The sequence below is a fragment of the Ceratotherium simum genome, chromosome 22 (genome assembly GCF_057802395.1).
Source record: "Ceratotherium simum simum isolate JZ-2026a chromosome 22, ASM5780239v1, whole genome shotgun sequence".
NCBI lineage: Eukaryota > Metazoa > Chordata > Mammalia > Perissodactyla > Rhinocerotidae > Ceratotherium > Ceratotherium simum.
In genome coordinates, this window is record NC_141921.1 from 43074846 (window position 1) to 43363203 (window position 288358).

General features: G+C 39.8%; 2 protein-coding genes across 6 annotated transcripts in view; both read right to left on the reverse strand.

The window, feature by feature from the left end:
• Positions 1–2677: 2677 nt before the first annotated feature.
• On the reverse strand, positions 2678–145925 carry KIF1B (kinesin family member 1B). 3 transcript variants are annotated; one of them, XM_087446840.1, is made up of 47 exons: positions 145779–145925; positions 129700–129880; positions 112842–112918; positions 111429–111608; positions 108295–108360; positions 104894–105072; positions 104193–104304; positions 96991–97068; positions 96194–96259; positions 91557–91632; positions 90708–90786; positions 89494–89636; positions 85069–85202; positions 77272–77351; positions 76065–76140; positions 72641–72720; positions 72022–72128; positions 71120–71203; positions 70459–70639; positions 70261–70333; positions 50610–50703; positions 49150–49298; positions 47526–47704; positions 46706–46843; positions 45273–45521; positions 39370–39488; positions 38299–38384; positions 37835–37964; positions 37491–37653; positions 34419–34509; positions 31578–31696; positions 30900–30955; positions 28697–28805; positions 26997–27063; positions 26163–26247; positions 24045–24150; positions 17362–17476; positions 16486–16619; positions 15609–15670; positions 13479–13624; positions 13054–13293; positions 11852–11923; positions 10552–10673; positions 8784–8933; positions 8234–8426; positions 7672–7790; positions 2678–7130 (listed from the first exon to the last, which is right to left on the reverse strand). In XM_087446840.1, the coding sequence occupies exons 2-47, from the start codon at positions 129803–129805 to the stop codon at positions 7088–7090; spliced, it is 5313 nt and encodes a 1770-aa protein (XP_087302966.1). In that variant the 5' UTR covers positions 129806–129880; positions 145779–145925; the 3' UTR covers positions 2678–7087. The 3 variants fall into 3 exon arrangements, with proteins under 3 accessions (XP_087302966.1, XP_087302964.1, XP_087302965.1); XM_087446838.1 differs by lacking the exon at positions 45273–45521 and having other exon boundaries at positions 145779–145923; XM_087446839.1 differs by lacking the exons at positions 2678–7130; positions 7672–7790; positions 8234–8426; ... (22 more) ...; positions 49150–49298; positions 50610–50703 and adding an exon at positions 60370–65188 and having other exon boundaries at positions 145779–145921.
• A 26439-nt stretch (positions 145926–172364) lies between these two features.
• The window catches only part of UBE4B (ubiquitination factor E4B), a 133978-nt gene continuing 17984 nt past the window's right edge, over positions 172365–288358 (reverse strand). Inside the window, exons 2-29 of one of the 3 annotated variants that reach the window (XM_004425560.3) lie at positions 261976–262162; positions 245352–245487; positions 238914–239001; positions 237697–237841; positions 235553–235781; positions 234680–235087; positions 233800–233940; positions 226640–226781; positions 225604–225704; positions 223037–223151; positions 219214–219297; positions 216607–216663; positions 215929–216045; positions 215732–215830; positions 215248–215361; positions 213588–213786; positions 208799–208937; positions 201792–201891; positions 200397–200524; positions 199439–199537; positions 198471–198706; positions 191402–191528; positions 189280–189424; positions 183993–184127; positions 181385–181576; positions 174823–174997; positions 174063–174209; positions 172365–173733 (exon numbers count right to left, since the gene is read on the reverse strand). In XM_004425560.3, coding sequence (XP_004425617.1) covers positions 173672–173733; positions 174063–174209; positions 174823–174997; positions 181385–181576; positions 183993–184127; positions 189280–189424; positions 191402–191528; positions 198471–198706; positions 199439–199537; positions 200397–200524; positions 201792–201891; positions 208799–208937; positions 213588–213786; positions 215248–215361; positions 215732–215830; positions 215929–216045; positions 216607–216663; positions 219214–219297; positions 223037–223151; positions 225604–225704; positions 226640–226781; positions 233800–233940; positions 234680–235087; positions 235553–235781; positions 237697–237841; positions 238914–239001; positions 245352–245487; positions 261976–262162 — 4047 coding nt within the window. In that variant the 3' untranslated portion in view covers positions 172365–173671. The remainder of the gene's footprint in view (positions 173734–174062; positions 174210–174822; positions 174998–181384; positions 181577–183992; positions 184128–189279; positions 189425–191401; positions 191529–198470; positions 198707–199438; positions 199538–200396; positions 200525–201791; positions 201892–208798; positions 208938–213587; positions 213787–215247; positions 215362–215731; positions 215831–215928; positions 216046–216606; positions 216664–219213; positions 219298–223036; positions 223152–225603; positions 225705–226639; positions 226782–233799; positions 233941–234679; positions 235088–235552; positions 235782–237696; positions 237842–238913; positions 239002–245351; positions 245488–261975; positions 262163–288358) is intronic. The other 2 variants (XM_004425562.3, XM_087446842.1) reach the window with 2 other exon arrangements.

Sequence of the window (288358 nt, forward strand, 5' to 3'; positions counted from 1 at the left end):
ATCTAGGACCTACCTCTCCACTTGTGTGTCAGCTCCAATCCCACTGGCCCACTCCAGGGTATCACTCCAGCAAACTCTCCGTTCTGGTTTCTTCCCATCATCAGGTTTTCTCTTCTAGTTCATTCATTCCAATCAACATAAACACATGCTGGGCTCTCTCTTTCTTTAAAATAAAAATCTCTCCTTGACCCCATAGCCCCTTCTCGTCTACTCTCTACAATAAAAGTCTCTGGAAGAATTATCTGTACTCACTCTGCCAACTTTCTCTCCTCCCATTTTCCCTTGAATCCACTCCAGTTAGGCTTTCTTCGGCACCACTCACAGCACAATTCACGAAAATGCTCTCCTCACCAATGACCTTGCTACAGTAGAGGCACTCCTGATATCTCCTCCCAGGTGAGGTGAGCTCCCTTTCAGAAACATTCCTGCTTTCCACAGTCCTTCACATACCCCCAGGAGAGAAACAATAATCGTGTGAGTTTGGAAGGTAACCCCCAGGCATGGACAGCCCAGCCACTTCCTTCCTCCCTGAGGATCCCGGCTGCCTTCAAGAACATCCTCTGCTGTTCCTCTATATTTCTGCTACTCAGAGGGGGCGCCACAACAGCAGCATTGACATCTCTTGGAAGCTTATTAGAAATGTAGAATCTCAGGCCCCACCCCAGGCCTACTCAGCCAGAATCTGCATTTTAGTAGATCCCTAGGTGAGTCTGGTGCACATTAAAGTTCGAGAAGCACTGCTCCCAATCCTCTAATTCTGAGGTTCAGTAGGAGGAAATCCACTTACACACAGATGTAAGCCACATGCTCCAGTCGCACCTTCAACAGTAATAAAGGTGATATTTTGATCTCCCATCTGCCTTATTTTTTGTTTCTTGGTTGGCTCTGGAACTGGGAAAAAATAAGGGTATTCACTGGTTCCCTCAAACTTCCTAGACCTCCCTGTTGCTAAAACCTGTGGTCGCTGCTCAGTTCTTATTTTAGCCTGTCAGCTGCACTGGACAGTTATCATTTCCTCCGTCTTCAAAGACTTCCTTAACTTGGTTGCCAAGTATCACTCTCTCCACGGGCCACTTCTCATCTTTGCTGGATCATCCTCTCTCTTTCTGGCCTCTACATGTTGCAGTGCCCCAAGACACAACCCTTGGTTCTCACCAGTGACACTCACTCTCCAGGTCTCCTCACCTCCTGTCTTTATGTGTCACCTTCCTGCTGACAACTCCCAAATGGATGTCTCCAGTCCCAACCTCTCCCCATGAATCCAACTAGTGCATCCAACTGCCTCCTCGACTACACATTCAGGTGGAAATGTTGATATCTCAAAGTGAACATGACCAAAATCAAATTCTTAATTCAGTACCACCCCTTAACTGTTCTCCTCCCAATCTTCTCCATCTTAGGAAGTTGTAGCGCCATTCTTTTTGCTCAGGCACACATCCTTGAGTTACCTTTCTCCTCTCTCTGCGACTCTACATGCAATCCCTCAGCAAACTCTTAGCTCTAACATTGAAACCTATCCTGAATCTGACCATTTCTCCCCGCCCGCACTGCTCCTACCTAGGTCCAAGCTGCCATCCCCCCTGGAACATCAGCGCAACCATTTCCTGTGCTTCTCCCTTCTTCCACTGCGTCCCTCGACCCTCCAAACACAGGCTGTTTCCACTTAGAGGTCAGACCGTCTTTGAAAAACACAAATAGGATCATGTAACTCATCTTCTCAAAACCCTTCACTGGCTTCCTATTTCACTCTAATGAAATTAAAGGCACCTCAGCCCTAATCCACCTGGTCCCTGGCTACTTTCTGATATCATGGCTCTAGTGCTCTCCCCCTCACTCCACACCAGCTTCTTTGGTATTTTTGGAACCTACTGAGGACAGTGCTGCCTCAAGGGCTTAATTTCTCTGCTTAGAGACTTCTTTGCCTGGGATCTGCATGGCTTACCCATTCTTTCATTCACAAGTATACTCAAATGTCATCTCCCAAGAGAGGTCTTCCCTGATCACATGATCTAAAAAATTAGATGCCTCCTTCCCATTCCTTCTCTTTTACGCAGTTCTATTTTGCTCTGTAATACTTACACTTGACATTCTAAATTTGTGTAACTAGTATCTTTCCTCACTGGAATGGCAGGGCCATGAGTGCCAGGGCTTGCTCTGTTTGCTGCTGAAACATCCAGAAGGCACACCAGGCACAGGGTCAGCACTCAGATATGAGTTGAATGAATCATTCCTTTTTGCGTGAATGCTGCTTCTCCCTCCCTTCTTCTGTTTGTCCCTAAGCACCCAGGACAGTGGTCCCTGCTCATCCTCTGCTCACAACGGGAACTTGTTAAATTAAGCTGACATGGTGAAAATTTCAAACCCTCCACCCCCATGCCCCCCGAAAAAACCCCCGAACAGCACTACAGAATCATCAGTAGGTATATAAAGAGAAGCTTCAGGAGAAAAAAAGACAAATCTTCCACCTGAAATAGCCACTTCCATAGGAAAGTGCTTTCAGAGAAACAGCACATTAGCTTTCCTGATTACATAATAACTGCTGTTTTGAATTATCAGAAAGGAACACATAGATCATAGCATTGAGACTTTTGTCCTAGAAAAATATTTTTCCAAATCAAGAAAAATCTTTCTGTAAATACCTTTCAAAGGGTGCAAGAATAAATGCACATCAAGAGCCTTCTGATGGCACTGGCTGCACCTTTATTATTTTTACCTTGTTCACCAATAGCTCCGTGATGCAAGGTTACCATACACAGTTAGATAATGTCTGCATTGCACATCTAAGGCTATACAGCAAAAGAACCAGAATTAGTACAAATACAAGAACTATATTTACATTCTGTATACTCAAGCTCCAAACATCAGATATTTACATAATAAAACATGAAAATGAAAATCTGAAATTAATAATGTACATTGTTGCTAATGTGCTCAACTCCTTCACTGGGTAGAGATCAGTTTGCAAAGTCTTGGTTCAAAAAGGCCACTTATGCTTCATGGGTTTTGTTGTAGTGCATGAGGATGGTGACAAGAGACTTTAAATCTCAATAGACAAGTACTTTAGAGCCACAAAGTCTAAGACAATTCTTCAAACGTGAGAAGGCTGATGGATTCCTTAGGTGAACTGATGCCAGAATATGCAGCATGAAAAAATTACCTCGAAGACATGAAAACAACACACAACAGCCAGGGTTTGGCAAGAGACCAACCTCAGCTCAGACTTTCCATCTGAGCATAGCCATTTGCTGTGACTTTTTAACACGAAATTTACATCAACTCTAATTTCTTCCTTTAAATGATTAGAGGTTTTCCTAAGATTTTATGGGGCTCAAATACGAATTTCATAAATGGCCTTTTGAACAACAATAGCAGATAATCTCTCAGCTAAAATTTCAATTTATTAAGGAAACACAAATCAATACATTCCTTCTACATACAGTAATGGTTTGGCCACACACTTGGGTGAATCATTATTGGCCACGGTGGACAGCTGCAGTGTGCATGAGTTAGAGTCCTTTTTAAAATACATTCAGCAAACCTTCTGAGAGCAGCAGCAGAATTAGTCTTTTCCTTTTAAGGAGCAAGTTAACAATCACATTTTAAAAAGGGAACCAAAAGGATAAATGAAGGACCCAAGTCAAACAAACGAACGAACAAGCCCTGATACTGTCCGGGAGAACCCAAGAGCACAAGGGAATGCAGAGTACCGATAGGTGCTACACGCTAGGTCATCCTTTCTTTTCCAGTCCAATGTGCAATTAATTACAGCTGTATAAATATACAAATACCTTACAAAATTAAATATCCCTGTAAATTAGACAACAAGCAGCAGGCAACAAAGTCTTTGCTTTGAAATACGTGCCAGGAGAAGTCATTTTATTTTTAGATCCTAAAAGATCTTTCACAATGATTTAATTTAATTTACTCCTTCATCTTAAGAGCTGAAAAAAACCCATCAAAAATATGAGTAGTTGTATAAGTTCTATGTGACTGATGGGGGAAAAAAAGTGGTTTCTTAGTTTGGAAAAATCATTTTCCCTCGCCTTCACCATGTTTTAACCATGTACTAGAATTCAAGTGACCACTCAGCTGCCAGAAGCAGCCCTTCCCCACACTCCTGGCTGTGTGCAAGGGCTGGCTGGCCCCACACAGCCAGGCCTGAGAGCTGACTGACTCCCAGGCAGGCGCAGAGACAAGGAGGGTGTAGGCAATGGTTTGGTGTGGGCTGTGAGGCCATATTTTGCTTTGGCAAGAGAAAAGAGGATTGTCAGGGGGAGATGATTAGTCTTAACTAGCACCCATGTCTCTTTAATTTGTATAACAGTTTTCTTTTCTTTCTTGCTTTTTTTTTTTTTGCTTGTTTAAAGGAATACTTTCAGGGGAAAAAAAAAACAACCCTCGAAAGGTGGTTCCCTTAAAGATTAAGTTTGTTCCTCAACTTTCCTGCCACTATGGCTTCAGCTAAAGCCTCATAAATAGTTCCTGCCATATCTCTTCTCTTAGAGCTTTAAAGTGGGGATAGGTCTGTCCAGAAAGGGAACATCAATTCTGAAACTGTTCCAACTCCAATCTGAAGATGGGCCCCTAGAGAAAGAGGGGGTACCAACAGGGGCTGTCTGTACCCGTCAGCCACAGCAGAGGCTCCTAGATGGTGGAAAGCATGCCTGCCTGAGATCCCTGCTTCCTCCTGAGGCCTTCTTACCTGGGCATGTCACCAACAATCCAATTCAGCCTGTTCTAATATCTGACACTTCCAAAGCAAAGACTTTCCAAGCCAGTTTTGTTTGAGTTAGAAGAAAAAACAAAAGTCATTTCAGTGTATCACGTGATTTTACTCTCCCTTAGCCTTCTCTATCACCCTTTGTCACAAACATGGATCTTTCTATTCAGACTTCGTTAACAGCAGCAGCATCCATGATTTAATTCTAAAAGTAACCTTCAAATTTCATTTCCCTGAAATTAGATTTAATTCCAGTCCAGGAAGCTGTCTCTAAGCACCAGCAGATCCTGAATTTGAGTATACACCAGAAAGGCATATTGTGTCCATTAGACAATTTGAAGAAACCTCTAACTACATTAAACATCTCACATACTGCTTAGAAAACATCTCACATACTGCTTAGAAAACAAATAATATCACAGGTAATGACCTATGTTTTAAGGAAAGGAAGAAAGTTAAAAAAAGCTACCATACAGTTTTTATTGATCATCTTTCAGACAAGGTCACAGCTTGTCATTTCTATCCTTTCTTTTAGTAAGCTCTCCGTGCCTCACTTTTCCTCCTCTTTGCAAAGCAATTACAATGAGCCCAACTAGGAAGTCTGGGTGATAATGAGCCTGCCCAGCAACTATCTGCAGAGTGTATCAGCCCTGCCCTTTGCTGCCTGAAGCAGAAAGTCATCAAGTTCCCCATCACCTGAGAGTCAGCAACCTCGAGGCTGAGAACCCTTGGTCTCCACAAAGTGGGGGCGAGCAGATACTTCCCTGAATGCCCAAGGGATGGTCAAACAGAGAGGTTCAAGCGAGAAAGGTAAAGATGGTACAAAACAACCCCAAGTCAACTGGCAAAGCAACTGAAGTAACCTGGAGTCCTTCTTTTTCCCATGTCATTCCTGTAAAACTTACTGGCAGCTGAAACAAAAAGAGTATCATCTATGATGGCCTCTGGAAGCTGATGACCCTGTTCTGTCAGAGAAGGAGACTGTCAGCAGTGAGCTTCCTCCTTTCTCCTCCAGCAATACCTCCATACCTGATGGAGATAACCAAGGAGGAAAGGCCAAGTGGATGCAAACAACAAACCACTGGGGCAGAGCTCAGGTGGACTCTCTTCGCTGCCCCCAGGTGTCCTTCTGTTTTTGTTTTTAAGCAGTGGGAGGGGGTTGGTTTTAATCCTGGGATCCAGAAAGCAAAGCCTGCCATGTTTGCTTACTTAAGAGTATAGGGAGACATCCCATTGAAAATATTTTCAATTTGACAAGGATCATTGAAAATGACCACCGGATTCAGCAGACTTCCAAGTTTATACTTGAAAAGCTACATTTCTTTGATCAAAGGGAGCTACAACAATCACAAGGTCACTACTCAGGATTATAATGACAATAAAGACCATCAAGTTCATCATCAGAAAGTGAAACACTCCCTCCTTGTGGGATATTTGTGTATGACACTGCACTAAATTCCAAACTACCACCATCACACTAATACCAAGAAAAGAACTGAGAAACTCTAAAAGGCTCCCTTCCACTGGAGAAAAACAGTTCATAGGAATCCTGCTGTGAGGAACTATAAGCATCCTATTGACTGTCTGCCTTCACGGCTCACTGCCAAATCCTATGGCCTTTTGAAATCCACCGGCAATATCCTTGGCTCTTCTCTTCTTACAAGGTCAACAGCAGCCACTGTTCCAGGCCTGCTAAAAGATCTTCTCCACCTCTCTTCCACTAAAAGAAAATTATGTAACTATGTTCTAAGTAAGCCCCAATTTCAGAGAATGTACCTGTCCCATTTCTAAGCTCACCACAACCTTTTCCCCGAATGAAAAAATGCAGGGATTAGCCATGGCAAAAAGAGACAGAAGGTGAAAAGGTCAGTTTTCTCCTCTCAGGTTCTAAAAAGGCCAGATGTCTCCTCCCTTAGTCTCTAAGCCACCCAAGAAAAATTAAAGTGATATCACAAACAGAGAAAAGAAAAAAGTATTATGTTATCTTGAAAAACAAAGATATCCAAAGACAGCAGTACAGACATCAGAGGTGGTCATAATGGGGACCTATCATACAAAAGGAAGCCAAAATACACCAAAAAATTGGAGATTCACTGGATCCTCTCTGGGTTGTTTTTTTGTTTGTTTTTTTCCCCTTTTGTTAGGCCACATGCTTCTAACAAGATTTTCAGCACAGGAAAAAAGAAAAGAGTACAGAGCAATGGAGATGGGGAACAGGAGAGCTAGAAAAAGTGCTGGACAAGGAGGGAAAAGTAGTTAAGCCACAGGATTACATACAAGAGTAACCGTCAAGAATCACAAAGAGAAATGAGAGGTAACACTTTCTTTATCTCTTGGAAGGCGAGTGAGGGCGCTCAGCAGAGTCACTTAGTACTTCGGTTGGCTCGGGCACCTGCGGGAGAGTTTTGACCTATGGGTGACAAATGGAGAGGCAGAATTAAAAAACTGATCCAGATGGTCTTCCCCTCACAGGTCTTTTTCCTCTGTGGTTCCCTCCTTGAACTTTTTCCTATCCTGCACTGCAGGCCCAGGTCTCCAGGCTCCCTGAGCAAACAGGCTAGGCAGTGGTCGTCTCCATTCTGGTGACCCTGGGACACAAGCCCCTCCTAGGACCTGAGGCTGGACCATAGGGCTGAATATTGGGAGACCATTAAGATTCTCATAATATTTCCTTTATACAGGCCCATACACCCCAGCTGCAGACCCCTTAAGAACAAAAAGTCAAAGCAAGAGATTAATTGGGTGCAAATGTGAGTCTCCTTAGCCATTCAAGACACCAGATGATCCCTTATGAGAAGCTGAGGCCTCATCACCACCCTACAACCACATTTACACTCCTGTCCTTCCTGTACTATAAACCTGTTTGGAACAAGGCTTCTTTTCCTGTTTATGTTGATGTCCCTGGGACCAAAAGCCAAGGAGAAGAAGGAAGTACAGGAACGACTTCTTACCGTATTGTGCCAGCAAGGAGTGGGTTGAAGGCATATAACCAGTCATTCATGTCTTTGTCATTGAGAGCCTGCAAAAGGACCCCACGGTGCTTTGTGCATACAGCAAAGGTGTTAGATGTCTGAAAGAGACACAAGACGACGAGGAAGTTAGTACAGATACTGGGCAATGGGGATCACCCTGCCATATTCATAGGGCACACAGCACTTCACACTGAAGGTTCAGAGAGACCAGATATAAAGAAGACATTCCGGGGGCCGGCCCTGTGGCTTGGTGGTTAAGTGCGCGCGCTGCGATGCTGGTGGCCCGGGTTCGGATCCCGGGTGCGCATCGAGGCACCACTTCTCTGTTCATCCAGAGGCCGAGTCCCGCATACAGCAACTAGAAGGATGTGCAGCTACGACATACAACTATCCACTGGGGCTTTGGGGGGAAAAATAAAATAAATAAAATCTTTAAAAAAAAAAAAAAAAGAAGACATTCCACACCACAGAATACAGAGCTCCGAACTCAAAAGGGAAGGGCGTGCATGGCAATGAAAGGCCAAGAGAGGGAAGGACTGACCTTCACCATGGCCTGCTGGTCCTCACTGTATTCCACCTGCGCTGTGGAAAGGTTAATGATGCCACGCTCCACTGGGTCTTTGTCACTGTTATAGATGAAGACATAAGGGCGACGGACCACAACAAAATGTTTAGCCCAGTTGTTAGCAAGTGGCTCCTTGAAATGTAGGTATCCTTTCTTAGATACCACTGAGCTAAAAAAACGATACAAGAGAAGTTACTCACAAAAAAGGAAATGATCATGAGCTGAAGATTATCAAAATACACATAGGCAAGTCCCTAGATCGAACCAAACAGGTAAATGATCTATTTGGCCTAGAATCTTATCTGCCAGAGTAATACAGCAAAAGAGCACAAAGCACCACCACAACATGCTATGCCAGGGTGGTGACGCAGTACAAGACATACTGGAGCAGAAACCCACCCCAGCTCTTTCACCTCAGATTCCGTTTGCATTAGATTGTAATACAGACCTCATGTAGAAGAGCTGGAAATAAATTCTTGCCGATTTGGTTTTTTATACCGGCACTCCTGGTCAATATACTACTTACCCTGGTCTAATTTCTTCAATGTCTGGAACAAGATTGAGAAATTCATTTTTTCCTGCTCGGGCCAAATAGGGCGTTTCCACAGTTGGAACAATCTGAAACTGTTCAAATTCTGGGCAGGGACTAGAGGCCCGGGAATTGGCTTCTGGAGTCCTTTAAAAGAGAGAGGTTAGGAAGAAGGGGTAGCAAGAGCTTCAGTAAAGGTCAATGCATAATGGGTACAACCATCTCACCAGGAGGAACAATGCCTCTCCCTGCATACCACAGGCCTTGCAAATATCAGTTTCAGAGAGCTCGGCTGAGAAGACAAGCTGGTGTCAGAAAGTTAATCCCAAATTCAACTGTCATCCTTTGGAAGTTACAAAAGGAAATTGATCATTGATGACCACTGAGTCTCTTCTTATACTGAAGCCCTCTGAACAGAAGTGTCTGGAATATGAACTCCATTCCCTTATATGTTTCCATTTAGTGCCAAGGCCACACCTAGGGCAGTGGTTCTCAAAGTGTGGTCCCTGACCAGAAGCATCAGCTTAACCTGCAAACTTGGTAGAAATTCAAATTCTCAGGCTCCAACCCAGACCTTCAGAATCAGAAACTCTGGGTGACGTTCAGCCATCTGCGCTTTAACAAGCCTCCCAGGGGATGCAGATGCACACTAAAGTCTGAGAACCACTGTCTTAAGGACTGGCAGAGAAAGCAAACGGGAAGAACCTGGGTTCCTGAACAACCATGGAGAGCAGAGCTGCACCACTGACCTGGACCAGTCCAGGACTGGTATGTGAGAAATAATTCCTATGTTCTGTATTGTTAGTTATTTTGGTAGAGCAGCTTAGCCTAGGTAATTGTATTTCACCAATTCTAAAAAGCCTACTTTTCTTATACTTTACCATTTCTCCAATTGGGACACATCTTACAATTGATGGCATGTCACATTTTTGTTGGCAGTACTTTTTGTTTCTTAGTGGCACATAAAATAATGTCTTATGGGCTGGCCCCATGGCTTAGCGGTTAAGTGCGCGTGCTCCACCGCTGGCGGCCTGGGTTCGGATCCCGGGCGTGCACAGACACACCGCTTCTCCGGCCAAGCTGAGGCCATGTCCCACGTACAGCAACCAGAAGGATGTGCAACTATGACATACAACTATCTACTGGGGCTTTGGGAGAAAAAGTAAATAAATAAAATTATAAAAAAAAAATAATAACAACATCTTACAGTTGATGGCATCCTAAATTTAATTAAATTATTTTCTCCAGCCACATTCAACTGTGTCAGTGTTGGTACAGTAAGATAGCTGGAAGATAAGCAGGTGGGTTCTGACAGGTGAGCATAATGAACGGAGACGGGGCAAAGGAATTTGATGGTGCATTGCAAAGAAGTGATTATAATGATGAATTCATGGAATCTAGGCTAAATTTGTTTTTATTTTTATTACCTTTATATTTTGTTGTGTCATCAAAATATTTTTCCCAAGATGTGGCTTCCTATGTCTATATGACTGGGGAGACAAGCAGGGGTGGAAATGGAAGGATAAAAGGAACAGAAAGGGATTAAGAAGAGAGTCAATGATTTGATGCACAAAGTTAGTAAGATATGACGTTAAAAGATGTCAGTAGCATCTCCCCAGTCACTGCGATATCCAGAAAAGGCTCCTACCTATTTCTGAATGCTGCCTGGGGGATGGTGCTGCCCTCAACTGAGAACCATTGAGCTAGAGAAAGGCTGGCATTTCCCTTGGTTCTTAGCTTCTCTCAGTGAAATCTGGGTACTTACTTCTGATCCAAAGAGTTGCTCCTAGAGTCTACCAGAGAAGGGCAGGTGGAGGAGGGAGTGAGGGTAGCACTGCTGAAACTGGACACAGAGGGATCCCGTCCAATTGGAGAGATATCAGACAACTGGAATCAAACAGAACACAGCAAGTGTGATTCAGATGAAAAAAAATTCCTCTGCAATAAGAAGCTTTGACAACCAGTAACCACACTTTCATAAATCTTCTGCTTCAGGTCACTCAAGAAAACAAGTCTTACAAATATTTTATGGCCTAAGCATCATATCAGGAATCAAGACATGTACAGAAGAGGCAAGGTGGCTTTTTATAGTATTGCTACTGCCCTCCTGAATTAATTAAATGACCCTATCTATATATGTGCCCCACTCAGAACAATAGGCACCACTCTAAGAATATGGCAGAGGGCCCGCCCCGTGGCTTAGCGGTTAAGTGCACGAGCCCCGCTGCTGGCGACCCGGGTTCGGATCCCGGGCACGCGCCTAGGCACTGCTTCTCCCGCCATGCTGAGGCCGATTCCCACATACAGCAACTGGAACGATGTGCAGCTATGACACGCAACTATCTACTGGGGCTTTGGGGGAAAAAAAATAAATAAAATTAAGAATATGGCAGAGACCCTGCTCTCCTGGAGCTTACATTTTAGTGCAGAAGGCAAACAAAAAACCAATCAACAAACACGTTAAGCAAAAAACAAAGCAGGGAAAGAGGTTAGAAAGGGAGGTCTTGGCTTCACTTAGGGTGGTTAGGGAAGTCCACTCCAAGGAGACAATATTTGAGCAGAAAAATGAAATAGATAAGGGAACCAATCATGAGAATATCTGACAGAAGATTATTCCAGGTAAAGGAACAGTAAGTGTGCAAAGATTCCCAAGGCAGGAATGAGGTTGGAGTGTTTAAGAAGCAACAGAAAAGGTGAAGATGACTAGAAAAAAGTGAATGATACAGAAGTTCTTTAAAGTGTTCACCTCACTCTTTGTCAAAGGCAACAAAATTTTATGCCACCACGAACTTCAGAACTTCTTGTGCCCTGTTATACAATAACATACCACCCCCTTCAGAATATTCTCCAAAGGATTCAGGGAAAAGCCAAAATGTTTCCCATCTGTTCATCACTCTAAGATACACAGAGGAATGCTTTTATCTTCAGAAATCAATGTTCTGACTCTGAAAAATTAAATAAATACAGGAACAGATATATCATACATCCTCAAATACAATGCTAGTGCCCATCTCAAGCCACCTAAAAGCAGTGTAACCTGGGGACAGGAAATCTGAGCTGCTCACCTTACAGTCACTGATGCTGCCGTGCACCTGGCTGAATTCTCGGTTGAAAGTGTGGGTGAGAAGTTGCAGGCACTAGGGAAGAGAAAGGGAAGTCTAAGTTTCCCTGGTTAAAGGAAAACCTGGATGCAGGGCAGGAAGAGAAAATAACATGCCTAAGACCCAGAGTGGAGCTCAGATACTGCCCAAACAGCTCTAGAAATCAACTAAGTACACAGCAAGGGAAGCCTGGTATACGCCTAATAAAGAATAAATAAAAAATAAGTGGATAAAAAAGCCATTCTCAAGACTACAAAAGTGAATTACTGCAAACACCATAGTTTAAAAGTGTTTAAGATGCAACAGCATCCTTTTCATTATCAATTCTCCCTGGTACTAAAAGGCATGAAGGCTTCTGGATGGACATATTTTCCTAAATCAACTAGAATACTATTCAATTATTGAAACAGACACAAAGTCCCTCTCATTACCATACTCCATTGTCAGCGAGCTGCCCAGACACTGTATGCCTCAGAGTTACCCTCAACAACCCCTCTGCCCTCTCCCACCAAATCCAGGCAACAAGGAGTGCGACTGTACCTCCTGAATGTCCCTTCTGTAAACCCCTTCCTCTTCATCCCACAGACCCCTGCCTTAGTTAAAAACTTTTATCACTTCTCATCTGGATTATTACAATAAAGAGTTTTCTGCCTCTAGTCTATCTCTTCACCACAAGTCCATCCTCTTTTATTACTGCCAGAGAAGTCTTTCTAAAACACAAATATGTATTTAAAACATTTCTGCATCACTCCCAGGATACTCTAAACTCTTTAGTACAGTACAAAGATCCTTCACGATCTAGCCCTGGCCCATCTCTCCAACTCCATCTCCTGTCCCTCGCCCACATGAACTCCCTAACACTGATCATGCAGGACACCACTAGCTCCCTTCCGTGCATCCTTCCAAGGTTAGTTCACGAGTGCCCTCATGTGGAGGCCTCTCCTCGGGCTCCAACAGCCTTCTAGACACACAACTCTATTATATGCTTGTCACTCACTCGCCTGTAAGGCTTATTAAGGGTAGAAATTGAGTCTTATCTATTTCTATATTCACAGTGTTAGCACAGGCCTTGAAATAGAAACCCTTAAAGAAAAATGAAAAAAGTGACAGACTAACTCACAGTCTCACAGTGGAAAAATGCTCAGCAAAGAGGAACGGATTCACACCTTGGTAGCCAGCTCTTTCTCTCGATCCACTAGGCTTTCAATGTCTGCTGAGTCGTAGCCACTGCTCTCACTGGGTGTGATGGCACTTTCAAAGGTGGTGGTTGAAATCTGAGAGGAGATGCTGGTGGAGGTGCTGAGGGTTCCACTGCTGAGGCTAGGGGACAATGAGTCGCTCAGGGATTTGGGAATGCTATCACCAAGTCTCTCACGCAGCAGCAGGAAGTGGCGGGTTTTCTCCACCTAAGAAGATCAACACTATTGCCTCAGCAAACACAAAGCTCATTACAATTTTAATAAGCAAAATATTATGCCTCCATCATGATTGAAAACTGAAAACACAGTTTTCACAGAGAAAAGGTACACGTAAGACTGACACTGAGAATCTTGCTCAAAAGTTCATCTGAGCATCTACTGCCCTTGGATACCTCGTGGAGGAGCTCCAGCTTCTCTAACTCCCACTGGTGCTCAAGGATGAGGCTGTCTCCACGGGGCCGCCAGCCTGCTAAGTTCTCTTCTCCCCGCACATACGCCACTGATGTATCCAAGATTTTTCTTCTCCTCCTCTGCATGCCTGAGACAAGAGGAAACAATTCTTTTTTTCAGAGAAAAATCTAATTCCAGGGCCGGCCCGGTGGCGCAAGCGGTTAAGTGCGCGCGCTCCGCTGTGGTGGCCCGGGGTTCGCCGGTTTGGATCCCGGGCGCGCACCAACGCACTGCTTGGCAAGCCCCGCTATGGCGGCGTCCCATATAAAGTGGAGGAAGGCGGGCACGGATGTTAGCCCAGGGCCAGTCTTCCTCAGCAAAAAAAGAGGAGGATTGGCAGATGTTAGCACAGGGCTGATCTCCTCACACACACACACACAAAAAAAAATCTAATTCCAATTTTAGCTCAAAATGAATTAATAATTCATATACATGGCAAACTAAGACAGTTTGGTCTCAAGACATACGGGGTTTTGTTTATTAATAAAAATTCATCCCGGGGGCTGGCCCGGTGGCGCAGCAGTTAAGTGCACGCACTCCACTGCGGTGGCCCGGGGTTTGCAGGTTTGGATCCCAGGCGCACACCGACGCACCACTTGCTAATCCACGCTGTGGCGGTGTCCCATATAAAGTAGAGGAGCATGGGCACGGATGTTAGCCCAGGGCCAGTCTTCCTCAAGAAAAAAAAAAAATGGGGGGAGGATTGGCATCGGATGTTAGCTCAGGGTTAGTCCTCCTCAAAAAAAAAACAAAAAAAACTTCATCCCTTTTCCCCTAAAGCAACTCTCTGAAATTGTTTTAAAACTGTTTTATATTCTTTGATACTTATGAAGATGGCACTGCAACTTGAGAAAATGCTAAAGTTATTATGTTAAGTGAAAATATATAGAGATTAAAGAGTCTGTCCACTATGGTTCCAAATATATAAAAATACATCCACAGGTAAAAGGTGGGCAGGGACTATACACCCACCTCCCACATTCAGTAGTTCAGTTATGATGGTAGATGACAGGTGGCTTTTGCCCCGTCACTTCTCAACTTTTAAAAATGTTATACTAGTTTTACATATAAAAGATGTGAATTTATGTTAATTTAAAAAATTCCTCAAGGAACTTTCTGGACACTATAATTAGCTGCCATGGGGACTTGGATTCATACCAAAGTCTTCTTTGTTTTTAACTAAATCTTACCTGTGGGCCCTGCCTTCTTTTCCATACATGTTCTCTAAAATGATTCAAACTCGCATTAATCAAATGTTTTTCAAAACCCTGACTTTTGTCTATGTTCCACTTTATTTATTTTTTTATTATTATTATTTTTTTTGTGAGATCAGCCCTGTGCTAACATCCGCCAATGTTCCTCTTTTTTAGCTGAGGAAGACTGGCCCTGGGCTAACATCCATGCCCATCTTCCTCCACTTTATATGGAACGCCGCCACAGCATGGCTTGCCAAGTGGTGTGTCAGTGCGCGCCCAGGATCTGAACCGGCGAACCTCGGGCCACCGCAGCGGTGCATGCTCACTTAACCGCTTGTGCCACCGGACCGGCCCCAATATGTTCCACTTTAAAAACACAGAAATGAAACATGCTGCTTAAGGCCATCAAGCTAGAGGCACAACAGCAGTCCAAAGAGACATCAAAAAGGACACAGAGCAAGTTCAACTTATTAATTTGTCTTTCCAGAGCATAGGAAGTTCAAATTCTAGTTTGACAGCATCTGTAAAGTTATATTGCTAAGTTACTTTTAGGGCTAAGGTGGAGAGAGAAATGGTTATGAAGTTTTTCAAGCCAAATTCATTCTAATACACTTGAATATTTATAATATTCTATAGCCCAGTAACATATTGTTTGATATAGTTTTTATAACCATATTACATGTCATAAAGCAAACAATGTTGCAACTCAGAAAAAGGTAACTCAAACTACCACCACCACAAAACTGGCTTGTAAAATATACAAGTTTCTAAAAAATTTTGTGTCTATCCTACATAGGTAGACTCTCCAGTTTTTGACATAATATACTCCAAATATATGCAAAGATAACTATCACCTCTCAATCAATAAGGGCTTACCTGGACTACCTGTGTCTGCCATTTTGCATAAACTGAGTTCATAAATTCCAGTGACTCGATTGCTATTTGAATTAAAACAAATAGTTGATTAATTTCATAAAGCACAAAAACAGGAAAATCTCAATTCTCTCTACTTAAAACACTGTCTCCTCTGTAAGGACTGCAACTACTCTCAAATATAATTACAGACATTTCTTATCAGTGACTGTTCTTTTCCTATTCTGAACTGAAGAAGTATATTTTTTCCTAGGAGTCTGTTTTCATCTCAATCTTTTGAATATTCTTATTTCAACAGGATGAATAAAATTGAATGATAAACTAGAAAATTTACAATACAAAAATGAATTAAAAATTTGCCTTTCTTACCACAAGAGAGGAGAGATGAGGGGGAAAAAGTCTGGCTAGAATGAAATGATAAACATTAAATTCTGGGGAGTGTGATGAGGAAGGAGTACTGACCCTTCTGTTGTATTAATAATACTTATTTTTTAAGTTGGGTGGTGATGCACAGATATTCAATGTATTATTATTGATGTATTTTTGCATATCTTAAATATGAATAAATCTTTAAGAGAAGAAAATCCCAGGTAATCTGTTAGAAATAATAACAATGACATTTAAAAAACCATTTAGTCCCTGCAAAATTGTTTTGGAAGTGTTCACAATGTAATATTCCTTTCGTCATTAACTCATCTATCCATCAATATTTTATTAAATGCCAACATTCAAGTCACTGCACTCCAGGTATCAGTTACCAAAATGGTTTATAGGTTGTAAACTAACCCTGAAACAGCAAGCCAGGGACACCTAGAGCTCTGCTGATTCTGAGCTCTTTTGGGCAAATCAACTGGAAGCTAAACTTGTCTCAAAAACTTACGAGTCTGGTGACTTGGAGTAGCCACTGCCAAAGAGGCTACGCAAAGAGCGTGGCGGAGAGATCTTGGCATCCCGGGAATAGAAGACCATGCACACATCCTTGGTGATCACAGCTGGCTGGATGCAATGATCCAGCTGAAAGCAGACAGGAGTGGGCTCCAATTAAATGCAGACAGAGCATCTGTGACCATATTTGGAAAGCTGGTCCTGGATGTGGGGGCTAGAGGATTTCAGCTCTACCAATTATTTCGACAGCAACTCAGCAGATAACATGTGCAAGGTTAGTTGGTATTCCTTGCAGATGCATTTATTTTTCTCAATTTTTTTTCTGTAATAATGACTAATATTTATTATTCATTATGTGCCAAGCACTGTTCTAAATCCTTTGATATGACCTCTCAACAACTTTCTGAGGTAAATGCTATTATTATTATCCCTGTTTAAGAGATGAGGAAATTGAGGCAGAGAGAGATGAAGTCACTTGTCAAGGACATGCTGCCAGTAAGTGGCAACACAGGAATTTGAATTCAGATAGGCTGGTTCCAGGGTCTGGGCTACTAACCACTTACTAGGCTCTGTCCACAACTACAAAAATAAGAGGTGAAGTTTTCTTAAAATCATACATTCTTCAAAGAACGGTGATTAGGCTACTAAAGCTGAAGCTATAATAAAAGTCATGTGACTTTTTGATTAAATAGAGACCAGGAACAGAATAATATAATCAGGTCAGCAAAGTATAATAAAATAAACAACTTGAGGATGTGGAGGAGAAAGGAGGACAAAAATCAGTTGAATCTTCCCTGCCTATTTCCTGCTGTAACCTGCCTGCTGTTCAGGGCTGGCCGTTGATAGCAACTCAAGTTCTGGGTCTCCTCACCTCTAGGTAGGCCGACAAGGTCATGTAGATCTTTTCCCCATAGGGTGTCACTCGGTTCAGAAGGAGGGAGTTATGGAGGGAGCTGTCCCACACAGCCTCGAAACGGTAGAAGGTCCTAAGACCAGAAAGGCAAGAGGGAGTCATTCAAAAGCAGCTGAAGTGATCTTAGTCTGGGTACTGTCATTGTCAGTAATGCTACAGAATCCTACACCAACCAGCACTTCCAATTTATGGAAATCCAACAACAGAGCGGAACCTTCATCTCTTAAGAGGGAAAGGCAGGTCTATCATCAAGGAGCACTTAGCTATGCCAGTTTTTTTTTTCTTTAGGCAAGACTGCTTCTCCTCTGCCTATAAACATAAAAACAGTGAGGTCAATTAAAGGGATTAAAATGAAAAGGATAAGTGAGTATGGACAGAAACTAAAAGAAGGAAGACAGTAAGCTCCTCTGCAGTGACAATGAGAGCAGGAAGCAAACACTCAGTAACTTGTAAGCGGCAGTCTTCACATCACAATCCAGATCTGCTGAGCCTCAGAAATGTCACAAACATATCTGGGAGGATTAATGAAGGAAACAGGTAGAATTTAAGTATAGAGAACCTTGTTTTAAATAAAAGAAGAGGTTATTCTTAGCTGATGTATCAGAAAAAGAGAATGATTTTTAACACCAGAGCTAGCCAACTACCATTTGTCAGTTTTAAAAAAAATCCATGTGAAAATCAAACCTCCATTTAAATAACAACTACAAGCTTGATTTAATAAACCCCTTAAACTGGTTTTTTAACTTGTTCTAATATCTTTCTTTTTCCTACTGGTAAAACACCACAGCCCCTAACGGACACTAAACTTTCCAGTTCAGTAAGTCTCATCTGAAGCACTGTACTGAGTTTAATAGCAGTGTTACAGATCAACCCCCAACTCTACCCCACATCTCCCTTCCCAGACCCCATAACAAGTGTCGGGGAAGATACCTCCTCTACCCTCGCAGAGTGGATTTTCCATTGCCACTAGCTCTCTGCACATTACACACCTCACCCAATTCAACTAGAAAGTTTTTGCACACTTTGTTCCCTGCCTAATACATTCCTCCTTACTCCTTCCCAAACGGTAACCTCACTGTTGCAGACTTTTCTAGATTTCCTATGACAAACAGCTGGCATATCTTCTCTCTAAACACATTCCCATGCTTCCTTCCCCAGAAATAATCATAGAGAAAACAAGACACTACTAAAAGAACTCCTTAGCCACACCTCATCCTCCAAGTGCCAGCATGTAAAACCTGATCATTTCATTTTGTAGCTGCTTCTAGATCTAAGTCTTCTTGAAGTACTTGATACTCTCTCAAATATCTAGCTTTTGAGGCAGCGTCTATGGGTCAAGAAAATTCTCTACAAAGACTCCAAAGGAATACAGAAACGACTAACGAGACAAAGACAGGCAAAGCAACCAGGAGACCAAAATAGCAACTGAAACGAAGGACTATGGAAGTCTTTCCATAGGCTCCTGGGCTCAGCAAACCCTTTATGCATCCACAAAGCCCTGTTTTGATCAAATTTTCATTTTAATTTGGTTTAAGACAAATTCTAATATTGGGTGGCGATACCGGCTACTTCAGCAGAAGCCACCTGAGAGCTCTGTCACCCTGAGAACTGCTCTTTTATTGTGTCCTTGTGTTTGCTGAGGTACATGGAAGGGGCTACCTGTCGCATAGAAAGGTCTGAATACACCTGTGCTAAGTGAAATGAACTTCCTTTCTTAGAGTGAGGGCATTTATTACTTTCGAGATACCTGACAGAAATTCCTATCACTGCGGCCTGTAATCTATGATTCATTAAGTTCCAAACCACAACTTAGCACTTCCCAGTGCCACTACTTAGGTTTCATGACTCTCTTTCAACTGAGGCAAATGTTTTGAATTTGTGTTAAGAAAGCCTCTTCATATTTCTGTTTTCAAGCTAAGTTTTCATTTAACATAATAAGAAAGCTCACTGGTAGAAACTTGGCTAACACAAAGGAATTTTTGACTCCACTAACATCTTCCTGTATTGGGGGGGAAAAGTTCCTTTTTTTTGTTTGTTTTGTTTGGTGCTTGGGAGTTACTGCAGCACATTCTTTTGGAATACTCACCAAAGGTGGCAAATCTTGAAAGGTGGTTTAAGAAATACAACCAAGACTGGTGAAAAATGCCAACTGAATCAAGCTTGCAAGAGAATTTAGAGTTAGAAACAGGGCTGAGTCCTGAGACATGTTTTCCTGTATGGCTCCTAAAGCAGTTAGGAAATAATCTCAAATGGATTTCTCAAAATGTTCTGAACAATGGCTGTGTGTGTGTCTTTTTTTTTTTGCTGAGGAAGATTTGCCCTGAGCTAACATCTGTGGCAACCTTCCTCTATTTTGTATGTGGATCGCTACCACAGCATGGCCACCAACCAATGATGTAGGTCTGCGCCCGGGAACCAAACCTGGCCCGCCAAGGCAGAGCACACCGAACTTAACCACTAGGCCACAGGGCCGGGCCCCTGCGTATATTTTTTAAAAAAACATTTTGGGCTACATTGTCAGGTATCAATTCCTTCAGTTTTATTGCCTAAATCAGATGAAGAGATGGAAAAACACTTCCTTCACTACCAAACCAAGGTATTTTTCTACTCCAAAAGAAGAAAATAAATAGATGAGACAAGCAGCCCTGACAGGAGAAAGAGAAATGTTTAAAAATAAAATATTTCTCATAGACTCAATTACCCAAATAGCTAAATTGGCCTCTACTACGGCACAGGACAAAACAAAGAAAACACTGTGAACAATTATGCAAAGCTACAGAGCAACAAACTTTTTGAGCTTTTGACAGAGAGAGGACAGACAAAGAAAAGAACAGAAAACAAAGCCTAAGATTCCATATGAAATGAGGGGAGTAATATTCTACTTCATAAGGTAGAAGAGGAAAACTTGAAGGGGCGTCAGAATAAAATGGACAAGTTTAGTAACGGAGTGAGAAAATAATTAAGAACTCTACAAATCGTTTAAGAAGCTATATATCAAGTTGTACCCACATCAGAAAAACCCAGGGCACAAAGAGTATAGAATGAGGTCTTACTCTATCCTAGATTTGCATGAGGAAAACCACTAAATTAAAACAGCAGTCAAAGTAACATAAGACATAAAGCATTCTGATAAACTAGAATATTTATATGCAAAAAAAGCAAACAGAAAATACCTAGGAATATCCTTATCAAGAAAGAGCCTGCAAAAACATAGAAAAAGCTTTTGTTAGTGCAGCAAAAAAAGAAAGAAAAGGATAGAAAAAAGAGAAAAGCAGAAGAGAAAAAACTACACAAAAAAGACAAATTTGCTGATAAGCAAAGTGAATTCAAGTGGACAGACTTTGAACAGAGAACTCCATGGGACACAATTTGATAGAGGACTTACAATGACATGGGTCCCTCTCCTGAGACATTCAATTAAGGAAAATGCTGGGCATAGAAGGGAATGTGGAGACCACCTCTGTTAACATCCCTTTCAGAGGAGGCTTAGTATTGTAAATGGTAGGAAGTTGCTGTGGACTGAAGGGAAAACCAAGTCAATCAGGTAACATAAATGTAGGACTGGGAAGACAAAGAGTAATGGCCCTCAGCGGTTACACTCCACTATCAATATATCAGAAAAGCCCTCTAATAGACACACATGACACACCCAAATTGGAGTTCTCTAAGTTCAACTTTAAACATCAGATCTTAGGCAAACAGAACAAAAGCTCTCTTAACCAAACTCCATTTAGCAACTTACCATATAATTTATGCTCTCCATATCCCTAAAATATAGAGACTGATGTCCATTCTCATTGGACATTCTAAACTAGAGAGAGAGCTCATATGCCTAGACAATTTGCTCCAAAGAGCTGAGGTGCATGCTCATTAAGTGTCAGTAGTACTTGGTTTCAGACCTGTTTATGCAGTCATATTTGTTATTATAATTACATAATTTAATTAAATATTAGGCAAATCAATGAAACATGAGGGGAAAAAGAATTTTTGTTTAGTGTGAAACAAAACTAAGTGTGAAAATTAAGTTGAAAATTTTTTAAAGATTTGATAATGGTGAGTTGTTTAAAAAACAGCTGTTTTAAGTTTGGGCGAGATCAATATAAAAGAAATGGGGAAATTATATAATTTTTTTTTTTTTTTGGTGAGGAAGATAAGCCCTGAGCTAACAGCCATGCCAATCCTCTTTTTTTTTTTTTTTTTTGCTGAGAAAGACTGGCCCTGAGCTAACATCCGTGCCCATCTTCCTTTACCTTATGTGGGACGCTGCCACAGCATGGCCTGACAAGCAGTGCATCAGTGCACACCCGGGATCCAGACCTGGGCCACCAGCAGTGGAGCTTGCACACTTAACTGCTACACCATGGGGCCGGCCCCAGAAATTATATAATTTTAATGATAAATGATAAAAAGTTTAAAGGCTTTTGCACTTAGGGCCGGCCCCGTGGCTTAGCGGTTAAGTGCGTGCGCTCCGCTGCCGGCGGCCCGGGTTCGGATCCCGGGTGCGCACTGAGGCACCACTCCTCCAGCCATGCTGAGGCCGCGTTCCACATACAGCAACTAGAAGGATGTGCAGCTATGACAGACAACTATGTACTGGGGCTTTGGGGGAAAAATAAATAAATAAAATCTTTAAAAAAAAAAAAAAAAAAAAAATAAAGGCTTTTGCACTTAGATTTTTTTCACAGGTTTCTAGTTCTTAGTCCACCAAATTGAAAATCAGAGATGATGAATTTCAGTGTTGTTTTGCAAGAAAGACAATCAGAAGTCCAATAAATGAGCCTGTAATTAAAGAAAAGGCCTTGACCCTACAGCAAGAGCTTGACAAATTAATGTACATTTATATAGTTTAATTTAAAACAAAAATGTTTAAAGTGTGTACCTTCTTCTTAGTCTTGACTTTAGCCAACTTTTTTGATGGATTAACTCTAAGCTTCTATTGTTAAAGATAAGCTGCTTCTAACAAAGCCAAATGCATCTCCTACAGCATTTGACCTGCTGCTGGGCATGAATCAAAGGACTTCTGAAGGTTACTCTAACGTAGGCAAGTTTAGCACAACCAGCATTTCAACCAAACACCATCTTTCCCTGTGTATTTTGCTAAATACCCTAAGGAAATTTAAGATATATTTCTCATAGCTGCTAAGAAAATGTGGTGAATGCCAGCTGAATACTTGCTATAAATGTTTGGCAGAAAAGAGAATGCTATGTGGGCTTAATGCTGACTTCAGAGAAAAGGTATTGTTCAAGATTTTGCCTAGGAATAGGCCAGGGAGGGTCAAAGAACCCTTCATCATCTCTGGCACTCCTCCTCCCCACACATACACACCCTCTCACACTCCTTCCCTCTGTCTCCACAGCCCTTGCCAGCTCCTCTTACAGGCAAAAAGCAACAGACATTTGTTTCTTTTTTCTCTTTCCTATGCAAAACTATAACACAAGGAAACAATGCAAAGAAATTGATCCTGGTCCAAACTTTTAATTCTGTTTCTCCCTACTGTCTTATTTTCCCTCTTCCTCTTCCCAACACAGACGTGAGCAAGGAGCAGACAGAAGCCAGAGAAGTCCTATAATGAAGGCAGTGTTCTGAGCCCACATTAGAACAGGCAGTTTCCAAGCCCTCACTATGTAAAGAAATGGAGTCTGTGCACAACGATGGAACTCCTTTCCTGGGGCGGTAAGAGGGCCCCAGTAGATTGATTTCCAGTCTGATATGGGAAAGTAGAATGGCTGCATACTTTATGCATTGTCTCTCATCACTTGATTATAAAATGAAATTTTAAGGGAAACTAATTTTAAAATTAAAAATAAAATAAAATTCATTATTTATAACAGCAAATTTTGGTCAGAAGAGTTTATATTAGTTTATTGCCTCAATGCATAAGTCAAAATGAAAATCAAATACCGAGACTCCTCAAGCCTGTAATGGCAGCAGCAAAGATTAAACACCAGAGGGTTCACTATACCTTGGAGGGCATGTTTCCATGACACTTAGGACAGAGAGACCTTTCTCCACAGCAACCATGTCATAGGAAAACATTTAGTCTTAGCAATAATTAATTTGTACTTTTGTAATTTTTTTCTTTTTTGCTGAGGAAGATTTGCCCTGAGCTAACATCTGTTGCCAATCTTCCTCTTTTTGCTTGAGGAAGATTTTCCCTGAGCTAACATCTGTGCCAATCTTCCTCTATTTTGTACATGGGTTGCCGCCACAGCGTGGTCACCAATGACAAGTGGTGTAGGTCTGTGCCCGAGAACTGAGCCCGGGCCGCTGAAGTGGAGCATGCTGAACTTAACCACTAGGCCACAGGGCTGGCCCCTAATTTGTGCTTTTAAATGCTTTGGTAGCATGCTGAGTTTTCTTTTTCTGCTTTTTCTCTATCACTATGTTACATCTACTCAAACTCCCCAGGGGATAGAACACTGCCATTCTCTAAGGGTAACTGATCACACACACATATCTCCAATTATTTATTTACTTATTTTTGGAGAGCAAGGTGGGCAGGGGAGGAAATAGGGATTTTTGAAGTGAGAAGGGAATTAGTTTCCTCATCTGCACAGGAGTCACTAATGAACAAGGAATCTAATGGTACACCAGTCAGCCGCTACAGGGCTGACTCATCACACTCCAGAGGGTGCCCCACCTGCTAGAGTTGTGGGAAGACTTCAGGTACTTGGCAGAGATAATATTTAGGGAGAGGATGGCATCAACTGCAGCTTCATCCACCTCAGGCTTATTCCTAATCCGGCCTAAAAGAAAGAATAAAGAAACCAGAACATGGGTACATTTAAAAACAAAACAAATTCATTACGCCAAAAAGAGACTTTTAAATCTTTGTGTAACTTCAGGTGGTGGAAGTGACATTTGATTAACTGTAGAATGGTCAGTCTTCCATTCTTCTCCATATTGTCTTCCCTTTACTTCCCACATTTAGTCAATTGTGAGACTTTATTGATTCTTTGTTCAAAAAGTTTCTCATATTCATCTCAACTTTTATTTCCAATATCACTGCCCTGCTCACAAAGGTCATCCTCCTCTGATCTGGAACACTACACTAGCCATTTAACTGGTCTCCTGGCTGCTCGCATCTCCCCCTTTCCAATCCATCCTACACTCACCTTATATAAACTTCTTAAGCCATTGCCTTCACTACACCGCTTTCTTGTTCAAAATCCTACACCTCTGTTTGCAAATTAACACTAGGGGATGTAGCACTGCATAGAGGTTAACAGCAGTCTTTGGAGCTGGGCTGCCTGGATTCAAATCTCAAGTTCAACATGTACTAGCTGTGAGGCCTGGGCATATTGTTCAACCGCTCCAAGCCTCAGTTCCTCATTTGTGAAGTGCAAATAACAATTCTCCCCCTATAAGGATTGTTACAATCATGTTATATGTTTGTTATATTATATTAAATAAACTAATATTTTTAGAGCATTCAGAAAAGCACTTGTCACGTAGTAAGCACCATATAAGTGTTTGTTAAAAAAAAATTAGCAAATAAATCATAGGGTTCTTCAGAGAAGCCTTAATAACCACTGCCTCTGCAGCCTACCTGATCCTTTCTGGTCAGAAAGCAACTCTTCTGTTTTGTGTAAATGTGTTCCACATAAAAATTAGTTTTGAAAAAGCTTGAAAACCACTGCCCCAGACAGGAGAGAGTATAATCTCCCTTGTAGAGGTTCTTAATCTGGTCCACAAATACTCAAGGAGTCTATGTATAGAATTAAGGAGGTCCGTGAGTTTGAGTTTGAATGGGGAAAAAAAATTACAACTATATTTTCACGAACCTCTAAATGAAATTTGGCATTTCCTCCAATTATGAAGGGAGGGGACAAACCACAGGAGAATCAGAAGTACCTGTGACTGTGTCCCAAGTAGAAATCACAGATGTTTTCACATCACACTGATGTAAAGTATCTTGACATTCATCACCATTTTGAAATGATAAAAATTAGAACCACTGCTTATTCAATGCATCAATAAAGAAGAGCTTATATTATACACTGGTGTAGCATCTTAACAACTTCCGTATTATTAGTTCCCTTTGTAATCGTTAAGTACTTAATTTTCTACATTTAAAAACATAATTCTGAGGCTTCACCACTGACAAAGGGCTTCATGGCAATAAAAGGCTCTGAACCCCTGCCTTAGACTACCATTCTAAGGCTTATACTGTGTAGCCAATGTTTCCCGCTTACTACACCGTAGTTTAACTTCTCCACTCTGGCCATGGGTTTCTAGCCATTTATACGTTAGACATCTTCCTGACTCTTACTCAACATGTCTCCATTTGTGGAAAACAAAACAAAACAAACAAAAATCCTCTGATTTCTCTTGAATCTATTCAGATTCTCTCCCATAAATCTAACCCAGTCCTCCTGGATCCTTTTTGTTGTTAACTCTCTTAGCGCCGGTCTTTTTCACTTGTCCTCATTTTGGCACTTATTTATCAAACTGCTTTAAACATATACACGTTGTCTCCTCAAATAAACTGCAAGCTCACACTACTTCTTTATGTCCTCTCGCAGCCTCTAGCACAGAACCATTCCCAGGGTAACTGAGTAAAGTAACGGTCAGTTGAATAACATATCCCTAATGATGGGAGCTGAGAAACAAGAGTAGCTTCAGACCCAAGGCCTCTATATTCTCCATAGTTCATGTTCTCCAACCCAGTCTTCCACACACTCCCTGTGCTCCACACAGGGAATAATGATATCTCTCAAAAGCTTGGCTCTGTCCTCAGCCGACGGAATGTACTCACCTACCACCAGCTCACGAACATCTTTCCAGTGGAGCTCACTCCCCTTCTCATGGATAATGGTCACTGTGATTCTTCGCTGGATGCCCTAGGTAATAGAGCAGGGTTACAATTTAGCTGGGGCAATCTATTATTTCCTCTTAGTTTGTTGCTTTCTGGATTGTATGGTGTGGGGTTACACAGGAAGGAGAGATATGGAGAGAGAAGGGAAATGCTGTCCATACCATTATTCTAAACAAAGGGATATAGGTCAGGCACTGAGGAAGAGCAAGGTTCTGATATGACTTTAAGAACAGATGTCTAGATTTTATGTCCTAGAGTGTGAGATCCCCAGCTCCTATGCCCACCTGGGTCATAACCATTTTTGAGCACTGACTGAATTTACTTTTGATTTACCAAAGGGGGACCTACATTTCATGGCCAGATCTTTAGTCCATTGAAACTTTCACCCTCTATCCCCATTAAGAACTTTTCACTGTGAAAGCACAGTTTCCAAACATGAAAATTATATACAAAAAAATGAAAACTGTATAAAATGACATGGGACCTGCACAAATTATATAGTAATTGAATGAAACAAACTCTTTTTCAAAACAGCTCTTCTAAAATATATTTATATATAAAAGCAAGGGTATATATAAGCCAAGGTCTGAGGAAGAAACATTAAAAAACAAACACATAAAAAAAGAAAAAAAATGACAAGACAATGTTCCCCTAACCCCAAATCCACTTTAAATGGAGATGAAAAGCAGAAAAACAGAAAGAGTTATTATTTTTCTTATTCTGAACTCATTTTGGTGTTCCCTCCTAGGCTCTCTTTTGCTCCCTCATCAGTACCTGGTGAAGCAAAAATGTCCCCTGGCAGGGCAAGCCTGCTGTATGGTCAACCACAGCTGGGATATACCTATAAAAACAGAAATGTAAGAGAAAGAAGTTAGATGGAACACCTATACTAACCAAATGCTACTCCATCTGCAAGGTCTTCCGTGGTTGCTAATGGCCCCCAGTGGTCTTTGTTTTTCTAAACTACAATCCCATGTCATTCTCACCATTTGGGCATTTAATCATACAGTCATCTGCACTTAGCAAACCTTTTTACATATCTATGTCTCATCATCCTTACTAAAGTGCCCAAAGGACTGTAACATCTCGTGGCTCCATCCCAGCCCCTTGCATAACAGATATTCCATAAATAATGTATAACTGCAATAGCAAGTGCCGGGAGATAAGAAAGAGAGAATTTCAGATTTTAGATAGTTTTTTAAGAATCAGAAAGCAATTAACTCAGTAGAAACTATTCCTGTAACTACCTTTCCCTCATAATGCAAATTATAATCACATTATACATCTGTCTTCAGAAACTCAAATTTCTTTTTTTTGTGAGGAAGATCAGCCCTGAGCTTAATATCCATGCCAATCCTCCTCTTTTTGCTGAGGAAGACCGGCCCTGGGCTAACATCTGTGCCCATCTTCCTCTACTTTATATGGGACGCCACCACAGCATGGCCTGGCAAGCGGTGCATCGGTGCGCGCCCGGGATCCAAACCCGGGCGGCCAGCAGCGGAGCGTGTGCACTTAACCGCTACGCCATGGGGCCAGCCCCCAGAAAGTCAAATTTCTTAAAGCAATGTCACTACTGACAACTACATACAGGACTGGTAGAGCCATACCTCACACATAGTAGGAACTCAATAAATGTTTCATGGAGATGATCATGGTGGTACTCAGCATTAGAAATAGAGGATCACAGGGTAACATTTATCTGCTACCCTTTACACTAACTGATACAGCCCCTTGCTTCTGTTTCAAGAATGGGATCTCTTTTATTTGTGTTTTTCCAAAAGCATTTTAAAGACAACTATAAACAATAATTATATTCACCACTTACTCTAACACAGCTCATACAGAGAAAGTAAGCTGATGTTGATCATTTTGATCTAGGACAACAGTCCTCAATTGGGGGTGATTTTGCCCCCTAGGGGACATTTGGTAATGTCTGAAGACATGTTTGGTTGTCACACTGGAGGGGAGGCGCTACTGGCATCTTGTTGGTCGAGGCCAGGGATGCTGCTAAATATCCTACAACGCAGAGGGCAGCTCCCCACAGCAGAGAATTATCTGGCCCCAAATAGTGCCGAGGTTGAGAAACCCTGGTCTAGATAAAGATTCTGCCCCCAACGCCCTCACTGAGATTATTAAGATAAGTCTTGACTATATTATGTGCAATATGCTTCTGACTCCCTTTACTTTGCTGCTGATAAAACTCACTATGTAGGTTTTCTTCCCTCATAAGAAAGTGCCAGTCTCCATGATCTTGCTGTTGCTAACACGAAGGTAAATTATTACACTGAATAGTCAGTTCTCTGATAAACATCTGATTCAAAGAGTAATATCAAGACCACCAAAATTCAATTCAAAACTAGAATTTGACAGTGATAATGATTCATGAACCTGAATACAAGAACAGAGACTCAACACTGCATTTTCTACTTTTGAAAACCTTTGCCTTATTTAAAAATTTAGAAAGTTGGACTTACTCTCCTGTAGGCTCCAGTTCACTGATCTCAAACCAAACCAGAAGATCATACTTGCTCATGCTCTGGCCAAGGCTGGTTTTGCTCATGGTGTTCAACTTGGTGGCTGGAACTTTTAAAAGTTTTTAGAAAATGTCAAAATCTTGTCCACGTCTACTAAGTAAAAGTATAAGCTCTAACGTCAGTCCTCAAGGACATACTTGGGAAAGGCGGCAAAAGTCAGAGGACAGATTTCAATGCAGAAGACCCAGAGAAACTTCACCATCAACTACATTAGTACCTCTAAATTCAGAGAACAAGGAAAATGGAGAGCCAGTGTCTTTCTCCCTCTCAATCAACTGCATCCAACAATGAGAAAACAGGTTTCGTGCAGAGTAAATGTGCTCAAAAAACCTCCCTTAGAGTCTCACATCTGGTGGCATACAGAGCATTGTAACCATGTGGGCAGAGTCTCACACATCACAGGGCCTCATCAAAGCTGGTGTGGGGGACTGAAGACTCATCCTCCACCTCAGAGGTTCCCAAACCTGCCTGCAAACGAGAGTCGTCTGGGGATCTTAAAGATGGCAAAGCCCAGCCCACACCCCAGGCCAATTAAATCACAATCTCCAGGCGGTAGGACCTAGTCCTCTGAGAGGTGTGAAACCCCCCAGGTGATTCCAATGTGCAGCTTTGGGAACCACTAGTCAAATAAGTAAATACAGGATTCTGTAAATGATCTTATGTTACACATTTTCTTCAGATTTAAATTCCATATTCTCAACTGTACTGACGAGATAAATTAGCCAAAAACCCAGTATTTCCAAGAATTTCAGATTCTACATGGTGGGCTTTTTGAAACACTACACAGAAGTTCTAAAGTCTGGCAATACAAAGAGGGTTCTCTGCCCAGAATCTGAGAGCACTCGAGTCCAGTGACTTGGGATCTAATTATTGCTCAACCACTAACTAGCTACGTGACTTTGGTTGAGTCACTTAACTTCTGGGAGTCTGTTTCCTCATCTATAAAATGAAGATCATGATATTTAGCCTGCTGTCTCAAAAAGGTATCATGAGGATCCACTGACACAATGCATCTAAAAGGCCTTTATGAATCATACAGCACCATTCCAGTGGGAAGCCTATCAGCATTATTCACTCCAGCTGAATTCCACAGGAGTTAGTGATGCTAATCAAGAAAAAAATAGGGTTACTGATTCTGGCGGTTATCTGAGGGTCAGAAAGCAAAACAACCCAGCACAGAAAAAAAACCAAACAACTCATCTACCAGTAAAAATCTTTAAAATGAAAAATACTATTGCAAAGAATCCAAACAAACAAAATAAGGAGCCCCTCACCCCTAGGGTGATGTAAAAGAGGCACAAGTAGAGAAGGTGATTCCTAAAATCTCTCTGAAGGAAACGTGATATGATCTTGACACTGTGCTGAACTTGACATTCAGCTCATGTAGCAAACAGAAACATCAGTGTTCCATACACAGAAAGCCAGGCTTTAGCACAAGCCCCTGAGGATAGTTCTACATCTAAGGCAGAGCAAATTTAGCTACTAACCATCTCCTTTAGGTACCCTCTCGCTCTGGCAGCTGGGAACTGGCAGAAAGAGAAAAGGCGGCAATGTGTCAGCCCCATCCTGGAAGGTGGCAACAGCGGAGGACGCAAGCACGTTGGCGTGCTCAGAAAATGTGTCCAACACATGCACGTTCACATAGCCAGATACGAGAAATCGAATCAGTGCAATCTTTCTCGCATGGTCTGAAGGCAGGATGGAGATGAGGAGTAGAGATGGAGAAGGAGCACAGGGTGGGGTGGGAATGTGGCAAGTGAGCAATGAGGAAAAAGGACGAAAATAAACAAAGAAAAATCAAAACAAGATACATGAACATGCAGAATAAACTTAATATGCAAAGAAATGCCCAGTCACCTGACAGTTATGGGAAGTTACATACAAAGCAGAGAGATTTAGGAACAGGGAACTTATCAAAATCTGCAAGAAGACCAGAGAATTGGCAGGCATAGAGCTCTATTGTTTCCCACTTCTTATTTTAAATCAAGAACGAAGAATTCTAGTTCCTGTTAGATACCGGAGTACGCAAGGATACATAAAAGTGGAGCAGGAATTTGAATATGATTTTTATCCGAAAAGTCACTGAGAGTAAGAGATGTATTCACACAGAGAACATCATACAAAGGATACAGGTAGAACTCACCTGGCTTGGAGAGCGGCATGGGCGGAGGGAAGAATCGTCGAGATGGCTGAGGTGGACTGCAAAGGAAGGGAGACAAAGTTCTTCAAGACTAAAAAGATTCTCATTTGATATTAATGGCATGTTTAAATCCTCTTCAGAAACAGATCATTTGCATTTTCAACTCTGACATAATATCAGATAACAGACATAATCTCACACAGTAAAACTGGGGCTCATACATTTTAATAAAAGTCCCCTTGTAAGTCATAGCTAATAAAAAATTTTCTATTAACACTGACACTCTGCCATCACGCAAAAGTCTTTGTCATTGTTCTCCTCACCAACTCTGATATCTCCACTTAGAGCTTATGCTTCATAAAGTTCTGGGTGGTTAGGAACATTATACATGATTTTCATGTTATATCCCTATCATCTCAACTTCCTATCCTATTCAAAGACTCTTCCCACAAAAAGATGGTACTCAAGGTCACCTGGGCAAAATTCAACTTTCTCTACCTACAATTAGTGATGAGGTGGCTTAGAAAAAAGGTGGTGAAGTTTCTAAAGTTTCAAGTTTCTATGAAAACATATGGTATTATACAAAACTATTATTTAGTTATCTTAATCCCTCAAAAGATTTCTTCCTTTCCAGCAAGTGACAACAACAACATCAACAAGAATCGCTTATTTGGTCCAAACCTGTTAGGCTCCTGTCCTTGCAGGTGAAGTGGGTGCTGCTGATAATGCCCAAAGACTTCAAATACTATAGGCTTAGTTTTGATGTATTCCACAAATGATTCAGTGACCTCCACTGCAATCTAATAAGGAATAAAGCCAAGTTAGATTAGAGAAAGATCTGTTATAAGAAAACACATTTTTGCTGCAAACAGAACATTAGCACTTTTGAGTACCCACTATGTGCTGGGTATTTTACTATGCAGGCCTGCCACACCAAAACATAGGGGGTCCTCTCTGGCTTTTTTCTGTTTTTTTGGAGGAAGATCAGCCCTGAGCTAACATCTGCCAATCCTCCTCTTATTGCTGAGGAAGACTGGCCCTGAGCTAACATCCGTGCCAATCTTCCTCCACTTTATGTGGGACGCCGCCACAGCATGGCCTGACAAGCAATGCGCCGGTGTGCACCCGGGATCTGAAGCCAGGCCCCCAGCATCGGAGAGCGCGCAGTTAACCGCTACGCCACGGGGCCGGCCTCGGTCCTCTCTGGTTTTCATCTAAAGTAACTTCACGGCCAGCCCTGTGGCTTGGTGGTTAAGTGCGCGCGCTGCGATGCTGGTGGCCCGGGTTCGGATCCCGGGTGCGCATCGAGACACCACTTCTCCGTTCATCCTGAGGCCGAGTCCCACATACAGCAACTAGAGGGATGTGCAGCTACGACATGCAACTATCCACTGGGGCTTTGGGGGGAAAAATAAAATAAATAAAAAAATCTTTAAAAAAAAAAAAAATAAATAAAATAAAAATAAAGTAACTTCACTAAGCTCTGGCATTCAGGACCCTCCATCACCTGCCCCAACTGACCTCTGGCCCCCTGCTGCTCTTCTCACACTTATTGTTTCAGTTCAGTCAAACTCACCTGCTGCTCCTTTCACCTGCTCTGTCCCCTGTTGTACCCAAGGACTGGCCCAGGCTGCAGCCCTGCCTGGAAGGCCTTCCCATATCTCCATACCTCTAAATCATTCCTACACTTCAAGGCCCAGTTCAAACAGTAGCAATAATACAGAAAAATGACTGCTGACTATGTGCCAGGTACAATGCCAAGTTTGACTCATCTTTTCTTATTTATACTAGAAGTTCCCCCACCTCCTTTCTCAACCCAACCATCCATCTCCCAAACAGAAAAAGTAACTTCAAGTATCTTTCCATTAATGGAAATAACTTTCCCTTCTCTCTACTCCCATTGCATTTAATGAATACCTTTCTAATGTCTTTATATCTTGTACTACTGTTGTTTATTTATTTATTTTTTTTAAAGATTTTATTTATTTATTTTTCCCCCAAAGCCCCAGTAGATAGTTGTATGTCATAGCTGCACATCCATTCTAGTTGCTGTATGTGGGACGCGGCCTCAGCATGGCCGGAGAAGCAGTGCGTCGGTGCTCGCCTGGGATCCGAACCCGGGCCGCCAGCAGCGGAGCGCGAGCACTTAACCGCTAAGCCACGGGGCCGGCCCTACTGTTGTTTAAATATGCATTTTATTTCCCCTATCATAGTTCTAAGCACTTTGGGGGCATAATCATCTGAGATTCATTTGTGCATTCCCCAGTGGTGTCAGGCACAGTCCTCGAGCACAATAAGCCAGTCAATATTTATCAGATACATGCATGCTCATATTTATACAATTAAACATAAAAAAGAAAATAGTGTGTTTTGTGTTTGCTACTCCATTTTTGGAGTTGTCCTTTCCTCTTGTACTTTAAGGAGTGGATATGGTTAGCAAGAAAATGAACCTGTTTCATGTAATGGTGAAGATCCTGGATCTAGAGCTACATTTCACTGGGTTCAAACCCCACCTCTACCTCTTCCTAGCTTTGTAATCTTGGTGAGCGACTTTAACTGCTCTGTGCCTTAGTTATCTCAGCTATAATATAGGGATTATGATAGTTCACGGCACAAAGGTGAGGATTAAATGAATTAAGACACAAAAGAGGGCCAGCCCCGTGGCTTAGCGGTTAAGTGCGCGTGCTCCACTGCCGGCAGCCCAGGTTCGGATCCCCGGTGGGCACCGACGCACCGCTTCTCTGGCCACGATGAGGCCGCGTCCCACATATAGCAACTAGAAAGCTGTGCAACTATGACATACAACTATCTACTGGGGCTTTAGGGGAAAAAAAATGAAATAAATAAAAATTAAAAAAAAAAAAAAGACACAAAAGAGCACTTAGAACTGTAACTAACATGAAATAAGTTCTCAATGAATGTTAGCTATTGTGATGAGGATGACTTTTGAACAGAGTTTGAGTGAACCTTCCTAGAGGATATGGAAGGTCTGTTTTCTTATTCCACATATGAGAGAGTTGTAGGAGGTATTAATGGATTAATCATAGTATCAGCTGCAAGGAAAACAGACTCTGAATCTTAATTTAGCTACAAAAGGTATTTAATAGTTTCCACATTATTTCCAACGGAGCAACATGAGTATCTTACGGTTTAAAGGACAACATATTAACTTGAACAAAACTCATATTAAACATGCTTATTTTTCTAGGAAGGAAACACTAAAAACAACTCACTACATGTAAACTGATGGAAGATTTTACTGGCAAACCAACCCCCACATGACTCACGGGGCCCACTGTAATTCAGAGAAGAAGCCTGGCTGCTCTGTCCACTGAGGATTAGCTCACCACTCTAGCCACTGGCTCCATTGTCTATTCTCCCCACGGGGCTCCCTCCAGCACAGCAGCTCAGATCGTCCTCCTCTCTCGGCTGAGAAAGCCACACGTGACCACTGCCTCACACCAGCCACTATAAGGCACACAAACTTGCAAAATGTTTGGAGAAAATGTCCCTGTCACTTACATTCTGCACATGATAAAAGCCCAGAGGACTTCCTCTGCCATTGTTTTTGAGGGGTTCAGTGGAGAACGCTTCATCATGGCGATGCAAAAAGCTTAATTAAAAAAACAAGACACATGAATTTCACATTAAACCGTTTCAAAATCTATGTTTTAAGAGCTCAACTTGGATCCTATGGAAAGAGGCATCCTACTTAAGCAGAGCCTTCGAGACTTTGTTAGTTATATTTCCTTGTCAAGAACATTTTCCATATCACTCAAATAGCATTTTAGATTTTATTTCAAAAATGACTGAAAATTAACTGACCCTAATCACTTAACCATGTGGATGTAAATGCAAGAATATTTTAGAGAGCGTGAAGAGTGAATTCAGTGAATTCCTGTTCCTTTGTAGAAGTTTTTTACTGAGAACAAAAATTATGAAATCGTTTTGTGTAGGAATGATCTGGCAGATTCAAGTTTGTATAAGGCAGTACTAAAGCCTGTATTTGTCATACTTGCCTAGGAGTCTAAGACCAGCTAAGAGTAGATTCAAATGCCACCTCTTCCAGGAAGTCTTCTCTGATTCATCCAAATAGTTCTGTGTTCCCACACCACTAGGGACCTATTTTTCTTCCACAGCAATGATTTCACTGTTTGTAATAAGTGAAATAAGTTTGTAATAAGTAAAGGGGACACACCTGTCTCCCCAAAAGACAACAAGTGTTTCCTACAGGGCTCAAAATATAGAATATACTCCTGAAATATTTGTTTGTTTGTTTGTTTTTGTGAGATCAGCCCTGTGCTAACATCTGCCAATCCTCCTTTTTTGCTGAGGAAGACTGGCCCTGGGCTAACATCCGTACCCATCTTCCTCCACTTTATATGGGACACCGCCACAGCATGGCTTGACAAGCGGTGTGTCGGTGCACACCCGGGATCCAAATCGGCGAACCCCGGGCCACTGCAGCAGAGCGCGCACTTAACCGCTTGCACCACCGGGCCGGCCCATCCTGAAATATTTGTTGAATCAATAGGCTATGTTTTTTTATTCTCACAAATAGTGAAATTTTATTGTTCTCTCTCCCTCCCTATTATTAGTCTGAAATAAAAAGTGGAGAATTAAAAAATACTCAATACAAAGATTTACTGTCAGATAGAAAATATCCATCAGAAGAACATTCCACACCCCTCAAGAAAAAAGAGGAAACAGGAAAATGAATAGGGGGTAGAGGCAGCAGAAGTATGAACTCCCTGTCTTCCAAAGTAGTTGAGTGAGTCTGAGGACAGTAGTGTACTTTTCCCAGGCATTCCAAATCACTGATGTCACGTATTTCTGACGCTGTAGCATTCTGTACTACATGTACCTTTATCTATTTGCTTTCTTCTCATTCTTCTCCTTACCTCTCTCCCTCTCCTTCTCTTACTCTTTTTTTTTTTTGAGGAAAATTAGCCCTGAGCTAATGTCCATTGCCAATCCTCCTTTTTTTTTTTTTTTTTTTTTGCTGAGGAAGATTGGCCCTCAGCTAACATCCATGCCCATCTTCCTCCACTTTATATGGGATGCCGCCACAGCATGGCCCGATAAGTGGTGTGCAGGGCTGCACCTGGGATCTGAACCTGCAAATCCCGGGCCGCCAAAGCGGAGGGCACGAACTCAACTGCTACGCCACTGAGTTGGCCCCTCCTTCTCCGCTTACTCCTTTTTTTTTTCCTTCCAATTTTTTCCTCTCTGGACTATACATGTACCTGCCAGAGGCCCCAGGGCATCAGTCGATCTCTGACCTACACTCCTCCAGTGCTCTGCTTGGAGCAGGCACAAATATCCTGGGCGTCCACACTGGTGACACAGGAAATCATTCACACTGCTCTACAGTGGGCCTTCCCTACACAGGCCAGATGAGAGTCCATAAAAACCCAAGAAGAATTTGAGTCTTCTTTCAACACGAGTCAACATGCCCTATCTCCCAGAGCTAATGCCAGCTGGAGATGCTGCTCTTTTTAGGAGATTGTAGGGCAAAAGTCACCACACCATTATTGCCATTCAGATGTCAGTTAAGCAAGTAGATCTTTTCTATAAAATATATCAGTTGCCTGACTAGAATAATAGTGAAAAGTTCAAAAAAACTGATTCATCTGGCCAATGCCATCCCACCCTAAATTTAAGGCTGCTAGTGAAAACACATTAAATGGGCAAAATCAATATTGGATGGATAATATTTCAACAACAATTATGAGTTCTAGCAAATGATATTAGAGGCTTACTACGCAATAATCACATTTAAACTCAGGACTTGGCTAAAATCTATATAAAGGCAATCCTTTATAAACTCCATTAGGACCCCTAAGAAGGGCAAGGCACACACTGAGGGGAGAGGGATGGCAGAACTCTAAAGCAGCCTTTTGGTGTCACGGTGGCAAACTGGGGGCTTCAGGAATAGGGTGAGTCAGACTTCATTCTCTTGTACTGTGGCCCTTTCCAAGTACCGAAAAGATATATTGATGTTTGGAGGTATTAAAACTTAGGATTCTCAAAAAAGTGTTTTCCTAGGGACCTCTTGAGAAGAAAGCATCTAGAGGGTTACAGGATAGAGCTTGTAAGTGGGTGAGAAATGAAACCTGTCACATCTTTTCTACATACTAGCTTTTTTTCAGTTGACGTAGAATTTCATTGTTCTTTATATTATTTAAATTTTCCTCTTCTCAAGTATTAAATAAGCATAATTGGTACCTGGATAATTCACTGCTTTCAGACTTGTTTATTAATAAGACATTTCAGTATGAACAGCATTAAAAAGACTAATAAATAGGCTTATCTGGATTAGATCCTCTATTCCTGGCGGGGGGGATAGTTTACAACAGAACCTTCTAGCTGGATGCATGGCCATACTCCTCCCCACAATGAACTCTGTTTTATTCCATGGAAGGTTTCCGGTTCTTACTTCCATCTTGAGTGAAGAAAGCATTTTATTTCAGAGACTGGTAGTCATTTATCTCTCAAGAGTGTTAATATCTCACAAATGTAAAGCACTCTATAGTGCACAAAGGACGCCATGTGGGTTAAATGCTAGGTAGGCAGAGCAAAGGAGCAGCTTACTTGAACTGACAGAAGATATCTGCATACTCTGGGAGGATTCCACTGGCCTGCAACACTGTTACACGGAAAGTGAAGGCACTGCCCAGCTTCAGGTGGTTGCCAATCTCTTCTGAAAACCCTTCCATTACCATCTTACCATCCAGCAAAGTGCTTGACTTCAAATCTAAAGAGGGTCAAATGAACACAGATATGGTTCAAATAATGCACAGACCACCTTTCAAAGAAGAGAGAATAAGACGTTCTTTCTATTCCTAGTTGATGAAAGCGACTATCTTCCTCGACAATGGTCAATATTTTTCCCTCTTTGAAAACATCCCCAATCATAGTAAACTCTGTCTACGTACCCAAATCATTCATTCGGTTGATTTCTTCTGGAGGAGTGATGACCTCAGAACTCTGACCCTGTCCTTCCACAATCCTCAGCTCCTCCAAGGACAGACCAGAACGAGTCATTGCAACTGAAGAAAAGTCACTCTGAAAACAAGGTACGGTAGATTAGTATATAGCATGTTTTTCTCCAGTTTCCTTACTTACGTTTATTTGCCCAACAAATAATAGTGATTGGAAAATTATGTCGATTAAGAGCTGCGTGAGAAAAGGCAATACAATACAATAGAAACGTTGGGCATTCACCTTTACCGTTGTGATTGTTCAACATGTCCCATATTCTACTCAACAACCCTGTGGTTACCTATACTTTTTAGTTCTAGGTAGAAGAATTGTTCTCCAGTGCTGAACCTCCTGCTTATAAACCTGTGTACTTCTTTCTCCTTCCATAAGGTTTTCCTCTTCCTGGAAGGCTTCTCACCTGATTAAAGTACTCGTTATCAAAAGATATTTTAGCTGTTCCCGACTGTCGAATTCCAGAGCCATAATCAGGAGCTTCTTCATCCGCTAAGTAGAAAAAAAAATAAGCAAAAAATAAGCAAGAGATAGAATGAGACTACATATAGGGCAGAGGGGCAATGACTCTTATTGGATTATAGAATAAATAGGAAAGTAGTGGAGATTCAGGGTTCAAGAACTTTAGCACAAGAGGAGACACTAAAGAACAAGTTTTTTGCATAAGAAAGAAAGGAGACCGAAGCAGTAAAATCACATGGGCTGCTTCCAATTCTACTCAGGTAAACTTATCAATTCTTTAACTCAAATGAGACTAGTGAACAAAGAAATCAGTTTTATGCTCGATATTGTTCAAATGTCATACCTAGAAATATGCCCCCTTCACTTGGCAAAATTATATTCAACAATACTCAAAAAATATTCGAAAATATTAGACTATAGTTATGGAAAATTCCATAAACTCAACACTGGTGACTATGTCACAGATTGCCATGGGGGAAAAGCTAAGAGGTCACTAAACACAGCATAGTGTTTAGAAATTAAAACAGAAAAATTATAGGAAACAGCCACATTCGTTCCTCGGAATGTAGGCTGGATCATGGAAAAGTGTCAAGTATCAGAATCTTGATCCATGCATTATAAAATAGTAGCCAAAGGACAGAAATGTCTAGCAGAAGTACCCTGAGAGAAAATTTGGCAAGAAAAAGTCCTGAAAATCCTTTGTTACTTCTGAAGCAGTTAAGATACAATATTTAAAATGCAAATGACTTTTATAAAGTTAATCTAAGAGTTGTTCTTCATGTTAAAGGAAATCCCTTTACCCCATTATTCCAAAATAGCTGTAACCCAGACTAAACAGAATCGATTTATGATCCTTGGGAACAATAGTTAGAAAGGAAGCAATAAAAGCTTTCTCCAAGACAGACAAACGCACCACAGTTTGTACGTGTAACTGAAGCCTGGCCCATATAGCATTAGCCTGCTTTGTCTCTCGGCAAAGAATCCACAGCTCTAATTTCAGAATAGGGTCACCCACCTGCAATGGCCTGTACAGCCACACGAAGAAATCCCCGCACTTCACCCTTCTCGCTGACAACGGCCACCCTGTGAATCAGGGGCACGGGATACAGCAGGTTGCTCAGGTAAACAAATGCCCTAGAGACAGAAACAGGGAGACAAACATCTGAGCACCCCACAGACAGAGAAGCTGGATTTCAGATTTACTGAGGATATCTTCATGAAACTGTGAGCTGGCTTCTGGGTCTTATCTTAAGATCACCTCTCTGTTCTGTACTTAGACTGCCCCCAGTTGCTCTTTCAGCACAGACCATATATAAACAAATGCAAATGCTTGGTAAAGTAGCCGACAAAGACCAACTGACACCAAATTACTCCCTATAAAAATTACCACTGTAGGTAAAAGAGTAACAATTGGAAGTAGACTTTCAAGATACTGCTCTATGAATACTGCTAAAGGTAGGGAAAAAGGAGCTCACTAAAGAGCTTAACCTTTTAATGTAGGAAATTATAAAGAGGTTTGGTTTTGTTTTTCCCAATAGATAAAACAGAAATCAGGAAACAAAAAAGGCAAGGAAATGTGACTGAAATACAGTTAATACATTCTAAAACAGATTTCAAGTCACAGCGTTACAGGTCTTTATTTTCACTCTAAGAAATGACTATTATCTTTAGGCAGTGTGACTGACGCATATGGGCAGAGAGGCTATGTCGCCAGAAGTTTCTTTTTTTTCTTTTTTTGGTGAGGAAGACTGGCCCTGAGCTAACATCTGTTGCCAATCATCCTCTTTTTGCTTGAGGAAGATTGTCACTGAGCTCCCATCTGTGCCAGTCTTCCTCTATTTTGTATGTGGGATGCCACCACAGCGTGGCTTGATGAGCGGCGTATAGATTCACGCCAGGATCCAAACCCGCAAACCCTGGGCTGCCATAGTGGAGCACGCGAACTTAACCACTACACCACCGGGCCAGCCCCTAGCCTGAAGTTTCTGAGTAGCGAGCTTATAGGAGACTCTAGATGGGCATCAAGATAAATCCCAAGGGAGAAGAAAATCACTGATCCCTAAAGGGTGGCTTTTGCTCCTGAAGTCTAAAAAATCTAATTCAGAAATGCAAATAAAAAAGGTAAGTTACAGACCTAACATTTTCTATTTCAAACGAACTAGCAAAATCCTATCACATCTGTACTTTTTTCTTCTTTCATTATTTTGTAGCTATTGATTTTTTTTAAAGCAATAAAAACTGGTGATCACAAAGCTTAAGAGTGTTCATTCCAATTAGTGGATGGGAAATAAAATCTAGTTCCTGCTGTTACTCCTGTCTTCCCACTGGGTATATGCTGATCTTTGAACACAAGACAAGACAAAAAGTAAACATTTGCATCAAGAAATCAAACATAACTAAACGTGACACGTATGCCTGTCTGCTTCTTTTCCTGCTCTCTGCTCTCTGAAATCTACTTCAAAACAAAGAGAAAAGGAAGATGGAGTGGATTCTTGAGATTTCAACTCAAAGTAATGAAAACAATTCTGAAAATAGACAAAATACAACACAGAAAAACAAATGTTAATAAAACTTTAAGAGTATAAATGAAATATGAATGAAAAAGATAACAAAAATAACTGCAAGTGAACACTGAATCAGATCAAATGAAGTCCACTTCCCTTTCAGTCTGCTCCAAAGGTGGGGAAGGCAATGCTAAGAAACAGGTTAAAGCTTTGTTTACAAAATTTAAAAATGAAGTGTCTTCTGAAAAGGATTACAAATGAGACTCTCAAATATCAACTACTGTGACAGAGTTTAAAGACTAAGAATTTGGCATAAGGTACCAAATGGATAATTTCACTTCCAAAGTCCACACACATACAGACCACCTTCATCTCTGAATGGCATCCCAGCCAGAGGTGCCCACTTTCAATGCCGGGGCCATTAGAGAGCCAGCACAGCACATGTGCTCATGTCCCTGCCTGGAGTCCTCTCTGAACTCTACTACCCACCTCATGCCTTTGATTTCACAACTTCAGGTCTTATTCCAAACACCACTCTCTCATGACAGGTCCCCCCAATGTTATATGATCTCAGTAACACACATGATTCCATCATTGCTATGACTTACATTTATTTATATGATTATTTAATTTGTCTGTCTCACCCACCAGACTGTAAGGGGCAGGAACCAAGCTGGTTTTGTCTGCAGAGGGCCGGGAATATTTATTAAGTAAATACACTCAATAAATATCTGGTGAGTGACTGAACATCTATGAACATAAATGAACAGGAAAATAATTTGTCCTTTAAGTAGAAGTGGAAGATTCTTCAGAAAAATGGGTTATACCAGAGGTAGAGAAGCACAGCCATTCAACTTTATACTAGGTTGATTTTCAAAGCCATACTCATCTTGGATATTACCTATATAGAATGTGTTTAGATTCCTAACTATACTTAATTTGTATAGTTATTACTATTATTATTATTATTATTATTATTTTTTTTTGCCGAGGAAGATTGGCCCTGAGCTAACATTTGTGCCAATCTTCCTCTATTTTATATGTGGGTCGCCACCACAGCATGGCTGATGAGTAGTCTAGGTCCGCACCCAGGATCCAAAACTGTAAACCGAGGCTGCCGAAGTGGAGCACACCAAACTTAACCATGTGGCCTAGCGGTTAAGTTCGGAGTGCTCCGCTTCGGCAGCCTGGGGTTCAGAGGTTCGGACCTCAGGCGTACACACTGCTTATCAAGCCATGCTGTGGCGACGTCTCATATAAAGTAGAGGAAGATAGGCGTGAATGTTAGCCCAGGGCCAATCTTCCTCAGCACAAAAGAGGAGGACTGGCAATAGATGTTAGCTCAGGGTTAATCTTCCTCACACAAAAAATACAGCTATTCAAAAACAGGAACTCCTGTTTTTAATTTTAAAAAAGCTTACCACTTGAAGGTACAGCAACACACACACGCACATTACAGTAAAGTTCTATTTGAGCACATACTAAAGACGAGAATCTCCTTTCTGCCTATGGCAATGACTGTTCCAAAGGTGGAAGAATAGGAAGTACTTTTATAGATTTCCTTTTTAGAAAAGAGAATTCTATAGTTTTACGGCAGTGGCAGGGAGGGGCACTGGCACTGTGACTACACAACAGCACAATCACTAGACAGCTCCTTGTCCTATAATCAGTACATAGTCCTCAGCCCCAAACCAATGCTGTATAAAAGTTCTCCTTTGAAGTTTTTTAAACTGAAATTTTTATAATGACTCTACATTCTTGAGAGTTCTTATACCTTGACCTAGCAGACTGAAGGAGAACAGGGATGAGAGAGGGGATGATGTAAAAGATACATTAGCAGAAAGTTCTGTGAAGTTACATCAAAAAGGGAAACAAATTTTGTCAACATAAAGATAAGAAAAATCAGCATAATTATGGTTCTAGCTACAGAAAGAATGTCAGTTCAGGTACTTAGGTCACAGAATAACTATCTTTTGCCCCCTTTTAACCTAGACGACTAGCTTAAATATTTTACATTTCATCCCAATTATGATGGATGGTTCAAAACATCCCAGCATGCCATAAGAGAATAGCTAAAGGGACAAGCTCTTTTATTTTCATATAAAAATTCACCAGAGGCAGCCAAGGCCAAGAAACAAAATCTACAAATGGAATTTCATAAGAAACTGGAAAATTTTACAAGTAACTTTTTTTTTGAAATTATGTGCCAATAGGGGAAATTCAATCCAGTGAATTAAAAGAACAAGAAAGGAGTTACTCTTCTTACACATACAATGACCTCTACATAACTGGGTAATGTTGCATTATTATAAACTTTGTTTGTAGATGAGAAATGTAGTCAAGGGTGAAAATCAAGAGCTATCCTTCACTTTACTGATTATCCTTCACTTTATGATTTCACCTCCACCCCTAACCTCTTTCTTGCAGAGCAAAGTTAGTTTTAGAACATGGGAACCCAAACAAAAATGTCAATTCCTGAGCCATAGCTCCATAAGTATTTTATTTGCAACTCAAAGTAACGTTTATTGCTTTATACCTACACTTAAATGTGATATGATTAAAATGAATAAAAACAGAGAAAATAATACATATATCTTAAGTTAGTGAATTCCCACATTACGTGGGATTCTGACTTAAGTTTTCCATACAACTGACTCACAATACAAATAGCAAATATTCATTTTGCTAGTGTGGATGACAGAATCTGAATGATCAAAAAGATCTTTAAGGCTCTTTTTCTTCTACCTAACTCTCCATTTTACACTTGAGAATGAAGCCAATAGGCCTCAGTTTAAGTTGCCTGTCCTAAGTTAGGCTCCTCCTGACAACTAGGTCAGTGTTCTTCGCACTGTGCCATGTAAGATGAAGCTACCTATTCCTCACTGTGCGATGGCGTAAAACACAGTGAGCAGCGTTAGAAGCTGCACAACTGGCACCCGGACCAAGCAGTATGGATAGAAACTTGATTCTAACTTCTGACTCTCTTAGAATAGGGTAGAAATGTGCTGAAGGACACAGCCAGCAATAAAATAAGGAAAGCATTATGATCCCATTGTTTGTACTTGGACCTACTTTTCTCACTTTTAATATAAATCAGCTTCTCTGAAATTCTAAGCATCTATTCCTGGCAATACACGAGCAGAAAACAATATTCATGGTTGTACAATCCCTTTATGTTTATACGTGGAAAAACTGAATAAATGCCCCTTTGCCATTGTAAAACCCTGAGACCATCTACTGCTACAACCGATAGTCATAATTGAGGCTTTCATTTCTATCAAAAAGCCTTTCTTTCCCCCCTTTCCATAACAGTGATCATCATCTACGTTATTTATTTAGTTCTAACCAGGTAAGCAACACCATACTATAAGCTAAGTTTTAGAACCTCCTGTCTCTACTGGGTCAGGAGACTTGCTGCACTTTAATTTTTAGATAACTGGTGCTTAGCCATTTAACACTGACATAATTCCCTTATTTTTAAAGGATTCAACAATATGGGGTTCTAATGCACCAATAAAATTAAATTTAATACCTTAAACCCTGGCCATACTTTTTTGTTAATCCAGTGAGCGCTGCACCGTTGAATTTGTAATTAAAATTACTTCAGCATGAAGACTGCATTGTAGACAAAGACATCAGTATTAGGAACTGTGCATGTGAGTTCTGCATCACTGACAGATGGAGCCAGAGACAATGCCTCATTCTGGTCAACTAAACTTAACACAAAGCAGTTTCATGTAACACTGAACAATATCTATTGTTGATGGTGTCAACAGATAATTTTATGAGATTCATCATTATAGAGCCTAAAGGTAAAATTTTAGCAGAAGCCAAAGATCTATAGACAGGCTCAGTGAAACTGGCCAAAGAAAGGCATACATTTTAGACAAAGAGAAAACTTCATGTTCCTGATTCTTTTTTGGACTCATAGACTAAGCAAAAAACAAACCTAATGCTACTCCACATTCCACTTTTGACCTCTTGATTCCTGCTGGTGCCACGAATCCTGTAGCCTAATGTTGGACTTGCTTTGCTCTCCTTTCTCAAGTTATCCCCATATGTTTCTTCACTCACATTACCACAGAAAGGAAACATCAGACCACAATAACATTCTTCGAACCTGTAACATTTAACTCTTAACTGGAATTACTTTCTCCTCTGGAGTTTCCTCCTTCAGGAGAAAATTACTGGGCAATTTAAGACTAGTGTTCCTCCATGGAGAGTCTCCACACATTGCTGTATGCTGTACTGAGTAGACCAAGTACCTCACAAACACTGCCTGAGGGCTCTCTCTAGCCAGGTCAGCATGTCACGAATGGAACTGGCTAAAGCAAGATCATCCAAAATTGCACAAGGAGCCTCTTTAGAGCAAGAGCTGGTCCCTTTTTGCCTTTCTCACAATAACCTCACCAACCTTCCCACTAAAATGAACCATGGGGATCGGTCGTAAAACGGGTCATGCCCGTCACTGAAGAGATCTGATCCCTCCTCCGTCCCTGCGTCAGAGCCGGTGTCATCCACGAATGCCTCATCATCAAAATCCTCCATCTCATCTTGCTGCTCGTCAGCCAGCTCAGTGATGTCGGAATCGGCCGTGGAAAAAGTGGGGGAGGGTGTGCGGTCAGCAAGGCGCTCATTCACACAGCCGTGGAAAATGGGGGAGCTAGACACGAGGTAGGACGCCGATTGACACAGCCAAGGAAAGAGGAATAGTTGGTTAAACAGGAAGCTATAGGTGCCAACAGGATAGAACCCACTGGGGAATCAACACAATAAAAGCAAGTGGAAAAGCAAAAGGATAAAATAAGCATAAATCATCTGGTTCAGGTGAAAGGGAACAAGGACTGATCCTTAGAATAAGAAAAGCAAAGGAAATACACGAGCAGAATATCTCAGATAAATAATGCACTGTAAAATGTTGATGGTCTCCAGTTTACACAAAAGATCAGCAGCCAGGCCTCAAAGGAGCCACTCTACATTAGGTGAAATAATAAGGTTTAAATCTTCATTCTACGTCATCTTGGAACAGAAAACAAAATGGATGAAATGGTATACAGCAAAGCAAGTATGTGCCTTGCTTGAGTAACATGTGCATGGCCAGTTCTTCTCTTTAAAAACACTACTGTCAGAGTGGAGTGGAAAAGATTTACTTCATTTCTACAAAATTCTATGACTTCAGCTCCTCCTTTTTACCCAGTTCCTTTAAAACTATCAGAAAGTTTTTGCAATTGAAAAACAATACAAATTCTGAAATCATTAAGCTCAAACCTTATATTTCTCTGCTTTTTCTAAGCCTCTAAGAACTTGACTCAATACGGACTCACAGGGGCACTATTTGTTTTCATTAAATGTTGAAAGTAACATATACACAAAAGAGGCTCAAGTGGGCTACACCAAGGTGTGCAATTAATTCACTCTTGGCAGGCTAAAGTAAGATGAATTGCTTTAAAAAAAAAAGTGAGGACATATCAGATCATGGAGAGGTTGTAGTCCGCTAAGTTGTAAGTCGTACTATGATTTTAAACTGTGCAGGATACAGACGTAGGTTTTCTTTTAAATCTATCTTGTTCAACTGTAAGACATTTTGTGAATGAGCTGAGAAGCAGGCAAGACTTGCAATTACTTTGCTTGGAAGTTTGAGACTTAAAACAAATATGCATGTTGAATAACACCAAAGGGAAATATACCAAACGACACAGTGGTTGTGAATGAATGGATAAGATTATAAATGGGGCTTTCTTATACTCTTTTTCTTTTAACTTTCTATAATACCTGCTGAGGTTTTAAGCAATTAAAACAAAACCATTCATTAGTTAAAAAGAAGACATCAATAGACTCACTACATACCTTCCTACAAGTTTGAACCAATGGAACCGATCATAAAATGGGTCACTGCCAGTCACAGCGGTTTCGCTTTCATCCTGGGCACCGGAGGCCATCTCCCCTGCCCTGTCATACATCTCTCGCATCAAAGCCAGCCTCTGCCTGCACAGTAAACAGAAAGCACACTGGGTTAATATCATAAGAGTGCATTAATATTTCACTTTGGAAGTATCTTGCATGCAAGATTTAAAAAAAAAGCTGCTCCCACCATTTAATGATATTAAAAAAGAATGAAGGCCAAAAGTACAGAAACCAAAACACTGAGTATCCAAAGTGTCTGAGTTTAGAGACAAGCCCCTAAAAGTCAAGAATAGCCACCTAACCTCTACTGAGTCATAGGAGAAATGTAGTTCAATGTGTATGACATCTCAAATATAATGGAATAGCAGAAAATATCCCATCATACTAAATGCAAAGGAAGCTACATCATAACTTTCCTGTTGATTACGGATCATCATGAGATCCAGGACAGAAAAGATGATTAATTACTAGATCCAAGAAAGAAACAGATATCATGAAATTGGAACATTTAAAATATAAGAGGATCTATGGAGGCTAAACTTAAATAATATCTGCAAATGACAAAGGTGTTTGTGAAGTGGGATTCACTCACTTAGGAATAAACAGATCGATAGTACTATCACTGGTCAGCAACAGCACTGAGCAGCACAGAAAAGGAAGCAATAATGATATCACAGGGAGAAACATCTGAGGGAGCACACTTGAGCAATTCATTATTATTTCCTAACTAACACAAATAGCTTTATGAATAATGTTTTCATACTTGAGTTTCTCCAAAGACCAATAATGTGTTGCTCCGTTCTTCAGATCCTGGACTTCCACTGCCACCACTGTACGAGGGAAAGGCCTGTCTTCGTGAGTTTTTTCCATCTCAGTGGGAAGTAATTCAGGAGGCAAAGGGGAGTACAACGTGTCAGTCAGCAGAACAAACTGAAACTGCACCTAAAAGGAAAGAATAAACCATCAACAAATGGCCTTTATGTTTTCAGCAAGTAAGTTTCAGAAACAAAGCGATATAACCACGTCCAAAGGGAAAGAGGTCAAGCACCTTAGTATGTGCTCAACAAACAGCTGGTGACTGACTGAAAAAAGTGGCCACTTGTACATTAATCATTGAGAATAATAATAATTTCAAATTAAGCTATTTACAGACTTCGTTTTCCTAGCCTGGCACAGCATTTTTGCACAAACTAAAATCTCAAATATACTTTGGTTGACTGAATGAAGACTTTTGAAGAACTTATATAAGAGAAAAAAAGGTGGACCCAAGAACGCATCTCTAGTCTCTCACTAATGAGAGAAGGTGGCAACATGTCACGGTTTTCCATTTTAAACCCAGAAGATTACAACTACTACTCTTAAAAGTGTTTACTATATGGTAAGTGCTTTGCATGCATTATGTCATTTATTTCACGCTACCACTCTATATTTTCACCAGCAAATATTAATTAAATGCTATGTACAGTAGGAACAAAAAAAGACAGATGCTGCCATCATTTAGTCTACTTGAGAGAGAGGAGATAATAAAGAATTACAAAATGAGATGGGTTGCCAAGATTATGAATGAAGAAGACATCTTATCCCCATTTTACAGAACTAGAATACAGCCCTAGAAGATCATGAGTTTTCCCAAAGTCAGGCAGTCTGTGCTCTTACCTACTATGCAGAATTGCCCCCCACTGTAACTGTAGTAATCAGGAGACTATTACACAGTGGGATATATAGAAGAATGAATCTAAGATGTGGTGTGACATCTTGGTAATAATTAAGACAATCAGTAACATTAACTGCCTTTTACCATGTCCAGGCACTATTTCAGCATGTATTCACTCTTTCATCCCTCACAAAATCCCTGGGTAGCAGACACTGTTGCCAAGCCCATTTCGTAGATGAGAGAATGGAGGCACGGGGCTATCAGGGTCAACACAACTAGGAGAGCTAGGCTTGGAACCTGCTGTCTGGGTGCAGAGTGCACGTGTTTGTCCACTACACAAAACTGCCTCTCAGACCCTAGAAGAGGAGGGGGCACACAGATGCAAACTTAATGCTAGAAAACTAAAAGAAAATTGAGATTTTCAGAAACCCAAGAGAAACATTTTTCTACTATTAAGTTTCTCTAGCTCTTGTCAGGGATACAGTCTCCTCATTTGTAACATAAGGTATAAAACATATTACTTTTAAAATTTCATTTAATAAATATTTAATTAGTGCCTACTATGCATATGTTCCAGGCACATACATAAAATAAACGCATATATAAACCTGTTTCACAGCAAAAAGCAGCTGAGTTCACCCAAGGGAAAGGTCAGTTCAAGATGAGAGCCGTGAACCCCATCAGGCCCAGCTTCGCCTCCAGATGGCCACGTTCTCCCCACCCCGCTCCGTACCTTCTTCTTCAGTTCCACACTGATGGCATTGGCCTCCTTCAGGTAAACAGCATTGCCCCAGAGTAAGTCCCTTAATGAAGTAAACTGGTGAGACTTCCACTTCCGGAAGGCCCACTGAGCCAGCTCAAATTCATGTTGTGTCCAGGGAACTGAAAGAGCAAACGACGCATAATTAATCTCATAACTGTGCAGAAATTACATCCCTCCTCTAAGTCATCTCTTTTATCACATTAAGATATTTTCCAGTTTTTCTCCATTCAGCTGCTTTAGTTTTCTTCTTTTCAGTAAACCTTACTAAATTCTGTTGATATTATAAAAGCAGTATATACATTTCAGAAAACCTAAAAAAACCCTATTGTTTATTTAAAACAGTACATCAAAGAAATAGATTTCTCTTGCTTTTTTTTTAAAGATACATAGCTAAGGTGTGGCTTATAATAAAGAAAAACTAGTATGTTTTACAAATTCATATATATCTATTTTTCTTTCCAGTACAGGGGGAAAAGGTCATATTTTACTTCAATACTGAAAAATAAAGAATTTACTACATAAATTAAGAGTTCCTTCAAAGTTAATTTGAAGCCCTGAGATTACTGAGAGGTTGGATGAAGAAATGAAATGTGATGAATGTTCATACTGTATTATAAGGCACTAACTAACAATTAAAGCTCTAATTCAGGGCCGGCCCGTGGCTTAGCAGTTAAGTGCGTGTGCTCCGCTACTGGCGGCCCGGGGTTTGGATCCCGGGTGCGCACGGACGCACCGCTTGTCGGCCATGCTGAGGCCGCGTCCCACATACAGCAACTAGAAGGATGTGCAACTATGACATACAACTATCTACTGGGGCTTTGGGGAAAAAAAAAGGAGGAGGATTGGCAATAGATGTTAGCTCAGAGCCGGTCTTCCTCAGCAAAAAGAAGATGATTAGCATGGATGTTAGCTCAGGGCTGATCTTCCTCACAAAAAGAATAAATAAAGCTCTAATTCAGCTAAGAAATTCTGGAAAACTTAAGACAGGTAGGCATGACTAAGCAATGTGATTAGAAATCTGTCAGAAATACTTTAATGTACACTGATATATTCCAAAGTCCTCACTGGGAAATCCTTGACATAAACCATAAACCAGCAAATAGAACAGAATAGCTTAACAAAGATTAAGCTCTATATTTATTTGTAACATATATGTTAACTTCATATGTACAGTAATATGAGACAGTATATGTAAATTTCCCAAGAGATTTATATGGAGACTGCTCAGAAATCATGTGTTCTAAAGAACATTATCAGCCCTACTCCTACCTCATAGAACATGGCGTGGATTCTCACTGAGCATCTTTTAAATCATCGTTAAATTGACTCAGTAAAATATCAATAAAGAGTAGGGTCAACTATGATCAAATCCAGCTTTGATCACAAGTCCAAAAGATATACATAGGAAAGTTTCAGTCTCTAAATTTCACCTTCTTCCTCCTCTTCTTCCTCTTCAGTTGTTTCTGCAGCTAAGGATCGGGTCTCAACCTGCTTCTGCAAGGCCTGCAATTTACTCTCATAGTCCTGAATGAAAAGAAAGGAGATAACATGTAGGAGAGAGAGGAAATAAGAGGGAAGGAAAAGAGAAATGAAAGGAATATTGGGAAAAGTAGACAAAGCAAAAGACAAAGAAAAGAAGACAGACACATGGAACAACAATAAAAAGACATGTACAGAGAAATACTTAGGAAAAAACCACAAAGCACATAAGATAGTCTGTAATGGGTAAATGCTAAAAAAAAAATTTAACTGTCATCTCTCTCTTTCTGCTTCCTCAGACTCAAGAGTTCTTTACTTGGGATTGTGGTAGAGAAAGGGGGGATTTTGAGGGAAAAAATGCATGTGTCCCTTAAATGCTAAAATACACTTAAGTAGTACCTTTACACATCAACGAATTTCAGAGAAAAACAATGCCAGAAAAGATTAAATTCACGATAAGATTAAATTCACCAGTATCACCAACAGTTCAATTACCTAGCTGTTTGGATGGGAAAAAATTAGAACCATAGACTCTGAAGCTCCCTATGGATGAAATATTACTATTTTTGCAGGTGTAGGATGAACTCAGCCTTCAGGTAACCAAAAGATCACAGTACTATTAGGATTGAAAAAGTCTATACATTGGATTTAGTTATCCAAGAAAGACATTTTATTTTAAAATATACTATTATAACACAAAATGTAAAACTGTAATACAAATGAGATTTACACTTAATTTCTCCATCTACTCCATGCATTCTCAATGAGGGTAACTTCACCCTGAAGAGGGCAAAAAATGGTTCTCGAGGGATAAAAAACTTACTCTTTTTATGTATAAAGCACAAATATACATACAGTATGTAAAGAGATATCTCATATATCTGAGTTATTAAAATTTCATGGTGGGGAGAGATTAGGGAAAAAAGTTCCTTGGAGTGTTGACAAAAAAAGCTTGCATTTTTTGAAAATAAAACAAGTAAGGTTAAGAGAAGAGACCTTCACATAATAAAATCCCAAATCATAGCATAAGCAGAGCATTTTAAAATATACTGCCTGGGGGCCGGCCCCGTGGCTTAGCGGTTAAGTCCGCGTGCTCCGCTGCTCGCGGCCCGGGTTCGGATCCCGGGCGCGCACCGACACACCGCTTCTCCGGCCATGCTGAGGCCGCGTCCCACATACAGCAACTAGAAGGATGTGCAGCTACGACATACAACCATCTACTGGGGTTTTGGGGGAAAAATAAATAAAAAATAAATAAAAAATAAATAAATAAAATATACTGCCTGGGTTTCCTGCTTCTTTGGGAGTGACCCGATTATAGGCTGTCATGAGACAAAGGGCTTAGGTACGACCATGTACTGTTTTCAAACAGAGCTCTCCAAGTCACAAATCAAATATTCTATGTATTATGGAGGACCACTGAAAGCCTCTTAGCAAACTCCATTAAAAAAGGAGCTCCCAATGGCAATGCTAAGAAAGACGCAAATATTCTCAAGGTTCTCGTCATTTATCATTTAGTCTCACAAAGGAAGCTTTCTCTCTGGCATAGACCAAAAAGCCAGTGACACAGCTTTATCTAAACAAACTTTTTAGGAGACTATATACCGTGGCAAAAAAAAGAAAAAATATTAAACTAGCAGGTAAATGACTTTGGTTTTGATCCTGGCACCTGCTCTTACTAGTCTTATAATCCTGGGAAAATTAAATCCTCTCTACACCTCACTTTTGTCATCTTTAAAATGAAGATTTTAGTATCTGACCTGCCTATAACACAGGACTGCAGGAAGGATCAAATAACGAACCATTTAAAAACACGTGCAAGTCCTCTTAAATGGTAACACACTATTAAAATGACAGGCAATGTTTTAAAAAGTTTATTTTTTAAATATACCTAGCACCTAGATCTTGGTTTCTAAATATCACTCCCCAACAAAAGGAACCAGGGCTCCTTGGGAAAATGACTGATTCCAGGTTTGGAGTAAGGCAAGTACAAGGTGAACCCAGAGTATCTTGTGTCAGAAAGCACGGAAGTATTCAAAGACCGATGGGGGCCATTTCGGAAGGATACAGACTCCCACTGGCTAATAAATAAGAATAATAAAAAATATATAGCACATTGAGTATAAAAAGATCCATAAGTCCATAGTGATACTGCAAGAAGGAGAGAAAAAAGGAAAGCTCTTCTTTGCTCCCTCCACCCCCCCCAAAAAAGCCAGTTAATAAATGCAGAGGGAACGACAGTTAAAAAATCACTATCTTGCAACCCCAGATACAGTAACTGACTCAGTAATGATCAGGCAAGGATCATTAATAAATGCTAAAAACAACTGAGTGAAAGGTGGATGGAAAACAGAATATTCACACAATCCCAAGTGCCACCCCAGAAACCTACTAATAAGAAGGAGAAAGAGCTAGGAAACATTACATTAACTAAATTTATTAAACTTGAACATTACTGATAATAGGACAAATTGACATTTTATGTCTACTGATGTGATGCAATTCAAGTACACAACATCATCTTTATAGCATTCTTACCAAAAATGTTTAACCTAAATCTAATCTTGAGGAAACAACCAGACAAATCAGATTGTGGTCTCGATTCTTCAAAAATACCAATGTAATGAAAGATAAAACCAAATGCAATATATAAACCTCAACTGAATCTTGGATTAAAACACACACACACTTATAACATACATATTTTTTAAACGACTAGGAAAATTTGAAAATGGACTGTATATTACACGATATTGAATTAGTATTAAATTTCTTGGATGGGATAATGGTATTAAGAGAATATCCTTGATTTTAGGAGATACAGATGGACATATTTAGGGGTAAACTGTCATGATGTCTGCAACTTACTTTCAAACGATTCAGAAAAAATATATAAATATGGGTATACAAAGGTTCACTGTACTATTTTTTCAGCTTCTTGGTAGGTTTAAAATGTTTCAAAATAAAAGGCTGGGGAGGGGGGAGTTTTTTCCCCTAAAAAACCTATGCATTATACAGGATTCCTTCAGCAAAAAGAGAAAGACTCTTGGTTTCCTAAAACTCAACAAGTAGAAAAAAATGTTAATATTTTATCTTGAGAATTTTTCTCCCAATTTTTTATTGTAGTAAAATACACATAAAAAATTTACCATCTTAACCATTTTTAAGTGTATAGTTCAGTAGTATGAAATATTCATAATACTGTGCAACCATCACCACCATCTCTCGCCAAAACTCTTTTCATTTTGTAAAACTGAAATTCTATGCCCATTAAACAATAACTCCCCATTCCCCCACCTTCAGCAACCACCATTCTATTTCTATCTCTATGATTTTGACTACTCTAGGTACCTCATATAAGTGGAATCACACAGTTTTGGCTTTTTGTGACTGGCTCATTTTTGAGGAGTTCCTCAAGAATAAGTTTACAAGCTGGTCAAACTACCAATGAAAAAAATCCTTTGATTCTGACTGTTAAAAGTATGAGGATAACCTTCCCTAAAGGCTCTGGTTGTGCTTCAGCAACAGCAAAGCTGACATAAAAAGATCTCCTATAATGCTATGGACCTAACTTTAACTGCATTTTGACCAGGGGAAATTTCTGCAAGCACTGGTAGTTCAAATACCAAGACCATTTCTTGAATTGGCCTTCTCTTCCCCAAACCAGGCTGCATATGAGCTTCCAAAAAGGACATTTTGTAGGTCACCAGAAAAACCCTTAAGTGTTGGATTTTCCTACAACAAATGGATAAAGAGATGCAGATACTACTGGTCTGTTGATTTCATGGTGAAAACTAGGATAATTATGAAAAGCCCACTAAAAATAATATATTTATCAGCAGCTTTTTTGTTTATAAAAAGTCCCAACTAGTTCAATATATGTCCTATATTTATAAAGGCACTGTGCTGGCCCTCCCCTGTTCTAGAATGTTCTCTCCGCTGACCATCCTTGTGTTTTAGCTTAGTTTGTGCCTGGAACTGTTCTTAATGTTTAACATGGATTATCTCAATCTTCCCAACAACCCTATGAAGATGGTACCATTGTTATCCTCATGTTAAAGAAGAAAAAGGCTTAAAGAAATTAAGTAACTTTCCAAAGATCAGAGTTAGCAAGTAGTGGAAACGGGATTTGAACCCAGGCAATTGGACTCCAGAGCATGCTTTTTAAACCACTATCCATCCATTCATTCGTTCAACAAATAAATACCTTTTTTGCTCCTACTACGTGCCAGATACTAGGAATACAGTGGTCAACAAGACAAAGGTCTCACTGGTGAGGGAGAAATGATACACAGTAAACAGACATAGTATACACTACGATTTCAGTAGAGAGAAGTACTAGGAAGAAAGATAAAGAAAGGCAGGTATTAGGGCCAGCCCAGTGGCGCAGTGGTTAAGTGTGTGCGTTCCACTTGGGCAGCTCGGGGTTCGCAGGTTCAGATCCCGGGCGCGCACCGATGCACCGCTTGTCAGGCCATGCTGTGGTGGCGTCCCATATAAAGTAGAGGAAGATGGGCACAGATGTTAGCCCAGGGCCAGTCTTCCTCAGCAAAAAAGAGGGGGATTGGCATCGGATGTTAGCTCAGGGCTGATCTTTCTCACACACACACAAAAAAGGTAGGTATTAGGGGCTAATAGGCAGAAGAGAGGAATGGGAAGAAGACTATTAGATTAGCTGGTGGGACAGTCACTCTGTAGAGATAACATTTAATCAGAGATCTAAGCAAGCATGCTGAGATCTTGGTGTGTGGGGGGGTGTAGTTTATTCCAGTCAAAGTAGAACTAACAGTAAGTACAAAGGTCCTGGGATGGATATGGGCCTGGTGTGTCGAAGGAAAAGCAAGAAAACCTGTGTGGGTGGAATGGAGGAGCAAGAAGGGTCGAAGATGCAGTGGAGTAGTCAGATAGGGACTGGGTTATGGACAGCTTTGAAGGCCACGATAAGGACTGTGGATTTTACTCTAAGGGAAGTCATTGGGTAGTTTCGAGCTGGGAAGTAATATGGTCTAGCACGTGTTTTAAAAACACCACTCTCTGTGGAGCATGGCCTGGGGGCTTGGAAGCAAGGACAGCAGTCATGAGGTTATTGCAGCAGTGTCTAGGGAGATGGCAGTGCCTGGTCCAGGGTGTGAGCAGCAAAGGTGATGAAAAGAGAATGGAGTCAGGCAGAGGAAATGCAACCTACTGAGTGTGGGGAAAAAAGGAGAAACTGAGGATGACTCTTGGATTTTTGGACTGAGCTAACTGCTCTGGTTTAGATGGTTTATTTATTTATTTTTTTTTTTTTAAAGATTTTATTTATTTATTTTTCCCCCCAAAGCCCCAGTAGATAGTTGTGTGTCATAGCTGCACATCCTTCTAGTTGCTGTATGTGGGACGCGGCCTCAGCATGGCCGGAGAAGCAGCGTGTCGGTGCGAGCCCGGGATCCGAACCCAGGTCGCCAGCAGTGGAGCGCGCTCACTTAACCACCAAGCCACGGGGCCGACCCTGGTTTAGATGGTTTAAATGTGAGATGCCAGTTAGCCATCTGGATGTAAGGCCATAGTCGCATGTCTGCATCTAGAGGTCAGGGCAGAGGCCCAGGCTGTAGAGAGTACATCTGAGAGTCAACAGAGAGGGAGGCAGGGCAGTGGACTGCCTGAGACTGGACCTGGATCCCTGGTCAATAGTTGTGTGACTACAGGAAAGCCAGTAAAATGGGAATAACAATACCTACTTCACAGATGAGGGGTGTTGTGAGGATTCAATGATCTAATACCTGTAAAAAAGTTTACTGGCATAAGTAAACGCTCAATATCATGAGTTACTATCTTCATCATTAAACGCCAGACAGATTTATTAAGATGAGGACTGAGAAAACAACCCCAGATTTGTTACCATGAAGATCTTTAGTGACACTGGTAAGAGTGGCTTCCGTGGTGAGGTGGGAACAAGAGTCTGACTAGAGTGAGTTCAAGCAAGAATGGGGAGAGGAAACAATAAAAAGAAACAGTGGGAGGTAGGCAAGTGGGAAATTAGAGCAGAAAACTCGCTCAAGGAGTATTTCCATGAAAAGGAATAGAGAAATGGAGTGGCAGTTTGCAGGGAATACGGGACTTTCTTGAAACTGGTGAAATGAAGACATGTTTGTATGCTGACGGGAATAATCCGGGAGAGAAACTGATGTTGTAAAAGAGAAGGGGTAAATGTAGAGTAAGTCCTTGAGAAGGTGATATAGGAATGCAGGGAACAAGGGCTGGGCTAAGACAGGAGCAAGGGCAGTTCATCCACCAACAGGAGGGGAACCCAAGTATGGGTATGGATGCATGATGAATGCAGACAGAACCAGAAGAAGGAAGAAAAAGAAGTTTTCTTCCGATTGCTTCTTTTTCTGAGTGAAACAAAATAAAAGATCATCAGCTGAGAGCAAGGAAAGGCCACCTTTCCTCACTTCCTGAGGCACCTGGTTGTAAACTTTCAGAGCACCCTATATTTTTCCCTCATGGCATTTGTCACAAATGTACTATATAACTATTGGTGTGACTGTCTAATGGCTATCTCCTCCACAACCATGTGAACTTCATGAGGCTAGGGATCTATCATTCACCGTTGAATCACCAGCATCTAGCACATATTTGTCTTCTAGATCATATATACAGCCATGTACTGATCTTCCAGTTAATAGTTCTTACAAGTGAATAGTTCTTACAAGTGACTATCTTCTAGATCAAGGGTCAGCAAACTATGGCCTGCGGGCCAAATCCAGCCCACTGCCTGTTTTTGTAAATACAGTTTTATTGGAGCATAGCCATGTCCTTTGCTTTGCATATCGTCTATGGTTGCTTTTCTGCTGCAACAGCGGGGTTGAATAGTTGTGACAGAGACCATGGGGCCCACAAAGCCTAAACTATTTACTACCTGTCCCCTTACCGGAAAAGTTTGTCAACCTCTGTTCTAGACCAATGGTTCTCAAAGGTGGCTGCTGATCCAGCAGCATCAGCATCACCTGGGAACTTAACAGAAATGCAAATTATCAGGCCTCAGCCCAGACCTCCCCGAGTCAGAAACTGGGGGTGGGTCCAGCAATCTGTGTTCTCATAAGCCCCCCAGGGGATTCTGATGCACACTACAGTTTGAGAACCTCTCTTTGGGGTAATGTGTACAGATGAATAGTAAAGCAAACAAGACAGATAAGGTACTTATACTAGGTGAGTTTACAGTCTCAAGGAAGAACCAAACAAGTAGACAAGATAACTATAGGTTATCATTATTAAAATAAGCAGAGTTGGCCCCGGGCAGGAAAAGTGGCATGTGAGTGCAGATCCAGAAGAGGAGTAAAGCACAATGAGAAAGGATTCTAGTCTTAAGGAAGTGCAAAAGCCCAGAGGTGGGAACAAACTTGGCAAGTTCAAGGAACAAAACTCCAAAAGGGCCTGCAGTGTGAGAACGTTAAGAGATGAAGTCAGAGAGGCAAGCAAGAAGCCAAAACATGAAAAGCCTCGTAGGCTATGGTAAGAAGTTCAGATTTTAAAGTGCAGTGGGAAGCCACTGATAAGACCTGATATTTGTTTTTAAAAGATGATGCTGGGGGCTGGCCAGGTGGCATAGTGGTTAAGTTCTCGTGCTCCGCTTCCGTGGCCTGGGGTTCGTGGGTTCGGATCCCAGGCACAGACTTACACACTACTTCTCAAGCCATGCTGTGGCAGATGTCCCACATATTTAAAAAAAAGGAGAGGAAGATGGGCACGGATGTTAGCCCAGGGCGAATCTTCCTCAGCAAAAAGAGGATTGGCAATGGATGTTAACTCAGGGCTAATATTCCTCACAAAAAAAAAGAAAAAAAAAAAGTAAAATATGATGCTGGTTAAGTGGACAATGGATTACGGGGGTCAAGAATAGAAGCGAAGAAACAAGTTAGGAGGCTACCGTGGTACTCTACGTGAGAGATGATGGTGCCACAATCAGGGCATCTCTGAGGAGGTGGTATTTAAGGTAAAATCAATGTCACCATTCTGAGTTTTCTGGTTAAGCTATTTCTGACATTAGAGGCTTGGCTCCTTTTGCTACTACTGCCTTTCTCTTTTAATGGCAGATTATAATTAGCAAGCAATAGCCAGAAGGTAGATATCTATGCCCCAGTTCTTGTCAACACCTCAATTTGCTCACCACCAGCAGCACTGTTTGGACAGTCTCAGATCTATCCCTCCAGGAATCCCACAACACCTATTCTTAGACCCAAGCAGCTCCTATTTTCTCCCAATCCCTCAGTCCCATCTCGGTCTCATTTACTTTACTTTCCAATCATGATCCAAGCAAGAGCCTTCATCAACTTGTGGGTTGTATACACAAGGTTTATCCCACCCACAAATTGATTTGATTCTACCTCCAAATTATCTATCAGAGTCATTCCCTCTCTACTTTCTCCCTGCCTTTGGAAAGCATCATTTCTTATTTAGTTTATACAGCAACTTCCCAACTGAAGCACTTGGCTCTAAATTTGCCTCCTTCCAACTCATCCTCCAACCCAAACTTTGGCCATTTCTAAAAGGTGAATCTAATAATGCAATCTCCCTGTATAAAATCATTTGCTAGCTTCCCATTACACTCAAGATAAAATCCCAACTCCTTAGCATGCCATGATCTGGCCCTGACCCACAGCCCCTCTCATCTCTTACCACTCCTCTGGACACATAGTTGTTATTCTGACCACCCCAAGTTACTCACAGTTCCCTGGACCTGACATGCTTCCTCCCTCCCCCTGCAATTCTTCATTTGGATAAATTCTCAGTTGTTCTTTCGGAGTCTGCTCTTGGCTCAGGGCTTCCTCTCTCAAAAATCTTCTCCCACTCTCCCTACTCTCACCCTATCACACACAACTAGCACATATCATATTGCACTGGAATTATGTATGTCACCCTAGAAATGGTCGGATTTTGGCAACTTTTCCATCAGTTTCTCCAATAGCAGAGAAATACAAAGTACCTGAAGGGAAAGAGTAGGAGGCCTGAAGCAGACCAATCCAAGCATAACCTTTGTCTCAAGTTCTAAATTTCATTTTAAAAACTCATAGGGAAAAAACAAAATCTCATGCCGATTTTGTATTCTACTCCACAATATAAGACTGTGGTGTTTTTCAATATAAAAAATAATGTCATGTCCAAATCTTCAGTAAGACTGATGGTCCACTCCAGATAAATCTTCTGCTTTGTCCTATTTCACCTCTAGCAAACCACCAATACTCTGGGTGGAGAGAAGCAGGGTTAAGGAAAAAACAAAAGCTAAACAGAGTTACTCAGAGCTTTTTAGAAGTTTAGTTTCTATCTACATGAAGTTCCCTTCACCATTTCATTTTTAAGAACTTCAAATCAAGATTACATAATAAAAAAACTGAAAACACAGTTTACGGTAAACTCAAAGAAACCAAAATGCGCTATTTGATATCCTCATTCATCTTACACTAGGAAAGGTTTTATTTAAGTAAAATGTAGCATAAAGTAGGGGTTAAAGATCCCATTTAAGACAGAATTTGATAAAAAGAAAAGGATAACAAAAGCAAAAGCTTTAAACTAATCAGGTTCATGTAGAAATTATATATTAAAAGAAAAGATCCATCTTTTCTGGATCCATCTTCAGATGAAAAAGCAATAAATGAAAGTGAAGACCAGGTTTAATTAGTATCACTCTGTTTCACTTTTCCCTCCTCCCACATCACAGAGAAATCAATCACACTCTTAAAAAATGATTTCAGCTTTTATTGAATGAGGAATTTATTTCTTAACATTACAAACTAACTCTCCCTTTATGAAAAGGTAGATTTTACACTCAAAGACAGTCTTCAAGCATTTTTTTTTAAGAAATCGGGGGAGAAATCCATTGTTCGTTAACAAGAAGATTCACAACTTCTTTTTACAGTAATGATGGGAGGAAACCAATACATTTTACCACCTAGAGTGGTTCAAACTAAGTATCTACAGCAGATTTTAAAATCTTGGAAAGATGACAAAAACTGGACAATTGTGAAAACTGTTCATAAAGCAGACTCTGGCTATGACAGCACAGAACAAATGCTTGCTTTGCATTGTGCCTAAGAAGGTGTCTTCATTAACGTACACCAGGACACGGCAGCTTCCCCTCCTTCTAGTCTTTTGTACAAATCATTAAGGCTAGTCTACAAAGGACCAGGAAGGCACAGGGGTACAACAGCTGACCAGAGGAAATCTACGTAACTTGCTGTAGTCTAAAAGCCATTCATGCAGACAATGGTGTGGCAAATTCTGTGTTTTGTTTTGTTTTTTCAGCATCAACCTGCACCTAAAGCACAAGAGGTCACTTCAAGTCACTTCAATGGAATAAATAATTCCCATTCATTGCATTTTCAGTGAAAGGAGAAATAATTTGAAGCACTAGAAAGAATTAGAAGCAAAAAGAAAAGTCCTTTAGTTTAGACTTCTTAGATAAACAGAATGTCTTAAACTCTCCAAGGAATACCTTTTTGGTTTGTGAAACTACACCAATTAATTAGGGCTCCTCTACATTTCCATTATGGTCATATCATTGTATAATTTCAATAGCACAAACACTTTTTCCTCCGTTTTGCTAGGATAATAGCTAGGAATACTTTAATAACATAACAACAGTTTAATGATGACCATTTCTCTTTGATCTCATAGTATTTAAGCTTAGGGAGACATATTGTCAAATTGAAAAACAAATAAAGCAATACAGGCTATACCAACAGCTCACAAAAACAAAGCATGGCACTAGTTTCTTATTTAGTAGAAGAGTCAATGAAATACTTTTATTCACATAAAGTTATTTTCTAAGACAAGCATCTGCTCTGAAATGCATGAAGGGACATATATGGCAATCAATCAAACCTTCGTTCATGTCTTTCTGGTCATGTGAAATTAAGGGCTCCTCTAGATATCTAAACATTTCAGGAATATGAGGGCAACTGGATCAGCAGATGAAGTACAAACACAAATCTAATTCTTTGGAATATCAGTGTGGGTATAATGCTCACCACAACCCACATTTGTAAATGAGAATATTGTATTACTTTTCACTTTGCAGTGTCACCTGATCACCAGCAGAAACTCATTCCCATTGTTCAGTGGGAAAGGGAGGCACCTGCCCATAATAAGATTAAAAGGCCACCATAAAAATGAAAATATATAGGTGTACCCTATGCTATCTCAAGTTAGGGAAATGAGAGCCCACTTTTGCTACAGAGTTGAAAGCTAAGCAATTATTATTATTAATATTATAAAATGAAATTTTTGCAAGAAAGGAGTAGTTAACATATCTATGTCTAAGAATAAAGAGGGACAGCTGGAGTTTACACAAGATGCACTGAAGTGAGTGATTTGAAGTAGCCTATCAAGTACATTCAGAACACATGGTACATGAGATTGTCATCTCAATTAAGTGAACCCATTACAAACATCATTCACCAATGTCTAATCTGCCATAAAACCTCAGTTGAAGACTAGGACTGTTCTAGCTACAAAAGCAAAAATATCCCCCAAAGTTAATTGAAAGCAACCTTCTGTGCATTAAAAAAGCATTTTCTTAGAAGCAAAGAAAATATACTATGATTAAAAATAATGTGTTCTAATAAAGCATAGTGCCCACACACAAAGAAAAAAAAACACAATCACAATCTTTAAGGCTTCCTTGAATGCTAATTGCTATCTTGGCTGCAATTTTTCACACTATCTGGAAGACAAGAGTTTGATAGATGACTTAGGAATCTTCAACAACGTGAAGTCAGGCAATCTCATAGACATCTCTGGCTCTTCACACTGCCTCTTAAAAAACTTTCTGACAAGTTCAAGAGATGAGGAAGCATGTAGAAAACTATTCTTTTCTTCCCATTAAACGCCATCTTTTTTAGTGGATTCTCCAGTGAGGCAAACTGAGACCACAACACAGTAAAATGAGGTATTGATACAATAAATGTTCATCAGGACTTCTCTTTCCTTGCTTGAGTATCTGTGAGCATTACTACTGTTAACCAAAGAATAGTTTATTATATATCATCTCCTTTATTCTAAACCCAACAAAAGTTAACTTATTTCATTATTTCACCATCTAGTGAACATAGCAGCACATAGTCATATGCTGTAGCCTTCTCCCCATGTTCCACCTCTTCCCTTTTTCCACCAAATAACCTCCCTATAAACTTATATATACTGCTCAAAGCATAATACAAGTATTTTGTTGGTATTTCTGTTGCCATGATTTTGGTGAATAGTTCAGTGTGTGTGTAAGAAACTATAGGTTAAACTTCAAAATGTAAACCACAAACAGAAATCCAGATATGGTGCCAATTTAAGTATTAAGATTTCAGTATTATGACAAATTTCATACATATACTGATACATTCAAAACAAAAAAAAAGCTACTGAATCAGTTCTATGTAAAATATAGAAGAATACAAAGATATGGAAGTTCTGTGGAAGATGTGTACTATAAAATATGCCTAAAGACATTAAGTTTTGGCTTTTGAAAATTCAAATTATATATAAAGTAACAGACATGGATGAGAAATCCAAAGCTGTCTCCATACAGTTGCATATTATTATTTTTAAACAATGTCTAACATTTATGGGGAAACAACAGACATTTAACTCTACATACTGAATTCCCCTTTTGAATGTGAGCATAAACTAAGAGGCAGGTCTTTCTGGATATCAGATCAATTTATAGGCAATATAAAAACATAACAAACTTACACCAAAACAAGACAAGTCTGTGTAAGTAAGTATATTATCTAGGCACCAAGAAAAGAGGAAAGTGTCAGAAAAATAAAGGAGGTCTCAGCGTTTCGTCCAAAATTCCAGAAACTGCCCATTTATGGTATACAAACAAAAAGGGAGGTGTTGAAACGTTGACCAGTGTTTTATGTTTTAATAATATTAAAATCAGTTAAAATATTTGTAGGAACGCAACATAAAATCATAACGTAAATAATAGGAACTCAAGGCTAAGACTAGAACCAACTCGAATCATAAGCTAACATCGCCTGTTTCCTCCACCAAGATTTCAAGTTTATCCAGTAATTTATACTGTGGTTTCTCGACCAGCTTTGAGATTGGGTGCTGAGAACTGTCGCCTCATCCGTGGAGGTGTCACAAACTGGCTACAGTGGTTGGATTTGTCAGTCTGCTTCTGATAGGAATTGGCTACACCGGCCTCTAACTGACCTCCAGTGTTATAATTACAGTAAGATTGACGGTGTTGATGAATATGGCGCTTTGCCTGGAAAGTCTGCATATCAGCAGTGGGGTGACCACCATGGGAGTTTAATGACTCTGAGGAGGCAGAAGCCTGGCTGCGTATACTTTTCGGTTGGCCGTTATTGAGAGAATTGCTTCTCCAGCGTAACTGGGGTGGCTGTTGTTGATTATTAATATGCTGCTTGCTAACTTGAATGTGATCTTGACTTCGTGTGCCCTGAGAGCCCCATGGTAACTGGGGATCTTTAGAAGGTGCTCTACCTCCCTTTTCTTGGCTCTCCTCTTTATTTCCTTTCCTTCCGTCTTCCTCTTTTGGAATTCTAAGCTCTATAACCTCATCTTCTGTTATGATGATATGTGTCCCAGGACTCCAAGAGTTTCTGTGTTTAGGGTTGCTCTTAAAGGGGAACCGGGGCTTCCGGTTCTCAGGAGGAATGAACCTATGAGGTACATTCTGCCGACGAAGCTGCTTTGTTATCTCCTGCTGTTGCAGGTTCTTAAATCGAATTTGCTCTTGCCTCATCCAACGCAGACGTCCACGTCTAAAAGCTGGATCCCCGTTCATCAGCTGGGAAACACGCTCTTCTTTCCCAAGTTCTCCACTGTCTCCTTTATTTACATCATTCTCAGACTTGCTACTGACACCAGCACCAACAGGTTCCTTTGCTTTGTGGTTTCCTTGAGTTTTCTGTTCCTGAGATCCAATTAGTGGCAAGACTTTCTCCATTTTGAGCATTTTATTTCTTAAGACTTTTATCTCTTCATCTTTCATGTTATTTTGCTTTTTGACTTCTTGCAAAATATCTTCCAGCTTGTCTATATGAACCTTGAGGTCATCTACATCAGTCCCACCTTTACCACTGGCCATCATGTCTTCAATCTTCTCATCCCCTACACCAACAGTGTCCCAGACATCCCTGGCCACTGCCCTCCAGGAGTCTCGCTCATTGGGATCTTTCTTCCCATACATGGCACAAAGCTCTTTCATCTTAACAATGGCCAAGGCTTCAATCTCCTGCCGACTGTGCCTAAAATCATTGAGAGCAACCTCATAGCATATCTCTTTTACAGCCTGAATCTTAAGATCTGAAATGGTGACCCACTTGGAATCTTTACTGAGGCGCCTTCTTTGGGGGATTTGGTACATTTTAATCGGTTCTCGTTTCTTCCCACTGCTGGGGAGGCCACATTTTTTAACAATGGTTTGCAACTTGCTAGGAGGTAGCTTTTCTCTCAGAGAAGTAATCAGTTTCCAGCTCTCTTCACAGGACCTCTTGTCAGAATCGTCCCCGCTATCAGAATCCGCGTCCTTTGGAAAAACAAAATCAAAAAATGGCCCCAAAATAACCAAAATTAAAATGTAAAAAAGGAAAATCAAATCGAAGAAAAAGCAAGCAAAAAAGCCTTAACCAAATTTAAAAACAAAACCAAAAAAACTAAAAAAACAAAACAAAACAAAACAAAACCCTAAATGATGTGCAAGTCTATTAAGACATAGGCATATGTTAATTATTATCAATATAAAGATTTGTTTGTTTCTTTAGTAACACTAATCCAAATTTCCACTTTCTGGCTTAAGTGATGAAATCTGCAATCAAATTTCTTAGGAGGATTGACATAGTGAGTGAGTCTCTCACTTGAAGGTCATATGAAGTTATTAACAAAATGGTATGAAACAACACCTCCACTATCTCAAGAAAATGGAGTAAAACTTACGCCCCATACATGCTAACACCCATGCAGCCACTTCCCCACATTTGCCTTGGTTATTGCTGTTGCTTCTTCCAGAAACTCTTTCCCCCATGAGTGAGCACAGATGCCATACAAGATGTGACGAGCAGGCGGATTAACAAAGGTTAGTAAGGCTGTAGGAGGCCACATTTTGTTTAGCTTTACTAAAAAGAGCAGCCCTAGAAAAAAGTTAGAAGATAAGAAAGTGGAAAAAGAAGCAAACAGGGATGATGTTAAAAATGCCAAAAATCCCTATTAGCATACCATGTGAGGTTCTTATCAAATTGTTTTTTCTAGAAGACAAGAGGGTTTTGAAACTAGTCTTTCCATGAGCACATATTGGATTTGCTATATTCTTGTGTCATGTCGATTGATTCATTTCATTTGTACACTACAGTTTGTTACCCAGAGAACAAAGAAGCATAAAGAAAGGATCCTTACAGTGGGTCTGCTATTTTTTCACACACTTAAACCAATAAACACCTCACCTCTAAAATTTTAAGAAATAAATTTCCAGAACATAAATTAAGCTAGGCAAATATACTTTCATTAAACATCATTTAAAATTCCCCAAGTAATATTTTAATAAATACAATTTAGAGATGTTTTCTATGAAAAACCATGGCATTTCTAGCTACTAGAAGAATATCACTTTAAGTGACAACTCTTCCTATCAACACACAAAACACAAAGATTATATTCTGCTTATGTAAAATGGATACACTTTAAAATGCTGTCTCTAACTCTGTCTTTCCGGTTATCTTTGCATCATTATCTCTTTTTCAAAAAACTTTACTTAGGCCTAAAACAGCAGCCAGACTTCACAACTAAGTGGTTTCAAGGGCTACTTGGAAAATAATCAATTGTTCTTAACTAACACAAGCAAATGCTGATAACATAGATCTAAATGAAAGCAATGTTGGATTTAGAATTCCCTATGACTGACAGGATTAAGGAAGAATTTCTATTCAGGAAATAAAAGTTCCTGGGAAAAGAAACTACTCACTAGAAGAGTAGTTCAAGATAATCTAGTAAATGAAAATATTCATAATAGTCTCTCTTACTTGGCTGTGACTACCAAAATTATCTCTAGAGTTAAAAAAAAGAAAAGAATCAAAACTGATAAATAATATCTTGTTTTCTAGACCAAAGATTTCTATGTACAGTTACTTTCTATGGAATGAAAAAATAACCTTTAACAATAATGACAATAAGTTGGCCCCTGAATTTGGAGATGTTGCTACTGATTTGTATTATTTCTATTGGTCCATAAAATAGGTACAAACCCATTTATAACCCCTACCTACTTGAAAATTTAGCAACAAAAAGCAATCAAAGCTAAATTCACGGACTCTACACTATTTTTTTCTTTTCATTTTTAGTTTCAAAAATCAAAATGGCTAATCTTAAGTGACAAAAGATGATATTAATAAACATTACAGAAAAAAGTATGTCTGACTCCTAAAAAGGTTTTCTTGCAAATATGTATAACCTGAGTTTCACAGAACACAAACTGTCTGATTCTTCCCACATAATGAACTATCACTTTTCTTCCCCTGGCTTTTCTTTTCCTTTTAAAATTGCTTAAGGACGAAATGAATACTATCTAATTTAGGTAATAACAAATACTGTAATCACTGCTTTAATATCATGCTTGAGAGACAAAATTTATGTCTTTAAATTCTAAAACAAAACATAAATAAATGAGAGTCTACCTAAATCCAAAAGAACTCAAATTAAATCAAGTGGCCATAATTTTCTTTCTTTTTAAAATACTGTCATACTGACTCTGCAATATGTTCTCCTTATAGCTCAAACATATCATCTCCCCATCACATACTGACCATGATACTAAAACCTCTGTATGTAAAGTTTATGTGCCAAGATATATATCCTATCTCACATCAAAAAAAAAAAAAAAAAAGATTTTAAGATATTTAGATTCTTTTATTACAGGGTTGGAAAAACTACTCAGGTCTGGCCCATTCACATGTCACTAAATGATGCTTCTGTTTTCATTAAATATCAAATGCAAAGTGGGCCTCCAGAAGACTCTACAAGAAGGTTATGCAAATAGAAGAGAGAAGATACCCAAAACACATGTGTAAAAAAGCAAGCACAGAAAGGAGCAGGTGTATAATAGAGCACTAACTATAAGAGAATGTTCAGCAATGTAACAATGTGACGCATTTGGGGAACTATCATAATAGAAAACTCATGAGCCTGAATTCCACTTTTTAATGCTGTTATTATGCAAAAATAATTACATATAATAAATATTAAATAAATATTTACTGAATAATAATTCCTTTGTATCCTCTCAATGTTTATTCATAGGATGCATTTGAAATATATCTGTTGGTCGACCAATACAGGGTCATAAAAATATATCTTCCATTCAGTATTGTTACTGCTAGATATTCTTCAGGTTAAAGCATTAGAAATCAATTCCTCTTGAGGACAAGAAATTTAAGTGAAATAGACAGTTGGACTTATGGGAGGAAAGCAACCTCCTTGCTTTAAGAAGCTGCTCTTGAAATCTTAGCTTGCTTTGAGATACACAGAGCAAATGATAACCAGAACCTGTACTTGCAAATTAAGTATGTTCCCTAGAAACTAAATACAAAAACTAAATTTATTTTTTCTTTATTTAATGGTCATTGTCTTTATTTCAGAGCATAGAATGATCACCAGCTCTTGGTTATGGGAAAGCACCTGCCATCATTATTTTTTCACACCTAGTTAATTCAAGGTTGGTCCCAGGACCAGCACATTGGCATCGCCTGGGAGTTTGTTAGAAATGCAGAATCTCAGGTCCCACTCCAGACCTACTGAATTAGCATGTGCATTTCAACGTGACTCCCAGGTGGTTAAGAAGCACTGCTCTACTGGACAGAACACTGAAGCAAGTCAGAAGACCAAAGTTTAAGTTGAAGCCCCAGACCCATGACTTAATAGGTATTTTAAGAGTGGGCAAGACAGCATTTTTTAGCCTTGGTTTCCTCAACTATAAACTGGAAGTACTAGTACTCATTTAACTTACATACACACCTACCAAAGAGGGTTGTTTCAGGAATCAAAAAATGATGGATGTTAAAGCTCTCTGTAAATTATAAAGCACTATACAAATACAAGGCACTATTGTTAATAATGAATACAGTTTAATTATACCTGTTCTTGTTTGATCTCTCACAGACCATCAGAGGCATGTTATTAGACTATACTATATTATTAAGATCAAAGGCTCCTTCATGTGTCACAGACCTTTCAAGCCCCTAATCACATTGCAGCTAAATCTTTCTGTTTTCATTAAAAACTAAATGCCAACTAGGCCTCCTAAAGAGACTCTTATCTATAACACTGCTATTATCTTGCCCCAAACACTTGAATTATTCTTACAGTCCATTGTTTTGTGGGCTTTACTATAATCTACAAGATAATAAACTAACTGGTTTAACCCACTGCCAAGCCTAAGAACTGAGGTGTCCTGCAAAATGCTGCTTTTGCTGGAGTCCTTGGCTTTCCTTGCCCATTTAGCAACAGCCTCTCTTCTCCAAAGTAGAGCATGGCTATAAGGCTGTAGTTTACATGCTGCAGTTTACACGGTGTATTTTACGCTAAGGGAAGAAAACAGTACCCCAGCTTTCTTCCTAATACCTCCTTGTGTTAAAAGAAGTCCATAATCTTAAAAAACAAGAAATTCCTAAACTGTATCCATAGTATCCAAAGATTTGTTATACCTTTTCCTTATATATCAAATGAATGCCAAAAAGCTTCTGATAACCAGGGCTTTAACCAAAATTAAACCAAATTTGGCATTAACCAAAATTGGATGGCTTTAAAAATGAAAATCTAACTAACAGATCAATTTATTTATTCATGAGATTGAGTTTCTATCAAACCTGGAAAATCAATTGCCATCATAAAATGCTGAAGCCATTGGCATTATAAGCTGTGACCTTAAACTGACTTTTCAGCTGCTCATCCAAACCCTTTCTCACCCAGAGAAACCAGGCTTCCCTCTCCTGAGTTGGTTGTAGAGCCCCTTCTTCCACTGTCATCCCATATGCCACAAAGACCCTTATTGAGAATTCAGACTCCATGCAGGGGAACAGAAAAGGATTAACACATGCAACTGTGCAGCAACACTTTTAGACACAGTTTAACTAAAAAAAAAAAAAAAAAAAGTCTGTCTAGCACGAGAACAATCCCCAAGTCAGCCCAAGAGCAGAGAATTAGTACTATCAAGTGAACAGAAACAAAACCAAGGCAAACATCCACCAAATTCAATATTCAGAGTAATTACTATTATAAAAGAACCACCAATGATGCATACTCAAAAACCACTATCAAGAGGCAAAGGCTACCAGAAAAGTTCCCACTATTTCCTCAAAAAGCACTTGGTTTTGATAGAAGTAAAGATTTGACTTTAAGACATAAAAGGCACAAAAATAGTACCTTTATGGACAGGTTTTCAGGCTATGGCTACCAGCAGATGTAAGTCTGTTCTCCATTAAGGAAATGAAAGAATAGTGTATGCTATCAACGAGAGCTGGATAAGCAATTTGGTCGAGTGCTCATTTGTGGAACAGGGAAGGTATGAGAGCAAGCTGCCCTTTTCCTAACAGAGGATGCAAGATGGACTCCTACCAGTCTCTGCTGCTCCAGGAGAAGATCTGCTTCTTCCTTCTCCTTTTTGTATAGTATTTCCATTTCCTGTAGCCTAGAAAGAAAAGAAAAACAAGAGAGGAAAGAATAAATTGTGATATCACTGAGTTGTTTCATGAATGCTATTACATGTTTAAAAGAAGTGATAGTCATGTGGCCCACATCATATCTGTACACTACCTTTTCTCCATCTCCTGTTTCATATCTATTCCTTGTTTTTCTAGAAGCTCTCTCTGGGCAAACGTCCAGTCCACAGGCTCAGAGGGGGTCTCAGCAGAAGGAGTCTTCTCCCGCTCAGCCCGTGCTTGCTCCGGGTGGTTAAAACGAAACACATGGTTTTTACCCATGATGATACGGTTTCCTAGCACAAAACAGAAACAGGGTTAAGAAATCATTTTTAATGTATAGTATCTATAATAATCTCACTCTCCCTAATGCAAAAAGACAGCTTTTGGAGTTTTACAAGAACATAAATCTTTTTTTTTTTTTTTTTTATAATTTTATTTATTTATTTTTCCCCCAAAGCCCCAGTAGATAGTTGTATGTCATAGTTGCACATCCTTCCAGTTGCTGTATGTGGGACGCAGCCTCAGCATGGCTGGAGAAGCGGTGCGGTAGTGCGCACCCGGGATACGAACCCAGGCTGCCAGCAGCGGAGCACGCACACTTAACCGCTAAGCCACGGGGCCGGCCCAAGAACATAAATCTTAATGCTGACTATCACTTCAGTGTTTAAATAAAGAGTCAAAAATTAAAGAGTTGCTCACACAAGCCATGTGTTGTTTACTGGTTTTTCTTTTTTTTTCTTTTACTAAAGATATCAAACCTCTCCCAGTCTCACCTGAGCGCAGCTGAACAGGCTGGGCCACCCTCTTGCCATTTACGTAGGTTTCTGAGCGTTCACAAGGCTCTAGGGTCACGATAACTAAGACGAACACAAACTAACATTAGCATCACAAACCACCGGAGTAAAATAACAGAAAGCAGACAACTATGAGGATTCAGGGTAACTAGAACAGATTCCTGCAACCAACCAAGTGGCTGAGCATCTATATAATAGCTCATTTTAGGGTACCAGAACCACTCCAATATAGGAGGCTATTTAGGGCTGTGGTTAAGATAGAAACATTTAAATGAATTTGACAAACCTCAGAAGAAGATAAGAAATGTTAGTTTAAGTGATATCTGATATCTGACAGTTCAGTCTATAAAACTGAAAACCATCAGAAATCTTAAGTACAAGATGTAGGTAATAACCAGAAATTTAAGATCAAAAGCTAATATTTTGATTAAGGAAGGAATGAAAGATATAGCACAAAAATACTATTAGTTTGTTTTGTTAATAACCTGGGCAAAAATCAAGATTGACTTTTTCTTCCCTTTTAGATAAAAATAAATTCTGTTGGGTTAAGACTAGAGGCCCTTCAAATCTTTCACTACCCAGAATATTTGTTCCCTTTTTACTTGTCTATTAAATAATTAACATTCAAGACCAAGCCTAATTGCCTATGTCCTGCTCAGTTCTTGGCAGTAACAAAAGGACTCCTTTTGTCCAGGCTATTTTCATGTAAAGTAGCTATGTCCGTCCCTGCATTTATAAGCAGCCCGGGAAATTCTGCATTTTCAAATATTAGATTGTACAAGAGAAGTAACACTGAAAGAGACAGGGAATACCAAGTCTTGGGGATTTCACATATTACAGAATGAAAAGGTTATTGGAAAAGCTAAGCCAGGAACTCTCACCATCCCCACTGTTGTTTCTCTCACTCCGAAAGATACAATGCTCTTCTTTAATGTGAGCCCCACTCAGCACGATGTCCTGGCGCCGCTCAGCATCTGCTTGGCCAACCCTAAACACAAGAGAAAGTGTTTCCCAGGGAAATTCAGACACAAAAAGCACTACAAACAATGAACCTCTTTCTCCCAAAGAATAGTCTTTGGTATGTACAAAAAAGGTATTGCCTTTTTTTATCAAAGGCTTTCAACTGTGAATTCTATTTTCATATATGATCAATCTCCCTACATCAGAATAAGAAACCAAGGAGCAATGAGGCACCAATGTAACTCACACAGCATTATAAAAAGACACGAGTGAACTAATCTCTCTAATGAATTCACATAAGATGTTAGAAGGAAAAATTTTACATAGGATCTTTTAGAGAAAAACTACATGTTAACTGGTTCAGCTGGCTAAAACACCTACACAATTTGGGAAGAGTAGGGAGGATAGCTTGTAACTATTTCAGATGGGAAAAATAGCAACTTATTACAACAAATTTTTCAACAAACAATTTCCCTTTAGTTATTTAATCATCCAAGAGAAAAGAAAACATTAAGTGACCAAAAGAAGAAACAAATATACCTTGTAATTCCATCTTTGATGTAGTAAAGCAGGCATTCAGACATTAGTGGGTCCTCATTGAGGTTAACAAGATGTGGGGTCTGAAAAAGGTTATAGATTATCAACTCGGAGCAAGCACCACTGAGAGGGCTGTGACAATAACAGGGACCTACAAGAGGCTGGTGGCTTCTTGGATTACCCACAGTGCCTAGAAGAGGGACTTTTATTCCTAGTTGCAAGTTCATAACAAACAGAAAACACTCTCCTCAGGCCTTCCCAAACTGCACTAATGCATTCTATTCAAAAACATAAGTTCTGGGATAAAGAGTAAGATCCAATTCTTGATAGGGTCAAAGCATGCAGAATATAAAAGAAAAATTAGGACAGGATGATTCTCTGGATGGGTTAAGATAATTTTTGTAAACACTTGGACAAAATCTTGAAGAGCAGCAGAACATGGCACCCCAAAATATGCCACTTTGACATTGATTATTTTGAGCTGAAGGCATCTGAAAAGCAATAAATGCAGGGAGAGGCTTTCTCTGAACTCTGTTTATCCGCCTAAAGACAGATGTCCAAAAGGAGCGTGATTGTTATAGATCCCCTCCAGGAGTTTCATCAACCAGGGAAGATGGACCGTTGTGGTTGGAGAGAGAAAACCACAAGTCAACATCACACCCAGACAAACTTGGACATAAACTATCATTCCTCTCACCTATTCTTCTAAAGGTCCATTCAAATGATTTTTAGGAATCATTTGCTCTCCCTTGAGAGGCCTATCTCCTTCCTCCCCTTTCCCTATTAAGATATTTAAGCCAGAATTCTAAGCCACCTTGGCAAGTTACTCATTTTTCCCCGGACCTCTCCCATGTAAGCATGAGGTATAGATGTCAATAAACTTCTCTTTGTTTTTCTCCTGTTAATCTGTCTTTTATTACAGGGGTCTCAGACAAGAACTCAGAAGGTTAGAGGGAAAATTATTCTTCCTTCCCTACAATCTCAAGAAATATTTAATTTTTCATTTACTTTATAAAAATGTCCCCACACCCCCTGTCATTCCCCTCTCTAATTTGTATCAGTTCTTCCATGGCCTCAGTCATTATCTTTAGTCTTCATTTTACCACCTCTATTAGTCTTCACCTTAAAGAAGAAATTAAAATTACTGACATTCAATAATACACACATCTTGTAAAAATCCTCTTTGTCTAATATTTCTAAAATCTTTTAAAAACCAACCTTCTTTGGTGAAAATACCCCACTGGAATCCAAAAATAAGTCACATGGTCTTGGGGTCAAAATCTACTCAAGATAGTGCCAGCAAATGTGGAAAAACGAAAGAAGAATCAGATGAGAGGGTTAAGAAAAGAGACTGCAAAAGATGATTAAAGAGAAATTAGAAAAACTTCTGTATCTTCCTAACTAGCATCTGCCTCTGTTGTTTAAGAGCTTTGCTGGTTTCAAAGAGTCAAAGACCTGCGTGGGTAGCATTCTTTAAAACCCATCATGACAGTGGCCTAAGAAAAAAGGAATCTCAGAAATAGATTCTTTTTTTTTTCTTGCCTTTAAAGTATTCTCCCCTCAGTTTCACTGAGGTATGACTGACAAATAAAAATAGTATATACTTAGGTTGTACAACACAATTTTTTTAAGGTGTACAATGTGTCAATTTAATATGTACACATTGTGCAACGATTACCACAATCAAGTTAACACATCAGAAACAGGCTCTAAAACTGAATTTGGATGTGGTGTATCCTTTCCTTTCCTGAGTAACTCGAGAAAGCTAATGCAAGATGGGTAAAATTAAAGTCAGAAAAAGCTGTGGAAACAGAAATCTCAGTTTGGAATTCTGTGCCGTTTACACCACAATACTTATTTAAGTTATTTATGATTTGTGGGTTTTTTTTTTTGGGAGGAAGATCAGCCCTGAGCTAACATCTGCCAATCCTCCTCTTTTTGCTGGGGAAGACTGGCCCTGGGCTAACATTCATGCCCATCTTCCTCCACTTTATATGGCACACCGCCACAGCATGGCTTGATAAGGGGTGTGGTGGTGCACGCCTGGGATCCGAAACCCAGGCCGCTGAGTGGAGTGCACACACTTAACCACTGCGCCGCCAGGCCGGCCCCTATGATTTGTTTTAAATACTGTATTTTTATAAGCTGTTATATAAAAATTTTCCCCACAGTTCTTAACATTGAAAGTTTGTTATAAAATATCATTAGATATATCCAAAGTCACAATCTAAATTCTATGAAACCTATAGCTGCTAAAATCTCTACAATCATAAGTAATACAGTTGAATAAATAATGCCTTACTGAAGGAAAAACTATTAAACTGTGAAAATTACTGACCTTTGGCAATATAAACATAAAATACTTATCATTCTAGTTCTACAATATCTAAAATGTCTTTAAATCAATCTTTGTTAAAAATAACACATTGGAATTGATTAAAAAGTTACATGACCTTAATAGAAAAACCTAACCAAAAGAATTCTAGCAAAAACCACAGGAATATTTCATATCGCATAAAACAAAAAGTACCAAGTGAAAACTCCCTACTTATTCTATGCTAACCTAGAGAGATCATCATCAGACTCTTGCATGAAGATGTGTAAGTCTTCAAAAGCCAATTTGAGATCATTCAAAATGAAGAACCATTTATTACTGGTATGAAATATCTACTCTGTACATCTATGTACATACAAATATATGTTCTATTATTGTCACATAAATAAGCACACAAAATAATCATTTGACAATAGTTTTCCAACATCTAACAATAACTAAGAAGCAGCTTGGTAAAAACAAAAACAAAAACAAAAAAATCTTGCTATTCTAATTAGCTAAAAGGTATCTACTATTTAACAACTATGATTATGTAAGTAGGAAGATAACTACTGGACTCATTTTTTTTAAAAAACTGAGAATGGAGCAGAGGAGGCTAGAAGGATGAGGACAGGAATTGCCCTACTCAATGGTGGTCTACAACACAGAGTGTAGAAGCAAACCGAAGCAGTATTTGTCTACACAAACCTGAACAGCTGAAATTGCTTCCAAAGAGTTACAAATCAGGGTTGCTGGCATCTTTGGGAAAATCTATACAGAAAGAGTAGCCAAACTGAAGCAAGGTATGGCAGGTTAGGGGGAGAATTTAAGAGAAAGCAACAATGAAGATGGTTAAAGGTACTGAATCATGACCAAAAGTTACAGATTTACTGCCTTGGGTTTTATTTTGTAAACAATAAACATGACAGGTATTTTAGAAATATTCTGCCCTTGTACTGTAAGATGAAATCAGAAATAAAATTAAGCCAAGTCTCAAGACAAAAAAAAAAAAAGAGAGGAGAAGGGGCCAGTCCTGAAAGATAGGAAGCACCTCAGTGACTAAGATGAAACAAAAAGTGTTTCTGTTTGGTTGAGTTTCACATTATTTTCTACCTTTTTAGGTGAGAAAACCCCCAGTGTTCCTCCATCTTCCCGAATGGCAACTCCCATCTCAGCCAACAAGGCCTCTCTAGAAAAAACAACAAGCATATCAGAATATCAATACCAAAATGTCAGATCAGTCTAATATGAACTGGAAAATAAAGCATGCAAAGCAAAAACAATTGTCCATGTTTAAAGTCACTAATACGAATGTAAATGAATCTGCTTATCCCATCATTAATTTTCCCATCATTAATGAAAAATTATTTTTAAGAGAAACAGCACATTCAAAATAAATTATGTTTCTATGTTAGGTAAAGTTATATTCACCCTAATAAGATAAGAACTTGGCTCATCTGACTTTGAAGGTAGACAATAATTCATAAATAATATGTCTATTAATATATAAAAAGGAAGAAAGGGATATTCCTTAAGGCTATACATTCAATTCAAGGAACCATTTCTTAAAACTCTAAGATAGCAATCAGAAAGTAACTCTGATATATGGAGTATTATCTATAAATGTGATTTTCTCAAATGTTATGTTCCCATGCTTACCTTCAAACTGGTTCAACAATTCTAGCTTAAAATCTCTATATACTAAATAAGAAAATTCTAATTATTTGATACATTTACTGTATCAATACATTAGAACTCACTTCTGCCTCATATTCTGTGAAGGGGGAAGACAGGAACTGACGTTTTTAAATGTATATTTATTCAAATAGCAAAAGTATTCTTTTGGGTTATGTTCACCTTCACGGTAGAGAACTGAGAGGTTAAGACAGAATAGGGATTTTAAAATTTTGCAATTCAAACTACTTCACTTCTTACCAAAGAGGTTCTGGAAAAGAAAACCCTGAAAGACAATAATCAGAACAGCTTTTTTTATTTAGTCTTTATCAAAGGCTGTCTTTTTACAAATTAAAAACTCTAAACCCCTCCGTATCTTCCATTTTTATATGGATCCCTAGCAACAGGTAGTACAGTAACTATTTAAGCACATGACTCCCTAGGGAACATTTAAATATGTGAATTTCACTTCAAAGTGTAAATTCAACTGGCCATAAACCCCTAGTCAGGTTTATTTTTTGTTTTGTTTTGTGTTTTGAGAGGAAAAGTTCTTTGTTTTTAACTTCTATTTTATCTTTTCTTACTATAAAAGTAATCCAAATTTCCTAGAAAATTTAGAAACATTCCCAGAGTTTAACCTCCTGACCTCTCCATTCTGATGGCCTCTGTTTTACGTAGCTTCTCTTCCCAGGTTTCATTTAACTCAGCAATGATCTTCTCTGATTCCTAAGGGAGGAAGTCCACAGTTAAGGTTGCAAAGAGTCTTATAATTTAACATACCACGTCTAGGAAAGACAACAAGAAGCAGACAACGCCCTTGAGGATATGAGGCAGAATATAATACGATGAGACTTGTTTCTTTTCTTAATATGTGAAGTAAAAATCATAAAGACTAGGCCTAACACTAAATCAGCACCAAATATATTCTCTTAAGTCCTAAGAAAAATACTTTAATTGTGTGCGTGTGTGTATGTGAGAGAGAAACAGAGAGAGAGAGAGAGAGAGACTGAGAGTGAGAGTGTGTGCGTGTTTGTGTGCAGAAGCAAGGACAATATTAACATCCCAAAATGCAAGGCACTATTTCTGACAGCCACTTTCACAAAAGTATGAAGTCCCCAAAGGTATCCCTTGCTTTGTTTCACTATAATTTCACCACTGATGGGGTTCAGAACATGCTCCCCCAAAATATGCCACGTTGGCATATTGAATATTCTAAGCTGAAATAAACTGAGAAATGGCAGGTGCAGGAAGGACTCTCTGATCTCCTCCTGAAGCAGGCCATAAGACCCTCATGAGAGACGCCCTCCCTATATCCGGAGGAAAGGAGCATCCTTATCTCTAAGATGGAAGAACTCCAAGAGGAATCTGAACAAACAGGCCTTGCTAGATCTCCCCCAGTTTACTGCTCTTAGCTCATACCCCTTTGTCCTATCACGTTTTCCCATGACTTTCCACTCTTCATCAAATCTAGCATAAAAATGCTCAGGTTTAACACTTCTTTAGGTCTTCATTTCCTTATGAAGGCTCCTATGTCACCTAAAACTTATATTAAATAAATCTATATGCTTTTCTCTTATTAATCTGCCTTTTGTTACAAGGGCCCCAGCCAAGAATTTAGAAAGGCAGAAGGAAAGATATTTTTCCTCCCCTACAACACAATACCCTCCTGAACACAACCCAATAAGCAATATAGAAAGGTTTAGTATTAATCTCATCGGAAGGTTTGTAGCTACTGAAGTGACAATTCCCTAGTCTCTTGCTGAGTGTTTATCATATGCCAGAAATATAAGAACTAAAACGTGTTTCCTGCTCTCAAGGAGCTTACTATATACTAGGGAGAGAAAGAAGTAACTGATGATTCACTCATTCAATAATTACATATAACCCCATTATATGCCAAGCCCTGTTCTAGGCAACTAGGGATATGGCAGGGATCAAAATTCCTACCTTCATGAGACTTACATTCTAGTAAAGAGACTGAGATAACCCAATCAATTATAATCAATAAGTCAAGTATATAGTATGTCAGACAGTGATAAGTGCTTTGGAGAAAAATAAAGCCAGGGAGGGAAAGAACGGAGGGGGAGGAGCATTTTGGAGTGGGGTTGTCAGGACAGGGCTCACTGACAAGGTTCTTATGTAAGCAGAGACAAGGAAGAGCATGAGCTGCCACATGGGTATGTGAGGGAATAGGTAGGAAATGCCTGGAATCTTCCAGGAACAACCGTATAGCTATAGCAGCATGTTTGAAGACTGTGAATGGGTATGGTAGGAGAAAACAACAGAACAGTGAGCTAAGTGCTAGAAGTGAAGTATTCACAGGTCACTAGAGGGTGGGTGAGTAAGGGCTGAGTGATGCTCACACCAATGAATGAAGGACAAGTAGGAATTGACCAGGCGAAAAATGGAGGGAGAAGGAGCACCAAAAAGGGGGATGAGTATATGCAAAAAGCAGGAAAAATGCTAGTCAGGGAGACAAAATTAGAAAGTCAGATGATGATGATGGTGAGATGATACTAGTGATGATAGTAGTGGTAGTGATTAAGGATGAAAAGTCTTAATAGTTCACAAAATATTTCATTGTATGATTCATTCAACAGGCTATTATGAGAAGCCTCTGGGATCCCAAAACATCATTGTCTACATAGAAAGAAATTGTGAATATTTAATACAATAAAACGTTAAGGTGTCTGGTACTTGGTTTTCAGAACGAGGCATGGGAGCATATAAAAAAGCCAAGAGTCAAGACTCAAGGCTGCAGCTGCAAAAGCAAAGGAGTACAGGAGGCAGGAGAAACAAACAGGAGAGCACGATGATGATAAAGAAGCAAGAAGAACAACTAACTAAGCTAGGCAAAGAGCAAAACTGATGAAAGAAACAGCATGGGCATCAGTAAAGTTGATATAAAGGGGGTCATGGAGGAGGTACTCTTTCAGAAAAGAGTCGGTTACAAACTGGGAGAAGCCAGGACAAGTCTGCAGCGGGGGGGGGCGGGGGAAATGGAGAGAAAGAGACAAAAACAACCTAAATTGGCTCTCATTAACCCTCCGAACACACACAGAGGCTGAAAGACTAAAACAGCTACCTGAATGGCATCTCTACACAGTTCTCCAAAAGGAATGATTAATATGCAGTGCATGTGCCACCCCAAAGCTAAGTAAGGAAACAACATGCCATGCTAGAGGGCCAGCACCAAGAAAAACGCACACAATTCCGGCAAGGAGTGAGACAGCCAGGAAAGGAAGTGTACCAGGTACCAAGTGATCAATAGCGTATCTAGACAGCACGACAAAGGTTACTTGACACTAACTCTGACAGAGCAGTGTTAAATGCTTCTGCAAATGACTGTAAAAGGACAAGTACAAGACAAGCTGACACCATAACCTCTACGATAGTAAGGCTTATTAAAGACAGCTGGATAGAAAACTTTACAATTTCAAAGTGACAACTTCAAAAACAAAGGAACAATATGATGCCCCTGACCAAACCAGAGCACCTAGACTAGCGCTTATTACATGGAGTGTGGCCCATAAGCCACTGATGTTGGTTATGGAATACAAATTGACTCACGAGACACTTAAAATACATTATTTTCCCTGGTTGGTTATCTTCAGAAAAAGATCACGTCAGAACAAAGGTTTATCTAGCTGTATTAAGGTGATTCTATTTTGGAGCAACCGTAAACTCACCCCAAGGAAGCAAAGTTACTGTCTAGGAATCCTCTTACCATTTTGCTGCCAGCTCTCATGTGACCTCTCTAATTTTACTTACCATCTGAAAGGTAAATCAGAACAAGATCTCTTTGTAGAAAAGAGATTTATTGAGTAAGCTGAGTAAGGTACTATTCTTATTTGTCATTACAGCTTCAAGTTGCAATTTTTATGTTGTCTAGAAAGTTTTTTAAAAACTGAATAAACCAACACACAGACAGAGAAAACTGTATAGTGGTTACCAGGAGCACAAGCGGTGAAGGGAGACACGTATATTGCGATTGGCAAATAATAATGTACAACCAAAATTTCACAGTTATAAACTATTAAGACATCAATAAAAATACATAAAAATTTCAGTCCAGGGAGCCTTACCCACCAAACCTCATTAACCACCCTCCCAACAGCTGCACTTTAGTATTATTTTGATACAGAAAAGATTATATACTCTTTGTAGGTAAAATATAGTGCATTAAAAACAAAACCTACTAAATGCAACGTGGTATCCAGGATTAGATCCTGGAACAGAAAAAGGATATTAGTGGGAAAACTGGTGAAATCTGAATAAAATCTGAAGTTTAGTTAATACTAACGTACAGATGTTAATCTCTTAGTTTTGACAAATGTGCCATAGTTTTGTTTTGTTTTTTGTGAGGAAGATCAGCGCTGAGCTAACATCCACGCTAATCCTCCTCTTTTTGCAGAGAAAGACCAGCTCTGAGCTAACATCTATTGCCAATCCTCCTCCTTTTTTTCCACAAAGCCCCAGTAGATAGTTGTATGTCATAGTTGCACATCCTTCTAGTTGCTGTATGTGGGACGCGGCCTCAGCGTGGCCGGAGAAGTGGTGCGTCGGTGCATGCCCAGGGTCCGAACCCGGGCCGCCAGTAGTAGAGCGCGTGCACTTAACCACTAAGCCACGGGGCCAGCCCTGTGACACAGTTTTATATAAGATGTTAAAATTAGAGGAAATTGAGTGATGAATATATAACTCTGTACTATCTTTGCAACCTTTCTCTAAAATTATTCAAAATAAAAAATTTTACTTAAAAAAAAAACTCTGAATAAAGGTTAGAGAAAATGATACTGTCATATTAGCAAAACTTCAGTGCTGGAAAAAGCCATTTCTTCCAGAAGCACTCTAGACATAAAGAAACTGAAGACCAGAGAAGCTAAGTGATTAACCTGAGGCCACTCTACTCCCTGAGCCAGGTCTAGAACTGGGTTTCCTGACTGTTAGAGTTTTTTCTTCAAGTAAGGCAGAATTGATAGGCTTTAAAGAAAATATTCTACAAAACAGCTCACCATAAATTAAGAAAAAGTAAAGGATATTCTTTCTTCAAGCTGAATAACAAACTTAATATAAATGAAATAATGATTCCCATAGGAAGACAGCTTTCAATCTCTGAGTCATCAACTCACACTGCAGGCAGGCCTGGCATGCTGGTGTCCAGTGCTGCCTATAACCCACTCTAGAAGCCTAATTTAAGATTAAATTGAAATTGGGATTCACGCTTCAGAAATGAAGACTCAAGATAATCTTTAAGGGTTCTTCCTTCCTATAGGTACTACATATAAAAGAATTCCGAAAAACAGAGTGACATCAGGAACTTTTTTTTTTAAGCTCCAAGGAATGTTGGGCTCAGGCATCATTCAACTTCGGTCTTATATCATGTATGTCTACTTCGGTCTTATATCATATATGTCTAGCTATTTGTATAGCACTGGTTAATAATTATATTCATATGGCTAAACACCATTTAATCTCTTCATCATGACTCAGTTAAGGTGGTAGAGAAATCCACAGAACACGTCAGAAATATTCCCAAGAAAAAAATTACAGTTTAAATTGTGATATTTAAAAGGTTAAAGGCTTACTACATGGAACATTCCTTGAAGCCATCAGATAGCCAAGGTTTTACTGTACTGAACACGGCATGCTTCATAAGTGAGTTTCAAGTGTGGGGCCCTCAGGCTGCCTAGCACAGCATTTGCCCTTGCGTGCTTCTGTAATGGATATTTGTGGATATTTATAGTATAAGCCAAAGCAATGGCACTCACAGTACTGACTTTGATGCCAGACTAATAAACAAATACTGGAGCCACCACACAGTAGCTGTAGCTACATATTTAAAACCTTATTGAATAGGAATCCAAATTAAGGATACATACATTTCAACACAGTTTGAGTTGTGACTAAAAACTGAAAGCAATTACATTTCACTCCCTTTTGCCAGAGAGGTTTACGGAGGGCTCAAGATATTTATGATGGGGTAACATGGGTCTCTTCCCTATGGAAACAGGCTATTCAATGAACGAAGCTGTAGCAACACCCTGTGTAAAAATATTCTACCAACTGATAATTTTTTTAAAGTCAAAAATAAAGAGAAGGAAAGGGAAATAAAATGTTAGAAAAATGAATTAACCTCCTCTATTACTGTTTTCCATTACAGTATTTTTCTCCTGCAGTGTCATGTCTTAGGAACACAGCTCCTTCACACACTCAACAATGAAATAGTCCAAAAATGAGAAATTCTCGAGCATTTCTATCCTACAACTACTGCCTTGCACTGTGGATGCATGATGTTATCTGCCTGCAGCATTTAAATGCAGGTCTGCTGGAATGGAATTTCCACCATTCGCAAAACAGAGCAGAACTAAGGCGCTTATGCTCCAGTGAACTACCATGCTGCATTAAAAACTCAAGATTGAATGCAAAACCATAAAGAAGCTATTCTCTAAAGCTAGGGGAAAATGGAAGATTTCATTTATTTGGCTTAAAGGAGAATTAAAACAGAAATTTATTTTCTCATGGAAGAAGCACAGTTTCATTTTGTTTTGTTTTGGGTGGAAAGTAGGGAGTTTAGGGGGAGGGATCTCTGAATAATGGCAATGTTACTCCCTAGAAACTATCTGGAAGACACTGGGTAACCTAATTCTTCAAGAGTCTGGTTAATGTCTTGACTCCTAACATTCAATGTTATTTTCATTTGGTCCCACTTGGCAATTAGGAATTTTTTTCTTTTACACCAAGATGTATGTTAAAGGAAAGTGTAATCTGATTTGTACAGTAAGGCTTTAATAAGCAAATAGTAAGATTCAAAATCTCCAAAGAAAAAGAACATTTTATATTAAATAGTAAGTGGGAGATTTCACTTTTCCTTCCCACAGAACCCCTGCATTTCCCCCAATGGCCTGAATAGAACCCTGCACAGCAATTCTGTCAGTGATGCCTATTGTGATCAAATACATGAATAAAGCCTTCCTGCATGGGACTTCACTAATGTCTTTAATAACATTTCAAAGTCCATTGTACAACAGCAGAAATTACCCTTCAATTTGCAACATTTAATGAAAAGATTTCTCACTCCCTCCTCCCGCTGCCAGAACTTTTCTCCTGCAGTGTCATGTCTTAGGAACACACCCACTTCAGAACTTCACCCACTTTCCATTAACATGTTCTGAAGGAAGACACAAGATCATTCCTTCTGTTTCCGAAGCACCTTAGGTTTGAAGTGAGTAAAAGACCAAGGGAAAAGGTAGGCTGATTACGAAGCAGAAGCCCATTCTTCACATAAAATCTTTTTCAGCCTCACCTGAAAACCAAAAGGAAAGCATCTGCCATCTTCAATTATCAAGCTAATTCCCTTTTAGTGGTAAAAGGGTTAGCAAACCTTTTCAATTGTTTATTTGTCAGTGTGTCACTGTTCTCCCCAGTCCTTGAATGAGCAGCAGCCGTGGAGAATACTGAGTGCAACATGAAGAGGACTGTTAGCTGCATGAAGTGCCTCACTGCAATTTCCCAGCTCCTTAAAAAGTTTCTTTGCCCTCCTCGTTTTTCCTATCCTGGTACTCTTGAAAACAAAGGCTAAAAGGTAGGGATCAAGATGACAAGCAGGAAAAGAAAAAGCATTTGTGATGCTGTCACAGTCATGTGATGGATAGCACCCCAGGTGACAAATGTCTGCTCTCACTGTAGTCAGAGAGGAGAGGAAGAACCTCTGAGTCAGAAGGCTTTGCTGTTCCTAACTTTCATGCTCATGGAGAGAGACAAAAAAGTACCTGACGGAGCCAGCAACAGGCTGGGAAAGCAAAGCTGGGCCCCACGGCAGGTGATGTACACACACAAGACTTAAGCACACAGCACTGAGGCCCACGACCCCATGTGCACCAGCACAGGAAGAGGCAGCCCTTCCACAGTAGTGATCACAGGGTTCCAAGGCTTTCTATGAACTTTCAGAAGGTATCATTTCACGAGTCTCTGGATAAACCTGGCACAGCTCCTCTTTCCCTGGTACAGAAAGTTCAAACTTTCTTTTGATTGTATATTTATTTTACTAACAGCAGCATGGCTCTATGTAGACTTGCATCTTCAAATGAAACCAAATGTTTCCAACTAATTCATTAGTTTCCAACTAAATTTCTAATGAAACAATTTCACTGTGACTTATAAACTACCTCAGAATTAAGGTACATCTCTACTTATCAGTTACTTTACATGGCCCACCTATGATCTGCCCATGCACCTCTCCTATCTCTGCCTGGCCATATCAGACTCAAGCATTCTGGTGAAAAGAAATTATCTTACAAAGCAGCAAATTCCATTTTTAGGACACCTGTAAGAGCCAGAAAGTTCTTCCATATGCTGAACCAAAATCTCAGCGATTTTTAGTCCTAATTCTGCTTTGTGGAGCTACACAGAATACCTTTTATTCAGTCTGAATTTTACTTACCTTTAGACGTTCAATGGCTTCCTCTCCTCCAGGTGTAGACATGATCCTCTCCTGAATACTGGTCACAGATGTTAAGCCCACTTGACTATTGAGTGAGCAGGAAGAAGGAGATGAAGTAAGGGACCCCATGGATGCTGTGGAAAAATTGCCAGGGCGTTGATTCTCAGAGGCTAGCAAGTACCTATGCTTATTGTTCTGAAAATCTTTCAGATCTGAGAGACAGAAAGAAGGGAAGGCAGAAAAAGTGGAAAAGAGGGAAAGGAGAAGAGGAAGAAAAAAAGAAAGGAAGGAACACCAGTGTAAGAAAGGACAGCATTAAAGCGCCAAGACAAAGACACGTTATAATACAAGGACAAGTTATAATTGTTCTAGATGGCAGTTCTAAAACATGTCTGTCTTTACTGGTATCTAGAGGCTAAGAACTGTGTCTGGTAGGGGGTAACCAGAGCCTCAAAGGTTACTGCTTAGGCACTCTCCCTAAACAGCCAAGCTATGTTCGTTCTATGGCTCCAAACCTACAATGTCTTAGATTTACACAACTCTTAAATCCCAGTAGCTTGTAACAGTAAGAGGAAAAAGACAATCATTTATTTATCAATAATAATACATATCAGCCTAGCCCAGTGTTTTATGGCATTCAGCAAAAATTCCCAAGAAAATGTTACAGTTAAAACAAAAATCTGAGCACTTAGTAGTCGTGTCCTTTGTATAGCAACATTTCAACATGATAAAAAGAATTTTTTAAGTATGTCTTTAAAAAAAAAGGAGAGGTAGAGGCCAGCCCCATGGCATAGTAGTTAACTTCAGCGCATTCCACTTTGGTGGACTGGGATCTCAGGTTTGGATCCCAGGTGCGGACCTACACCACTCGTCAGCCACGCTGTGGCGGCAACCCACATATAAAGTAGAGGAAGACTGGCACAGATGTTAGCTCAGGGCTAATCTTCCTCAGCACAAAAAAAAAAAAAAAAAAAAAGGAGAGGTAATTGTAGAAATGACAGGAATTTTGTATAAGTCCTGGTTAAGAACTCAGGGCCCTTGGGCCGGCTCCGTGGCTTAGCGGTTAAGTGCGTGCGCTCTGATGCTGGCGGCCCGGGTTCGGATCCCGGGAGCGCCCCGAGGCACCACTTCTCCGTCCAACGCGAGGCCGAGTCCCACGTACAGCAACTAGAGGGATGTGAACCTATGACATACAACTATCTACTGGGGCTTTGGGGGGAAAAAACTGAATAAATAAAATCTTTAAAAAAAAAAAAAAAAAAGAACTCAGGGCCGACTGATTGCCTCAACAGGGAAGAACAGTTAGCAAATTAATGAATTTGGTGTAGTTTACGTTCATCTATTAGAGCAAGCAAAAATTAAGGCCCATTACCTGCTAATTTAAGTAAGGCTCTTACTTTGTCTAACAGTATGACCATGAGTCATTGGTAAGCCAAGTTCCTAGTATGAAATGCAAGTCTTAGGGACATACTTCCATTTACTAAGATCTTTAATAGAGCTGTAAATTTTGCTTTTAAACTTAGTTTTGGTATAAAGAGCCACAAACAACAAAATTCATTAATCTGCTATTTGTACTTTCCTTTATTAGTCATCCTTCTCAAACAGACACCAGAGGAAACCCATGGGTATTGGTGCATTCCTATTTTAAAATTAACTCACTTTTAAATTTGAGAAAATCTACATTGCTTAAAATTCATATCAAAACTAAGTAACTTTTCCTTAAAGGATATACTGTGAGTCAATACAAAGAGTCAGAAAAAATATTATTGGCTCTCTCTGGGTCTACTCATCCCTACTTAATCAAAGTCAGTTCTTAAAGCTCCTTAAAACCAGTGGTTGCTTCAAGACAGTTTGAAAACCACCATCTGCAAATACGGAACATAGGAAAACAAGCAAGTTTTAAAAGAAGGATAGAAACTGGAGCAAAAAATTAGCCATCAGGTGATGGCAGCAAGGTAGGAAAGAATAGGATACATGGAGTTTAGAAGGTCCGATGGACACATGCAAGCCCTAAAAGGAATTAAGAGTAGTAGATCAAAACGGAAATTCAGAAGTAGTCAGGGCTGCTTTCCTGCATGGATACAGAATTAAAACTTCGTCATGCATAGCTTTTCAGGAGATTCCACAACTGCTCAGAAAAGAGTGGGGCAACAAGCTGGCAGCAGCACCACCTGGAGCACAAAAGCAAGAACAAGACGGTGTCTTGCCTACACTAGTATCGGCCAGCTTTGGAGATCTCAGACAGAGCTGTTCCAGTCCAATAGGCTCTCTGTATTGCAATGTTACAGTGTCTTCCAGGCCTAACCTCATCACAGCAGCCAGGGCTACGTTGAGTTTCTCCTATACATTTCCTTACTGTCTGTCAAGCCTTGTTACATGCCTCGTTAAATGAACAAACAAATCAATGAAAACCTAAAACTTAATCCAAAAAATCAAGATTCTTCATTTCTTCTAAGATAACAATTCCTTGATGAATTATCTTAAAAGGGTAAGAAATTATTTCCTCACCAACTTAACGATCTATATGGAGAAAATAATCAGGAGTGATCCTTTAAAAAAAGTCCTCATTTCAAGCACAAATTCTAGACACCCAAGGTTTTAAAATTTAATTTGTAACTCATGAAAAGGAAAAAAAAAATGTTTACCTAACCATCAAGTAAGCTGAGGCCCAAGATATGGAGGAAACTAACTTAGCATAAGCACAGGTGAGTGCTACCACGTGCACAGAGCTACTCAATCATGGAGAGTTTGGCCAAATGGAAATGATTATTATTTTTTTTTTGAAATGATTATTTTTAATTATATACACACTAAGACTCAGAATTAGATAGCTAATTAAAAAGGATTTTTCTACTAAATAATCGGATCCTGAAGGATCTCAAGAGGCCAAAAAAGGTGTAATAACGATTAAAAGCTAGTGCTCTGAGTTACACTACCCAACCAGCCCACATAAAAACCATGGGAGCTCAGTAGCAAACTAACCACTCCAAGTAGCAGAGTCCTCACTGGTAAAATGGACATAATGGAACTTTTTCAGAGTCACTGACAGGATTAATGAGATAATATATTCCAGGTCCCTAGAACAAGGGCTTAGCACATTATAAACACCAATAAATGTGAGCTGCTGTCATCACTACCATCATCTAAGACTTTGGATGCAGTTTAATCACATAACTGGAAAAACTGAAGAGCAGAAGCAAGAGATTCTTAAGCCTCTTGATTTTATTCAAGCCACAAACTGAAATTCAGTAAAGACTGCGTTGCTAAATGAGGAAGGGCAAAAACAGGATCATTTCTGAATCTACAGTATGCTCTGTCTGGGATTTCCCTGTTAGGATTACTGGCATGCAAAGCTCATTTTAAGGCTGATCCAGCAGAGGCATATTAGCAAGTCAGAGTACTGGAAATAACCAATACATGAAATACACACATTTGCCTCCACTTCCAGAGTAATCATCGATCAATGGATCAACTGAAGGTAAGCAGGAGGGAAAATACAAGAAGGGTCAAAGTTCAGGTTCAGCAGTGACAAAGAGAGGGAACAGAGCAGTATTTGGCATTTGGGAAAATGAAAAAATACACACTTAGAATATATTATCATTTTACAAACTGTATTCATCTAAACTTAGGTGCCAATCAGTAAGAAGAACTAAACTAGAAGAAGCCTTGAAAATCTTATTAGAATTCCAAACAATATATTAATTTTACACTCAAAAAATAAAAATATGCTTTTTAAAATAAACTCATATACTATTCCACCAGAATAATCTAATTAACTCACTTAGAACTTCTGATTAGACATTATATAGGTAGATCACTGAGGGTAAAAAAAATATTCATTTTAAGACAACATTGTAAAACAATACTCTCTGGAAGTCTAATTCTTGAATTTGATAAGGAATTGGATATTTTCCCCTTCATATATTCATAGGGAGCGGGGTGGGGAACATTCAATCATTCTGCAGGAGGGGAAAGATACCACCGAAAGGTAAATATTATCTGAAAGGAGACTGAAATGGTGGGTTTCTTACACATAGATTACTGCTACTACATTAATCCAGAGAAACCCATAACACAAAAACAAAAATTTCAAGTTAACATATTTATGAAGTGATTAATTTCTCAGTGAGAAGCTTAACATTCCAAATAAACTTTACTGCTGATCTAAAATAGAAATCTAATAAAAATACAAGTAGTGATATATTCATATTTTAAAAAATAATTTCATGAGTTCAAATGGATAGCCTGGCACATACCACATAAAGGAATTCTGAGATGATGTTTCTTGTTTTTATTTTTTTCTTAACATCCTAAAAGACCGTTTCTCTACCATCTAGCTTCATCAAGTTCCTTAAATCTAAGTTTAAATATAAGAACCCTGAAGAGGAAAGGATTAGATTTTGTGTTGATCCTTAATTCACTTACTATCAATAATATCTCCCAGCCCTTGAGCACGAAGAAGGTCCTTCAGCCGTGTTACCTCCTCTTTTAATTCACGAACCAGTTTTGCATTGGGGTCCTCATTGATAACAGCATTGCATTTAATTTGTTTTGCACGATCTGCATATCTAGATCCAAAATGAAAATTCATTTTTGCCATTCCTCAGATGCTCTACTTCTCATAAGTGACATACCATTATTTCTAAAACAAACCACTTGAGTATTGACACATTTTATGAGCCTTTAATACATTTGCAGAAAGCTTTACAGTACCTTATAAAGAAAAGGTCAAAATGCATTTAACTGATTTATCCAAGATCACAAAGGAAATAAATACCAGAGAGGACTCAAAACTAATTTGTCCGAGTATATAGCGTTCCTTCCATTATATCAAGTGTCTTCAATGAGAGCAGAGTAGGGAGTTCTGGGTTAAAGTAATGGAACCTGTTCATATATAGAAATATTCTAGTAATGAACAATCTGCCAGTAGTTTTTTTTAATGCTACATATACTCATAATTGTATTACTTCTTATGACTTGAGCATTTCTAAAATGACAAACACCGCAAGAGGATACCTCTTTTTATAGAAATGAGTATTATAAAAAACTTTGACTATTATCTAAAAGTTATCCAAACATCTCACTTGAGGAATTTTAATATCTTTCCTATGCAAAAGTTCCTGCCTTTCCCAATGAAACTGAAAACCATAAAGGGTAAGTTCTAATATAATAAAAATCCTTTTTTCCCCATGTTTTCCCTGTTATGAGAGGAATGGATCACTACTTACACAAATGACTACCCATACAGCAAAAGAAAACCCACAGCATCCAAGTCATAAAAAATTACTTGTGGGCCGGCCCGGTGGCTTAGCGGTTAAGTGCTCACGCTCCGCTACTGGCGGCCCGGGTTCGGATCCGGGCCCGCACTGACGCACCGCTTCTTCGGCCATGCTGTGGCCGCGTCCCACATACAGCAACTAGAAGGATGTGCAACTATGACATACAACTATCTACTGGGGCTTTGGGGAAAAAAAAACGAGGAGGATTGGCAGTAGATGTTAGCTCAGAGCCGGTCTTCCTCAGCAAAAAGAGGAGGATTAGCATGGATGTTAGCTCAGGGCTGATCTCCCTCACAAAAAAAAAACATTACTTGTGGTGGCACTGTATTCTATTTAGCTATTGGGATTACACTGGAGTACCTCAGAGTGCTCAAAGTTTCATCATAGTTGATATCTGCTGGGCTCAGAGCAGCAACCATTGCAGTCCGAGAATTGCCACCTAAAAAGATAAATCACAATTATCTCAAATCATACTCATCTTAGAAAGAAGAATTTTATTGAATATGTCAAATCAGACAGCACAATCTCAGATCCTAAGATTTAATCAAAGTCAACAAATTTCTTGAGTGTCTCCATGCCAGGCACTGTTATACTCAAATCTTGGGTCTGGATTTACTACGGCCAGTTTCCCTCTTCCTACTCCAATTAAGAACTCAGCCACTCCACCAAAGCCGTTCTTAGTGATGTGAAAGTCACTGGTGACATGGGCAGTCCAACAGGCCATTCTCAGCCTCTTCCTTCTATCAGCAACATTTGACACAGTTGATCACTTCCTCCTTCTCATCAAGAAAGAGGGAACGGGACTAAAGGAACAGTGAATGAAGAGAAGTGACCTGAAGGTCTGAAAATATCAGCAAAAAAGAGTAAGGGCTGGTAACGTCTGATTACGTGCACCTCAAAGGAGCACGGAGTTTTCAAAAAGGAAGAAGCAGCAATAGTTTGAAGTAGGTGTCTGGTCAGGAAGACAACTACTCCACAGTTCATGTCTCCCAAGTCAACTAGACATGGGAGAAAACTCTGATTTAAAAGTAAGCAAATCCAACCAGCTTAAATCAAGAGTAAAAACGAAAAAAAGGAAGGAGCATTCAAGTTAGTAACATAGCTATCTAGAGATTATTCTTCTCTAAAACAGACATACAGGACGATTAACCACAAAAGATAACTGGTAAACAGCTTTAAAAAGATAACTACACACCAGTGTCAACGTACCTAGATTTTCTCGAAGGAGCCAAGTAAGTACAGAATCCCTGTAGGGAATAAAATCAGTTTTCTTCTTCTTCTTACTCTATTAAAACAGAAAGAAATGGCCTTAGCATTATTAGGGAGGAAAAATTCATATAAAAGGCAAATCAGTCTAAAAGTCCCAAGTAAATTAAACTACAGTAGAACTCCATTACTGTTGAAATTGATCACTCCCAGCTTCAATTCTTCACAATACTCAAAACTCATGCAATGAAGTAATTTTCTTTTTATATTTTATTTTGAAAAATGTCTAACATATACAACAGTTTAGAGAGTAGTATAATGAGCTATCATATATCTATCATGCAGCTCCAAAAATTACCAATATTTTGCCAATCAGGTTTCAATTAATCCTCAAACTCTTTTTCTATACTTTTTCTTCCCGAACCATTCTGGAGTAAACTGCAGACACCATGCCCTTTTATTCCTAAACCCTACAGCAAATAAAAACATTCTCTTTGATACAATACTGTTATCTAATATCCTGTCCATATTATGGCTTTTAGAGCTGGTAAAGCAAATCCAACATTTCACCTGTAAATACTTCAGGTACATATCTCTAACACAGAAGGACTTAAAAAAAAACAAAAACAAAACATAACTACATGACCATTATCACACTTAAAATTATCAATATTTCCTTAATATCATCTAATACCTAATTCTCAAACAATTATTTTTACTTTTGCAGAGGGGCAAATATGAATCCTGTGCATTCCAGGTTGAATGTGCAGAAGCAAGTCATTTAGTTAATGAATTTACTTGGCCAACCACCAAATCATCAAGTGGATTGTTGTGCATTTGGTTTCTTTGAAAGGCAATTACGCCCCCAAATAAATCCAACCATTAGAGTTAGGACTCAAAGTGAAAACGTCTAAGCAAGTGATGTAATTTGCTAATTTGGAGATTTGTAAAGACTACAAAAGATGAATTTTCTCTATATGTCAAGAGTTTACTTGTCCTGCTCTCTCTGTGACCCTTCTCATTATCACAGGATAAAGCAAAAAGCACCAATGCAAAGCAAGTGTTGAAATGGAGGAAATTATATCCTCTGAAAGTAAAAGGTAATGCAAATGCTTTGCAGATAATAGCCACTCCAATATCTGCAGGTTGACTACTCTGTCGTGATAACTTAAGAAGCTGACAAGGGGAAAGCCAGGGTTCACTGATAAACATCACCCAAGCAATCAGCAGTCTCATAATCCATTCCTGGTATAATCTGAGGTTAAATTAAACTAAGGATGATCTACTTCTTCCAAAGCATAGGTATTCAGAAAAAGAGTACCAAGTAGCTGACCTCTGGTTTGTTGAGGAGGAAAGGAAGTAGGCAAATGGCACTTTAATTCCATCTCTTATCAAAAATGTCCCCTTAGTCTCATCCACTCCACCCACAGACACACATTCCACCAATTAGAAAGTCAATTCCCATAGCAGGTTCTATGTCTAAATTACACACCAGACTTTTACAGAGAATTAACTCTCTCAGTCATTCACAGCTTAGTGGGACTTTCATTCCACCAAAAAATTCCTGAGGCCTAAGACTTGAGCTTGTCTCTTTCTAGTTCTCCACCACACCTAAACAATCCAGTTTGCCTACAGTTACTACTGAAAATGCTGCAAGATTTAAAGTCTGCCAGTTACAACCACTGCAAACAGTAGTATAAAAATAAGCAAGGTCAGCTTGCCAAAAATGTTCTATTTTCATTTCTGTCAATTAGACTAAATTAAGGAGTATCTAAATGAAGAAGCATAAATAGCACTTCAATCTTTTCCATTTGAAAACACCCCAGAATTTTAGCCATTTCTTTTCTATTTGCTCTCTTACACAAATTAAGCTCACCTGCTCTCACATCTGTAATTTTTTTAAATAAGTGCTTCAGTAGTTACACAAAAAGCCTTACTTAGATCATTAACCTCTCTAAAAGGAAAAACTATTAAGTCTGGATGATGATAATCCTGTTTCCCTCCCTAGTGGAAATAACAATACATCTTAACTCACCAAAAATCACACTTGTTACATAAAAACTAAAATTTATTTCTGATCTGTTATAGTTATGACATAGATGCAAAGTACTACAGGGTTTTACAAAACTGATTATAAAAAAGCATTTGCAATTATTGTGGCACAGAGCAATGTGGGAAATATACAGACAAAATACTCTGTAAACTTTTCCTTTGGTTGATGTGAATGTTAACAGATAAGCAAATGAACAGGACAAGTTAGAATGACCACTAAGTTTTAACAGTCTGCATGGTTCTGGGACCCAGATCAGACATCTGAAGAATATCCACAAATGTATAATATCAAATAGAAGATAGATTCTTGAATCTAAGGTAGCTTTTTCACAGAAAAAGGCATTACTTTTTATTAAGTTATTTTTGAGTAGACATAAACAAATCTATATACTTTAAAATATGAGTATAAAATATTTCAATACAGATACTGCCTCTATCTCCAATGTTACTCATGTGATTCAGAACAAACTATTGAGTGTCTATTATTTATGCAAGAGTACTAATAAATTCGAGAGTATTTGTATAGAAATATAAAGAGAAAAAACTATTATATTTGAATTTAAAAGGATGCAAATAATACGTTTTCTAGATACAATTAGATGTTTAACTTGATTCTACTGCCTTTACAATAAGTAAAACTGGAGAGTAGAAAAAAAATTTTTTAACGATTTAAATAACCCACGAATTTTCATGGTAAGAAACAAGTAAAGATCACACAAAGCGGTTTAAGAAAAACATACTAACAATTTCAAGAAACCAGATATGTTTTAGAATGCTACTCTTAAGAAATTTCTTTTATTGTCCTTTCTAGAGGTTTATAGACTTCTTCAAGTGACAGTCCTATAGATCACCAGGAGAAACATCATAAGATAACACAATGTAGAAGCTTCCTCAAATTTCTCTCTTTATCCTTTATTCTGAATTCCTTCTCCAAAGCATATCATATTCCCTAAATTAATTTTGGTGTGAAGTCTCATGATTCATGGTCACCCTAAATAGCAATTTTAAATTCCAGACCCAGAAAACAAATAACAAAAAGTTGTTCTGTTGTTGGTGAGGAAGACTCAGGGCCTCGCCCTGAGCTAACATCTGTTGTCAATCTTCCTCTTTTTTTGCTTGAGGAACATTAGCCCTGAACTAACATCCGTGCCAATCTTCCTCCACTTTATATGTGGGGCACTGCCACAGCATGGCTGTCAAGTGGTGTAGGTCCACACCTAGGATCCAAACCTGCAAACCCGAGCTGCCAAAGGGGAGTGTGCTGAACTTAACCACTGTGCCACAGGGCCGGCCCGAACAAAAAGTTTTTTAAAGGTTCCATTCCCATTTATGCCTTCATACATCCTGCTGAGGATTTAAAATCATCACAATTGATTCTACAGCTAGTTCATTTCTACCAAACCCCACCGTACCTTGCTGGTGCAGTTATCCTGCAGATGAAAGCATAAAAGAGAGACCAAGAACACAGGATAAGCCTCCAAATAGAAAATATTTTGCTTAAATTTTAACTCATAAATTGTTTCTTTATTTATTTTTTTTCCCCCAAAGCCCCAGTAGATAGTTGTATGTCATAGCTGCACATCCTTCTAGTTGCTGTATGTGGGACACGGCCTCAGCATGGCCAGAGAAGCGGTGAGTCGGTGCGCGCCCGGGATCCGAACCCGGGCCACCAGCAGTGGAGCGCGCGCACTTAACTGCTAAGGCACGGGGCCGGCCCCTAAGTCATAAATTGAATATGACTTCTCAGTGACAAGCAAGAAAGCACTTAATTCTTTTTAGGGATTCAAATGAGGTACGAAACTAAATTAGAGCACACGCCGACTAATGCTTCTTTAGCTTCTAACCTAAATAATGAAGCCCCTCATTCAAAAATTGTTTCAGCTTTAGTGTTCCACTGTTAAGGAACAGGAAAGAATAAAACTCTTTAAAAATATATATTTAGGGCCGGCCCCGTGGCTTAGCGGTTAAGTGCGCACGCTCCGCTACTGGCGGCCCAGGGTTCGGAGCCTAAGTGCCACGGATGCACCGCTTCTTCCGCCATGGTGTGGCCGCGTCCCACATACAGCAACTAGAAGGATGTGCAGCTATGACATACAACTATCTACTGGGGCTTTGGGGGGTAAAAATAAATAAATAAATAAAATTATAAAAAAATATATATATATATATATATATTTATTGGCCCCCAGATCAACAGCATTCACCAAGGCAAATTGCTCAAAACACTCCAAAAGGTACTGCAGCCTACTTAGAAAAGATTGTATAGGAAAAGAATATGTAATAAATACACTAAGTTTTTAGGAGAGATATGAAATAAGGCTCAAAAAAATAGTCAAACCTTATGTCTTTTTAAAGACCTAGTTTTTACTCTAGCCTTTACAGATCTATATTTACTTTCATTCTCCTGCTTTTACTTTCAGTACAAAGTCAAAGTGTATTATATCTAATCTTATCTGAAAAGCTCTAAAAGGAGAAAGGCAAGATTGCATAAAAGGGCCAAAAAAGGACAGCCTTCATAAACAATCGTAATACATTGTCAAGTACATTTGGTGAACAAATTTTCCCTCACAATGAAGTATAAGACTTACCACCTCTGCCAAGGCTGAAATGACTTTGCCCAGAGTTGTAAGAGACTTATTAATATTTGCTCCTTCCTGAAATCAATACCAAAGATGAAAGAATTATGATGAAGAATTTCTACTATTACCACATCATATATAATACATAAAATAAAATTAGCCATATGCTAGAATCATTTATTTAGGACCACAAGTTCTAAAAAACTCCTTTAATCCTCAATTTTTTCTCCTCTCCACTTGATGACATGCCAGAACCACATGCCTAACTCACAGTCCTCAAGTATCTTCAAGATGTCTGTGCTCCAAAAACCTATAGATGCAGCCTTCTTCCCAGAAATCAGTGACATGAAATTTCTGCTCTTGTTAAGCATATCTCCAGAGAAGACCATGCTTGTTCTCACATCTGTATCTTGTGTATCCTTTCCCATTACTGTCCCTTACTTACATCTAACCTAATTCTGCCGGTTCCTCAAAATATAATTCAACTCTAATCTTGACCATGAAGTCGTCTTTAACTATTATGTTATGTAACTTAACCTTTCATTGAAGTTATAGATCAGAAGTCAGCAAAATTTTTCTGTAAAGATTTCGCAGGCCTTGTGGTCTCAGTTGCAACTTCTCCACTCTATCATTGTAGCACCAAAGCAGCCACAGACAATACGTAAACAAACAGACGTAGCTGTGTCCCAATAAAATTTTATTTACAAAAACAGACAGTGGGCCAGATTTAGCCAACTGGCCAGAGTTTGCTGATCTGTGTTATAGAATATTTATTGACTAGGTCATTTGTTTGGTAAAATAAATACCTTTAATCGAGTCCCTTTGGCACCAGTTGAATCAGCTCGTTCACTTCCCGCTAGATCCACCAAACTGATTTTACTAACCTGGTAAAGAACAATAACATTGGGGCAATTCAAAAATAAGCAAGGTAGAAGTAGAAAACATTTAGAGGCAGAAAATCAAAAGATTAAGGCCTATAGAGAAGACTAAAAATATTAATCAGGGCTCTTATATGGCATAAAAAGACAAAGACAACATATACCGTAGTCAATTTAAAGAGTTCGCACAAAAGTTCACAGCAAGTATCTTGGTTTGAAAGAAGTAATTTTAGGATAAACAAGACATATTTTACAATGGCATGTCATAAAAATATATAAAACTCATTAACCCATTAAATGGTATATTAAAAACGAAGCTTCCAGCAACTGGAACTCGCACATACTGCTGATGGGAATGTAAAAGGAGACAATCACTTTGGAAAACAGTTTGGCAGATTCTTAAGCTAAACACACACCTACCATAAGACTTAACCATTCCACTCCTAGGTATTTCCCAAGAGAAAAAAAGACAAATATCCACACAAAGACTTGTACACAAATGTTCATGGCATCTTCATTTGTAATGATTAAAAACTGGAAACAATTTAAATGTCCATCAATAGATGAACTAATACACAAACTGTGATTACATTTATATAATGGAATACTAATCAGCAATGAAAATGACTGAACTGCTGATACAGACAACAACACAGATGAATCTCAAAATCATTATGCTAAGTAAAAGAAGCCAGGCACACATATTATATGATTCCATTTATATAAAATTCTGGAAAATGGAAACTTATCTATAGTGATAGAAAGCAGATTAGGATTTTCTGAGGATGGAGATGGAAGGAGGAATAGTTAGATTACAAAGGGGCATGAGGCAACTTTTTGGGGTACTAGAAACGCTCATTATATGGACTGTGGTATTAGCTTTACAGGTGTATATGTATGTGATCCAATTTTACACTTTAAATGTGTGCGGTTTAGGGGCTCACCCCATGGCACAGTGGTTAAGTCCCACGCGCTCCACTTCGGTGGCCTGGGTTCACAGGGTCAGACCTACACCACTCGTCAGCCACGCTGACATACAAAATAGAGGAATATTGGCACAGACGTTAGCTCAGGGCAAACCTTCCCAAAGCAAAAAGAGGAAGACTGGCAACAGATGTTAGCTCAGGGTGAATCATCCTCAAAATAAAAAAAAAAATTTGCGCTTTATTGTACTTCAACAATACCTCAACAAAGTTGTTTAAAAAAAAAGTAGAGCTTCAGAAAGTTTACACAAAAGCATACAAATTATGAAGTAAGCTATGGTTATGGGATTAACGTCATTATTTTTGTACATCTGACATCATGTAAGAAAGGAAAAAATGCTTTCACATAGGATGTTCCTTAGTGCCATTCAGATAAATAGTGACTACTAAATAGCATTAATATTGTAACCTCTGGCTAAGCAGTGTGAACTTATTTAATCACCAATAGGAAGAAAATATTTTTTTAAATAATTTTCATGGCCAGCCCCACGGCGTAGTGGCTAAGTGCGTGCACTCCGCTGCTGGCGGCCCAGGTTCGGATCCTGGGCATGCACCAACACACTGCTTTTCAGGCCATGCTGTGGCGGCGTCCCACATAAAGTGGAGGAAAATGGGCACGGATGTTCGCTCAGGGCCAGTCTTCCTCAGCAAAAAGAGGAGGATTGGCATGGATGTTAGCTCAGGGATGATCTACCCCGCCCCCCCCCACACACACTAAATAAATAAATAAATAAATAAATTTTAAATAATTTTCAGCTAAAAACAAACAAGTCACCAAGTAAAAGGTGATTCTAGTTTTTAGTGATATCAGTATCATAAAGTACTCAGTTTATAAGGCAAAGGACCTCTTTTTTTTTTTTTGAGATTTTAAACTCAATTTAATAGTTGTGAAAATATGATCCCATTTATTTACCCATTTTTTTTTTATAATTTTATTTATTTATTTATTCCCCCAAAGTCCCAGTAGATAGTTGTATGTCATAGCTGCACCTCCTTCTAGTTGCTGTATGTGGGACTCAGCCTTAGCATGGCTGGAGAAGCGGTGCGTTGGTGTGTGCCCGGGAACCGAACCCAGGCCGCCAGTATCGGAGCCCGCGCACTTAACCGCTAAGCCACGGGGCCGGCCCGATTTACCCATATTTTGATTAAAATGGCTTCCTTTTATATTTGATTTTTCTCCTTTATTATTTCTTTAAAATATACCAAGGATATTATTCCTATACACAAATTATATATATGTGTATATATATATACATAATTATTTTAAAGGACTACATACAATTTCATTATATAAAATTTCTTCTGTTACTATTAGGATTATTTACATTCTCATTATTAGATATACAGCAATAAAGATTCTCACATATTCATTTTGCTCTCTTAAACATCTCTCATTATGCTAAATTTTTATTGATTTCATAATAGTTTATAACATTGTGAGATTTCATTGTACATATTATTTGTCAGTCACCATATAAATGTGCCCCTTTACCCCTTGTGCCCACCCCCCAACCCCCTTCCCCCTGGTAACCACCAAACTGTTCTCTCTGTCCATATGTTAGTTTATATTCCACATATGATAGAGGTCATACAGTGTTGTCTTTCTCTGTCTGGCTTATTTCACTTAACATAATACCCTCCAGGTCCATCCATGTTGTTGCAAATAGGACGATTTTGTCTTTTTTATGGCTGAATAGTATTCCATTGTATATATTTACCACATCTTCTTTATCCAATCATCTGTCAATGGATACTTGGGTTGCTTCCACTTCTTGGCTATAGTGAATAATGCTGCAGTGAACACAGGGGTGCATAAACCTCTTTGCATTGTTGATTTCAAGTTCTCTGGATAAACACCCAGGAGTGGGATAGCTGGATCATCAGGTATTTCTGTTTTTAATTTTTTGAGGAATCTCCATACTGTTTTCCATAGAGGTTGCACCAGTTTGCATTCCCACCAGCAGTAAATGAGGGTTCCCTTTTCTCCACAGCCTCTCCAACATCCGTTATTTTCTGTCTTGGTGATTATAACCATTCTAATGGGTATAAGGAGATATCTTAGTGTAGTTTTGATTTGCATTTCCCTGATGATTAGTGATGTTGAATATCTTTTTATTTGCCTATTGGCCATCTATATATCTTCCTTGGAAAAATGTCTGTTCATATCCTCTGCCCACTTTTAAATCAGGTTGTTCGTTTTTTTATTGTTCAGTTGTGTGAGTTCTTGACATATTATGGAGATTAACCTCTTGTCGGATATATGACTTATAAGTATTTTCCACCAGCTGGTGAGCTATCTTTTCATTTTGATCCTGGTTTCCTTTGCCTTGCAGAAGCCCTTTAGCCTGATGAAGTCCCACTTGTTTATTTTTTCTTTTCTTTCCCTTATCCGAGTAGACATGGAATTCGAAAAGAGCCCTCTGAGACCCATGTCAAAGAGTGTTCTGCCTATATTTTCTTCCAGGAGTTTTAACGTTTCACGTCTTACCTTCAAGTCTTTGATCCATTTTGAGTTAATATTTGTGTATGGTGAAAGATAATGGTCTACTTTCATTCTTTTGCATGTGGCTGTCCAGTTTTCCAGCACCATTTACTGAAGAGAATTTCCTTTCTCCATTTTATGTTCTTAGCTCCTTTGTTGAAGATTAGCTGTCCGTATATGTGTGGTTTTATTTCTGGGCTTTCAATTCTGTTCCACTGATCTGTTTGTCTGTTTTTGTACCAGTACCATGCTGTTTTGATTATTATAGCTTTGTAGTAGATTTTGAAGTCAGGGATTATGATGCCTCCAGCTTTTTTTTTTTTTTCCCTCAGGATTTCTTTAGCTATTCGGGGTCTTTCGTTGCCCCATATGAATTTTAGGATTCTTTCTTCTATTTCTGTGAAGAGTATCTTTGGGATTCTGATTGTGACTGCACTGAATGTGTAGATTGCTTTAGGGAGCATGGACATTTTAACTATGTTTATTCTTCCAACCTATGTGCATGGGCTATCTTTCCATTTCTTTATGTTATCATCGATTTCTTTCAACAATGTCTTATAGTTTTCACTGTATAGGTCTTTCACCTCCTTGGTTAATTTATTCCTAGATATATTCTTTTTTTTGCGACTGTAAATGAGATTGTATTCTTGAGTTCTCTTTCTGTTAGTTCGTTATTAGAGTATAGAAATGCAACTGATTTTTGTAAGTTGATTTTGTACCCTGCAACTCTGCTGTAGTTGCTGATTATTTCTAACAGTTTTCCGATGGATTCTTTAAGGTTTTCTACACATAAAATCATGTCGTCTGCAAACAGCGAGAGCTTTACTTCTTCATTGCCTATCTGGATTCCTTTTATTCCTTTTTCTTGCCTAACTGCTCTGGCTAGAACCTCTAGTACTACGTTGAATAAGAGTAGCGAAAGTCAGCATCCTTGTCTTATTCCTATTCTCAGAGGGGTGGCTTTCAGTTTTTCCCCATTGAGTATGATGTTGGCTGTGGGTGTGTCATATATGGCCTTTATTATGCTGAGGTACTTTCCTTCTATACCCATTTTATGGAGAGTTTTTATCATAAATGGATGTTGGATCTTGTCAAATGCTTTCTCTGCATCTACTGAGATGACCATGTGGTTTTTATTCCTCATTTTGTTAATGTGGTGTATCACATTGACTCATTTGCAGAATTTGAACCATCCCTGTGGTTCAAACACAGGAACCCTGTGTTCCTGGTATAAATCCCACTTGATTATGGTGTATGAACTTTTTAATGTATTGCTGTATTCGGTTTGCCAATATTTTGTTGAAGATTTCTGCATCTATGTTCATCAGCAATATTGGCCTGTAATTTTCCTTCTTTGTATTGTCCTTGCCTGGCTTTGGTATCAGGGTGATGTTGGCCTCGTAGAATGTTTTAGGAAGTGTTCCATCTTCCTCTATTTTTTGGAATAGTTTGAGAAGGATAGTTATTAAATGTTATTTGAATGTTTGAGGTAAAATTCTCCAGAGAAGCCACCTGGTCCTGGACTTTTACTTTTTGGTAGATTTTTGGTTACTGTTTTGATCTCTTTACTTGTGACTGGTCTATTCAGATTCTCTAATTCTTCTTGCTTCAGTTTTGGGAGATTGTATGAGTCTAAGAATTTATCCATTTCTTCTAGATTGTCCAATTTGTTGGCATATAGTTTTTCATAGTATTCTCTTACAATTCTTTGTATTTCTGTGGTATCTGTTGTGATTTCTCCTCTTTCATTTCTAATTTTATTTATCTGAGCCTTCTCTCTTTTTCTTGGTGAGTCTGGTTAAGGGTTTGTCAATTTTGTTTATCTTCTCAAAGAACGAGACCTTTGTTTCACTGATCCTTTCTATTGTTTTTTTTTTTTTTTTTGGTTTCAATTTCATTTTTTTCTGCTCTAATTTTTATTATTTCCCTTGTTCTGCTGACTTCGGGCTTTGTTTGTTCTTCTTTTTCTAATTCTGTTAGGTGTAGTTTAAGATTGCTTATTTGGGATTTTTCTTGTCTGTTAGGGTGGGCCTGTATTGCTATGAATTTCCCTCCCAGGACTGCTTTTGCTCCATCCCATATGAGTTGGTATGGTGTATTTTCATTTTCATTTGTTGCCAGATATTCTTTGATTTCTCCTTTAATTTCTTCAATGACCCACTGGTTGTTCAGTAGCATGTTGTTTAGTCTCCACATCTTTGTCACTTTCCCAGTTTTTCTCCGGTAGTTGATTTCTAGTTTCATAGCATTACTCTCGGAAAAGATGATTGTTATGATTTCAATCTTCTTTAATTTATAGAAGCTTCCTTGTTTCCCAACACATGGTCTATCCTTGAGAATGTTCCATGTGCACTTGAGAAGGATGTATATTCTGCTGTCTTTGGATAGAGGCTCTATATATCTACTAAGTCCATCTCATCTAGTTTTTCATGAAGTCCACTATTTCCTTATTGACCTTCTGTCTGGATGAACTATTTATTGATGTAATAAGCTCGCCTACTATTATTGTGTTGTTGTTAATATCTCCTTTTAGGTCTGTTAATAGCTGCTTTATGTACTTTGGTGTTCCTGTGTTGGATGAATATATATTTATAAGTGATATAAAGTGATTTATAAGTGTCTTCTTGGTGGAGTGTCCCTTTTATCATTATATATTGCCCCTCTTTGTCTCTCATCACCTTTTTTTATCTTGAAGTCTACTTTGTCTGATGTAAGCATGGCAACACCTGCTTTCTTTTGTTTGCCATTAGCTTGGAGTATCGTCTTCCATCCTTTCACTCTAAGCCTGTGTTGTCTTTAGAATTGAGATGTGTTTCCTGGAGGCAGCAAGTTGTTGGGTCTGGCAAAGGACCTTTTATAACTGCCAGTACAATAAATCTAACTTCAGATTTAAACATCTAGCTGCATGCTACTTAGGAATGTAGGTAGAGCAGAATTCAACATAAATTTATTATTAACAATAATAAAATTAACATTTATTGAGTGGCTACTCTGTGCCAGGCACCATTATGTGCACTTAACCTGCATTAATATTTTAATCTTCTTAACAATCCTATGAGGCTGGGGAAACTGAGGCACAAACAGGTTAAGTAACCCGTCCAAGGTAACACTGCTGAAAAGTGGCAGAACCAGGATCTAAAGCAAGCAGTTTAATTCCAAAGTCTGGTATATTTAACCACTACAGAAAATGAGAAATTAACAAGCAAAGGTATGTGAAGAGCATCAGAACTGCTGTGCAGTTATTGTCCAAGAATAAAATATATTTTGTCTGCTTAATCGTTTGCTTAAACATTTTATCCCACAGTAACATTATCAGAGCTGAAAAAAATAAAATACCAAAGAAGCTAGTAAGATAATTAAGAAGTTCTAGTCAAGAAGAAAAGGAAGGATTTTCTCCCCATAGAACTGCTTAACTCTCTTGCATAGAGTAGTTTTTGAGACTGGTTTTTTCTTAACCCTATTTCCTATCTTGCAATTTCACTTAAGAACCCATGCTCAAAACTGGTTTAAAGTGAAATAAAAACGACAAGAAGAAGGTATGAACTACCCCCCATTAAGCAAAATGGCAACTTTCCTCCCTTCCATAAAATGCAGACGGTAGCAACACGGACTTCTGAAAATTCCCGTTCTACCCAACTCAAGCCCAGAGACTAAAGTTCTCCTACCTTCTCAGTGGAAAGGTTGGTCTCAGTATCATGTTTCTTCTGGGTGAAAACAATGGTAAATACAGCATGGGAACGGCTACTTGTTTCATTCATGTTGGTAGCTGCCACTGTCCTAAATAAACATAAAGGTGACCACGTGACAATGGAACTCTTAGATGAAAGTTAAGTGGACAGTAGGCTCCACATTATAAGCATAACAATCACAAGCAACAGCTTTAAACTTATTCAGAGATTACAGGATTGTCACTTACACAAACTGCTCTCAATACACCTTATTTGTGAGCCCATCAAATTACCCTCCAACTCCAAAGGCACCCCATCAGAATCATTTTTCATACTCCAGCTGTCCCTTTAGAAACCACCAAGGCATCTAATTTTTATTCTTTATTAGATGCTCATTTATTCCAGAATCAATTACTACCATAGGCACGTGATAACGAACATTTTACCATGACTTGACCAAAACCTAACAGTAAAACTTAACCAAAGTTCTAACATGTTTCAGCAGTGTATTGTTTTGACAAGAAGAAAGATACTGGATATGCTGAAGCCCTCATTTCTCCAGAATAGCCAAAGGATCAGAGGACTCCACAATCAAAGCAATTTTCATAGCTATACATGTGGTCTCAAACCCTCAACCCAGAACAAAAGGCCTCAAAAAATGCCGAAGACCTCAGTCATTAGTCTATTTCCTACCATACCTGGCTTTGTTTCCAGCATCCATGAGGTCAGCAATGTCTGTGTAGGAAGTCACTGCCAACTTTGACAGATCTTCCACATATGGGCCAAGAAGTGGATGTTCACGCACACGCAAATTACCCTTGTTTTTCGGATTCAGCAAATCTCGTACTCTTTCACAGTAAATCTCCATGTAGCTCACCTAGGAACAAATTATTAAAGTGAATTAGAGGATGTGAAAAAAGAAATCCTATACGTCAAAAGTATCTTTTTAACTTTTATTAAAAGCTCTACAATTAGAGATTAGCAATCTTTACAAAGTGAAATGCCACAGAATCCCCTTTATTCTATTAACAGTATATACAGATATCACTGAGTAGGTTAGAACCAGCCTTCTGACCTCCTCAGGAAGAAAGGAGGTAAACAGTCTATCTCAGCACACAGTACTTAATACTTGTCTGAGGCAGAAAAAATATCATTTTTAGTAGCAATTTATCAGTTATTAATATTTTTGTAATGTATGCTGTTGTCAAATAACTGGGGATTACAGTGAGGTTACTACAAAAGCTTGGAAACAAGATTTCTATTGGTGTTATAACCAAGGAACAATACCAATATTCCAGAGCAAGGAAGACAAGAGACCAGCTAATACTTGAAGATTGAGCACACTGTGACTGATTATGGACAAAAAATGTAATCTACCAGAGGGGTAAAGGTTGGTCAGCACGGAATTTGACTGTGTGGCACGACCTACCCAAGTCTCGTGGGGGAAGAGGAAGCCGCAATAAACACACTTCAGGAATTCTTGTCCCGTCAGCAGGACAATTTTTATCATGAAGACAGATATATTAGGCTATCATTTCTTCACTCGAGGCAATTAAACATTTAATCTGTCTAATCAACTCCTCTCTCTCTAATTTCATGCTCACTAAAAAACCAACAGGATTCCAATAGAGGTCGGCCCAAAGGAAGATACTATACCAGTCTTGCTAATGTGAGTGTTCTGGTCTGGGTAACAGTTATTCCTCATGGGAAAGTAACAAACCAATATGGTGGTTTTGTAACATCAGTCAAATGAGCTTCACACTAGAGTCTGACTATGAAGGATGGTTCTGTTCCTGATATTATCTACAAGATCAGGCTTCTAAGCAAACAAGGCTCTGAACTGGGGTAAATTCACCACAGTAAGCCTCATTATGATGCTTCTCTAGGAATGAGAACCTTCTGTATCACTAAGCTACTCAAGAATACAATATAACTTCTGCATTTTTCAACTTTAAATTTCTATAGACACATTTTCAGAGTATCTGAAGTAGAACCTTATCTCTATTTCTATTGTCTTTTTCTTTCAATCGGTCTCTGATATAACTATATTTATACCGTATTTTAAAGTCAGTTTTTCAAATATTGACAGCCCTCAAAGATAAAGTAACTGATCCATTACGAGACTAAAACAATAAGACGACCAATATTCTTTCTTAAAGCAGGTCATCCTAGAAAGTGAAATGCTACTTTAATCATTCTCATGTACTTAAACTTGTACCTACAATCCTGAACCCCAGGAAGATATTGTATCTTCTTGGAATACTTGTCCCTTTTCACACAGGTATGAGACCAAGAGGACCCAAATAACCTCGGTAAAGGTTGATGTGCTCCATTACTTATTCTCTAATATGCAAATCCATCTAAAGCCATCACTATTTCTTTTATTTCTGAACCATTCTAGACCCCACTTGGCAATTTCAATTCACTGAGTACTATTATCTTCTAGGCACCTTCTAGGCATCATGAGTACTATGGAGAAAAAAAAAGAACAGGGCAGAAGAGATCAGGAGTGCTGGGGTGAAGGGCAAGTTGCAGTATTAAATAAGATAGTCAAGGTAAGCCTCATTGAGAGGGTAAGATTTGAACAAAAGATTTGAAAGAGGTGAAAAACTTAGGCAAAAAGATATCGAGGGGAAAAAAATTTCAGGCAGAAGGAAAAGTAAATGTAAAGGCCCTGAGGTTCCTGGTGTATTTCAGAAACAGTAAAAAAGCCAATGTGGCTGGAGCAGAGGAAACAAGGGAGAGAAGAAGTGGGAGAGGAGATAGAGGTCCCACCAACATAAGGAACAACAAAGTAGCAACTAGGGATCCACACTGCACTCCAAATAAGCCTGTGAACTCAGACTAATATGAAAGAAAATGGCATCTCCGTTTATTACCTATAAGCTCAAAAAATTCTGTCACATTCTGTCACTCCCCCTATCTTTGAATTTATTTAAAATATGTGACATTTTAATAAGATTAATAAAAACTACTGAATTTTCATTTGCTATACATTTAGTATTCAAAAAATAGTTATAGGATAAGACAAGCTATTCAGAGAATTCATTTTAACAAAAAGTATTTTTACAACAGCACATTTCCCTTTTGGTGTATGACAGTCAGAAAGCAGAATTCTTTAAAATTTATAAATTTATGCAATACTTTAAAGGTAAACAAAAATACCCAAAGCAGCTAAGTGGGTCAACTAGGAATTATGTTAAGTCCTATAGAAAATCATAACATATATATTAAAAAAAAAAATCTAGAGTTTACTTTAAAAACAGCTTAATTTCTCAGAACAGGCTCATGTGAACAGAACACTTTAGTAATTTCAGTTACTATGAAAATGATTACCAAAAATTGGGGTGTGTGAAACAATAGCTTTATAAAGCATATACAAAAAAGTAGAAGTATTTATCAAATAAACTCATGTACATAATGTAATTCTATAGACCTCTTCTTGAAAGAGCTAGGATAGACACTGGAGAGAGAATAACTCGCCAAGATTTTAAGGAATTATAAAGGTGGGCGAAGAGAGAAAAGATTTGATTATATATATTTTAAAAACTTATAGCTGTCAAAAATCATTAATAATAATATTAAAGAGTGAAGAGTTCACACAAATGAATAAGAAAAACATTGCAATCTCAAAACATAAACAGGCATACGCATAATTTACAAGATGTTCAACCACACTAATATTCAAAGAAATTCTAATTTAATTAAGAGTGAGAAATTTTCCCTTGCCAAATTGGCAAAGATTAAAAAATGAAATACTAGATGTTGGCAAAGGCACAATGGGTGTTTACATCCTCCTGAAGAGGCTGAAAAATGGTACAGCCTTTCTTTCTAAAAGGCCATTTGGCAATTCAAGTGTACTGTTTGACAACCAAGATACATACAAAGGAAATAACTGAAAATAAAGCCATAGACTTATGAACAAGGATTTACCTGCAACATTACTCATTATAACAAAAACTTAGAAATAGCCTAAAAGTACAAAATTGAGGGAACGGTTGAGTCATCTATAGCACAGTCATAATTTGGAACCATTCAAAAGTAACCTTTGAGGGAATGGAGTACAGATGCCTCTGGTTTAACTCTCAGTTGTACTTACCTCCACAGAGTAAGACATTTCTTCATTACAGTTGTCATTGATTTTCTCAAATAGTTCTTCACATAACTACAGAAGCAGAATGAGAGAGGCACAAATAGCATAAATTAGAGAAGTACTAAGTTACTCACAAGTGCTAAACAAATTAGCAAGATCCCCTTTCTCTCTTTCTCAAAATATTAATGGTATCAACATCAAAGGTGAATGCTTTGAATGAAATAAAAGGAAAGTTTTGAATACATTCTTCTCATCTAAGCTTTTTTCTCCCTCAACAATAGTATCCCAATAATATTTTCTTAGAAAGAAAGCCATATTTAGGGGAAGAGGAGGAACTGACGTCTCTTCTAGTGTTACGTCATTGGCATATTTATGTGAAATCAAGTCTTCATACTATACCGGAGTAACTGTAACTTTACTATAAGTATTATTACTGTAGGACTCAAACTACTTTTAAAGTGTATTTTGCACACATTATTGACCATGATATATACATTTATTATATATTGATTACATATACATTATAAATTTATGTATATATACATAGAGAGAATGCATACTATTTGGAGAGAGTAAATGAAGAGACTTTCAAGAATAATTTTGACTCTATAAAATTTTCCCCTTTACCTCTACTCTTAAGATTCCAACTCCTTTATGAGAGGCTACTCCACTATACAGTGACATTTCTAACAGAAAACATTTATTTTTCCAGATCAGAAAACTTAAGAATTTCACTCTCCCTATACTTTGAATTTATTTAAAATATGTAATATTTTAATAATAATAATTAATAAAAATCTGCTATACACTCAGCATTAAGGCAATCAATATACATTTGGAAAATGAACTATATGTGATCCTCTAAAACTCTAAATAGGGGCTGGCCCAGTGGAGTAGCAGTTGAGTTCGCACGCTCCGCTTTGGCGGCCTGGGGTTCATAGATTCAAATCCCAGGTGCAGACCTATGCACCACTTACCAAGCCATGCTGTGGCGGCATCCAAAGTACAAAATAGAGGAAGATGGGCACAGATGTTAGCTCAGGGCTAATCTTCCTCAGCAAAAAGAGGAGGACTGACAATGGATGTTAGCTCAGAGCCAGCCTTCCTCACAAAAAAAAAAAAGAAAGAAATAAAAGTCTAAATAGAATTTAAAATTTATTATAAATGGCAGTTTCTAAATAATAATTATCTTTTTAAAAATCCATGCTTTTGCATTAAAATAAAATATCCCAAAACTCTACTGGAAAAGAGATACATACGTAATTATACAAGAATTCCAATAACAAACAAATTAAAGTTAAAGGAAAGAAAAGGAAAAACTAAGTGTGGTAATGTGATAAAATAAATATGACTATCTAGTATAACTTGCTATAATCTACAAACAATTATTTTATTGCCAAAGAAGTATTATATAGTAGTAAAAGCAAAGACTCTAAAACTACTTTGCCTGCATTTGGATCCTGGCTCTGCCACTTACTTGGGCAAATGACATGACCTCTCTGTGCCTCAGTTTCCTCATCTATAAAATGAGGGTAACAACAGCACCTACCTTAGAGTCATATGAGGTGGTATGAGGAGGATTAGATGAGCTAATATTTGGAAAGCACTTAGACCTGTGCTTGGCACATGGTGAGTGCTACATAATGTTTTCTCTAATTAGTATTATAATTATTGCTACTACTATATACAAAGAAGAACAATTCCCCGATATATGTCCTAATACAGATATTTTTTCTAGAAAAAAATATATGCCAGTATGTTCAATTTTTCTCTGAAAATTTCCTGATCTTTATTAATAATTAAGCATTTAAATTACATAGCTGAATTTATAATTACAGTCCAATAATGCACTAGAAAAAGTAGCTATTGCTCTCATGTATTTTACTCTCAGAATATAGAGATGGTCACACTAGGGCCACAGTAAAATAACACTTTAAAATTAATTCCAAATATCATTAATAAAAGCAAACAATGTCCCAGTTATTAATGAAAGAAGTTCTTTCTAATAACCTATGTCACAACTCTTCTCTATTCCCAAACAATACAAGATCAAAAGACTAACTGCTCTTAAAAAAAAGAAATCTTAGACTGTTAAAGCTTAAAATGATAGTATTAAATTAACAAGATAAAAGGAAAGTATCTCTGAATGAGGCAATCAAAAAACAAAAAACTCACATTCTTGAGCCACCCCTAAAGGCCTAGTGGTTAAAGTTTAGCACACTCTGCTTTGGTGGCCCAGGTTTGGTTCCCAGGCACAGAACCACACCACTCATCAGTCAGTAGCTATGCTGTGGCAGTGGCTGACATAGAAGAACTAGAAGGACTTACAATTAAAATATACAACTATGTACTGGGGCTTTGGGGAGAGAAAAAAGAAGAGAGGAAGATTGGCAACAGATGTTAGCTCAGAGTGAATCTTTCCTAGCAAAAATAAATAAATAAATGAGCTCTTTCTATAGAAATCGTTTAAAAAAAAATAATCACCTTCTTAGGAGGTGATCCATATAGGGAATTTGGAAAAAAATCAGACCAACCACGTTCACTAAGTGTCCCCAGGATTCAGAATAGAGACTGGTACATACTATCACATTTTTAAGAAGCTGGTAACACTGTTCAAAAGATAAAACAACATGACATCGGGTATACAGCAAAACCTTTACAAAATATCAATTTTCCCACCTTTAAAGACAGACATGTATACATGTCAGTCTTTCATCAGACTATTAGCTCCTCTGAGGGAAAAGGACAGGAGATTTACCTTTGAGCCTCACATATGACAGTCCCTAAACAAATGTTTGCTAAATAAAAATAATTGCTGGGGCTGGCACAGTGGCGCAAGCGGTTAAGTGCACGCGCTCCACTGCGGTGGCCCGGGGTTCGCTGGTTCAGATGCCGGGCGCGCACCGACGCACCACTTGTCAAGCCATGCTGTGGCGGCGTCCCATATAAAGTGGAGGAACATAGGCATGGGTGTTAGCCCAGGGCCAATCTTCCTCAGCAAAAAGAGGAGGATTGGCAGATGTTAGCTCAGGGCAGATCTTCCTTACCAAAAAAAAAAAAAAAAAAAATTGTTAAAGCAATTGAAGACTAAGAGTAATGATGAACAGAGATTTTTCATTGTTTTGTTTTTTGTTTTTTACCTGTGGAATGATGCCAGCCTGGCTTTCTTCTTGTTTACCCATCATTGTATAAGATTTCCCAGCACCAGTCTGCCCATAGGCAAAAATACAGACGTTATATCCCTCAAAGGCATGTAAGAGCATTTCCTTTCCAATGTCATTGTACACACGATTTTGAGATGCAAAACAAGGATCTTCTGGCTGTAAAGATTAAAAGGAGAAATAAAAAGCATTTTAGGGCCGGCCCCATGGCTTAGCGGTTAAGTGCACGCACTCCGCTGCTGGCGGCTTGGGTTCGGATCCCGGGCGCGCACCGATGCACCACTTCTCCGGCCATGCTGAGGCCGCGTCCCACATACAGCAACTAGAAGGATGCGCAACTATGACATACAACTATCTACTGGGGCCTTGGGGGGAAATAAAATAAAATAAAATAAAATAAAATAAATAAATAAATAAAAAGGCATTTTATTCATATTCTTTCCTATGCTCATTTGGTCACTTCTATAATAAATAAAAGCATTTTTAATCAGAATAGTCACTTAAAATATACTATACATTTTTTAAGTTCCCCCTACACATAGTTTATTTTTCTCATTAAACATACACATACACACAGGCACTATTAGAGTTATCCAAGTCAGCCATACATAAAAATATCTACGTGAAATTATCTAGCATGATTACATTTCATTTTTCATAACCTTAAAAGTATCACTCTGGGGCCAGCCCCGTGGCACAGCGGTTAAGCATGTGCGCTCTGCTGCTGGTGGCCCGGGTTCAGATTCCGGGTGTGCACCGATGGACCGCTTGCCAGGCCATGCTGTGGTGGCATCCCACATCAAGTGGAGGAAGACGGGCACAGATGTTAGCCCAGGGCCAGTCTTCCTCAGCAAAAAGAGGAAGATTGGCATGGATGTTAGCTCAGGGCTGATCTTCCTCACACAAACAAAAAAAGTATCACTATTCCACTCGTAGGGACCTCTAAGAAAATTTTCTTAAGTGGAAAATGAGACTAAAAGATCAAAGGTCAAGTCCATATATAAAAATACTACTTTGAACTCACTCCAGGTAGTGTGGCTATTTCTCAATAAAGACAGCTTTCAGTGAAGAATGTTTTCCAACCGCTTTCACAGGCCTTTCCCTTGGCAATTAGGCTTTGTCAACAGTTTCAAACATCTCCTATTCCAAAACAAAACAGCGGAAAAAAAGAACAAAAAACCCTACTAGATGCAGAAGCAAACTCTAGTTTAGGAACAATCCCTAGAAGCCAGCAAGATTTGGCGTCCTGTACTGAGCAAGGATACTGTAAAGGGCCCTACTCTCCATTTTCGTAGATGTTGGTAATTTCTGTTTCCCTTGTGGACCTGCAGGCTCTTCCAGAATGTTCACAACCTGCACTGTTCTACTGCACTGCACCATATGTACACTTACCGAGGTGTGAGACCAGTAGGAGTAGTCGAAGCTGAAGGACTTGGGAGCTTCTTTTGGGTTCTTTGGGTTAATAATACCTAAAGGATGAAAATGTTTTGATTTTATAAGTCAGTTACATGTTTGTTAGTTCAACATGATGTTATGTTGTAAATTCAAAACATCCAAATCAATAAATTCATACCACTGAATCTGAATATGAATAGGGCAACCCAAAACAAAAAATAATGACAATTTTAATAGGTAGGATCTATATATAGAACTTCAAAAGAATCAGATCAACAACATTCACTAGGTGTCACCAGGATTCAGAACAGAGCCTGGTACATAGTAGGTGTTCACTAAATACTCTGTGACTGGACCCTAGGTGAGTCAGCAACCAAAATTTGGAAATGGGCCACGTTACTATTTCAAGGTGCTTCATAAGGCTTGAAATATTTCAACATATCAGAAATAAAAATTAGAAGATGACTCAATTAATCCAACCACTGTTTGAAATAAACTCTTTTTAAAGATCTTATTATCTACTTCAGAAAAGCATTTGGTAATGAAGCATTCATTGGAAAGATAGTCTTATCTCCGAACTCCACAGGTGGTGATAACTAACACATAAGTTATTATATATAAGTATATTTGTATGTGTGTATATGTGTGTATACAGTGGAACCACTAAATTATCTGCAGAATGTTATAAACAGGAAAATTACTTTTTGACTGAAAAGCATGAAGTCTCACTGCCCATATTAAATGTGATTTCTCATGTAATTAACCCAGTTATACTATACTTCAGGGATTCTCTCTTCCTTTCTCATACACACAAAGCTTTAGTTCCTCATATTTCACACGGAATAGAATCTTTATAACATGTGGTCATGAAATCCTCAAAGACCAGACATCTCAACCAATCCACTTCTCTAAAGCAGGGCCACATCCCAGGCTATTAGTGAGATCAGGATTAAAAAATAAATCTGTCCAGAGCAGCTGCTGTTCAGGACACAAATAGCAACAGTTGCTACGGTGCTTAGTTCTCTCTCTTGCTAGATTCCACTGGGTATGGCCACACACACATGTTCCAACCTCAAATGCTGACAGAGTATTAATAAGGCTCACACTGCACGTAATCATGTGACAAGGAGACAAGATTCTAGAAAGAACATCTCCCCACCTACAAATGGTAACCTAAACAAAGAAGTGTACTTCTAACCAAACGGCACTACATACAAGATTTAAATAACAGCCAACATTCATGGAGCACTTACTCTGAGCTCTAAGTACTTTCTGTGTACTAACCTATTTAATCCTCCCAACCACGCAATAAGGCAGATGTTTTATTACCTCCATTTTATAGATAAAGAAACCATCACAAAGAGGTTAAATAACTTACCCAAGGCTACAGAGCTAGCTAGTGGCAGAATCAGGATGTGAACTTAGGAGAGTCTGGCTCCAGAGGAGAGTCTGGCTCCAGAGCTCACACTCTTAGCAAAGACGCCCATTATTTAAATGCTTATTCTCTACATGCCGAAATCGCCAAGGCAAACACAAGTTAAGGCATTTTTATGCATATGCATACAAATGCGTACGTGTATGCACATGTATATGATCACCCCCCTAAAATTATATCACAGGCACTGCTTAAAACTCTTTATCTATTTAAAACTAGGAACTATGAGGATTATAGTTCCTAAAAGATGAAAGACCACACACAAACTCTACCAAGAAAACGGAAATGAGTGTCATACTGCGTGAACCAGATACCAGGTTTCAGTGGCTCAGCAATAAGGACAATGACAAAAAAACAGAGGACATGACCTCTGAAGTAGTCTTCACTACTCAGAAACATGGTTAAAATAAACATATCTAACCTCTAGGAAATTTGCTGTCATAAAACTTTCAAGCCATTTTTCATTCAGCCCTTTAGTTACTCACTGGTGGAACCAACTCTGCCACGAACAACTTAAGAAAGGGCTATTTTTCAGATCCTACCCATTTGTTCTATTTTCCCTAGTAAAGAAAAAGAAAAACTACACCAGTGAGCAATTTCCTTGATTCACATGAAATCCTTTTTCTCTTCCTCAATAGTCCCTTCTCCCAGATCTTTGAAACTTTTGAAACTAATAAATTTTCCTAACTTCTAGCTTCGAAACCAAGCTGCCTTTTGAATAACTGCCTTTTGAATAACTGCCTCTAGACAACAAAAATCTTTTTATTTTAACATAAATAAGTAAATCAAAATATAATTTTAGAGAGCTATTTATATAATAGTTATGCCAAACAAGATGAAATTTACCCACAATATTTAAAAGATTTTAATTCCTAAATGAAAGATATTTATATAAGACACCTTAGACCAACGCAAAATTCAGTATCGTTACCTGTTTGGGGGGGCGTGGTAAGCAGAAAGTCTCAGAGGGCATAGGTAATTTCTATATGTAGGTTGGGTAGTAGTTATAGAGTTGTTTGGTTTATATTCTTCTTTTTTTTGAGGAAGACTGGCCCTGAGCTAACGTCTGTTGCCAATCCTCCTCTTTTCTTCTTTTTTTCTCCCTAAAGCCCCTAGTACATAGTTGTAAGTCTTTCTAGTTGTTCTATGCAGGACGCCGCCTCAGCATGGCTTGATGAGCTGTGGGTAGGTCCACACCCAGGATCCGAACCAGAGAACCCTAGGCCACCGAAGCGGAACGTGTGAACTTAACCGTTGCGCCACCAGACCAGCCCCATGGTTTATATTATTCTTTATACTTATATATGCATTGTATTATGTTGAATATATGAAATATTTCCTAATGAAAAATTTTAAAATTCCAGAACTCTGCAAATGAAAAAAACTGTCATAAGGATAAAAAAATTTTTGTGTGTGTGAGGAAGATCAGACCTGAGGTAACATCCATGCCAATCCTCCTCTTTTTTTTTTTGCTGAGGAAGACTGGCCCTGGGCTAACATGTGCGCCCATCTTCCTCCACTTTATATGGGACGCTGCCACAGCATGGCCTGACAAGCGGTGCATCGGTGCGTGCCCGGGATCTAAACCCGGGCCGCCAGCAGCAGAGCGCGTGCACTTAACCGCTACGCCACGGGGCCGGCCCCAGGATAAAATATTAATGACAGCACTTGAGCTCATCAGAAGCCCATGAACTCCACTACTACTTCCACGAACAATGAATTAATGTTTTCATATGTGCCAAAGGATTTTTCTTTCTGAATTAACAGTTGAGATCTAACTCACTTCCTTTAACCCAGCTAAGAAACAGGATGCTTCCAACCATTAATAAAAGGGGAAGAGGGGAGACAGTACATGCAACAGAAAAGGTATAGGACTTAGAATCAGAGGACCAGCATCAGTGCCTACATACTGGTATCTTTTAATATCCTAAACATATGAAGAACAATTAAGAAATCCACTATTCAGATTTTTTTGTGACCTTGGGTATTGTTACACTTTTGTGTTCTCTCTAAAAGTGAAATAATACCTAATTCACAGGATTAAATAAGTAAAGCACACAAATGTTAATTTTTAAAAATATGAACTTAACTTATTTTAAACTCTCTCATGTTCGGCTGGGAGGATAACCATATTCCATGGTCTTTAAACCACAACGAAAAAAGTTCACTAACTGATAAAACAAGCTAAAGCATAACATAAGAATTTTACCTCTTGGCAAGAGTCAAAGTACTACACTGGGGTCCTTTAGAGGGGCCATCAAATCTCTGGTGTCCTACCACATTATAAATCCCTTTAGTACATGGACCATGTGTTGTGGATCCTTTACACTGCCCTACCCCAAACAGGCATTAAGATGAATGTCTCCCTACGTCACGTATAATTTTAATTTCACTAAATCCTGTACCATTTTCAGAAGCATAAAAAGAAAAAACAAAAGAGTGCATACCTATACAATATATACATAAAATACCAGTAAATTTTATCAACTTTCACAAAAAGAACAGAGAGAATTGTCTGTCTGAAAGATTGGGCAATATTTAACACAGTGGTTCTTCTATCGAAGTCAACTGAGCTAAAATACAGTGTGTAGGACTTGTAATTTGTTTCTCAGAAAGCATACACATAAGAATGGAATTATAGTAATTAATGACTATATTCAATATATAAACCATATTTTCACCAATGTAAAAGTTGTTACAAATAGAGCATGCCTCCCATGGTCATGTGTCATTAGTGTGCATGCTTTGTCTAGGACAAATCATCACTTTTTCTGCAAGGAAACGACTCCAGGAATACTTTTGAGGACTGGAGTCAGAAGCTAACTCTATTGTAAGTGCTATGTAGTTCATATTATTTTATTTCCTATAAAACCACCTTTTCATGTCACTTTTCAAGGTCCTTTTAAACTTCTGCACCTGAGGCCTCCTTCTCTATCAAGATTTCTCTAGACACACAGTATACTCCAGACCTGGACCCATCTCCACAAACAGCTTTTCACAGATGATCTTGGAGTCATCTTTGACTTTCTTCTCTCACCCTCCACATCTGACCTATTCTGTCAGCTCTACTTTCAAAATGTATCCAGAATCCCACAGCTTCTCAGCACCACCTCATTACTACCCTGGTCCAAGCCACCATCTCTCTCACCTGGATGACTGCAATACCTCCCAATGGGGCTCTCCACTCTGCCCCTGGGGCCCTGAAAAGTCTCATCTCCACACTGCAGGCAATGATCCTTCTCAAATGTAATCCAGATCACACCCACGTCATGCCTCTAGTGAACCCTCCAATGGCTTCCCATCATACACTCCCTCACTGCCCTCCTCTCCAAAGACTCACCCCTCACTCCAGTCCCACTGGCCTTCTTACTAAAGACACACTCTCACTTCAGGGCCTTTGTACTTACTGCTCTACCAGGAACGCTACTCTCCAAGGTATCTGAATAGCCCATTCCCTAATGTCATACAAGTCTCTATTCAAACGTCATCTTATCAGACAGCCCTTTTCTGACCATTCTATTTAAATCAGCATCCACTTCACTCTCCATCCTCTTATTGTGTTTATTTTTCTTCACTGCACTCATGACTACCTGACTTATTCTATGAGTCACTGGAATGTAGGTTTCATAAGGCCAGAACTTCTGCTTCATTAACTGCTATATCTATCCCCAACTCCCACGACAGTGCCTGACACATGGTAGATACTCAATATACCCAAAGAGCCAATGAATATCTTAGTTTTATCTTTCCCTATAGATTGTCACTTCTTTGTGGCTGGAAACCACGTCTCCTCTTTCTATATCACTCATAGTGTTAACTTCATAAGTAGGTGATGCTTATTGGTGAACTGGAATGTAGCTACCTCAACAACACTTGCTTCCTGAGTTTTTTCTCCCAGAGCAGCCAACTTATTCAGCTTCTGGCAAGAAACGTTAATCTGTGGAGAGGAGGAATCTAAATTCCAATCTAGAGAGCAGAAATATGACTTCTAGGAAACAGTAGTAATAGGTCAACAGGGGACAGGAGGAAAGATGACCAGGTTTTAAGTAGTATAGGGAAAGGAAGATGTGCTGATGGAGGTTACCAGGAAGGGCAAGGATAAAGGTAAATACAGTGGAGGCAGAAGAGTGGAATAGGTATTGGAAATTCCCCTTCTTCTCCAGGTCTTTAGAATTGTCTCTTACAGTTTGCATTTCATAGGAAATACGGAATCTCACGACAGACACAGGTACCTTACCATTAAAATGTATTGCTGCAAAATTTTCTCCAGTGTTCTAGATATGACAAGCTTGCCTTGCATAAGGGTTCTTGTGTAAGTGTGGAACAGATTCTTGACCTCACACACAAGACACACCCAAGAGGCACTGTCATACAGTAAACACCAAAAGACGTAAATAAATGCTAATATTCTCAGCATTCATCTTTCCAAGTAGTTCTCCTGAAACATACATTCAATTAGAAGGGTGAGGGCTCAGCACCTGGCTCAATGCCCAGCACAGAGCAGGAACTCAATAAGCACAGGGTGAATCACTGATGAAAATCATAACTACATCCAGGATGGTGCATCACTCAAAGGCCTTCAACAAAAACACTTTGTTACGACGGCATCCACCCAGAAAAGTCCTTTTCCCTGATCTTTCTGCCTGTCTTCCAATAGTCTCTGCCCCTTTGCCCTCTGTACTTCTACTCAATGAGCTCAGTTCCCCGCGTCTCCCAAGTTAGCTTCCATGCTAACATTAATCTTTCTCAAAGGAAAGGTTATTGAAAAAGATCCCAAGACCCTATTTCAAGAAAGGAAAAGTTAAATGGCACTTTCATTCAGCGGGCACATTCACTGAGCACATTTATTAAGCACAAACTATGTACCAGGCACTGTGCTGGGGATACAGGGGGAAGCAAAAAAGTGATTTCCGCTCTTCTAGAGCTTATAGCCACTGGAGGAGACAGGCATATAATCACACAAAATAAACACATGCTTCCAAATTATGATAAGAGTCATGTTAGATAAGCATGGGGTCCTATAAGAACATATAAACAGGAACGTATAAAAGGAAACATATATAAAAGAGACGATTTTTGAGACAGTAAACTCTGATATGGGGAAACAGAGAAGGCTGGGCTGAAGGATAAGTAGGAGATAGCTAGGGAAAGTGGAGTGATAACAATAGTTAATACTGAATGAATGCGTACTATGTTCCATGCACTGTGCTAAAGCACTTCATGTATTCACTCCTCGAATCCTCACAATAACCTCATGAAGTAGATACTATTATCATCTCCATTTTACATTTGGAGCACCTGAGACACAGAGATGAAGACACTTGCCCAAGGCCAGAGCCTGGATTGAAATTTGGACCATCTGGCTTTAAGGCTCTGAACCACTGGGCAATATGTATCCTAAACCAAGGAATTGCATTAGGAAGCCCTGGGGCAAAAAGAAGCGGTGTGACACCCAAGTACTGATTTGGCAGGTGTGACTCAACTGCAGTGAGCCCAAAAGGGCAGAAAAAGCACTGAAACCTCAGGGTCAAAGAGTCGGTGAACCCCTGAGCAATGAGAAGCCATTGGTGTGACCTGATTACATTTATAGGCTACAGTGTGGAGACTGGATGGGAGGAAGGCACGCGTGAAAGAGTGAAGACCAATTACAGAGAACACAACAACACTGCAGAATGTTTGGGAACTTTTGCTTGCCATTTACATAACAACCCCCATGAGAACTGCATCTGGCATAAGAAATTCATGAGTTTCAGTATGTGACATTTGTTGGGGCGGAGAAAGAGAAAGGCCCACTCCTATACCAAAAGCATTGTGTCTCCTGACCCAAAAGTGAATTTTGTCTTACAATTTGACCGAATATTTAACGATCAAAATGTGAGTTGACCTTGAAAATATTTCTAGAAGACATTTTCAAGGATTTTAGCAATGAAGGAAATAGAATACTACAGAGGCTTTAATCTAACCCCACCCTAAGTATCCAATATTATCCTAGGGTCCTATAACTTGGGTACATAACAAACTTGGTAAGCCTCAATTTTCTTATCTGTAAAGTGAGTACAATAATAATAGTGCCCAATTTTATAGGATTGTTGTCAGGATGAACAACTAATCCATGTCAAGAGTTTTACCTCAGGGCATAGCACAAAGTAAATGTTCAAAATATTCTTTCTTTTAACAAACATCTGAGGGAGGCCGGCCCGGTGGCGCAAGCGGTTAGTGCGTGCGCTCCGCTGCAGCGGCCCAGGGTTCAGCGGTTCGGATCCCAGGCGTGCACCGACTCACCACTTGTCAAGCCATGCTGTGGTGGCATCCCTTATAAAGTGGAGGAAGATGGGCATGGATGTTAGCCCAGGGCCAGTCTTCCTCAGCAAAAAGACGAAGACTGGCAGATGTTAGCTCAGGGTTGATCTTCCTCACAAAAAAAAAAAAAAAAAAAAAAAAATCTGAGTGACTACCGTGCCCCGGGCCTGAAGCTATCTAGTGAAAATCAGTCCCTGCTTTCAATAGCTTACATTCTAATCAGGAAGTCAGGTAAGTAACTAATAGAGACAGTATAACCTGGGGAAGAGAAGTAAAGAAGAGTTAAGAGATATAAGGTGACAGTGGAAGTGGCAGAGGGTGGCTATTTTAGATAAGAGTCCGAAGGCTGCCACCTCTAAGAAGGTGATATTTGAGCAGGGACCTGAATGACATGTAAGGAACTTAACATTTAAGGACATTAAGGAACTAGCACCAGTGTAGCCAGAGGGGTAAACAATAATAAGATGTGAAATCAGATAGCCAGAGGCCAAATTCTATGGGGCCCTGTGGCCAAAGTGAGGATTTTTAGTTTTATTCTAAAAGTGACAGGAAGCCAACAAAGGATCTGAAACAGAGGGGTGACATAATCTGATTTACATTTCCAAAATATGACTGGCTACTGCATAGGAACAAGAGTGGAAGCAGAAAGACAGGAGGCTACTGCAGTACTGACTTGGACTAGAGCAGAAATAGTAAAAAGTAATTGGATTCAAGATAGATTGTGAATGCAGATTATAGGACTTACTAATGGATTACAGGTGGCCTGTAACAAAAAGAAAGAAGGCAAGAGTGACTCCAAGATTTTTGGTCTGAGAAACTAAAAGAATGAGTAAGAATGAAGGAAGAGCCACTTTAGGTGGGCAGGGAGGGGAAAACAACAGTTCTGTTGAGGACATGTTAAAGTCTGAGATACTTCTTAGGCTTTCAAGTAGAGTTAAGTTAGCAACAGGGTAGACAAATCTAGAGTTCTACAGAGAGATCCAGGCTGGAGAAATAAATTTGTGAGACATCACATCACCTCAATGACATTTAAAGCCTTGAGCCCAGATGAAACCACTTAGAGTCTGTCTTCTCTGGAGACAGAGAAGAGATCAAGGAGAAGAGACCAAGTCCTGGTGCACTTTTACCATAGGAGGTGAGGAAGAATGGAGAATGGCCTGTAAGGAAGGCAATCAGGAGAGCATGGGGTCCTGAGAGCCAAGAGACAGAAATGTTTCAAGCAGGAAGTCAAGCTACGTTAGCTACTATTATTAAAATGCTTATTATTATAACCATCTTCTGGACTCCCTAGAGGAATGAGTCTTTGTTCAAGCTATCTCCTACTTCCCCAATAACTCCTTCTGCTCACCCTCACCTCGTGGGCCTTGGTTCCCATCACCATTCAGATTTTGTCTGGTTTCAAGCCTTGTTTTCTTAAGTCCCCCTTCATAAATCAGAAAGGCAGCCTCAGAACTGAAGATCTGATTATATCTTTTCCCAAGACCACAGGGAAGATGATCCCACATTTATCCTCTCCCTATATCTGTCACACCTTTTCCCTTTTGTCTTTAAACTTTATTCCTCATGCTGTAGCTGACATTCACTACCTTAAGAGAGCTGGAGAAGAGTGAAAAACAGGACAGCACCTTTCATGTAAAGAGTCTTCCTTGAAGACTCTTATCCAAGATAAATGGAAATGCCTTTAAAATGACTATCATGAAATGTTCCATAAGTTTTAATTTATTGATGAACCACAAGACCATCTTCTTTCTTGAAGTTACTTCAAGTCAAAATTAGCCTTGCAAAGTCTGTTAAGTTCCCCAATTTTACCCCCTTTCTCCTTGCCTTCTTTCCAAGTTTGTTACTTCTGCATAAAGATGCAGAAATAATGTTTTAATTACTAAGCCCTGGAAAACAAGGCAGTCAAAACAAGATCTGTACTTAAAAGCCTTTTTATTCTCCAGAATAAATTTGTTTATCTAATATCTCAAACTCTCTATGTAGCAATTATACTGTTGTTGGCAAACTACTAAAGATTCTGCCTGCAACTACAATTAACATATCATTGTGGCAACACTAACTTTATATTAACTTTTCTAACACAGCTTGTTTTGGGCTTGTCAAAAATCCCAGGGACATCTTCAGCACAAACTTCCTCTCCCAAAAGCTTCCTATACACAAAATTAAGTAAAATGGCACACAATAAAAGTATTTTTACACCATTTATATTTCAAAACCATAAAACCAAAACCCATAAGCATCCCCCTCCCCTACTCAGAATAATATATTTCTGGAAATATGGCATAAAGCATATTGCCATAAAGTAGATTTGAGCAAAAGACCTATAATCATAAAGTTCCTTAGTTATTTAAAATAAAAAACTTAGATTCCATATCTTATAAACAAGATAAATGTATTATATGTGTTCACTATATACTCAATCCCAGAGTATTAAAAATAAATATACAATAGGGAAAAAAACCTACCAACTTTATAGTGTCTCAAAGTCATCAACTGGATATAAAATAAATATGCTAGCTATAATAAACAAACTCTCAATTAACAACAAATCCACTCTTCCCAAGCAAATTGTGAATGGTTTTGAAGGGAGATGATTTGGAAGGCCTAGCTCTCATTCAATCGAAGTGGCACAAAGATGTCTGAACTAATAATAATGTCCTTTTTATTCATAAAAATGCAGTTTAATGCCCTTCTTTATGACTGCAAACTTTATCCCAGTAGAAGAAAAACAGGGATACATTCCAGAATGTCAGCTTAGTAAGTTGCCACATGAGAAGTCATAAAATACTAAATAAAATTGTGTCAGATGTAGAAGAAAAGACAAAGTATGTTTTGGGTCTGAGAGCTGCCTTCAAAGACCGAGAGGCGGCAGAAGAAGCGTCAGGGTGTAAAAAGGCCCACTGCAAAGTCAATGGCCAGCAGACAAGCCTGCGCTAAAGAAGGGTAGACTCAGGGCTCACAGGCTTCCCCAGCCCTGACAGTGCTGAGGGACTCTGCCATCAGCTTCAGCCAATCTCCTACAGGGAGACAAGGACACTGACAGTCTGAGACCTGGACCTTCCCTTTATCAATCCATTCCAAACGTCATTCTAAAGGACAAAATTGGTTTCAATCAACTCCAATTAAGAAAATGTAGTATCATTTCAGAGGGACCTTCATTCCACCCCCAAAAGACACACACACACACACACACACACACACACACACACACACACACAGCTTACTGCTATAGCTCTAAGTCCTAAACTACAGGAAAAGTGTTTCATTTCAAAATTTTAAAGAAGTTTAATGATACTGGTGCCCAAGCTGATTTCAATATATTTTACTAAACTCTTCTTCCTATGCTGTCTAAGCTTCTTCACCTTCTTGTTGCTTATCTTCTTATAGTCCAGTGACTAAATTAGTGTCATTTAATCAATGTGAACACACAACTTAAAAAGTAAACATTCCTCTCTTTGGAAAAAAGGAGTAAAAAAGTGGCTAGAAGGCTTCAGAAAGAGGGAGCAGGAGGCAAATTTCATGGACTTGCGTCTGTTATATGATATGCTCTGGTCACTGGTACAGGTAGGCATGGGTGCACGGCATCTCTATTTTCAAGACTGACTTTGTTTTTTTCCTTTGCTTTTATACTTTTTAAATTAAATATTTAGTAGATATATAATAGATATATTTATAAAATATATGTAGAGTATAAACCACAACAATAAAACAAAACCCCAGGTACCCACCAGCCAGTTACAGAACATGACTCATCTCCACAGCTCTACTTTACAACCCTCCCAGATCTCTTTGCTCACCATCTTCCCTCTGAGGCATGCTGAATGTCGTCATTATTGCCTTCCTTTTCTTCATAGTTTTACCCCATGTTTGTATAGGATAAAGAATATAGAGAATAGCTTTGCATATTTTGAAATTTATATAAATAAAACACATCAGTTTCTTTTGCAACTTGCTTGTGTAGCTACAGTTTATGATTTCTGTGTGTGTGTGTGTGTGTGTGTGTGTGTGTGTGTGTAGTAATTCTTCTCTTCTTTGCTGTATTCTATTACATAAATGTGGGCCGGCCCCGTGGCTTAGCGGTTGGGTGCACGCGCTCCGCTGCTGGCGGCCCGGGGTTCGGATCCCGGGCACACACCGACGCACCGCTTCTCCGACCATGCTGAGGCCGCGTCCCACATATAGCAACTAGAAGGATATGCAGCTATGACATACAACTATCTACTGGGGCTTTGGGGGAAAAAAATAAATAAATAAAATCTATTACATAAATGTACCATGATTTATTTATCCATTCCCCTGCTGATGGATACTAGGTTTGTTCCCAATTTTTTGCTCTAAGAAAAAATAGTGCTGTTAGGAGTTTAAATGCCCAAATCTTCAGCAATTTTAGTGACTCTCAGTGAAATGCAATATACTGGTAGAGGTTCTACAGAGATACATGATTGGGCGTGGGTGAGATACGCAGTTGACAGAATGAATCCTGACAAAGGGTAGGTAAAAAAGAACTAGATGGGGGCCGGCCCAGTGGCACAGTGGTTAAGTTCGCAGGCTCCGCTTCTGCAGCCCAGGGTTCACGGGGTTCAGATCCCACACACAGACCTACCACTTATCAAGCCATGCTGTGGCGGCATCCCACATATAAAGTGGAGGAAGATGGGCACAGATGTCATCCCAGGGCCAATCTTCCTCAGCAAAAAAAAAAAAAAAAAAAAAAAGAGGATTGGCAACAGATGTTAGCTCAGGGCCAATCTTCCTCACCAAAAAAACAAAAGGACTGGACATTCCATCTCTAAGGTTAGAGCACCTGGTGTGGAGGTAGAGAAGTAGCAGCTGAAGAGCTGGCCTTATCCTACTTCTCCAGCTACACCATGAAGCACTTTGGATGCTGTTATGGAGTTTACACTTTAGTCTGATCTAACTAATTATGTCCTACCTTATTCTAGAAAAGACTTAAGGAGACCTTATTCTGAGTCTAGGCTAGTGCTTCTTAACTCTTTTGGGGGGACATAGATCTCACTAAAAATATATTGAAAGTGATTACCCCTCCCTAGGAAAACTCATAAAACACATTTCAAGGGGTTCCCAACTAGACAGACACTCAGAAGTCTATACATAGACCACAAGGAAAGAAATCCAGACTAAAATGCAAGTGAGAATTAGGGAATACTGAAGAGAAAAAAACTAAAGACTAACAAGAAAAGACTAAAGTACGAAACTACATAAAGACTCTAACTATTTAACCTACTTGGAACAACAACAACAATAATCCATCAAAAATGCAGCAATAGGCTGTGGTAAGGAGGTAAGAATAGAGATGAGTTTTCTTTGCCTCTTCTTTATTTTCCAGAATGTTCATAAAGATAACTTATATGCATTTACATTTATTTTCATGTGGTTATATTAATTTATGCTAGAAAAAGCATACAGATTAAAAGAATTCCTTTCAAAAGTCTTCCTTTCCAAACCTCTATTTTGTCCCTGCCCTTTCTCCATCCCAAATTTTCATTAATGGACCTGAAGTCATTCTTTGTATCAGTTGTGCTGTGCAGCATTTGGTTTAGAAATGCACATGTGTGAATGAAAAAGCCTTTAAAAACGTACAATGTAAGCAATTAACAGGAAAAAACAAAAACAAAAGAGGGTTCCTTCTGTCCCACTAAGACTTGGGCACTGGAAAAAAAAATACCCTGCTCAAAGGAAGAATGATAAATATACAAAGGAGACTTAGCAAAGGGCTAGAGACAAGATTCCTGCGGTTGAAGACAAAACAAACAATCAGAATTTCATCACCTGAAGGAGTGTCTGAGAACTAGCTTTATCTATCTCCTGTTTTTCAGAAGGAATTTAGGCAGTTTTGAAGTCTCCAGATTTACATATGTAACCTAACCATAAATGTGAGCAGTTAGAGCATTAATTTTGCGCCACTTTCCTTTCTAAAAGTAATCAGACAATAAATGCTTCCAAAGTGGAAGAAACTTGAAAGATAATGGGATATTATTAAACAAAGCCATCTGTATGCACTCAGGTCTGGCAGTAACATTTATCTGTGCCATGGAACATATTCCCTCCAAGGCAGTAACATTTATCTGTGCCATGGAACATATTCCCTCCAAGACCAGAAAGTGCTTAAATAAAATGGCTACTATTTAGTTTCAGATTTGGCACATTCCCTAAAGTACTCTTCACCCTCTTCTACTTTTTCAGAAGAGACCTTATGGCAGGAACATGCCACTGCATTCCATCTGCAATCAGTTATAATTCCCTGTGAGCAGCAGTCCAGGCCAGCTTGCCAGCTGAGCAGTCTTTTAATGTAGCTAACACATGTGGCTTTAGCAAATTCATTTCATTTTCTGAAACAGTTCTAGGCTCAAAATACATGCTCTCTCCCAATCTTAAGCCCAATGGTTTTTTTTTAAAAACAAGCCATTAATACTTTCTAAACATAGCAAGCAGTTGACTTAAAATCTCTCACTAAAAAATTATTTGAATTACATATTAGTCAAATTACTAAGAAATTGCCATACAAAATAGAAAACAAATAGAAAACATTACAAAAATGCCAAAAATTCTAGACGAAAAAGTCTCTCATATAATTAGATAATTAGCTTTCCAAGAACAAACACCTTTCAAAGGAATCAAAACTATCCCAAACCCTCTGAGCCATGACAAAGTAGCTATAAAACTAACCCTACTTTTTCCGAGGCTGATTCATCTAATGAGGATTTTTGTTTCAGTAGCCTAATGTTAATTTAAAAGTCACATATTTCTCCTGCTGAATATCTATATGCAGAGAGGCAATGTATCATGGCCGGATGAGGGTCAGGAGTACCAATATCCAGTCATAACACTAATAAGTTCTAATAAGCTATAATTCTGAAATTGTCCCCCAAAATACTGGATGTTTAGTTTAAATCCTATTTATTCCTCAAAGTCCAGCTGAAATGCCCTATCATCGATGAATCTTACATGTGCCCTTTGCCAAACTCACATCTGCACTTTTTAAAAACCCTTTTTATGGCAATTATCACTTTGATCACTTTTACTTTAAGTGTATTGAGGTTATTTTAGTATGTCTTGTCTCTCCTACCACAAACTTTAAAAACTCCTATGGTACATACACAACTGTGATCCCTACAGACTCACATTACAGCAGACTCTCAAAAGAGGAAGGGAAAGAAAGGAAGGACAAGGCACAGCAGAGCCACTCAGCCTGTTATCCAGAAAGGTTTTGGACAAAATGTGATAGAAAAACCACTGGTAGTTCAGCACTGAGTTTAAGGTGGTCCACAGACTGGTTTTCACAGGACTAGTACAATATACCCAGGCCTAGTCTAACAAAATTACTACTTTTTTTTTGGAGAAGAAGAAGATTGGCCCTGAGCTAACATTTGTTGCCAATCTTCCTCATTTTTTCCTCCCCAAATCCCCAGTAGATAGTTGTATGTCATAGTTGTACATCCTTCTAGTTGCTCTATATGGGACACCGTCTCAGCATGGCTTGATGAGCGGTATGCAGGTCCGCACCCAGGATCCGAACCGGAGAAACCAGGGCCGCCAAAGGGGAGCGCGCAAACCCAACCACTACACCACCGGGTCGGCCCCTGAAATTACTACTTTTAATAAAAAACAGGCATTTCTATTTCATCAAAAGACACAGCAATATTTTCAATAATTCTGGAGAGATTTTTGTGAGAGATAAGCAAGAACAGATAAACAGAACTTATATCTTCACAAACTCCAAACTTTATGGCCCTATTCGCAAAAGGAGTTCAACTAGGAATATTATTTTCTTCTTCAGTTTGCTAGCCCTTTTTCTTTTACAGTTATTCATAGGATATAATTCATAGTTATCACTGGCATAACCGACAGAGAAACGTAAAATACAATGGTACAGCAGTTTAGACTCCTACTTTTGAATCTTTTTTAAAAAAATAGATTGTTGCAACTCCTATTTACCAAGTTCAGAGAAATGTATAAGCAACAGAAAGTTCAAAGTTGTATGTGAGGAATCTGAAAAAAAAAAAAATGTCGAACTCATAGTAACAGAGAATAGAAGGGTGATTACCAGACGCTGGGGGGTAGAGGACAAGGGGAGATATTGATCAAAAGGTACAAATTTTCAGTTATAAGATGAGTCCTAATGACCTAGAGACCTAATGTAAAGCATGGTGACTATAGTTAATAGTAACGTTTACTGAAAATCTGCTGAGAGGAGATGTCAAGTGTTCTTACCACACACAAAAAAATGGTAACTGAGAGGTGATGAATATGTTAATTAGTTTGATTGTGGTAATCACTTCACAATATATACATATATCAAAACATCACATTGTGCACCTTAAATATATAATTTTATCTCCCACTGGTAGAATCCTCTACACAGAACACTGGCAAATGGCCCACAAATAGATGAGATCAGAATGGTTTACCTAACAATTCAGCATTAACTTGAGTCTGAAAGAGTGAGGATTCTGCTTTATCACAAAGTTATAGGTTTCAAAATGGTAGAACCTACCACTATTTTAAGTATTAATTTGCCTACAGATCCATTTCAAGTAATTATTCATGCAAACACAAAGGAAACCAGTTTAAGTCATTTTTCACCTAAGTAATTATATAGAGAAACAAGCTAGGAAACAATTAGAACTGCTAATTTTAGTAATAATTTATAAGTTTACTACCTACTATAGCGATATCTGTTGTTCAATTCAAAGAACCATTGTAAGGAAGAAGAGTAAGTGTTAACACCATCTTGGCAAGCTCAAGCGCTATTTAAAATCAAGAAAGAAAAATCATCTTGGAGCCTCAACAGGTACATTTCATGTCATCATTTAGTAAAAATCACTGCTTACACCTTTATTATCATTAAGATTTCAACTTAACACTAGCTAAAAAATTAGTTCAGTTCTCCAGGGATTTCTCAACTGCGAAGAACAAAATAAACAGTCCATATTTCAATATGCTACAGCAAATATCACAGGGGGAAAGCATTCAATGGATCACTCAGAATAGCAAAGTTCAAATCGTTAATATCCAGATGTTCATTTATTCTGATCACAGCAAGAAGGAAAAAGAAGGACAGGAAGGTGAGATATAATAGATACAAAACAATATACTCACTTGTCGAGTTGCCTTGCATCTGAATGATGCACTTGGACTCTTTGCTGGTCTCTCGAGAATTGAAGGGCCGCACACGGACAGCCACCTTCACTGAGGCTCCCGACATTCTGATGGTCTTGTTATATATATGCAGTCCAGAAAGAAAGAATCAAATCTTCTTTTGAAGTTATATTCAAGTTTCCTTTAAAAAGAAAAAAATTCCATACAGGGTAGTCATAATTAAAGAACGCATGGGCTAACTTGAGCTAAGAGCTATTATCTTATATCTTAGTACTATTTTTGTTTCCATTTCCAAAAACCTCATCCCTTTTCTTCCCCATAAATCTCATATTCTCAACAGTAAATTACCAAATAGAAATTAAAGGCTGAAATTTGTTTTCCTATTCCACTATCTCTTTATCATACCTAAAAAGTCCCTACACTTAATAATAAAAACATAACTGCAAAGTAACATGCATCTTTCTTGCTCTGTTTTCCCTGATCAATCTTGAGTAATACACGAAAAACACAAAATGTTTATTTGTTAAAGAGAGCTCCTTACACAAGTAACTTCCTATCTGTAAAACGACTTGCTACTTTGACTTATTACTTTTCTTTAAAGAAACTTCTGAACCTTCTATTCTTTAATTACAGCTTGAAACATTCAGTTACGTGATATATAATTAAACAGCAAAGGACAAAGATAAGCTCTAGCTAGCTCCTTTAACTTCTAAGTATCCAGGGGTTCCTTTAACTTTGATGAACCCTTTCATATGTATCTCATGTGACCTCAAAACCATCCTGTACAACAAGCAGAGAAGGTTCCAAGAGACTCAGGTTCTATCCTCTGATGTGCCACTGGCTCACAGCAGAATCAAATCACTAGATTACACTACTGAATGAAGCCAGAGGAAGAAATGTTAACATTTTTCAGAGGAATAGTTTCCCTCCCAACAGAACAAAACAAACACTGTTCTGTTGAAAAGAACCCACATCAGTAATTTCCATAAGAAACAACAAATCTCAATCTGTACTCTATCCATTATATCAACATCTTCAAGAAGAACCAAACAAAAGAAAAAACTAAAGAAGAAAAATACTTATGAGTCCAATTACCAGGGAACCCCAACAGAACTTAAATTCTACCAATTTTTTTCCACATAATTAAGTAGAGATTAGGAATGCTAACCTCCAGCTACAGAACTACTAACGCTTTCCACAGGAAAAGGAATAAATAACTAAGTAAATATCTAAATAATTAAATATCTAAATAATTAATTAACTAAATAAATAAAACCCAAAAAGCCACTCTCTACCTCATTACCCTATTTTAGTTTCTTAATAGCACCACCACTATTTGAAATTCTTGTTTTTTGGAACATGTCTACTGTCAGTCTCTCACAACAACAGGATGCTCAGAGATCTTGTTTGCTAGCACTTAGAACAGCACCTGATGCAAGAGCTCAGTATACGACTGTTGAAGGAATGAGTTAATGAATTATATTTCCCAGTTGTGAGAATTATCTGTTCAAGTCCTTTGCCTGGTTTACCATTTTTTTGTTTCAAATAATTATAATATTTATTGATACTCATCTTTTTATATTTGCTGCTGTGTTTGTTCCAGTCTGTTTTCCATTTTATTTTATATTAAACAGATTGTTCTTTTTTAAATATATCAAATATTTATTGTGATCACATTTATCAAATGAAAGCTTAGAGTTATTAACTGTCCCAATCAATATTGTATGACCTGTAGTCACTAGGTTGAGTACTTTGCCAAAAGAGAGTGAATGTAGCATTCAGAAAAAGCAAGACAGAGAACACATTTCAACCCCCCAGGGTTCACTTTGATATACAGCCATTATCTCAACATTCAACATGTCCCATTATCTTCTCCAAACTAGCAATCTCTGCCAATCTTCCCTTTCTACGTGGCCCCATACCTTAAATCTTGGTGTCATCTTTGTTTCTTTATCTTTGAATCCTTTTATTAGTTTTAACATTATTAATGAAATACTATATGAAAACTTTTGAAACAAATTTGCATTTTTCTATCCCTTCCTTCCTCTTATTCCCAATACTATTACCCTAATCCCTGTCCTTACTACTTCATGCCTAGCATACTTGCAATAGTGAAACTGATCCTTGAGCTTTTAGTTTTAATCCAATAGTCCTTAAATACAGTTGCACAAAAGAAACCACATAGGGGTCTTCTGAAAAGCAAATGAGCCTAGACTCCCCCAGCTTGGTATTCAATGGTTTTGAAATAGACCCCAGGTATGGGGTTCTTTTTTCCATTTTCCAAAGATTTTGTTGCAAATCTCCAGCTGAGAACCCTGCTTTATGCAACTGTGAACCCTGCTGCAATATTAACCTTTCTAAAGCATGACTTTCAATTTCACTTCCAGACTCAAGAACCTTCTCTTATCCCTCAGTGTTCACAAGATCAAGACCAAAGTCAAGGTACTCTGTTCCAGTCAAGCTCCTTTACTATCCCACACATGTTCTTCCACACCTCCTAATAATTTCTCCCCTATAATGGGCATATGAATTTTCATTTTCTCCTCTATTTGATGGCCCAGTTCCACTCTTACCTCTTTCAAAATGACTACTCAAACATCCCAGGAATCACTGGTATTTCCTATAGTACTTACAGCCCCAAACACATTATGAGAACACCGCTGAGAGTCACCACATGACTGCACCCTCTCTTGTATTATTCTTTAATAGTTTCTCAAACTGAAAATCCTTTTCCTTCAAAAATCTCTTTGAACCTGGGTTCCCTGAAAAAATTCCAAGTCTGGGCAAGAAATTTCAAAATGATCCTGGGACATTTTAGTGTGACCACAAGCAAAAGAATCTATCAAAGACGGGGCGGGCCCGGTGGCGTAGCGGTTAAGTGCTCGTGCTCCGCTGCGGCAGCCCGGCGTTCGGATCCCGGGCGCGCACCTAACACACCACTCGTCAAGTCATGCTGTGGTGGTGTCCCATATAAAGTGGAGGAAGACGGGCATGGATGTTAGCCCAGGGCCAGTCTTCCTCAGCAAAAAGAGGAGGACTGGTAGATGTTAGCTCAGGGCTGATCTTCCTCACACACACACAAAAAACGTATATCAAAGATGAATGGGGTGATGGCAAAAGGACACAGATGCCAACTGGAAGGGATTCCCACTGGCCAAAGATGAGATAATTAGAGCATAAAAACACATACATACTGCAAATAGATTGAAAAATATCAAATACATAAATTCATGAGTTCATAATGATACTTTTAAAAACCTCATTATTCTGAAAACTGGCAAATAAAACAAAAGAATTAAGCATACATCCAGTTTGTATATCCTGTATAAACTATACTCCAGATAGTCGATAATGGCAAATTCTTCTTTACAGAAAAATTCCAGCTAATAATGTAGAAGAAAGGACAGAATTACCCTGTCACCATTTTCCAGTCCTACTGGTATAAAGGCTCTCTGCAACAATCATCACTAGCTACTAAAAAAGCCTTAGATGAAAGGTTGGTTGATGTGGGAACATCATATCGTATGGATTAGGCTGACAACATCTGACCCAAATATGACCAATCTTAACTTACTAAAAGTGGGACACGTAGGTGGTCTGTGCCTCCTGATGTGCTACAACAGGAAATACACAGCACCATCTAGTAAGTATTCTTATTCTATCCCCTGTGGGAGATAAAAATTGGCCACCCTGAAATATCTCTCTTTACCTTGATTATTTTCTCTGATGGACATTTGACCTCCCCCAAACTGCCTAAAGAATTTAATATAGAAGACCTGTTCCAGGAAGGAGTTACTGTCATCTGATGGCTGTTATATAATGTAAAATAGATGTTACAATAGGAAAGGTACCAACAAGCCCCTCTTATCAAAATTCTGTCTCTTCCGGCCCACATTCTCTAGGTGGCCCTGCAAGGAGTTGCCAGACAAACATTTACATTTATAAGGGAAATCTCCATTTGTAAAGGTATCTCCCTCTCTGGGGGGAAGTGGGGATGGCCTCTCTAGAAACTTATCAGTGTGGAGGATAAGGCCTTAAATCTACATACCCTTGATTACCGTGATTTCTGTCTCCCTCCCCACCCCCAACATCCTCCTTTGTCTTTAGCTGAAGATGGTATTTAAGATGAGAATCTCTGGATTGTGTTGAGAAACTCAGTTTCCCTGGTTTCTCCCATGTATACATGTTATTAAACTTGGTATTATTTTCTTCTGCTAACCTATCCTTTAATTATTTGGCCAGCCATAAGAACATTAAGGGAAAGGGTGGAGGGGGATTCTCCCTCTTCCCCGACACCCCTTAAAGAAAAACTGAATAGAATTAAACCTCAAATCTAGCTACCAGTTTACAGGACATATAGGGAGCAAAGAAATAATTTAAATGACACCTAAAAGATGCAATCAGCCAAACCCAGAAGATGAAAAAATCTATAGGTCATGTCACCCAGTTTCTTCAAATAAATAGCATAAATTGGGGAGGGCGGGTTAAAAGAGACTTGTGATAGTTATCAACTAAATGCAATGACTTTTTAATCAAGAAAATCTGTAAAAAGACTTTTTTAGATCATCAGATAAGTCTGAACATAGACTGGGCATCAAATGATATTAAGGAATTTATTAGGGAAGACAGAAGAAATAAGCTTGTCAACATGTGGACCATTATTGAATATTATAGATATTTAAATAAAAAAATAAAACCTTCTTCTTTTGTGTTCTATAAAGGGCCTACCAAAGTGCTGAATGCTGCTGAATGACCTACAAACAGACAACAAAGGCTGAAACCCTCTTGCTGGGTTTTAGATATAAAGTACTACGCATTTGTAACTAGGAACCAAAACACTATCATCTCTAATATCTAATGTCCCACACACATATACTTTTCAATAGGCTGTTCGACTCCTCTACCTAGTTATCCTGTCAGCATTTCACTCAACCCAATACAACCAAAGCCAAAATATCTCTTCCACCTCTTTTCTATTTCTTTTAATGTGCTCACCATTCTCCTGTTCCCACAAAGGCCAAAAAGCTTGCTTCCTCTATCCATCTAACCAAATGCCAAATTACAAAGCTTCTTCTACCTATAGAATTTCTCTTTCCATTTCTATCACCACCATCCCTTTTAGGCCTTCAATACTTCTCACTCAATGCTCTTAACCTTCTTAACCACTTTCTCATTCTTCCTCCTACTCCAACTCTACTACACAACACTGCCATTTTCATCTACTCCATCCATACTACACAATACTGCCAGATTCATCTTCCTGAAGCACAGGTCTGTTCATATGATTGTCCACTTAAAAATCCTCCAAGTCTCTCAACTGTCTACCAAGTAATGTCTGAACTTCCCACACTAGCATTCAGTGTGTTCTGCAACATAAACCACCTATTTTTACAAGCCCACAAAACACTGCCTTCCATCTACATTCCTTAACCACCCACACCACAGGGCTTCCTGAAAGCATCTCATATTTTTCTGTCCGTGTCTTTGCTCCCTCCAATGTTCCCTCTACCCACTGTGTCCTTCCTCCTCTCCTGTTCTCAAAATCCAATTTATTCTCATATGCTACCTATCTCTAAAGCCTTCATAGATTCTCCCCACCTCCCAACCAAATGGAAATCCTTCTCCATTTAATACTTCTCAATTTACTGACCTTACCCAGGGTAGAATAAGTTATTTGCCTTTTTTTTAATCTCTGCTGTAGATTTTAAGTTCCTTGAGGACAAGAACAGAATCTTAGTCTTGTTTCTAATCCCCTACATCACAGGATCTTGAATATAGTAGTTAAAATATTTTGGTTGAATTCCTAGTTACTGTGTGTCAACAACTTGATGTTTGAATGGTATTAATAAAAAACATAAGTTGTTCCAAAATAGAGGCAGGTCATTGATCAAAAGAAGAAAGGATAAAATTAATTTCAAATTCCTTCCTAATTAAAAAATCTAACAGTCATTCTTTTCTGGACGTGATACACACATTTTAAAATTACTTTCTCAAAACAACCTAAACCTAAATACATATATATATTTTTTCTGATTTAACTGTCCCATGATAAAATCATCTTCACAAGTGAGTTAAAATTTTATAAGTAATAGGAAACTAAGTGGACTATAAAAAGTGTTACTTTGTTACTTTCCTACTACTATAAACAATATCTCTTTTATAACAGATATCCATCAAAGAATTAGCTTCAAAACTTCTTAGTCATTTAAAAAAATTACCAATTATATAAATCTGAAATCAAGCTTAAATTCCAGTGAGAAATAATAATGACGGAATACTTTTAAGAAGTTATAGGAAAACAATACTTCTTATAATTAGCATAAAAATACATTTTCCAAGTTTTGAAAAGCCAAAGGAAGAAAGGCAGGTAGGAAACGCAACCATACATACTCTAAATCACTTAGCCTCAGTTCTAGACTGTTCCTCTACCCAGTTTTCCTTCCTTATGACATACAATTAGAAGCATTAGGAAAGCGGAATGGAGCAAAAATTCCAGAAGCATTAACTAACAATAAAGGGATAATAAAACACTCAGGTCTAATTCACTTGAATTTTCCTAAATTTTTGCCCAATTGCTTAACTTTGATCTTGTGCAATTCTCACTTGCCCTTAGAAGTACCCTGGATTATTAGGAGCTTAAGAAGACAACTAATTCTTAAATTGACCTTTCAGCAAAGTGAATAAACAGGAAAAAAATAATAGTAGTTTTTTGGTTGGTTTGGTTTTTTTGTTTTGTTTTTTATTTATTTTTTTATTTTATTATTTTTTTTTAATTTTATTATTTATTTATTTATTTATTTTTTTGTGAGGAAGATCAGCCCTGAGCTAACATCCATGCTAATCCTCCTCTTTTTGCTGAGGAAGACCGGCTCTGTGCTAACATCTATTGCCAATCTTCCTCCTTTTTTTCCCCCAAAGCCCCAGTAGATAGTTGTATGTCATAGTTGCACATCCTTCTAGTTGCTGTATGTGGGACGCGGCCTCAGCATGGCCGGCGAAGCGGCGCGTCGGTGCGCGCCCGGGATCCGAACCCAGGCCGCCAGCAGCGGAGCGCGCACTTAACCGCTAAGCCACGGGGCTGGCCCAGTTGCTTTGTTTTTGTAGTACCTCTTTTCTATAGAAAACAGCCAGGATTAAACTCCTAAAACAGAAGTCAGTTCATGTCATTCCCTTTCCTTAAAAACTTTCAATTGGGCCTCCACAATCCAACCTCCTTCCCTGGTCTGTTTTCAATGCCCAGCTTTAAGCCTTCTTCTCCACCACACACCTTCTTACTACACCAAACATGAGATTCCTGGAAGCTCAATATCCCTTCTCAACCTATTGCAAGTACATATCTTTCAAGGTCAAAGACGAGGTCAAATGTCACCATAAGGCAGTTAAGTCATACATTCCCTTAACATCCCTCTTTCTGAGCCAAAGTCATACCTTCTTTCTCTTTGCTGCCTAAAAATGTGTTGATTCCTCATTTTTCTACTTATTTCATTCTGCCTTAGGTTGCAATTAGTAGTTCACTTAACTCTCACACATTGATACTTTATTCAGTACATGTTTGTCACAACTGAAAATAGAATTTAACCAAGAAATTCAGTCTTTTGTGTGTGAGGAAGATTAGCCCTGAGCTAACATCTGTTGCCAATCCTCTTTTTTTTTGTTTTTGTTTTTGTTTTTGCTGAGGAAGACTGGCACTGGGCTAACATCCGTGCCCATCTTCCTCTACTTTATATGTGGGATGCCTGCCACAGCATGGCTTGATAAGTGGTGCATAGGTCTGCGCCCAGGATCTGAACCCACGAACCCCAGGCAGCCAAAGCAGAGCATGCGAACTTAACCACTATGCCACCAGGCCAGCCCCAGAAATTCAGTCTTTTAAATTCAATATTTATATAATCTGCAATACAGCACCAAATTTACAATATCAACAAGCAGTCTATTTAAATCTTTTCCACTGAATTACATTTTAAAGAATGAATTATAACTTAAAGAATGAGTGGGTACCCAAAAGTAAATATCTGTAACTAGTGAGCCCATTTTGAGATGCTATGAAAATTTCCTTGTTATTAAAAATTTTGCATCTCTCAGTCCAATACTTTCCATGAGGACCAAACAGGTCTTAAGACCCAATACTGTGTCACTGACCATGGCTATATTGATAAAATGGCCCCAAAACAGGTAAGAATTTATTTTTGTGTGTGTATGAACTACCTGTCTATTCCGGGTCTTCGATTCTATGGATAAAAATCAGCCATGAGCCAAGCTGTGAAAGCTCAAAGTGGATCACACGTTAGAAAACTTTCCGCATTCTAACCCAATACCAAGAATCAGACTGCACAGGAAGAGTCTCCTGACAGATCAGATTTTCAGTCTTAAATAGGGCTAAACCAGCTCGGTCAGGCTCCCCAACTGTTTTCTTTTAACCACTATCTATAATACCCCGATACAATTTTTAGATTTATTAGACACATGTCCTCCTCCCATTGCAATTAAGAAATCAAGGATTCTCCTTTTCACTGGTGACAGATTTTAGTCTCATAAACCAACAGGTGCATCAAGAAACAACAACAAACTATACCCATTGCATTTCAAAAAAAAAAAAAAAAAGAAACAACAGCTCCTATGGCCTACAGCTTAAAATAAACTATTCTAAATAAAAGAGGTTTTTTTCATTTTTTCTTTTCTTTCAAATTTTGGATAGTTAATACTAAACTCTATCTAGTAAGTCAATTCATTCTAATATCTGAAGCCACATCCTATAATGTTATTTTGAGATTTTATTTATTTATTTTTCCCCCAAAGCCCCAGTAGACAGTCGTATGTCATAGCTGCACATCCTTCTAGTTGCTGTATGTGGGACTCAGCCTCAGGATGGACGGAGAAGTGGTGCCTCGGTGCGCGCCCGGGATCCGAACCCGGGCCGCCAGCATCGGAGCGCGCGCACTTAACCACCAAGCCACGGGGCCGGCCCATATAATGTTATTTTGGCAGACCCACTGGGAACTCTGCCCCTCAAATCCCAACATTCCCCTGAAGTTCTTCCATTGTCAAAGTGGATGACAACACCTACTCCTGGAATTGTCCAGGCTAAAAAGAACTCAGCTCAACTATGGTATAGAGACGGTAAGTTTCAATCAGAGGTTAATTCAAATTTGTTATGAGTCAAGCTTCTTTGTTTCTGAAATCTGCCCTTGACCACACCTTTGCAGCTAACTGCCTGGGAGGTAGCTCACTATCTGGGCAAGAATCCAGGTCATACTTTTTCATGTGTCAACAATGTGTCAATCCTGCCACATGATAATCCGGTACCCAAAGTTTAATAGGTATGCTTTCATTTAGATGACAACACAGAATACAAGTACTCCATGCTCTCACCAGAGTTAAACAACGAGTTTTCTGCTGGAATACTCAGATTTATCTTTATATACAGTTAAATACCTGAACCACATTAGTCATATTCTTCATAGAAAAGACTTTAGTTACATTTTAAGGTTTTATTCTCAGTTTGGAAAGCAGGTGGATTACTTTTTTTAAAAAGGTCTTTGAAGAACATTTCATTTTTTTGTTGAAAACACTTAGTATGTACACCCTTGTACCAGGATGTCGATAACACTTTTCTCTTAGAATTTCTTTAGAATTTATTACCAGGAAAAAAGCTTCTCTTGATGAACCAGTAGGCTTTCTTGTACCAGAATGAAAACTGTATAACTTATCTTTCTCTTTTTACCTTGACTTCCAAAAGTTTCAAAACTAAATTACAATAACCACATTACACAAACTGCTGCAATTTGTATATTTACTTTTTTCTCCTTTTACATAGATTTTTGTTTCCTATGTATATTTTAACAGCCTCACTGTATATATGGTATTTGTAGTAAGCTGCTCAACTCCTTTTTAGAAGTGGTTTTTGTTGTTAGTGCTGTCGAGTCGACTCCAACTCCTAGTGACCCTGTGTACAGCAGAGCGGAACCCTGCCCAGTCTTTTTGCACCATCCTCTCACCTTCCAGCGCTCTATCAGACAATGCTTTGCTGCTATTCATAGAGTTTTCATGGCCAATTTTTTCGGAAATGGGTGGCCAAGTCCTTCTTCGTAGTCTTAGTCTGGAAGCTCCACTGAAACCTGTCCACCATGGGTGACGTTGCTGGTATTTGAAATCCCAGTGACACAGCTTTCAGCATCACAGCAGCACACAGCCACCACAGTGTGACAACCAAAAGATGGATGGTGTGGCTCCCTGACCAAGAAACGAACACAGGCCATGGCAGTGCGAGAGCCAAATCTTAACCACTAGACCACCAAGGGTGGCTTTAGAGCAGTAAGTGGTATAAATTATAAATAAATAAAACTTTCTTGTAATAGCCTATTCTGCTATTTATTTCAACATTGGAAATATGCTATGTAGTCAAAATTCTAGTATCTAAAAACAAATAAAGTAAGCCTTCAAAAATTTGTGTTGAATGAATTTGATAGCTGTTGAGTGGCCAGAAAAGCAGGCGACCTAGGAGACTGAAACCAGCCCCACCAAAACAGAAGCAGACAAAAGTTCAACGAAGGAGGGAGTAAAGTGAGCAATACTTCCAATACTGCAAAGGTGTGAAGCGGGCCCCCTGGTTTCAGCAACAAAGGGCTAGAAATCAGAGCAAGAGCAGTGTCAGTGAAGTAGCAGGTCACTGAAGCCAGTCTGTGGTGGGTTGGGGAGTAATTTGGAGGCAAGGAAGCGGAAATGCAAGTATCCTCAAAGCTTCCCGAACCTGGCCGCGAGGGGCAGGAGAGAGACAGCTAAGAGGGAACAGGAAGGAAGGAGGGCTTTTTCTCTCCTCTCATCCCTTTTTTTTAATAGAAAAGACTTGCATGTTTCTATATTTTATTCAGCAGTTGTTTATTAGCTGCCTATGATGTGACAGGCAGTCCCAGGAGTCTGGGATAAATCAATAAACAAAACAGATAATTTTGCCATGGAGGAGCTTAAATTCTAGTAGAAAGAGAGGGGATATTAAAATAATAAATAAGTTATGCAGAACGTTAGGTGTTACTAAGCATTATGAGGGAAGGAAAGTACTGCAAAGTCAGGGGGCTCAGGAGTCGGGAGCGAAGGAGTGTTGTGCAGCTGCATAAATGAGGTCAGGCTAGGCCTGTGGAGGTGGTGAGGTTTAAACAAAGACTTGAAGGAGGTGAAGGAGTAGGCCAAGCAGATTTCAGGGGAAAAGTGTTCCAAGCAGAAAAAAGAGTCAGAGCAAAGGTCCTAAGGTGAGACTGTACCTGCTGTGTTCAACGAACTGTGGGGAAACAGTCAGCGCAAGAGGAAAAGAGGAGTAACCAATACAGCAAGTCCCTCAAGATTAGAAGGCAGTTGATATCCAAAACACAGGCCAAGGGATTAGCTGAAGCCAAGGAGAGCAACCTTTCCTCCAAGACTGGAGGAAAGAGGATAAGAAACAAGGCAAAGAAGTTTATAAGTAGAGGAAGGGGAAGCTGAGGGAGTTCATGCCTTTTTTTTTTTTTTTTCCTGTGAGGGGGTAGGTAAGGTTTAATGCCAAGCATGGGGCAGGGGGAGGCTTGAGTAAAGTGGTCAAGATTTTAGAAAAGCCACTGTGAACAGGGGAGGAAACTGAGTGGAATTGCTTCAACAGACACCAAAGACAGACTCAGGGGAGACCTAAGACTACACATTAATTATGGCACTAATTCCCAGCATTATGGGAGGTTCCTCCACGACAGAAAGTAAAAATAGAGGGTATGGATGGTAGGAATGATGCAAGCTGGCATCTGCATAGTGGGTTTTGCAGAAAAAGAAAGAAGAATTAAAAACTGCAAATGCTAGTAAGAAAATAGCTGAGGCAATGCACCCCAGAAGTCACAGCATAGAAAAGGAAGACAAAGAAGTAAAATCTAGAAGAGCCTGATGGATCAGGAGACTTGAAGTGGGTGAACACACGGAGAGAGACTACGCAAGTGAGACCTGTAAATTATCAGAGTTTAAGATCTGAAGGTGAATTTGAGATTTGAAGATAGATCTGAAGGTGATGACATGTTAGAAGATGTGGCCACAATACTGAGTTACTCAAACAGAATAAAGCTGACGTTTACTTGAGCTGAAGTCAAAGAATTTTAAGGGCAAGGATAACTGCAAAGGAAGTTCAGCATAGTGGTTACTTAGTACTTCTAGTGACCTTGGGGAAGTCACTTAGCCTCTGTCTCTGTTTCTTCATCTATAAAACGGAGATGATAGCATTTACTTTATAAAGATGGTTGTTATAAGGTTGTTATGAGGATTAAATTAGTGAATAAATGTAAAGTGCTTAGAAAAGAGCCTGACACACAGAGCTCCATATGAGTACCCTATTTTATCATTGTTGCTGCTGTTGTTATTATTTACACAGTCACTGACAGCTACCAGGATGACGTCAGAAATTTAGATGGAAGGGAGAAGTAAGCCAAATATCAAAGTCATCAAATAGAACAACAGAAGAGGATAGTATAGTTAAATGACATGCTTTGGCATAAACAATGTGATATTAAATATAAAAAATATTTTTAAATCCATCAGACATTTACAATTTTGTTACTTAAAACATGTACAAATAACCACAAAACAATCATAAAAGTACCAAATGAATTATTAGATAATAAGTATTATATGGCAACACAAATGGGAAAAAGACTGACTAAAAATCATGGAAACCACCATAGCGGTACACTAAATTGTATTAAAACAGAAAGGAGCTGGAGTTAACCTTATCTTAGCATATCTATATATAACTGGCAAAGCGTAAGTTCCTTGAGAGTGAAGAACTAAATGTCTACACGAACTCTCAATTAACTGGTAACGAACGTCGTAAAAGTGAGCACAAACGAATCACTGGGCCACTAACCAAAAAGTCCAACTCAGAGAAAAGTCCAAGGCACCTTTTGCAGGTTTTTCCTATCATAGTCACATCTGTTTCATTTGTCTTCTATACTGATGAACTGCATGAAAAAAGTTCTAAAACTTCTAAAACTATGTTTATTCATTCACACTCTTTTATGGACTCCAGAAATTCACCACTATGTTCCAACAAGGCCATCTTTCAAAGAGACCTACATGAAGTAGACATGCTACACTCTTCACTTCAGAGCCTTGTGAAATTATATCCTATCAGTTCACAAGACCAAAGAGATATGCTGATGCCTGGAAAAGACCTGCTGTGATTAGCAGCCTGGGAAGCCGTTTACAAACAAGAAGGCAGGGGGCCCACTGTTGTCTTTTACTTTGTATCCAGGACAAGACCACAGCAGGGAAATGGGCTAGAAAGCTTTGGCCTTGGAGAGACTATGTTGGCACACTTCTTGGGAGTTTATTCCCTGCAAAAATTCAAAGCGGGAAAGAAGAAAGAAAGAAAAAAGGAAAACTGCGTTCACATCCGGTCTTGAAAAGGAAAAACAGTCTGTTCTAAGCAGAAGCTGTACTTAATTGGATAAATTTTAGGAAAACATTCATCAGAGCAGAGCTGCACAGATTCATAAAATCTTGCCTACGAATCAGATTCACAATTAGGTCTGATTTTACCAAATGCTGAAATTATATTCAACCACAATTCCTCAGATCTTTTTACTAATAAAGCAACTGAAAATTTTTTAACTTAGAAATATTTCTTAGGGGCGGCCCCGTGGCTTAGCGGTTGAGTGCTCGCGCTCCGCTGCTGGCGGCCCGGGTTCGGATCCCGGGCACGCACCGCTTCTCCGGCCATGCTGAGGCCGCATCCCACATACAGCAACTAGAAGGATGTGCAACTATGGCGTACAACTATCTACTGGGGCTTTGGGGGAAAAAATAAATGAATAAAAATTAAAAAAAAAAAAAAGAAATATTTCTTAATTGGGGCACAGAACTTTAAAATCGATATTCTGTATTTCTCTCATATTAACGTAATACAAAAAACACTAGTTTCGGTTGAAGCCATTTTTTTTTTTTTTTTTGAAACCTGAAAACACCATTTATTTAATTTTGCACAAAATCTCTCAATTTGACATAACATAACCAACACCACGTCCCAAACATAACCAACACCACGTCCCACATTGACAAAAAGCCCATCACCGAATGAAAACTTCCCTGAGAGGGATCCATCTATCCTAGTACACCTACAGTGTCCCAAACAGCTAGTTGTGCCATTCGTCTCATGTTAAGGAACCACCACCCTGGCCTGGGGGAGGGTCCACTTTTCTTTGACCAAACCCCTCAGGCCACACAGCAGCCACAGTGGCACTTGGCCTTCTGGTGCCGGGCCTTCGGTTGAAGCCATTTTTGATTAAACAAGTTTTAAAAGGAAAGCTTAATGATTAAAAAATGTTACGACTTTTCTTAGAAAATATCTGAAATTTTTAAGCCATTCAACTTAAGAAGTTATAGGAATTTATTAAGAAATGGAGTTTGAAATGAAAGCAAAGGGCACAAAGAGGGTGGGACAGCTACTCTCCAGGTCCTGTCCACATCTAGGATGTAGGAAAAGACAGATTTCGCTGAATTCAGTTACTGATTATTTCCAGATCTGCTTTACAATGCCAACATGTGTGCAATCTACATATTCCATCCTTAAAGGGTACACTAACAATTCCACTTGCCTCAAAATTCAACAACCATACCAAGTTAATTAGAAAGCATCATCTCACCTCTTGGAGGAGAACACAAGCTAAGATTTTATTATCACTAAGCTAAGCTAACGAAATGCCAGCCTTTAAATAAAATATCCACCATGATATCACTTCTTAAGAGCTATTCAAATCCAATCACCTTACTTTCCTTAGGCTCTGATACAGCTGTAACACAAAGCAACATGGTCAGTGTCGGCAGAACAGCTGCCTAGAACAGTAAGAGATATGTGAGCAAGGGATCCGTTGACAACCTAATTTCAGCTACCTCGAGATTCCACAAAGATGACAACCCGCGTCCTCAGAAATACTGCAGCAAGCCTCTGCCACTGTCAAAATATCCCAGTTTACTTAATCTCTGCATGTTGCACTACTTTGAAAATCTATCCATCCAACGCAATGTACTAACTCGAGGCCTCCATACTAGTAAACCGGCTTTAGCAATCCTCGGATCTGCCTATGTACATGTAAGGCATCATCAGGCCTTCTGTGTCCATAGCACTGGCCACAGAAGATAAATACAGAAACACAGTATTTCACGCCAACAAGAATGGAATCTTTTAGGCACTTTACCTTGGAAGCTCATTTAGCAATTTACCAAGGAGAAAAAGTAACTCGCAAGTTCAATCCTGGTTTCAGGGCCGGGAATGTTTTGTGTTGCATGAACAATGACTAGCTTGCTCGAGCAGCCTCCCAACCCCCACGACTTGGCTTCTGGTGCGGCCAGTCACCCTGAAAGCTGCCAGGGCTGTCACTCGGTGCCTTCCAGAAACCGGACTTGGCTCCTAAAGGATTTGTCAGATCATCCTCCCAATATGGCTGCCAGAGTAATCCTGGGCTGCTGAACGCCGAGACCACACCAGCCCTCCTCCCAGCTGGCCAGCATCCAACAAGCCCCCTCCTTTCCGTCGCGCTCCCCTCTCCAGTCCTTGCGCCATCGGCTGCCCCCCTGCCACGCGATGCCCTTTCCTACCTTCATCTGGCAAAAGGGCACAACCACATTCCTAGCCGAAGCCCCGATGCCAACCATAATGGGGGAGAGGGGATGGGGACATAAGAAAGGGTGGCTTCAAAACCGAGCGCCGCCGTGTCCACAGAGCTGCAGTGTGCGCAGACAGCCAGGGAAACGGACAGGCAGCGGCGGGTCTGCTGACCGCCGGGCACGGCCGGAGCCTGGCCGCTCAGGGGAACCGGAGCTGGTGCAGGGCAATGCGGGGGACCCAGCAGGCCGCTGGACCCAAGCCCGGGGCTCGCTGCCGGCCCAGGGAGGGTCCCGCGCCCCGCCCGCCCGCGGCCCGGTGCGGCAGCGCCCTCAGCGCCCGCGGCCCCCGCCCTGCCCGGCGCTTCCTCCGGCCGCACCCCGCCCGGACCCCGGCCCGGCCGCCCCCCCGCCCAGGGCGCCCCCCTCCCGAGCCCGGCGGCGCCGCGCCAACCGCCGCCCGCCGCCCACCTTACCTCAGCCGCGCTGCGGGCCACGGGCGGGCGGGCCGGGTCAGCAGGCGCCGCGGCGCGCGGGGACCTGGGGGGCCCGGCACCGACGCTCCTCAGCGCGAGCAGCGGCCCCCGCGAGCCACAGGACGCCGCTCCGCAGTCCCATCACGCAGCGGCCCGGCCCCGCATCGAGGGCCGCGGCGGGCGGAGGGCGCGGGAGCCCGGGGCGCGGCGACGGGCCGGCGGCGGCAGCTGCGGCGGGCGGGGCTCGGCTCGGACTCTCGCTGGCGCCTCCCAGGACCGACGCCGTCAGACTGCCCCGCGTCGGTCCTCGCGAAGCTCCTCCCGCAGCCGCAGGCGCCGGACACCGCCCCGAGCCCTGCTGCCGCGCGTCCCCTCGGCCCTCCCCGGCGCCAGCGATTGACACGGGCAGCGACCAATCGGGACACAGAGCTCGGGGCGGCCGGCCAATCGCAGGGGGAGCCGGAGAGGGGCTGCGGCGAGGAGCTGCGGAGACGCCGGAGCGCCCCCTGGTGGCCCCGAAGCCGGCGCGGGTGCGAGGGTGCGGGGTGGGCGAACAGGGCGCCCAGAGGCCCCTCCCGGGTGACCCCCGAAGGGCGTCAGCCGGCAGCAGCCGTGCCTAGCCAACCCGATGATCCGCCTTGTAAGGGGACAAAGCTTGGCTAAGTGGGGCGGGACGGGGCGGGGCGGGACCGGAGGGATCCCGACGCCTGCGGAGGAGCTGAGATGAATGTGGGAGGCGGCCGAGAGCGGAGTCATTGTCCGCTTGGGAAACATCTCACACGTTGAAGCCGCGGAACACGGCGCGGTCGGAATTGAAACACGCTAAGGGATGAGTACTATCCCGCAGAAAGCGTCCAGGCCTATTCTTATCGAGCCTGATCACAACACCTCCTACACGCCACCTTGGGAAAAAAGGCGGAATGAGTAATGGAAAAGCATGACTTAGTGGGCATTCAACTTGTCTCTTTGGGAGACCGAGTAAGGGCCATGAGCGGAGGAACAAAATGCTTTGTATCGCCCCTGAGTTAATGAACCGAGCTGCCCTCTGGGAGATGCCCTTGAAGGAGGGTTATTGGAATTCAGAAACCTGGAGAACACCAGCGCTCTAGTGGCGATTTTTAAAAATTAGATTTAGATTCAGCTCAAAAGAAAAAGCCCACAGCTGTTCATGAGCGGTCCAATTCAGTACTTAGTAAAATAGAATATTCAACGGTAATATGTGCAATTATCATGCCAAGCACCGTTATTTTATGATTGTGAAATGATTTTCTATGTACTAGCAAGAACTGAAAGTAAAATCGGATTTTTCCCCCTAAATTCAATATGTACAGTATTGGATGTAAAAAGCCTTACTTATAAGCATAGACACTAAAACATCAGAATTAATTTTCTACACTAGTGATTTTGGAAAATCTCCACCCCAACTAAAGTCCCCATACTCTCCATCCGGTCAACATTTATTGAACATTTAGAATTTAAACTCCATCTACCTGCAAAAGGATTTGATATAGCTTACACTGAATCATACCAGCAAAACTGTATAGCATTAAAATAGGAGTAAAATTAATAACAATAAAAAAGTAATAAAGGGCTATATGGAGGGAGGCTGTATGAATAAGGGGAGCACAGAGAAAGAAAAGCAATATTAAAAAACAGAATCAAGGGAATGTACTACCATTGAGCACAAAACCCAGCTCTTAGCTTCCTGAAGGCCAAGACAAAAATGAAACTACCATGGGTTAAACAGAAACTCATTGATTCATCAGTAGACATGAACTTTTTCCTAGGTTGGAGCTCTTTGCAGAAGTACTATGATAAGCACCATGGAGAGTTACAAACACCTGGATGGTAGTTAATATTGTTTGAACGCTCGATGGAGCTCAAACTAAAAAGGATCTAAAACAGTGAAAGGAATGTGGTAGTAATCAGCACTAGACAAATTAAGCAAAGGCACCCAGAGAAAGGTCAATAGAGGCAGATAAGGCTGTTCTAGGTTTCAAAGCCAAAATAGCCGGCCCTGGATAAGCCTTTTGCCCCTCTGACAGATGAAGTCACTCTGCAGAGCCATTTAGTTACTCAGATTACAGATTTTATACAAAGGCACCTCTTAAAAATTGTAAAGTACTAGAAAATTGAATTAAGCCATGGCCGGGTAGAGTTATCCCTGGAATGCAAGGAAAGAGCATCAAAAGATCTATTAATGTGATGCACGCAGCCACACTACTACAGCTGATAAGGTTTCTGGGTACAAAATCAGTATACAAAAATCCAAAGTGTTCCTTTTTGTTAGGAATAGACAATAAAAAATGTGATTTAAAAAATCCCATTAAAATAGCAATAAAACTATTAAATATTTAATGATAAGTTGACAAAAGATGAGCAACACCCATATGGGAAAAAATTATACAACTGTATTGATAAAACACAGTAAAGAAGATCTAAATAGGTGGAGAGGTATTCTTTATTTTTGGACTGGAAGAAAATATTACAAAGATGTCAATTCTATCCAAGTTAATCTAGAAACAATGTAATTTCAATGAATATTTCAACGTGATTTTTCATGGAATTTGACAAGGTGGTGGTAAAATTCAAATGATAAATCTATTACATGTCCATTTAAGAAAATTCATATGCTAGAACAAAGCCAAGAATATCCACGGCAATTTTGAAGAATGAAGTATGAGGACTTGCCCATAAGTTAGCAAGATTTTCTGTAACATCATACTAATTAGAATTCTGTTGCATTGGCATAAGAATATACAATACAGAAATGGAACAGAAGAGAGTCCAGAAACAGACCACATGTGTATGGGAATATAATACATGACAGCACCGGCATTACAAATCAGTGGGGAAATGATAAACTATAAATGATAACAAATGATGCTGGAATAATTGCTTAACTGTATGGTAAAAAATGTGATCCTTACATCACACCATGCAAAAAATAAATTTCAGGTAGACTGAAAATCTAAGTCAGAAGAGTAAAACTTTTTTTTTTTTTTGTGGGGAAGATCAGCCCTCAGCTAACACCCATGCTAATCCTCCTCTTTTTGCTGAGGAAGACCGGCTCTGAGCTAACATCTATTGCCAATCCTCCTCCTTTTTTTTCCCTTTTTCTCCCAAAGCCCCAGTAGATAGTTGTATGTCATAGTTGCACATCCTTCTAGTTGCTGTATGTGGGACGCGACCTCAGCATGGCTGGAGAAGCCGTGCGTCGGTGCGTGCCCGGGATCCGAACCTGGGCCGCCAGTAGCAGAGCGCACGCACTTAACCGCTGAGCCACAGGGCCGGCCCAGAAGAGTAAAACTTTAAATATTTTAGTAGGAAATATAAAATATTTTTATGACCTTGAGATAGAGAGCAATATCTTTTTTTTTTTATAATTTTATTTATTTATTTTTCCCCCAAAGCTCCAGTAGATAGTTGTATGCCATAGCAGCACATCCTTCTAGTTGCTGTACGTGGGACGCCGCCTCAGCATGGCCGGAGAAGCAGTGCGTCTCTGCTCCGTCCCTGTGTGCGCCAGGGATCCGAACCCGGGCCGCCAGCAGCGGAGTGAGAGCACTTAACGGCTAAGCCACGGGGCCGGCCCCTAAAGAAAAATATCTTAAACAAGAGGGAAAAAAAGCACTAACCACAAAAGACTGATGAGTTTGACTATAATTTTTTTAAAAACGCTTCTATACAGCAAAAGATATCATAAAACAAAGCAAACAGCAAATCATAGATTGGACAAATATATTTGCAACACATATAATCAGCAAAGTATTCAGAATATATAAAAAAATCCAATCAATTTACAATAATATACATCAACATGAAAAATACAAACAACCTAACAGAAAAAAATGTGCAAAAGGATATGAGTAGGCAATTCACAGAAGAAGGTGTGAAAAGACCCCTAACTCACTGGAAACAAGATACCATGCCGCACCCATCAGATTGCCAGAAATGAAAACTGTGACAGTACCAAGTGATGCAAGGGAGTGAAACAGTACAACCGCCTCGGAAAATGTGTAAGCAGCTAGGCAAATGGAAGATGAGCACAACCCTCTCACCCAGCAATTCCTCTTTCAATATATACTCTAGAGAAACGCTTGCACAGGTAGAGAGGGAAACAGATACAAGAAGGGTCTTTGGAACATTGTTTGTAATAGGGAAAAATTGAAGTGCCCATCAACAAGAGAATGGATAAACAAATTGTGATACAATTCGTATAATGGTATACTGTGCAGCAGTTAAAAATGAGTGGTCCAGAGCCACATTTAACAACATACATACAGCAGTCAGGGCCCAGTTAGAAAATAGAAACCGTGGTAATTATTACAAACACAAGAGATTTAGTAGAGGAATTGGTTATCCAGGTGTTTCAAGGCTCAAAGAGAAGAAAAGGAGAAGGGATGATTACTTAGAGACTAGAAACTGCAGGAAGGTGCTACACCCCTAGCATCAGGGGGAAAAATGAGGAAGGGGTGTTACCGAAGCTGGGAGACCCAAAGAGGGGCTGGGACTGAAGCTGGGGTGTAGCGAAGGGGTTGCTGTGTCGGAGAAAAGCACCAGAAGAAGGGAAAGAGCAAAAGTGGAAAAAAAACAAAATAACTATGACTTCTCTCCTTATCTCAACACCTCCTACAGGCAGAATTCAAAGGGAAACCAACCGGCAAAGACGCTTGAGAAATACAGACTAGAGAAGGGTGGGTACAGGGCTGAGAAACAGTAGGTAAATAGCTAGCACAATGACTAAATTTCAAAAACACAAAGCTGAACAAAAAAGTAATAATAAGCATTGCGGAATAATGTGTGCAGTATAATGCCATTTATACATAAATTTTGAAAACGTGCAGAAGAACACTTCACTGTTTAGGACGACATTCACTTATAATAAAGTACTAAAATATGCATGGGAATGATAATCACCAAATTCAGGATAGAGGCTACCCTAGGATACAAAAGAGAAAGGAATTAGGAAGCAAGACACAGGCAACTTCAATTGTATCTGTAATATTTTGTTTCTTGAAAAAAAAAAATGTCACAAGGAGGGAAATGTTGATAGAGTTGGGTACTAGGTACCATTATGTTAGTCTCTATACTTGACTACCTGTGAAAAAATATTTCATCATTTGAAAAGAGTATTTGTCCGAAGGCATCCCAGCTGTGATCCTACCAGTAATCCTGTGCAGGCTGGGTCAGCAGCTGGATCAGAAGGGCTGGGACTGACCCGTGGCAGCTGGGCTGGGCATGAGGGGCTGAGCAGGCAGGAGATCCTAAGCCATAATCCTCTCTCTGACCTGGTTTTAAGATGCACCGGTCTTGCAGCCTGCATTGTAAGAGGCCACCACATCTTGACCAAACAGTTGGCCTTCCTAACTCAGAGTCCATATTCATTCTAAATTGCTGCCTGCTGCCTCTTGCACTGACAAAAGTGTAGGAAGAGCCCATTTTTATTTCTGGGAGAATTAAGACTGCAACCCTCTGCAGGACTATCCATGCCCATAAGGAGAATTATTTCCTGGTTATTTTAATCAAGATCAGGTAACACATGTTCCTAAGTCTTGGATCATGTTGCACATTTAAAAATAGCAACTGCTTATATTTTTGGACCTAGGAGGCAACCATGTTGAAGCTAGAAAATATCTATTTTTTTATAGAAAGTCCTCGGAAATATTAATTAATGTCTATTTGATATAAGTATTGTGTGTACAGATTGTATTAAACACTGTATTAAATAACAATATGGAGCTCAAGACAAATCAATAAATGTTCTGATTTTTAGTGAATAGTTAAACAGGGTGCAATTTGGTTTAACTCATTAATATTAATATACAGTGACACCACTTATGCTAAGGTTATTTGGAATCAGAGAATCAAAACTAGAAGATACTTTAAAACTGGTCAGTCTACCCTGTTAGGAAACTGACCAGCACAGCTCGCCTCCAGTCTGCTGAGGACTGCTTTTTATTTGGTGGTTTCAACTACCCAGAATCCAGAAGGAAAGAAAAGAAAATCAGCCAAAATAGATGTTACAAAACTCTAGCATCGTACTCACTGGAAAGTTCCTCAAGCCTGCATTCAATATCTCTTTACTTATATTTCATCACTAATTCTAACAAGTTCAACTGCCTGAATTCTTAGCTAACAAGATTGGTAGGAACAAATTGGAAATGGGGGAGTGCAATGCCAGAAGAAGCGAGGCTTATTCCAACAAAGATTACAATTTTAAAGAACATATGTAAGATCTCAAAAAACACAGCTATCTGACATTTGTAGCCAAATGACTTTAGGCTATTTTAAAAAACCAGATTTGGGGCTGGGCCCATGGCTTAGCAGTTAAGTGCACGCGCTCTGCTACTGGCAGCCCGGGTTCGGATCCCAGGCGTGCACCGATGCACCGCCTGTCCGGCCATGCTGAGGCCGTGTCCCACATACAGCAACTAGAAGGATGTGCAACTATGACATACAGCTATCTACTGGGGCTTTGGGAGAAAAAGGGAAAATAGATGTTAGCTCAGGGCTGGTCTTCCTCAGCAAAAAGAGGAAGATTGGCATGGATGTTAGCTCAGGGCTGATCTTCCTCATACACACACACACACAAACAGATTTGGGGCCGGCCCCATGGCCTAGTGGTTAAGTTCGGCATGCTGTGCTTCGGCGGCCCGGGTTCGCAGGTTTGGATCCCAGCCGAGGATCTATGCCACTTGTCAGCCATGCTGTGGTGGAGACCCACATGCAAAATAGAGGAAGATTGGCACAGATGTTAGCTCAGGGCTAATCTTCCTCAAGCAAAAAAAGAGGAAGATTGGCAACAGATGTTAGCTCAGGGTGAATCTTCCTCAACAACAACAACAACAAAAACAGATTAATACAAAAAATGAACTCCAATACTGGCTGGAATAGTCAAAATCACGCTGTAGGGTATAAACACAATTCTAGAAGAGTAATTCCAAAAACATGTTGAGTAAAGGGCAAAGGCGACGCCTTTGAAAATAAGTTTTTAAAAAAAAAAGGAAAATAAGTTTCTGGCCTTCTAGACAGCCTTGAAAAGAAAAAGAAGTCTCTGCCAGGAGCACATTTTCTTTTCTTTCTTTTTTTTTTTTTTGGTGAGGAAGATTGGTCCTGAGCTAACATCCATTGCCAATCTTCCTCTTTTTGCTGAGGAAGATCAGCCCTGAGCTAACATTTGTGCCCATCTTCCTCTATTTTGTACATGGGATGTCACCATAGCATGGCCTGATGAGTAGTGCTTAGGTCCGCACCTGGGATCCAAACCTGTGAACCCCGGGGTGCTGAAGCGAACTTCACTATGCCACCAGGCTGGCCCCTGGACCACGTTTTCTAAAGTTCCTAAAGCCAGTAGCAAAATCAATTTGGTGTCATTTTTTTTCCTTTTCCTCCATTGCTCAATTATATTTAAATGAATCAGTTTAACAAGTAATATATACATCACACTGTGAGTTAGCACAATTGCTGAGACCACCTGGCCTGAGAACTACACAGTAAATACTAAACAATCCATGCACAAGTAATGAATCAAGAACTAAACACTGATATTTTTGTAAGGGAATGGGAAATTTTAATTTGGTGTGTTTTCTTAGTTCCCAATGATTAGTGCAAGATGTTGTTTTAATCAGCTGTTGGCTCTTCACAAACACAGTCAGCTGTAATCAGTGTGTCTGGCTGTTTCCCCTGGTCATGACTGGGGATCTATCATTTTGGCCAGAGAAGAATACTCTGCGTAGATTCCCCTCTTCTGAATTGCAGTTTATGCATCATTTTTCTGTAACAGGCATTTTTACTAATTAGGAACAACCTTGCATCAATTAACTTTGGTCTTAAAGCCATGATTAAAGAAACCAAATTGTTGTTTCTGGGAATTTCTGTGCCAGTGACAGATGGCCCCAAAACACATGGGCAGAATATGGTGCCTGAAATGGCCTCCCTACAGCTCCGGAGAGAGTCCAGCTGACAGGAGGGATCCCTGGGACACAAGAATGGGGACATTCTAGGCAAAATGGAGAGCCGGGTGCACAATACCCACAGCAGAACAGCGCTCAGTACAGTCATGACATCTCGGATGACCCCATCAACTCCACCGTTCCTAGATCCCCAGTCCGAGGAGTCTATCCTGAAGACATAGCTCACAGACAGTGCCTCATGGGAATTGCGCTTTGTTGCTCTTGCTTCGAGCACAACCACTTGAGATGAATACATAATTCATGCTGAGAGAAAGCATCTACTGGAAAGAGGGAGCAGAGAGGGGCTGAGAGCACCTGCCCCTTACAATTGGACTGTTTGGATTCTAATCCTGTCATTTGCTATGTGCCCTTGAGCACATCATCCTCAGTTTCCTCATCTCCAAAATGGGAGTGAAGATAATACCCAATTTGCTCTTCACATTGTGAGAGTCGAACAAGGGTGTGAACGTAAAGGACTGTGTCTGGCGCATCGTCATATTAATAATAATAGAGCCACGCTCTTGTCAAGTCAGGAAACAAGCTCAGTGAGTCTTTATTCTCTCTCTCTCTCTCTCTAGGTGATCCTTCATCACTCCTTTCCTCTGGTTTCCCTAGCTACAGATTACAGAGTCACGGTATCTAAAACGTTGTGATGAAATAAACCCACTTCATCCTAGTGGTGCGATCATGAGCAAGTCCATGTCTCTAGACTTCAGTTTTTGATCTATAAAATGAGGCAGTTAGAGTAGATGAGTCCTAAGGAATGCTCAGGTTCTAATATCTTAGCATTCTGTACTTACTGGATTTTTTTCTTCCTCTTCAGAGACAGGAAGAATTTAAATAGACGATGGTGATGATAATGGTGATACTGATGAATGCACTGGTAGTTATTGAGATTTACTATAAACCAAGAACTCTACTATGCACTCCAATTAATCATCTCATTTGATCCTCACAACAGTCCTATAAAATTGGCACTCTCATTGTTGCAAATTCACGTATAAGGAAACTCAGAGAGGTTGTGGAGGCTGAAAAATGGTCCCCCAACAATACTAGGTCCTAATCTCTGGGACCTGTAAATATCACTTTATATGGAAACAGGGTCTTTGCAGATGTAAATTAAGGATTTTGAGATGGAGAGATTATCTTGGATTATCAAAATGGGACCTAAATGCAATCATGTGAATAAAAGGGAGGCAGAAGGAGACTTGACCACATGTGCAGAAGTGGAGAAGGCAGTGTGACCGTGGAGGCAGCGACTGGAGTGATGCCACCACAAGCCGGGGAACACCAGCAGCCTCCAGAAGCTGGGAGAAGCAAGGAACAAATTCTCCCCTAGAGCCTCCGGAAGGAGCATGGCCTGGCCGATATTTTGATTTTTCAGCCTGATGATACTGATTTTGGACTTCTGGCCTCCAGAAATGTGAAATGATGGAATTCTGTTGTTCTACGTCACCCAGTGTGTGGTAATTTGTTACAGTGGCCACAGAAAACTCATACGGACATTAAATAACTTATTCATGGTCACAGTTAACAAGTGGTGGTGGAGCCAGGGTTCAGATCCACGAACATCTGGCTCCAAACCCCATGCTCTTCAGCACAGCACTGTACGCCCCTTATGATACATACACAAACGGCAATAGACTAAGTATTAAGTTAGTCTTAAAAAGGTAAGAAGAAAAAAAATTGGAATTCCATCAATAGCAAGGTAGCAATCTAAGTGGTTGATTCAACCAAATTCATTCTCTCTACTGCAAACATCTCAGCTTTAAAAGTATTACTTTAAAAGTTCATCCTCCCACACACTTTACATCAAAATTAGGTCATAGCTGCATCACAGCCAAGAATGTGTGCACTTCAACAAGAAGATACAATTTGTAAAAAGAGAAAAGATGATATATTTAGTTTATAGCTAAAGAGGTGACTTGGCAGCACTTTCAGGCTCTTAGTCCTCTCTTGGCAATCAGAGAAACAGAAGCTGCTTATGTTTTTAAAAGGTAAGCAGCTTTTCAATCGAGACTCGGTCTTCTACTTTCTTGAAAGGAAAATGAGTAAGGAGTAAGAACTTGATTTTTATTCTCCTCACTTGCTACCTTCCTGACTGTTTGAGTTCCCAGGCAACTCAACTAATAGGAAAGTTGGGTTTTGGGGTTTGAATTTAATCCTAATATACAAATGAACCCACATTTGTCTCTCTGTAGGAACGGGACCTTTAGTTCAAACGCTTAACACTCGTTAAACCTAGTTTATACCCTGAGCTTCGTGTAGTCATCAGTGCATGTCCCCCAATCTACCAATTTTATTCATCTTATCTCCCTCCCCACCTTATTTTTAGCCATTTAAATGAACATGCGCAGGGCCGGCCCTGTGGCTTAGTGGTTAAGTGCTCGCGCTCCGCTGCTGGCGGCCGGGGTTCGGATCCGGGGCGCACACAGACGCACTGCTTCTCTGGCCATGCTGAGGCCGCGTCCCACATACAGCAACTAGAAGGATGTGCAGCTATGACCTACAACTATCTACTGGGGCTTTGGGGGAAAAAATAAATAAATAAAAAATAATAAATAATAAAAAAAATAATAAATGAATATGCGCAAAGTTTTGAGATAAGTGGTCGTAATAGAAGGATGGCCTGCAATGTGCTCAATTAAATGTTGTTCTTGTCCTGGACTTATGGGCACAAAGCAGTAAGCATGGAGAGAACTGAGGATGAGGCCCCCTTGGCTGCCATAGTATTTCTTATCTTCCTAAAGAAATTAACTGGAAAAGAAAAGTGTTTTCGCGGCACTGACAGCCTTAGTAGGTTGTGGTTTGAAACGACGAGAGAGCATAGCCTTCTAAGACAAGGTGTCTCTAAGGAAGAAGCTAAGCATTTAGATCTATAATATTTATATAAATAGCTGACTCTGTGTTTATAGCTAAAAATTACCCCTATTTGTTTATAATGTGTTTTTCTTTATAAGCACTCCAAGGGTGTGTTGTTGTTTTTTTTAAGCCATTAAATCAGCAAATTCCTTCCACCCATGTAAGGTTGACAGGTAACATGCTCATTTTCCAAAGAGACTGAAAGGTACAGAAATAGTCTCCAAAGGCTATGACTCCACCAATGAAGTGAGCAGAGAGACCTGGTGACCAGACAAGCTCTGACAACCAACCAACTCTCCCTCTCTCTCCCTCCCTCTCCCTCCCTCTCTCTCTCTCTCTCTCTCACACACACACACACACACACACACACACACACACACACCCTGCACCAAAAGTGCCTCAAGGTATTACAGGATTGGAGAGACCATGTTTTTTGAGCATCATCCAGTCTGCCTGTCCACTTTCTAGTTTTCAATTAGTGGCAATTTATCCAAAATGCTTAGCTTTCAACAAAACAGTATAAATAATTTAAACCACCAGAAAAAGTGATACACGAGGCAAAAGGTCGGAAAATTTAAAGGAAACTGTAGCCTGGAAATCAGCAACACCACGGTTCCTTTATCCATCCCAGGATCCCATGGGTCTGGAAATGACTGAAGCAAAGCTCTTGCCCATGTTTCTTTATTCTTTGAGACAAAATACTCCAAAGAGTGCCTTACAGCCTCTGTGGGCAAGTAGAAACGGATGTGCCTCAGTGTCTTCAATTAGCAGCTGTGTAGTTGCAGGTAAGTAACATAACCCCTCTGAATTTCAGTTTCTTCATCTGTAGAATGAGATGGACAATAGCATCTAACACACTCCCATTCTTGGGAGAATTAGGTGGGGCTGTAATATGCACTGCTGAATGCAGCCATGGAGAGGCCAGAATGGAGAGGGAGGCAGATGAGACTGGGAAACTGTGTAAGAACAGAGAAATCCATGAGGAGACAGAAGGTGGTTGGGTTTTAGGACAGGAGGTAATAGTAGATCGGGGTGTGGTTATGGGTGGAGGGGAGGTTGGGGGAGAACCATGGAGTTAGCTGTGTTCCTTTTCCTCCCCACATTGCCTCAGGTTGAGCACTACCTGGCCCTGTGACACGGGACTTATGAGACCTATAATTTAATGCCACCAACTCTGCCCTCTGAGACTCCCCCCTCTCCAACACACACACACACGCACACACACACACACACACACAAACAAAAGGGCACAAACCAGAGCCCAAGCTTTAGCCTTGCTCACTACACATTACCCTCTAGGTAGCTTATTAAGGCCCAGGGGAACGTGAGCTCATGAGAAAAGAACTACGCATCTAAGGAGCAAAAGAGACACAATGTAAATGAGAGAGAATAGACTGAACAATTTATATCAGAGGAAGCAGAATTAATGGATTAGACACAACAAAAATTTCAAATAAACATGATAAATACCTTCAAAGAGATAAGCTATTGGTAACAAGCAATGAAACTGAAACAGTTATTTAAAAAAACTAATTGGAGATACAGGGCTCAATAGGAAAATGCATACAAAGAAGGAATTTACAAACTAGAAAATCAAATTGAGAAACTCCACCAGAAAACACCAAGAAAGGACAAAAAGGGGAAATATTTAAAAATATATAAATATACATATGTAGAAATGGCATCATATGTTATAATGCTGAATCACTGAATTATGCAATGCAGTGACTTTGAAAACTGGCATCTCAAATGTAGAGAAAAAGTAAGTGGGAAAGTTACTAAAACCAGAAAAACGTATTACAAGAAAAGAAAACTACAGTGATATCCTTTATGATGCAAATATTAGATACAGATAGATGTAAAAATTCTTAACAAGATTTTAGCAAATTGAATCAAACAACATATAAAAAGAATAATACATGATGTCCTAGTGGGGTTTCTCCCAGCATTGCAAAGTTTGTTTAATATTCAAAATGTAATCAGTATAATTCACAGCTTATATTAACAGCTTAAAATAAAAAACTATATTTAGGAGCCAGCCCCATGGCCTAGTGGTTAAATTTGGCTTTGGTGGCCCAGGTTCGGTTCCCAGGCACGGACATACACCATTCAGCAGTGGCCATGCTGTGGCAGCAACCCACATAGAAAATAGGGGAAGACTGGCACAGATGTTAGCTCAGGGTCAATCTTCCTCAAGCAAAAAAAGGAAGACTGGCAACAGATGATAGCTCAGGGCCAATCTTCCTCAGAAAAAAAAAGAACAACTGTATTTACATCTCAATAGATGCAGAAAATGCATTTGACAAAAATCCAAAATCCAAAATGCAACATCAAATGGACCCTGAAACATATTCAAGAATGTTCACAGCCACATTATCTGTAATAGTCTCAAACTGTGAACCCAAGTGTCCATCAACAGTAAAACGGATAAAAAATATTTTGGTATATTTATACAATGAAATATATATAGCAATGAAAGTGAATGAATCATAGGTAAAGCAGCAGTGCTGACTATACTCACTCTTATGATGTAATATCAAGCAAGAAAAGTCAGATTTAAACATATTAAATTTAAATATATTAATATAACATTTAAAACAGGCAAAATTAAATGACAGTGTTTAGGGATGTATACCTAAGTGACAAACCATAAAGAAAAGTAAGGAAGTGATTACCATAGAAATCAGGATAATGCTTACCTGTGGATGGGGTTGGGAGGGTTGTGACAGGGAACAAGTACTAAATGGGCTTCTGGGATACTGGAATGTTCTGTTTCTTTGCCTGAGTGGTAGTTACACAAGTGTAAGCTTTATAATAATTAAGTTGTATATCTATGTTTTATGCATTTTTCTGAATAGGTGTAATATTTCATAATAAAAAGGTAGGAGGAAAAAGAAAGATCTACTAGGCAAATATCAACCAAAACAACACCAGAGTAGCAATTTTAATATTAGATAAGATAGAAATTAATATGAAAAACTTCATAAGAAACAAAAAGATGGTAAAAGGAAAGATAATCAAGAAAATATAATAATTATGAGTATACCTTCCTTACAACGTAATCTCAAAAGATATAAAGAAATTACTGATAAAACCATAGAGAGAAATAGATAAGTCAGGGGGCCAGCCCCCAGGTCTAGTGGTTAAGTTTGGCACATTCTGATTTGGCGGCCAGGGTTTGGTTCCCAAGTGCAGACCTACACTACTCGTCAGTGCCCATGCTGTGGTGGAGACCCACATGCAAAATAGAGGAAGATTGGCACGGATGTTAGCTCAGGACTAATCTTCCTCAGCAAAAAAAAAAAAAAAAGAGAGAGAGAGAGAGAGAGAGAGATAAGTCAACAATTGGAATACAGATTTTATCATATAGTCTTGGAAATAAATAGATCAACCAGAGCCAGACAAAAAAGTAAGCAAAAATAGAGATTTCAATAACACAATCAATAAGCTGGAATTAATAAATACATGTAGAATTTTACACCTGATAAACAGAGAATACACATTGAGATACATGGAACAGTTACAAAAATTAATCATGTACAAGCCCACAGGGAAGCCTTGATAGATTCCCAAGAAGCAACATCATTTTGACAATTATTCTCAGAGCACAATGCAATAAAATGAGAAATAAATTTTAAATTGATTTAAATATAACTATAGATGTAGTGTATAGAAAAAATACTGCTAAATAGCACTTGAAAATAAAATCATAAAGAGATCACAGAAGACATAGAAATGAATAATAATATAAATACTACATGTCAAAATTAGTGGAATATAGTTTAAAAAGTACTGTAGGAAAATTTATAACTTTAAATACATTTATCAGAAAATATATGTGTTCAACACAAGAGGCTAGAAAAAGAAAAAAAGTAAACCGAAAGAACAAAAAGAAAGGGAATAAAAAGGTTAAGAACAAAGAATACAATAAACAAAATTAACCAAATCAAAAGTTAATTCTTGTCAGGATGGTGGATCACTCTTGCAGTCTTAGGGGCTAATGGTGACTGGACAAGAGCAGAAGGGGGCTCACAGGGGTGCCTGTGATGTTGCTTCTTGGTCAGCTGTTGATTGCATGGTTGTGTCCATGAAGGTCATTGAGTTGTACACTTAGGATATGTGCACTTTTCTATATGTAAGTATATGTATTTCTTATTCTTCCATAAGAAATACAATAGCTGGTCCTTCTAAAAAAATTAATAAGCTAGAGAAACATCTGACCAGAATAATAAAGAAAAAGAGAAAAGATGTAAATAAATACAATTCATAATGAAAAAGGGAAAATAACTACAGACGTAAATTTAAAAAAAGGGAATATTATGTTCAACTCTTTGCCTACAATAATCATTAAAGAAAGTGAAATGTTCCTTAGATCTCCCTGCTGCCCCTAACTGTATCCCACACAAAAAAAGCCCCAGGTTTAGATTATTTTATGAGAATTCTATCAATCTTTCAAAGTATATATGATCCCTATCGTCTACAAGTTGTTCCAGAAAACCAAAAAAAGAAGATCAAATGTTATCTTCTCAGTGGGTCTTTCCTGTCTACCCTAAATAAAATTGAAGCTCTCTCACCTCCCTCTTCCCTGTTTTATTTTTCTCCTTAGCATTTACCACCATCCATCACACTCTATATTTTACTTGTTTATCTTGTTTATTGTCTGTATCCTCTCACTAGAATATAAATGCCATGATGATAGGATTTTTGTATTCCAGCACCTGGAACACTGTTTGGCACATAGTGGTTCTCAGTATCTTTTTTTTTTTTTGTGAGGAAGATCAGCCCTGAGCTAACATCCATGCTAATCCTCCTCTTTTTGCTGAGGACGACCAGCTCTGAGCTAACATCTGTTGCCAATCCTCCTCCTTTTTTTCCCCAAAGCCCCAGTAGATAGTTGTATGTCATAGTTGCACATCCTTCTAGTTGCTGTATGTGGGATACGGCCTCAGCATCACAGGAGAAGTGGTGCGTCAGTGCGCGCCGGGATCCGAACCCAGGCCGCCAGTAGTGGAGCATGCGCACTTAACCGTTAAGCCACGGGACCAGCCCTCAGTATCTTTTGAATATTTATTCAATGAATAAAATATCCTCAACTAGTTGTACAAAGCTAGTAAAATCTTTAATTCCAAAACTGGATGAGAACTAAAAGTAGAAAAGGAAAGCATGGGTTCATTTCACCTTTGCTCATGAGGGCAAAAATCCTAAATTAAAATACTAACTAGCTGAAACTAATCATGTAGGAATCCAAGAATGGTTTAAAATTAAAAAAAAGTTTAAGAGTGTATCTCAGCAATAATTCTAAGGGTGAATATCACATGCATTGAAGAAAAAGCCCTTGATAATTTTCAATATATATTTAACAGAAATTTTCTTAAAATCAAAAATAGGAGGAATGGGCCGGCCCTGTGGCTTGGTGGTTAAGTGCGCGCGCTGCGATGCTGGTGGCCCGGGTTCGGATCCCGGGTGCGCATCGAGGCACCACTTCTCCGTTCATCCTGAGGCCGAGTCCCACATACAGCAACTAGAAGGATGTGCAGCTACGACATACAACTATCCACTGGGGCTTTGGGGGGAAAAAATAAAATAAATAAAATCTTTAAAAAAAAAAAATAGGAGGAAAATGCATAACTTCATAAAGACTATCTCCCAAAAATCTACAACTGTCACATGCCTTAGAAAATCTTTATATGCATTCCCATTCAGTTCTGGAACAAGGCAAAGATGCCTAATAAGACTTTTTCTGTAATAAAAGCCTTTGCCAATGTAATAAGAGAAGAAAAATAAATGGTATAAAAATTGGAAAGGAAGAGGCAAGATTGTCTTTATTTGCAGATGATACTTTTATCTACACAGAAAATCCATCAAAATCCCACAATTAATAGAAATAATAAGATTTCTGAAAGATTGCTCGATACAAGATAAGCTTCAAAAAAATCATAATATATCTCTACACCAACAATATCCAACCAGAACATATAATAGAAAAGATATCTTTTATAATAGCAATAAGCCCTATAAAATAACTGGGATATAACCTAACAAATGCACAAAAAAAAGGACAAACAAAATAAAAGGTACCTACTATGCTCACAGATAAGACAAGGTAACATTTGTAAAGTATAAGGATGATTCTCAAATTAATCTCTCTAATCCAGACCCCTGCCATGAACTCCAGGCTCAAATGTCCAATTATCTATTTGACTTGGCCACTTGGAGGACTAAAGTCATCTTCAATTTAAAATGAACAAAACGAGGGCCGGCCCCATGGCTTAGCGGTTAAGTGCGCGCACTCTGCTACTGGCGGCCGGGGTTCAGATCCCGGGCGCTCACCGACGCACCACTTGTCTGGCCATGCTGAGGCAGCGTCCCACATACAGCAAGTAGAAGGGTGTGCAACTATGACATACAACTATCTACTGGGGCTTTGGGGAGAAAAAGAGAAAAAAAGGAGGAGGATTGGCAATAGATATTAGTTCAGAGCCAGTCTTCCTCAGCACAAAGAGGAGGATTGGCATGGATGTTAGCTCGGGGCTGATCTTCTTCACATAAATAAATAAATAAATAAATAAATAAATAAATAAATAAATAAAATAAAATGAAGCAACTGAATTCCCCTATCCCCAAATTACTCTTCCTTCAGTCTTCCCCATGTCAATAAATAGCAACTCCTTCTCTCAAGTTGGTCAAGACAAAGATTTTAGGGACAAATTTAATCCCTTTCTTTCTCTCATTCTCCATATCTAGTCAATCAGCAAACAATCTCCACACTTCACCACCTCTGCTACCACTGCTGTGGTGTAAGCTTCCATCACTCTTTCCTAAATTGCCTTCCAGTTGGCCTCCTCTTTTCCGTGTTTCCACTCCTGCCCACCTGCTTTCAGTCTGTTGTCTATAGTAGCCAGAGTTGATAACATTAAATAAACGTCAAGTAATGTCACTCTTCTGCTCACACCTTCCAATAGCAATTGCTCTCACTTGAGGTAAAAGCATAGTCTTTAGAATGGCCTACCATGTGTAGCCATCATCTCTCCACACCTCTCAATTTCTCTAACGTCATCTCCTACTACTCACAGCCTTGCTCACTCCCCTCCAACACATTGGCCTCCTTGCTATTCCTTAAACATATCAGGAGAATTCCTGCCAGAGCTTCTGCATTTGCTGTTTCCACTACCTGGACTACTCTTCCCACACATCTTTGCAGGTCTCTCTCCATTACTTTTTTCAAATTTAAAGATTTTGTTTATTTTATTTTTTCCCCCCAAAGCCCCAGTGGATAGTTGTGTGTCGTAGCTGCACATCCTTCTAGTTGCTGTATGTGGGACTCGGCCCCAGGATGAACAGAGAAGTGGTGCCTCGATGCGCACCCGGGATCCGAACCCGGGCCACCAGCATCGCAGCGCGCGCACTTAACCACCAAGCCACAGGGCCGGCCCACTTTTTTCAAATTTAAATGATACTTTTTCAGAGAGACCTTCCCTGACCACCCCCCAAAAGAGTTTCCCATACATTGCTGGTGAGAAAGTAAATGGTACAACTCCAGTGGAGGGCAATTTGGCAATATACAGCAAACCTAAAATTCTATATACTCTTTGATCCTCCAATTACACTGCTAGGAATTTATCTTGACATATATTTTCACACATACAAAATAACATATTTGCAAGGTTGTTCACTGCGGCACTGTTTAAAGTAATCCAGATTACAACTAGCCAAAGTGCTATCAATAGGTGCTGGGCAATAATAGAATATATGTGCTGCTGGAAGAAAAGAATGGATTCCAAGGTATATTCTACATGAAAAAAGCAAGGTGCAGATGGTATAGAACTACTATTTCTGTTGAAAAAGAAAACTGGTAACAGGGGAGGGGTCTTGGGAGGCTGGAAGACAAGAGTGGGAAGGAAGAGGTGGTCCTTTCTCTCAATATTCTTTGGTACCTCTTGCGTTTGAAACTGTGTGCACATATTTCCTATTCAAAAGATTAAGTAAAAAAATTTAAAACCCTCAAAACATACCTATAGTTTTGAAACTAGAGAGAGCTGGTCATTGCACAACACTGTGAATACACTAAATACCACTGAATTGCTACATTAAAACAGTTAATTGGATATTACATGAATTTTACCTCAATAAAAAAAAATCCATATATAAAAACATAGATATATATAATAATACCAAAATTCAGAATCTCTATTCAAAAAAAAAGGAGATCACAACAAAGCTATCAGAGAGACAACAGATTTGGAGAAGATATTACCAACATCTAAAGCTGGCTAGGGGGCCGGCCCCGTGGCTTAGCGGTTAAGTGCGTGCACTCTGCTACTGGCGGCCCGGGGTTCAGATCCCGGGCGCACACCGATGCACCACTTCTCCGGCCATGCTGAGGCCGCGTCCCACATACAGCAACTAGAAGGATGTGCAACTGTGACACATAACTGTCTACTGAGGCTTTGGGGAAAAAAAAAAGGAGGAGGATTGGCAATAGCTGTTAGCTCAGAGCCGGTCTTCCTCAGCAAAAAGAGGAGGATTAGCATGGATGTTAGCTCAGGGCTGATCTTCCTCACAAAATTAAATAATAAAGCTGGCTAGGGAACAAGTCCTAGGAAATACAAAAGAATGCCTACAGAACAGAAAGAAAAGGAGCAGGAAAACAGTTAAGGATAGACAATTTACAGAAGGAGAAACCTGTGTGGCTGATTATATTTTCCTTTTTTTTTTTTAATTTTATTTATTTATTTTTTCCCCAAAGCCCCAGTAGATAGTTGTATGTCATAGCTGCACATCCTTCTAGTTGCTGTATGTGGGACTCGGCCTCAGCATGGCCGGAGAAGTGGTGCTGGGTGCGCGCCCAGGATCCAAACCCCGGCCGCCAGCAGTGGAGCGGGCTCACTTAACCCCTAAGCCACGGGGCCAGCCCTGATTGTATTTTCTAAGATGGCTGCGACAAGATCTCCCATCCTCATGCTATTCTTAAAAATGTGACATTGACATTCCTGCCATTGAGAAGTGAGGTCTGTGTTCTCTCCGCTTGAACCTGGGCAGGCCTGTGACTGCAGCAGAAGTGACATTATATGACTTTGGAAGCTGACAGGTCATAAAAGATGAGCTTCTGCCTGGTCCTCGTGGGGTGCTAGCTCTTACAACCTGGTCGCCATGCTGTATACGGAAACCAAAAAGCCCTGGAGAGGCCATGTGTAGGGTTCCAGCCAAAAGCCCCAGCTGAGGTCCCGGCCAACAGCCAGACGTGAATGAGGAAGCCTTTAAGATGACTCCAGCCTCAGCCACCATATGATTGTAACTGCGTGAGTGAGTGAGAACTGTCTTGCTGAGCTCGGTTCACCCCAGAACCATGGTAGATGATAAGAAAATAATAGCTGCTGTTTTAAGCCATTAAATTTGAGTAATCTGTTTAGCAGCAAGATTTAGGTCCTGGAAGTCGGCGTGGTTGTAATAGAGCCTAAAACATGGCATTGGCTTTGGGACTGAATGGCAGGCAGCAGACAGAAGTGCATTGAGGAGACTGCTCATGAGCCCTAAAGGGCATCAAAGAGGCTTTAAAGGAAAGTGGGTAAATGCTACTGGAATCCGGAGGAAAGGAGACCTTGTTATGTAGTGGTGGAAAGTTTAGCAACCCTGTCATGTGTGGTAGTGTGGAAAAGAGGAAATGTACCTAGGGACCTCAGTGACCTAGGTCAGAGATTTCAAGACAGGATAATGAAAGTGTCACTTGGATTTTTCTCATCGCCTATGGAAAAATGGCTTCTGGGTAGAAATCAAATACAGAGCACTGTCAGGAAAACATCTAAAGATGAGGCCAAGAACGTGACTGTGAAACCCTTTGTTGAGATCCTAGAAAGATTTAAGGGTTTCACAGGAAACCTCAAATAGAAAAGAGTTTATCTTGAAGAGATTTGTGGTTGTGGCTTTTGTCTAATAGAGTAAAGCCCAAGAGGATTCATAGAAAACTGACAAAATTTTAAGAAAACTGTTCTGAAGAGGGTACCTCCAGCTTAAATGAAAAGGGGCAGAGAAAGCACAACATAAGAAGAGACTTTTGAACCCAACCTCTTTTTATGAACAGGAAACAAACCAGGAAGGGAACATAGTTGCAATTCAGTGTTCTTATGAAAAAGGACAAAAAGATTCAGAGGCAAAAACCAAGAGCCCAGAGAGTGGAACCAAGAGCCTTGGTGAACAATTCGCAGGCTGTAGGATTGATCTCTCAACAAGGAACTGGCAATACATGCCTGGCTGGATTTCAGAAATACTGTGGACCAATGATTCCTGCATGCTCTTATCTTCCAACTATTTGAACAGGAGCATCTATAATGTTTTTTCTATGCCTGTCCCATCATTGTATGATGTGTGTGTGTGTGTGTGTAGAGAACTTGTATCTTTAGTTCAGAGATGTCTTTTTTTTTTTTTTTTGAGCAAGATCATATGTTAATATCCAATGCCAATCCTCCTCTTTTTTGCTGAGGAAGATTGGCCCTGGGCTAACATCTGTGCCCATCTTCCTCCACTTTATATGCGAGGCCGCCACAGCATGGCCTGACAAGCAGTGCGTCGGTGTACACCCGGGATCCGAACCTGCTAACCCCGGGCCTCTGAAGCGCAGTGCACGCACTTAACCGCTGCCCCAGTTCAGAGATCTTCAGATGCAGAAGAATGGCATTCAAGGGACCCAAATAATCACATCTGAGGAGCCTCATCTGCACCTAGGTTTGATTCAGACAGTGAGGTGGTGGACTTGAAGCTGATGCCATAACACAACGAAATTTGGGCGTCTTGGGGGAAGAGATGAATGTATTTTGCATATAGGAAGGTTGTAAATTGTTGCCAGAGGAGGAATGTGGCAGATCTCATTTTGCAAGATGGCCAGAACAACATGTCCCATCCCAAATGCTCTTCTTACAGAGTTCTACATTCCTCCCCCTTAAATCCAGGTGGGTTGTGACTAAGGCAGAAGTGATACTAGGTGACTTCCAAGCCTAAAAGGCAATACAGCTTCTGTCTGCTCTTCTTGGATGCTTGCTCTTGGAACCTCCAGAACAATGGGAGATAAAATACTGTTATTGTATCAAGCCACTAAATTTGGCAGTGATTTGGTTATGCAGCAATAGTTAACTGATACAAGTGGAATGACACACAAATATATGAAAAGATAATTCCTTCAACAATTATATTGAGCATTTACTCTGTGCCGGGCACTCTTCTAAGTGCTGGGGATACAGAACAGACTAAAATCTCTGCCCTCGGCACACATTCTCATGGGGGAAATAGACTATAAACAAGTAAATAATATTGCATGTTAGATAATGATAAATGCTAAGGAGCAAATGCAAAGAAAGGGAATAGCAAGGAACAGCAAAGGTGCATGAATGAGTTACAATTTTAGATAGGGTGGACAAGGAAGGACTCATGGAGACGGTATTTGAGTAAAGACCTAAAGGAAACAAGAGAGTGAGTGATCCATGGGCCTATCTGTGGAAGAGGATTCCTTGTAGAGGGAGTAGCAGGCGTGGAGAGCATGCCTACTGTTTAAGGAGGGCAATGAGGCCAGGATGCATACTGGTTGGAGTAAGGGGAAGTTGTAGGACATGAGGTCAGAGAGAGAATGGGGAGAGAGTGTATTGCCTTCTAGGCAATTGTAAAGACTTCTTTTATTCTGAGGGGACTGGAAAGCCATTGGAGGGTTTTGAGCACAGAAGTGACATGATCTTAGTTAAGTTTTAAAAAGACGGTTCTAGCTGCTGTTTTGAGAAAAGAGAATAAGGAGAAACAGAGAGACCAGTTATGATGCTTTTGCAATAATCCAGGAGACTGCTAACAATGACTCAGACCAGTAACAGCAGTGGACCTAGTGAGAGAAGTGATTGAATTCTGGGTACATTTTGTAAGTAGAGCTGAGAAATTTGTGAACATACTGGATGGGAGAGCAAAAATGAGGAGTCAAGGATGACTCCAAAGTTTTTGGCCTGAGTGACTTGAAAGGATGGAGTTGCCATTTACTATAATGGGTAGACCAGGAGAAGCAAGTTCAGGGTGAAGTATAAAGAACTTAATTTAGATATGTTCATTCTGAGGGCCTTTTATACATCTGAGATATCCAGGGTCTGCAGTGCAAGACAGAGATCTGGGCTGGAGATACAAATGTGGGGGTCAGCAGTGAGTGGCTGGTAATGAAAGCCATGAGACTGAAGTTATTTAACCATTTAAAATGAGGGTTGGGAATAGCTAAAGGAATCCTGAGAAAAAAGAACAAAGCTGGAGGTATCACACTCCCTGATTTCAAAATATACTACAAAGCTATAGTAACCAAAACAGCATGGTACTGGCACAAAAACAGACACACAGATCAATGGAATAGAATCAAAAGCCCAGAAATAAATCCACATATCTATGGACAGCTAATCTTCGACAAAGGAGCCAAGAACTTACAATGGAGAAAAGAAAGTCTCTTCAACAAATGGTGTTGGGAAAACTGGACAGCCACATGCAAAAAAATGAAAGTAGACCATTACCTTACACCATACACAAAAATTAATTCAAAATGGATTAAAGACTTGAATATAAGACCTGAAACTATGAAACTTCTAGAAGAAAACATAGGCAGTACCCTCTTTGACATCAGTCTTAGCAACATATTTTCAAGCACCATGTCTGACCGGGCAAGAGAAACAATAGAAAAAATAAACAAATGGGACTACACCAAACTAAAAAGCTTCTGCACAGCAAAGGAAACCATCAACAAAACAAAAAGACAACCTAACAATTGGGAGAAGATATTTGCAAACCATACATCTGATAAGGGGTTAGTCTCCAAAATATATAAAGAACTCATGCATCTCAACATCAAAAAAACTAACAACCCAATTAAAAAATGGGCAAAAGACCTGAACAGACATTTCTCCAAAGAAGATATACAGATGGCCAACAGGCACATGAAAAGATGTTCAGCATCATTAACTATCAGGGAAATGCAAATCAAAACTACAATGATACCACCTCACGCCCATCAGAATGGCTATAATTAACAAGACAGGAAACAATAAGTGTTGGAGAGGATGTGGAGAGAACACTCATACAAACCGGTGCAGTCACTATAGAAAACAGTATGGAGATTCCTCAAAAAATTGGGGCTAGAACTACCATATGATCCAGCTATTCCACTGCTGGGTATTTATCCAAAGAACTTGAAAACACCAATGCGTAAAGATACATGCACCGCTGTGTTCATTGCAGCGTTATTCACAATAGCCAAGACTTGGAAGCAACCTAAGTGCCCATCAAGGGACGAATGGATAAAGAAGATGTGATATATACACACAATGGAATACTACTCAGCCATAAGAAACGATGAATTCCAGCCATTTGTGACAACATGGATGGACATTGAGGGTATTATGCAAAGTGAAATAAGTCAGAGAGAAAAGGTCAAATACCGTATGATCTCCCTCGTTAAGTAGTAGATAATAACAACAACAAACAAACACATAGAGACAGAGATTGGATTGGTGGTTACCAGAGGGGAAGGGGGAGGGAGGAGGGCGAAAGGGATAATTCGGCACATGTGTGTGGTGATGGGTTGTAATTAGTATTTGGGTGGTGAGCATGATGTAATCTATGCAGAAATATAAGTATAATGATGTACACCTGAAATTTATACAATGTTATAAACCAATGTTACTGCAATAAACAAAAAATTAAAAAAAATAAAATAAAATAAGGGTTGGGTCTAGAGCTGACGCCAAGGCCAAAGCCACTTCCAGAATGCCATGCTGCTTCTCTATATCTCTTTGGGCATTCTGAACTTGGACCATTCTGGAATACTGCCATACAGCAGGAGTGGTGAAGAGATCAGACTCTGAAGCCCCTATGGCTTAGATTCATGTGTCAGTTCTACTACACTACCTCCTTCATACAGTTGTTGAGATTAAACGAATACACGAAAGAGTGGCTTGCACACAGAATATGCTCATGAAATGCAAATCATCTACAACTAAGGGTGGCTCCCTTCAGCCCAACACTAGCTGATACCAACGGCAAGCTCACAGGCCACTGTGGATGTTTCCTTCAATCAAAAACTTACCTATTTATGTCCCCTTAGCATCCTAACAAAAACACCATGAAACTCACTATTTTATGTACCAAACTCAAAGGTTATAAAACGTGAACAAAATAATGTGCTCAGTTCTTTTTTCAAAAGACGTTTTATCCACTCCTTTAAAAAACCCACACAATAGTGAGTCACAGAACAAGAAAGAAGTTATTTTAATCATCTTTCTCTCAAGGATCATTTATTTTCTGCTCATCTGATCCTGAGATGTTCCTTCCTATTTGACCATCTTCCTTGTTACCAAGACCTACTTTTAAAATACTTTGGAATTTATTTTAATATCTATAATTAACAGATTGAAGGCAATCACAAGTTTCTATAAAACAGTAGCCCTGAGACTCTAAAAATAGAAACATGAAACATCTTCTCCCTGGAGACAGTACAGGCAAAAGACACGCCCTACCCCAGAAGGTCCTTGAAACCTCCGAATTCTGACTATTCAAAACGATGAGTGCATATGAAGGGATAAAGCAGCATTCTATTACATGCATGAGGGATGAGTGGGGCACGCAGATAATACGACAGAATCTATTCCTGTGAAGAGTTTATAATCTCATTGGAGAGCAAACAATACACAGTCATGGGATGGATATACAAATAAAATTAGGCATAGAAGCCCCAAAGCATCACAATTTTATAGGCATATATATATATATATATATATATATATATATATATACACACACACACACACACATATATATAAAAGCTTAGTAAAAAGTAAACTAAATTAACAGAATTATCTGCATGGTGGGATTATGGGTGATTTTCATTTTTTTTTTGGTTTAGTCTAAAATTTTTGTTTCACAGAATACATTATATTTTTTTGGGAAAAAAGTGATTTAGTACAGGGGCTGGCCCAGTGATGTAGTGCTTGAGTTCGTGTGTTCCACTTCAGGGTCTGGGGTTCACAGGTTCGGATCTTGGGTGCGGACCTACACACCACTTGTTCATCAAGCCATGCTGTGGCAGCATCCCATGTACAAAAAAGAGAGGAAGATGGGCACAGATGTTAGCTCAGGGCGAATGATCCTCAGGAAGAAAAAAAGAAAATAGTACAAACGTGCTCAAGAGAAGTGTAGACATAGTGGCTAAGGGTATGGGCTCTGGAGCCGGGACACCTGTTCTTCCACTAACTGGCCAGATGACCTTGGGCAAGTTACCTAACCTCTCCACACCGCACACCCTGACCTGTCTGAAAAAACAAAGATAATAGTACCGTCTTCTTAGAGGATAACACCATAAATGTAAAGACCTCTGCACAGTGCCTGGCACACAGGAAATGCTTGAAATGCTCACTATTATCATTACACGAAAGCTGGTAGGTAAACTGCAGTGCCTAAGAAAATGTTGATGAAATGGCTTGGACTTGAGTAAGAATTTTAAAGGTCAGGGAAAAGATATTTGAGAAAGGTAAAAACTTGAGAATGGCAGAGACCGAATATCACAAAGCTGTCCCCTCAAACAAGCAAACAGTGAAATGAGAACCAAATGGAGCATGAAGACTGACACAAATATGCAAGTTTTATTGTGAAAATAGCGACTCCTAATTGGCTCCAGAAAAGATAATCCACCACATGCAAACTCATTTGGCTCTTGTTCTTCACCCATCCCTTTTTTTTCCACAAAAAGAAGAGACTCAAAGAAGATTCCTTCTGAATGTGTATCACCATTTATTGTAGTTTGCGTTAGGAATTGAACAGAGGACATTGTCTGTGGAGGGGGAAAAAAGGAAAAGAAAAAGAAAGTATGTTTTTGTAGACTTAATTTCTTCAAAACACTTTATGGTTTCAAATCCGTTTTTACCCCAAAGGAAATTCAAGAATTCAAGTATGTTAAGTAGGGAGCAGTAATACAAAACGTCTTATGTTTGTGCGCGTGTGTGTGGGTGTGTTTGTCTGTTTGTGTTTTTACAAGCAGACATACTTCCACATTTCTTACACCCCTTTTTTGCTTTGGTAAGGCCAAGCCCCAAAGGACACATCAAACTAATGACCCCTGCCTTGAACTCACAGACTCAAGAGTTAAAGAATTTATTTACCCTCATAGGATAACTGTAAAGGTTTCGAACTGTCACAGAGCATTAAAAAAACCAACCCTTGCCTCCCCCCCAGAAATCATAAGTCACATAAATCCTGATATACTTAAACACTTCCTTGGTTGCAGCTGCTCCTTAGATTCCTAACACAGGGCTTATTACAAGGACCAGAGCAACAGGATTCTCTTCATTTCATTTAGAATAAAAAAATTTTAAAGGGACATTTCAAAAGAAAAAAAAAAAAAAACTGAAATTCAAATTCTGAAAATATCTTGCCTTTTTTATTAATCATGTCATCTAACACCAATTAAAAAAACAAATATGTGAATATGATATAAAAATACGATCCCAGGATTAACACTTTGTTGCAGGCACAGTTATCTCACAGAATATATGTTTGGAGGGCCAGGGGAAGGAGTTTATTTTTGTTTTTGCTTCTCTTAAAAAAATCCACAGCAGTGCAAGTAGGGTCAGGAAGGAAGGGGCAGGGGAAAAATTCTTTAGCAGCAAAACGTCCAAGGTTCTCTAATCACAATCAAATCAACGGATATTGGATTTAGAGAAAAAAAAAGATGAAGGGGATACTGCCCAGACCCACTTGTCATCAATTATTAAAAGACTTCCGTTGCAAAAGCCCCAAATTGTGACGTATGAAGGACGTGCTTTACTACACAAGCAATCATAAAATATGTCCCTCAAACTTTTGACCACATTTGTCACTTAAATATATGTACAGGACTTGGGCTCTTCCTCTCATTCGTGTCCTTTCAGATCTCCACCGTCTGGTCACTCTGGGTGGCTCTCGCTGTATTTTGCCACATCTGGCCTCCAACACTGGAACAGCATTTTCACCACTGATGCTGCTTCTGTTCGCCTTGCCAGCCTGGGCCGTTTCTAGCAGAGGGTGGGCCAGGGGGACGGTTTAATGGTCACTGTTCTGCTTCTCTCTCATCCAGGCGTGAATCTGTTCTTTCAGTTCTGGCACTGAGAAAAGAAAAGGAAAGGATTAATGCCCCAGATGGGAGGGCTCTTCTGAGAGATGATGCTTGTAGTTCTGTATAACTGGAAAGAAAAGGCCATTCATTCCCTCATTAAACTGAAGACTGAAGAAGAAACAAGACATGAAAAGGAAGGACTAGACTTCAACAATGAAGAAGAGCAGAGTGTTTTGTGTCTTCTCTATTAAGTGTCATAAAGTATGTAGCTTCTGGGTTTGATAATTTTCCTCCTTTGATTAATCTCTGATATATGATTCTCGCTCCACTGCTTCGTTCTGAAGTAGGCACTGCAACTCAAGCTGGGCCCTCCTCTACCTGGTTCCAGCATGCTCTCTGTCAGCGTCTGTCGGTTGAAGGGGTCCGTGGGGGAGTTCAGCAAGTGTCGCAGGATGATGGAGCGGTCCATGATGGTGCCGGAGGGCAGCCGTACGGGGTCAGTCATCAGGGTGTCCATCAGAGGGTCTAAAGAGACAAAGCAAACTGTAATCTAATAATAGAGCCTAAAACTGAACAAGAACACAAAACAAAGCCCCTCCTATCAGTGAAAAATATATCCATAGGAACAGCAACCAAATGGCCCCTACTAGGCCCTCAAGTTTAGAAGGATATCAGCACTAGATAAAGGCATAGACATTGCCTTTTGTAGAGGGGCAAGTACCCTTTTGTCAGCTACTGCTGGGAGGAAAGAACAGAGGAAAAAGACAGCAGGACAGACAAAGCCACAGGCCCTCAGGGCTCTGCAGCAAAGACGACAACGCAGGCTAGAATCCTTCAACCCGGGACTTCCCAGAATTCTTCTTTGAAAATGCAAATCCCCGCTTGCAAAGGCAAGGCTGACCTTAGAATCTTTAGGGTTGTTAGCTGGCTTAAAATCAGGCTAAGGACTTTTTTCCCTTTTAATTTACAATATGAACCAAAAGTTCATAGGCAAATGAAATTTCAGACAAAGTGTCTCAAAAAGCAACTACAGCACATCATTAAAAAACTAAAAGCACAGAATGTCCTCTTTTAATGTTACATGCTTCAAGTTAACTCAAATCAAAGAATTCAGCATGAAAAAAGTGGGTCCACTCACCTCTGAACTCGTCTGGAGCATCACTGTAATCAATCTCTGCGCGCGCATTCTTGGCTACTATCTCCTCCACTTTCTCAGCAAGAAGTTTAAACTTCTCTATCGCTATTGTGGATTTGATCCCTGCCTTCCGCATCTTTGAAATAACTTCTTCAAACAACTCTTTGCTGTAGGATCTCTGCAAATGAGGAAAGACAATGTGAGACAAATATATTTTAAGTGGAAAAAAGGAAGCTGCCGAAAATATCCAAAGTATGATTTGTGTTTTTTTCCCCCTAAGAAAGCCCTAAAATTATAATGTATGTATATATAAAACTTTTACATGGCTATAAATACATAAAGACTGGGATAATACACACCAAACTGTAAAAGGTCATTACCTCTGGGGAGGGCTTCAGGATTGAGGCAAATGATGGGAATTTTAAAATTATTTTTACAGCAGACGTGAATTTCTTTTAAAATTTAATTAAAAAGAGAAGGAAATCTAGCCTATTTCAGTCCTCGCAAGGCATTGTGCCCTAGAAGTATATCAGAGAAGGTGGAAATTTCAGCTCTTTTCCCTAATGGTAAACATGGTAAAAGCAACCCAATATAGTTCACAATCAATAGGAGCTTTCTTCCCATTCACCATCAATCTTTACGACCTCTCAGGTCAACACTATTAAATGTCAGGTGCTCTGCTGACAGGAGCAGAAATGATTTAAGGCTACAAGAGCAGGCGGGATGGTCTAGAGGACAAGTGCCCATCACAGACCCAGATGAACCTGGACTTGAATTCCGGCTTTACCTACCTGCTGTGTCGTCTTAGGCAAATCCCTAACTCTCCTGAGCCCCAGTTTCCTCAAGTGTAAAATGGGGATAGTAACACTGACCTCACAGGTACCTAACTCATACAACTCTCTGCCATTTCAAAATATCAAAGTACATCATATTTTGCTTTTATGGCAGAAACATTGGCCACTTGTCAATTTAGAGACAATGATGCAAATTGTGGAGAGGAATGATTAAATCTGAGACTCTGAAGGATAGAACCATAACATGTGACCTGTTATTTCTAACTGAGGATTCACACTAACATCTCTAGGCTGAATTCATCTCAATACTTGTGTTCTCTTAGAACGCTGCATTGAAATTCTTTTTTTTTTTTTTTTTTTGTGAAGATCAGCCCTGAGCTAACATCCATGCTAATTCTCCTCTTTTTGCTAAGGAAGACCGGCTCTGAGCTAACATCTATTGCCAATCCTCCTCCTTTTTTTTTCCCCCAAAGCCCCAGTAGATAGTTGTATATCATAGTTGCACATCCTTCTAGTTGCTGTATGTGGGACGCGGCCTCAGCATGGCCGGAGAAGCGGTGCGTTGGTGCGCGCCCGGGATCTGAACCCGGGCTGCCAGTAGTGGAGCGCCCGCACTTAACCGCTAAGCCACGGGGCCGGCCCTGCATTGAAATTCTTCAATCTTTCTTCTTTCCTTTTTTTTGGATAAGGAAGATCAGCCCTGAGCTAACATCTGATGCCAATCCTCTTTGTTTGCTGAGGAAGATTGACCCTGGGCTAACATCCGTGCCCAAATCTTCCTCTCCTTTATATGGGATGCCACCACAGCGTGGCTTGACAAGTGGTGCGTTGGTGCGCGCCCAGGATCCGAACCTGCGAACCCTCTGGGCGCCGAAGCGGAGTGCGCGCACTTAACCACTATGCCACGGGGCTGGCCCCTCTTCTTTCCTTTTTCAACTTCAGTTTCTAAATAAGTGCACATGCTCACCTTCTCTCTCCACCCACACCCACACCCCTTATTAAATCCATGCCACTGACCGGAAGAAGAGAGAGGTCAGGGCCAAGTGCCAGCAGGGGCCTGGGCCTAGCAATAATCCTAAAGCCATCTTCTACAACCCTGGCAAATGCAGAGAGCCTCGGTTATAGTTTTTTGAAACGAAATTACTACATTAATTCAACAAATACTTTATTTGGTGCCTACTTATTATGAGCCAGGTAAGTGGTAGTCCCCATCCCTTTGGGAAGGGGCACAGGGGATAAATGACCAAACGATACAGTAAGATGTCGGAACGGCAAAAATGCACAGGGAATTACTGAAGCCTGGGCATTGCTGTAGACACTACTGACACGATCTCACCTTGACCTTCTCTTTGGAACAAGTAGCTGTTCTTAGCCACTTCTTATCCTCATGAAACATCACCTACTCTATTTCTCAAAATCAAAAGGTACCTATGGGGAGATGGCAGTCAGTCTTGAAGAACAGTGGCATCAATGAATCGAACGAACACATATTACTGAGCTGCTCCTTCAAGTTTGGTGTGGGTAGGTCACAGAAGAAGCAAAGATTTTGTTCCTGACTTCAAGGATCTTAAAGAGTGGTTACAAAACTAAACACAAAAATACCTGCAAATCATATATATGACAAAGGTCTAGTATCTAGAATATGTAAAAAATGCTTACAACTCAACAAAAACACAATCTAATTAAAAAAACGGGCAAAGGACTTGAATAGACATTTCTCCAAAGATATACAAAAGGCCGACAGGCACACAAAAGATGTTCAACACTATTTGCCATTAGGGAAATGCAAATCAAAATCACAGTGAAATACCGCTTCACTCCCACTAGGGTGGTTATTTTAAAAAAACAACAAAACAGAAAATAACAAATGCTGGCGAAAATGTGGAGAAATTAGAACCCTCGTACACTGCTGGTAGGAATAAAAATGGTGCAGCCACTGTAGAACACAGTTCAGCAGTTCCTCAAAAAGTTAAACACAGAATTACCATATGACTCAGAAATTCTACTTCTAAGTATATACTCAAAAGAACTGAAAACAGGTATTCAAACAAATACTTTTACATGAATGTTCATAAGAGCATTACTTACAATAACCAAAAGGTGAAAACGACCCAAATGTCCATTAATGGATGAATGGATAAACAGATCATGGTATATCCATATAACAAAATATTATTCAGCCATAAAAAGGAATGAGGTACTAACAGACACTACAACATTCGAATACACACACAAATACATTATGCTACATGAAAGAAGCCAGTCACAAAAGGTTATACGTTGTATGATTCTGTTTATATGAAATGTCCAGAATAGGCAAATAGATAGATCTAAAAATAGGTAAAACAGGGGCCGGCCTGGTGGAGTAGTGGTTAAGTTTGCATGCTCCGCTTTGGTGGCCCGGGGTTTGCAGGTTCAGATCCCAGGCACAGATCTACACACCGCTTATCAGGCCATGCTGTGGCAGGTGTCCCACGTATAATGTAGAGGAAGATGGGCATGGATGTTAGCCCAGGGCCAATATTCCTCAGCAAAAAGAGTAGGATTGACAATAGATGTTAGCTCACGGCTAATCTTCCTCACCAAAAAAATAAAAAAGGTAAAATAAAAACAGAAAGCAGATTAGTAAATTGCCAGGGGCTGGGGTGAGGGGAGACTAGACAGTGAATGCTTAATGGATATAGAATTTCTTTTTGGAGGTGATAAAATGTTTTAGAACTAAACAGAGGTGATGGTTGCACAATATTGTGAATGTACTAAATGCCACCGAACGATATACTTTAAAATGGTTAAATTTATGTCAAGTGAGACTTCAGATGGGCTCTTTATCATTTATTTTTTAATGGAACATGGTGTTAACAGACAGCGCTCCATGAACACCAGATCTACAGTCCCTCCAGAGAACTAGAGTCTGCTCAACAAAGCACAGTCAGATGTGGCCATCAGTGCAGCTCACTGAGTCACCCTCAGATCTCTCTATCCCAGACTCTCTCAGCTCCAGGGACAACTGTTCTGTTCCACTCCTCCTCTGGGGGGCTCTCTCCTCAGGTTTGTGAGCGTAAAGCTCAGTGGCTTTCCGTGCTGGTGCCTTCTGTCACCTCTTCTAGACACTTGTCTTCAGCCCACTCTTGGTATATACAGAGAGACGTTTCTCAGTTTCTTTCCTTGCACAGCTGCCATTTTCTTTTTCCTTTGTCTTCCCAGGAAAACAAGACATACCAGACCAAACCAAGACCACTGTCCTCAAAGGAGAAAACAAAATTCTGCTACCTCTCCTTTGAACCTTCCTAGCCTTCCACCCTTCCTCTCTCAGCCCCCAAAACCCTCTTCCAAAACAATCAACTCGGTAGGCCCCTAATCAGCTTACAGCCAACAAAAACGAAAAATGCCCGATAATCAGGACAAGGAAGTGGAAACACAGGACAAGTGTAAAAGGAAGCAAAAAATCCACTTAAAATGTGTTTTTCTCTCCATTGTGTCACTGGCACTTGTGTGTGTTTGCCTCATGAGTCTGGAAGAGCAGGGCTAGTTAGACATTGAAGATGACCCGTGTCCCACTGTACAGAAACTGCCGCCTATGACTCAAGCTCGGTGCCGCCACAGGCCACCACCACAATCCACAGGCATTGCCAGGAAGTGTGGATGTTTTGTTGGTCAGCAAGGAAAGGCAGCTGGAAGCACTCCTTTGTCACCCACTTGGTTTTCACCGCCTCACTGGGCGTGCTGTGTTCATCCACCCTGCAAACTTGGTGTTATGCTAACCACTTGCAATATGGCAGCCACAGCAAGACCTCTCAGAAGAGGAAGCACTCGAAACGACTCTTCCAAGTAGTCTCTTACAGTAAAAATGGAAGACTCTCTGGGGACCTTCCACCCACCGACCTCTGGCCGGGCTAGAGAGGCCCAGCTGCAGTCCGCCTCTACCCAAGGCAGATGACTGGACCTCAACTGGCGAGCATTTCCACTTCCTTTCCCTCTCTACACACTACCACTTATCCTCCATTCTATATTGTACAGTATTATACAGTTGTAGGCTAGAAAAACATTTTAGCATCTCCCCAGAATAACTGCAAACTCCTAACCTCCTCCTTTACCACTACTTTTTATAGACATATGTGGTTTTATCCATTGCAGGCACTTTGTCAAGACCACATCTCTTGCTTACATCCCAAAGAACCTACATACGTGAATTATACCTCAATAAAGCTGTTATTAAAAAAAAGTAGCTATAATTCCCCTCTTTTCACCTTTGGATGAGATATGGGTAAAGAACCTTCTAGAATGCCTACTGATGGTTAACCTGAGATGTGAATAATATTTGGATAGAAAGAATGAACAAAGATGGAGAGACAGAAACGAGCATGGATGGGCCGGCTCCGTGGCTTAGCGGTTAAGTGCGTGCGCTCTGATGCTGGCGGCCCGGGTTCGGATCCCGGGAGCGCCCCGAGGCACCACTTCTCCGTCCAACGCGAGGCCGAGTCCCATGTACAGCAACTAGAAGGATGTGAACCTATGACATACAACTATCTACTGGGGCTTTGGGGGGAAAAAAATGAATAAATAAAATCTTTAAAAAAAAAAAAAAAAAAGAAACGAGCATGGAACTTTTTGGCCGTTTTAAGTGGAGAGCAGAGAGGTTGAGAATACGGGCTCGGGGCTAGACTGCTGGGTATGAATCCTGCCTCTACCCCACACTAACACTGTGCAAGCTATTTAAAATCTTTGTGCCTTGTTCTAAAGGGAGGAATCTAATCGAACCTATACTATAGGATTTTGTGAGGATTACATGAGTGAAAACACGAAAAGTGGTTAAAACTTGGTATGCAGTTAATAAACATTAGCTATTATTATGCTGAAATGATGCAGCACAGAGAAACACGGAGGGAGGGGAAGGCCTTTATGAGATTCCTGGAAAGTCAAAAAGTAGGGCTGGGCAGGGGCAGCTTTGGACTAAATCGGTAGCTGTAGGAATGAAAAATACATAACAGATATGATCATGAGGGACACAAACAATAAAGGCGAGGGAAAATGTCAAGATAACCACACAAGGTTTGAAACCTGAAGCCACAAAAATAACCACAGCACTGGGGCTGGCCCAGTGGCGTAGTGGTTAAGTTCGTGTGCTCTGCTTTGGCGGCCGGAGGTTCGCAGGTTTGGATCCCAGGTGCGGACCTACACTTATCAGGCCATGCTGTGGCGGCGTCCAACATATAAAGTAGAGGAAGATGGGCATGGATGTTAGCCCAGGGCCAATCTTCCCCAGCAAAAAGAGGAGGACTGGCAACAGATGTTAGCTCAGGGTTAATCTTCTTCACCAAAAAAAACAAAACAAAAAAACCCCAAAAAACCCCACAGCACTAAAGCAGAAGACTTGGGAAGAAGATTTGGATTTCCTGAGAAAACCTGCGAATGTAATGGGTTTGTTAAATAAGGCCCTTAGCGAGATGGGTTAAGAACTCAACTGGAGACAGATCTGGGAGCCAAATCTCTTTATGCCCAAAAGAAAACAACCAACTCATCTCCATTTACACCAGACAAGTTCCTCTCGCCACTGTGGTCACTATTTCCATTTTCATATTAAAAACTTCTCAAACCACATTTTGAAAAGTATCACCTTCCTTGATTTCAAGTGGGGAAAATCCAGGGACAGATGGATATGTAATTGCATAGGGTCTGCCAGGAAACCCACAGAGAAGTAAACTCAAGTTGCCCAGTTCAGCAGCCTGAACCCCAGACTCCCTCTGAAACGGCCTGCTCTCTTAGGCACTGACCTGGTCGTCAGCAATGGCTTTAGCAAACCGGGCACAATCCAGCTGCAAGTAAATATCCGTCAGTTGGTCCAACAGCTTCTTTGGTTCAAAGCCGTATTTCTCAGGGTTTTCCACTTTCAGATCACGGCACTTGGGACCACAGAGTTGCTGAAGATTAAAGTTCAGCATTGCAGCCAATCGGGGTCCAAGTTCCTAGGAAATGACAGGATAAAGGACAATTCACGCTGTTGAGACAAGCGAGAAGGATCAAAAACTCCCATTTCAGTGGAGGAACAGGAATTGGCAGGATTAATGTTCAAAGAATCCCTTATACGTGCTGTGTATCATAAGCTGAAGAAGGATATTATATTCAAAATTTTCTTTACTCACCATTTCTAATCCAATAATTCTAATACTTAATAGAATGTTGCAGGTTGATGGAATATTTATAAATACCAACAAAAGGCAAGATTTTCTTTAAATTCATGCTTTTAATTATAAAAACAAGGATCATTCCAAAGTCGCTGAGAAACAGGTAAAAGAGGGGAAATTATTCTTAATTCCAACATCATAACACAAGTCACAATAGTTTTTGAGTATGTTCTTTCAGCCATCATTTTACACATTATTTTTCTATAAATTTCAAAAGTCCCCGACAGTTCAGACAGTGCACCATTCTTATTTAGTTATCAGACGCAAAGAGGGGAGAAATGCAAAAGAAGGTAAAATTTATGTCTTGATTAGTTTTAAATCTAGGTAGTAAGACAAGGCAAACTTAAATGAAAGAACTAGAAAATAATTACAAAATAATATGTAATAACCCCACAAGACGACTCAGCACCTAGTACAGCTGGGCATATACTGCTTTAAGCAACTCTGAACTGGGAAAGCCTGGCTTAGAGCAGAGAGTATGAGAGTAAACACTGGCCACAGAAAAGAAGAAGGGAAGCTGTCTTAAGTAGCAAGGTTCTCACTGAATTTAGTGATTGCATTTATACAAATTCAACTTAAGCTCAGCTTTTCAAGAACCTGCTTTTGCACAAAGCAAAGTACTCTTGTATTTAATTTAAAAATGGTGAAATAAAGGAGTAACAAGAATAGTACAGAGTTGGTGTTTTTTTCTTTTTGAAGTGGGAGATTTTGAGCTAGCCAGTGAACCAGCGTAGCAGACGAAAAGGAAACATTGAAGCAGGCCTGCAAAGACTGAGGGCAGAACACTACGGCCAGGGGTATAGACAGATTGATGACTAGGCCTTGAAAAAAATGAATTTTAATGGACAGGAAAATATTAGACTTAGCTTTCAAGAATTTCCTTTAAAAATTGAAGAATTTAGAACTAAAAATAGGCTTTATGATAATTTAGTCTCGAATAATTTTTATAGTTTCCTACCTTCTAACAATCAAACAGCACTGCCACTGGAGTCATTGAACATAAAATAAAACGTGGTTCCGAGCAGGGACTGGGGAACCGCTAGCTGCAGGCCAAATCTGGCCCGAGGCCCGTTTTTATCAAGTTGTATTGACAAACAAGCCACACTTGTTTGTTTACGTGTCATCTGTGACTGCTTTCGTGCTGCAACAGCAAAGTTGAGTGGCTGTGACAAAGACCGTGTGGCCCACAACGCCTAAACTATTTACTGGCTGGCCTTTATAGAAAAAGTTCAAGGAAATTCCATTTGCAAATCTTTAAGGGGAGCAAGTGTCTGAAATATCTTGTTGAAATTAGTTGCAGTGTCTTACGTTTTCAGTGGTGAGCTCTGTTTTGTTTCACGTTCCACTGCTCTTGCGCTGAAATCTATTTATGAAGAGATGTGGAATGGAAGGGGAGAGGAGAGGAGACTCATCTCTTGAGCTGCACACAGGCCAGGGTGGGGTGATAATGTCGGAGGGAAGAGTGAATATGGAAATTGAAGGAAACGTAGTAAAATTATATTTCATTGTAAACCTGTCTCCATATAGGCAATTAACTACTGAACCTCAGGCTCCTTTCTGGCCCTCTTCACTCCCTTGTCCTAGCCACACCACAAAGCTTCTAAACTGTATGTGTGTGTGTGGGGGGAGGGGGATGAAGCAAAGCAGAGATCTTCAGTCATGTCGCTCAGTTTCAGTTTCTGAAACAGGACCCAGGTCTTATTAATCACGTCAAGGCCAAACGTTTTGACTACCTTTGATCTATCATAAACTTGAATTATTGCTCTCATTAACCTTTGGCTTCTTGAGTGTAACAAAGCTATACCTAAGAGAACCAAAGATCTTATACATTACCAATTATTTCTACTTAATATACTCTAATTTCCAACTTAACGTTACCTCATACTTTCCCTATCAATAAAATAAAGGAATCAATAATGATAAAAATACGTCATAGCTTCAACATTAATAATCCAATGTGCTGTCTAAGCAGAAAGTGAATTAAGTTATCTTGGAAGTGACTGCTTGCTTTAGTCTATCAACAGAGTGCTGTGTGTATCAATTAGCATAACTGGGAACAGAATCGGTAACAGAATTTCACTTACCAGTGACTGTGACCCTGGAACGTCCAGGATTTCTACAACTATGTTTAGTTCTAAGTGATAGAATCTGAATGTGGAATCCAACAGACAAAGTAAATACCCCGAGTTCTACTCACTGGTCTGAGGAACGGCTTCTGGACCTGCTTCGTGAGGATATGGAACATGTCCACGGTTTCTGTTGCCAGGGCAAGATAGGAGCGCGAAACACGCTCGTCCTGAGCAAGCTGAGACTGACGGGCCTGCTGCTGATCCTAGGAGACATTGAACAGATGCCAAACACATCTCAGCACTAGTCAGCAGCTCACCAAAACGCCAAGTGTAGGGGAAAAATACAGTCAGCTCATAACTGGAGAAGTGCATAATAAAGCCAACATTCTTAGGGAATGATATAACTACCCATACCAGCGAACTTTCTGGACAACTGAAGTTTATTCCTCTCAGCATCAGAATTCTTTAGGACTTTGAGTAAGGTGACCTTGGCACATTTAACTCATGTGAGACTCAGTTTCCTCAATGATAAAAGAAGTCACCATTACGTCCACGCAGGATGAAATAAGTGAATCTTATGTCATGCTTAATATACACTGGTGCTAATAAAGGAAGGTTCACTTTCCTTAATAACTTTTACTTAGTCGTCATTATTTTAAAAACATGTGATGTGTTATGCTACGATACTAGGTCTATATGTTTTGCTCCTACACCAAGTGCCTGTAGATTGCTAAGCTTCTGAATTTTGTCTTTCCACACTGTTAGGCTGTCATCCCTTACAACTGTCAGCATGCCTGCCTCTGGCACCATCCTCCTCCTTCAATTCTCCCATAGGCTAGGAAACAAGGAAATAAGGTGTATTTGACTCACGGGTAAAATAAGGTGGAACACTGAAGGCTCTGAGGTGGATAAAATACAGAAACATCAGTAAAGACTTAAATTCTTAGGTCTGCTCAGAGGCCACTTTACTTTACGTTGGGGGAGGGGAAACAGCTAGAACAGCTGAAGTTGCCAAACAAGTGCCCCCTGAGTAAGTGCCCTCTGAGTAAGCGCTCGGTGGAGATCCTGCAACAATGCTGGGTGACCTGTCCATGGCCCCTTGGTCAAGAATGAGCCTACTGAATGGAAGGCTGAACCAAGAAACACGTAAGAACAGCAAGGTGGGAACTACCTAAATCTGTGTCTGGGTGTCTCATTCATTCATTGCTAAACATTATCCAGCCCCTCGTACAGAGCAGCCCCTCCTTTAGGCACTGGAGATGGAGTACAGAACATGACCAATAGGGCTCCCTGCCCTCATGGAGCTTCGATTCCAGCTAGGGAGATGAGCAATAAAAAGATAAACACCCAAGCAGATACACAGTAAGTCTGACAGTGCTGAAGACAAAGCAGGGTAAGGGGAAAGAAAGAGTGTGTTGGGGTCAGGGGACGCTCTTCTGGAAAGGGTGGTCAGGGAAGGCCTCTCTGAGGAGGTGACATTTAAATGGATATCTGAAGGAAGTGAGTCAGTCAAAATCTGAGGGAAGAGCACTCCAGGAAGAGGGAACAGCAAGTGCAAAGCCCCCTGCTTGTCAGCGGAAGAGCAGGGAGGTAGCGTGGTTGGGGTGGAGCGAGTGAGGGGAAAGGCAGGGCCAACACTGCAGCACCCTCTAGGCCACTCTCTAACTTGGGATTTCTCTCTGAGCCAGAAGGGAAGCCTGGAAGGGTTCTGAGCAGAGCGGGGATAACGAGCAGACTGAGATTTTAGCAGCATCCCTCTGGTATGGACATGGGCAAGGGTGGAGGCTGAGAGACCAAATAGGGAGCTACTACTACAAGAATCTCCCCAGGTAGGAGATGACAGTAGCCTGGAGGTGGGGGAACAGGTCAGGTAATGGATATTTTTTAAGATAGAGCCTAGAGGCATTTGCAGAGAGAGAGAGAGAGAGCAGAATCAAGAAAGACTCCAAGGTGTTGAGCCAGAGCAATTAGTAGAACGCAGTTGTCATTTACTGAGATTGGGCAGACTCGGAGAGGAGATCTGGAGACAACATCAAAGGTTCAGTTTTGGACAAGTTAAGTTTGAGATACTTATTAGACCACAAGGCAGAGAGACAGGTCAACAGCTGGTTTTGCAGGTCTAGAATCAGGACAGATCTGAGTTGGAGAGGCACATTCTGGAGTCTTTAGCATACACATATTTGCTATTATTATTATTTTCATTTTTTACATTTTTTTGGTGAGAAAGACTAGCCCTCAGCTAACATTTGTTGCCAATCCTCCTCTTTTTGCTGAGGAAGATGGCCCTGGGCTAACATTTGTGCCCATCTTCCTCTACTTTATATGTAGGATGCCTGCCATAGTATGGCTTGATGAGTGGTGCGTAGGTCTGAGCCCAGGATCCGAACCTGCGAACACCGGGCCGCTGAAGAGGAGCATGTGAACTTAACCACTATGCCACCAGGCCAGCCTCTAGAATACAGATGCTTAAAGCCTTGGAATAGATGAGAACACCTAGCAGTGATTTTCAACTGGGGGCATCAGGCCACATGTGGGAGTGTTTCTGGTTGCATGATGACTTGGGGTAGGAGGGTACATCACTGCCATTAAATGGGCATGAACAAGAGATGCTAAATGCCCTGCAATGTATGGGACTCTCATAATAAATTATTATTATTATAGCAAAATTCCACTACACTCAAAATACCAACTAGTACCTCACTAAGTGACTGACCTGGAGAGCAAGTGTAGAAAGAGGAGAGGAACAGCCTGAGGGCTGAGCGTCGGAGTCCTCCAATGGTTAGAGGGTAGGGAGATGAGGAGGAGCAGGTGGGGGGTGGGGGAGGGAGGAAGGGACCTCAAAGTCAAATAGAAACAGCACTTGTTAGGGATTATTTATGCCCTTTTCCCATCCATTAACACAGAAAAATCAATAGTATCTGTTCGGTCATCTCGTAAACAAATGCTATTAAGCACTGACTCTGATAATGTGCTACAGACCCATATCCCAACATCTACAATATAAGCTGGTCCAAGATAAGCATCATGAGTGACATAAAGTGGGGATTCAGAAGCATAGAGAAAGGTAAGATTGCAGCTACACTGACTGAGGAAGGCCAACCATGAAGGAGTACTTAGACAAGACCTTACTCAAAGAATGGGTAGGATTTTAACACATAAGAATGGAAAGTAGAGCATTTTGGACAGAAGGAGTGTCTCAAGGCAAATGAAACAAAAGGAGCTACACATCCTGAGCACCTTCTCTGGGCTGGTCCTGAACTATGTACTTGCCATCTACCGTCTCTCTTCATCACTTTCCTGCAAGGCAGGAATTATCTTTGACTTATGGGTGAGGAAACAGAAATTAAGGAACTTTTAATGTGTGGCAGTGCCACTTCTCAAACCCAGGTGGCCTGGACTCCAAAGCTGGGGCTCTTTCAACTGTTTCCCCAGCACGTTCTGTGAGGGCGTGGGGACTGGTCCAGATAGGAGTCGGCTGATTGCAATGGAAGGTAAGCTTGGAGCATCACGCAGAGAGTGACTCCATCCTGAGGGAAATGGAGAGCTGCGGGAGGCAGGTTTGGGAGGCACAGTAGCAAAACAGTTTAAGGTGTGTTTAGAAATAAATATGAAGGTAGTGGGTAGGACGGACTCTCGACAGTGCCAGTACAGTGCCAAGGAAAAAGAAGATGATCACTGCATTATCTCAAGAACACAATTAAAGGGGCTCAAGGAGCATGGTGGCATGGACACAAAAGAAATCCAGCATTCACGGAAGCCCCTTGAAAAGTTTAAGTCTGTAGTTTAAGCATGTTGGCTAGAGTAAGATGTAAAATTCTCATCAAAGCTGCAGGAATAATTGAAAGGAAAACCTTCCCTAAATGTGTTTCAATACCTTACTTTTTTTTTCCTGTGAGGAAGATCAGCCCTGAGCTAACATCCATGCTAATCCTCCTCTTTTTACTGAGGAAGACCGGCTCTGAGCTAACATCTATTGCTGATCCTCCTCTTTTTTTTTTCCCCCCCAAAGCTCTAGTAGATAGTTGTATGTCATAGTTGCACATCCTTCTAGTTGCTGTATGTGGGACGCGGCCTCAGCATGGCCAGAGAAGCGGTGCGTTGGTGTGCGCCCGGGATCCGAACCCCGGGCCACCAGTAGCGGAGTGCACGCACTTACCCACTAAGCCACGGGGCCGGCCCTCAATACCTTACTTTTAAGATACTTTTTGACTCCACAGCATTAGAATCCCAGCAATATTTTCATTTCAAGAATGCTACTGCAAGTAAAGAAAAAGTAGTCTTCCCCACCTGTACATGAGAACTCCTTCTAGAAAGCAGTTCTGATTCTGAGACTAACAACACCAGGAACAGAACTAACTAACCAAAACATGAAGTCACCAGTAGCTGTCCAGGGCCTAGTAATGACCAGGGAACCATCTAACTGGCTGCAGTAAATGTCAGGAGAGGGTAGTGTGCTGTCCACTGGCACAGCATGAATTTTCACAGAATCTGGCAAAATAAGCCTCTTTTCCATTAATAACTAAATATAAAAACAAAGATCAATGGAGAGGAAAAAAACCCCATCAGAATCCTTAGTTATTTACATGGTTGTCTAAAGAAGATCATATGAACAAATCACTTGTCTAGCAGACAGAACTCTAGAGACTTATTTCCTAATTGCTTTCCTAAATCTTAGTCAACATATTCAAACAATAAAAGCTCTTCTCCAAAAAAGCCCTTTAAAATTAAAAGGGCAGAGAATGTTTTCTGGACACATTTTGAAAGACTTCTCAACTCATTTCTTAGCTTTAGGTCAAGTGTTTAAGTTTTCTCCTACCCCAAACCTGGGATATGGCTTCATGGAAGCACACAGGTGGGAGGTAGCAAGTACAGTCATGCGTTGCTTAACGACTGGGATATGTTCTGAGAAATGCACTGTTAGGCAATTTCGTCACTGTGCAAACATCATAGAGTGTACCTACACAAACTTAGATGGTATAGCCTACTATACACCCGGGCTATGTGGTACTAATCTTTTTTTTTTTGCTGAGCAAGATTGGCCCTGAGCTAACACCTGCGCCCATTTTCCTCTATTTTTTTGGTATGTGGGACACTGCCATGGCATGGCTTGATAAGCGGTATGTCGGTCCGTGCCTGGAATTCGAACCTGAGAACCCTAGGCTGCTGAAGTGGAGTGCGCAAACTTAACCACTATGCCACCGAGCCGGCCCTATGTGCCACTAATCTTATGGGACCACCATCATATATGTGGTCCCTCGTTGACCGAAAAATCCTTTTGCGGCACATGACTGTACTGACAAGTTATTCAGATCTAAGTCATCAGATCCACAAATGCAGCCGCTGCAGCAGAGCTCTGCCCAGGTCCAAAGGCAACTTCCCTGCAACGCTGTCGCAGCATCTGGACTCTGTCCTCACCCGGGGCAGCTGGTCCCACTGCTCTTTGTTCTTCATCTCTTCTTGCACTTCGTGGATCCGCTTCAGAGACTCCAGACTTTCATCGAGCAAAAACGTCGTGTCATTTATCAGCATGTTTATATAGCGAACAAACTGCTTCCCAGAACTGAAAAGGCAATTACATGGTACATGGTCATACACCTGCCTGAAGCAAAACGCTGCAGCAGACTCCAGAGCAAACGGGCCTCTACTCCACAGGCCAACCACCTCCCCTACAAGACTGTCTACACCTTAGCACAATTCAGGTACCGCAGAGCTGAGGGCAAGGACTACCAAGTCTCTCCTTATATTCTGTTATTCTTTTAAATTAATTTTGGTAAGCTCATTCCAATAGAGTGCTGAAGCCACCTTGCATGGCTCATGAGAGCCAACTGCTAATATTCTGGAATTTTGTAAGCAGATTCCCTTGGCAGCTTAAATTTGGCAACAGTGGAAGTATTTACACCCCAGAAAACCAGCAAATGCTGATTTTTTTTTCTCCAGAGAGTAGGGTTACCAGCATGCCCCTGGCTCATTCTCTCAATGATTTTACGTAAAGAAAACATTCCTCCAGACTAGAAAACACGCTTAAATTCACCAAGAGACAAAGAAAGCACAAATAATTACCCATATATAAGAGACAAGAGAACTAGTGATACGGTTATTCCTCATTATAAAGAAAGACACATCAAAGAAAAATTGGAAGTTGTAATACTGATAAAGTAGGATATTAACTTACTTTATAAAACTTGAAGCTTCTGATCTATGGAACTATCCTGCATATCATATATGTATATATATATTTTTTTGGTGAGGAAGACCAGCCCTGAGCTAACATCCGATGCCAATCCTCCTCTTTTTTGCTGAGGAAGACTGGCCCTGGGCTAACATCCGTGCCCATCTTCCTCTACTTTATATGGGACACCGCCATAGCATGGCTTAACAAGCGGTGCGTCGGTGCGCGCCTGGGATCCGAACCGGCGAACCCCGGGCCGCCACAGCGGAGTGCGCGCACTTAACCACATGTATCACCGGGCCGGCCCCCTGCATGTCATATTAAATGGAGGGACTTGCTGGTGAACTGAGATGGCTTGGCCTATCTCTGTTAGACTCTGTAACTGACAAATTAGTAGAGAAAAGAGGAGCTACACTTCAGGATCTACCACTGTGTAATCAGCGGGTGGTAAGCCCATGCCCAGGGAAGAGAAGTTCTTGTGAACGAGAGTGGGAGGCCTGGATTTCGGGAACATGGAAAATTCAGGATGAACACTCCCAATCAGCACCACGCAGATCAAGCCATGGGCCTGCCTGGTTTCCTAAGTTTGTGCCAGGCTTTTGTTGGAACATAATTCTGACTATAAGAGCAGTTCATGGAAACAATTAACTTAAAGAGTTTACTTTGCAGAAAGCTACCTAGCAAGTGGTTACGCCACTGGTAATATGTATATTATTGACTAGTAACTCAGTTAACAAGTGACAGCTAGACTTGAGCAAAGGTTGCAAAAGATTCAAGTAGATGGGATAAAATTTCTTCTGAAGAATAATTCAAGAGTTCACCATTTTCATCTATCTTCCTTTTTAAAGCACTTTTCTTAAGTAATTTAAATGGAATTACTAATGTCCAGGTTTAAGTAGTTGCTGAAATTTCAGGTAGGTAATGAAAAATCCTTAATTAAGGGAAAGACACTGCAAATGACAACCCCAACTTAATTGCTTCTAAATCTGAAGTCCTACTATTTCTAACTCTAAAGCTTGATATCATATTCAAGAACACTATCTCATTTCAGTCATTCTGACAACTTTATTTAACACTATAATCATAGGAACACCAAAAAACACAACACATCACCTCAGAATATTTATAGATTCTTTCTTTATATATACCATCCCCAAAGAATCTTGACAAATTTAAAGTTCTGCAATATCTTGCAAGCATAGACATTTAGATAACCCTTCTCACATTTAGCAGTACCATCCGGAAAACTTGAAGGAGGCTGAGACCAAGCAAACAGCCAACAAGAACCTGCTGTGAAAGCTTTTAAGCAGCTCCTCTACCTGTGATTTGCGAGAGAGCACACTGTGACATCACGGGCCCAATACTCACTTGAACTCCTCCATAAAGGTGCCGTGGTGAGCTATGTTTTGCCAAAGGCTTTTAAAAATTGTGCTAATGTGATAGCGAATGGTGAACTTGTCATAGAACTCGCTGGTGGCTCCAGTATGCTCAACATCTACAGAAGAAAGACAAAGAGACTGAAGGATATATATACTTTCTTACCTTTCTAAAAGCAGTTATTGCTGCTACAATGTTACTGAGTGAATACAAATCTGCAAATTCAGAGTTGAGATAAAACTTCGCCTATAATCTCACATGTAAGGCGGGAGACAAATTGTGAGGTGGTTCTGAAGACAAAAGTTTCACAATGAAGGTCTGGCAATGACACAACCAAAATGATTTGGGCTGGGAAATCACTTGGCATCTTTGGGGCAGCATCAAGTCACCAATGACTAGAAGCTGAATTACCATACCTCCCCAAATTTTAAGTTATTCATTTACAGAAATTCCACAGTACTTTAGATGAACATTACTCAGTAGAAAAAAAATTGGGTTAAATTTTATTAAAGGCCATGTGCCTATTAAATTAAATATTTTTGTATTAGGGACATTTTCAAACATGTACCACAGCAGAGAAAAGCAAATTAAGTCCCCATGTACTCATCACTCATTTACCAATTACCAACATCCACGTACCTATTAAAATGGAATAAAGATTAAACTTAGTTATCCAAAAGACAAATAGCTTAAGCATGAGAAATTCCTGAATTCATGACAAATTTTAAAGAGAGGAAAAACTGTCAGGTAAAGACAACAGGCTTAAGAAAAAGATAAAAAAGTAAAATAAAATGCTGTTTTTCACCTACCAAATTGGCAGACATTAGAAAAAAAGACAATCCTAAGTGTAGGTGAGGATCTGGGGAAACAAGTACACTATAAATGCAGGTGGGAAGGAATGGTGATGCAATCTCTTTAAGGCAATTTGACAAAATGTATCACAAGCCATCAATATGCCCATCTCTGACCCACCAATTGTATTCAAGAAAATACATACAAATGAATGGATAAAGAAAATGTATATATATACACAATAGAATATTATTCAGCCGTAAAGAAGAATGACATCTTGCCATTTGCAACAACACAGATGAACCCTGAGGGCATTACACTAAGTGAAATAAGTCAGACAGAAAAAGACAAATACTGTATGATCTCACTTATATGTGGAATCTAAAAACAAAACAAAACAAAACCCTACCTACCAACTAACCAAGCAACCAACCAACCAAAAGACCACCATGCTCACAGATACAGAGAACAGACTGGTGGTTGTCAGAGGACCGGCTGGGGAGGTGAGTGAAATGGGTGAGAGGGTCAAAAAGTACAAACTTCCAGTTATAAAATAAATAAGTCCTGGGGATATAATGTACAGCATGGTGACTACAGTTAATGATACTGTATTGCATATTTGAAAGTTGCTAAGAGAGTAGATCTTGAAAGTTTTCATCACAAGAAAAAAACAACTAGATTTATTGCGGTGATCATTTCACAATATATACAAATATCAAATCATTACATTATATACCTGAAACTAATATAATGTTGTATGTCAATTATACTTTGGGGGGAAAAAAGAGCCAGAATCTCTTTTTGAGTGACTAAAAAAACACCCCCAAAACCCCCAAATACAGGCATGTTCAAAGACTGATCTCCAAGGATACTCACTAAAGTATTAAAAAAATATTTGTGATATATTAAGTAAAAACCACAGGTTACCAAACAAAATATATAGTTTGGGCCCAATCATATTGAAAAAAAAAATATATATATATACACACACATGCACATGCACACATATATGTATAATACATAAATTGACGGGAAAGATACAGAGCCAAATGTTAATAGATTCTCTCTCAAATGCAGAGATTATCAATGATTTTTATTTTCTTCTTGGTATTTTCAATATTTCCCAATGAACACATTTTTTTGTGACTATGAAAGAAAATAGTTATTTAAAAATAAAAGGAATAAGACAATTAGCACCTATCATACAAAGATCTGAAAGCACTTAGGTCGACCTTTCTTTAAGATGAACTAAGCGTCATTTTATTAATTGTATAAAAGTGTGAACTAAAGTGTGGAGAGCCGATTTAGCAGACTACAAGAGAAAGATCCCGAGGGGCTGACACAAAGCCTCTTACATCCTTGAAATTGCCCATAATACCTATACTGTATCCTGAACATGGAAGAGGCTAAGTAATTATCGTTAACTTATTACTCATCAAGATACAGCTCACCCAATGTTTTTTTTAATTCACTCATAAGGTTCCCTCAAAACTGCATCAGCCCAAGTTCTAATTCCTAAGTCCTAGTTCTAAAGGAGAGCTAGCCCTGGTAGTCTAGTGGTTTAAGATTTGGCATTCTCTCTGCCATGGCCTGGGTTCGTTTTCAGGTCAGGGAACCACACCACCGTTTGTTGGTTGTCATACTGTTGCAGCTGCATGTTGCTGTGATGCTGAAAGCTATGTCACTAGTATTTCAAATACCAGCAGGATCATCCATGGTGGACAGATTTCCGCAGAGCTTCCAGACTAAGACTAGGAAGAAGGACCTGGCCACCCACTTCCAAAAAATTGGCCATGAAAACCCTGTGAATAGCAGCAGAGCACTGTCTGATATAGTGCCAGAAGATGAGAGGATGGCGCAAAAAGACTGGGCAGGGTTCTGCTCTGCTGGACACAGAGTCACTAGGAGTCAGAATTGACTCAACAGTACTAACAACAAAGCTCTAAGATGCCTGAAATGAACTAGACCTCTGCTGACCTCACTATCCGCCTCACTCACTGTGCTCCCACCTTGCAGGTCTTCTTGCTGCCTTCTTGCTTGATTCGTTAAGCTGCCATGGGCCTCGGGGCCTTTATACTTGCTGCCCTCTTCCTACCATGCTGTGGCTGAGATCTTCTTATGGTTCACTCTTTTGTCTCATTTTCAATGTTACTCCAAAGTCACCTCCTCAGAGATTTTCCCTGTCTACGCGTCTTAAAGTAGCACCATGCCCTCGTCCCACACTCACTATCTGAAAGTATCTTACTTATTGGTTTGGTGTCTGTCTCTCAACTAGAATGCCTGACTCACGAGGGCTTGGATTTTGGCATCTTCACCGCTAGGCCCCAGCAGCAAAACCAGCGCCGACACACAGTAGGAACTTCATAAATATTTGTTTAATTAGTGATTGAATCTGCTTTGGCTAACGCTGGCTTTGCTGATTCAGATCAGCTTGGGGAAGAGGATAGTCTTGAAATAAGTCTTGGTTATGTGTTTTCTGAGGTTCTGAGTAGCCAGGTTTTGAGAGCTGGTCCTTAAGGAACTGACTGCTGTGATACAAATAAAATACTCTTATTTCGAAACTTAATTTTATGTTTGAAACAAAAATTTGATCTTAGAATTTTCTAAGCTAGAATACTCTCTGGGGGTGTGAAAGAGGCGCTTGGTTCCATATCCATCTCTAATTCATGTCTGAGAGTCAGACATGTTCAGGAGTCAGGACCTAAAGCAGCGAGACTGAACATGGACTTGATGGACATGTGGGGAGTGTCTGTGATGCCCCGCTGTGGGCTCCCTCGGGCCCAGGTAACCAGAGGAGGAACAGCTCAGCCGTCAGGAGCACCTGTGCTGATGTCCAACTGCTGAGGTTACTGCCCCTCGCTAGCTGCTGACCTTCAGCAAGCTTCTTGACCTTTCTAAGCTTCAGTTTCCTCATTTGTAAAATGGAGATATTTATAGCACCCATCTTGAGGACTCCTGCTGGGATTAAGTGAAAGGATTAGTAAGTACTCAATAAGTCGTGGCTATTATCAGCATGGGTATCATCTATCCATGACTACAGAGGTGGTCCAGGGCCAGAGGGCACACTGCTTGGCGGCAAAGGGGAAATGGAGGACACCACCCACACCCAGCCCCTGCTTACCCATAGGGCTCCACCAGGCCCAGCCCTATTCCACATGCCTACACATACCCCTGTCCTTTATCCTGGAGCCACAGTGACAGGCCCAGGGCACTAACTGAGTACAAAATGCATTTAACTAAACATTTTTTGTTTTTAATACTAACAATACATGTTTACTGAAGAATAATTAAGAGGTTCAGATAATTCTTAAAAAAAGAAATTAAACTATTCACAATTCTACCGCTCAAAAATAACAAACTCACTGTTAATACTTTAGTATATATTCTTCTATACCTTTTTCTATCATATATATTTGTACCAAAATGTGGTCATACTTTAGATATTGTTTCATTACTTGGCATTTTTTTTTTACTTTTTATTAGTTAACCACGTAATGTAAGCCACATTATTTTTCATGGCTCGTATAGATCCACTGTATGGATAAACTATAATTTACTTAATTTAGCCACAACTGGCAGAAATTTAAATTGTTTTAAATATTTTCGCTACACTCATCATAAACAACGCTGCAGTGAATATTGTTATAAATGTTTACATACATTTATAATTATTCCCATACAATAGATTACTAGAAATTAAGTTTAGATGTAAGAGGGTGTGCTAGTCATTTAGCTGCTGTCTCTTAGCCCCAAATCTACCCTTCTTTATACTTGGCTTTGTGATGCCGCGGCTAGGACTCTCTTTGCCCACAAGCCCTGTTAGGTTTGTCAACAGGGTGCGCTGCAGGAGAACTGGAAAACTGAGGGAGAAGGGACTTGGATCTCTGGTTGGCTTGTGTTCCTGTCAGCAATGATTGTCCATCCCAGCAGCAGCAGTTGGTTCCAGTTTCCAGCCTGCTTCCACACTCACAGGACGAGCAACCTTGCAACCCTGCATGACCTCAGAGACACCAGCACCAGCCGGCCAGTGTCCTTCTCTAGAGGCCTGGGTCCCAATTCTGTCCAAGTCCTCATTTGAGCTGCTAGATTCCAATAACCCCAGCCTCTTCCCTTGGATCCCCAGTCCCAGGGACAGATGATGGCTGTTTCCTGCACCTATAATCTGTGTTACCCAAGATTCCTACTTGCATTTTCTGTCTCCCAATACCTATTTGACAAGTTCCTTATATTAAATTCTCCCTACTAATATAACTGGTATGTTTCTGTTTTCCTGACTGGACCTTGACTGATATATAGGATATAAACATTTTTAAGGCTTTTAGGTGTGGACTGCCAAACTGCCTTGCAGAAAGGCTTTATCAATTTACATTCTCACAGAGTTTCTTTTTCTTTTTTTTTTTTATGATTTTATTTATTTACTTTTTTCCCCCAAAGCCCCATTAGATAGTTGTATGTCACAGCTGCACATCCTTCTAGTTGCTGTATGTGGGTCATGGCCTCAGCATGGCCGGAGAAGTGGTGCGTCGGTGCCTGGGTGCACCCAGGATCCAAACCCGGGCCGCCAGCAGCAGAGCGCGCGCGCTTAACCGCTAAGCCACGGGGCCGGCCTCACAGAGTTTCCTAGTACTAATTCTGCACAATAGCTATCAGGGGGATGAAATAAGCTTTTCTCTACAACCATGTTAGCACTAGGTAGTCTCATCTTAAAAGTAAATCTGACAGGTGAAAAGAGGTACGTCATCGTTATTTTAAGAAATGCAGGGCTGGCCCCGTGGCTTAGCGGTTAAGTGCTCGGGCTCCACTGCTGGCGGCCCAGGTTCGGATCCCAGGCACGCACCGACACACCGCTTGTCAAGCCATGCTGAGGCCACGTCCCACATACAGCAACTAGAAGGATGGGCAACTATGACATACAACTACCTACTGGGGCTTTGGGGGGTAAAAATAAATAAATAAAATCTTAAAAAAAAAAAAAAAAAAAAGAAATGCAGAATTATCTTCAATTCAACTATGCCTGATATGTGCAAGGCACCATATATATAATGCACCATTGTACCTGAACAACACGTGGTCCTTTCCTACCAGGGCTAAGAGATAAAAGAGGAGAACTGGGGAGCCAAGAAGGGGCCTTTTACCCAGGAGTGCTCTGCTTTGGCCAAAGTGAGGATGTTACAAAACTTCAAAGGCCTCATGTACTTGCTTTAGGTTTAAGAGGATATAGGCAGGCCGAGGGAAGGACAGAAACTCTTAGAAGACGCCACAAAATAATAGTGACAAAGGGGAAAGAAGGCAGACAGATTCTTGGAACCCTTAGAAGTGAAGACAGAGATGACAGCACCAGCCCAAAACAAGCAGGAGCACGTCTTGGTTGACAGGGAAGGGATGGTTGTCACGGAACACAGAGTAATCCTCAAAATGATGTTGCTGCTGTGAACAGCAACAGACTGTGCTCCAGGCGGCCAGCGGTTCTTCCAAGGGCACGACGAATACATTCTACTAAATGCCATGCACTTACTCAGTGCCCATAATGTGCTAGGTTCAACAGAAGATAAGAAGACAGACAAGATACACCTCCATTCCTGAGAAATACATAAACTGGAGGGGAAATGTTCCATTTGTACAATGGTAGAAGACAGGTGAATAGGCTCCATAGGTGATTAGCTTTATGAAAACACATTTGTAGCTCAAAAGCCCAGTTAAAAATGAAAATTTGGAATACAATTCAACCAGAAGAGGAGCACCTCGTTGCAGGGTGTGTGATGTGTTTTCAGTGCCTGGCAAAAAGTAGGCACTCATAAATGAGTAGAATTAGTTAACGAGTGCAGACTCCCAGAGATCCTGATTCCATTGGTTTGAGTAGGGTCCCTAAGAATAAGCATTTTTAACAAGCTCCCTGTTTTACCCATAGTTTTGAAACTCTGGGTTATAGGAAGGTATTGTGCAACTAATGCTATAAGTTCAAAGTTAAAATGAACCAGGTAATTTCAGATAAAAACATCAACTTGTGCTGTTGATGCCACCTGGATCTCAGTGTTACCCATCTGACTTTCAATGGATCATGCTGAATCATCAGGGACCACTATATGGAATGGTCAACGCAGTGTTTCCACAACTCAGGGGAAAAATAACCAACAGTACATGCTCTGCTGGCAGTGGGTTAGTAGGTTATACTTATAAGTGGACATCAGGATATTAGGTAACAGTAACTGGAGTAACTTCGTCGACTGGCTTTGGACAACGTGGCCTACCTGTGTACCAAGGAACCTACCTGTATAAAACTTCATCAGGGAAGGGACCAACAATTTGGTGGAGAGAGGATGGTTCTCAATCATTTCAAAAAACTTCTGGGTTCGTGGCTGAACAGCAGGGTTGGTCATAAACATGACTTCTACCAGTTTGGCCACGAGATATGGATTTCGGATGTAGTTCTGGTTGCACAACATCACAACGAGGAACATTACAATATCCTGAGTACAGGGCTCATAAAGCACCTGAGGAGAGTATCTGAAGAGGCGAGAAGAGCAAGAAATAAAGCTCTGAGAGACTCAACCTGGGGGAATGTTGGTGTCATTAGTGGGAAAGGGGGCAAACAGGTCTAGGAGCCAGGATACTAAATTCCCTTTAACTTGCTGAGTTTAAAGTGACTGTTTCCATTATAACTAGATAGATTTAAAACCCATCACATCTATTGGCCATACCATGTTATATTTCAGAAAGTAAACCAAAGCTATGATTAAATTATAAGGTGAGTTTCACAAAAGATCTCCACTACCAAAAAGACTTTTAAAAAATTTTTGATGGAGTTGTTTTAATTTAAAAACAATCTCAAATATCAGTTAAAACTCAAAGCATTCCTTTGCAAGCTTTCTCCAATATTACAATTGAGAAGAATTTTGGTACAAAATATAGACATGGGTATTTTTGGCTTTTGAATGTTCACTCAGTGATTTATAAACCATTTGCTCCTTCTGCTTCTCAGGAACACATACTCAATTGTTAGAAATTCAACTCAATTTTTACAGAATACGTATTATCAGCATTGTTAATCCTGCTTCTGTCTTGGAGACATTATTGGAATCGGCTTGGTGCTACAGTTGGGTTTATTTTTCTAGTCTCCAGGAAGCACTCAGTTAAAGGAGTTAAACAAAATGGAGGTTTGCAATATAGTTCATAATATGACATACACCTTACATATAAAAACATATTAGAATTATGCAATACGTTAAAGGCACTTACTGTACAATAAAAAATAAAAATTCAGCAACATCTTCTACATAAAACTCAGGCAATGCTGCAAATACCTTGGGGACGTCTGAATTTAAAGGCAGTGTTACACTGTCAGAGAATAAAAGCACAAGTTACAAAACGTTGTTATGGCATATCGAACTACAAGGAATGTTATACTACCATTACAAATGAGTATTTTACTTGGGGAAAAATCTCATCCTATAATACAAGTATGTAAAAAGTATAGAGGCAAAGCACAGTGAATAATGAATTCAGTGGATATGCTAGGGTGTGCATGAAATGTTTTTCCTTTCCTTGATTTCCTGTTAAGGTTAATGCAATAAATAAAATGGGAAGGAAATAAAAGGGTCATATTTGGTCATTTTATGCAACTCAAACTGTTTGAGACAACAGAGCTACACATGTACTTTAAATACTTTCCACTCCTGCAGAGAGCTTGTGCCAACCTCACCAACGTCATGATCCAGAGACTTCATAATAACAATAAAATAATAATAAATAAAATAAAAATGGCTGCCTGGAGGAGATGTCCAGCTGATGATAAAGAGATCAACAATGTTCTCAGCTCATGCTCTGAATTGGCTAGGTATTTTCCTGCACCCAGTGCTTAGGAGGGCCTAATATCCTATTATCTCCCGCTTTTAGCTTCCAATTTATAGATTTACTTTTCTATCAATCAAAGATTTTATAGCCAATTTTTAAAAAGCACTATGTCAAAATTAAAATAACAGGTGTCGACACTCCCTTATTACTATAATTAATTACAGGGAAAATATTTATTAATAGTACTAATTTCATAGTCTACATAAGTACAATCTGGAAATTGAAAAATGAATTCTTGATAAAGTAAGGGTTTTGGTTTTAGTTACTGACTTTGAAGAACCAAAAAGACAACGCAGCCCAGACGAGTACAGATGACGATGTAAAGCGGAAAGAACACACTCACTCGGGGTAGGCAGGGTCCAGGATGCGGAGCAACAGCTGAATGAGAAGGCCATAAAAATTCAGACATCTTCTCAGGAAGCTCTCGTCAAGTAAACCAGCGTCAGCACAGGCCTTGCATCGTACCAGTTTCTGTGGAAGTAGGTATGTCCCCACCCATAGGTTAGTCGGCAGCTGAGTACCTGCAGTGTGACTTGGCAGGGAATGGGCCAGGAGCTGGAAGTCTAGGTTCTAGAGCTTCGAGAGCTTCATCTCTAACTAGCTATAATAGGATGCTGGTTGCATGTCAAGAGCTTTCTTTGTTCTAAGAAAAACAAAAGGTATGCCATGCAAACCACTGGGCACCAAGCCTAGCACACAGTTAGTACTCAAAGGCAGGTTATTACTGTCATATTTAAATAACTTGGTTGGGGGGTGAGGGAGTTGACAGGGAGGCCCTTTGGGAGTAAGAGATAGTTAGTGGGAAAAAGCCAGACAAATCTGCACCTGAATTCCAGGTTACCACTTATGAGCTGCCCTTGGGCAAAATGCTCGTCCACCAAGGACCTAACACCTACCTTAGCGGATCGCTGTGAGAATTAAACACACACATGCACACACAGTGACATATACATTTAAACAGTTTATAGACTCCTTGAAACAGAGCTACGGAGTAGTTAGGGGGTCTACAGACCTCAGGTAAGAGCCCCTGGTTTATGCCACATTTTGAAGACGTCTAGTCTATTAGTACATAAAACTGAAATCTTAACTTGTACCAGAAATCTAAGTCAGGTAAAATTTCCACATATCACCCTACTAATCAACAGAAAACATGACCAGCTAACATTCAGCTTTATAATTTGAACATAAACATAAGAAAAATGCATACATTTGCTATCTATGCTTTCCTTTTACAACTTCAGACAGCATTTGTTTTTAGCTATGTCTCATAAGCAGAAATCTTTCCATCTATAGTTAGGTTGTGTGTTAGATCATTTTCAATTAAAAATGAAGAATGAGGGGCAAAGGAAAGAGATTCTTCTACTACCACAAATCCACTTCGTCAAACATCATGAAAATGTGTGGCTGGATATGCATGTGTTTTGGGGTGCAGGGTCGGGGGGTAGTAGATGGGGAGGATCTTGCACAAGGTAAGGTGATGTTAAACTGAGGATGACAAAATCCATTAAGAATTCATATTGTCATTGGCATAAGCATATGCATATTCAGTCCTGAGAATTAAATATTATATATAGATACATGCAGAGTATCAAGTTTTTAAATGTATCATTTTAGTTTTGGGGAAAAGAATAATGAAGAAAAAATAAGGACACTAAACTGCTCACTCACGGCACACACTCTGGCGGGAAAATTACTATTATGAGGCTGGTCTACAATTATTCCAATTAACTATACAAACCTTAAGCTGAGTTTTGCAGCGCTTCAGCATTTCGCGGTGTCTAGTTGCCAGTGGGGAATCTTTCCACTGGCTTTCATTATTTTTCAAATCTTCCACAGTTCTGAAATCAAAGGCTAACAGTCAAATGAAAGAAAACATACAGATCTATCATCCATCTTATCTATTCATTTTGACCATTTCATTGACTCTCAGACAAACATTCCCCCCTCCATTTTAGCATCACTAAAATCATTACAATCAAATGGCAAGTTATGTTTTAATTGGCAGCACTTTTCTTTCTTACTGGTTCCTAAAATAACGATGTCTTAAAATTGATGGCACTTTAGATTTGATGAAATATAGTAATCTCTTTTGGAAGGAAATACATTGTTCCCTGATTTTCTGGGAGGAAGAAAAAGAAGTCTCATGAAAATTCGAGGTTACTAAGCCTACTCAATTACCCAAAACAATAGGCTACTCTACTAACGGCATTTCCTCTTTTCTTTTACAATCTTTCCTCTGTTTGGAACACTGTTCTCTGAGATTGTCTTTGTGGATTGTTCCTTCACTCTCTTCAGGTATCTGCTCAAATATCACCTGTCAGCAAGGCAGTCTTCCCTGATCACATAATATGCTGCATATTTTAAAGACTGGCTCATTTAACACTATTTCAACCCCTTTCTATTAAGACATTGTGTAGAAAACTACAGGTTAAGTTCTTTAAAACTACATTTCGCAGACTCCCTTGCTGCCAGCATTTCTGCACATGACCTAGCTTCTACCCAGAGGTGAATCTTCACTGAAGGCAGAAGTGAATACTGTGAAGTGGCAGCCACATGATTCTTCTGGAAGCACAGAGGTGGAGGGATTTTGCTTGAAGTGGTGGCAGAGGCTCTACTGTCAGGCTGAAGCCTGAAGCAGCTTCCTGCCAGCCCAGGTTCAAAGCAGAGCTCTAGGAGTCCGCTTTTCCAGCCATTCCAATGATTCAACAAACCAAATAGTAACCTTTAATAATCCTCTTTCTGCTTATCCCACATAAATTGGATTCTTCTGTCTACAACAGGAACATAAGTATGGCAGACAGAATAATGCCCAGCCCCCCAAAGATGTCACATCCTAATCCTCAGAACCTGTGAATATGTCACCTTACACAGCAAAGGGGACTGTGCAGATGTTATTAAGGGTATGGACCTTGAGATAGAGAGATTATCCTGGATTGTCTGGGTGGGCCCAATGTATCACAGGGTCCTTCTAAGAGAAAAGAAGGAGTCAGAATAAGAGAAAGAGATGTGACAACTGAAGCAGAGGTCAGAGAGAAGGAGAGCTGAAGATGCTATGCTGCTGATTTTGAAAATGGAGGAATGGGGACATGAGCCAAAGAATGTAGGCGGTCTCTAGAAGCTGGAAAAGGCAAGGAAAGAGATTCTTCCCTAGAGCCTCCAGAAGGCACGCAGCCGTAATTTTAGGACTTCCGACCTTCAGAACTGTAAGACGATAATTTATGTTGTTTTGAGTCACAAAGGTTGTGTGGTAATCTATTGCAGCAGCAATAGGAAACTAATATAAAGACCTACCTATATGCTTATTGGCACCACAAGAGTTTACAGGTAACAGGCCCTCAAGAAAAGAGGGCCTCTCGGATTACTTCTTTAACGGGGCTAGTGTGAAAGTGGTAAAGACTCAGTTAGCATTTGAGGACAGAACACTGGTAGCCCAAGGCTCTCATGGAAAAAGAGATGCATAAATGATCACCAGTGATCTCCTGGAATGCAGAGATGGAGTGGCTACTTCTAACTATGCTGGAGAGCTTACAGAATAAAATGACAGGCTCAAGATTTGAAAAGCTCACCTCAAAGGAAAGTCAATGAACCAGGGAGTTTCTAAGATGACCACAAAGTAGAGTCTGGTCTCACGAAGTAGCAAATCATAATATGGACTGAATTCATAACCTTACTGGGTCTCTTATCTGAAAGTTGGAGCAAAGACTAGGAGTCCAAGACTTCAAATGGAGGAGTCTGGGAGAATTTGATGACTCGAAGTACCCAAATACCGAGAACCCCTGAGCCTCCCTTGCTAGCAGAAGCAGCTCCCGCAATGATCGCACCTGAGGTAGTTACATTGCAGAATGATGCCAATTTCCCTTAGGTTCCAACTATCATACTTCATTGCCTCTAGAACCATAATTAGAGTGAGATCAATGACCATCCTTATGGGCCAATTACAAAGTCACACACAGGAGAAGCACATATTCGAAGGAAAAAAAAAAAAGGTAAGATTTGCTAATGTGTATATTAGTTTCTTATTGCTACTGAAACAAATTATCACAAACTTAGTGGCCTGAAACAACATAACTACAGAGTTGTGGAGGTCAAAGTCTAAAATGGGTCAGCAGGGATGCGTTCCTTCTGGAGGCTCTAGGGAACATTTCCTTGCCCTTTTCAGCTTCTAGAGCTCACCCGCATTCCTTGGCTTGTGAACTCACATCACTCTGACATCTGCTTCTGTCATCATATTTCCTTCTCTCACTCTGACCCTCCTGCCTCCCTCTTATAAGGATCCTTGTGATACATTGGGTCCACCTAGATAATGCAGGAAAATCTCCCCATCTCAAGATCCTAAACTCAATCACATCTGCAAAGTCTCTTTTACCATGTAAAGAGGGAACTCCGGGGACTAGGATGTGAATATCTTTAGGACACCATTATTCTACCTGCTACCTATGTAGGGACAGAAATGTGGCAGTATGTGTGGAAATGGATTCGGAAGATGCTTGATCAGCAAGAGAGGAACATGCTAACATATTTCTATGTAGGGCTAACTTCATTGACATGATTACATCTACCAGAGTTTCTGCAATCAACATTATCCTGAGCAGCTGCAAGAGATCTAACTGTGTGCCCAGCTAGCTGAGTGAAACTTGGAATTGACAGTGACCTATTCTGAACGAAGCTGAGTTGTCTTGATATAACTCAGAGGAAGGAATCCAAAACTTACGAAGCTGGGAATATTAATATAGATTTACGATACATGACTAGCTCAGATAACCGCCTTCCCAAAACACACACACACTGCAACTATGTCCTAGAGGACACTTCTTGTATCACAGCATTGAAAAATACACGGGTGAGGGGAACACCATCATCTCTAAAAAGCACAACAGTAACTGTCCACTGTAGGCTGGGAGTGAAGGTGGCAGACGGTACCGTTGAAATGTATCCTGCAAGGTGAGTGGGCATGACAGGATCCCAGGACAGCATCCATTCCAGGACAAAGAAACAGACAAACCCACAATCATAGTTTGAAATTTTTATAAGTCTCTCTCAATAACTGATTTTATAAGCTGATAAAATCAGCAGATATAAAGAAAATTCAAACAGAAGATGAACAAACTGAACTTAATTCACATATGTGAAACACTGCAAGGAACAATACAGAAAGCACATTCTTTTCAGGCCTATATGGAACATTTACTAAGGTAAATGTTAGGCTATAAAGCAAATCTCAATAAAGTTCAAAGGACACAAATCAGAATATGTCTTCTCAACCACAACAGAATTTAGCTAGAAATCGACAACACAAGAAAATGGACAAATTCCCCAGGAATCTGGAATTGAAGCAATATATGTTTATATAACTCACAGGTCAAACAAGAAATAATAAAAATTAGAAAATATTTTAAACTGAACAATAAAATAGCACATACCAAAAGGTGCTCAACATCACTAATCACAAGGGATACGCAAATCAAAAAACAAAATGAGATATCACCTCACACCAGTTACAATTACCAAAAAGACAAGAAATAACAAGTGTTGGTGAAGATGTGGAAAAAAGGGAACCCTTGTGCACTGCTGGTGGGAATGTAAATTGGTGCAGCCGCTGTGGAAAACAGTACAGAGGTTCTCAAAAGTTTAAAATTAGAACTACTTTATGATTGAGCAATTCCACTTCCAGGGTATTTATCTGAAGAAAATAAAAACACTAATTTGAAAAAATATATGCACCCCCATGTTCAGTGTAGCATTATTTACAACAGCCTAGACATACAAACAACTTAAGTGTCCACTGATGGATGAATGGATAAAGAAATGTGGTATATACATACAATGAAATATTATTTAGCCTTAAAAAAGAGTGAAATCTTGCCATTTGCAACAACATGGATGGATCTTGAGGGCATTGTTAAGTGAAATAAGTCAGACAGTGAAAGAAAAATATCATATGATCTCACTTATCTGTGGAATCTTAAAAAAAACAAAAAAACCCCGAGCTCCTAGATACAAAGAAGAGACTGGTGGTTGCCAGAGCTGGGGTGGGGGGATGAGCCAAATGGGTGAAGGCGGCCAAAAGGTGCAAATTTACAGTTATAAAATAAATAAGTCACAGGGATGTAATGTATAGCGTGGTGAGTACAGTGAATAATACTGTATTGCATATTTGAAAGTTCATAAGAGTAGATCTTAAAAGTTCTCATCACAAGAAAAAAAAATTATAACTATATATGATGATGGATATTAACTAGATTTATTGTGGTTGTCATTTCACAATACACACAAATATCGAATCATTACATTGTACATGTGAAGCTAATATAATGTTATATATCAATTATATATACATAAAAAAAAATGACACACCAAAAATGAGGGATGCAGCTAAAGCCATGCTTAGAGGGAAACTGAACAGCCTTAAATGCATAGACGGCTATCCCTTGGTATCCCCAGGGGATTGGTTCCAGGACCACCCCCCCCTTGGATACCCAAATCTGAGAATGCTCATATCCATCCATGGAAGAGGAACCCACAGACATGGAGGGCTGACTGTATAAGAAAGGACTGAAAATAAATGATTTAAGTATCAATCTCAAGAGGCAATAGAAACATTGACAGAAAAGCAAATTAAGGGGATGGCCCCGTGGCCTAGTGGTCAAGTTTGGTGCGCTCCTCTTCAGCGGCTCAGGTTCAGTTTCTGGGCGTGGACCCACACCACTCATCAGTGGCCATGCTGTGGCAGCGACCCATACACAAAAGAGAGGAAGACTGACACAGATGTTAGCTTAGGGCGAATCTTCCTCAAACAAAAAGAGGAAGACTGGCAACAGATGTTAGCTCAGGGCAAATCTTCCTCAGCAAAAAAAAAAAAAAAAAAAAAGCAAATTAAACTAAAAGAAAGTAGAAGGAAATAATAAAGATCCTACAGACATTAAAATGATAAAAAGAGGGTATTATGAATAATTTTATGCCTAACAATTTTGAAACTTTATAGATATCATGGGAAAACTGACATAAGATGTAATAAAAATCTAAATAGTCCTATATCTATTAATTGAATAAAATACATAATTAAAAACCTTCCCACATAGAAAACTCTAAGCCCAGACAGGTTCATCAGTGAATTTTTCTAAATATTTAAGGAAGAAATAACATAATTCTTATATAATAAACTCTTCCAAAGAATATAAAAAGAGAGAGGCTGGCCCGGTGGCATAGTGGTTGTTTGCACACTCTGCTTCCGTGGCCTGGGGTTCATGGGTTCGGATCCTGGGCACAGACCTATGCACTACTCATCAAGCCATGCTGTGGCAGTGTCCCATATACAAAGTAGAGGAAGATTGGCACAGACGTTAGCTCAGGGACCGTCTTCCTCAAGTAAAAAGAGGAAGATTGGCAACAGATGTTAGCTCAGGGTCAGTCTTCCTCACACACTCACACCCACACACACACACACACACACACACGAATATAAAAAGAGAGAACATTCCTCAGGTCATTCTATGTGGCAAGCATAAAGTTGATACCAAAATCTGGGAAGGACTTAACAAGAATTGAAAATTATAGGCCAGCCTTTCTTTTGAACATAGACTCAAAAATCCTAAATAGAGTATTAGCAAATTGAAATCCAGTGAGATACAAAAGAAATAATATAATATAAAAGTTGAGTTTATTCCAAGAATGAAAGATTGATTTGATATAAGAAACCAATTGATACAATTCAACCACATTAACAGAATAAAGGAGGAAATAAACATCTGATCTCCTCAATAGAAATGGAAAAAGTATTAAAAAAAATTCAACTCTTGTGAAGAAGAAAAAACTTTTTAAAAACTAGAAATAAAAGGGAACTTTCTTAATCTGACAACAGAGGATATACAAAAAAGCTTTCTCCCATTAATTGGAATAAGAGAAATTTCAAGGTTATTTCTATCCAAGATTGTAGTAGGAATTGTGGCCAGGGCACTAAGGCATGAAAAAAAAATGCATAAGAAAGAAAGAAACTGTCATCATTTACAGACAACATGATTATGTGTAGAAAGAAAATCTTAAGGAATCTACAGAATAACTATTAGAATTAATATTTTAGCAAGGTGGATATAGATATAGATATGACACACCTTCTGTCATGGCCAGACTACACCAGTCCTGGACCAAAAGGTGGAAGTGGCCACTCTGTTATTATCCCAGATGACCTGTTCAAAAAAATGTTTGCTTCCTGTTCCTGTGACTTTTGTTTGTTTAGAGGTGCTGGTACATGGGGAGAAATGCTTAGATTAAGAAAAACAACAATGGTGCTAATGAATTGGAAATTGAGGCTACTATCCAGCCATTTTGGACTCTACATGCCACAGGACAACATGCAAAAAAAATGAATTACTTGTTGGGGGGAGTAAATGATCTTTTATCAAGGGAAACCAGAATTACTGTTTCACAGTCCAGGGAAGGAGGGGTATGTCTGGAACCCAAGAGATCCTTTAAAATGCCTCCTGATAATACCATGCCCAGTAGAAGTTAATGGAAGTCTATAGTAACTACATACCAAGGGTTAAGAACTCTAAGAAACCAAAGTTTGGGTCACTTTACTATGTTAAGCACTCTGGTCAACTGAGGAACACGGATGTGGTAGTGGAGGCAGATGGTGCACCATAACATACATACCCACCACATTCAAATCTACTGGTCACAATGGAACTGCTTGCTCACAAAAACAAGTGGTGACTCAAGCAATCTCAAGACGTGGCATCATGCACATACCTATTGAGCTCCCGGATGGCCCGGAGTCTTCGGATATAGCGACGGCAACTCGGCAGAATAGACAGGTGGTGGGCATGCAGGGTAAGAAAGAAGCATTCTGTAGGGAATTTCGGCTCAGAAAAAGGAGGCTGATCTCCATCTAGGAAAAATAACATAATCCTCTAAATAAAATCTATTACATGACTAAATCACAATTCAGAAGACAAAATTACATTTGAATTTTCAAGAAGTTTAAAGACACTTTTTAAAAATTATAGACTTAAGTAATGTTATAAGAAAAACAGAATTCCTGTAAGCTCCATTTAACGACCAAGTATTCTGCCCCATCTGATTAAGTGTTTACATAGATGAACACCAACAATCTTTTGTGATGTATCTTCCTAATGTATTTTATATAACCATTTCCATTATTCAACACAGGTTACAAATATCATTTTATTTATTCATTTATTTATTTATTTTGCTGAGGAAGATTTGCCCTGAGCTAACACCCGCTGTCGATCTTCCTCTTTTTGTATGTGAGCTGCCACCACAGCAGGGCCACTCAGAGATGAGTCGTGTAGGTCCGCGCCCAGGAACTGAACCCAGGCTGCCAAAACAGAGCACACTGAATTTAACCACTAGGCCACCAGGGCTGGCTCCACAAACATCATTTTAAATCTCAAAATGGTATTAGACTGTGTTAATAAGCTACAAATTCCATAGCCATTTCTCTACTTTTGGGCATATTCATTGTTTCTAATTTTTCTCTAGGAGGATCTATGTATAAAAAATTACTCCTGGAGTCAGCCCTGTGGCCTAGTGGTTAGGACTGGTGCACTCCACTTCAGTGACCTGGGTTTGGTTCCTGGGCGTGGACCTATACCACTCATTGTCTGCCATGCTGTGGCAGCGTCCCACATACAAAATAGAGGAAGACTGGCACAGATGTTAGCAGAGGGCAAAACTTCCTCAGCAAAAAAAAAAAAGAATTATATATATATATATATAAAAATATGACTCCCTCACCTCCCTAGCTTTGGAAGCATATTCCAGAAAGTGAAATTATTGAGAATTAGTATTACAATTTCTGTGATGAATTCCCAGAATTCACTTTAGGTAGACTAAATAAATTGATTAAATGCCATCTATTTCTTCACAAACATTCATTCTATCTTATCATTTTGTTTTTGGATAATTTATAGTTATATAATGGTACCTGAATTTCTTTCAATTTGTACTTAATTCCTAGAAGTATACATATTTTTTCCTACAAGTATATTTTATTTCCTATGACATATACTAAAAGAAAACTGTCTTTTGGAAGAATTTACTTTTGGCCTTACACATTTATAACAGTTCTGTATTTTGAATGGTATAATTTTATGAATTATGTGACAAATATTTCCCTCCATTCTTTCATTTTACGTCTTCATTTTGTCTCACTCTATACAAGGTGTGTTTATATATTAAGATATATACATATTGTCTTTATTTCTTAAATCATGATAAATTTCTCTCTCCTTCACAGCTGGGTCAAATCTTCTGTTCTTTTTTTTCATGTTTTCTTTATTAGATTTATTTTTTCATGTTTAACCGTTTGATCCTTATGGAATTTATTAGTCTATGAGGTTGTTATTCCAAGATCATACCAAAAGCTAGGGCCGGCCCCGTGGCTTAGCGGTTAAGTGCGTGCTCTCCGCTGCCGGCGGCCCGGGTTCGGATCCCGGGTGCGCACCGAGGCACCACTCTTCCAGCCATGCTGAGGCCGCATCCCACATACAGCAACTAGAGGGATGTGCAGCTATGACAGACAACTATGTACTGGGGCTTTGGGGGAAAAATAAACAAATAAAATCTTTAAAAAAAAAAAAAAAAAAAAAAAAAAAAAAAAAAACAAAAGCTACTCATTCAAACAACATTAATCAAATACTGACTTTACTGTTCATCAAATATTTAGTCCTTATGACAGTTTAAGTATTTTTCTGGAATGTGTATATCTGATCATGATGCTGCCACTGCCAGGTGAGCATGCAATCTCTATCCTATTCCATGAATAACTTTATAATATTTAAAAATGCCGTAGTGTTTTAATGTCTATCATTAAATAACATGTTTTATAATATGGAGAAAAAGATCAACAATCCTAACACCTTCAAAATATTTTTATACCAGGGGCCAGCCCGGTGGCATAGTGGTTAAGTGTGCATGCTCCGCTTCGGCGGCCCAGGGTTCGCAGGTTTGGATCCTGGGCACGCACCAACGCACCGCTTGTCAAGCCATGCTGTGGCGGCATCCCATATAAAGTAGAGGAAGATGGGCACAGATGTTAGCCTTAGCCCAGGAAAAATCTTCCTCAGCAAAAAGAGGAGGATTGGCAGTGGATGCTAGCTCAGGGCTCATCTTCCTCACCAAAAAAAAAAAAAAAAAAATTTATACCATCCATTCATCAAGATCTATGAAATAGTTCATGAGAATTTTAATTGGCATATATAAAACCTATATAACAACTAAGTCACTGCTATTATTTTTATTATAAATATATATATATTTTAAATTCATTTATTCTATGTGTCTATTTGATTTTGGCCAATCCAAATAAGAACTTTTTTACTGTATTAATTTTTATTGCATATCTCTACCTGATAAATTCATTTTCTAGAGAGATAATAATAATTTGTCAGGAATCACTGGCAACCAAACAAAATAAAAATTTCTCTTTCTAGACTCTATAAACTCTAACTTCTTAACTGGGGCACCTGTGAACCACCCAACCACATAAGCTGGATGTGGCCCACTTAGGTGAATGAACAGCACGCCCAGTATCGACAGATTCTTTGGGATTGTACCTAAACACAAAAATGGAAAAACACAAAGTCATTCTTTCCCCCTACTTAGGAATCACTTTCAAACCCAGTATCATTATTTTTGAGTTTTTGCAACATAAAATATGGTGTCCATTTCTCTTGCATTTCTACTTTTCTGTTTTCCTGATCATCTCTCTCAGATACATTTTGTCTGTCACAAGCTTCCATAACTTCCCTTTGCGAGCCATCTTTCCTTCTCTTCTGTCTCTTCTATCTTTACTCCTCTGCATTCCCTTCCTCTGCGTCTCTGGACCTCTCTGGGTCACGACCACATTTAGCCAGGAAAGCAGCTGAGCTGGAGCAGCGAAGGCTCTCTTCTTCCTCCTCCTTCCCACAGGCCCTCCCTCCAGAAGGGGCCTTCCTCAGAAAGGGTCTTCCTCAGCTCCAGCCTTTCTCTGGGCAGCTTGCTATCTAGAGAACTCCCCTTGATCTTCTCTACAACTCTGTAACTCCCCCAACCCCGGCCCTGACCCCAAGAGCCCAGATACTAACTCTGGAGTCTGCCTGGCTTATCTGAAATCAGGTCTCCTGAGTGAAAACAGAAATTTCATAAAGAATTAGACTGCTTCGTTCACTACTGACAAACATAAGAAACTGCAACTGGGCTGGCCCTGTGTCTTAGCGGTTAAGTGCATGCGCTCCGCTACTGGCGGCCCGGGTTCGGATCCCGGGCGCGAACCGATGCACCGCTTCTCTGGCCATGCTGAGGCCGCGTCCCACGTACAGCAACTAGAAGGATGTGCAACTATGACATACAACTATCTACCGGGGATTTGGGGAAAAAAAGGAGGAGGATTGGCAATAGATGTTAGCTCAGAGCCGGTCTTCCTCAGCAAAAAGAGGAGGATTAGCATGCATGTTAGCTCAAGGCTGATCTTCCTCAAAAAAAAAAAAGAAAAAATAGAAACGGCAACCAAACTAATTAAACATCCAGAAGAACGAATTGTGACCAGGCAGTGTGGTAGAGCAGAAAGAGCCCTGGATTTGGCTTAGAAGACCTGAAAAACAGGCTAGGTGAGCTTGGCACCCTTTAAAACCTAGTCTCCTCATATTTAACTAGAAGACAGTATAGCTGCTATTATGATATTTATTAAAGTTCTTTTCCTGATAATCCCATAAGCCTATGAATAAGAAATTTCCTATGGAATGTAAGGGAAGGTCACAATGGAAGGCACACTAAAATCTCTTGGTTATGATGTTGCGTACACTTTGGTTAAAATGTACCAAGACTCAGAAATAGCTTTGTACTGGCCAGTAAAATCTGGCCATAAAATGTTATGACTTGTGGGCCGGCCTGGTGGCACAAGCGGTTAAGTGTGCACACTCCGCTGCGGTGGCCCGGGGTTCGCAGGTTCGGATCCCGGGTGCACACCGACGCATCGCTTGTCAAGCCATGCTGTGGTGGTGTCCCATATAAAGTGGAGGAAGATGGGCACGGATGTTAGCCCAGGGCCAGTCTTCCTCAGCAAAAAAAAAAAAAAAAAAAAAAGGAGGAGGATTGGCACATGTTAGCTCAGGGCTGACTGTCCTCACACACACAAAAAAAGTTATGACTTGTAAATATCAGTAATGCTGACTTCCTGAGCAAGACAAGCAATCAAGTCCTTAGACATATCCCCACCTTGCACACACACCCCTCACAGGGTGAACCTTAGGAAGGTAAAGAAGCCCGAGTCTGATGTCACAGCTTTAGGGGTAGAGGAGTCAGTGAAAACTGGCACTGATGACGGAGGACAGGAGCAAGGCGGTGGCGGCAGGGAGGTGACACACAGGATGCTGCAGTTGGTGTCAAATCCAACTGTGGGATGATGCTCTGAGTCCAACTATATCCTTCTGATACAGGATGTATACCCCTTCTATTTTTTTAATTAAAAAAATTTTTAATTTAATTTTAAAAATAGAAGGGCAGTGTTTTAATGACTAACAATGAACATATCACTCACAGAGTTCAGTCAGCCAGTCGTTCACATCCTCCATTGTTGCGTTCACTCTCGTCTCATCGTTGGGCAGAGTGATCCGACACCTTGGGTGGAAAATATACGTGGGGTCGACTGTCTCTAACTTGATCTTTGTACTTAGCTGCTGCAGCACCCAAAGAAAATTCAGCATACATCCATCTGTAGACACCAGTCTATCATCTGTCTGCAGAGTACGAAAGGAAATATTTAAAATAATGATTTGAATAGAAATTTAGGCACAACTTTACAAGAAAGGAGACCGCACTTTCATCCTAAAGTCAATCAGAGGACATATATACTGTCACCATTGTCACTCTACTAGCAGGTGCTATGTGTTGAGTGTTAATCATATATAAAGCATTTTATACACCCTCTCACTCAATCTTCACAACAGCCCCTAGAAGTCAGTGATCTTGTTAGTCACATTTTACAGAGGAGGAAACTAATGCTCAGAGAATTTAAGTGATTTGCCTAAGATCCTCAAAATTAGTAAACAGAAACACAGTAAACGTTGCTTCCTTTCTCTTCATTTCCCCTCAAGAGCATCAGAACAGTTAATTTTACTGTGACCCCCTGACTAAGTTTCCCTAGCCAACAGCACTACATAGTCCTGCGTTAATAATATAACAACCACAATAAAGATAGTTAACATTGGTTGAGTGTTCACTATGTACTAGGCACTATTCTAACAGCTTTACACGTAGTAAATCCACAAGTTAGGTACTATTATTATCCCCACTTAGCAACGAGGAAACGGAGGCACAGAGAAGTAACTGTCTAAGGTCCCACTGTTAGTAAACGGTGGAAGCACAATTGGAAACCCAGGCAGTCTAATACCAGGCCCACGCTCTTCTCTCTGCTTTTCTTCTTCTGAGTAGAAATGTCACCTCATTCATTAATAATACAGGAAGGATGTCCTTTTCAGTGTTCTATTCTGGTAAAGTAGTCCAAGGCACCAGCCTCCCTCATTAGGAATGGTGCCTGCGTAAATCTTGTAACCGGTTTCCTTCGGTTGGCTCCTGCCTCTCCTCCCACTTTAGTCCATTCTCCACAGATTTAGTGGTTTCCTTGCTGAAAAACCCTCCAGTGTCTTCCCATTATAGTTCGTACCACATCCACCCAACCTGATGGAGCCTCTGCTAACCCCGCTAGCCTATGACCCGCCGTTCTCTTCCTGTTCACTATCCTCCAGCCACAAAGGCCTGCATGTGGGGCTTGTTCCAAAGCTAGTTCATTCCCACCTTAGTGCCTTACATGTATCTAGAAAGCTCTTTTCTCAGCCTTGCAATGGTTGGCTCTTTCTTATGAGTCAGGTCTCTGATCAAATGTCACCTCCTGAAAGGGGCCTTCCCTGCCACTAGATTAAAAATCACTCCCTTACCTTCCTTCTGGTACCTCCACGGTTACTCTCAAGTCCTCTACCTTGCTTTATCTGCTTCATAGATTCTCTGACTGTCTGAAATAATATCTTTATATGTCTACTCATTCACCCTACAGAACTTAAGCTCCAAAAAGTAGGAAGCTTGTCTATCTTGTTCAACACTGTATTTCCATTTCCTAGAACAATGCCTGGTAGGTACTGAATAAACATGAGTGACATGAATAAACTTAAGGAATAAATAAAAGTAGCCTTTAGGAATCCTACCTGCATCTGTGCTTTCTTCATATTGGCATTGACGAAAGCTGCCATGTAACCAAGAGCAGCCTCACGGGTTTCACCATTTAACAAAATACTATGCAGAATCTTGAAAAGCTCTTGCTGAAATTTATTTTAAAAAGAAAGAAAAAAATTAAAACTTCATTTAAAAAATTATTCCTTTTTGACTTCAAGAAAAGCTAGCCTCCTTCCCACTGTCTCTCTTCTCCCACATCCACTCATTTTAGGAGAACCTGACTACAACAGGAATAGAAGAATATCTTCAACTGTGTCAAGATAATTAGCATGAAAACAGAACATGAGGTGGAGGAGGTAAGTAGTTATAGTTTTAATAAAATAGCCTCTGCTATTTCCTTTCCAGGATAGGACCAAATTACCTTAATTATGCTATAATTAGCCTATAATTTTGCTGCTTTTAAGTTTCAGAACTGAAGATATATTCACCCTCTGGATTCATTTTCCAAACACCTACCCTTCCCAGCTCCAAGTAATGCTGCAGTGATTGGCTAACCACGCGAGTGTTCTCCAGGGTAATGGCAGGCCCTGAGAAATATTTTTCAACCACTTTAGCCTGGAAAGAAAAGGGAAAAATTCCATCAACATATAATGTGCATCTGGGAAGGAATCTGAACATAAGAGCAGCCAAGTGCAAATGGCCACTGTACTTACATCATCTTCCGCAAAGACTGAGAAGCTGAAGAAAGCCCCCAGATAAGAGAGTCTCTGCAGCTCCCGCCCAGAGCCAGGGCTTAAGGATTTAGGCAACCACAGTGGCAAAGACGCAACCTACGCAAAAAAATGGAAGAGGCAAATCAAGCTGCTACATCAGTGAGAGAGGTAAAAATGCGACGAAGAGAGTTCTCGACCACCAACCTGCTCAGCTGGTTCTTAGCCGCCAGCACAAGGGCTGACACTTAACTTCCAAAACACAAGGCTCACAAATATGTGAGAATCCTTATTGGTATTCTCTGATCTCAGATGGAGGAAAACCCTCTAACTCCTCTACATATTTATAAGATATTCTTTTAATTTTTATGTTTCAAGATACTCTTTGATAGAGTTGAAATGAACTATTCTTATACTACCAAAGGACTCAAGTAAATTTTTCCCGTAGGACTTGTTATTCTAGTTGAACAACACTTATCCAAAAAAAAACACAAAAGAAAGTAAATAATTTCATCCCAGGAAATAACATATAGGACAATAATTTTAACAGCTGAGAGCCACCTACACGTTACCCACCTCTAAATGTCCTCCAAGAGACGTTTTTCAGAAAATGTTACTTAAGGAATATCTTCTAGTTATAAGTTCATTGAAAATGTGCAAGCCCATCAGGGAGGCACTTACCAAATTGCACACCGGGTGTGTCTTCCCAAACTTGGTTTCGCAGAGCTCACCTAAAGCCTAGAAATAAGATCAGAAAGAGTCAAGTAAATGTATTTCATCTTAAACTGACTGCCGTGTATAGCATCAAGGAACAGCTTTAATGTTGCTAAAAATACAAATACATTCCCTCCAAAACACTAACAGCTTCACTGATTATCTGAGGAATAAACTAACATGTGTACATTATAAAATCTTCAGATAATACAGAAATATAAAATGACACTAAAAATCACTCATAAACTTTACCCTAAGAGATAACTTCTACTGATAGTTTAGTGACATATTCCCAGACATATTTTTGTGCATATATACAGAGAAAAATGTGTATATTTTTACAAAAAATTATTTTTTCACTTGACATCTTTCCATGTCAAAACGATATGCTTCATAAACTTCAGATGAGTCGTCTTACCAGTGCTAAACAGGACTATAAATAATTACAATTTAATAAGCTATCACAGTCAGAACATTTTAAAAACTATCACTTGGTTTCAAGATCGCTGATATTTTTGAGAACTCCAACATTTTCCTTTGGAGCTCTAATCGTTCTTACGTTGAGAATCAGGAAGAATGGTTTTCAAGGACACAAACACAGTTTAACACGGCCATGGTAATCCAATCAAATACTGTTTTAACAGCGAATGTAATTTTCTCTGTGACTTGGACATAGCTATAAAAGTTGCTAAAGCAGCTGACGGAAGCTTTCGGGTCAATGCATTTAGGCACTGACACATCTTTGAGAAGCCACTGAGGCCCAGAGAACCACTGAGAAGGACAAGTTCTCACTGCCTAGTGCAGGGGCTCCTAAGCTTTGCTGCACATTAGGATCACCTGGGAAGCCTGTGAAAAGCCCAACGTCAGGCCATACCCTTACCACATCCCGGACGAATTTAAATCAGAATGGCTGGAGGCCAGGCATCGGTATTTTTTAAAGATCCCCAGGTGATTGCAAGGTATGGCAAAGTTGAGATCCACTGACCTAGAGAATAATCACAATTGTTTCTGATTTTAGCTCTTCTTCCTGCCTCTCATTATTGTCTTTTCTCACACTGCACTCTTATTGTTCTACAAGCACCAATAATGGCACAAAATAAAACTGTTGTCTATCATAATGGAGGCTTTTGTCCTTTGACCAAGAAGAACATTTTGTTGATATCTAACACTAAAAGCTCCTTAGTGGAACATTAAGCTAATTCAAACCACAACAGAAAAACCAACAATTCCATGAAGGAATATTTACACAATACAATAATGATTAACGTGCACTAAAATATTTCACTACTGGACTCAAACAGCCAGATTATTCCACTTCCTTTTACCTGCCACAGACAGAACAACGCATAAGGATCAACAGAAGGTTATTAGGAACCTGAGTATCAAGTGCAATGGGAAGAGCCCTGACAGAAATCCACTCAAACTTATTTTTAAAAGAATTCACCTTTCACCTTCTAATTTCCCAGCACTGTCTTAGCCTTTTATTAGCTCAGTTTTGATTTTTTAAAATAGATGAAGGCACCCTTTGTGTACATCTCTGTGTTGGCACTGATCTCAGTGTCATTATCTGGCTGTGTCTTCATGGTCTTGATTTTTGCAGTAGATGAGGAGCACCTTGCATCGAGGTACCTTGTCTAATTAGCTCCTATGCCCTGTCCCCAGCGTCTGGCACAGAACAGGTCCTCAGTGAGTAATGAATTAATGGCAAGATGGAATTAAGACAGTAGAATGAGTAAAAGGAACAACAACTACAGTAGAAAATATCAATTTAACCAAGGCCTCAATTTACACAAGGTTGTATTTATAGAGAGCTAATTTCATGTTTTGATATTTTTCCTTTGTATTTCTAGAATGAAAAGTATTCAGTAATACTTCAAAGTATTTTTCTCCCGAAATTTCAAAGCAACAAATACAGAGAAGAAAAGAGCCTCTAATTTTCTTTCTGGTTCCAACGTTTTCACAACACTCAAGGCCCTCGATGAGAAGCTAGCTGAAAGTTCTGTCCACAGTTTAAGCCTGCTCTAAGTGCCTTAAGGACATAAGCAGATCTGTGTTTTCCAAGTAAAGCTTGAAGTGAAGTGTATGTACAGCCTCAGGAAACTGGGAAGATGAACAAGAGAATTACTGTGAGATTTTCTGTAGAAAGTCACTACATTAAGATAAAATTGTATTACTTTTCTTAGTGTAACTCTGCCTTTTTATTTGCATTTGTAATAGTTTTTTTTAAATAACAAAATTTCATCCCAAATATGGTATACTCATTGCTAGGAGAATCAGAAGGATACCACCAATAATTCTCATTTTCATAAGTTATACAGTAAGGTGAAGTACATTTTAATGACTGCGTCACTGACTCCTGTCTAGAGCTCGAATGAGTGGAACGTGTACCGGGCTGCTAACTGTCTTCACTGATGCATCTCACTGCACACCAAACACTGCATGGCCAACACAGTGATCTCATGTTTTAAATTTGAAAACAAGGTTGATCATGGACCTGAAAGAAAAGTGTATGTTAAAATAATCTGGAAGAAAAACATCTATTGGATGAGTTAGAGAAAAAGAACAAAATTTTACCATGAGGGGGTATTTAAAGTAGTCACTATCGAGGGAGCACTCTTTGGCAGCAAGAGCCAGGCCTTGTAAAATGGGGATAAAGATCTATAAGGAAAAAACAAAACAAACAACAAAATCAGAAGTGTAAGTTGAGGAAAATTTTAGAACGGGAGGCATGTCAAATAAAGCACTGAATCTGAACGTCCAGACATTTTCACTCCTTCCAAGGAAAAGCTGTTTTGCATATAAAGGAGTCTAGAATCTAGCCACAGAGTGTTGCTTTGTCTTTTGATAAGGCTAACCCATAACGTAATGCAGCTGAATCCTCCAGAGGTAACAGGATTTGGGGAACACTAAAACTCTGGCAGGAACCCCAGTGATTCAACAGAAACTCACAACTTTGGAGCCAGCTTAGGACTCTCCAGGGGCCCTTGCTCGAATCAACTAAATTCTGCACATCTCAGCACTGAGTATGTTTCTGATTACCAAGCACCTATAATCTGTAAAGAAACTTAACTAAATGTTCTAATATTTTCTCAACTCTATCAATATATATATATTTTTTTTGCGAGGAAGATCAGCCCTGAGCTAACATCCATGCCAATCCTCCTCTTTTTGCTGAGGAAGACTGGCTCTGAGCTAACATCTATCGCCAATCCTCCTCCTTTTTTTCCCCTTTTCTCACCAAAGCCCCAGTAGATAGTTGTATGTCATAGTTGCACATCCTTCTAGTTGTTGTATGTGGGACGCCACCTCAGCATGGCCGGACAAGCGGCGCGTCAGTGTGCGCCCGGGATCCGAACCCAGGCCGCCAGTAGTGGAGTGTGCGCACTTAACTGCTAAGCCACGGGGCTGGCCCCACTATCAATATTTTAAAAAATTCTTTGTTGCCACCCTCCCACCTGCATCTAATTCTTCCCATTTTTCCCTGTTTATTTTGAAGAGAACAAGAAAAACAGACCAATAATGGATATTATTATTACGACATTAATTATGTAGAGCAAAGAGATAGCTTGTTAATGTTGAAATTGAAAAAGAAAACTTTATTAGAATGCCTTACCTCCATAAATGGTGGAATGAACACAATAACCTGATATCACAGCTTAAGGGCATTCAAATTTACTTTTACAAGTTTACCATGAATACCAGGGCACATGAACACTATGCAAAATTTGCTCAGCACAGCTCATCTTCAGTTTCACAATGCATTCACTGATCAACACATTTAGGGAGCTGGTTGGGATTCAAGACTAACGACATTAAGTAGAAAATGTTGTAAACAACAGCTGACAAATCTGAATGTCAACAAGTTGAAAAAGGAAGTGCTCTATAAAGCCACTGGAAAACCTCAAAAATTCCCTTTCCTACTAATTTCATCCCACTGTATTGACCACCTTTGTCATTTAGGGAGCACAGTACACAAAAAGGCGCCCTGCGGGGCCAGCCCGGCGGCGTAGCGGTTAAGCGCACGCGCTCCACTTCCTCGCCCAGGATTCGCAGGTTCAGATTCCGGGTGTGCACTGACACACAGCTTGTCAGGCCATGCTGTGGTGGCGTCCCACATAAAGTAGAGGAAGATGGGCACAGATGTTAGCCAAGGGCCAGTCTTCCTCAGCAAAAACAGGAGGATTGGCATCAGATGTTAGCTCAGGGCTGATCTTCCTCACCAAAAAAAAAAAAAAAAAAAAAAAAAAAAAAAGTGCCCTGGATTACAAAGTGCCTTGGAGTGTCTTCAGATATCAACACAGCTCTGGAAGAGATCACTCTAGTTCTTGCAACTCAAACAGTCAGGGTAGAAGTAATATGCTTTCATAAGCTAGCTAAAAAGGCAGAGGTAATGCTTAGGTGTGGGGTGAGAAAAGCCCAAATTGCAATCAAGAAAAAAACAAACAGAAGTTCTAGAATCACCAAAAATAAATTTCAGAATTGGTCATCTAGAAAAATCTCTAAGCATTTTTTTCAGGAATGTTATAAAATAAAACATCTTTAACTAGTAGAGACTAGTAGAGTTATTTTCTTTTGCAAGTAGGGTTTAATTTATAATAAACAGACAAAATATTACTAGGCATATTTTTCAAATAGCCAAACATTATACTATTTGTGTGACTTACATATTTTAAATAATTCTCTTATTTTCAAATAAATACCTCCCAGCACTGATAAAAAATGCTACAACTATTCATCTCTAATCCTAAATTCTAGATGCTATTTATTTCCATTTATTTATCTGTGAATACCTCAAACATCAAAAGACTGAAATTTCAGACAAAAGATTTAATAATTCAAATTGGCCACACTCTTAAGACAAAAAGGTAAAATGCTGTTTTCCAGTTCAGCAACTCCACTTTACTCATCACTTCTCTCCAGAAAAAACACATGGTAATAAACAAGAAAAGACAAGCAGCATTCAAGACTGAGTGGCAGAAAAAGCATCAGAATTCTGTGATTAAAAATAAACAGGTCTGCACTGGTTGTACAACACTGTGAATGTACTAAATGCCACTGAATTGTACACTTTAAAATGGTTAATTTTATGTTATGTGAATTTCATCACAATTTAAAAAAACAAAGAGGTCATTTCAAAACCTCTGTGTAAGTTTCTTTATGAATAAAATAGGCATAACATATCCCTTTCAGCTGTTCACGGCGCTGATTCTATACAGTTAAAGCTACTCTGGGTTCCTCAAGTGATGACTTTTTGAATAGGAGAAGTATTCTAATTAATGCACATTACACATATATCACTTAAACCTTTCAAGACAGTTATTTATTTTCATCAGACCTCACTTATCTTTCAAGAGAAGAAAAGCTCACTATGCCACCTTAAATATTCCTAGAAGTCAACAAGACCATCATCTAAGATAAGCAGTTAATGAATTCCAGATACAGAGTACACAACACTAACTGGGGTTTTTATTCCTGAATTATTCTTTTACTAATATTTTGAAAACAATCCTGAGAATTCAAAGGCCTTGAAATTAATAGTGACGAATAACACTGAGTATAAAAACAGATTAAAAGGAATCATATCAATTATAGCTATTGCCTTTGTTATTCTTTCTAGTCATAAAAAAAGAAATGATTACACAAGAAATTGTAAGAAAATGTTATAAAAATCCATTCATCAAGAGAAACAGCTTGTGTGAAAGCTGCTGTGGCAAAATCCTTACTTTACAACACAGGCCATAAAATAGCAATCAAAATGTAAAGCCAAAGTTTCACCTTGGAAGAAACCTTCAAGACTAAGTAAACAGCTTTACTACTATTAAGTATTACCTATCTGCATTTTCACTTGACTTTACACAGTGAGATATCAAAAATGTATGAATGCGGAATGGATGAAGTATTCATAAGATTTGAGACATCATTCCCAGTTTAGTGGTGAGAAGACAAAGATTCTATGCAGCATGCAGACTGCAACTGAGCTAGTTTGGTCGTTAGTTTATTAATCTCCTTTCTTAAACTCAGAGAACTAATTTTCAACACTACTCAGCTGGCAAATGCACATCCTGCCTTACGCTATCTCTTGGTATTCTTGTGTTAAAAGCTTCTTGAAATCAGGGACAGGGCCTTATATTTCTTCTTAGCTCCCAAAGCACGGAGCACAGACGCTGTTTAAAATACTCAATGCTTGACTAATCAGGTAAAATGGACACATGATGTGAACAATGCAGCTGTCAATCTGATTTCCTCAAGAAAGGAATCTCAGGTCTCTCCGAGCAAATAATACATGCATGTTCAAATTCAGGAACAGAAGTTTTCCATATATAGTGAATTCAGAAATCAGCCTTGGTATAGAAACTCTTAGGCTAAAAGTTTTGGGAACCAACTCACAAAACGTTACCTGCTTGAACACTTCTTCATCCTGGTGCGTGGTTCTCACCAGTTCTTGAATGAAGCCGTATGGGAGATTCCTACACAGCATATACGGCACCAGGAAGGACGGCTGCTGCATGGACCTGTGAACTCATGAAAGTCAAGGACTGCGATGAATCAACTCATTACTGCGTAACAACAGAACATACGGAATGTCACGTCAGCAGCAACTGTCCAGTCAAAAGTTATACTTTAAATCTCCCAAATATTCTACACAATAGTTTTAGGAAAAGATCACCCTTCTTATTGTTAATAATCACTTTTTGGCTTTTTTAATGAAAGACTATAGAAAGTTTCAAAGAATCCATCTTTTTCTACATAAAGACCTTTAAGAATAAAGCATTTAAAAAAAATGAAGCATTAAAGCAATCCTAAGAAAAAAGAACAAAGCAGGAGGCATCACAATCCCTGACTTCAAAACATACTACAAAACAATAGTATGGTACTGGTACAAAAACAGACACACAGATCAATGGAACAGAATTGAAAGCCCAGAGATAAAACCCCACATATACGGTCAGCTAATTTTCGACAAAGGAGCTAAGAACATACAATGGAGAAAGGAAAGTCTCTTCAGTAAATGGTGTTGGGAAAACTGGACAGCCACATGCAAAAGAATGAAAGTGGATCATCTGCTATCGCCATTCACAAAAATTAACTCCAAATGGATCAAAGACTTAAAGGTGAGACCTGAAACTATAAAACTCATAGAAGAAAATATAGGCAACACACTATTTGACATTGGTCATAAAGGAATCTTTTTGGATGACATGCCTACCCGGACTAGGGAAACTAAAGAAAAAATAAACAAGTGGGACTTTATCAGATTAAAGAGCTTCTATAAGACAAACGAAACCAGAATCAAGATGAACAGACAACCCACCAGCTGGGAGACAATATCTGCAAAACATACATCTGACAAGGGGTTGATCTCCATAATATATAAAGAACTCACACAACTGAACAACAACAAAAAAACAACCCGATCAAAAAATGGGCAGAGGAAATGAACAGACACTTCTCCAAAGAAGATATACAGATGGACAATAGGCACATGAAAAGATGTTCAACATCACTAATCACCAGGGAAATGCAAATCAAAACAACACTAAGATATCACTTCACGCCCGTTAGAATGGCTATAATCACCAAGACAAGAAACAACAAATGTTGGAGAGGATGTGGAGAAACAGGAACCCTCATACACAGCTGGTGGGAATGCAAACTGGTGCAGCCTCTATGGAAAACGGTACGGAGATTCCTCAAAGACTTAAAAATAGAGATGCCCTATGATCCAGCCATCCCACTACTGGGAATCTATCCAACGCACCTGAAATCAACAATCCAAAGAGGCTTATGCACCCCTATGTTCATTGCAGCATTATTCACCATAGCCAAGAAGTGGAAGCAACCTAAGTGTCCCTCGACTGACGATTGGATCAAGAAAATGTGGTATATATATACAATGGAATACTACTCAGCCATAAAAAAAAGACAAAATCGTCCCATTTGCAACAACGTGGATGGGCCTGGAGGGTATTATGTTAAGTGAAGTAAGCCAGAAGGAGAAAGACAAACACCATATGATCTCACTCATATGTGGAATATAAACAAACACATGGACAGAGAAAACTGTATTGTGGTTACCAGGGGCCATGGGGGTGGGGGGTGGGCACAAGGGGTGAAGGGAGTCATATATATGGTGATGGACAAACAAAAATGTACAACCCAAAATTTCACAATGTTAAAAACTATTAAAACATCAAAAAAAAAAAAAATGAAGCATTACATGTCTCTTTTACTTGTTTATGCCTCATTCAATTAAAAAAAAGATTAGCACTGGCTAAAGACTTTTTAAAAATCTTATTAATTTTAACCATAGAACATTTTTTAAGTTTTAGTACATGTATATCATTTTCCTTCCCTTTGACAAGTTTTAAAAATATATGGCTACGGTACAGAAAATAATGTGTAAGAACGTCCAGAATGAATAAATGTTGTAACTTTGTCATTTTTCCTTTACATATTTTTGCATCACTTTTCCTTTAGATATTTTTCATAAAAGAAATGAAATATACAAATGGTCTTTTATTAAACTTGAAACCTTTATGGGACTCTCAGAAATAATTAATAATGTAGTACTTTGGGTGATTCCCAAATTACCTATTCCACCACACTTTATTACTTAATAGCAGAAATTGATTGTGTGATACATGGAAAGTGATGATCTGCACATTTTATCAAAAACCTCCACTGATTTCAAGCAGTGGCTTTTAAACTAAATTACTAATTTCCTGCCTTGATGCTGACATTTTTCAACAATCGTCAATCTCAATAAGGTGCATAGAAAGTGTTTTATTTTCATAGTACTTTAGAGAAGGAAAGCAACCTCAGAGGTCATCCAGTCAACCACTTTCATTTCACAGGTGAGGAAGTGCGTTATCCAAGGTGGTCCAACATGGCTGGGCAGCCTGATGTCCACTGATGGATAGGATCCTCTCCCTGCTAACATCAAGCACAAATGGTTTTTCATACCTTGGTTGTGTGAGAGAACCTTGTAGTACTAATGCAGTGTGGGATATGCACTGTGAGCGGATGTTGCTCAGAAGCTGGCTGACTGCTGGCTGGCTGCACATCTGAAAAGAAAGCTGGAGGTTAGGACTACAAAGACAGACAAACTGACCCCATACTGTTGAAAACTGACAAGAGTCAGAAGAGATCCATTTCCAGAAAATGGCATGCTTTTCTCTTCCTTTATTCATAATGAAGAAACTAGAGTCACTGTACCATCCAAGTACACTGCCTCTGCTGAAATCTACGTTAGAGAAGAAAGAAGTGTAAGCTTGAGGTGACCACTCAGGATCTCGGAGATGTGCCCATTCTTTGCTTTTGCTAAGGTTAAGCGCAACAAACCCAAAGAGGCCCTTCACAAATGTGAAACCAACAGGTGGACAACCAGATTAGTTTCTAATGGAAAACTAGAACTAGAAAGTGAAATAAGAATAAAATGAGAAAACGATGAAGTCAGTCGGCAATAAATAGTCAAGAAAAAGTGTAGTTTACTGAGTTTAAACCCAGCTTTGCAACTTACTATTTATGTGATTCTGGACAATTACTTAATCTCTCTGAGGTGCATCTGCTTATTCATACAACGGAAAAAACACCTATCTTATGCTGGATTACACTGGACTAACTGGACAGCTGTGAGACTTGAGCTAATGCAGACCTAGCACAGTGTCTGGCAGTCTACAGGCACTCCGTGAACGCTAGTTATTACTATAATGATTACAACAGATTATCAGAAATCATCAGGGCCATGTAAGTTGCTGGTGGCAATGGCACTTGGCCCTGTCACTTCTTCCATCCACTATGGTGTGAGTTCCACGAGGGCAGGGACTGCCGTCGGTTTTGTTCATTGATACACACCAAGCTCCTAGTACAGTGCCTGGTAATGGTAGATGCTCAGTGACCACTTTACTGATTGAAGAAATGAATGAATGCTCCTTGGGGGTAAAAAGATTCTTTATCAAACAAATAACTAGGTTTTTAAAATGAATCTATTTCGTATTACCTTTGGTGCTTTTTTTTCCTCTATTCCAACTCGGTCAAAACACTCGATGAGGTAGTTCAGCATATCTGTCTCCTTGCAGGTCTCAATGGTGAAATGGTCACTGTAGGAATCCCAGGTACTTGCCCCACCAGAGGCTCCCAAACTTTGGAGAAGAGAAAGGAAAATTGATGATTTTTATCTCTTCTCCATGAATTGCTTTAGATAGAGTTTGCATTCCCGCAGCAGAAAGCCTGTTAGATCCCTGCACCCACAACAAAGCACAGACACCCATGCAGCCAAGGCTGGAACTGACTGCTTGTTTCCCCTGCTCCAAGTCCAACAAGAGTAATTTTTAGTAAACATTTTATTTACCTAAGAAGAGAGTCTGACCAGAAACCCAACATCTTATCTTACTGGGAATGGCAACTTACAAAACCAGGAGGACTAAGGACTGCTACCGAGTGCTGGGCATTTGAAAGGATACCACACGTACTTGAACCAAACTGGCCAGGTTCCCTGAGGCAGACTTGTAGGTGAAAGCCACACCATGCTATCACTGTAATCCAACTCTTTAGGGGTGAATAAGGCACTAACAAAATAGCCCTCCTCCTCATGACTCGAGCACAGATCTCAAAAGCTTTCATCTAGCATTTGGCAACAGAACCAGAGCTTAGTTAGGAAAACCGTCCAGTTAGAAGAACATGTGAAAATATTTGTTATCAACACAAAATTTTCCAAAACTTTCAGTGAAAAAGGCAAAGTAGTACAGTAAAAACAAAACAAAACAAAAATCTCGCACGAGGAGTATCCAAACTTAGGTTCTCTTCCCAATCCTACTGCTTGTTACACTGAATCTAGAACCTCATCTCACCAGCAGTGAGGATCAGATGAAATCATGTGGAAGTGCTTTATCAAAAATAAGCAGGATAGAAGGTGAGGCATTGTTATTATCAGTAATAACTAGTCTCTGAGACCTAAGCCAAACATTATCACAAGGGTTAGGTGTGAGGAAATTAAACAAAGTTTAGATCTACCATCAACAGGTCACATCCTAAATCTGATGTTTAACTCACAATCGATTTGATATGCACAGAAGATACAAAGAGATTAATCATGGCATAGGAAGAAGCTTTGAAATGAAGAGCAAATAAAAAACATAATGAAAGATGATCAAAGATGGGAAGAATATCAGGAACTTGAGACCCATTCCTACTTCACCCTGGGGCAGACAATTAAAGGCTAGAAACTAAACGGACCAAGAGAGATTAAGACATTAACAATATGTTATGCAGACAGATGCATAGATATACATAACTAATTTTGGAATATATATATAACTGACTTTAGAATTTTAGAAAAATACACATAATTGACCCTAAAATGAAAGTATGATAGCAGAGTATTTCAATAACAAAAGATGAAAACAATGCCAGTTTTAAATCCAAGGCTTTCAGGCCAGAGTCCAGTAAATTTAAACTCCTAAAACTTACTGACAGAAGGGAATGGAGGCGAAGAGGCTGCGAGGCAGTCAAAGACACAAGGCAGCCACGCCCTCCTGACTGGGCAGCTAACGGAGCCACTCACAAACTGCCCCGCCAGAGCCATGACAAAGATGGGCAGGCCAGCACGGGAACCCTCTAAAAACCAAAAACAATTAATTCTTGTGTCTTCTTCTCAGTTAACTTTGAGGCACACTTCATTAATTAACGGCAAGATCTGGTGCCTGTTAAGTGGCCTGACAACAGAAAGATGAGACCTATAATAAAGCACAGGAAAAATACCAAAACACAAGAACAAAACAGAAAAACCCACACACAAATATAAGAAGTGCAGTGAATCCTCAAAAGTAGAAAGGGGAAAAGACACCTGTCTTTACCTGCAGCAACATTCGTTTCAAGCTCTCTGCTGTTCCTCCCTCTTCCATCTGACGTTAGTGACTCAGTGACTCTATGCACTGCACTTCCCAGAGATGAACTTCGCTAATACAGGCTCATCCCTACACACAATTAAGGTTAATTTTCCATTGAGCAGCTTTCGCAGATGACAATGAAAACAGATCTTCCTCATGAAAATGAAAAAATTTTAAACTATACATTTCTTTGATAATAAGGCCTATATTTCTCACATTTTTATATTTCTGAGATGAAAAGCATCTTATATTTGATATCGACAGGTCCTTGCCAGTTGCAAGGAGTCAGCTGGATGTGGTACCCACTGCCAGCACGGGAACATTTGTGTGAAGGCAGCATGCTTATACGGTATCTGCTCATGCGCTGAAATTAGGTTCCATTCTTAATCAACAGATTCCATTTAATTTTAACTTAAAGTTGACTGTCTCAAAGTCAATTGAAGTATCTTCTCAAAGTCAACTGAAGTATCTTCACAAGTATTTCACTAAGACATGAAAAATGACAATGTATGTAGAAGACTACTTGTCTTGTGCCAGGCAATGCAAACAATGACACTCAGAATATAATAGAGAATTTTCAAAGCTAAAAGAGGTGGGTGTATTTTGGTGATCATCTCTCAGGAACCAAACAACATTTCCAATTAACTTTCAAGAGAAGAAGGAGGAAAAAATGAAACAAAGGTTTAACCAAATAGGAATGTTAGAATAAACTCCAGCACTCATCAATATATTTCAAAATTATAAGATCAATTCTAAGGTGCTGAAGCAGATCATGATCAAAAGTATGGAAAGGAGGGGCCGGCCCGGTGGCACAAGCGGTTAAGTGTGCGTGCTCCGCTGCGGCGGCCTGCGATTCGCCAGTTTGGATCCCGGGCACGCACCGACGCACCGCTTGGCAAGCCATGCTGTCGCAGCGTCCCATATAAAGTGGAGGAAGATGGGCACGGATGTTAGCCCAGGGCCAGTCTTCCTCAGGAAAAAAAAAAAGGGTCGGGGGGAGGATTGGCAGATGTTAGCACAGGGCTGATCTCCTCACCAAAAAAAAAAAAAAAAAAAAAAAGTATGGAAAGGGGCCGGTCTCACCAATGCTATGCATAAGTGTCAATGGTCAAACTGGTTTACAAGGATCCTTAGATTCAAAGTGAAAGAGTTAGACTCAAATTTTGAATGAGATATTGAAGGAGAGAGTGGTATATAGTTTATATGCATAAATTTATGCTATCAATAAACATTTTAAAATGTTTTAAAATATTTCATTTTCTCCTAAAAACGTTGTTACAAAATTCATGATGCTTTTACAACTATGACATATGGAAGATGACACTGGAAAGATGTCATATGTAAATCCTGAGAGTATCTAAAACATTATACCTCCTCCTGGGAGAATATGTGAATTATTTTCTGATAACTGCATCGACAGTCCAATTTAATAATATAATTACTTCAGATAATAGAAAGATAGCTGAATCCTTCTGAAAACACAATGAGAATACTCCTGGGGATTTACACATGCATCGAATCTGTGAGAATTGAACCCCATTTTAAATGCACCAAGAAAACTTGTTTCTTGAAAGGATTCCATTGCAGCTTTTTTTTTTCATAATTTAAAAAAAAAATTTTTTTTTTGCTCCCTAAAGCCCCAGTACACAGTTGTATATCCTAGTCGTGGGTCCTTCTAGTTCTTCTATGTGGGACACTGCCTCAGCACGGCTTAATGAGCGGTGAGTAGGTCCTCGCCCAGGATCCAAACCCATGAACCCTGGGCCGCCAAAGCAGAAGGCTCGAACTTAACCGCTGCGCCACCGGGCCGGTCCACATTGCAACTTCTTTTGTTTTCTATAACAGGAATAATAACCCTCTTATTTACTCATTTTTTTGAATGCACACTACAGAATTTTGTATTTTCTCAGTGCAAGGACAAGTCAGAGTTGTGCAGGCTTAAGCAACGTGAACTCGTTGAACAAATGTTCAAAGCGTGCCTTCTGTATTCCAGGCACTGTTGTGGGTCCTGGGGGTAGCACACTGAATCAAACAGATCAAGACCTTGTTCATATGCTAACTACAATCCAGAAGGGAAACGGTCAAAAAGAAATTAATATACAAGTGCTATGAAGAAAAATAAAAGCTGAGCATCAGTGAGAGAGAGCAGCAGAAAGTGTGTGTGTGTTTAACACTATGTTTAATACAACGGGGTCAGGGAACACCCTCTCATAAGATGGCCTTTACACACAGGCTTGAGGGAGTCAGGGAGGGGGCCATAAGGCTATCTGGGGGACAGAGGTCCGAAGGGAAGAAGCAAGTGCAAAGGCCTAAGGCAGAAGGGAACATGTGGAGTGAGTTCAAGAACAAGATCCAGTGTGTGAGCGAGAGGATGTAGGCAAGCAGAGGAGGAGCGTGTGCGTGTGCATGTATGTGAGATGCAGGGTCTTACAGGCTGAGGTGAGAAGCTTTGGGTTTTACTCTGTGTGAGAAGGGAAATCACTGGAGGGTTTTGAGGATAGACAGGATGGAAAAGGTTTCTTTTAGACTATTTTCATGTTTCATATCCAAGTAGAGACAACTGCAGAAATAAGAGGGCAAATGTCAATGTTTTTCACTATTTGCTAATTTTTCCTTTATTCACATAGGCTCATGAGTTTCAAGATCTGACCTCCTTCACTGAAATATCTAAGCAGTAAAAAAACCCAAAATACAAATTTCCTTCTAGTCATCAACCTTCCTAGGAAACAATTAGAACACTTTTTCTCAGAGTAACTCCTCTGTCATCTTGATCACAAGAGAATTCTCTGACTTCACTTATTTCCACTCCTGCAAGTAGTTCCTTATAATTCATACAGCTCTTTTCACAAAGGACTGCAGAACATCATAGAAGGAATGTTTTACCTTTCTTAAATTAAATCTTCTCATCACCACTATAAACAGTTAACATATGAAGGTATGTTCCAACTCCCTCCAAAAAGATGAGCAATACATCAACTCCACTGAGCAAGCAGAGGGGAGACAGATACGACCCGTGCTGATTCCTTCTTCTATGACATTAATCTTACCAGGCAAGAAGTGAGTGTTAAAAGAAGTGAGAGTAAAAACTTACTTCAAAGTAAATAAAATTCTGAGAAGATCAATTAAAAAGATGGGGGGAGGGCCGGCCCCGTGGCTTGGTGGTTAAGTGAGCGTGCTCCACTGCTGGCGACCCGGGTTCGGATCCCGGGCTCGCACCGACACGCTGCTTCTCTGGCCATGCTGAGGCCGCGTCCCACACACAGCAACTGGAAGGATGTGCAGCTATGACACACAACTATCTACTGGGGCTTTGGGGGGAAAAATAAATAAATAAAATCTTTAAAAAAAAAAAAAAAAAAAAAAAAAAGATGGGGGGAAAAAGTATTTGCTGATCGCTCAAATTAATAAGGTTTTTGCCACCTCTTCTTGGTTCTGACCCTACATGCATTCTCAAGTTCCTCTCTATTTGTTTAATCAGTTATGTATTTTTACCCATCCTTTTACATTCTTTTTGGTATCTATTCAGAATCTATAAGTTGCCAAAATCTGGAAAGATCAGATTTCACTTTAACAGCCAGTAAAGGACCTGCCAACTGACTGGAATGGAATTTTGTAATTAAGGAGTAAAATGCTGGCATTTTCCTTGCCAAGGAACAGAGTAGATGCATAAAGATTCGGCAGAAAAATAACTAGTAAGGAACAAGAACACCACAAGTCCTGTTGGGCATAAATGGAAAAGCCAGGGACAGCACAGTGTGGTGGTGAAGCACGTGAGGTCTGGACTCGGGCTCTGCCACGGACTAGTTATGGACAAACTTCCCTATACCCCAGTTTCCTCATGGTAACCAGAAGCACTGCTGTGAGGATTAAAGGGATAATGTACGCAGACTGCTGACATAGTATCTGGCACATGATGCTCAATAAGTATTTGCAGGTATCATTACACAATCCGTAAGTTTTATTTCTCCTTGTAAGATAGAATCTAGACCTGAGACAAGATTGGGATGTTAGAAGTAAAGAAAGAGAGATGTTAGTAAAAGCAGCACACGATCTGATATTTTTTTAGAGAAAGTTGGAATTAAATAGGCCAGAGAGAGAGAGCATTTCTCCCATAATAATTCACAGTAAACAGATAACAAAGCACTTTTATCATGTATAGAAATTGATGCCCAACAAGGATGCCTGATGCAGTACTATAATCTGCAATAGGATTTTATCTGCATGAAAAAGACACTTCTACCTTTGGGAAATTTACTCGAAAAACAGTGATAAAACGTTAAACCTAATACAAATATCAACCTTCGTGAATCAATATTCAACCTTGCACCAACATTCCTCACTCTCTTTATATACTCTCTAATGATTCTTAAGAACACGGTCAAATTTAATGAAGTGTACCTACCTCCTACTGCCGTCTATTTATAGCATGGAGTTATTTTTGAACAGTGCTGGACACACATACCAACCCAGTCCAGAGGAAACTTCAATTTAAGAGCAAAATTGTAAGACAATGAGTCAGAAGGTCAGAAGGAAGGTGCTATTATATTTTCTTGCTCAAAGTCACCTAGAAAACCCAAGTAGTCTTTTTCTCTTGGTTTTTGGGGTGAACATGAACTATGTTTTAGCCTCTGCTGCCATTCCAAAGGCCATCTAAACAAACAGGGTCTAGCTTCACCGAAGCCAAGCGGGTGATCAGCAAAATTTAAGTTCAGAAGTGAAAGCAGAATCACAGTTACATCAGATAGTATGATCCCATATGCTCTTCAATGGACTGCCCAGACTGTGCTGGGGCGACACATTCACACACACGTGCGCGCGAGTGCGCACACACACGCCCCAGCCCCTAAATAGCAGCAATCCATGCAACTGTAAATAAGAAAACATGCCTCACAGGGTACGTGTTGCTCACATCTGGTAGCTCACAAGACCACTCTCGCAAAAGATGAATGGAGGGTTCCTCATTTTAGATCTAAGGGTGAGTGAACTTGATGACTGATCTTTAATCTGTTCATGTTTCTGACAAATGACTATACATAAGTTTTCCCCAAAACTTACCAGGCAACAACTATGAAAATTTTCCTATGTGCCACTTTACCCCATGAGAAGGTCCTAACATTTCAGTACATGCAAGTTTCTCACATCTTGACTCTCCAGGTCACGTCACCTGACCCTATCCTGCTTGGATTCAAAGCACACCTCTAATTAGAGCTTATAAAAGTTAGTTCCTAAGCACCTGTGCACATGCAGGGGTAAGACTCCACTCCTCTGATACCTGGACCCAAACTGGACACAAGAAAACTCATCACCACCACCACCACCTTCATCATCACCATCATCATCATCTTCTTTATCTTCGTCACTACTGTCCCCAGAAAGTGCCAGGAAGAGGAGGGAGAAAGGATTGTCGTACATACTACCACAACAAAAGCAAAAAAGGTATCAGGGAACAAAGGAAAAACAAGGAGGGGAAAGCTTTTGCAACTGCTGTCCCTTTTTAATTAAATCTTATGCTAAAAGTTTTGTCTACTGACATGCAGCAAAATAATACACCTACATTACAGAAATGCATAGGTACATTTGAGAGGGAGGGCACTAGATTGATGGAATTCTGATACCGCTTCTTTCTAAGAGGTGGAAATCAAAGTGTCAAGGCACAAACACTGGCCTAGCCTCAGTGACTGAAAGTAATGGACACGAGGCCCAGATTTGCTTCCACAACCCCTTGCTCTGACTGTATTTCAACTGTGACTGGCAACAGTACAAAAAGTTGAAAAGTGGTCCTGTGAGCCCCAACTCTCAAATATGAACTGCCCACAGTCTCTGAAATTCATTTGTAATGAAGAATGACATGTGAACTCGATTTCAAAAAACTAAGTTACTTTTTTTGTACAAGAAGAAGGAAGAGTGAGGGGAAAGAAGGGAAGAAAGGGACTCACAACAGAGCAACCCATACTTTCTGATGTTATCAAAGCTGGCAGAAGCATGGACTAGGGTGCAAGCCTACTATACTAGTTAGACACAAGGGTTAATAACCCAAACCAGAAAAAACACATGTAACTGAGGTCAGTGTCACGCAACAATTCTTCCAAAACGTGTTAATCTCCTTTCCCTGCACTGCAAACACACACCCAACTCTCCTGCTGAATAAATACCTAGGAGAAATCCTTAGGGAGGAGGGACGTCTGCTCACGGCACTGGGTGAGGCGGACAGTAAAGGCGGCCCCAAGCTGGTGGGTCTCTGTCTGGAAGAGCTGGCAGGCACTGCTTGAGGGCTACTAGTGAGGGCAGGGAGGCTTAGTGAGCTAGACAGAATGGAGGTGCCTGAGGAACGTGGGGTAGGAGAAGTTGAAGACCCCCAGGGGTGAGTGACAGTGTAGGGGCGATAGCGCGGAGATGAGGGCTGGCTTCCTGCAGCAGTCCCGGCTGCACTGTGAGGACTGAGGGAAATGGAAGCCACAGCCATCTGGCTGGCTGCACGGGAAGGTGAGGCAAAAGATGGACTCATCATTGGCAAAGAGCTCCAGAAACTCGTATTGGGAGCTGGACTACTTTCATAGAGGCTAAATTAGTGGAGAAAGGGAGGAGAGAAGAGAAAATTGAAGAAAAACTTGAGATAAATAACTAAAATGGAAACTATCAAGCTTTTAAAGAATTGTATCATTATACTTTATATTGCTAAGTATTCAAGTATACAAATCTTTTAAATACTCATCTAAATAATTATAATCTAATTGCTGTACTGAATCTAGAGGCTACATTTAAAATATGATAAAACCCTCTTTTCAAAGAATAATGTACTATGTTCAGCCATTTGTTTCTAAAACTTAATTTACCAATAGCCTAACTGTGGAAAGCCAAAGAGACCAATCTGGAAAAGACAATACCTCCTGCAATGACTAAATCCATCCCCCAAATATGATACATGCCATAATGCATGACACAAGCTCGGGAATGAACATTCCCTTCTCTTACATACTTCATGGCTATTTACTACCAATTAGATGTGCAAAAAGAACCAGACTGACCTAGACAAAGAGCTGGCACTGAAGGAACCCAAACTGCAGAACATGGGGCTTGTTCCTGGATTGGAGCCAGTATTTAGCATGAGATTTCTGTCTGGTGACCGAGCTGCCGCTGCAATTGGCTGTGATGTGGCTGTCAGACTGGCAAATGGGTTTTCATCTCTGGTCTGAGCGGACATCATTAGCACTTCCATTAAAATCTGGCCAATCAAGTCCTTAAAATCAGAGAACACTGTTGGAAAGGCAGAATAAAGAAGAGATTACATGTGGTTCTTCACACACACAGTCCTTGAATAAGCCGAACTGAACCAGAGAGGCTCGATGTGGTACCCAGATTGGATTCTGGAACAGTAAAAGGACACAGTGGAAAACCTGGTGAAATCCAAATAAGGTCTGACGAGTTTAGTTAGCAGTTTTGACAAATATATTCCGGTTATATAAGATGTTAACATTAGGGGAAACTGGGAGAAGTGTACACAGGAACTTCCTGTATTATCTCTAAAACTTTTCTGTAAATCTAAAATTATTCCAAAATACAAAGGCTATTAAAAAAAAAATTGGATGGGGCTGGCCTGGTGGTGTAGTGGTTAAGTTCATGTGCTCCGCTTCAGCAGCCCAGGTTTTGCAGGTTTGGATCCCGGGTGCGGACCTATGCACTGCTTATCAAGCCATGCTGTGGCAGGCGTCCCACATATAAAGTAGAGGAAGATGGGCACAGATGTTAGCTCAGGGCCAATCTTCCTCAGCAAAAAGAGGAGGATTGGCAACAGATATTAGCTCAGGGCTAATCCTGCTCACAAAAAAATTTTTAAAAAACTGCAGCATAGTCAATGAGAGTCACTGTTGATATATATTAACTATAAAAAGAAGTTACTCCCAAATACAGAGGTTAGTTTATCATACTAGAAATGCAAGTGGGTTAATATTTCTTCACCTATATATGTTTTGTATACAGTAAAACTATTAAGTACGAGTTCAAAATATTTTATGTAGGGTCTAATATTTAGTCACCATCCAGTTTTCTGGAGTAGATTCTATTTTCTACCTTCCTTCTTATTCTTGGCAGCTTCCAAATGCTTCACTGAGGGTTTTTACATACTTTTTAAATATCACTAAATAAAGTTCTAACCCATATAAATCTTATTTGGTTATTAAAAATTACGACTTATACATGTACAAGACAGATTTGAGAATCTTAAGATTTACAAAAAGAATAACAAGTGGCAGGGTTTTGAAACACACAGTTGCTAAGCTCATCTCTGTAACCAGTTAATAAGAAGATCCCACTAAAATCAGAAGTTAACTAGCCAACTGCAGTAACATAGGGGACTATTTTTTTGCCATGGAAGACAGGCAGCAGAGGAAAGGGAAAGGTGATCTCCTTGATGTTCATTCATTCATTTAAAATATATCTATTGAGGGATTATTAAGTGCAAGGCACTCTTCTAGGCACCAGGGATACATCAGTGAGCAAAACAGACAAAATTCCTGCTATCAGAGAGGTTATATTTTCGTGATATGCAAAATAATTCTCCAGCACATCTCCCCTACCTCTTCTGTATTCCAAATGACTGCCATAAAGAAAAGTGACAGTGCCCTGCGATCCTCCTATCTTGCTAAGAGTTTTATTACTTTGTTATAAGCGTGGTTTAGTGTAGTCTCTTACTATAGAATCCTGCAAAATATCAATATGTTCCATCTTGCTAAGCAATTTAATCAAGCAGATTTACTCCACTGTCTACACATGACCTGGTAGGCACCAAAAGCAGGTATAGGCCATACACAGTGCCTCTTGCAGGATCCCCGGAGACTACCGAGTATACTCCCACTTTATTAGACGCACTAATGCTCTCTCTAATCACCTTCTTACTGCAAAGGAAAAAACTTCAACCCTGAGACAACACAGACCATTAACTTATTTATGTAGTTTTCTTTTAGAGAAATCATAAAAATAAAAAAATAATTTATCAATAAGATCAATGGAAAGTAGCTGAACAGCAGTGTCCTCATCAAGAAGTATCCCTGTAATCAAAATTACAACCCTGAAGCAAGATAGAGTGAATGTGGATAACAGAGAAGGACAAAAGATCTTCCATTCTTGTTTCTCTTTAGAACTCCGAAATAAGACAGCTGAGCTAGATTCCTACCTTCTTTTGGGTTCTGCTTAAATTGTGCAGAAAGAGAAGAAAGAAAGATGACATCTCTGTCCCGGTCCTTCCAGGAGACACGAAAGATCTTACAGACCAGCTGTAAGGCCTGTTCTTCAGACACTTCAGAACCTGATGAAGGCTCCTTGAAAGGAAGAAGATTTGGAAGTTAATTTCAAGTAGTAGGAGGGATTAGTTAGACTTCAATAGAAATACTGAATTCTGATTTAATTCCTTTATTAATGAGGATATTTTAGAAACACATAGAACTATTCATCCACTGATTTAGGGAAGAATAAACTTGTTTCTATGACTTCAAAGTTACAACATGTAGGTCTATGAGCTTACAACACAATCTATAAGGGGGAGTATAAAAGAGCAAGATCATTATCAGGAATCATCACGGAGGAAATGTGATAAAGAATGTACATCTATCTTATTTATTTACTTTTCTGAATGCCAAAGGACCAGGTTAACACTCCAGGTACATAACCAATATTCCTCCAGGACCTTTTCCAGAATTTAATGTTTCTCACAACTTTCTATCACAGATAAAATATCATATATAAAAGAACTTTGTAAACATTAAAGAACTGTACAAAATAAAGCATCGCACCACCAGGAGGCTATAGTCCAACTTCTAATAATCATCAACACATGCTGCTGATCACTAATAATTCACTGATCAGAAAGCGATGCAATTACCTATACCAGTTCTACACCATGGCCAAAAAACCCCTTCTTTTACATATAGGGAACTAAGCTCAGATGGTAATAAAATACAAAGACCTCAGAAGTTTTCAAAAAGCTTCTACTTGCTACTGGATTCCACATATTCTTGCTTCAATTCCCAGTCATTTTCCTCAGACTACTACCAAAAGCATGATGACCTACTTGCTTAAGCAAAAGACCAACAGAAAAAAATTCGAATTAGCTCTAGTTAATTCCTATTACAAAATAAATTCACTGATAAAAACATGAACCTGAAACAAAGATAACTGAAGGATTTTATCAGATAAAAGGACTGAGTTATACTTCCATTAATAAGGGCAATCTAGGCTACCCATTTTTCCTCAAAAGAAAAAAACAATCACCTAAATTGGACTTGCTGATTTTGGGTGGCCCACGCTAACAGGCTAAAGATGCAAGACGTGAAACAGTGTTTATTTATATTACCTGTACTAAAAACAGAAGCAAGGGCTTCATCTCTTACCAACCTTATCACTGAGGCTCCTTTTTTCTCTTCGATCATTTTCATCAACCTCCATATTTTCAATTCCTGAATCCACATCCACCTGGGACATGCTTTAAGTACAAAAGACAAATACATCTTTCACTTTTTATAAATCTACCCAATGTCATAGCTGCTGGTTGAGGAAGAGTTTTAAAGTATCAATCAAAAGCAGTTAGGAAAGCAAAATAATAAAGGTTTATTTTTTACTGATTAATTTTTAAGAGTTCTTCATATATTAGGATATAAACATTCCGTCTATCATACTTGTTGGAAATATTTTCCCCAAGTTGTCATTTTCTTAGGCTCACTTTCCAAAGAAAAAACAACGGTAATAATTAGAGCAGATTTTCTATACATATTATTTTTAAATGTTATACCATCAATCAGAGCCTGATTATAAAATCTGGTTAAACATATATATTCTTTTTCCCCACATTAAATAAATAATTGTCCTAGCACTATTTATTGAAAAGACCATCCTTTTTATACTAATATGAAATCCTCTATGTTATATACATCATATACGTGTGGGTCTATTTCTGGATGCTCATTTCTGTTCTATTAGACCATCTGTCTGTCCCTGAGCCAATACCACTCTATGTTACTTATTAAAACTTCACAATAAGTCTTGATATCTGCTAGGTCAATGCCTCCACTTTGTTCTTCTACTTCAAGAATCTTGGCCATTCTTGGCCCTTTGGGCTTTCACACATACTTAAGAATCAGCTTGACAGGTTCTTAAATTCCTGTTGGGTTTCTGACTACAATTTCATTGACTCTATTGGGGAGAAACTATGTCATTATGTTATGGAGTCTATCTATGAAGAAGGTATCTCTCTCCAAGTATTTAGGCCTTCCTTAAGGTCTTTCAATAAACTTTTATAATTTTCTCCTTAAGTCTTTCACTTCTTTCAGTAAATTTGTATGTAGGTACAATATATTTCTTAATGAAATTATGAATAGTACCTTTTTAAAAATTAGGTTTTCTAATTTTTTGTTACTAGTACATAGTAATGTAACTGGTTTTAGGTATAGACATCTTATAAGCAACTTGATTACTTATACACAGGGTTTACCAGGTAGATAATCATTTCATCTCCAAATAATAACTGTTTTGTTTCTTCCACTCCAATTCTTATTAGTTTCACTGCACTGGGTAGGATCCCCATGTGGAATAGAAGCAGAAACCAGCAGTCATCTTTGCTCTTATTCCTGATTTTAAAGAGTGTTTCTAATTTCTCACCACTGAATATGAGAGCTGCTGTAGGTTTTTGGTAGATGTCCTTTATGTTAATCAGAATAAGACAGGCTATGCTTTGGTAACACAGACACTCTGAAATCTTAGAGGTTTAACACTATAAGGGTTTATTTCTTGCTTACGCAAAGTCTGATGAGAGTGAAGCATCCTTACTCCATCTTTAATCTATGCCATCTGCAATACACAGCCTCCAAGGTCACTGGAGCAAGAGAAGAGAGGGATGGAGGAGGAATATCGGCTCAACTGCCTTCGCCTAAAAGTGACACGTCACTTCCACTCACAGTCTATTGGACAGAACCAATTATTTGGCCCCAACCTAACTGCAAAGAAGACTGGAAATGCAGGGGAGCATATGGAATATCTGGTGAACTCTGTCTCTGCCATACTGTCAGTTTAAGGAAGCACCTTCCTGTTTCCTGTTTGCTAGGATTTTTATCATGAATCAACATTGGATTTTATCAAACTTTTGCAACTACCAAGATTATATAGCTTTTCTCTTTAATATATAATGTGGTGAATGATACTTATACATTTTCTAATGTTAAAGCATTAGAGTTATTGCATTCTTGAGACAAACCCAAGTTGATCATGTTATGTTGTTATATTATATTTAACTAAACTTTTAATTGAAATATTTATGCAGAAATATGCATAGATGATCAAGTGTATTTGGCTCAATAGTCTCACAAAGGCAACATACTAATGTAATTAGCACCTAGATCAAGAAATAGAACATTACCAGCACCCCAAAATCCCCCCTTATGACCGTTCCAATCACTACTACACTGGCTCACAGTAACCTGGCATCTAGCCCCATATATATCTGTTTTTTATGTGTTGCAAGTATTTGATTTGTCAATATTTTAAGATTTTTGCAAAGATGTTTATGAGTATGATTATCATGTAATTAATTTTCTTCTTTTATATTATTCTTATCTGGTTTTGATATTAAGGTCATATTAGCCTCATAAATTGAGTTGGTAAGTGTTCTCTATTTTTTTTAATTATCTGGGAAAATTTGTATCAAGTTGAAATGGCAGACTTACCTAGAAAATTATACGAGCAAGGTGCTTTCTTAGCAAATTTATTATTTTTTTTGCAGGGGAAGATTTGCCCTAAGCTAACATCTATTGCCAATCTTCCTCCTTTTTTCTTCCTGCCCCCCTACCCCCGCAAAGCCCCAGTATATAGTTGTGTATAGTTGTAAGTTCTCCTGGTTCTTCTACGTGAGCTGCCGCCACAGCATGGCTACTGACAAAAAAGTGGTGTGGTTCCGTGCCGGGGAACTGAACCTGGGCCGCTGAAGCAGAGTGCACGAACCTTAACCACTAGGTCATCAGGGCTGGCTCTGGAAAATTTTAAAATATTGATTCATTTCATGGTTTTTGATTATTCATGTTCTCTCTTTCTTCTTGAGTCAATTTTGGGAGAATTATGTTTTTCTAGGATTTGATTTTCATCTAAATTTTCAAATTTATTTCTATTTTGCATATTTATATTTTTCATGGCATTCTCTTTTTCAATAACAATTATTACTGAGAGTCCATTCTATGTAGGTATCGTTCTAGATGCCTGAGATGTCAATGAACAAAAGAGACAAAAAAAATCCCTGAGTCTTGGAGCTTATATTCTAGTTACAAGGTGAAAGATAATAAGCAATAAACATAATAAATAAGCAAAGCATGTAGTATAATGATAAATACTATGGAAAAATTAAAGAAAACAGAGGAGAGAAAAGGCAATTGAGAGTGCAGGGCTTTCCATTTTAAATAGGGTGAGCCTCTCTGAGAAATGCCATACGAGCCAAAATATAAGGGAGGTTAGCCAAGAACATATCCAGGGCAATAGTATACCAAGAAAAGGGTTTTTATTCCCAATATTTATTTGTAGTACCCTCTTTTTTTTTTGACATTTTTAATACATTACAGCTTTATATTTTCTTCTAAGGATCACTTTAGCTATTACACACAAATTATGACATGAAATATTTGTTATTGTTCAGTTCTAGATACTTTCCAATTTCCATTCTGATCTCTTCTTTCACCTGTATTTAGAAGCATGCTGTTTTTAAATTTTCCAAGTGTATGAGAGTTTTTTAAAAGTTTTTTTCCTATATTGATTATCTAACCTAATGTACTAGTCAGAAAACATGATCTGTATGATTCTGACTCTTTTTGGTGGATGGGTATTAGAAGAGAATGTGTATTCTCCAACCGCAGAGCACAAAGTTCTGTATCTTTCAATTAAATCAAGCTTGTTAGCTGTGTTGTTTAATTTGTCCATATGCTTACTGATGTTTATTCTCTTTGATTTATCGATGGCTGAAAAGTCATGTTAAAAATCTCCCACTATGATTATGTATGTGTCAGTTTCTTCTGGTTCTATCAATATTTGCTTTATTACCTGTGCCTGTTACGTTACTAAGTGCATATACTTTGGAAACTGTTATATCCTACTGGTAAACTAAACATTTATCATTATATAGTGCTTCTTTCTAGCTTATTTCTATTCTACTTAGTGCCTTAAAGTCTAGTGTATGAATATGTTCACCCCAATTTTCTTTTGTTAAGTATTATCCTAGTATATCTTTTCTCTTTCTTTTACTTTCAACCTTTCTGTAACCTAATGTTTCAGGTATGCCTTCCATAAATGGATAAAGCTGGGTACTGTTTTGCTTTTAATCCAACCTAAGCTTTTTCACTGTGATTTACTGTGGTTACTGACATATTCTCATTTCTTTTAACCATCTAATTTTGTGCTGTTTGTCTCTTTTTTAAAATATGGTTTCTTTCTTTGAATTGACTTAAATCCCCCCACTTCCTCACCCCTGTTCCATAATTTCCCTTTACTGGTTTGGAAGATATATCCTCCTTCTATTCTTTTAGTGGTTACCCTTGAAATTTTATCAAGTATTCTTAACTCAAAATCTAAAAGCTGGCCAGTATCTTCACCCCTCTCCCATGTACACAAGGACCTTGCTCTTATCACCTCCCTTCCCACTTACCTGCTATTGCTCTCTACTATGTTAGATCTGATTTTTTTTACTTCTCTTCCCCAATATTATTTTATACACTATTATTGTTTTATACCATCAGCGTTTGTTTAGATTTACGACGTTTATTATTTTCTTCACTCATCCTTCCTTCTTGCATCTCAGACATTAGTCCTGAGATCATTTTCCTTCTTCTTAAACTACATCTGTTAAAAGTTGGGGTCTTCTGGTGGCAGACTATCAGGTTGTTTTTGTTTTTTGGTTTGTTTGTTTTTTAAATCTATAAATGTCTTTATTTCACCCTTGCTCTTAAAAGATAATTCCACAAGGGTACACAATTCCCAGTTGACAGTCACTTTCTTTCAGCATTTAATGCCATTATGTCCACCACCCTATGGCTTCCATCACTGAGACATCTAACTGTCACTCTTTTGTAGGTAAGCCCTCCTTTCTCTCTGGCTGCTTTAAAGGTCTTTGTTTTTGGTGTTCTGCAATTTTACTATAAAATGTCTAGATATGAATTTCTCTTTGTTTAACCCGCTTGCGAGTTGCTGGGCTTCCTGAATCTGAGGATTCATGTCACTTATCAACTCTAGACAAATTCTTAGCCATTTATCTTTTTGATAATGGCTGCCAAACCAGTAGAGGAAGAAACACGGAATAAGGAGGAGGGTGGGGAATCTCTCCAAGTCTCCCTATTCTCTCATTTTGATATTTCTATTAGATATATATTACATCTGTGCCCTCTATATCTCTAAACATCTTTCATATTTTTCATCTCTTTTTCTCTTTGTGGTGCACTCTGGGTAATTTCTTCAGCTCTATCATTCCATTTGTTAATTCTTTCTAGCTATGTCTAATCCACTGTTTAACTCTTACATCAAGTTTTCAGTTTGAATTATTATCTTTTCATTTCTAGAAATTCTTTTTGCTTCTTTTTCATATGTGCTTGGTTGTTTTTATAGTCACTTGCCCCTTATTCATGTTTTCAAATCCCTTTTGAATTTATTTAAACATACATATTTTGTATTCTGTAACTGATAATTCCAAAACCCCCAAATCTTTAAATGAATAATTCTGTTGTTAGTGATTCTGCTGACTCTTACTCATGATGGCTTTTTTCTAGTGCGTTTTGTGATTTTTGACCGTGAGCTCTTATTTCTTGGAAATTTTTTAAGGAAATTCTCTGAGGACTTGAATGATTTATGTTTGCTTCTCCTAGATGCCTAAAGGCAGTGCAGGCCTGGGTCCATTGTATGACAGTTCTTGGCTTGAGGTTTTTCAGACTACACCAATAGTGTAAACTAGGTGCTAAACACATATGAAAGTCACCTACTGGCCATGAAATTGCAGAGCTGACTTGATTTTTAAAAAATATGTCTACTCAGAGCAAAGGTAATAAAAACACAATTGTTTTTACTCTAGGGGATTGATTTTTTTTTCTACTTGATCTTTTCCCTGAAAGTATAGCCGTTCCTGAATTCTTGCCTGATGGGGGGTTATCTCTGATCTGGCTCCTCGCCCCAAACCCACCAAGTGCTGAAGCTCTATACCAGTGCTCAACCTTTTTCACATCATAACACACATAGAAAATGGTGTTTGTCTCGCCCACTGACATAAACAGAGGGGGCTGCTTGAGGGTAGAGGAGATGGGTCCTGGGGGTGGGGGGGTGGGGTCTGGCTTGCCCAAGGAATAAAGGAATCAACATCTCAGCCACTCTGTCACCCATTCACGGCACACTTGCAGCATAGGAAGGCTCTGCTCTAGGACACCCTGATCCTTATGGAGCTCCTAGGGTATTTGGCTTACCTGTCTGTACCTTTCCAAACTTTTATATTTCGCCCATCAGTAAAACTCAGAAGAAATTTTACGGACTGACATATGCTTGCCAACTTTCTATTTACAAAATAAGGACATTTAAAAAAATCATTTTTTACCACCTACACCATTATTTCATAAAAGACATTTCAACACCAAAAACATAAAAAGGTATGAAGAACGTTTCAGAATAATACAAAGACCTTAAAATTTAATAAATTTCGCTCTAATTTGCTAAGGACTGCATGGATCTCTAGGCTGGCATTTGTGACTACTAGAGCAGAGACTAAGGTGAATGGATCTTTCCCTTTCCATAAATAAAATAACTTATTGGAAAATTGGCTTCCTTTACCTTTTCTCACAAGAGACACTGTCAATATCCATGCTCTGGGAACGTGACAGAGACTGAGATTGTGTTTCAAGGCTATTGGAGGGCGAGCTGCTGAGAGAACTGACTCCTTCACTGCTCTGGCTTCGATGGGCTACTCCTAAGCAGAAAAGATATGAAAGATGAAGTTTCATGTGAAATAACATTAAAGCTATTTGTATGGCAACAGTAAACATCCACAATCGGCATTCATACTACCATGACAGTCGGCAACTGAGGAATTTCTATCAGAAGATTATACTAAACGCAGAAGTAATATTAAAATCCTAGGAACATTAGCAAGAAATCATAATTTATCAATATACATCATATGAGGTTAGTAACAGAGTTATATCTGATACCTAAAACTGACTCCTCATCACCCTCTCTTTCACCAATTCAAACTATGAACCCAAATACAAATTTGCTTCCATGCGAGTCCAGAAAAATCCTTGAAATGTACCAAAAATAAGATACATTAATCAAAAGATATAGAGACATACAGATGGACAGATGTTGATAAAACAAATGGAGTAAAATGTTAATGGCAGAAGCTAGATCGTGAGTATATGGGTATACACTGCAAAATTCTTTCAACTTTGCTGTATGCTTAACATTTTCATAATAAAACGTTGAACACCTGCAAATAGACCCCCCTAAGCCATACCCTTAAATAGAGATCAATCCATTTATTGATTGAACATCGTATCTGTGATCGTTTGGGGAGAATAAAAAAACCTGACGCTGTTCTTGCCCTTGCAGAGCTCACAATATGGTGAACCGTAGCCATGAGTAAAGGGACAGATCACTTCTCTCAACGTCTTTAAAACCATGTTTCTCATAGAATTTAAAAAATTACTTTAACTCTGAATATCTTTCTACAAAAAAAAGTTTACCTAGGGGCTGGCCCAGTGGCGCAGTGGTTAAGTGTGCGTGCTCTGCTTTGGCCGCCCGGGGTTCGCAGGTTCAGATCCCAGGCACACACCGATGCACCGCTTGTCAAGCCATGCTGTGGCGGTGTTCCATATAAAATAGAGGAAGATGGGCATGGATGTTAGCCCAGAGCCAATCTTCCTCAGCCAAAAAAAAACCCAAAAAACAAAAAAAAAAAAAGAGGAGGATTGGCATCGGATGTTAGCTCAGGGGTAATCTTCCTCGTGAAAAAAAAAAGTTTACCTAGGCATTTGCAAGTAATTTTAAAAATATATACCTATGTTGCTGAAAGAAGAATGAGACTCACGTGTTTTAAAAACAAAACAACTTGAGTTACCATTTGTAGCTGACACAACTACCAAGTGAATAAAACTTTAATGCTCTCAGCATTCTAAGAAAGTAAACTTGCCAACTTTTAATGTCTCTTCATTGAAGAACATTACAAAACATTTATGCATTCCTGATAGAAGGTTTTAACACATACCTGTTTATTAAAACTTCTACAGGACTCATAAAGGAAAAGAGAAACTAAATTTTCACCATTCTTAGGTAGACTCAAGTAAAATACCAAAAGCATCTAATGTTGTGAGAATTCTGAAATAAGCTTATAGAAGACAGTAAAACTTTAAATTCATTAATACAAGAAGTGTAACCCAAAGTAAGTTCTCAATAAATATTTATGGAAGGAATAAATAATATAGCATCAACAACATCCTTAGGAGAACATTAGTTTACCTATCACAATGAAAGGTCTGACAAATTTTTAATTAAAATTAATCAATAATAAAGTTCAATAATTTTTATGGGATATCAATTAAGCAGCTTTAAGATTTCTACCTGATAAACCCAGTTCTAAAATTAAACCAATAATTATAAGCTGTCTGAAAACCTTTATTTGTAATATAGTACACTACGTTATACTGTGTGTACAATAAACTATAGTAATATACTGTCAGAGTATACCATACAGTGTAATATACTGTAATTGCAATAGTTTTATAAGACATCAAGGATATCACCTGAATTCTTTTTTTCCTGAATCCTCCATGTGATCTTCACATTCTGTGTCAAGTGGGGCAATTCTCTCCAGAATTAATTATGTGTACTAGTGTTCCTCAATCTCTACACACCATGTGACCCCCACTCCTTTCTTAAACTTAAAAATAGATGGTCTCTTTGACTTTATTTAGAATCAATATAAATTAAATATGTAACTAAAAACAAATCAAAGCAATTGTACAAAATACGGCTTTGTTTTCAAACCACACACGCACACTTGGGTCATCCTCACCCTCTCTCACCCCTAACCTGCGAAATCACTGTCAGGAAGCCAAGTTTTTAAGAATACAGATTTCTTTCCCCTCCTTCATCTCCATAAAGCCAGATATTAAAGAATTAAAATACAGACAAAACCTCCTCTGACCCTCTTTTAAAAGATTAGTAACATCTCCACATATCAACTTAAAAACAAAATTTACGAAAAGTGAGGGTGTGTAACAAAGAATGAAGAAAGCCATGTCTGCTTAATAAAATATGAACTACAAACCTTCAAGATGGCAGCTTTCCAAACTTTTATGACTAATAAGAGCTTGTTAAAGGTAAATTATGCATTCTGTATGAGAAGGCCAGAATTTTAAAGAAAATAAGGATTTTATTTCTATAAGATTTTCCTCTTAGTACTGCAGTATTTCCTGAATGATACTCCCTTTTCAAGTATAAACCAGACCAAATGCCTATTTTTAAGCTGTAACTCTAGATCTATTCCAATATTTTACACACACACACACACACACACACACACACGTGCATACTAGCTTGCTAATTCTAGTATAAAAATTAGCATAGAATTGCCAAAAGGGGCCTTCAAACTTCAATAAAGCTGTTTTAAAAAGGGAAGGACTGGGCCGGCCCCGTGGCTTAGCGGTTAAGTGCATGCGCTCCGCTACTGGCGGTCTGGGTTCGGATCCCGGGCGCGCACCGGCGCACCGCTTCTCTGGCCATGCTGAGGCCGCGTCCCACATACAGCAACTAGAAGGATGTGCAGCTGTGACATACAACTACCTACTGGGGCTTTGGGGAAAAATAAATAATAAAATAAACTTAAAAAAAAAAAAAAAAAAAGGGAAGGAGTGCCTTTAAGGATCTTGTCCAATCCTCCTCTTTTACAGATAAGAATTTTGAGATCTACGAAGTCTAAAAACTTCCCTTAGGACCTTCAGCAAGTTAGAAACAGAGCAGAGATTAAAACACAGGTCCAAAGATAATGCTGCTATTTGCTCTACCCCACACTACTCAACAGCTCTTTGATTACAGCTATTTTAAACCAAAGCTATATGTTTTATACATTCTAAAGTTACAAAAACAAAACTTAGAAAGATATTAGTGTCATAAAAAGAATCATTCATTCTACTAATAATCAAAATTCTAGGGCCAGCCCCGTGGCTTAGCGGTTAAGTGCTCCCGCTCTGTTATTGGCAGCCCGGGTTCGGATCCCGGGCGCGCACCGACGCACCGCTTCTCCGGCCATGCTTAGGCCGCGTCCCACATACAGCAACTAGAAGGATGTGCAACTATGACATACAACTATCTACTGGGGCTTTGGGGGAAAAAAGGAGGATGATTGGCAATAGATGTTAGCTCAGAGCCGGTCTTCCTCAGCAAAAAGAGGAGGATTAGCACGGATGTTAGCTCAGGGCTGATCTTCCTCACACACATAAAAAAAATTCTAAAGCTTATTTACACAAATCTTGACAATAAACTAAAGTAAAGGGTTAACATTCATGGAAAATAGAGAGTATACTCATATTTTATTTGGCCAATAACAAACCTTATCCCTCAATGCAACTTAAAATGAACATATTCTATTCCATAAAGCAGATTGACATATCTGATCAGCACCTAACTTCCTGGTGAAAACGTTTTGTTCTTGTGAAGAAACACAAATAAAATGAAATTTCAAATCTGTAAAGAAAAATAGTAGTATCTAAAATATTGGGACAAGAAAACCAACAACTCAAATTAGAAAACTGCTTTCATCTTCATATTTATGAGACACAGTATTCCTTTCCTTAGTGTCAAAAGGAGGAATCATACAAAGAATCATACATTTGGAGTCAAAAGATCATGACTGCTCCTTGGAGAAATGACTGATTCTAGGGCTGGGGCAGGGAAAACACAAGATGAGCCTGGACCATCTTATAGTGTCAGAAAGACAGAGCCCAAAAAGATAAAAGGATGGGCATGTCACACATGGAGTCAATCTGGAAAATCTCCCAATGGTCAGAGCTGGAACAATTCGTATAAAATAAATAATACAAAAATAAATACAGTAATGTGGATTAGAGCTCCAAGTATAAAATAAATATACGTGAGTTCATACTGATATAAGCAAGGATTAAATAAACAACCAGGGAGAAGGGACAAATGCTCCTTACAGAAGAATTCTAAATACTATATGCAGATACTCCTTCCTCCAGGAGGTAAAGCTTAATTCCCACTGCTTGAGGACAGGCTGGACTAGAAACTCCAAAGAATTGAGTCTGGGAAAGGAAAAATCCTACCTTCACTGTGGAGAGACCTGGTGAGCACCAGCTGAACCATGTGGTGAAGGTTAACATCACCAGGGATGTTGCGTGGGCACTGTGCACCCTGCAATGATGTGATGAGAAGGGCACTTCACCTGTGTGATAGTCTTCCCCCAAACCCAAAACCTCAGTCTAATCGTGAGGAAAACACCAGACAAAGCCAAATTAAGGGACATTCTACAAAGTACTCTTCAAAACTGTCAAGATAATGAAAAATACAGAAAGACTAAGAAACTGTCACAGATCAAAGAAGACTAAGGAGACTCGTGTTCAGTTAACGGTAACACGCCAAGGTTAATTTCTCAGTTTTCACAAATGTACTAGATATTAACATTAGAGGAAACTGGGTGAAGGACATATGGGAATTCTCTATACTATCTTTGCAACTTTTCTATAAATCTAAAGAATAATTTTATAATAATAATTATTGGAATAACCAAATAATAATTTTTGGAATAACCAAAATAAACGTTTATTTTACAAAAAGTCTAGGACTGGAACCCTGATTCCATGAATTCTAGTTACGTGACTTTGAGCAAATCACTTTATTAATATTTTCACTTATAAACTGATAGTATTGTATCTGTGCAGCCTACGTCATAGTCCTGTTGTGAAGTTCCAATGAAATAACAAATGCGAACGTGTTTATAAACTAAACAGACATACCTCTACGCATCAGACAAGAATGGAATGAGAAGCAAGGGCAAACCCCCGAGTTTAAAGAATAAGTTAGTCTTTGTTAACTCAATACTTGCTCTGGTCTAGTCCATTTTCAGCATGTCTCAGTACTACATAAGAGACAGAGGCACACTTATTCCATCAGTCTTCAATGACTTTTATCCCCAACCCATCAGTTCATAATTGCACAAAGTATAATTCCTGCTGATCCACTAATGCTTCTATACTTACAATAACACTTGTTTAACAATTTCAAAATGAACAAACAATTGTAAATTACAGTCTACCTAACCCTTGTGGTTTAAAAAGAATATATGCATATAACTTGATTTTGAGTTCCCTGAAAACAGTCACCACACCTCAATACCTTTCACGGTAGGTATTTAATAAATATTCACTGAATATAACAGGGCTTTTGAGGCTGCTTTCCAAATCTGTGGTTGCAGCTTCATACAGGAAGGGTACTATGAGTGAACTAGGTAACTTGTTAGGTCATTTAAGTTCTGAGTGCCTCCGTTTCTCTATCTGTAGAATGATGCGACTGAAGGAGAAAATCTCCGGCCCTTTCCAGTTTTATTAAAGTTAGAAATTATGTATTCAGTTGAAAAAATGCTGCATAGTTGACAATAACAAATCAAAATACTGTATTATGCATCCCCCTCCTAAAACATATACAAATTTTAGAAACAAAAGAAGAAACCAAACAACCGCAACACTGCTTGGTTGACACTTTCTGGGGGCTTTATGAAGGCTCTTCTCAGGTCACTGTTGAGCTGGTTTCTTTCCTCTACCATGTTCAGTCACCTGATTTAAAACAATTGCTCATAATCAAGAGGCCTGGGGTGATAGAGGCAAAAATGTATTTTATATCTTTCTTTTTAGGATCATAAAATCTCGTGTCACTGGGAGAGACAGAAGGGAACAGAGAGGTTCTGTTGAGTTAAGGAAAGGGATGAAGGAGGCAGCAGGGAAACGGTGTGGCTCAAGAGTCCACTTCAAGTGCTGAATCCTGCCCAATTGGAAGGACATTCACTTGCTGGAGGCTGGTTAGGGCTCAATATTAAAGACTCTTAAAGTGTGAACATTCAACTCGAAGCATCAAAGGTGACAGACCCTTCTGCATCCAAAGATTTCAAAACCTTAATTTTTCTTAAACACACTTCCTTACACTCCAATTGGGAGACCAGAGGCAGACGGCAGGAAAAACTCCCAGCATATTCCCACATCATTGCATAGAACGACTTTCTGGATACCTACTGTGAGCTCACCAGATAAAAGAGAAATACAAGACAGCTTTATTCAGAGTTTCAATCTAGTTAGGAAAACAAGATAAATGCACACAAAACTAAGAATGGTTTGTGTGGCACAATCTCGAAGGGTTATAAGCATCCTGGGTCGAGCACGAAGACTGGGATGGGACCAGAGAACGTGCTCTGAAAATCAGGACGAGGAGTTACATGAAGAGGGGGGAGGGAGCCTGATCACAGAGCACCCTGAAAGCTCTTGCACTAGATTATAGTTGGAAATAAGGAGACAAAGAAGGCTTTTGAGCAGGTGGCATATCTTATCTCTCCCATTAAGCCATCAATTCCCTAAGGGACACGCGCTACATTTTATGGAAACCACTCTCACACACAATATTTACTCCTGTGCCTTCCCTAGACTTGGAAGCATGACCTAGGGAATGAAAGCAGTGCTGTCGTAAAGGTCATGTCCCACTGTACAGGCAGAGTGCTAGCGAGTAGTGTGGAGTCAGATGCACCAGAGGTTGAAGGACTAAATGGGAAGAGAGGGAGAGAAGGAAGGGATCAACCCCATGTCAAAACAGAAAGCTAATTCCCAGAGCTACACACATCTCACTAATAAGACGTCAGCACTTTTTCCAGATTCAGAAAGTAACTAGCATGACCCTAGAATAATGCTATATTCCATTATAATAAATGAGCCCATTAAAATAAAAACACATATAAAACATCTCCCCCTTGGGTGGCCAAAAGGCCACTCCAGTGAGACGAAGTAACCAAGCCAGCACAGGATACACCTGTTACAACTCAGAGAACTAAAACGTACAAGCTAAAAGTATAGGATTTCAACCACGCCTGGGAGCCTCCTGAGCCCAGGTGCCTTTTAGGGGTCCCGCTGCAGCCCTCCGGCCTTGGGGCTTCTGCCTGAGCCTCTGCCTCCAGTCAGCCTCTTAATCACTCTCAAAACCTCTCCCTCTCCCAAGCTGTAGACCCAATGGAAACAAGAGGGCTTTCTGAAGAAAAACAAAAGGGTTTTAACACAAGATTAGTAACCAATGATAGGACAAGGTTATAATTTTATTGTCATTCCTGATAGCATTCTAGCCAAAGAAAATTTACTATAAAAGAATGATTTTGATTTTGTTGAAACTCCTACAAATGTACTACCACACAATAATGATGTTCATTATCAAAACTGGAGAAGGAAATTAAGGGGAAATTAAAGATGAATCCTCCACCCCAGGCCTTGCAAATCATCACCGAGCCCATTTTTGCCCCAGGACCTTTGCATCTGTTGTCTCTTCTGTCTGGAAAGATCACCCCATGGATACCCACTTGGTTTGCTCCCTAGCTTCATTCAGGCCTCTGTAAAATGTCACCTTCTTAATGAGGCCTCCTGTCAACTACCTTATTTAAAACAGCAATGCCTCCTTCTTCCCAGCAGTACTTACTCCAACGTAATTCTCTATTTTTCTCCCCAGCAATTATCACCTCCTGACAGATTTTATGGTTTTTTAAAACCATTTTTCCTTTCTCTCACTAGACTAAAAGCAATGTGGCCTAGAACAAAACCTAACAAACATACGGGAGGATTTAAATAAACACGTATTAAATGAAGGCTGCATGAATTTACAGTGTTCAGTGGATCACTGGTAACAACCAACATAAACTAAAATGTAAAACAGATAATAAAACAAATCAAGCAAATTTGGAAAGATAAGAATAACAACTGTAATGGGATAGGGAAGGATGTTCCCTATTTTCAAAAGTAATAATCCCCTTTTTTTTTATTTATTTTTTTATTTTTTTAAAAGATTTTATTTATTTATTTTCCCCCCAAAGCCCCAGTAGATTGTTGTATGTCATAGCTGCACATCCTTCTAGTTGCTGTATGTGGGACGCGGCCTCAGCATGGCCGGAGAAGCGGTGCGTCGGTGCGCGCCCGGGATCCGAACCCGGGCCGCCAGCAGCAGAGCGCACGCACTTAACCGCTAAGCCACGGGGCCGGCCCCCCTTTTTTTTTTAAAGGCAGGATTTTCAATCAGATAAATACTTGTGTGAAAATTCTCTCAAAAAAATTACCACCATAGCTGTGAGCCTGAGGCAGGGACTATTTGTAGCCCTGCATCAGGTACAGCGCTCCTGCACGGAGAACTCATCACAAGTCTACCTCCTCCTGCTAGACGGCAAGCCCCTCGAGGCCTCTCACTGAGACTTGCTCATCTTTGCATCCCTAGTTCCTAATACAGTGCCTGGTAAACAGAAGGCATTAAACAAGTGTCCAAATGCATGAATGGAAGCAGGATAAGACCACTTGCAAACATAATATTAAAGAAGAGTTTAGGTTAAACTCCTACTAAGTATATTAAAGACTAATAGTCAGACAGAGGAAACAGATTCCGTGTTTCTAACCTGGACCCCAGTACTCCCCAGAGACAGAAAAAATCACTTGCCTTCTTACTCGTTCCAAACAGGCCCTGTTGTTCATTTTTGTTCCCAGAGCAGAGGTTATTATCCATAGATGGAGATAGATCTCAGGGGGTAGAAATTACAGTAGCTATCTGACTAGCGGCTAGATCTTTTACTTAAAGTGTTTAATAAAGAAGCGCATAAGTTACTTTATCAAAATCTTCAAAAATATTTTGATAACTATATTTCTATATCATTGTAATAATTTGTAATCCTGTATGTTTTATTCTATGCATTTAAAAATACATTTTGAGGGGCCAGCCCCGTGGCTTAGCAGTTGGGTGTGCGTGCTCCGCTACTGGCGGCCCGGGTTCGGATCCCGGGCACGCACCGATGCACCGCTTGTCCGGCCATGCTGAGGCCATGTCCCACATACAGCAACTAGAAGGATGTGCAACTATGACATACAACTATCTACTGGGGCTTTGGGGAGAAAAAGGGAAAAAAAAAAGGAGGATGATTGGCAATAGACGTTAGCTCAGGGCCAGTCTTCCTCAGCAAAAAGAGGAGGATTGGCATGGATGTTAGCTCAGGGTTGATCTTCCTCATATACACACACAAAATAAAATAAATAAAATAAAAATAAAAATACATTTTGAGAAGCTGAGCAAAGGCTTCACCAGTTTGCCCAAGGGACTCATGGAATGACAGCAGTTAAGAACTCCGGTTCTAGAGGACAGCAAAGGCAAGGAGAGAACTTGCTCCACCTAACAATTGTGTCAAGATGAAACTGGTTGATAAAGATGTGTCAGAGGACGTCTTTGAAGAGGTCACAATAGCCAGGAGGGGTGAGGCTTTAGTTGGATATATTCAAGATGCCAGACGGGTAAACATCAGAGGCAACAGAGGGAAGATAACCATAATTCCAAAACGAGACTGTGGAATAAAATCATTCAAGAGTGTTAAGAATTTCTGAAGACTAAGCAATCACAAAATGATCTAAAGATGGGGGAAGGCACTAAGACCAGTGGGTCCTCCCAGGAATTTAATAAGCACAGATTTTTTTAAAGGAAATGAAAGAACACATTCTCCCCTAGTGGATTGTAAACTCTTTCAGGAAAGAAACTGAGTCTCACTCATCTTTGCATGCCCATGACCTAGTACTGTGTTTGACCTGCACTAAGCCCTAAATAAATGCTGGATGAACTGAAATATAAAAATAACATCATCAATGATGACTGTAAAAAAGTGGCAATCACCTGTAAGAAAAATACTACCCATATTTATAAAGTTTTAAAAAAGGCTCAAGCAATGTCATATTAACAATGCAGTAAAAAAATTAAGAAACGTCTAAGAATGATGAATGCAAAATTCAGAACAGCAGTGACCTGCTGGTGGGAGGAGGGGTGTGGAGAGCCAGAGATTCCATCAGGGGGTTCACAGGCATTACTATGCCTCATGTATGTTGTCACATATGTCCGGAATATTTTGTAATAACTTGTTTATGTAATTTTAGAAGAAAATGAATAGGCTTAGGGACTTTTAAAATTCTGCTCAGAGCACCAGGAAAAGCAGAGACAGACCTGCTGGTCATGGTGAAAGAGTAATGGCAGCAAACGTTCTCTAAATAGAACTCAAGTCTTTTTTTTGTGTGTGTGAGGAAGATCAGCCCTGAGCTAACATCCATGCTAATCCTCCTCTTTTGGCAGAGGAAGACCGGCTCTGAGCTAACATCTATTGCCAATCCTCCTCCTGTTTTTTCCCCAAAGCCCCAGTAGATAGTTGTATGTCACAGTTGCACATCCTTTTAGTTGCTGTATGTGGGACACGGCCTGAGCATGACCGGAGAAGCGGTGTGTTGGTGCGCGCCCGGGATCCGAACCCAGGCCGCCAGTAGCGGAGCGCACGCACTTAACCACTAAGCCACGGGGCCAGCCCTCAAGTCTTATTTTGCTTTTAACGTTTCTAACAAAAAAAATTTTTTCATTCATTTAGTCATTTAACTAGTGGCATTTACAGAGTACCTACTATGTGCTAACACGGGTCTGGGGACAAGGGAATGAACAACAATGACAAGGTCCTTGCCCTAACCTTATGTTCTAAAGGGAGTAGGTGACAGAGATGAAAAAAACAGGTACATAAATGATATTCCTACTGGGAAGCAGGGTCTTTGCAGGTATAATCAAGTTAAGATGAGGTCATACTGGATTAGAGTGGTCCCTAATCCAATAACTGCTGTCCTTATAAGGAGTGGGAATCTTGGACACAGAAACACACAAAAGGGATGGTCATGAGAAGATGGAAGCAGAGATTGGAGGATGCTGTCACAAGCAAAGAAACACCAAGGACTGCCAGCAACCAAGAGAAGGAAGGGGCAAGGATTCTTTCTTAGAGCCTTCAGAGGGAGTATGGCCCTGCTGACACTTCACTTTGGACTTTTGGCCTACAGAACTGTAAGAGAATATTTCTGTTGTTTTAAGCCATCAAGCTTGTGACACTTTGTTATGGTAGTCCTAGCAAACTAATACAGAAGCAGATGGCATGGCAAGAAGCTGGGACTACAATGGGAGAAGCCACCTGCAGGACTCATTACAGCTTCCCAACCCTTGCTCAGTTACTTGCAACTGAAAGCCTCTCAACTAAGAAGGCTGCCAAGTGACTACCAGGTCACTCCTGGATGAGGAACTCCTTACCACGCAAGGGAGGCAGCCCACCCAGTGTCTGTCTCTGTTAGAAAGCACTTCTCGACCTGGAACAGAAGTCTCCTTTACATTCAGTGGTTAATAAATCTACCCACTGGCCCTACGTCTGCCATCTAGGACCACAGAAAACAAGCACAAACCATCACCTTCCTCGTGGCAACTTTTCACACTTTTTTAATGGAAAGCCATGACATCCTCTTGAGATTTCTTTTCTTTAGGATACACATGCCTATGTTGTTTTGGCCATTTTCTCCTGAGATTCATTTATTACTTCAACAGATCTTTACTCAGTGCCTACCATGTGCCAGGTATATTTAAGGCACTGGGAATACAGCAGTGAATAATAGGGACATGAGTCCCTGCCCCATGGATCTTACCCTCCATTAGCGGAAGCTGAGAAAGCAGGATATACAAGTAATACACATGCTACGTCAGATGGCGATAAGAGCTGGAAGAAAAAGTATCTATCTCAGATAGAGGTTGCACTTTTAGACAGGGTGGCCAAAGAAGGTCTTATTGAGAAAGTGACACTTGAATAAACATCTGAAGAGCTGAGCAAAAAAGCCATGTGGATTTTAGGGCATGAGCATTCTCGGCAAAGAAACAGCAAACATAAAAGCCCAAATAGGAATCATGCCTGCAATGTTCCAGGCACAGCAGGGAAGCCAGTATGGCTGGAGCAGAGGGGTAAGGAAAAGAGCAGTGAGACAGGAGGTCAGAGCCGCAGTGGGGCAGGTCACACGTGGGCCTGGGTCATGGTGAGGACTTTGACTTTCACTCCGAGTCGGGCAGGGAGCCCATGGAGGGAGCCACTGGAGGGAGCCAATGGAAAACTGACATGACTTGTCTTATGAGGGGTTTTTCTGTTTTGTTTAAACTTGTTTATTTAATAAATTCATGAAAATGTGTTTATTCAACCTTCCAAGAGCATGGCTAATGATATCTACCTATTTGTGATTATGAATAACGGTGATTATGTGAAAAACATAATCAGGACTTCACAGCATAGAGGTGCACTGCCAAGAACTAACCATTTAGATTGCCCAAGTCCTTCTGTTAGTTTGTGATAGCAACATAGTGAGCTTGCTATAAAGAATAATGCTGCTGTTATACGATGTTGTTCTTATGCTTTAGTGGGATCCGTCTGGCTCTACACTGAGAACAGAATGAAGTGAAGCAAGGGCAGACATGGAGAGACCAGTTAGAAGGCCAGTCCGATAATTCAGGCAAAATCCGCTGATGCTTTGGACCTGGGTGGTAGCAGGAGAGGTGGTAAGAATCTGGTCTGGTTCTATTTTGCTGATGGACCTAGAGCAAGGGCTAGCAAGCAACAGTCCACAGGCTATATCTGACCCACTGCCTGTTTTTGTAAATAAAGTTTTATTGGAACACAGCCATGCTCATTTGTTTACATATTGTCTACAGTTGCTTTTGTGCCACAGGGGCAGAGAAGAATAGCTGTGGCAGAGACCGTACAGCCTTCAAAGCCAAAAATATTTACTAACTGGCCCTTTACAGAGTTTGCTAACCTCTGATCTAGAGGATGAGGTACAGAGAAGACATAATGTTTTAGGTTTAAGTAATCAGAAAAAATGAGTTGTCATTTATTGAGACAGGGTCCTAGGAGAAGAAAGATGTGAGGAAATATCGGGAGCTGAGCTGATTTTGGACATGTTAACTCAGAGACGCTCATTAGATGCTGTACAACTCTGAGGTTCAAGGAACAGGGCTGAGCGGGAGATATAAACTTAGGAGTCATCAGATTAGAGACAGTAGTTAAAGCCAGATACACTCAATAGGAGAATAAACCTAGATGGAGAGGATGAGAGGTTAAATGAGCCCTGGCACTCTAACATTCAGAAGTCAGGGAAATGAGAAAGACCCATACAGAGAACTAATAAGGAACAGACGGAGATAGGATGAAAACCAGGGGAGCGTGATGTTCTGGAAGGCAAAAGAAGAAAGTGTTTCAAGGAGAAGAGGGTGAAAGCCACATCAAATGAAGCAGATTGGTCAGATCAGACGGTGACTCAGAGCAGACCACAAGAGGCCTCACCTGACTGGAGCTGATTCAGCAGAGGGTGCAAGGATAGAAGGAGACTGAGGACAGGCAACTCATTCCAGAAGTTTTGCTGTGATGGAATGCAGAGATGTGGGGTAGAAGCTGGCAGGGGAAAATGAGATCGAGAGAGTTCCTTTTTATTTATTCCCATGATGGGAGAAGGAACGGTATGTATAATGGCTGGTAAAAAAATAAGTTTTTGGGCCCAGCCCCGTGGCTGAGTGGTTCAAGTTCTGTCCACTCCGCTTCAGTGGCCCAGGTTCGCGGGTTCGGATCCTGGGCTTGCACCTACTCCACTCACCAGCCACGCTGTGGTGGTATCCCACATAAAAAACAGAGGAAGACTGGCACAGATGTTAGCTCAGGGCTAATCTTCTTCAAGCAAAAAAAAGGAGGACTGGCAACAGATGTTAGCTCTGGGAGAATCTTCCTCAGCAAAAAAATAATAATAAGTTTTCCACTTGAGATGGAAAAGCTGATGAAGCAGGAAAGAGACGGGAACCGCTGAAGCAAAGGCTCTGAGTAGGTGAGAGGAGACGGGATCTAGGGCTTAGACTTTGATAAGGGCAGGGACAGTTCAAGCATCACAAGAACTGGCCACGCATACAGGGAGGTAGGTAGGTGGATGCAATGGTGGGAGCTTACGGAGGTTCCCTTCTGCCTGCATCTGTTTTCTCCATGAAACAGAAGGCAGGCCATGAGCTGAGAGTGTGCATGGAGAACGAGGAGTTGCAGACTAGAGGAGAAGGTATGAAACAGATTAGCAGAGGGGGAGAGTGAACCGGGAAATATGGTATAATTTCTGACAGTATTAAGAGTCCACCTGAGTCTGCGATCATGAACCTGAAACAAGACAGGTAAGCATGGTTCTGGGTTTTTCTCTAGCCTTGTTCCACTGCATTAGACAGAGAGTAGGCAGGGAATAGGATTTAAGACCAGGATCATGGTTTAACCAAGCAAATAAGACAAAGTGAAAGAGAAGTGAGAGAAGGGAGTGACAATAATGACTGACTGTGGAGTTTAAGCAGGGTGAGGGGGGAAATGAGGACACAGAGGGAGGAAGGAGTAAAGAAAGTGAAAAAGTGATGGAATCAATGGATTGTAGCCCCCAGTGAACCTGAAGGATTACTGGATTTGGGCACAGAGAGGGTGAGCTAGAAAGCTGAAGGTGGTGGTTAGAAAGCCATTGAGATTGAAAGGTCTAGAGTGTGACCATGACAGTGAGTGGCTGAAGTCAGGTGGAAGACAAGGAGGAAGGAAAGGAGCTCAAGAAACTGAGAGGTCAGAGTCCTGGAAGGGTCATCTCTGTGGCTACTGAGATCGTCCTAAACTAAGACAGAAATGGTGTTGGAGAGAGAGACAGTGGACAGAATGAGGCAGGGTGAGCGGGTTCAGAGGACAGCTGCTACAAGGAAGGGGAGCAGGGAGAAAATCCATGTGTTCTTGTGGAGGAGGAAGGATGGTGTCGAAGAGGAAAAGAGAGCAACAGAGGAAGAGCACAAATTCAATATGAGCACTAAGGGGAAGGGACCTTCACAGAGCAGGATTTTGCTGCTGACTGACCACGAGGATTTCAGATCTGGGGAGGGGTGGAGGTGGGGTCAGAAAGTTAAAGGTAACAGGCCACATAGAGATTAGAGACTGAGGATAAGGGATGAGGACCTGGGAGACCTGGTGGCTGACATAAGCAGGGATAAGGGGCATGCTGAGATTATTCCTGGTGGTCTCAAAGAGACACCGTGCTGCAACCAGGAGTGTTGAAGGGCTTGCCAGGAGCATGCAGAGCGCCGGGTGTCCTGCTGACCTGTGCTGATGCAGTGAGATTTTAAGCCCCTCCCCAACCCACTAGCTCTCTCCTGGACAATTTCCAGCATTCCAGCTGGGGCCTGATCATGGTGAGACAAGTAGCACTGTCTCCAAGGAAAAGGTAAAAACAATTAGAATCCTGAACTCTTCCCCGACCAGAAGATCATCACAGCTTCTCAAAGAAGGTGTACAGAGAAGATATTTCAGGCAAGGCATTGTTTATTACTAACTTGATGTTTTGGCCAGAACCTCTCTCACTTTTATAATTAACAGAATTATGTATAAACATTTATGTTTACATGGGGAGGAGTCGACAGTGATGCCTAAAGAGAGTTATAGTAACAGAAACAGCAAATACTTTTAATTGACAAGTTATCCTAGATCAAAAAGATAGATTATCTGGAAGGCGACTAAGGGAGACTGCATTAAATGACTACAAAACTAACAATCATATATTAAATTATTAGATGATGATCAACATAGGTCTCCTAATACCTGCTTTTTCATAATTAGAATCTTAAGTAATTATAATAATAAGGATAATGATTATTATGTTTGATAGAAAAGTTCACTTACAGGAAGGACAGATTTTTTCAAATATAGTTTGAGTCAATATCGTTTCCCAACAAAAATAGCCCTGGATATCAACCATGAGCTCATTAATTATAAAGAAATAAACCTTTACAATAGCTAACAATTGTCAATGAGACAGTTATAAAACATCACATCAGGTGAACTTTTATATCCTGAAAATATAAAGCAAGAGTTAGATACCAATGTAGAATGAAGATAAGGAAATCCATAATTAGAGGCTTGTTATTTTGACCATTGTTTCAATCTTGCATTTTCAGATTATTTTATCTTAAAAGAAAAGTATCAACCAAACTCAAAAAATCAACAGAACCAAATTTAGTCTTAATCACCTTACTATCAGAGATAAGACCTGACTCTGTTTGAAAAAAAGGACAAAAGTTATACAAAGGAAAACAATTAGTTTTAACAGATTATTATCATAATGAATAGACATTAACAAAACATACTGTAATCATCTTAGTATTTACCGCTTGCAGGATTTTTAAAAGTTGCTTTCCAATTCATTTTATCCTGTTGTGGAAACAACACAACTGTAAGTTTAACAGAAAGCTATGATTGGAATTATAAACGCATCCCAGGTATGAAGGTAAGGCTTACCTGATGCACCTATTGGGGAGGTAGCTGGGGTCATGTTGTGGACATTGAGACCAAGACTCTGGGAGGGGCCTGGGGCTGATGCTGCTATAGGAGGCCCCGGAGGGTTCTCCCTCTGGGGAGAGGTGAGTGGGGTGGTCGGCTGGGAGGTCTGTCCACCAGCAAGTCGTGCAAGGCGCCTCCGTCGGATCTACAACATGAGGGGAAAAGGACATTCTATAACTAAACAGAAGAAACAATTCTGCCTGAGAATAACGATAACATTATCAATGACCATCAATAACCACACTAGAGCTTAACAACTAAATCTGCCTGGAGAAAAAGAACTCATTTGAGACAAGTAATAACTCAGTGTACCAGTATTTTTACAAGTACCACCTCACACTTTAAAAACCGCATCTTAATTGCCTTATCATCTCTGTTTATCACACCTCCTTGACTGATACTATGAATTTACAAGAAGCATACTACACTTTTAAACACACCAAAGCTTGTTATTATTTTAATAAAACTACATAACTTGGTCATTTTAAATAGGTGAAAATTTAAAATAAATATCCAATTTAATTCACTAAAACAATGAGAGAAAGTAAAAGTTACACTAAGACAAATTTTGCTATCACTTTCAAGAGCAACAAGATTAGGTTTTTCTTACTTAATTTCAATAAAAATATAACCTCAAACTTTTTCCTTATAATTAATACCCCAGAGTTATCAAACGATTACAAATATCTACCACACAATCCCAGTGGATCACAGAACTGTTTTTCCCACATTTTGATAGCCATTAATTCATAACCAGTCAATAAACTCTCATTGACCACCTGCTGTCCCAGGCAGTGAGGATACAGAACAATTATGATAAGGCTTCTGGTTCTAAGTTGGCATCAAAGAAGCAAACCAACTTGGTTGCTCACACTCTCCATTATGAATAAGGAAGATGAAAAAGTTAAATTACAACAAATGCTAATGGGAATGGACCACATCTGAACTAAGAATCTGTCGTTCTAACATTGTAGAAAACCTCCTCCTTTTATTGTTCAGACAGCAAATACATCCTGATTCTTGACCCCAAAGTTCAGAAGCCCCTCCTTGTGGCGCTGCTGCAAATACATCTATCAATGAACTTACACAAAATCCTTAAGCTGTTTGGTTGTTCATCTATCTACTTAACTTGATTAAATCTCTTGACAGAAAGGATTAGGACTTATTTTTTTTTCCTTTTTTTTTTATTGATGTTTTAATGGTTTTTAACATTGTGAAATTTTGGGTTGTGCATTTTTGTTTGTCCATCACCATATATATGACTCCCTTCACCCCTTGTGCCCACCCCCCACCCCCAATGCCCCTGGTAAGCACAGTACAGTTTTCTCTGTCCATGTGTTGGTTTATATTCCACATATGAGTGAGATCATACAGTGTTTGTCTTTCTCTTTCTGGCTTATTTCACTTAACATAATACGTTCCAGGCCCATCCAGGTTGTTGCAAATGGCACGATTTTGTCTTTTTTTATGGCTGAGTAGTATTCCATTGTGTGTGTGTGTGTGTGTGTGTGTGTACATACATATATATATATATATATATATACCACATTTTCTTAATCCAGTCATCAATCAAGGGACACTTAGGTTGCTTCCACTTCTTGGCTATGGTGAATAATGCTGCAATGAACATAGGGGTGCATAAGCCTCTTTGGATTGTTGATTTCAGGTTCGTTGGATAGATTCCGAGTAATGGGATGGCTGGGTCGTAGGGCATCTCTATTTTTAAGTCTTTGAGGAATCTCCATACCGTTTTCCATAGAGGCTGCACCAGTTTGCATTCCCACCAGCTGTGTATGAGGGTTCCTGTTTCTCCACATCCTCTCCAACACTTGTCGTTTTTTGTCTTGGTGATTATAGCCATTCTAACGGGCGTGAGGTGGTATCTTAGTGTTGTTTTGATTTGCATTTCCCTGATGATTAGTGATGTTGAACATCTTTTCATGTGTCTATTGGCCATCTGTATATCTGTATATCTTCTTTGGAGAAGTGTCTGTTCATTTCCTCTGCCCATTTTTTGAACGGGTTGTTTGTTTTTTTGTTGTTCAGTTGTGTGAGTTCTTTATATATTATGGAGATCAACCCCTTGTCAGATGTATGTTTTGCAGATATTCTCTCCCAGCTGGTGGGTTGTCTGTTCATCTTGATTCTGGTTTCGTTTGTCTTATAGAAGCTCTTTAATCTGATAAAGTCCCACTTGTTTATTTTTTCTTTAGTTTCCCTAGTCCGGGTAGGCATGTCATCCAAAAAGATTCCTTTATGACCAATGTCAAATAGTGTGTTGCCTATATTTTCTTCTATGAGTTTTATAGTTTCAGGTCTCACCTTCAGGTCTTTGATCCATTTTGAGTTAATTTTTGTGAATGGCAATAGCAGATGGTCCACTTTCATTCTTTTGCATGTGGCTGTCCAGTTTTCCCAACACCATTTATTGAAGAGACTTTCCTTTCTCCATTGTATGTTCTTAACACCTTTGTCGAAAATTAGCTGTCCGTATATGTGGGGTTTTATTTCTGGGCTTTCAATTCTGTCCCATTGATTTGTGTGTCTGTTCTTGTACCAGTACCATGCTGTTTTGATTACTATTGCTTTGTAGTATTTTTTTTTTAATTTTTTGTTTATTGCAGTAACATTGATTTATAACATTGTAAAAATTTCAGGTGTACATCATTGTACTTCTATTTCTGCATAGATTACATCATGTTCACCACCAAAATACTAATTACAACCCATCACCACACACACGTACCGAATTATCCCTTTCACCCTCCTCCCTCCCCCCTTCCCCTCTGGTAACCACCAATCCAATCTCTGTCCCTATGTGTTTGTTTATTGTTGTTATTATCTACTACTTAATGAAGGAAATCATATGGTATTGGACCTTCTCCCTCTGACTTATTTCACTTTGCATTATACCCTCAATGTCCATCCATGTTGTCACAAATGCCTGGATTTCATCGTTTCTTATGGCTGAGTAGTATTCCATTGTGTATATATACCACATCTTCTTTATCCATTCGTCCCTTGATGGGCACTTAGGTTGCTTCCAAGTCTTGGGTATTGTGAATAGCGCTGCAATGAACACAGGGGTGCATGTTCCTTTACAAATTGGTGTTTTCAAGTTCTTTGGATAAATACCCAACAGTGGAATAGCTGGATCATATGGTAGTTCTATCCTTGATTTTTTGAGGAATCTCCATACTGTTTTCCATAGTGACTGTACCAGTTTGCACTCCCACCAGCAGTGTATGAGAGTTCCCTTCTCTCCACATCCTCTCCAACACATGTTGTTTCCTGTCTTGTTAATTATAGCCATTCTGACGGGCGTGAGGTGGTATCTCATTGTAGTTTTGATTTGCATTTCCCTGATAGTTAGTGATGTTGAACATCTTTTCATGTGTCTGTTGGCCATCTGTATATCTTCTTCTTTTTTTTTTTTAAGATTTTATTTATTTATTTATTTTCCCCCCAAAGCTCCACTGGATAGTTGTATGTCATAGCTGCACATCCTTCTAGTTGCTGTATGTGGGATGCGGCCTCAGTATGGCTGGAGAAGCGGTGTGTTGGTGCACGCCCGGGATCTGAACCCGGGCCGCCAGCATCGGAGAGCGCGCACTTAACCTCTAAGCCACAGGGCCGGCCCCCATCTGTATATCTTCTTTGGAGAAATGTTTGTTCAGGTCTTTTGCCCATTTTTTAATTGGGTTGGTAGTTTTTTTGTTGGCGAGATGCATGAGTTCTTTATATATTTTGGAGATTAAGCCCTTACCAGAAGTATGGTTTGCAAATATCTTCTCCCAATTGTTAGGTTGTCTTTTCGTTTTGTTGATGGTTTCCTTTGCTGTACAGAAGCTTTTTAGTTTGATGTAGTCCCATTTGTTTATTTTTTCTATTGTTTCTCTTGCCCGGTCAGACGTGGTGTTTGAAAAGATGTTGCTAAGACCGACGTCGAAGAGCGTACTGCCTATGTTTTCTTCTAGAAGTTTCACAGTTTCAGGTCTTACATTCAAGTCTTTAATCCATTTGGAGTTAATTTTTGTGTATGGTGTAAGGTAAGGGTCTACTTTCATTTTTTTGCATATGGCTATCCAGTTTTCCCAACATCATTTGTTGAAGAGACTTTCTTTTCCCCGTTGTATGTTCTTGGCTCCTTTGTCAAAGATTAGCTGTCCATAGATGTGTGGGTTTATTTCTGGGCTTTCGATTCTATTCCATTGATCTGTGTGTCTGTTTTTGTGCCAGTACCATGCTGTTTTGGTTACTATAGCTTTGTAGTATATTTTGAAATCAGGGAGTGTGATACCTCCAGCTTTGTTCTTTTTTCTCAGGATTCCTTTAGCTATTTGGGGTCTTTTGTTGTTCCATATAAATTTTAGGATTCTTTGTTCTATTTCTGTGAAAAATGTTGTTGGAACTTTGATAGGGATTGCATTGAATCTATAGATTGCTTTAGGAAGTATGGACATCTTAACTATGTTAATTCTTCCAATCCAAGAGCACGGAATATCTTTCCATTTCTTTGTGTCTTCTTCAATATCTTTCAGAAATATTTTATAGTTTTTGGTGTACAGATCTTTCACCTCTTTGGTTAAGTTTATTCCTAGGTATTTTATTCTTTTTGTTGCAATTGTAAATGGGATGGTATTCTTAATTTCTCTTTCTGCTACTTCGTTGTTAGTGTACAGAAATGCAACTGATTTTTGTATGTTGATTTTGTATCCTGCAACTTTACCATATTCGTTTATTACTTCTAAAAGTTTTCTGGTGGATTCTTTAGGGTTTTCTATATATAAAATCATGTCATCTGCAAATAGTGACAGTTTCAACTTCTTCCTTTCCAATTTGGATCCCTTTTATTTCTTTCTCTTGCCTGATTGCTCTGGCTAGGACTTCCAGTACTATGTTAAATAGGAGTGGTGACAGTGGGCATCCTTGTCTGGTTCCTGTTCTTAGAGGGATAGCTTTCAGTTTTTCACCATTGAGGATGATATTAGCTGTGGGTTTGTCATATATGGTCTTTATTATGTTGAGGTACTTTCCTTCTATACCCATTTTATTCAGAGTTTTTATCATAAATGGATGCTGTATCTTGTCAAATGCTTTCTCTGCATCTATTGAGGTGATCATGTGATTTTTATTCTTCATTTTATTAACGTGGTGTATCTCGTTGATTGATTTGCGAATGTTAAACCATCCCTGCATCCCTGGAATAAATCCCACTTGATCATGGTGTATAATCTTTTTAACGTATTGTCGTATGCGATTTGCTAGTATTTTGTTGAGGATTTTTGCATCGATGTTCATCAGTGATATTAGCCTGTAATTTTCTTTTTTTGTGTTGTCCTTGTCTGGTTTTGGTATCAGAGCAATGTCAGCTTCGTAGAATGAGTTTGAGAGCTTCCCCCCCTCCTCAATTTTTTGGAAGAGTTTGAGAAGGATAGGTATTAAGTCTTCTTTGAATGTTGGGTAGAATTCACCAGGGAAGCCGTCTGGTCCTGGACTTTTATTTTTGGGGAGGTTTGTGATTACTGTTTCGATCTCCTTACTGGTGATTGGTCTATTCAAATTCTCTACTTCTTCTTGATCCAGTTTTGGAAGGTTGTATGATTCTAAGAATTTATCCATTTCTTCCAGATTGTCGAATTGGTTGGCATATAGCTTTTCATAGTATTCTCTTATAATCTTTTGTATTTCTGAGGTGTCTGTTGTAACCTCTCCTCTTCCATTTCTGATTTTACTTATTTGTGCCTTCTCTCTTTTTTTCTTGGTGAGTCTAGCTAAAGGTTTGTCAATTTTGTTGATCTTTTCAAAGAACCAGCTCTTGGTTTTATTAATTTTTTCTATTGTTTTTTTGGTCTCTATTTCATTTATTTCTGCTCTGATTTTTATTATTTCCCTTCTTCTACTGATTTTGGGCTTTGCTTGTTCTTCTTTTTCCAGTTCCTTTAGGTGCACTGTTAGATTGTTTATTTGAGATTTTTCTTGTTTGTTGAGATAGGCCTGTATCGCTATAAACTTCCCTCTCAGAACTGCTTTTGCTGTATCCCATAAATTCTGGCATGTCGTATTTTCATTTTCATTTGTCTCCAGATATTTTTTGATTTCTTCTTTGATTTCTTCGTTAACTCAGTCGTTGTTCAGTAGCATTTTGTTTAATCTCCAAGTATTTGTGGTTTTTCTGATTTTCTTCCTATAGTTGATTTCTAGTTTCATACCGTTGTGGTCAGAAAAGATGCTTGGTATTATTTCAATCTTCTTAAATTTATGGAGCTTGTTTTGTGGCCTAATATGTGATCAATCCTGGAGAATGTTCCATGTGCATTTGAAAAGAACGTGTATTCTTCAGTTTTTGGATGGAATGCTCTGTATATATCTACTAGGTCCATCTGTTCTAGTGTGTCATTTAAGGCCAATGTTTCCTTATTGATCTTCTGTTTGGATGACCTATCCGCTGGTGTAAGTGGAGTGTTAAAGTACCCTACTATTATTGTGTTACTGTCTATTTCTGTTTTTATGTCTGTTAATAATTGCTTTAGGGCCGGCCCTGTGGCTTGGTGGTTAAGTGCGCGCGCTGCGATGCTGGTGGCCCGGGTTCGGATCCCGGGTGCGCATCGAGGCACCACTTCTCCGTTCATCCTGAGGCCGAGTCCCGCATACAGCAACTAGAAGGATGTGCAGCTACGACATACAACTATCCACTGGGGCTTTGGGGGGAAAAAAAATAATAATAATAATAATAAAAATAATAATAATAATAATTGCTTTATATATTTAGGTGCACCTACATTGGGTGCGTAGATAGTTACAAGTGTTATATCCTCTTGTTGGATTGTTCCCTTGATCATTATGTAATGCCCTTCTTTGTCTCTTTTCACAGTTTTTGTTTTAAAGTCTATTTTGTCTGATATGAGTATTGCTACCCCAGCTTTCTTTTCATTGCCATTTGCGTGGAGTATCTTTTTCCATCCCTTCACTTTCAGTTTGGGAGTGTCTTTAGGTCTGAAGTGTGTCTTTTGTATGCAGCATATATATGGCTCTTGTTGTTTTATCCAGTCAGCCACCCTATGCCTTTTAATTGGAGCATTTAGTCCATTGACGTTTAAAGTAGCTATTGATAAGTATGTACTTACTGCCATTTTTTAACTTTTTTTTTTTTCCCCCTCAGTGTTTTAGTAGTCCTTCTCTGTTCCTTTCTTCTTCTATACAGAATTGATGGTCCTTTAGTTTGACCTCTGTCTGAAAGCTGTACTCTTTAACTCCCCTCCTCCCTCCTTTTATGTTTTTGATATCATATCTAACCTCTTTTTTGTGCATTTGTATCCATTACGTTCTAATCATGGAAATAGATAATTTTTCCTATTTGTGGTCTTCTCTTTTCCCCTTAAATCAGTCCCTTTAACATTTCTTGTAGCACTGGTTTCTTGGTGACAAACTCCTTTAATTTTTGCTTATCTGGGAAAATTTTGATCTCTCCTTCCATTTTGAATGATAACCTTGCTGGGTAGAGTATTCTTGGCTGTAAGTTTTTTCCTTTTAGCACTTTAAATATATCGTGCCATTCTCTTCTAGCCTGTAAGGTTTCTGCTGAGAAGTCAGCTGATAGCCTTATGGGGTTTCCTTTGTATGTAACTTGACATTCTCTTGTGGCTTTTAGGATTCTCTCTTTATCTTTAATTCTGGACATTTTGATTATGATGTGTCTTGGTGTGGGCCTCTTTGGGTTTATCTTGTTTGGGGCTCTCTGTGCTTCCTGTACCTGGATGTCTGTTTCCTTCCTTAGGTTAGGGAAGTTTTCATCTATTATTTCTTGAAATAGATTCTCTGCCCCCTTGTCTCGCTCTTCTCCTTCCGGGACACCTGTAACACAGATGTTAGTGCGCTTGATGTTGTCCCAGAGGTCCCTTAGACTGTCCTCAGTCTTTTTAATTCTTTTCTCTTTTACCTGTTCACCTTGGGTAATTTCTTCTAGTCTTTCGTCCAGCTCACAGATCCGTTCTTCTGTATCCTCTACTCTGCTTTTGAGTCCCTCTAATGAGTTTTTCATTTCCAGTATTGTATTCTTCATTTCTGATTGGTTCTTTTTTATATCTTCCATTTCTTTGTTGACATTCTCACTTAGTTCATCTATTCTTCTCCCCAGTTCAGTGAGCATCCTTAACACTCTTTGTTTGAACTCTCTGTCGGGTAGGTTGCTCATTTCTGTTTCACTTAGTTTCTTTACTGGGGTTTTGTCCTGTTCCCTTACTTGGAATGTATTCTTTTGCCTCCTCATTTTGCTTCTTTCCCTGTGCTTGTGTCTACGTATTAGGTAGGTCAGCTATGTCTCCTGCTCTTGGATAGGTGACCTTATGTAAGTGATGCCTTAGGAGGCTTCCAGTGAGCTTCCCTCAGTTCTCAATGTTCCAGGGGTGACCCCTATGTGGGCTACGTGTGTCCTTCTGTTGTGGCCTGTTTGCTCTCTCTGTAGGCGCCCAGGGAGGCTGAGTTATGCTCCTGGCCAGCTGTTGTAATGCTCAGCTGCATGTAGTTGTTGTGGGCCCTTCAGTCTCTTTATCAGGTGTGGGGAGCCCCAGCACAGTTGGCTGCAAGTTCTAATACCACATTTGTGTTGCAGTATTTTTTTTAAGTGAGTAGGCCCCCACCGTGGCAGGTTGTTAGGCTCAGGGCCTTACAACTGCTGTAAGCCTCTAGCCTATTAGGTCTCTTGACAGCTCTCTGAGGATTGCAGCTGGGTGGGGCTGGCCTCAGGCACAGGAGCACCCAATTGTTTCAGGCTTTGGAAGGTGGGGCAAACCTCCTATGTGGGTCTTTGAGAAGCACAAGTCTTCTGCAGCTGACAAGCCCTGCCGCCAACAGGTCCACACACACAGTCAACACAGTCCTGCCCCGTGTGAGCGCCCCGACCTCCCCAAGTGGACCTAGTCTCTCCACGGCGGGAGCCCCACACACTCTGCCACTGCCCCACACTCTCCACCCGCTCCTTGTGCACACCCTGCCTCGCTCAAGTCGGCTCAGTTGCCAGGCTGCAGAGAATCCAGTCACCAATCTATGCAGGCCCACCAGTTGCCTGAGGGCTTGTTGTTGGGTGGGTCCAGTCTCTAGGGTGGGCTGCCTGCCCTGGCTGAGCTGGATTAAATCGGTGCTCTATTGGGTGGGGCAGACCCTGGGCTAGCAGGCCTCAGGGAGAACTCCAATGGCGTCTGTGTCAGCACGCCCACACCAGGCCACAACAATGGCCGCCGCCAATGTCCCAGTCCCTGGAGAGGTCTCACCCCTCACCGAGATGCACTCAGGGCCTATTAGGTGAGTCTCTTGTCACCAAAGCACTGTGCACCTTTCTTTCTGGTGATTTTAGGATGCTTTCTGAAACGGGTGAGTTTGCGTGCGGGTCCTTTAAGAGCCAGTTTTAGTTTCTTTGTGAACCGGGTTTTCTGGGGGTACTCCCCAATGCTTTAGTAGCAGGCAAAGTCAGATATTATGCCGCTGGTCTCGATTGTGCTGGGTCCACAAAATGCCCACAGCGGGGGCGCTCCCCGGCTCAGGGCCCCTCTCCTCCAGGGAGGGCTGCGTACCTGTGCGCTGCTCCCGGCGGCCGTGACGCTGGTGGCTTGTGAAGGCGGTGTTTTTCCTCTCCAGAAGGGAGTCTCTGCCTCTTCCACCTCAGTTAGGATTGTCCGTTGTTGCAGGAGTTCCTCTTATCCAGTTTTCAGTTCTGTCTCAGGGGTAATTTTTTCACGAGTAGTTGTAAATTGGCTGTGTCCACTGGAGGAGGTGAGTTCCGAGTCTGCTTACGCTGCCATCTTTGACTCCGCCTCTGTAGTATGTTTTGAAGTCAGGGATTGTGATGCCTCCTGCTTTGTTCTTTTTTTTTAGGATTTCTTTAGCTACTCGGGGTCTTTTGTTGCCCAATATAAATTTTAGTATTCTTTTTTCTATTTCCGTGAAGAATGTCATTGGGATTCTGATTGGGATTGCACTGAATCTGTAGATTGCTTTAGGTAATATAGACATTTTAACTATGTTTATTCTTCCAATCCACGTGCATGGGATATCTTTCCATTTCTTTATGTCATCACGGATTTCTTTCAATAATGTCTTGTAGTTCTCATTGTATAGGTCCTTCACCTCCTTGGTAAGATTTATTCCTAGGTATTTTATTCTTTTTGATGCAATTGTAAATGGTATTATCTTTTTGAGCTCTCTGTTAGTTCATTATTAGCATACAGAAATGCAACTGATTTTTGTAGATTGATTTTGTACCCTGTAACTTTGCTGTAGTTGTTGATTGTTTCTAATTGTTTTCCAACAGATTCTTTAGGGTTTTCTATATATACAATCATGTCATCTGCAAATAGTGAGAGTTTCACTTCTTCGTTACCTATTTGGATTCCTTTTATTCCTTTTTCTTGCCTAACTGCTCTGGCCAAAACCTCCAGTACTATGTTGAACAGGAGTGGTGAGAGTGGGCAGCCCTGCCTCGTTCCTGTTCTCAGGGGAATGGCTTTCAGTCTTTCCCCGTTGAGTATGATGTTGGCTGTGGGTTTGTTATAAATAGCCTTTATTACGTTGAGGTACTTTCCTTCTATTCCCGTTTTGTTGAGAGTTCTTATCATAAATGGATGTTGTATCTTGTCAAATGCCTTCTCTGCGTCTATTGAGATGATCATGTGGTTTTTCTTCTTTGTTTTGTTGATGTGATGTAGGTCTTATTTATTTAATAAACACTGATGTAGCACCTTAACCATCTTCTAGCAATGTTCTAAACACTTTACAAATATATACTTCTTTAATCTTCATAATAACTCATTGAGGTAGGTACTCAGATTACATCCATTTTATACATGACCAAACTGAGGCACAGAGAGGTTAGATATCTTGCTTAATGAGTAAATGGCAGAGCTGGATTTGAACCCATGCAGTGTGGCTCTAGTATCTGTGCTCTTCCCACTAAACCAACAGTCTGGGGATCTCAGGGGGTCTCCAAGACCCTTTCAGAGGGTCTGTGAGGCCAAAACTATTTTTATAACACTAAGACATTTGCCTTTTTAACTCTCATTCTCTCACAAATGTCCAGTGGAGCTTTCCAGAGGCTACATGACATGTGATGTTGCAACAGGTTAAATAGAGAAGGTAATATGAGAATCCAGCTATCTTCTATTAAGTCAGACATTAAAAAGATTTGCAAAAGTGAAAACCATGTCACTCTTCTCACTAAATTTGTTCTGGAAAATGTAGTTATTTTCATTAAAAACATGTTGTTAATATTAACATACAACAGCTTTTATTATTTTTTAAGGAATTAATAGACTTTAAGTTTCTCAGTTTTCATTTCTAATATGGTAAATATCAGCAGATATAACCCACCAAAACAAAAGCTCTCTGGAATCCTCAACGTTTTGTAAGAGTGTAAAGGAGTCCAGAGACAGAAACCTCAAGAACCGCTGCACTCCACCAGGCGGCCTCTCGCTTACTCATCTTTAGCTCCCTGAAGTCTAGCACAGCACCTGGCTGTAACAGGTGCTCAGTGCTCACTGACCTGAACTGAACAGTGGAGGGAAACAGTGAAAGTCACCACAAACCATCCAAAGAGAATTGGTCCTGTGATGAAAAACCCACTGAAAGAAATTAATGAAGTATTTCTTTCATGAACACTTACCTAGGGTGGAAGTCGGGGAACTGGACCAAAAATTCCTACCCCCAACCTGTTCCCAACCCAATTACTCAAGCCAGAGACCCAGGATCTGTGTTCACTGCTTCCTCGTTTCCCTTTATCTCCTCAAATGCAGAAAATTTATCACCAAGTCCTGTTCCTTCTACCTAAGTCCACCCTCTCTGCTCAGCTCCTCTGCTACCATCCTCTCTCACCAGGACCTCTGCAAAAGCTTCCTAACAGATCTACCTGTGTCCACCCTGGCCTGGTAAAGGCAGAGGCCCCACATTCCTTTCTTTAAACACTTTCAAAGTTTTAGATTTTTGAAATGCAAATCAAAACCACAATGAGATAATGTCTCACACTCATTAGGATGGTTACTATCAAGAAAACATAAAATAACAAGTGTTGAGAGGATGTGGAGAAATTAGAATCCTTGTGCACTGTTGGTGGGAATATAAAATGGTGCAGCCTCTGTAGAAAACAGTATGGTGATTCCTCAAAAAATTCAAAATAGAATTACCACATGATCCAGTAATTCCACCCCTAGGTATAAATCCAAAAGAATTGAAAGCCAGGACTCGAACAGATATTTGTTTACCTATGTTTACAGCAGCATTATTTGCAAAAGCCAAAAGGTGGAAGCAACCCAAGTAGCTATCAATGGATAAATGGATAAACAAAATGTGGTCTATACATACAACGGAATATTATTCGGCCCTAAAACAGAAGCAAATTCTGACACATGCTACAACATGAATGAACCTTGAGGACATCATGCTAAATGAAATAAGCCAATCACAAAAAGACAAATACTATATGATTCCACTTATATGCGGTACCTAGACTAGTCAAATTCATAGAGACAGAAAGTAGAACAGTGATTGCCAAGGGCTGGAGAAATCTTAAAAATCTAAGTATAGATAAAATCCTAAGTGATAAGAAAGCATGTTATCATAGTTTCCCCTACAGTCCATTCTCCTCACAGCAATCACAATAATTCTTTAAACACACAAATCACTCTCTCCTGCTTAAACCCTTCACTGGCTTCCTACTGTGCTTGGAATAAAAACTAAGTCCTCACATGTTCTACAGAGCCACTGGCTGCCTCTCCAGGCTCACGGTGTCCCAGGCCAGGCGTCAGTCACACTGGCCTTCTGACAGTTCCTACAATATCTTAAGTTCTATTTTACCTCTGACCGCTTGCAATTCCTTTAGCCTAGGAGCACTTGCTCTAATTCTTGGCATGGCTGGTTCTTTTTCTTCCTTCCATTCTCAGCTTGAATGTCAGGAGGACTTCCCTGACCACTGTATCTAGCACCGCCCTTCCCGCCAGATTCATTTGATATTACAGCCCTCTATTCACATCCTTCAAGCACACTTCATGGTCTGTAAATATCTATTTCTTACTCAGTGTCTTACTTACTCTCTGTTTCCCTAGTACAACAGAAGCTCCATGAGAAAACCATATCTGTCTTGTTCACTGCTGTATCCCCAGCACTGAGCACAGCGCCTGGCACATAACAACTCTGCACATACTGAGCGATGCGAGAAACTAATACACGCAGGCGAGGGAGGCAAAGCATTGAAGCCCCACACAGAATGTTTAACTGAATGTTCCAAGTCCAAACAGTGTTTCAGACTTCTGATATTGACTCCTCTTCAGATATTCATTCAACAAACATTCATCGAGTACCACAGTAAACTAAATAGCCCCTGCTTTCATGGAGCTCAGATTCTAGAGGAGGCCAAACGGACAAGAGCCAAAGGAACAAAAACGATGTCAGGTAGTTGTGAGCACCATTAGAGAAAAATAAAGTCGGGGAGGGACAGTAGGGCATGCTGGGGAGAGGGCCCCACAATTTTTATATAAGGGGGATGGAAAAGCCTCTCTGGTAAGGGGGGCATCTGAAAACACCTGAAGGAAGAGAGGAAGCAAGCCATGTGGGGATCCGGGGAGTGTAGTGGGACTGTGCTTGGCATGTTCAAGGTCAACAAAGCCAGTGTAGCTAGAACAGAATGAGCAAGGAGGAAAGCAGCAGCAGATGAGTTCAGAGGTGAGAAGGAGACTGGAGGGCCACTGTAAAAGCACTGGCTCTGGGAAGCCACCAGGGGGTTTTGATCAGAAAAGTGACATGATTTGACTTACATTTTTAACTTACTATTTTGGCTGCCATGGAGAATAAAGTGTAGGGGAGAAAGGGAGTAGGCAGAGAGACTACTTAGGAGGTTACTGCAATAATCTAGGGGAGGATGGATGATGACTTGGACTAGGGTGGGTAGCAGTGAAGATCATGGTAAGTGGTCAATCTGGGGTATATTTTGAAGGTAGAGCTCAAGCTCACAGGATTTGCTGATGGATTAGATGAAGAGTAGGATGGAACCCAAGGAGGTAAAGATGACACCAAAGTCTTCAGCCTAAGCAATTTATCAGATCAGTATACTGAGATGAAGAAGACAGTAAGAAGAATGGAGGGGGAGAGAGAGAAAAAGTTCTTTTAGGAGCCGGCCCAGTGGCGCAGCAGTTAAGTGCGAGAGCTCTGCTTCGGTGGCCCGAGGGTTTGCAGGTTCAGATCCCAGGCGTGCACTGACGCACCACTTGTCAGGCCACGCTGTGGCGGCGTCCCATATCAAGTAGAGGAAGATGGCACGGATGTTGGCCCAGGACCAATCTTCCTCAGCAAAAACGAGGAGGATTGGCATCGGATATTAGCTCAGGGCTGATCTTCCTCACCAAAAAAAAAAAAAAAATTCTTGTAGATACATCATTATTAAACATGTCTTATACATGTATGATACATGATTATTAAACAGATGGAGTCATCAAGTAGGTATATGATCTCACACGCAGGACAGAGGGCAGGTTAGCATGACAATTTGAGAGCTGTCAGCTTCTAGATGGCATTTAAAGCCATGAGACGAAGTGAGACCACCTAGGTAGTGAGTGTAGACAGAGATTAAGAAGTCTGAGGATGAAGCCCTACAAACACCAATAGAAGATAGGAGATGAGGTGAAACCAATAAAGGAGACTGAGAAAATGGTGTCAAGAGACCTCTAGGGCTAGTTCTCCAGAAGTAAGACTGGCTTCCTAGAAACCAATCAGAGTATTTCAAGAAAGAGTGATTCACATACTCTATTTATAGCTTGAGTAACATGAAGACTGAGAGTTGACCATTGGATGTGGCAATGAGGTGGTAGTTGAGGAACTTTGTCAAGAGCTATTTTGATGGAATGTTGGGGATGAAAGCTTGACTGAAGTGGGTCCAAGGAAGAATGGGAAGAAAAAAGTAGAAACAGGAAGTATAGACTTCTAAGGATTTTTACCATAAAAAAAGAGTAGATAAATGGGGGTTGGGGGGAGAAGTCTAGGGAAAGCAGGGCTAAGAGAGGTATCTGCTTGTTTTTAAAGATGAGAGAGTACAGCATGGTTGCATGCTGACAGGGAAATCTGGTGATGCAGAAGAGAGAAGGAACAGCCCTAGATGTGATGGTGGGAACTTGCAGAAGCTTTCCTCTGATTGCCTTTATTTTCTCAGTGAAACGGGAAACAAGGGCATCAGCTGAGAGGAGAGTGTAGAAAGAGGAGCGTAGAAAGAGAAGAGAAAGTATAAAGTATTCATCTAGAAGAGTGAGAGAATGAATGTACTAAGGAAATAAAGTAGAACTCCTAGGCAGCACTAAAAGCAAGTTCATGACTACTCGAGATTAGTGGCCATGAATTCAAAACAAACCAATGAAACCATTCAAGATGGTGGTATACGTGTTTCCAGCCACAAACAGCTTCATAGCTGCAGAGTAGGCAGAAGGTTGGATTCCACCCCACTTGGGGTTCTGCCAGGCAAGTAGGTTAGAGGAAGAGAGGACACAGGAGTTGAGGAGGTACGCAAAGGAGTGATTATGATGAAGGTCCAGAGTCTACCCTGAATATGGGCATGCATGGAGTGAAGACAGATGGACTGTAGATCCCAGTGGGGTTGCATTTAAGACGCAATAAGAAATGCAGTTCAGTAGAGTGAAATGAACTTAGGATCAGTCAGAAAACCTGCATGCTGGTGCCCCATAGACTGGCTGTGTTTGCTGTGATGTTGGGTAACACATTTAACTCTTTAGTCACCGTCTCCTTGGCTAGAATATAGGGATAATAAATTTAGCCCTAAATAGCTTTCATAGGTAGTTGTCACAATTAAATGTGATGGTATATGTAAAAGTGCTTTAAGAACTATAGGTAAAGATAAATTAATTGTGGTATATTTCTACACTGGAATCTAGAGAGCAATCAAATGAATGAACTTGAGCTCTTTGCAACCACCTGGATGACTCTCCAGGTGGAGAGCAAAAGAAACTAGATGTAAAAAAGCACAGATTGCATGATTCCATTTATATAAAGTTCAAAAACAAGAATAACTAAACTGCAACATTAGTCAGGAATAGTGGTTACCTTTGGCAAGGGGTGGGGGTACAGTGAAGATGACTGAGGGAGGCATGAGCGAGCTTCAGGTAATGGCCTTTTTTTAACCGGATGCTAGTTTCACGGCCATGTCTACTTTCTGAAAATTCAGCAGGTTGTACACTTAGAACTATGGGTAGTGAGTTCACCTTATTATTCTTCATAACTTATATCTTAAATAGTCTTCTATATGTTTCAAATAGGATATAATTTTAAAAATAAAATTATTACTTCTTATCCCTCAAGGCACACTAGAAATGCTACATTATTTATGAGGATTCTACGATTTTTTTCATTTAGTGTAAATTAAAAGGCCTTATACAAACACTGTACTTACTCCCTGATACTGAAATTAAGGCAGTATGTTAATTTTTTAAAATGTGTTCATGTACACACACCAATACAACAGAACACCTGGTGAAGAGACTTTAAATTTTCATGGAAACCAGCTTTTGGGGATTTGCTAGAAGTTAAGTTTCCTTACCTTAGAGGCAGCTAAATTTAGGAGCCCATGCTTGATTTCAAATTCAAATTCAACCTTTACTACTTACTACCTAGGTAGGCTTAAGATAAGTCACTTAACCTCTCCGTGCTTCAGTTTCCGCATTTGTACAATAAGGATGAAAACAGTATAGCTGTCCCTCGGTATCCAAGGGAGATTAGTTCCAGGATCCCCTATGGATACCAAAATCCACAGACACTCAAGTCCTTTAGCCAGCCTTCTGTATCCACAGACGCGGAACCCGTGGACATGGAGGGCCGACTGTACCTTCCTCATAGAGCTGTGAGAAAACCACCACCCTTGCCCTGTTCTCTTCTGCATTTTTCTTCCTGGCTCTTATCTGACCTACTACATATGTGATGTTTATTTGTGTATTGCTTATTCACCATCCCCCATCTAAGCTTCTTAAGGCAAGGACCTTTCTCAGTTTTTTTCTCTGATGTCTCACTGTGCCTAGTAGAGTACCCGGCACATAGTAGGTGCTCTTTAAATATTTGCTGAATGAATGAAAGAATAAATGAAAAATACTAGAAAATGCATTGCAGGGGCCGGCTCCGTGGCTTAGCGGTTAAGTGCGTGCGCTCTGATGCTGGCGGCCCGGGTTCGGATCCCGGGCACGCCCCAAGGCACCACTTCTCCGTCCAACGCGACCACTTCTCCGTCCAACGCGAGGCCAAGTCCCACGTACAGCAACTAGAAGGATGTGAACCTATGACATACAACTATCTACTGGGGCTTTGGGGGGAAAAAAATGAATAAATAAAATCTTTAAAAAAAAAAAAAAAAAAGAAAATGCATTGCACATAAAATTTACTCTTTAAGGAATAATATTATTAGCATTACCTTTGAAAAAGCACACACATTGTTTTTGGAAAAAATATGAAGCCACTTTAAATCTGGGTGCCAAGTTCAGCCCAAGATGTTAAATTCAGATGTTCTCCTCAGTGATATAAACATAGAATAAACGTCCTGACTCACTGCAACAGGGGCAGGAAGGAAGGAAGGAAGTTTTCCAAGAAGAAAGATTTCCACTGTGCTGGTATTCCCCAATCCCCACCCCCACCACTCTACAAACACAGGTTTAAGAAAAAAAGAATGAAGAATCAAGACTTTGTGAAATATACAGTGGACTATTAAGGGAGACAGAGGAGCGGAGTAAGGGACAGAGGCAGGTCCGTGCACGACAGGAACTGGTAGGAGGTGATGGGTAGAACCTGTCCTGACGCCCTCTCTTAAGACCTACTGGAAAGAGGAGAAACAGCCGTGCCCAGGGCAGTGCTCTGGGCTGCCCACAGCAGCGCTCTCCAGAGGACCACGCCCTTCGGTGGACTGGCTACTTTCTACAATGGTGGTGGCTCTGAACCGGTTTAGCAACCTGAGGACCCCTGGACAGGAGACTCCCAAGACAATGGCTTTGAGCAGTCGTAGGTATAAAGGCCTAGCTAATTAATTTGCCTATTAAGAGATGTGACCTCACTTTAATCACAAACAGAACATATGAGACAGAAACTAAAAATAGTCCCAACATACCAAAATATGATTAAACTTTTTTCTCTTTCCTTACACTGTTTACACTAAGCACGTAGGATTGATATAATCTCTTTTAGGTTAAAGAAAAGTCCTTTTTACAAGAATTCTGTTTTCCCAGATGTCACAGAGAGAAAACATCAAAAGCATAAAAAAGGAACATCTAATTCCTCAACTTACATTCTAAACCACAACGCAGACCCAAACATACTGATCATGAAATCTCATTCCTAGAGTTTTTCTTGTCTTGACTTTCAGTTCTGACTTCACAAATGACATGAAAATAGGGCTTTCCCTGGAACTGTTCTATCCTGGTGTAGTGTTTCCTACCTTCACGTTCCTGATTAACTAAAAATAGATTCAAAACAGCTACTGTTCAAAACAGCAAGGGCCATTGTGGTGGCACGAGGCAGAAACTAAGACAGGATGGGCCAAACTGTTCCTCTTATTTTTAGCAGTTTGTGGGTGAAAAATAAATCCAAAAAGCATGGCTTTAAATTTAGTAAATAGTCATTCTACAAAAGCATCTTACTTTTCTACTCAAAAAAATTAAATTCCAACATAAAAAAAAAAACGCTTTCAAATATTTACTCTTTGGGATGGTCTCCTCCCAGAGATATCTCCTATTTTGACTATTATTGTTGGTTTTATTTTCTTTTTTAACAGCTGGTCATATTTAAAACACAAAATGCTATGACAATTTCACGATATGCCTATATTTAAGTCCAACAATATATCTCAAAATAAATACCTTCAAATCTGAACACCACAGCTCTGTGATCTAAAATTCACCAGTTTCCTTTTAAAAATTCACAATTTTAAACTAATTTTCACACAAAAGTTCCAAAAGTTTTGTCACTTAAATCCTCCCCCATTTTAAAGAATATATTAAACTCAGTCTACCACTGTCACCCTATATAGATGAGGCCAAAAATCTGGAAAAATACTTTTTCCTTTAATCTTAACATTATAGCAAGAAGTGACAAATTCTCCTTCAAAGATTTCAACTGAACACAAGTAAATGTCTCCTTACTTCTCAACACAATCTCATCACCTCCTCTCCTGCGAAGAGGAAGCTAATTCAGCACTCAGCTAATAGTTGCCTAGGTTAGTCACTGACAACTACTTCGGGAGGCTGCTGGAAACCCTAAGACAAAAGAATAACTTATAATAACATGATTAACACTTACTCAGCCCTTATCATGCACCAGATGCTGTTCTATGGGCTTCATGTATATCAACTCAGTTAATAATCCAAAGAGATCAGTACATTTGTTTTCCCATTTTACAGACGAGGAAACTGAACTCAGAGAGGTTAAATGACTCGCTCAAAGTCACACAGATAGAAAGTGAAAGAGCAGATTTGAACCTAGACAGTCTAACTCCAGAGTACACAATCTTAACCATACCCCCCTGATCCTGACAGCAGAAAATCCCTCCTGAAGGTGCAGTGACTTGCAGATAGAGGTGACCTTACTCCCCGATGACACAGAGCCTGTCCATTATTATGAACAAATGAATTTATGTATAGAATGTTAGTATTTCAGATATTGTATTCACACTCTAACAACATTAGAATACTAGTAAACTCTGTCTTCGATGAGTGTGTATACAGAAATAAAGAATATTTCCATTTTATGGTTCAAAGTATATGGAGTACCAGTAAAATAAAACAGGAAAAAAATGACACTTTATGAACATAATAATCCTGCCCAAAAACTTCAGTCCCTTGTTAGTTTATTAAAGTGCCTACTTTGCACCAGGCACTATAGCAGGCACTAAAGATAAGACAATACTCTAGTCATAATCCCCACCCTCAAGGACTTCCAGATCGACTGGGGAAAAACATAGAGGAAAATCAACAACCGTGATACAGTACGATAAGGTCTGCACAAGACAGAATGAGAGTAGAAAAGACACAAAGGAGGGGACTGCAACTCAGCCTGGGGCATCCACTATAACTTCATAGGGAGGTTACACATACACACACTACACACACGCACATACTGCATACATAATACATACATGCACACATACATAAGGATATACATATTACATACATAATGCACCCATACATAGAGAGCTTAGGAATGCTGGATCTTTAAAAGAAAACAATGTGTTTTCTATTCACTTCGATATCTCCTGCTCTTAAAAGGATGTATATTTTTATGTTGTATGTATTTTACCACAATACACTTTTTTTGAGTTGGAAAAGCAAGTTGCAAAAGGGCACACACAACGATTCCATTTGGGTATATTTACATTACAATGGATATTATTATTAGTGCAAATTATACATAAATGAAAATGGCAATGATATACAATAAATATCTATATTTTCCCATCTTTCTTCTCCTTTCACACAATTTCTGATGAAGAGAATGAAACCATTACTATTTCCTCCTATGTCGATCAACATGAAAACATTCAGATGAAAGTACAGCTCTGCTCCATATCATCCTCACTCCCAGACCCAGGAGGACAGAGGAGCCTCTACAGGAAACACTGCCAACTGTCGAGGCAGAAGGAAAGAGACCTAGCACACTGCCTACTGGCCCAGACGTGACCCATTCATTTCTGCTCACATTTCATTGGCCAAAACAAGCCACATAGCCCTACCTACAGCCAGTAGGGTGGAGAACTAGAACCTTCCCAGGAATGGGCAGCGAATATTTGAGCAATAATACAGTCTAGTGCAGTAGAGTTGCTTTTTCTTCAACACACACCTGGATATGAGGGGTCACTTACGGTCCTGCTGCCTCCTTCTCCCCTGGCACACTCCTCCCCAAGGTAACTGCCCGCATACTCCTTCCCTTAGCACCTCCCATCTCCCAGCTCTTTCCCATTTCCATTTCTCCGTACTTTCAAACAGTTCAGCCAAAACTCACAAGTATGTGTACGTGTGTATGTACACACTTACACACTGAGAAAGTAAATGCAGCAAAATTAGGCAACACCAACAAGTGATGAATCCAGGCGACTCTACCAACCTTTCTGCAGATTTGAAAATTTTCAGAATAAAAAGTTGAGGGGAAAATTAGATCCCGCAGCATGGCTTGTGTTTTCTCTAGCTGTGTTCAGCTGCACACACTAGGCATGAAGCTGGAGTGGCTAGAGTTGCCAAATGAGTATGACGAAGTGAGAAACAGACAAGGTAGGACACAGTGTGTACAGGGGTGATGATAATGAAGCAGAAACCCAAGACAAAGCAGCCCTGGCAGCACTTGGATTCCAGGTTCCAGTCTCTGCCTGTGACCCAGCTATCTTTCTGTCCCTGGGTTCAGAAACAGGAACCCTGTACCTTTAAAATAAATCCCATTTTTTGCTTAAGCTGGATAAGTTGTTCTATTACTTACTGTGTGTATGTTTATAAATACTTCAATTCCTCAGAGACACTATTAACAGTCTGATTGTGTACAGAGTATCACCTATTTTTTTTCACTAGTAGGTTTTCAGGATTCAAATTCACTTACACTGTTTATTAATGACTGAATCCTCCCAGAGACTAATTTTGAAAATCGAGCAACATACAAATTCTTACGCTGTGCACGTTACCTGACTACAGTTTCTTCTGCAGGACTGGCAGGAGTCAGCCAGGTGAAGGGACAGAGAAGCGTCGGCACAGACAGGGAGGTTTTGTGAGAACACACAGTGTTTAGGGAGTTCGGGGTTGTTTGATAAGGATGAGTGTGTACGGCCACAGCAAGACACAAGGCAGGAAGGACAGGCTGGAACAAGCTCGTGATGAACTCTGAATACCATCCTAAGACCGAACCTTTTCATGAAGGCAAGGAAGAGACTTTGAAGGATTTAAGCAGGGGAGTAACTAAGTCAGAGTTACCTTTTAAAACAAATCACTCCAGCTACTACGTGGAGAAGGGACTGAGGTGGGACAAAGCAAGCTGGGCAATGGGGATTGTAAAAGGGACAGTTTCAGGGATACTGAGCGCGTATAATCAGGAGAACGCAGTCTCACTTTTTAGGAAGTGAGATGTGAGGAACAGTAGAGAGTCTAGATTTCAGGACAGAATACCTAAGTGGACAGTAAAATTCCCTAAAATTGAGAATACAGAAGAAGGAGACTTTAAGAAGAAAAAAGAGTTCTGATTAGACTACTGAGTATGAGATGCCTGTAAGAAACCCAAATAGAAATGCCCTATAGGCAGCAGACATTTGTTTTATGTATGGTTACCATTTCCTCGTTCTAGCAAGGATTGAAAGTGATTAACAAAAAGCACATAAACTATATTTTTCATTTAACTTAATTAAGTTAAAATCAAATAGATAAGGACAGAAATAAAATGATAGAAAAAATAAGATAAAGCTAGAAATGAGATGCGTACACATTATACATGTACATCAACACAGGACATAGTTGACTACACATATCACATACCAAAATATGACTCAGAGAAAGCAATTTTAAAGGGGCCCAAATGAGGAGATCCACGCAGCACCTTTGCGGGTGTGACTTGACTTGAGGATAGATTTTACAGTACCTAGGGCAGGTGCTCAAAACCTGAGGGTCATGAGGGTCTCCGGTTTTCATAAGATTTTCAAAGAGGTCCCTGTCTCAAAAAAGATTAAAAACCACTCCCTCAGGAAATGGATGGGCTACATATCCTTCACTCAATCCCCCATAAAAACATGCTCTCAACAGAACTCCTGATAGGCACTGAGCCACAGCAAGTTTTAGTGGCTCTCTAACGACACCCCAAAGCAGAGCTACATGTACAAGCACAGCAGGCAGAGAAGCCATGTGCTCGCACCACCCGCCACGCGGTGGGCAGCTAGAGATCTGGGTCTAGATCTCATGCAGGAGACACACACTGGCCAGAAGATTGGGGAGTCATCAGTATTTACATGGTAGATAACTCTAGGTGCCAAGAGGACAGAATTTTCTATCTAGTTCACACCCATCTCCTGAGCACTTTCGAACTGAGCATGGACCACAGGAGACATAAATAAGTATCTGGAGAATAAATAAAGTGAACGCCCCCAAACAGGGTATTCATTCATTCATTCATTCAACAAATGCACCTTGAGGGTAGGGAATGAGAGGAGAACCAAGAACAGATTCCTGGGGCCGGCCCCATGGCGTAGCAGTTAAGTGCTCGCACTCCGCTGCTGCTGGCGGCCCGGGTACGGATCCTGGGTGTGCACCGATGCACTGTTTGTCAAGCCATGCTGTGGCGGCGTCCCACATAAAGTCGAGGAAGACAGGCACAGATGTTAGCTCAGGGCCAGTCTTCCTCAGCAAAAAGAGGAGGATTGGCATGGATGTTAGCTCAGGGCTGATCTTCCTTGCAAAACAACAACAACAAAAAAAGAATAGATTCCTAAGAAACATCATTTAAGGTGTATTCAGGAAGAGCAATCTGTGCTGGAGACAGAAAAGTAAGAACAGAAGGAAGAAAAGCAGTATACCCATGGTATCCAAAGGAAGAGACTTTCAAAGAAGAAGTGATTGCAGAGGCAAAAGCCAGAGAGAGGTTCGACAACATGTTCTGAAAAGTGCCCAGGGATGTGGCAGTCAGGAAGTCACTGGTGGTCTCAGTAAGAGCAGTTTGAGTGGAGTGATAGAAAAAGCCTCCAAAAAAGCACAAGGAAGGAGGGGGACTGAAAAATGAGCGGGAGGATAAGAGACGTACCCTTGGAGCAGTCTAGTCTGAGAAAGGGCAGAAAAGGATCAAGTGACAGTTGGAGGGGAATGCAGGACCAGAGGTGGCATCTTGTTTTTACAACTGGAGTGAACGGGAGATTTTCTGAATCAAAAGGCCTTGGAGAGAAGGAAAGGAAGAAGACTGAAAGGATGACTAGGAAGCCAGGCACACGGCAAGACAGGACAGAAGGCAGATGATATTAGCCTTAGATGCAGAGATAAAAATCGAGCACCTAGAACAGTGCTTGGCACTCGATAAATATTTCTCCTCTCCCACTACCACAGTTATTACTTTTATTAGGAAGAGGCAGGCTTCATCCTCTGAAAAAGGAAAGTCAGTGAGAATGAAGTAAATAAACTGGGAGGTGAAAGGAACAGGCAAGAAGTGCCTGATGACTACTATTTCTTTTGAAAAGTAGAAGACAACATCACCTGCAGTGAATGGGGAGGGGGTATCCCTTCAGGAAAGTGGGAGGTGAAGGGGGAGTATTTCTCATAGCCGAGAGGGGAGTGGAATAGCCTGGAGGGCAGTGGAAGGGCAAAGACACACACCACGTGTCTTCCTAGGTAACTCTGGACTGCTTAAGACTTCTTTTCGCTAGTATACAATGACGCCTGTTCTCTGGACACCAGAGAACACACCTGCTGAACATCATCTTTAGGAGGGCTGGACAACGACATCAGGCAGACTGGGCTCAACCTATATCACCAGTGGCTGTGTGACTCTGAGCAAGTGACTTTACGTCCCTCAATATCACTTTCCTCGTCTACATATAAAATGAGAACGGTAACGGTACCCTCACTTCACAGGGTGAAATACTTATCATCCATGTAAAGTGTTTAGCACATCATAAGTGCTGAATACATTAGCTATTACCGTTATTATCATTACTATTGCTGGTATGCCAAAAAAAAAATGTTTTTCAAGGAAAGGCCAAAAACTGTAACTTGTCATGATAAACACTGGATTAGAAAAGATTAGTAAATGGTTTAAAAAAAAAAAAAGATGGCAAGTGAAAGATCAAAGATAGTCATTCTGTGGAGTAATTAAGATTCAAAGAAAAATAGCACATTGAAATCCGTGCCCATTTACATTGTATTTTCCTTCCAACTTTTTTCTTCATTTCTCCTCATGGCCTATCTCTCAGCCTCATCCTAACCAAAACTCAGAGCCCCACCAAATGTGCTGCACTATGCCAGCATCTCTACATCTTCAGAAAATGACACTGATCACAAAGAGGTGACATCAAAAATGCTAGCCCTCCAGAACACTACCCAGGGCTCCTGACACTTAGGTTGTCACCCTACTCCTCTTCTGGAAAGCAATCTGACTATTTTCTAGAGACAGCCTTAAAGATGATCACGCCCTTTGAGCCAATAATTCTGCTTTCTGAAATCTTAGGGAAATCATCAGAAAATTAAACAAAGATTCATATATAAAGCTTCATCAGGAAATCATGTATAATAGTAAAAAAACATACAGACAACTACCTGAATTTCCTACATTTGGGGAAAAACTAAATCAAACACAGTACACCTAATGATGGAAAAACCTGTAGCCATTGAAAATGATGTTTTAATTTGTAAATATACAAGGAAATGCTTGTAATGTAATGTTAAGGGAAAAAGCAATATACAAAACTCCATACAATCTGATTCTAATGATTTATTCATTGATTCAACAAACTTTACTCAAGCCCCTATGTTTCAGGCACTGAGATAAATGGGTTTTGGAGATAAAAAATGAATGTGACTTATTCTCTGCTGTCAATCAATTCATTATGGGAAACAGACACAAAAGCAGATTGCTCTGATGCAATATGGTAAGGGCAAGAGTGAAGCCAAACCAGGGTGGGGGCCTGCAGGAATGTGGGTGTCAAAGGGAAAGGTTCCTGGGGAAGGTGATACTTCAGCTGATATCAAACGATGAAGAGCTTGTAATGCTCAGGGAGGGAAGGCTGCAGTTAGAGCAGGGTACAGGGGTAAGAAACAGCAGAGGACATCAAATATGCACACACAGAGAAAACAGGGAAGGCAATAGTTACCTCTGGATAACAGGATTACAGGTAATTCTTACTTCCCCTTTATTCTTGATTTTGGAAGTCTTCTTACAGCAAATCATACAGAATTCAGTGAATCTATACCACTAAATTTATGATGAGAAAAAAATAATTTTAAATGAAGACGGTAGGCTACAAAGATTTCTAACATCTTTTCAAGTTCTAAAAATCTGTAATTCTAGGGGGAAAAATTCACGTTAGAAGATTTAGCTTAGAAAAAAATAAACCCTAACCTAGAAAAACAGAGTATCCTTGGATGGTGAGATTCTGAACAAAGATTTTGTTTCTATCTTCTGTTTCCTATTTTTATTTTTGCCTCATAATACAATGAACCTAAAGTATATTTAATTGTAGAATTTACAGTACTCTAATCCTTCCTTTGATAGCAAGGCATAAAAGGGAGATATCAGAAGGGAGGAACAGACAACTGGTCATTTTCCTGTAATTGTGCACTGTAAGTTTTAACACATATGAACTTAACCGCTCAACAAGCCC

What these genes read in the sequence shown, in the direction of transcription:
- KIF1B (XM_087446840.1), bottom strand. Translation starts at nt 129,805, where the DNA reads ATGTCGGGAGCCTCAGTGAAGGTGGCTGTCCGTGTGCGGCCCTTCAAT. An exon ending in TCCTGGAGCAGCAGAGACTG is followed by an intron (nt 50,704 to 70,260) that starts GTAGGAGTCCAT and finishes CTTTTCATTCAG; the next exon opens with GACTATGAGAGTAAATTGCA. An exon ending in GCAGCATCAGTGACTGTAAG is followed by an intron (nt 10,674 to 11,851) that starts GTGAGCAGCTCA and finishes GTTTGATTCCAG; the next exon opens with TTGTCTGATATCTCTCCAAT.